The sequence below is a fragment of the Leopardus geoffroyi genome, chromosome A3, assembly GCF_018350155.1.
Source record: "Leopardus geoffroyi isolate Oge1 chromosome A3, O.geoffroyi_Oge1_pat1.0, whole genome shotgun sequence".
NCBI lineage: Eukaryota > Metazoa > Chordata > Mammalia > Carnivora > Felidae > Leopardus > Leopardus geoffroyi.
In genome coordinates, this window is record NC_059336.1 from 92,016,078 (window position 1) to 92,304,435 (window position 288,358).

General features: G+C 36.9%; 1 protein-coding gene across 1 annotated transcript; it reads right to left on the reverse strand.

Moving 5' to 3' along the window:
* Positions 1-21,597: 21,597 nt before the first annotated feature.
* Positions 21,598-22,351, reverse strand: LOC123581022 (high mobility group protein B2-like). Its single transcript, XM_045446639.1, has one exon. It carries the CDS (start codon positions 22,243-22,245, stop codon positions 21,613-21,615), a length of 633 nt encoding a protein of 210 aa, XP_045302595.1. The 5' UTR covers positions 22,246-22,351; the 3' UTR covers positions 21,598-21,612.
* Between the last annotated feature and the right edge of the window lie 266,007 nt (positions 22,352-288,358).

A 288,358-nucleotide genomic window follows, 5' to 3' on the forward strand; every position in this document is an offset into this window, starting at 1 on the left:
TGTGGAGCAGGACATCAAATGAACTTTTCCTATTATCTGAAAATTGCAGCGAATGTATTGCACGGTCAGGGATTAACCTTGCCCAAAGAAAGATTTGGCCTTTCTCCCCAGCTCCTTGGAAGTAACTTCTTAGGCCTTGGTGTATCCTGCTTGATAAGAGTATCTTTATTTACCTGGGAGCCATGAGCCATGCCAGCTAGTCTATGCTAACAATATGACTTATAATGGAAGCTTGACCTCTGGAAGGGTTGGAGACTAAAGTAATCTATGTGTATTTGACCAACCCCTAATAAAATATTTGGACACCAAAGCTCAGGTAAGCTTCCCTGGGTGGCACTACTCTGTGCATGCTTCCACACACTGTTGCTGAGAGAAGTAAGCACTGTCTGCACGGTTCTGTGGGAGAGGACAGCTGGAAGCTCATGTCTGGAATTCTCCTAGACCCTGCCCTGGGCACCTTTTCCCATTGTTGATTTTAATCTATGTGCTTTTGCTGTAATAAACCACAAACATGAATAATAACAGGTTTACTGGGTTCTTTGTTGGGTGAATCCTTCTAGTGAATTATTAAACCTGAAGTTTGGGGACCTCCTCTATCATAGGCACAAAGCCCCTAACAAAAGGCACTAATACTTCCCTGCCAAGCTCCAGACACTTCCTCTGTGGGACTTACTGAGAAGTGAGATGTAAGTTCAGTACCATTAGGCACCAGTTCACCTAAGAAGTCTGAGAAGCAGGTGACGTGGGGCTGTGAGAGTGAGCAGGCATTGGCCTTACATAGCGTGCAGTGTTGTGGGGAGAGACTTCTCCGTCCCCTCAAGCAAGCAAAGGGGGTTCTAAAGAAAATCAATCATCAAGTTTTAAGGTGCTGCCAGATACAGAGATTGGCAACTACTTCCGACCAAATGATTTTGTGTGGATGGTTTATAGCCCACTCGGTGCTGTCTTGGCCTTAGTAGGTGGGAAGGCTCTTGAGAGAGCCTGGCATGAGTCTCTCTAAAGTCTGGGGACACATCTGGTCATAAATATTGGTGCTGATGTCTACTTCTGACCTAAATAGCTTGGCAGGAAAGATCTGCTCTTTGTATCTCATAGAGCAGGGCTTAAAAAGATGGTCGTACACTATGCCCAGCCATGTCGCTCTCTAAGGGTGGTGCAGGGACTCTCAACACCTCTAATGGGTCATGTGAAAGAAACTGGAACTGAGAGAAGGGGCCTGCCACATGGGACAGTCTGGATGGCTGCTCAGGGGAGCATTGGTAGTCTCAATCCCAGCGTAGACTTGTGGGTGAGTACCTCTGGCAGGACTGAGGGAAGATGTGGTTGTTCTTCTCTAAAAACATCGCCGAGGAAGGAGGAAGCTGGGTGATACTGGACATCATCCTAAGAAAAACATCCACATCCATTCAGAGGCCATCCTACCACTTGGACTACCAGCAAATAGCAGATGTAACAACAAAGAGGCCAATACCATCCTGTACTCTCATGTGTGAAAAAGTCAGCCCTGTTCTCTCCCATTTCTGCACACTGCCCCTTTCTACATCTTAGCCAGGGAATGAAGGGGTGCCACAAGCAGTCACATCCTCTTCCTCACCTCAGCCACATGCCTACCCTGCACTATAGGATGGGAAGCATTTTGGAACAAATAGGAGGCTAAAGTTTTAAAATGAATTGAACGTGTTCAATAACTGAATATAACTGGAAATGTATAGAATCCAAGATGTCATAAAAAATAAGAAGGGGATCCAGCATAGAGTCAGAAAAAATTATGACTTAAATATAATTTATATTTATGTTTCCCCAAATGGAGACTTCTAACTAAATCAGGAATATTTTCCCTTCCTTTCTTTTCACCTCCCTCCCTCCCCCTCTCTCTTTCATCTATCTTCAGATATCTATTTATCCATCTATCTTCTATCTATCTATCTATCTATCTATCTATCTATCTATCATCTCTCATCTCTCTGCCTCATGGCATCCCTGTCTCTAAACACTGATGGCCAGAGGTAGCAAACCACATGCCATACAAGAATTTCCATTTCTCTAGTGACTGAATGACAGAAATGTTGCTTTTCATTTATTATTTTTTATGTAGACATTTGTTGAACAAAAGAAAAAAATGACTATACACTATTCTCATATTGCTTTTTAAAAGATATACTTAAAATTCAAGGAAGCAACTGGTTCTTTGGATATGTTAGCCTCAAATAGCCCCATTGTTAAGTTTGCAATATAGATCTGACTTCACGATGGATGTTTTTCAGTGTTGCTTCATCATGGTGTTCAGTATGAAAGCTTTCCAAGTGTGTCTTCTTAATGAGACAGCTCAGACAGGTGGCCAAGGCCATGGGTAAAGAACTCTTCTCCCGGATGAAAATGGTAATCTGTGAGGTGGTGTGTAATGTCATGATCCACATGGAATTAAAACCATGAAAGATTACACATAGTTTAGGTTCTTCCTACTACCTTAAAATATAACACTTTATGTAAGAAAGATCCTGCACTTTTTAACAAGCTGCACTCATTAATGACTCAGGTTGCATTGAGATCCCAGGTATCTTTAACCCCTAAATTACGTTTGTCAAATAGAAACAATTTAGTCTTTTAGGGTCTCAGTTTCCTAAATTAAAAAAAAAATGGTGGGATTAGGTCAGATGATCTATCAGAACTTTCGAATTCTAAAGTCTGTGATTATTTGAAACAGCTAGTTATGGGAACGGCGGGGACGTTTCACTTCGGGACCAGCTGCATGATGAGCCTGTTATATCAACAGGATGCCGGCTTAGCTGCAGCAGAGTCCAAAAGACTCACAGGCTGGGTGGTTTCCTTGTAGATTTTGGTCACCAATTCTCAAACAAGGAATCACAGAAAAATCATCTCATCATCTTCACAGTTGGAGAGAATTATTGTACTACCCAAATTAGGCCAAGGACTGAGCCACAGTGGGGACTGAACTGCCTCCTTAAAAGCTGCAGTCTCTCCAAGTCAGGGTAAAGGGCATCATCAAGGGAAACCTGCATCAAGGCTAATGAGGACCTTGCTGAAAGCAGCCATGGGAATACTTTAGAAAAACTGCCTTCCTGCCAGTGCCCGAATCTAAACTCTACCATTCTCCAGGAAAATAGACTTTACTTGTGCCTCCTACCTGCTGCCAACCCACTAACTTAATTCAGAGAGAAGGAGAGCTGGCGCTCGCTGTGTCTGCCCCGCCCTTCATTCCCCTTTCACCTTCAGGGCAGCCCGGTGGGACTCAGTGCAGACCAACAGAGAGCCCGCTGCCTCTAGATGCTATTCCGGACCGGCTGGAGTGCTCTGAACAGTTTCTGGCTGACCACTGCCTTCACGTGCATGTAGTTGTTGTTTTTGGTTGTTTGCTCAGTGATTCCAGCCTAAACTAGAGGCCCCATGAGGGTAAAGGTCATATTTGCGTTTTTGTTTCTTCCCCACCGTGTACACTCAGTGTCTAGCACTGGCCCCTGAATCATCACTGAAACCCAAGAAGTGTTCGTTGGGTGAATGAATGGTCTTCTCTAGATTATCAAGAAGGATTTTATTAACCTGGAAGATCTTCTCCATATCGTTTTTGTTCATTGAACAACTATTGACTGAGCACTATTACAGGCCAGGCACTAGCCTGCATGTTGTGTATACGATGATAAGGGAGACTGACAAAGCAATCCATGTCCTGCTTGTATTCTAGTGGTGAGAAAATTGTTTGTCAACAAATAAAAATTGCATATATTGAAGGTATACACTGTGATGTTTTTGATAGTGTGAAATGATTGCCACAATCAAGCTAATATCCATCACCTTGCATAGCTGCTATGTGTGTGTGTGGGTGTGTGGGTGTGTGGTGAGAACATTTGAGATTTATTTTCTTAGCAAATCCCAAGTGTATTACATGTAGAAAGGGAGCATAAGGGCATTCTAATCATGAGCTAAGATAAGAACATGGGGAAAAGGGTAAATAAATTCTATTGCGGGGCATTGTATAATCAGTTAGCCACTTGAGAATATGCATGATGGGGAGTCGTGGGCGTGGAGGGGAGCAGACCACTAGGAGTACAACCTTTATACTGTGGGTAGTCAATAGTAGCAAAAGGTCAGTAACAGTGTAAGCGGAAGAGGGGCCTGATCAGTGGTGTATTGACAAAGATTTACTCTGGGATATTACATAGGATGGACTGAGCTGGAGAAATTGAAGGCGGGGTGTCTTTCAAAGAGGACACTGCAGATACTTGATGTGACAGTGACCAAGAACTAACCCAAGGTAACATAACTGGGAAGGAGAAGATAGACATGAAAGCTATTGTGAAGACAGCTGGTTGCATTGGGTGATGGAGAAGGAGATACTCTAGGTGGAATGCGGTTCGGAATCAGTGTGAATGGCTGGCTCAGGGGACTGGCTGATAAGCTAGTGTTAGGAATTCCAGACACAAGACCTCTAAGTTCAGTTTCAGAGGTGTTGAGTTTGATGTGCCATAGACATCCCCAAATACTGATATCTAGGAGGTAGTTAAAAATGTAGATCTGGAGGTTAAAAAAATGATGGAGGCTACATATATGGCTAAAGGACACAGGGAGGTGACAAAAATAAGTGACAAAGGATGCAAACACGTAACATGGTAATGTATGAACTAGAGGCTGTGTTCAATTCGAAAAGTGAAAACTACAAATAGAACATTGTAATTATATCTTTCATAATTTGTTATTTCTTTGATTTGGAATTCAAACCCTTATAGCTTATTTTAATAGGATGAAGATATGAATGTTGCTCTTGTATTTTGCATTTCAATGTGCAATAATATTCAACCGTAATGCTTTAAGTAGGGGGAATGTTCAATTTTATTCATTTTCATAATTTAAAAATAAAAGATATGGATAATTCTGAATATGGATAGTATTTAGCACAGTTGTTCTTGTATTTAGTGTAACGTCATCTGAGACTCTTGTGGAATTCTTATATTTTAGCAACGTTATATTTGGTTTTTAGTCCTTTGTTGCACTCCACTTTAATATCTTCTGTTTGATTCTTCATTCAAAGAGGAAGGCTAACTGCGAAATGTTAGGTCATTTTTATAAAATGTAAAGTCAGATAATATTTTTGGAATTCAGTCCCCAACTCTACAATTTTGAGAGTGTAGTTGAGGCAATACTTTCATTTCTAGAAACCAATTTCAGGATAGGAAGGTGAATTAGTTATTATTCCTTGCCCAAGACCTTCCCAAAGCCACAGTTTTTCTAGGAACAAGCGAATGCAATCCTACATTTTTATGTAGGTACGTATGAACACCATTCAAAGAAATGGGTTTGGATGGGTTGTAATGTCAACCCAAAAGATCAGACCTGATCCAGTTTTGACTGGTAAGTGAGCCTGGGGGTTTCTCTTGGATAATACAAACAAGTAAGTTTTTTTTGGATAATTTAAAAAATATCCTCAGCTCCGTGTCGCCACCAAGCCAGCCAGATACTTTCAAACGGTACGTGTCTAATTCATCAAGCCAACTGCTGGATTGTCTGAGATTCAAGCAGTCTGTGTAGTAATGGTTGCTTTAACAATGAGTTTCATTTTTAACTTTGAGCACAAAGATCTCTCTGGTGAATGTTACAGTGTTCTATAACCTAGGAACATGTTGCTATCCCGAATTAAACTTGTATAGCTCTGACTATTATAGGGCCTCTGTCTATAGTCTTGACTACTCATTTTGAATTTGTCCAACATGAACATTTTCCTAACACACACAAAAAATCATTTCCTGATGTTATTCCTATCATGGGCATTCTGCCCAAAAGTCCTTTGGTCACATCAAAATTCCTTTTGACATCATGAATAAATATAGCTAACTGTGTGGTGTTATTTATATCTGTGCTTTCATCAGCTGCAATAGAAAATGCCACAAAAGATTTAACTTTTTCATGCACAGTGTCCTATAAATGCTTAGCCAAATCTACAATACATTGAACTACAGTAGTTCTGGCTAGACACATTTTCGCAATTGATTATTTCTGCTTAATGCACATAATTTCTGATGCATTCCCTAGAGACTTTTTATTTTTTTTTAATAAGCTCACCACCTGCAAAAGATTTTAAAGCCTGAAGAAATTTTCACTTAACACATAGTGGGTATTGCACTGTAGCAACTCTTATTTTATTTACCTTGAAAAGTTTAGAAACTCCAGTACTTTCTTTAAAATTCATTTATTTCTCATCACTCACGTTTTCTGTATACTGATCATAGTTTGCATTATGGTTTGTCTAATAATAACATACTAAGTCATATTCTCCTAACACTCTCTTTGCACAGTGAGCAAATTATATACCCATTTTTCTTGAGATAGTCCCATTGGCTTCTCTCTCCTTGCCCCGTTTTAGATAGTGACATGAGTATCAAGAAAATCTGTTTACTATTCAAACCAACAACAGAACTAGTGGCATAATGGTGAATAGCCACAGCATTCTTGCCTCAGATTCTGGCTCAACGGGGAGCAGCAGGGACTGTGGTAGACTGGGTGTGGAATTATAGGGAATCCCAAACATATATAATATACCTAGTTGTCTTTCAGTTATCAATTTCTTCATCACTTGCATTTTGGTTAGAGAATGTGGGCTGTGTGATACCAATCCTTTAAAATGTAATGAGACTTGTTATATGTGAGGTGCAAATATTGGGGAAATTTTTGTAAGTATTCCGTATGTGCTTCAAAATAATGTGAATTCTGCAGGTATGGGAGCAGTATTCTATGTAAGCTTACATGTCAAGCTTGCTAATATACACGTTTCCATGTGCTTACTGATTCTTGTCTGGTTGAGCTATCAGTGCCAGAGTGATGTGTTAAAATCTTCATTTCACTGTGAACTTGTCTATTTCTGCTTATGGTTCTGTCAGTTGTTGCTTTGTATCTTATGTTTTAATGCTGTGCAGTTAGTTGCATAGATAAGTTTAGAACTGATGAATTAAATGTCTTATCACACCCTTCCCTTATTTCTTTGAATATTTAGTACCTAATGCTTCCTTTGTTTCTTGTTCATATACCTGTACCACTTTGTTTCGGTTAGTATTTGCCAGACGTATCTTTGACTTTCAACATTTTTGGGACTTTATATGACTGTATATATTAGACATATCACTTGTAAATGGCATGTAGTGGGATAAATATAAAACCTGGTGTTAGTTGCTCGCACTGGGAATTCACATTGCTATTTTATAACGATGAATTTGAGATTGCGTGCTCTTTCAATTTTTACTTTTTAATTTGAAGTAATTTCAAAATCATAGAAAAGTTGCAAGAAGGTACAACACCTGCATACCCTTCACTCAGATTCTACTTTTCTTAGCATTTGACCATATTTACTTTATCATTCTCTCTGTCTTTGTCTGGCTGGCTGGTTTTCTCTATATTTTCTGTATCATTTAAGAATAAGTTAAGAATAAGTTGCTTCTCTTTTTTCTCTTTCCTTTCTGGTCCAGCATTCAATCCGGGATCCTGTATGGGATTTAGTTGTCAAGTTGCCTTAGTTTCCTTCACTTTGGAACAATTTCTCAGTCTTTCCTTGGCTTTCAGGACTTAATACTTTTTAAATGTAGAACGCAGTTAATTTCATAACATATTTGTCAAATATTTCCCCATGATCCAATTCAGGTTATGGGGTTTGGGCAGAAATAGCACAGACTGGATACTCTGTAGTCAGTAGGAGGTTGATTTGTCCCATTACAGTTGATGTTCACTTTTATCACTTGCCTAAAATGGTGCCTGCCAGATGTCATCACTGTAAGGTCAATGTAAATTGTTTTTTACTTAAGTACCATAATTAATACATATTTCTTAGAGAGCTACTTCCCGATTATGAAAATATGCCGTTCCTTATCAAACTTCACCCACTGGCTTTAGTGTCCATTGATAAGTTTGCTTTTTAATTTATTATTTTCTTGAAGGATTGGTAGTGAAAAAAATGGAATAACCAGAATCTAAATGAACTTTTTATCATTCTCTTTGAAAAATGGATGGGCGTAGAGTTTGTTATTCTCTAGAATATGGTTTCGCCCTGTAGACCACCTGCCTTCGGAGTGACTTCAGGTGTTTCTTAATTCTGTCTTACCTGATCTACTGAGTCAGAATCTGAATGGTGGGAAATGAGAATCTTAATTTTTCAGTTTCCTAGGTGATCCCTAACTATAGAAAATCACTCTAATAAGAGACTCAAGTGACCCTTGGTTAAGAATTTGCCTAATGCTTGCAGATTGTGGACAAAAGATACAGAAGTTTCATTTAATGTAATAGGTTATTAAATATTGCATCAGATATGCCACTGAGACAGGATGGATTTGTTCCATTTAGGATGCCTTAATACGTGAATGTGCAGCAGACCATTTAAGCAGAAGGCTGTTCCCCTCTACATAATCTAACAAGTGAAGTGGAAAAAAAGATACCTTTCTCTGTAGTTTTAAGGTCTCCACCCACAGTCTAAACTTTGTATTTTGCTTGGTGAATATCAAAGCACATGGCATTTCAGTCATATCTGGTTTATTCAAGCCTCCCATCTTCAGCTCCTTATTTCCTCCGCTTTCCAGTAGCAAACACAGTATTATCCATCGAGTTGCTAGGTTCTTTGTCTCTTGAAAGCTTCTGCGGCTGTGAATCATGAAAGAAAATTCTATTTTTGTGTGTAACACCTTTTTAGTGCTGTTTTAGTGCTGTTTTACCTTGGAAAATTTATCTGAACCATGGTCCCAGACCTGTTACTTCTGGCCACTTTTATTATAGTCGCTGGTATGAATTGGCATCCCATGAACTTTTCACAATTATAGTCCTATTTCAAATCTCCCCCAAGTGCCATAACTTTGCCCAAGTGGATTTATTAAGTACCCTTTAATCAGCTCAAACCTAAATCTTGTGAGTAAAATGCAGTCTTGTGCTTCCTCAGTTAATATTAATGCCTTTTTCATCCAGGCTTTTCTGTAATTCAACCATAGGGTATTTCTTTGCGAGGAAATTGCGTACCAAAAGTGGTCGCTCAAAGTTTTTCCTGCTTTTAGGTAGATTGGCGGTCTTTTTGAGGTACTGTTTATTTACTATGGCAGACACATAGCTTAGAATTATTTTTCACTTGAAGACTATTCTTCATAATTCTGAATAGAAATATTATCTTAAATCAAAACATAAAAGATGGAAGTATAAGGGAAACCACCTTAGGATAAGAAATTTGAACACAAAACCGCCCTGCCATTTCTTGAGTTTTAATCAAGAACAGAATGATGAAACAGCAAAAGTAGTTTGGTTAAAACATTTGTATACTGACCTGAATGTTCATTAATACATTAACAGGTTATCGTTTATATGTTTCTCTATTGCTTTCCCAAAACTGACTTTACATACACGTCATGTCATTTTGGCACAGTTGATTTTTACAGATGTAAATGGATACTCTGGAAGGCTAAATAACTTCCCTTAATATTAGAAACAGCCGCTCCAGTCTAACTTTAAAATTATGCATCTTCTTTTCAATCATCTTACTCATTATGATTCCCATCACATTAGAAGCAGAAATTATGGTCCTTGGTGAAGCCAAATATTGGCATAAATCTGAACCCATTGGGTTAAAGCAACAGATAATTTAAATTTTCTTAATTTTGAACAAAAAAGAGTTATTGCTAGATTTCCCTTTGCATAGAAAATGGTGATTCTTTGCAAATGAAATATTTTTCCATTTCTTGCATAGGAAATTATGATTAGGAAATTATATTTGTAAACGTAAAAACTCTATGTGCTTAAAGTTGTACTGGGGAACCTAAGTGCTTATTTGATTTCTTCCTACGAATTAGACCAATGCTAGCAAAACCAAATAAATAAAGGAAAAAGGTTATAAATGTCCCATTATTTTGAGTCATTGGCAATTTGTACATCCTGGTGGCATATATGACCGGGCATATGTGTGCCTACTATCTCTGCACCCAGATACCTGTTTCTCTTCTCCCCTCCCTTCCCTTCTCCTCCCCTCCCTGATCCCCCTTGTCTACTTCCCTCCCATTTACTTCTCTTCTGTCGCTCCCTCTGTGTTATATTTCTAGTTTTCTCACTTGATACTTAGAAATCGATATCCCCCTATATTCAGTGTGCATTGTGCCTCCTCCAAATACTTCACCTCCTTTCAAGATGTATATATATTTAGTCACTTTGCCAGGCCTTGGCAAATGAAAAATAATCGTTTTCAATTTCAACAAAAATTCTGATTCACTTGACATTTAATTTACTAATTACCTTGGAACTTTCCAAGATAAACTAAGGAAAAAAAATAAAATCAAATCACCTTTTCACTTTCAGGATTAAAGGCCTTTCAAACGAAATACATTTGTGTTACCGAGAAAGAAGGTATAATATGACAGAAAAACTAGTTTTTAGTTGTTCATTCTTATATTTTTATGATATGTTCTTTGCTTTTGTAAATTATAAAAGCATTTCAATATATTATTTAAAATGATGAAAAAGTACATTGAGTAAAATGAAAATTTACCTGCTGTTCCATTAATGTGAAAATTATACATAAGGGTTATTTCCTTTTAGTTAGTTACCAGTTACCAAGTGATTGGCCAGCTAAAATCCAAGGGATTCTTTCTTGTTGCCCTTCCTCATCTCAACTGGATTATGTATCCTGTTGTATGTTATCATAATTCTCTGTGCTTCTCATTCATAGCACATAAACACTTTGGGTGTAGTGGATTATTTATTATCTATCTCCATCTGAGGCACAGACTCTACCTGAGTTGTTTGCTTTGATGGCCTAAATCTTAGCAAAAGGAACACATAAATACAAACATACAAAATTTTGAATGACACTGTATTAGTTTTATAATCTATTTAAAAATTAGCATGTGCAATTTCTCTTGTTTTTAAATACTTTCTAAAACACATATATGTATATACATATATGTGTTTCATCCGTATGTAGTAACTATTGGTAGATATACATGTAGAATTTTCCATTTTATATATTCAAATATAGTAATTTTCCCTTGATAGATTCTATCTATATTATTATACATTATAAAGACTTACACACATGTTTACCAACATTTTCTCCAATATTTTACAGGGTTTATATTTATATTTATATTTCAGCTTTACTCTCCTAGAATTGTTTTTTTAAACTTCTTGTTATGAAAATGTAGAAAAATAGTGTAAGGAGCTCTCATGTGCATTATAATGAGATTCACACTTATAAATTTATGGTCAATCCTGTTTCATTTATACCCCTACCCACTCCTTTCTTCCTTTTTTTTTTTAAGTTTATTTATCTATTTTGAGAGAGCGAGAATGGGGAGAGGGACTGAGAGAGAGAGGATCCCAAGCAGGCTCCTCACTGTCAGTGCAGAGCCCACGAACTGTGAGATCATGACCTGAGTCGAAATCAAGAGTTGGTCATTTAACTGACTAAGCTACCCAGGTGTCCTCCCTACTCCTTTCTTCTTGATTACTTTGAGATGAATCTCAGATGTCATCTTATTCATCTGTACATATTTCTTTAGGTATCTCTAAAAGATAAGGCCTCTTTAAAAGGGTATAACCACAACACTCCTGTCGTAGCTAAAACAATGAACAATTAATTAATTCTTATAGTATTAATATTTCAGCTACTAAATGAAGTAGGGGTCTCTATTATTTTCCCTCTGGATTCTTACTCTCTGTCTCATCACCAATTTTTGAACAATCCATGCTTTTCAGTGTAGTTCTTTCTCTTTGAGGAGCCTCAGCAGAGAGGACTCCTTTCTTCGTCTTTCTGTCTTTCTGGCCCCTTCGGTTCCTGCATTTGGCTACACTAGTTCTCTGCCTTTTTCCTGCTGATTCCTGCTGTCCTTCAGTTGGAAGCATTAGTTTTAAAAATCTGAGGTCTTTGAGTTTCCTTTAGATATGCTGCTAATAAGCTGTTGCCTACTTGCTTTATGTAGTGTGGAGTTCATTTCCAGGTTGAGCCATGCCCTCCTCTACCATGGTCAACATTCTTCTCAATGCACAGCCTTCCGAACTGGGAAGGTTGAATTTGGATCTTCCAATTTCCTTGGCAGCTTCCTCCACACTGCACAGCTTTCTCAGGGGGAGGAGCTACAGATTATGCCTCACTGATTTTCTTCAATGTTTCCTCTGCACTGTAACATATATTCTTAAGAGGTTCCTGTTTGGGGCTGCATTTTTTCTTTCCTTCTCTATCAGATATAGGCTTTCCCCTGTATTAATGTTCTGCTGTCCATTTTAATAGAAACTTGGCTCGGGAAGCTGGATGTATGAACCTACATGTTGTTATAGGAAGCCCCCTATGACCTTTCTTGGGAGAAAATACCTTATGGATTATTTTTACAGAGGCAAAAGCTGGCAATTGTCTCATAATTCAAGAAGCTCCAAGTCTTTACTTATCATGTTAAGAAACACCTTTGGCAACTTAGTAATAACAGCTAAAATAGCACTCTGAGATCAAATAATGACTTACATTAATAAATGAAATACCAGCTCTGTTCAACCCCAAATATTGACTTCTTTTTTTGCTCTTGTTCTGATCCATAAAACTTTTTTTTTCACCTGGCTTCAGATTCAGATTCTGTGAAAGTCAAGGTACATCTATATACCCTGACCTCTGACTATACTGAGGATACTGTGACTTGTGAGAAAGAGAACACAATTAGAATTGGAAAGACTTGATTTTACTGTCTTATCCCTTCTGTCCTAGCTGTGTGACTGGAGCATGTCACTTCACATCCTTCAAGTTCGGGGTCATTAACTGTAAGATGGCTTAATAATTGTTTTACTCATGGGATGGTTGTGAAGATTAAGAGATAGAATAAATATAAAAGTTTGAAACATATACTAATATTAGTTCCCATTATGAGTGGGTGTTTTGTAAATGAAGATGGTTGAAAATACTTGGTCATCATTGTGAGATTTAAGATCATTGGAAAGGAGAACATGAATGTCTGCTTTTTTTTTTTTTTTTTTTTTTCCTGTGAGAATCACTGGCCTGCTTGGTTTCTGAACCCACTTGCAGGTCACAAATTCTTTGATTCTATAAACCACAGAGGTTTGAAAGCTAGTGTATTCTTGTGTAGTTTTCTCAGGTTAATTGTTAGTTACTACAGACACTGTCTGAGACTTGAAATGGACTCGTTGTATGTTGGGTTCCCTGGGAAATAGACTCTGAGGAGAAATATGCGTGCAGAACGTGCAGAGGCTGCTTTTAGGCGACAGGCTTTAGCAGTGGAAACCAGAGTACGGTGAAAGGGCGGATAGCAACCATCACCACCACCGGATGCTAACAGGCAATGCAAACAGACTCATTAAGCAACCCACCTCGAAATACCCATCGGCTCTAACTGACCAATTACAACAAGACACAGTTTCTAAGATTACCAAAAAGGGAAAATTCCATAGTCCCTCACTCTGCTGTATACCTGTGGCTCCTCACCACTGCCTTGTCACAGATAGTCTCTCCTTTGCTGTCCTGCCCACCCCCACACCTTGAGGGGTATCAGTAAACGTCTCTTTTGTTCTGCCTTGGGTGAATTCTTTCACTTCCAGTGCCACCAGCCGCCGCCCAGTTGGATGCCCCACAGAATGTTTACTGGAGAGTGCTGGTAGTGACAATGTTCTGAGGGGTGAGGAAAGTAGTTTGAATTGGGGGAGAGGTTCAGCTGAGATGTGCTCACAGCAGAGGCTTCAGTCAAGCCCATCAGGAAGGAACCTTGGAACTTGCGTGGCCCTTCTGAATTGTTCTGCTCTGAAGCAAGGGAGCTTGACCTTAGTATCTTCCCCCCTTCCACCACTAAAGGATGCCTTAGGAGAGAGGGTGTGACCTTAGTGGAGGTGGTGCTCTTTGGCCAAGGGCTGAGCTCTTAGGTTGTCGGCCATCAATACTCCCAGCAGCTGGGGGTTTGGCTACCTCCAACCTCAAGGTAGATCTGTATAGTGAACACCATTTACTATAACTGTCTTTATCTTTGAAACACCGGTTGGCTACTGGGGGTGTGTGTGTGTCTCAATTTATCTTCACAAATTGCCTTTTCGTTTGTTTTCTGTAGCTTAATTCCTTAGCATCTAGCATTTACATAAGTTTGGGCAAAGTAAATTCACAGTTCTGAGACTTAGTTTCTACATATAAAGTATATTATTCACACTGTTTTTTTGTGAGGATTAAATGAGATTCCATTCATGTTTTAGATAAGGCAAGTTGCAAATCAAGTGCATCATGGTCTCTGTTGGGAATGGACGTCTTGAGACATGACTTTGGGAGTTATAGGACATGAGAAATTATAATGTCTGATTATAAAACATTCTAATCTGATTGGTAGGTCAGAATGGTAGAAAAGACTCCTTTTTGCTTGGGTTTGAATAATTTCAAAGGAATGCCCAGCTTCCAGAGGACACATTTTAGGGATTAGATTGGATTTAAATTTGAGTAAAAAAAGAAAAAAAAAATCACCACATGGCTTAAACAATGTCTTGGTTTAATTGATATTCCTATTCCTGCTTTTTGATCATCAATGAGAAGTGGAGGGGATGCCAGAAATTTAGGGGACAAGATAGGTATTATTTATAATGCTTCAACTCAGTCTCTGATTAAGGTAAACCCTTTGAATTCTTTAAATAATTTTTTTAGTTAGTTAGTTTGTTTATTTATTTGTTTATTTATTTAGAGCACAAGCAGGGGAGGGGCAGAGAGGGAGAGGGAGAATCCCAAGCAGGTTCTGCACCATCAGCACAGAGCCTGATGTGGGGCTTGAACTCAGAAACCTAGAGATCATGACCTGAGCTGAGATCAAGATTCAGATGCTTAACAGACTGAGCCCCCCAGGCACCCCACCCCTTTGAATTCTTTAAAGGAAGGTTAGTGGGTATTAAAGATTAACACCTAAATAAGGACCTCTTCCTAAGAGTTCAAAGTACCAACTGGCCACAAAGCCTCTAGGTATTGTAGTCATGTAGGCACGTGTCAATTGGAAGACACGAAAGCAATTCTTGATTGTTGCTTTTAGATCTTGACCTTAGTTATAATATAATCTCATGTTCTGTGGGTTGTGTTAATATCCTGTGAGTTAACAAGCATGTTGCTTTGGATAAAAAAAGCAACTAGTTTATACTGAATTAAGTATTTTTCTTGAAGAACTTTTTTTGAATTGCTAAGGTTATCCACTGAGGAGTTCTCTTAACTGGGCTGGAGGATCTTCTAAATCCATTCAAATATATTTATAGGGCTCAATTCTTCTCTGAGGTCACAGAGACCAAGGTCAGCCATATACCAGGGTGCTGCCAATAGATGGCCATGTACCTTCAGCTCTGGCCAGCTATTGGCATCTAAAACACCAAAGTTTTCTATTGCTTTTTGGGGGGCTAAATAGAGTTGTTTGTTGCAGTGCAACTACCCTAGAGATAAGAGTACAAAAAATGCTTTTCCATTAGTAATCTTGGTAAAGTCTGTTAATTTTTTTTCCAATCAGAAACTAGCTTAGAGCAAATTTTATTTATTTATTTATTTTTAAAGTAGTCTTCATGCCCAGTGCGGAGCCCAATGCAGGGCTTGAACTCACAACCCTGAGATTAAGACCTGAGCTATCTGTGATCAAGAGTCATGATGATGCTTAACCAACTGAGCCACCAAGGCACACCAGGCAAGTTTTAAAAATATGGAGAAAACATAGATGACAGCAAAATACAAGCTGCTTGAGACTGTCCTTTATGAAGTATAATTTTGAAATGTTCAAAAATTTGTGTGTCACTGTGAAAGAACATTGCATTAAAATTTAGAGGCCCAAGTTCTAAAAGAATCTCTGTTCTATGAACTTTGGCAGAAGTACTTATTCTTTCTACATCTGCACTTTTTGTGTTAAAATTCAGGACTTTGGACCAGATCAGGAGTCAACAAATTTTTTCTGCAAGGGCCAAATAGTAAATATTTTAGGCTTTGGGGGCCAGCCTGTCTCTGATGCAACCACTCAACCCTGCCCCTATAACAAGAAGGTAGCCATAGACAATAGGTAAATGAATGGGTGTGGCTGTGTTCCAATAAAACTGGATTTACAAAAACCTACCACTGGCTGGATATGGCCCAGGGTTTACAGTATGCTGACCTGTGCACTAGATAATAGTTTCCAAACTTGAGTGATTGTTAGAATTCCTGATTGTATCGGGTATCTGTTGCCTGGCATCACAATACATTGTGAGTAGAGTCACAACCAAAAATCTCAGTTGTACACAGCAAAAAACATTTATTTATCCTGTGTCTGTGACTCCCCTGAGTTGGTCCTGCTGGGCGTGGTCACGTGTTCAGTCAGCTGGGGTTAGCTCTGCCTCCTGCTGCAGATGTATGTATGGGTCAACTGGGACAACAGGGATGGTTCTCTTCCAATATATTCATTCTGCAGGTATTCTGAAGCTACCACAGATGCTCTGCTGTATCAATGGTACAGAAACAAGAATGTGAGTGTGAATATGGGAGGCTTCTTAAAGGCCTAGGTTTGAAACTGGCACAATGACAATATCATTTCTGTCCACATGCCATGGTCCAAAGCAAGTCGTAGGGACTGGTGCAAGTCAAAGGGTGGAAAAGTATATTCTACCCATGATAAGGTCATGGCAAGGGTCATTCAATCAAACTGGGGATTTTGTTATTTTTATTTTTTAAAGCACACTATTGGGCCCCGTGCCAGAAGTTTTGAATCAGCCGGTCCCTGGCTGAGTTTAGAAATATGTAGGTGCTTAACCATCTTGATGATCAGTCACTGCAGAGAACCACTCTATTAGATGCCTTCTCAGGCCACTTGCAACTCCATTTCATTTGATTCTATGAAATGAAGAATTTCTATTTTTTTGAAAGTGCACTTTGTTCTCAAAAGGTTTTTAAATGTGATAGCCAGGCTCTGCAGTCGCTTGGCATTTCAGGGTCACAAAGCAGGCTGACCATGTCCTTGATGGAATCTCTGTTCACCCCCACACAGAGCTCTGACCTGCTTTCTCCTCACCCACTCCTCCACCTCCTCCCCAGAACTCTCCTGGTGGGGACAGCTCATCAGGCACTTCTGGAGGCAAGATGGTGATAGCCATCAGTCGGCACAGCTGGACTAAAACCAACTCATTTCACACTGTAGTGGCTGGTAATCAAACGGTACTACATGCTTTATTAATTTGTAATCACCCCCCCCCCCCTTCCCTTTTCTTTTACTCCTAGGTCACTTAAAAATCCCTTGATTGTGCAACAGTGGGGAATAATCCTTCTTTTAAAAAGGTGGCACTTTCATTATACAATTGCTAAACTCAGCATCTTGGGGGCATTTCTCATGAATATTAAATGCTATGTTTTAAAATTTATATTTGGGGTGATTTTTCTTTTCTCGTTTGAAAGAAGCTTTTAATTGTGGCATAATGGCTGGCCTGCCACCATCAATATCCGTGGGTCAATAGTATATTAGCAGGTAGCAATGTTAGGTCTCTGTTAAGTCACAGCTGTGGTTAGGGGGAACATGGATGCCCAGATAAGCTCTTTCGTGAAAGCTGATGTCAGCATGTCATTGCCAACCACAGAAGACTTATATTCATCATTTGGCTTGCTAAAATAACATGAATTTCTTTTAAAAGTCCATACTCTTAAATTGCCAGCATATGATTTATGCAACACTGGAATTTGTCAGCTGGTTTAAGCCTACAGAGACTTATGTAGGCAGTGGGTGGGAAGAAAATGCGCGATGCAGAACCCAGTACTTTTTTTATGTTAGATATTACTCATTTTTATTAATACATTACATTTATATAGAAACGTTCTTTCACATACCATGAAACTTCTTCAAAAACGAATTTAATGAATTCTACTGATATAACCCAGATAATTGTGCATCACCCCCTAGAGGTGGCTAGAGGTAGCCACCAAACAACCCCAAAACAAGCATTTGTTGTGTTAATGCTATTTTTGAGTGACAAGTAAAACAATATTCATATTGTGTATAATACTTGTGTCAGTTGTTTTGCGAATGTTTCCAATTTGGGGAAAAAGAATCCACAAAGCACCCCAAACCCTCAGAAATCATTTAAAAGATAAGAAACAGGTAATAGAGGGCAGTGATCTTGCAACGGTCAGCAGACTTTTTTTTTTGTAGGGGGCCCACGTGTAATATTTTCACCTTTGTGGGCTATAGGATCTCTGTTGCGCTATTCAGCTCTACTCAACTCAATTCCACTGTAGCATGAAAGCGGCCACAGACAACACATAAACAAATGATTATGGCTATTGTTTTGTTTCGGGAGGCAAATTAATGCTCAGAGACTGAGTTTGCCTTTGCTGGCAATTTATTTTACACAGGTTCACTGCAGGAATTTCACAGGCCATACAGGAAAATCGTTCTTAATAAGCAAAAAGGAATTACAAACTCCAAGCCAACGATAGATTAATTGCACTGTTGTTCCAGGCAAGGGACTATGGAAGGAGTAAAGTCTAAATTTAGTTGAGGGGTACCTTTATATGAGTATGTCCTCGGGAGAGATGGCTTAGTCAATTCAGAGCTGATATCCAGCTGCCAGGGCAAAAGTACAAGTCCCCTGTTGCTAGAGCACGTTGCTAGGGAACGATGCCACTGGCATTGACATGCCAGAGGGTTTTTCTTGGGGGTGCTTTTTGGCTTTCACCACTGCCCATAAAAGAGTTGCCTTTACCTCAGCAGGATCTAATTGCCCCAAGGTTTTCAGAGAGCTATTTAGATCAGCAAAGTGTCTTGCCCAGACCGAACACTCTCAGGTATTCCTCACAAACTCTTGGTATTTATAGTCAAAATGTCTCCTCGCCATAGTTGCTTCTTCATGTTTTTATTGATAAGCCCCAGCAGGTCCCCTCAGCAGCTGAGCTGAATGCTTATCAATGACAACGGATGAGATGACAATATCCTGTCACAGCTTACTTCACTCTTAATCAAAACAACTTTACTCTTAAATACAATTTCATTTTTTGTCATAAACAAGTGGATTTGGAATCAGGTCAAACCAATATACAATAGCTATAGTCCAATAAAATTTTATTTACAAAAACAGGCAATGCGAACACCAATTAAAAGACGAGATTGCTAGAGAACCAATCATATATCATCTATAAGCAACCTACTTTAAATATAAATACACAGCCCTAAAGGACTAGGGAAAGATATATTGATCTAACACTAATCAAAAGAAAATGCGAGTAGCTATATTAATTTCAAACAAATCAGACTTCAGAACAAGAAATATTAGCAGGGATTAGGAGGGCTATTACATAAGTATAAAGAGGCCAGTTCTCCAAGAAGACATAACAATCCTTAATGCATATGTGTCTAACAATAGAGCGTCAAATATATGAGGCAGAAAATGACAGAACTGCAAGGAGAGGTAGACAGATCCACTATTATAGCTGGAGACTTCAACACCCTTCTCTCAGTAATTGACAGATCCAGCAGGCAGAAATTCAGTAAGAACATAGTTGAACTCAACAGCACCATCAGTCAGCTAGATCTAATTGACATTTATAGATTATTTTGTCCAACAAGAGCAGAATGCACATTTTTTTCCCCTCAAGTTCACATGGAATACTCACCAAGATAGACCACATCCTGGGCCATTAAACACACTTTAATATATTTAAAAGAATAGAAACCATACACTGTGGTTCTCAGACCCCAGTGGAATTACACTAGAAATCAAAAACAGATAGATAGTTGGAAAATGCCAAAGTATTTGGAGATTAAACCACACACTTCTAAATAATGGCTCAAAGAAGTCTCAAGAGAAATTTAAAAATATTTGGCATTAAATTAAAATGAAAATACAGTTTGTCAAAATTTGTAAGATGCAGCAAAAGCAATGCTTAGAGGGAAATTTATAGCACTGAATGTACATGTTAGAAAGAAGAAATATCTAAAATCAAAAAGAGGTAGTGGACTAATTAAACCCATGACCATAGATTGTTGACTCTTTAACCAAAAAATGATCAATTTGATTATAAAGTAAGCCAAATTATTTCACTCTACTCTATGTTTACAAAACCATGTAGAACCATCCAGAACCACTAGGGCATCTATCAAAATGGAACTGCAAGATAAATTAGACAAAATAAATGCAGACCTAGAATAACGCTCCTCAGCATCCATCCATGGATGATTGGCATTAGTACCCTTACCAAGCACCCAGCTCTTACCACTTTATCTGATCCCTCTTTGAACCTATATTTCTTCTTCTTTTAATGTTTATTTATTTATTTTGAGAGAGAGAGAGAAAGAGAGGCAGAGAATCTCAAGCAGGCTCTGCGCTGTCAGCACGGAGCCTGACTCAGGGATTGATCTCACAAATGGTGAGATCATGACCTGAGCCCATGTCAAGATCCGGTGCTCAACCAACTGAGCCCCCCAGGAGCCCCTGAACCTACACTTTTAACTGACAGCTCCTTTCCTCCAGTAAACTCAAACTGATCTTCCTTCTCGTCCTGATTACAATTTATATTCTTTATGCAAGAGCCCAAGTGATCTTCAAAAAATCATTCATCTTCCTAAAATTCTTTGTTTTTCCCACTGTCTTTGATAGAAAAATCCTTAATACCTGCAAGACCTGGCATAATCTAGTGCTGTCTTCTCTCCCCAACCCAATCTTATGCTTTTGTTCCCGTTGAGTTATTATTCCTCCAAAATATTGAACACCAAGCATTTTCTTCTGGTGCACTGGGTATCTACAGTTCCCTAGAAGGTACCTTTACATTCCTCTCTGTTCTTCTAGATAATCCCTCCTTGCATTAATTTCCTACAGCTGCTATAACAAATTACCATAGCCTTGGTGGATTAAAATAACAAAATTTAGTGTGGTATAGTTCTGGAGGGCAGAACTCCAAAATCAGTTTTACTAGACTGAGGTCTAGGTGTCAGCAGGGTTAACTGCTTCTGGTGGCTCTGAGAAGAGGATTTGTTTCCTTGCCTTTTTCAGTTTCTTTCTTTTTTTTTTAATATACATAATTTTATTACAATTTTTTTTTAAAAAAACAAAACGCAAAATTCTAAAAAACCCAAATTTACTATTGATACTTATTCCTACAAGTTTGCTGTGCTACAGTACACAAGTCAAGAAATTAAGAAAACCATTAAATATTTAGAAACATTCAACATCAGAAGCTTTAAAATCTGACTGTATGTAGTAGCCCCTCAAAAAGCTACAACCTGCATTCTTAAAAAAGTATTTTCTCGGGGCGCCTGGGTGGCGCAGTCGGTTGGGCGTCCGACTTCAGCCAGGTCACGATCTCGCGGTCTGTGGGTTCGAGCCCCGCGTCGGGCTCTGGGCTGATGGCTCAGAGCCTGGAGCTTGTTTCAGATTCTGTGTCTCCCTCTCTCTCTGCCCCTCCCCCGTTCATGCTCTGTCTCTCTCTGTCCCAAAAATAAATAAACGTTGAAAAAAAAAAAAAAATTAAAAAAAAAAAAAAAAGTATTTTCTCTACAAAGAATCTTATCTATACAAAATACAAAAATCTGCACAGTTTTTATACTGAAGCTAATATTAAGCTGCACTTGAATTCACATTCTTAGCAAAACAATTGCCTGAGCACACACACACACTCCACACATAACATTACAAGATAGCCATTTATTCTTCATCTTCCTCCTCTTCCTCATCATCTTCATCTTCCTCCTCCTCCTCCTCTTCCTCCTCATTCTCTGGTTCATTCTTCTTCTTTGAACCTGTAAGCTTACCAGGACCCTTCTTTCCCGCTTCACTTTTGCCCTTGGCGCGATATGCAGCAATATCCTTTCCATACTTCTCTTTTAGCTTAGCCGCCTTCTGTTCATATGGTTGTTTATCTTTGGCTGACTGTTCAGACCACATTTCACCCAATTTTTTTGCAGTATCCCCAATGGGTAAACCAGGGTGTTCACTTTTGATCTTTGGGCGATGTTCAGAACAAAACAGGAAGAATGCAGACGGAGGCCTTTTAGGAGCATTGGGGTCTTTCTTCTTTCCTTTCTTGTCACCTTTGGGAGGAACATAATGTTTCATCTTCCTGTCATAGCGAGCTTTGTCACTTTTTGCCATATCTTCAAATTTCGACTTTTCCTTCGCAGACATGGTCTTCCATCTCTCGGAACATTTCTTGGAGAATTCAGCGAAATTGACCAAAGAGTCTGGGTGTTTCTTCTTGTGCTCTTCCCGGCAGGTCTGCACGAAGAAGGCGTACGAGGACATCTTGCCCCTTGGCTTGTTGGGGTCTCCTTTACCCATGGTGACAGATGGTGTCTACCTGGTGGTAGCTTTTCCTCAGTCCCGCGGAGGGGCCGGATCCAACAGAGACGCTTCCTTTCCAGGGCTCCAGCGTGAACTGGTTTATCCGCCTTTTTCAGTTTCTAGTGGATACCTGTACTTCTCTGTTTGTGGCCTCTTCTTCCATCTTCTAAGCACATTGCCTTCTCCTCTGACTGACTGCTCCTGCGTCTCTCTTACTTGTGAGGTCATTTAAGGGCCTATCTGTATAATCTAGTGTGTCTCCGCATTTTAAGATCCTTAACTCAATCATGTCTGCAAAGTCCATTCACCACTGAAGGTAACATTCCCAGGTTCCGGACATTAAGATGTGGACACTTCTGGAGACCTTATTCAGCCTACAGCCTACCACACTATTCATCTTCCACATTTTGGTTTCTATGTCTTTCCCCCAGAGAGGATGACTTGACCCTCCAATCTCCAGTCTCCAATGTGCTCCCTCACATTGTCTCATTCAGCAAACCCTCTCTTTTTATTTCACCTCAATTACTTTTCAGTTTAACACCTGCTCTTTCACTAGGCTTTAAGCCAAAAAGGTCAGAGAACACGTCTATTTTATCATTGTTGAGTAAATAACCTAGTGATGTGGGGGTGCATTTTCACTTTTGCCACCAAAGGGCACAACTTGGTTTCCTTAAGCAACTTGAATTTATGATAACGACATGTGAAGTAACATTTTCCTTTTTTACCTTGTTCAATTTTTCCAGCGTACTTTCTTTTACACTAGGCTGAGCGAAAGCATTTTTAGGAAAATTTTCTTTCTGGCAAGAAAAACAAAACAAAACAAAATAAAATACCCCAAATTAAAAGCCCTGTAAGCATGTAAGTTAGTTATCAAGTGTTTTCACATTTAGTGCACTCTGCCCTCTTCTCAAAGAAATAGAAACTATAATATCTGTACAACAACAATCCTTACCAATTATGGGGTTTTTTTGCATTTGCATTTTTATGGAAGTATATTTAACATACAATAAAATGTGTAAGTACTTACCATTCACATTTTAATTAACAACTGAATGCTTCAAAGCTAACTCTTTGGCAGGTCTATAAAAACAAAATAAATGACCTTCAATTTTTAATTACTTTTTTATGGCCTTAAGCACTATACCTGTTTGTGGTAAAAACTATGGAATAGAAAGAACCCAGATAGGAAAATAAAAATCATGAATAATATCACTACCCAGCAATCATTAGTCTTTATCCTGAGTGGCCAGGTGTCATTTTTGGTCCCTTCTATGAGCTCTCTTCACTTTTCTCAGATAGGTCTATCCAGTCCCAGCTATAAATACTGCTTATATGTCAGTGACCCCCAAAATCTATTATCTCCTCTTTTACCTCTCCCTGGCCTATAGAGGACTTGGCATCTCTGCTTGAATGTCCAATGGATATCCCAAATATAACATTTGCTGAAATAGAACCTTTGACTTTTGCTCCTTCTCGTTTTCCTTCCCGGTCACATCGGTATTTCATTCCAAAAATTTAGGATGTGACTTTGAAAAGTGATACCAAAAAAATCACAAAAATAACTTAAATTAGTGCAGAATTCTTACTGAACTAGTTAGAACTTGATTTAAAAAATTTTTTTAGGTTATTTATTTATTGTGAGAGACAGAGAGTGAGTGGGGGAGAGGCAGAAAGAGAGAGGGAGAGAGAATTCCAAGCAGGCTCCACACTGTCAGCACAGAGCCCAATGCAGGGCTCAAACTCTCAAACTGCAAATTCATGACCTGAACCAAAACCAAGAGTTGGATGCTTAACTGACTAGCCACACAGGTGCCCCAAACTATTCAGAATTTAACACCCAGGAAAACAACCAAATATTCTATAAGCAAGAAGTTAGTGTTTGGTAAAGGTCAGATGGTAGAGGGAAAGATGACTTTGAAGTGATTGATGGTGGATAAGTCAAGTAACTAAACATTTGAGAGAGGTGTAGGTTCTCTAGCTCTCTGTCTCTCTCTCTTTCTTTGTCTCCCACTCTCTTCCAAGTTTAAATTCTGCAAAACTGTGAATCTGAATGATTCTACCAGTTGTTACTCAATATAGGACATCTAATCAAATAGAATATTCACATCAACCTTTATAGCGACAGGCCAGCCTAGATCTTTGGTCTTTGGGTCAAGTATCTCTGATCAGTTAGTTGTAGCTGGGGCTGGGCTAACTTTATGGGTATGTGACCTGTGCAGTCACATGTGGTCATGCTTAGAAAGGTTCCATGCTTGGTTTAATGCTCTGTTTTCGCTATCTAGAAATTCTTAATAATTTTTGAACAAGGGACTGTTCCATTTTTATTTTGCACTAAGTGCCACAAATTATGTTGTCAGTCATATTTTACTGAGAATGATCAACAGAGCATTAAGGATCATTTCAGAGAGAGGCTGTGGTGTGCAGGGCTTTGCAGACTTCTAGAAAAGCATAGTGTAACTTGAATATACCTTGCTTGGATTCCCAGAACTCTAGTGCAAAAGTAGAAACAATAAATTAAAAATTACTAAATCGTCCATGAAATTGATAATCACTCTGCTAGCAAAAATAACTAACAATACAGTTAAAAGACCAGTGAAAACCGTAGTAGCATATATGTTCTTTCTATGGTCATCCTGCAATATTTTTAAAATGTGAAACTTACTAATCCATCTAGAAAAAATGGTCAAATGATATAAACGATTAATTTACATAATCATTTCCTTTATTTACATAAAGGAAATTAAAAGGTAGGTAAACACATGAAAACACATTTAGCCTAGTGAGTCATCTAGAGAAGTCTAAATTATATTTTTTTATAAAATTGATAGTGTTTAAAAATAATAGTGTGGTCATCAACAGAAGGAAGAGGACTCTCTTATCTGCTAGGGAAAAGGTTAATTGATGGAATCGACTCAGTAATAACTATTTTCTTAAAGCATACATATTCCAGCAGTGCTACTTCTGGATATTTGTCTTAAGAAAATAATTACTTTTGTATGCATGACATAACTATAAAGCTATTTTGAAACATTTTTTTATATTTGTGAAAAGTTGATCTACATGTATAGAATACTATAAGTAATATATTTTACATAATATATTTGCATATATATATGCATATATATATATACACACACACACACACACACACACCATACACACAGTATGTAGAAGAATATATATTAGAATTTAAATAGTGGTTGGTGAGATTATGAGTGACTTTAACATTTGCATTTAAAAATTAGAAGGAGATATTATATGAGCAATAATAAAAGTTATTTCCAGAAAATGTATGCAGTGAGAGGGTAAGTCAAGGAACAGTTTTATCAAGGAAAAGGAAGCAGTTTCCTTGAAGGCCTAGTTCTAAGTTTTCTCAAGTGATTTACCTCCAGGAATAAGTTCCATCCACTCCAGCGTTCCTGGTCCTCAAAGACCTTCAGATTCCTTCAGTGCATGGAAGAGAACCACAAACTGTACCAAAAGTCTTAAAAATGTTGTGATCAATAATTCAGTAATTTTACATCAGGGCTTTCTCTAAGCCAATGATTTAAAAATGCACAGAATGATTCACATGTAAGAAGGTTTATCATTCCACGAATTATGATGAAAACTGGGAAATTTCCTGGAAGTGTAGCAAGAGCATATTGCTAGATAAATTATGGCACATTCAATGCAATTATTTAACATCCCGTATTGAAAGAGTGTTTTAGAATACCTACATGAACATGTTAGCCTTTATGAAAATGAAGGAAACCTGATTTAACATGGAGTTGGGCAGGCCTGAAGGGGCATTCTCACGTAGAACCACTCCTTGCAGCCTGCATCACCAGCAGGAAGAAGGAAAATAAGAATTATTTCGACAAGGGTGGGCACTTTTCACATAAGAATTTTATCTCCTGCCTTTAATGAAAGAAAGTTCCCCTCCCTGACCCAGCAACAATGCACTAACCACCATTTACAGCCAATGAGAAACCATTACAACTCAAACTCTTCTCCAGCAAACTTTTGTTCAAAATAACCCTCCCCAATTTCCTTAAAGCCTAAAGTAAATAAATAAATAAATAAATAAATAAATAAATAAATAAAATATAAAAAAAAAGATCTTTCCATTTGTCTCTTTGGACCTGCGTATGGTTCATTGTAGCTTGCTTGTCCCAACTTAAAATTCCTCTGCTATTCCTGAATAAACTCATTTTTACTTAAATAAAATTGCTCTTTTCTCTGTTTCAAGTTAACACCTTCATGCATTTATTTTACAAAAAAATAAGCCTGTTAAGAATATCTTGATAGGTTCTTCTGGTAGGTAGAATATTGGCCTTCTAAAGATGTCCACATCCTAATCCCTAGAACCTGTGAATATGTTACTTTACATGGCATAAGTACTTTGCAGATGTGATTAAGGTTAAGGATTGAAATGGGGAGACTATCCTGGGTTATTTGGGTGGCTAATGAAATCATAAGCGTCCTTTATAATGGAACAACTTTCCCCACTATATTTATGGAGAGATGTTGTTGGCCTTGAAGATGTGTGCTTCACACATGGCCTTGTGGTTCACACATGGTTCATGGCCTTGGCCATGAACCAAGGAATGTGGGTGGCTTCTAGAATCTGGAAAAAACAAGGAAATGTATTTTCCCCTAGAGTTTCTACAGGGGTCCACAAACCTACTAAACTTTGGTTTAAGCTTGTGTTGGGACTTCTGACATACAGACCTGTGAGATAAATTAATGTTGTTTCAAACTACTATGTTTAACAGTAATTTGTCACAGCAGTATAGAAAACTAATACATTTCCTCTATCAGAGAGAGAGGGAGAGAGAGAGAGAGAGAGAGAGAGAGAGAGAGAAAGAAAGACATAAAGACATTATGTTTAGATTGGAAAAATAGTTCCTGAGTTTGGAGAAAACATGAGGCTATGAGAACAGAGAGGGCATAGGTCTGAGAGAAAAAGATGGCAAAGTCCTGAGGGATAAGGATAGCACCATGAGTCTAGACATAAGGGATCAGGAATGGGTGTGAAGAAGAATATGGAAACAGTGGAAGGCTACAGACTTGAAGGGACCATGCAGAGACAAACAAGGAATGTCATAAGGTGATGCTAATTTTTTATTGATTGCTTCTTTCCTCCAACACCTTGATACTCCATAAACCCAGGAACTCACCTAATCCTAAAAAAGGAACAAAGTGAGGGGCTCTGAAAAGATTGGGGATAAAGATGAAATTTTCTTGCCAAACCAGTGATATGGGGGCACAAATTATATGTTGAATAAAAAAAGAAATTAAGGAAGTTATATTTTTGCACAGCTGAGGTTATAGCCTGATAAGATAACACAAGGCATCAGTTTATCAGAGCAGACTTGTAAGAACCAGAAATCTAACCCTGTATCAAACTTTGTTAATAACTTCAAGTCCATAGATCAAGAAACAAAGAGAAAGCAAAGAGAGGTCTGAGACATCAAGTGTGGCTCCCCAGGTACTTTCTCACATGGATCTCACTCTCTTTAGCTAGAATAATAGATGGGGTTGCAAGTGAGGTTTTCTGGGTATGTGACACAATAGGCAATTATGTGTGAATTATGAAACATTGCCATTTTATACCCTTGCTATTGTATAGTTAATGCGACCTCCTTAAAGGATCCATGACTCATAGATTTATTTATTGTCTGTAAATGGGTTTATTTATTATAAGCGATCCTTTAACCAAAGACATTTAGTCATTGTTAGATAAGGTCTCTTTCCCTTAAGAAATATAATTAGTCTAATTACCCAAAGGCCTAGTGGATAAGGATATTAGTTATCTGTTTGCTTTTATTTATTTTTTTTCTTTACCTTGGGGGCACCCCTTGGAAAGAGAGTGAATGGATCATAAACTAGTGGCTTTAACTCCTTTCTTTCATCTGATAATTTGTAACAACTATGGTTAACTATTATTGACATATCCTTAAAAAGAAAAGGGCTTTAGAAAATAGTAGTGAAGTCGGAAGACAAAAGATAATGTCGAACATACTTTTAAGTACAATTCTCAATTTGTAAGGTGTTCTCAATTTTCATACCAGGTAATGAAGTTATGATAGTGTATAAAACTTTAATATTTGTGACCAATTTAAAGTCAGGGGACAACCTGGGATTGATTTTGTTGTATAACTGATCCATAGAATTGCATAATGGGTTCCTCGATAGCATAGATTTGAAGTGTTAGATGGAGCAGAAACATTGCTTATGGTCCACTCTTCCACAAAGGGTGTGAGGGTGAAATGGAGAAATAAGTCACCACTATGTCCTCTGTGTCCTAGCCATTCGTGTGGGATTTAGGGGGAGAGAAAGTTATGCGACAAGGCAGAGTAGGGGCAGTGAATGCTGTGACATAGACATAGGTCTTTCTTTATTAAGAGATGTGAGCTCCTTTTGAGAGAACAATTGCTATCTCTTAAACAATTTTCTTGACTTTAGGAGTAAAGAGATGTGTTTGAAACCAGAGTAATGGATTATCTCCTCACCCTCCCCAGTTCAACACACACACACACACACACACACACACACACACACACACACATATAAACACATACACACAGCACAGCACATTCAATTTTTTCCTTACTCTAGATTCTAGGAGAAGAGGGGCTGGGTTGGGCTTCATGCCAGAGATTCTCTCATGGGTCAGTGGGAGAGAAGCAGAACTCCAACAGGCTTCTAGATAAAATATTGAGGACCAAAACTTTAGGGCTCCTTTAATGGCATCAGCCACTCCTGTGTGACAGACATATTCCCTGAACTCCATCTTCCTCGCTACTGAGGACCAGAGTAGTTTATGTACAAACTGATGGTGACTACAAGATCACCTAGAAGTATTTTCCATTCCAGAATATGGATTGAGAAAAAAAATACACATATCCATTCCATTTCTTATTTATTTGTAATATCTTTCTATTTTAAATGCAAATCTACAGTCTTTAAGCTACTATTGGTAAAATAGGTTTTTCAGGAGAGTCAGATTTTAAGCTCCATTTGACTGCATTGTTTCTATGCATTTTGAGTTCTCAACCAGTACCAACCGGCCTATGAAGTTTTGGAACATAGCCCATTTGTAGCCTGGAAATGTAAATAAGCACCAATATAATTATCAGACTCACTTATTCATAGTGTCATTCCCTGAACTAATTTACATGTTCATGTTGTTGGCAGCACACCCTTTAATGACCTGGATGCCCCCATTAGATTGGCCTGTTTTGTCCCAGCAGGCCATGACACCCTGAAACATTCAGCTTGGAATTAATAATCTACCATGGTAATTAGCAACCCAGTAGAAATGAAAAGATCACAGCTAAAGTCATAGCTATTTATTTAAGAGAAAATTATTAAGTAGGTGTTCAAGATTGTTTCTACGTGCTCAACCTCAGGGAGTGTTTTTGTAAATTGCAAGTTTGCTCTTTCCAACATAAAAAGACAAAACAGCAGTAATAAATATATTCTCTGGAGGGAAAATATAGACATTTAATTTGGATGGTTGGCTTTGTCAAAAAAATATTATCTCAGTTGTATGTGAAAAACACACACTCACTTGCACACACTCACACAGACTCACACAGATGCATATACACAAAGTAAAAGCAGTGGCTGGTAGTGTTTTTCAATTGATTCAACTCTATTATATCACTGAAGGTTCAATGGCACACAAATCCACTCTAGAAAAAGGGAAATTTACAGAAAAAAAATGAGCAGTTCGTAGATGAGTACAGTCCTCACTCTTCGATTTATTACTGTATGATTGTGAAAAACATGGCATTTAAATACAAATTATTTTATTATTAGCATGGGTGATGGTCAAAGAATGATATTCCTTAGTACAAAAAAAAAAAAAAAAAAACAAAGGACAAACATACTTCAATGCCATATTTAACTGGGACCAGGATGTTTGAAACTGTTCTGCTCACAGTAAATACAATCCAAATGTTTTCTTTTAGGAGGGGAATGTCCTCTGCAATGTAGAAACTTGTAGCTAGAACAGGAAATCACATAGTTTAAATCAGATTTATTAAACAAGTAATTTAATTTTCTCAATGTACTAAAGTTTAAGAGAAGTCAGACACTTGGGAATTTTGCTGATCCACTTCTAACTGGTATTCCCCCAAGATTTTATTTCCATTCCTTTCGTAAAGCCTGTCTGTTCAGATGTATATAATGCTCCTTAGATTTTCTTGATCTTGTCCTCCTTGCTGTTCTCGCTACAGCCGCCAGACTCTGAGCATTCCTATGCAGTCCTATCATGTGTAAAGTTGAAACAACTAGCCTTATTAACACAAGTTTGAAAGTGTTTCTTACTGTCAACCTTAACAGTATAATAATATAAGAAAATAGGGGGGGGGGAGAGAGAGGGAAAAACAAAACAAAGCTTCAATCCAGAAGTTATATATTACTTTTAGCCAAGAGATCTCTCCAAGATTTATCCTGTGTTCTATGCTGCAAGATGAGAAGGAAACTACATTTTACTTTTTCTAAATTATTTCCCTCAGAAACAGATCTTTTCCATGGTTTGTTCTAATGGTTTTATAAAATACTACTCATTTATCTTGCTCATTTCTCTTTTAGTTCATTTTTTTTTTTGTATTTTTAGGAAGACATCTCCAGGACTGTTAGAACACTTGATAATTGCTGTTTGTTAGAAATAACCTACTCTTTAAGCTAGTGGATGAAGAGGAAAATAATAAGAAACACATACATGATGAGTCTTTAAAACCTTTTGCCTGAAAGGACCAATATCACAACAGGATATTATTACCCAACACAATGACAGTCTTTTCTGATCCGATTGCACAGAATTATTTCCTTCTGCTCTATTCAAAACCACCTATTGGCTAAAGAACTTCTTATCTTTTGACAGAATAAGCTCTAGAGAAAGTACAGTTGATAAAAGAAGTTCTGTCTAATGGTTAAAGCTGAGAATTAAGTTAGAATTTCCTGGTGTAAGTTGGTCATACAGAGATTTTTGTATTTCTTGCTCTTTTGGTTTAGTTATCACATCTGAAATGTATTGCCAAGCCATGAAATAGGATTACTGATCTTCTTAACTATTAGTGAATTCTTTTTAATCTCCAGAGGAGTATTTTTGCATGGGGATAACTTTTCCTCACATTTGATGATCTTTTGCAATCCATTATCTATTTAGTTCTGTCTTTTATACTGTTTCTGTATTTATATCAATCTCTCTCTCTCTTGGTTTTCCAACATAAAAACTGAAAATAAGTTACTATAGGGAGGGAATCATATTTATTACATACTTCATCTGTATTTCCTCATGTATCTCAGGAAAAAAAAATACTGTACAAATTGATAGTTATTTAATAAAAACTTACTGAGTTGGGCTGACCAACTGGGAATATGTTGTATCAGCTGATAAGCCCGTCATTCTCTAAGCTTCCACATGATGTAAAGTGAACAATCCTATAATACTTTTCACTAATTCACTACAATGTATTCTTACCTAATATCTTTTGTCTGAATTTTCTCAGTAGTCACTAAAACTTTCTTAATATAGATCTGGTACTTTTGGCATTGGGAAAACTTTTCATTTCCTTCAAATGCAAGTTCAGAATAAAGAGAGCTATTGGTGAAGTTGTTTCTCTAAAGAGGGGCACTTCTGTGTCTTGAATGAACTCCATTTCTGCAGTGATTTACTGGAAAAGGAGTAAGGATATGATATACCAGAAAAGATGCCTGAGATGAAGTTTTAATGAAAACTTAGAAAAAGGAGATAACATACCCTTTTGTGTTTGCTTTCTGGTGTTTTAGGAACAGAGCTGAATTAGTCATATTCCATATTTAATAACACAGTTACAATAGGTTCCTATACAAAGTCTAATGTGTTTGATACATGTACTAGAATATTTATGCATCCTTGAAAAATACACTGTTATGTAGCAAATATTTTAATTTTCTCAAAATAGTACTCAATTATAATGTCATGCTTTTTTTCACTATTTTAACTCAACATTCCATCTATGTTGCTGTATCATTGCTTAGATCTAAGGCATAGTATTTATAGGCTGCATGCATCACATTTTACTTATTCATTTCCCAGATGATGGACATCTGGGTGCTCTCAAGTCCTTGCTACAACAAACAACACTCTGTAACATCCCTACCTATAGTCTTTTTGGGATGTGTGTGACAGTTTTTCAGTGCAATTGCTGAATCATATAATGTAATTCATATATTACTAACTATTGCTACATTATCCTCCAGAATGACTGCAGCAGGGAGGAGGGAGATTATTGTTTCCTCATATTTCTCTATTACTTGGTATATCTATTTCTGTATAACAAATTACCTCAGAACTTGACTTAAAAAGATTTATTATCCCAGTTTTTGTGGGTGAGAAATCTGAGTGTGGCTTAGCTGGGTGACTCCGGGTCAAGGTCTATTACAGTGAAGCTGTGAGCTAGGGCTGTGGTCTCATCTGAAGGCTCAATTTGGGGAAGATTCACTCCAAGTTATTTCTGTGGTTGTTGTAGGATTTAGTTCTCTATGAAATATTGGGCTGAGAGCTTCAATTCCTTATTAGCTGTTTGCTGAAGGCCTCCTTTAATTCCTTGCCACATAGACCACTTTCTAGGGCAGCTCACAACATGGCAGCTGGTTTCATAAGAGTAACCATGTGAGAAGGGAAGAGAGAGCAAATGAGATAGAAGCCACACTCTTTGCAATCTAATCCTTGAGGTGACATCCTCTCACTTTTGCCATATTACATTTGTTAGAGGCAAGCAGTAGGTCCAGGCTCTCTGTTTCCTTCCCCAGTTGAACTGTTAGAAAGCAATCACACATAGCACTAAGAAAAGTGGGTTTTGGAATTAGACATCTCTGTATCTGGATCCCGATTCTGCCTCTGCCTATATTTATGATCCTAGGCAAATTGCTTACTTGCATAAAACTCAGTTTTCTCATCAGTACAGTGAAGATAATACTAGAGTCTATTTCATGAAATTATTTTGACAATTTAATAAAATAAAACATTAGAAATCCTTAGCATGATATATATGGCACATATAAATTTTTCAACCAGCATTTCCTACTGTTATTTTAATTAAAGTATGTCTTTTATATTGGGATTTATATTGAGAGAATGCCGACAAAAATATGCTTTCTTCGGATGTATATTCTGCAAAAATGGGAAAGAATGGAAATAAGAAGACATTGGATATTAAGGAGAATGTTCAGCAAAATCCAGGAAGTCATGAAAGAATCTGAGCCTGTCTGGAAGATGGCCAAAATAGACATCTTTCTGTAAGATTTGAATTTTTTTTTTTTAATTTTTTTTCAACGTTTATTCATTTTTGGGACAGAGAGAGACAGAGCATGAACGGGGGAGGGGCAGAGAGAGAGGGAGACACAGAATCGGAAACAGGCTCCAGGCTCTGAGCCATCAGCCCAGAGCCCGACGCGGGGCTCGAACTCACAGACCGCGAGATTGTGACCTGTCTGAAGTCGGACGCTTAACCGACTGCACCACCCAGGCGCCCCAAGATTTGAATATTTTTAAATGTATCATTTGGAGGAGAAAATCAATAGAGAGACATGTATTTTTTTAGATGGTTAGAATGGATGGAGGGTTTCAGTTAGAGAAAACAGAATAAAAAAAGAATTAAAAAAGGAAAGAAAAACAGTGAGTAGGAAGTATGAAATAAACTAGATTTCAAGAAATTAAACAATTGGCAGAAATAATCAATTTTTATGGGTAAGATGATACTAACTTTTAGTTACTTAGGATTATTCTACTTATTTAAACCTCTCTAATATTAAAAAAATTCCATATGAATGAGTTCAGTCAACTTTTTGGCTATTCAGGCTATTCTTTGCAAATGAGTGACAGAGGCTGCATTTCAGCATGGGGACATGGGAGGTGAAGTAACGTCAAAAGCATTTCACACTTGTGTTTTAGTAAGAACCCAGTGCTGGGGCCAATGGAACTACTCTGACAAGGGATCTCTCCACATGTACTGTGTTCACAGGGCTCCTATCAGTCAAATGTAATCAGTCATCTGCTTTCAACAGTAGTGCTGGCCAACTGGTGTTTTACTGCCATGCATTATTCATCTCAATATAAAGGATAAACTCAGCTCTGTTAACCACTGCCCAAGGGCCCTCAGAATCAAGAAAGGAATATGTGGTTTTGGAATTGTGTTTCTTTGTGGGAAGGGAAAAAGCAGACTAGCCATAAGCACTTGCCAATACAATTCAGTTAATAAAATATGTGTAGTCAAAGTAGTTTTTAGAGGTTGCTTATTATGGTATCAGAAAAATTTCTAGAAACTAAGACCAAAGCAGGCACAATTAGTTTTTACTTCATTTTTATGTAAACTTTGTTTAGATGGATTATGTTTCTGGACAAAGTATATTCAGTTGAGCTGCCTAGCTAATAGATAAGGAAACCATATAAAAAATGCTGAACTATGTAAAAAATCTCAAAGCATCCTGTTTGAAATCTCAGCTTTTGACAGTCAATGAATTAAATAGTAATAGTAAGGTAATTAAAATCTCTGAGAATCATATGAAATAAGTTTATTGTGAAAATGGCAAAGATTATCAGTAAATACCTATAAACACACAGTCATGTGCATACACACACACACACACACACACAGAAAATAACAGAGAGAGAGAGAGAGAGAGAGAGAGAGAGGGAGGGAGGGAGAGTGGAAGGGGAGATAGAGATAGATGAAATGAGGGAGATTGATTTTTCTTAACTGTAAAAATTTAGCTCCCTTTATGTTAAAGTTATGATATAAACCAGCATTTAGCAAAATGTTCCTTTTTTAAAAACCAGCTATATTGAGTTATAGTTGATATACAAAGAATCACACATATTTAATTCGTGCAATTTGATGAGTTTGGACATATGTGAACATGCATGACACCATCGCCAGAAATCAAGGTAATATAGATATCTAATACCTCTCAGAGTTTTCTCACGTCTCCTCATTTTCTTTTTTTGTGTTTGGTAAGAACACTTAACATGAAATCTACCCTTTTAACAACTTTCAGTGTGCACAATACATATTATTAATGGTAGGCACTATGTTGTACAGCAGATCTTGAGGATTTATTGATCTAGCATAACTACAACTTTATTTATACCCATTGAATAATAAATCCTCATTTCCCCAACCCCCAAATCCCTGGAAATCACTATTGTATTATCTGCCTCTATGAGTTTGACTATTTTAGATAACTCATATAAATGGAATCATGTAATATTCATCTTTCTGTACTGGCTTGTTTCACTTAGCAGAATCTCCTCAAGTTTATCTATGTTGTCACAAATGGCAAGACTTCCTTCTTTTATCAGGCTGAATTATATTCCATTGTATGTCTATACCTCATGGGCTTTATCTGTGCATCTGTCAATGGACACTTAGGTTGTTTCCATGTCTTGGCTATTGTGAATAATATTATAACGAACGTTGGCGTTTAGGTATCTCTTTGAGATCCTGATTTCAAATCTTTTGGATATACGCCCCAAAATGGGATGGTTAGATCATATGGCACTCTATATTTGTTTTTCATAGCTACTGAGCCATTTTACATTCTCACAAATTCTATACAAGAGTTTCAATTTCTCCACAAAATTATCAACACTTATTTCTTTTTATTGTTGTTGTTGATAGGCATCCTAAAAGGTGTGACATGACATCTCATTGTAGTTTTGATTTGCATTTTCCTGATAATTCCTGATAATTTCCCAAATACTGTTGGGCATCTTTTCATATACCTGCTGACCGTTTGTACGTCTTCTTTGTAGAAATAGCTGTTGACATCCTTTACTCAGTTTTTAATTGAGTTATTATTATTATTATTATTATTATTATTATTATTTGCTATTGAGTTGAAGGAGTTCTTCATGTATTTTGCAAATTAATCCCTTACCAGATACATGATTTACAAACACTTTCTTCCATTCTGTGGATTGCCTTTTCATTATTTTGCTTATTTCTTTTGCTGTGCAGAGCTTTTTAGTTTAGTTTGATGTAGGCTGTTTGTCTATTTTGCTTTTGTTGCCTATAATTTTGGTGTCATATCCAAGAAGTCATTGCCAAGGCCAGTATCTAGGGGATTTTCCTGTCTGTTTTCTTCTAGTTTTACAATTTCAGGTCTTATGTTTAAGTCTTTTATCCATTTTGAGTTGATTTTGTTTAAGATAGGGGTTCAATTTCATAGTTTTGTGGTGTGTGGATATTCAGTTTTTCCAATACTATTCGTTGAAGAGACTATCCACTTGCCAAAATATTCAAAGTATTAGTCCAACAATTACCCTCTCTAGTTTGTTAAATATTTGAAGTAATATGTGTTGCTAAATTTTATATTTTTCTTTGTCATAAAAATAATACGTTTCCATTGGAAAAAATTTGGAATTTACAAATGAGCAAAAGGAAAGGAAAGGCATCATCCAAAAATAACTAGTATTAATATTTTTATGTATACTCTTAGTTTTTTATTTGTACCATTATATGAGTTCATACTGTTTTGTGAATATTCCTTTATATTATTATGAAAAAGAAAATAAACAGAAAACAAAATGAGTTAATATTGTTTTATGCATGTTTCTTTGTGATGTTTTAAAAATATAATAAATCAGTATCGGTTACTATGCCATCTTATGTTATTTGGTCGTATGTGGTTTCACGGTCTCAGCATGCTCCAGGAAGACAGACTGCTTGAGGTCTTCTTTGCCAGAAGCTCCTGCCTGCCCTGAAGCCTTAACCCATGCTCTTACCTCTGCCTAGAACTCCCTTGGCTCCCTGCTGCCCTCAGCAAAGACCTACCATCCTTCAGATCCCAGCTTAAAAAAATACCACCACAACAATGAGACCTTCTTGAACCCTCCTGTTGGCTGTCTGTACTAAGTCTCTGATAAGGCCCTGGTTAATCTCATGAATTCTGGGAGTAGAATGGGTTCAAACTCTGGATTTACTATTTATGAACCTTCTGACCCTGGGCAAGTTACTTAGCCTGTCTGTGTCTTAGTTTCTTTATTTATAAAATTGGGATAAAAATAGCACCTTCTCCTTGAGATGATTATAAAGATTAAATGAGTTAATACACATAGGAAGAACTTAAAATAGTGCTTTACGCATGTAAATAGTTTGTTTTAGACATTACTATTACTATCATTCTTTCTTTCATGTTCTATAACCTCGTTTACAGCTACACATTTGTGGGCATGCTGGTTCCATGCCTATTTTACCCCACTAGGTTACAAGCTTCATGAAAGCAGGGTCTGTGTTCATTCATCACTACATACGATTCCCTGGCATAGGGGTGTGGACATATTTGTTGAATGAATGATTATTTAGTACTCCATTTCTTTATGCTCTCATTTCTTTAAATTTTTTTCCTAATGTTTATTTATTGTTGAGACAGAACATGAACAGGGAGGGGCAGAGGGAGAGGGAGACACAGAATCTGAAGTAGGCTCCAGGCTTTGAGCTGTCAGCACAGAGCCCAACGCGGGGCTTGAACTCATCAACCGTGAGATCATAGACCTGAGCTGAAGTCGGATGCTCAACTGACTGAGCCATCCAGGCACCCTATGTTCTCATTTCTTTAGACTTTTAATACTCTTGTAAACTTTGGTAATGCTTTTCAAGAGACATTTCCCTTTCATTTAATAGGCAAAAATTAAGGCTCTGACAATTTTATCTCTATTTTAATGATACAGTTTAATATCTTCAGCCATTGTTTTCCTCAAGCACTTTTACCAGACACCCAGTTTTATGGTGCAGGGACTGGTTTAATACAATGAAGTGATTTTTATCACACAATTTCCTGCTGCAATACTTTTTATCCCTTTCTTGTTGGTCCTCATTTTGAATCCTTTTCTTCAACAGAAGATATTGGCTGGATGGGATGGGGAAGATGTGATATCTCACTGCTGACAACATTCAGCATCAAACACTGTAAAATGCTGCAATTTCCAGTGTTGTGGCTTCCCTCATTTTGCCTTCTGGCATCCCCTCATCACCTGGGTGCTTTGGTCATACTGTTGGACACGTCTGTGTTATTTAACCTTTTTAGCACATATAACATTGGTGACACTTTCAGCCTCCAGGAACTCTTATGATACATGCTTGCCACAGTACACTCTGTGAAACATTCAATTGAGCAAATGAAAAATAGCGCATGGGCCAGTGATCCTGCTAGAGCACTGTTTCATAGCTATTGGGGATGACAGCAAGTAGAAGAATGCCCAGGACTGCTGTAAGGGCATGCTACCCATTGGATAGAAATGGAGTACTGTCCCTGCTAATTTGGGTGCTTCCAGGACAAACATGGAGAAGAAGTTGTCAACAAAAAGGCCATTTTCCGCCTCAGCCCTGTCTGTCTGTAACTCCCTCCTCTGTGCTCATCAGCTATCAGCTTCCTTCTCTGGCCAAGTGAAAGCTTACGAATCAAAACTTGTTCCTTTTTCCTTCTTCTGGGTCTAAACGATGTAATATGAACTCTTACCAACTCTGACAGAGCCTGTCTCAGTTCCCAACATGAGACAAAAATGCTTTATTCTGTAAAGATGAACAAATGAGGGAGAAGAGAAACTGGAGAAGATTTAGCAGTTCAAAAAAGGATGCCCGTCAGAGTCAGTGTCTTCCTATGAAGCAGAGTTTCTATGGGAAATACAATATAACTGGAAAGTGTTGAGTTTGTGTTGCCAATGACTGCTGAGAGAACTTAGCATCTATGAAAGCAGAGAAGGCCATCAGAACAAAGGAAGAAAAATCTGGAAAGATTACTTGGACCCCACAACCTACCTTTGAGTGATGTCATTCCCTTTACTAAGGCCATGATAATAATTCCATTGGGGTGAAGTATTTAAATGGCAAATCACTGCATTTACTGAAGAAGCCACCTTCTTTATCCCTATCCAGATTCACTGTAATTATCCTCTTCCTACTTAGTGCAAAGGAGACTTCTTCTCCAAAGTAAGAATAACAACCTTAGCTCATTTCCAGCAACATTGGTGTCCCAGATACAGATGCTGAGTGGAAAGGTCTGACTTAATTCCCCATGTCACAGAACTAACAATACCACTGGGCCTGCCATAACAAAATACCACAAACTAGGTGGCTTAAAACAACAAAAATTTATTTTCTTAACTTTTAGTCTAGAAGCCCAAAATTAAAGTGTTAGCAGGACCATGCTATCTTTGAAACTGTAGGGAAGATTCTTTTCTTTCCTCTTGGTAGTTTCTGGTGGTTGCTGGCAATCCTTGACATTCCTTGGTTTGTCCAGTCTCTACCTCTCCCATTACATGGCCTTCTGTCTATCTGTGTGCCCTGTATCTTCACATGGTGTTCTTTCTCTGTGTTGTGTGTCCAAATTTCCTTCTTCTAAGGACACCAGTCATTAGATTAGGGCCCACCCTATTCTGGTATGACCTCATCTTAAATTGATTACATCTTCCAAGACCTTATTTCTCAAATAAGGCCACATTCAATGGTACCGGGGATTAAGACTTGAACAGATCTTTTTGGGGGACACAATTCTACCCACTACAGCCATCCAGCAACTACATATCTGGTAGTTATCCTGAAAAGATATTTTCTTGATCCCCAGCTTCTGTTCTGCTGGGTCCAGAAGGATATTTATCATCCCCAAGTATTCCCTAAACACACCCTATCAAAACACATTTCTAAACTACATGATTTAAAATCTCCAAAAATCTCTCTCAGATTTTCAGGGATCTAAGCCACTACCAAACTATCTAATACATTGTTCTGGTAAAGACTTACTCCCAGTATTTGCGGTGGTAAATATACAGTAGTAAAATTTGTCTTCCATTTTTTTACAAGTCTCAGTATTGCCAAAGTTTAGGTTCTTAGTGGCATAGTGAAAAGAGCCCAAGTGGATTTACCATTATATTTTGATATGATATGCATTGTGAATTATTCTTGTATCTCCTCAACTTTGACTCATCACAGACTCTGGTACTTACCTATATTCAGCACTTTATGTAACAAATTACCATCTAAGGTAAAGGCAGTTTGACAATAGACAAACACGCATTGTAATATCCGTCTTTCTAATAGATGCAGTAACATTGTTTTTCTGAATTGATTAGAAAGGATTTATTTTTTTTACCCAAGGGCCACCATGTCAATAGCTATGGGACAGTAAAAGTTACAATTCTCTTCAATCTTAGAAGCTCTTTTTGATATGCCATTGGAAGTAAATTAAGATCAACTTCCTCTGGTCCTAAAAAAATTGTAATTTTGTGGTGTGTTATATTGCTATAGAACAGGTGAAATGCCTTGAGGATATCAGCTGTTCCTAAGATTGAGAAACTGGTGTACCCTTAGGTTGCATTACAAGTTCTATCATGCTGTCACCAAAATGAGGTTCTTGTCGCTAGCTGTTGTTGGGCAATATATTTGTTTTGAGGCCTGCCTCATATGCCTTGCTCACTATAAATTCATTCGCTCCCTGAGGAATGGGCTTATTGAAATAAGCCAAATATTACAATTTTGTATCATGGTCTCCCTAGTCAATGCTAACCCAAAATTTGGTGGGAATTCTTTCCTATGAAATCCTCGCAATCCTTCTGGGACAGAATAATATCCCTTGTCTTACGGATCCCCTTTACAGGACATTTTCAGTTGCCTGAAATTCGCATAGGTGCAGTTCTCCACTGTGCTAATTCCTCTGTTCCGAGATGATAGGGAGAATGGTAAAGGGTCCTGAAATACATTAGAGTGGTGTTAAGGGATAATTTTGAATAAAAGGTAAATTTTATCACTGTCATATAGACATAAAAAGAACACAAGGCAAAGATTTTATTTAACTCATAATTAATGAGGGTATCAGGCAGATGCTAAAACTGGTTCAAAAAAGAATCCAGAGAACAGACAAATGTCTAGATCAGGGGTATTGAAAAAGCAGTACTGAACTAGGCAAAACAGAATTGCCACTGGGGAGCCATGAAAAGATGAACAAATGGAGGATAATAGTGCAGAAGATTTAACATCAAAAAAGGATGCCCAACTGAGTCAGTGTCAGTTGAACCTCTACCAGACAGGATAGAATTTACACATATAGACAGGAAATATATGTTTTAAGTCTCGTTTATTTATTTTGAGAGACAGAGGGGGAGAAATGAGTAGGGTAAGAACAGAGAGAGAGAGGAAGAGAAAGGATCCTAAGCAGACTCTACACCAGTAGTGCAGAGCCCGAAGTGGGACTTGAACTCATAAACCATGAGATCGTGACCAGAGCCAAAACCAAGAATCGGACACTTAACCGACTGAGCTACCTAGGCATCCCAGACAAGAAATATCTTTGCATTGCTTTCAATTATCCTTAACTCTCAAAATTGCAAAATAGCTTCTATATAATCTGAGAGGTTCTTTGGAGTCTAGACAATGCATACTTTTCCACAGAAGCACGAATTTCCTCTTGATGATATCCAGCTAAGCCCAGATTTATAAGTCTTTCCACTGTTTTTGGTATATTGGTTTGTAACATTACAAACAATATCCTTCCTTCTGATGTGGAAAAAATATGGAAAATGAGGGAGATGTAGTTCTATATCTCTGAGGTGTGTAGTGGACAGAAAGGGAAGGGAGCACGACTGGTGAGAGGATGGAGAAAGAGGGAAAGAAAGAAGCTGGAGGGACCAGCCACATTTAAAGGTGCTGGTGCTAGATTACAAAGGACCAGACCAAACCATCCCAGAGTACAGAGAGGTGGAGACCCACAGATGAGCAAAACTGTCTCAAAGCTCCTGTCTGCACAGCAAGGCTCTGTAAACTTCCCCCTGCATCCAGCTGTCTTCTTGGGAAGGAGGAAGAGAAAAGGAATCCTATTGAAGGAACACATACAGCAATGATAAGATTAAATTTTGAATTGAATAGTTTCCTCAAAGTGACTAAACTAGAAAACGTATGTCAAATGGACTACAAGAGGCCAAATTTCTGTAAGTTACCAAATTTATTTCTTTTATCATCATTAGGAGTGGCATTTCAGACTTAGATGAGATCAGTTATAAATAATATGAGGTGCCATTAAAACACCATTATAGACATGGTGTTTGCTTTTAGATCACCCATTGTACACTCTAGAGACAAATAAGTACAGCTCCTTCAGATTTTATAATCTTTTTTTCTTCCATACCAGCAAATATTTGGAAATTGTAAACAATATATTTTTTTTCTCTCTGGTATGTTGGAGTTGGTTTGACAGCATAGTTTTATTGGGGCTACACTGGTTGGGGACTAAAAGATTCTGGAATTTTATATGTATCTCATTATTGTTAATAATTATTGACTATGAATATAATTAATATAATTAACTTTTGTATAATTTATAAGTGGACACCATCTTGAACACACTTATTGGTTTCCATATTTGTCCAGTGATTCTTGGTCATTCAAGGTAGATAGTCATATTTGCAAGCAATGGTGGTTTTTTTCTTATCAGTACGTGTACTTATCATTTCTTATCTTAAATTCCAGAAGGACATTGAATAATACAGTTGCATTTAGGTCAACTTCCTTGTTCCTTTTTGACTTCACTGGAAAAGTCATGGGTTTTGACTCAAGTGTAATGCTTGCTGCTTTTTTGCTATTGATGTTATTCAGTAGATCATAAATGTATTCTTTGGCTTGTAGCTATAAAAACTCAGAAGGGAATGTTCAGTTTTTCTCCTTGATTATTAAAGTAATGAATTATATTGATAGTGTTTATAATATTGAACCATTCACACTTCTGAAACAAAACCCCTTTGGTCAAAGCGTATTGTTCTTTAAAAGCACGTTGTATTCTTTCTGCTATTTTTATTCGATTTCTTTGCCATTATTTATGTTTTATTGCATTGAGGTCAGCAAATCTAAACTCTCCAATTTTTATCCTTTGGAATGTATTGAGGTTTGCTTTATGGCTGAATATATGGAACTGTTTTTGTAAATGTTCCATTAACATTTGAAGAGAATATAATGTGATATGCACAGGACATATAATTTAATGCTAGATAAATCTATTAAATTTCATCACAGTATTAGTATGGGCATCTAATTTTTTATTTTTGGTTTTCTTAATTTGTCAAAGGCTGAGAGCTGTGTGCTACAGTTTCCTTTTATGAGGATGACTTTGTCAGTTTCTTTTTGATTACTCACACGTTTACTAAACTCCTATTGCACCTCTAGGCTTTCCTATCCAGTTTAATATGCTGTTTATATTCATTTATGTCTACCTGTCTGGTATTTTTCTTTCCCTAACCGTACCTAGGACATTGCTGTGCTCACTTAAGTTGCTGTATAGATACTCACTGATTTTTTTATATTCCCTGAGAAATGTTCCAGACAGGAATTAGTTGAACCAATCTCATGTTTAGTATTTCAACCATTACAAGATTGTTCATATGATTTATGCCTTACCCTATTATCACTGAGAATTTATTGCAATATATCACCTCTTATTCCTCCTTGAATAAGCCTTTGTTACTGACTAATTAATATACTCCAAAGAAAAAGTACCCCCCAAAAGCTGGTTCCTATAAATTCTTTTTGTATTTGCAGTTGGATTCTGCAGAAATTCTGCTGTGGCAGGGACTTCTTCAGCTCCTCTGAAAAGAGAAGCAAACCAATAACGCTGAGAGAATTTAACTTGGGCTTTCTTCATTTAACTAACATTTGCCCTTCCCGCGGTGTCTGTATTCTTTCCCAGAAATTGTACTTTGAAAACCTAATGTGAATGGTAAGTGGAGCTATAGTTAAAAATAACTCCCTGGTAACTGTTAATAAGTGTTAGTGTGGCAGAGGCCTGATGCTATAGTGACCTCATTCAGGCGGAATCAAAATGAGCTGTGCTTTAGGGCAGAAGCCTTTAGAATCTTCTTCCACTTCCCCTTTCTTGTGTCTTAATCAGAAATTAGTGTAAAGACTTGCCCTTTTCTCTGAGGCTGACTAGCTTTGCGTGTATTATCACTCCTGTCTTTATTCTAGTCAAAAGCTTTTTATTCAAGAGTGGCTGTTTCCTCAGATTCTATATTTGACTTTATCACCAAGAGAAAGTCTTCATGCATTAAAATTTTGCTTGTGCCTGGTTACAACTACTGTGATAGATAAGGGGGAGGTAAAGGATGCTTGTTTGTCTGTTTTACAAAATCCGTGTAGTTCAGGAGTTTTGTTCATATGTCAACCAACGGGAGGAAAATAAAAGAACTCGAAATTTTATATGATTAAAAAAATTATAAGTTGCCTGAATGGTGGTGGCAGAGATCCTGGGGTATATTTCTAAGGCCCTCACAAGTTTTGAGATAGAAAAGGAAACAATAGGAGGTCTGAGACTATCTTGCAGTATTAGTGTCAAGGTTGTTTTAGGAATTGCCTCAAATCAGGGGTGATACGTTTTCCAGATGAGACTGTATTTTGATTATATAGTTGAAATCTGATAGAAGGTTTAGAACCCCAAGAGAACTGGCAGTGGTCAGAGGTATTCACATGACCTTATATCCTCTAGTAAATGCAACAGCGAACGATGAGTGCTTTTCAACGCTTCTTTCAGACCTGCAGGTGGAGGACGTGACTCTGTTAAAGGGTCTTGTGATCTGATTGCCTTTCTTCCTTGGTAATTTGGAGTGAAAGAGAATAGAGGGACATGATCTACATGGCTCTGAGTTGCAGGGCCTGACAGTGTAGAGACAGTGGAACAATGATAAAATCTAAGTCTTTCCAGGGCTTAACCTCATTATAATTGGGGGTGGTGGGACGTCCTTCCAGGCAATCTTACTAAATCTTTTTTTTTTAATGTTTATTTATTTTTAAGACACACACAGAGAGAGACAGTGTGAGCAGGGGAAAGACAGAGAGAGAGAGGGAGATGCAGAATCCAAAGCAGGCTGCAGGCTCTCAGCTGTCGGCACAGAGTCTGACTTGGGGCTTGAACTCGTGAACCGTGAGATCATGCCCTGAGCCGAAGTCGGACACTTAACCGACTGAGCCACCCAGGCGCCCCAGTCCTACTAAATCTTAAACAAAGCAACACATTTCTCTCTCTGTAATTTCAAGATAGGCACATTTCATAGGTGTGGGGAGTGGAACCTCTAAGTGGGAGAATTTTATGTCTTTAAAGAAAATTTCCTGAAGATTCCCCAAATTGGATCTCATATAGCAATTCCATATGAATATTGGCTTTTTTGAAGGAGGAATTGAGGCAAGGATTACTCTTATTCCCACAGAGCTAGGAGAAATCATGAGGTTAATAAAATCTCTGTTCTGTAAATTAGACAGGCTCCTAACTTTTGTATAGTATCCTGGTAACCTAAAGCATGTTTACAGGGAAAAGATTGGGCTGGTTAAATAAATACTTAAGAATGGATGGTACTTTTGAAATCCTTTGATTCTGTTCATGTGCAGCAACAGAATAAATAATGTCACTACAGAAAGATGAATAAAATATAATATAAAAGGAAAAGTGTCACACAAATCCAGAAACCTTATTGGGTACCAAGAAGACCGGAATTTTGGAGGAGAAAGTAAAAAAGAAAATTTCACGTAGTTGGTAGTTGGTTGACTACCTAAGGCTAGTAGTGCTTTGTGTTCATTTTTGTGATTCTATATTTATTTTAGCATTTAAAAAATTATTTAAAAAATTATTGTTCAAAATTTGGGTAGTATAAAGAAAATCTGAAATGGATGCTTACCCTCACTCATAATTTCCCAGCAGCAAGTAATTATGACTAACATTTGATATGTTTTATTCTAGTATATTTTTCTATGTAATATAGCATTTTAAATTCAGATGATTTTTACCTCTCAAAAATTATAGCATGGACATTTCCCCTTGTAATTACTAACCTTTTGCAAAAATGATGTTGCGTTTCCAATATTAGCATAGTGTCTTTTAAAAAATAAAGTGCTCTCAAAAAGCATCATAACCCAATTTAGAAAAAAGGCCCAGTTACCTAATGCAAAGTAGACATCTGCTGTATGTGAATCCCACCCAGCCTCCCTTCCAATACCTCTCACTGGAGTGCTGTGCATGCAAAAGACAGTCAATAAATGGTTGTTAGATTTAAAGTAGATAGGGCTAGCAGAAGAGGTCTTGCATTTTGGAATAGTATAAGATTGATGACACACCTTTAAAAAATGACAAATGGCCTGGCTGAGCTGTTAAATATGGTGTCATTCTCTTAAAACAGTCATGTCTGGTATTTATGCCTTTGTATCAGGCTCAGTGTATCAGAATAGGATTTTATTATGTGTTAGGTAACATGATTTGACTGGTGGTATTGTTAAGCTGTGTTACAATGAGTTATTTCTCAGGGAACACCAGCTCATCTTTAAAACCCAATTGGTGTTATTGGTAGGTAGTATGGTGCTACTCCATTTTATTCAGTTCATATAATGTTTGTGGTGAAGTCTAATGAGATGATGTTCTCTGAAAAGAGTCACACTCTTTGCGGTTGGGGTGCACATTCCTGGGAGCAAAGTCCCCACTTGGGGGTTAAACCTTATAGATTGTTCATTTCACTTAGGGAGTTCCTTAACAATGCCCCATTCCCAAAGGCTCTGATTTTGTCACTTTTGCGGGGGGGAGGCCCAGCACTCTGTAGCCAGTGCCCCAGAGGAGGATTGTGATGAGCCTTGTTAGGGACATGCTTTCATGTTTGTCTGTGATGAGTTTAGTATTTGAAATTTTTTTTCATGTTTATTTATTTTTGAGAGACAGAGAGACAGAGTGTGAGTGGGGAAGGGGCAGAGAGAGAGGAGACACAGAATCCTAAGCAGGCTCCAGGTTCTGAGCTGTCAGCACAGAGCCTGACCTGGGGCTCAAACCCATGAACCATGAGATCATGACCTGAGCTGAAGTTGGACACCTAACTGAGCCACCCAGGTGCCCCCTAAGTTTGGTATTTGAAAAAGAAGATTGCTAATTGTAGAAAGTTGGCAAGGGATGAACAGCAAGAGATTTTTCTAAGAAATTTTCATTAAGTCTGTTTTGCAGCTTGGTCTATAGTTCACCTTTTAAATTTATATAATCTTTATGTATATAAAGAAAATGACTTCAGTTCTGCCTCATTTTTGGAACCCTTTACAAAATAGCTCTTAGTTATGCATCTACTTATATGCATTGCCCTGTTAACCAAATAATTCTAGGAGCAATGGCTTTCAGAGGGTCTCTGAGGCATCCCATCATGGCATGTCATGGTAATAAAAGGTGAGAACGAGTGGATTAAGGTGTACGCATTATCATGTTCCTCTCCCTTTAGTCAGAACAGTGTCACTTATGAGTCTTTTCAGTAAGCTGTCCTTTGAATTACAGGTCCCCTGATCCTACAGATGTTTGAAAATCAGTATTTCAGATGTTGCAAATGATTCTCAGGAAGTTTTTTTTTTAACTGAAGGAGAGATCCATAAGTATATTTTCACTGTAAAGTATTCAAGAAATATATATATGTAATGGATTAAAGAAAGTTCTCATTTTCTTAGGGTGACTGTATAATGTGTCTTTTAAACAAGGACACTTTTGAGAGTGAAAGAGTGGTTGTTAGCAATCACACTTGCATAAACTGAGACTCTACTGGGCAGACTAGGACCTATGGTGATCTTATAGTTTCTCCCCTACACTCATTCTTTTCTACTTTTCCTCTTTTTTCTCCCGACATCACGACCAATTACAATTTGCCACCTGTTCTTTCATAGTTAGGGTGTGATAAAATTTATTTTACCACTCCTTTTACACTTTGTATTTCCCCCTGTTTTTAATTATTACAAACAATGCTGCAATGGCAATGAACAAATCTTAGTGCACACATGTGTGGCATTGTTGGTTGCACATTTTATTATAGTCATTTATGTTCAAGACTTTCTAAAATAATTACCATCATAAAACAGAGACTTCTTTGAACTTTACTTGATGACTTGATATCATGATTATGGATATTGTTTCTTGCATTGTGGGCAAATAAAGAGTCAGGATCTCGGGGACTATTGACCCTTACCCTAAATGGCCCCTTCGAGTTATTGTACATATTTATATTATTAATAAAGTCATATAAGTAAAAAAAAAAACTGTACAGGACCTAAGAAATCATCAAATGCAATTCTTTTCCTTTACAGATGAAAACACTGAGGTCCATAAAATTAAACTTACCTATGCAAGGAGAACCAGCAGGTTTGTGATTCTAAGAAAGGTTTTGTGGGTGCCAGGCTAATTCAGTGTTCTTCTTCTCTTCGCTAGCTAAGCTTTCAGCTAAGCTTCACGTAACAACACCTCTCCCTGGACTAATAGGGATCATTCTTTTCTTATTTGCTCTTCTCTATGTGTGTGATGATGCCACAGTTAAGAAAATTTTGGTTCCAAATGACAGAAACCCAAACAAATAGACGGAACCAAAAAAGAAAATATATTCAATGATACAATAGAAATGCTCAATAGTAGATGTAGGGATTCACGGGTTGAAGGAGCTCCAGGTGCAGTTCTTTGTGACTCTCTCGACCCTACCCTTCTCTTCCTCTCAGGGTTGCCTTCAGGATGATTCATGGAAACTACATGGCTAAAGCTTTCCCAGAACTCCCATTCTCTGTCCAGACTGTCTGGAGGACCGATTGTCTCATGATGGGTCTGACTGGAGCCAGGAGAATTTTATTTTTCTTAAAGGCCCCATCAAGAGTCTACTACTGCATCATTGATGGAAATTGTGACTCATGCCCTCCTAAAGCAGTCATGTGGTCAAGGAGAAGGGATAATATACTGATTGGTTTAAGTTAATTAGAGTCTACTTTGGGACTGGCATTGGGATGAATCTCCCTGAGGCTACAAGGCTGAGAATTTGGAATAGGGGTTTCTCAAAAGAAAACATGGGTGTTCTTGTTGAAGAATTTGGTTATGAATGGTGAGGAGGCAACCCATAAGTGAGACCTATCTAGGAATTCACAAACCAGGTTTATTAGAACTGAGAAGGAAAGGAGAACAAATAGGCAGTGAGTGAAGGTATGACTGTTTCTTCTATGGTTAAATTTGGTGTTAATATTTTATGTGATTCACTTTGCTTATCAGAGAGCTCTTTTTAAGCTTTTTGGGGAGATCATTATTCTACATAGTTGAGTTTTATGAATAAACAACAATTGATAGTAGAGTCCCCCAAACAACTTGAAAATATAGAATGATGGCTTAACCTGGGGGAAGAGGGAACAGTAACAGTGAACAGGAGTGATGGGAATAATATACAAGCTTTAGAGACTCTTTGGTTGTTGTAGAATTTCAGGCCATTGAGTTAATTTGGACAATAACATTTTGTTGAGAGTTTTTGGCCTCCAACTTCCATTGGGCTTTCTGTTTTTTTTTTTTTTCTTTTATTTAATTCTATTTCATCTCAATTTGAGTTTTATGTGAAATTATTTTCTGAGAGCTAAAGCATGTAGAATGCCAGAATGAACACCAAGAGCAAGCAAAAATCTCAGAGATGTAGTCAATTAATTCTGTTTTTAGTTTTGAGAAAGACTGAGAGACATAGCTTTCAGGTTTTCTTCCAGAGTGAGAGGTTGGGTGTGGCCATGTGACTTGCTTTGGTGAATGAAATGTGGGTAGAAGTGATATGTGCTATTTCCAAAGAAAGCTTTAAGAGTTAGAGTATGATCCAACACATTCTCTTTTACTGCCTTGGTAATTTGGGGGGCATTTGTCAAGATTGAGAATTCAATAGCTTGGTTACCTCTATGACATGAGTGACCTTCTGATCTATGGCTGACATTTAACATGAATGAGAAAAAAAAAAAAAAAAACTACACACACAAGCACAACTTTTGTTATTGAAAACCAGGGGTCTGAAAACCATGGAAAGAGTTTAACCTGTGTTAAACCACTGGGATCTCGGGTCACTTGTTACTAGAGAGTAATCTAGCCCATTCTGATTGACAAAGATTAAAACAAATACGCCGAAAGTGTTATGATGTAAAATAACAATAGCAAAAACACCTCAGAATGATTTCTTTTGTTATTTATCATAGACAAACACTGAACATGTAATATTGTTAAGCCTCTTGAGTTATGTGATTACTATTGCCTTAGGCAAAGGCCAGGAGGTGTGTGAGAGTTGGATTGTCAGAGATAATGTGCAAAGTAACATCTTACACCTCCTTCTTGGGCAATCTAGCACCCTTGAAATAAAATCAAGAAAAATAAAGAGGAAAAAAACATCACTTTTAATGGACTGTTTTGTTCTTTTTTCATTTTTAATACATCCATAATCCTAAAGATTATGACTAAAATGACATGCCTCTTTTCTTCACTACTTTTCTAACTTTTCTGAAGGCCTTTAAGTTGTGATAAATATAAAGAAAACACCAAAAGTGCCAATCACATTGCCTTTTCCAAAAAAGATGTGACCTTTAAATTAAAATCAATGAAGCCCTGGCATCTCTTATTCACACTTTTGGGTGACAAAACAAGATTGATATAAAGAAAAGAGACAGAAATTTAAGAAGATTTTTGGCTTAGGGCTTTAAGCCACCTACTTGAGAATATTCACTCATTTTATCACTCATTTCTTGAGAGATTTGAAATTTCCATGATTTTCCAGGATCTGGTTGATTTAGATGTATTGATCCATTAATCTAAGACCCTTCTCATTTTAGGGACCAAAGGAGCTAAGATACAGATATGTGATTTGGATTCACTCACATGGGTGTCGACAGAACCAGATGCTAAGCCTATCTATTCTTCCTACTACACCACATATGCCAATCTTTCTTTAGTGCTTCAAACAGTACAACCAAATAAAAGGCCATAGGTACCATACAATCTAACCATCTGCCTTGCATTTTGCTTCCCCTGATCCTCATCTCCTATTAGTCTACCTCTCGCTTGCTTTGATACACTCACAGCGGCCCTCCTGTGTTCTGTCAAGAACCCTGCACAGGGTGTTTGCATGGGCTCTTCCCGCTTCCTCAAGCACTCTTTCTCCAGATGGCTGTATATCTGCATGGCTCATTCCCTTAACTCCTTCAAAATGAGGCCTGACTCTACCTCTTGTATTTACTATGAAAAGACTCCTCTTCCATGCAGTCCAAATATCCCTGATCTATAATTTTCTGTACTTTTTTTGGGCATAACATTTGTCAATTTCTACCCTGATTATTATGTTCATTATTATCTCTCTTCTTCCTAGAGTGTAACCTTCATGTAATCAGGGGTTTTGTCTGTTCTGTTCATTGATATATCCCACATGCCTGTACCAGTCTTGGCACATAGTTGGGATTCAAAAATATTTGTTAAAAGAATGAATGTACAAAGAAATGACAGAAAATAAATAAATCCACATGTGATTAAAGGGGCATAATTATGTGTTTAACACTGCTTGTGCCTGGCTTTTGTGAATTTTCCATACAGGAGAAAAGAACTAACATTTGTTAAATACTCATGTTACAGGCATGGGCCTATGAGCTTCACATACAATATCTGTTTTGAATTCACAGGAATGGCAATCATAGTACATTTGAAGTAGGGCTATCACTTCCCTTGAAGTTGAGAAACCTCAAGTGGAGTTTTAAGCAGTTTACTCAAATTACTACAGCTATGATGTGTAGATTTGAATTCATACCACTTTCGCTATAGTGTCCTTGCTCTTTCCACTGCATTATGGGTAAGGAAAGAAGGTAGAGAATGAAGAGTTTTACTGTTTTTTTATACAGAATTACTTATTTTGGACAGACATACCATAGGCTCCTGTGTTATCCTCTTGAACAGAAAGAATTAACTCACCCTTCTTTATCCTCAGAATAGAGCTAATCATTGTATAAGACCCTATATATTATTCTGGCTCATTCTAAGTGAGAACTTTAATTGATTTTACAATATTGGCACTCATATGCAATACTCATCAGTTCATAAATAGCGTTAGCTTATGCCTTTGACCTATGGCCCCAGATGAGGGGCTAATATCTCCCAGATATCACACATTTCAAATGCTAGTCAACATGAAGCTGGAGATAAAAAAGGGAAAAAGAAAAATAAAACTCTTTCTCTGGCATAGTTCCTTGAGCAATTTCTGCTGCATATGAAGAAAGTTCCTTTTTTGGGGGAAGTGGACATGATGAAGGCCTTCATCTGGCATGTATTCAATAAGAGATGTAATACATACATCTGGCATGTATTAAATAAGTAGTAATTGACAGACTGGATGACAGTTGCACAGTGCTTCTAGCTGTCGCTTAGGGCTTAGGGCTTTTGCCGTCTCCATGAAGACAGTTAAGGTTTTCCTTCCTGGGTAGGGAAAGCCCTGACTACTGTAGTAATAAGCAGAATGGTTTCTTGGGAAATAACCTGAATGGGGACTCCGAAATGGGTCTGTGTCGGTTCTTCTGATGTTTACATTTGCAAAAATAATGTTTTCCCATTCCTCAGTTTCCTCATTTGCAAAATTAGTGTATTGGATCAGACAATCTGGAATCCACCGTTTAGGTCTCAAATTTCGAGAATTTTCCATAACTTTATTTACTGGAAAGGAAAAAGGCCTTAGGTTCATCTCTAATATTAATTTTATTAACCATATTAACAGAGGAAATATTTTTGAAACTGGATGGATGGATGCTACTGCTTTTTTTTCCCTCATCTGACACATGACATACTACAGATAGTTTTCAAATAACAAAGGAAAGCCTATTTCTTTCTGCGAAGAAAATTGATAGCCTTTATAGTATTTCAGAACTGTCATTTTGAAAAGTTGATTAAGGTGACCTTTAGAGTACAGAGTTTACCAACAAATTCTGTAGGCTTACTGTGTGTGAAAATGGGCACAACAATGCAAGGCTTTTAGGAAACCTCTAATTTTTCCTTAACTTTTATTCCTGGGAATCTTTAATTTACAGCTTTCAATGGCTACTCAAACACAGAAGCTGCAATCAAACTACAGATGAGGCAATTGGGGGATATTGTGGAGGTGTGAGTTTCAGCGTGGGGGCTTTAGTCTTGGCCCCTCCTACTCCCAGCCCCCAAATAAAAAGTGCTCTATGTAGAGGAGAGGCAGAGGTGGAGATGTGTTCACAGTTTATACCAGGGATTAAGTTTTGTTTTGTTTTGTTTGTTTTTAAATGTATTTCTTTATTTTGAGAGAGAGAGAGAGAGAGCAAGTGAGAGAGAGAGAGAGAGCATGAGCAGGGGAGGGGCAGAGAGAGAGGGAGAGAGAATCCCAAGCAGGCTCGGCACTATTAGTGAAGAGCCTGACGTGGGGTGGAACCCACCAATCAGGAGATCATGACTTGAGACATAACCAAGAGTTAGACGCCTAACTGACTGAGTCACCCAAGAGCCCCAAGTTTTGGTGTTTCTTTTTTTAAGGTTATTTATTTTTGAGAGAGAGAAAGGGCACAAATAGTGGAGGCGCAGAGAGGAGACAGAGAATCCCAAGCAGGCTCCTTGCTGTCAGCACAGGGCCTGATATGGGGCTCAAAGTCATGAATGGTGAGTTGGTGACCTGAGCCAAAGTCAAGAGTCAGACGTTCCCAGTTTTGGTTTTTAAAAACAACTTTCTAGGGGCGCCTGGGTGGCGCAGTCGGTTAAGCGTCCGACTTCAGCCAGGTCACGATCTCGCGGTCGGTGAGTTCGAGCCCCGCGTCGGGCTCTGGGCTGATGGCTCAGAGCCTGGAGCCTGTTTCTGATTCTGTGTCTCCCTCTCTCTCTGCCCCTCCCCCGTTCATGCTCTGTCTCTCTCTGTCCCAAAAATAAATAAACGTTGAAAAAAAAATTTTTTTTAAATAAAAAAAAATAAAAAAACAACTTTCTAAGTCACCAGTATAAAGGATCCAAGCCATGAAAACAACTATAGAGTTTAGCTGGACCAGAGTCTGCTAGAAATTGTGAATTAAGTTTGGAGTGAGCACATCAAGCTTCCAGTCATCTGTGAGCTTAGAAAGATACTGAAATAATCCAAGTGCATATGTGGGGAGGGGAGATAGGCAGTTTACTGGATAGAGCTTTGTTTCATTCGAAGAGAGTGAGTAGAAGCTTCCCCATATGCATGAGGAAGACTACTATAAAACAGAGGAAAGGAAATAATATCCAGGAGCCTCAAAAGATGAACTTTTTTCCTTTTTTTTTTGGAAATAGATCTAGTGAAAGAAAGGTCTAGATGTCATTTTTAGGAAAATCCTTAGCATCTTCGGAGTACACAAAAGCACTGTCTCTATAAAAGAGAAACATACAATCATTAAGAGTGAAGAAAGGGTGCAGCAAAAGCAGTAGAATTAGAAGAAAGAGTGACCATAAAACAAAGACTGGCCTCCAAGAAAATAAAAATCTAACGGCAGAAATAAAATCCATATTTTCAGCTATAAAGAATTGAAACTGCAGAAAAATCAGTCAGGGGTGTGGAGGGTAACTTGAGAAAAGCATCAAGAATTTGCAGGGAAAAAGATAAAGAGGAAAATGATGAGCCAAAACAAGTTGAGATGGGTGACATAAAATATAAATAATAGGCATGCCTGATGGAGAGAACGGAACAAATAATTCAATGAATTCAAATGAAAGAAAAATTTAATGACTTTTCCAAAGACTGGTATATGCAGACTAGGAAAGCTCAATATATTCTAGGCAAAGTCAATGAAAAGAAACTTAGGCATAGATATTTTATGGAAAATACGTTTAGACTTTTAAGGATAAAGAAAAGGTAACTTACAAGGATTTAAGCAGAAAACCTTATTTCTTCCCCCCAAATAAAGTATCTTCAGGCTTCAATTCTGCAACATCCAGCCCATGCAGTAATACTTACACAATTTTGAGGGGGAAAATCCACTTGCAAGCCAATAATTAAATATATTTGATGTGACAGCTTTTTCATATGCATATTTAATATAATTTTAACTTCTGGAAACATACTGGTAAGTGATGGGTCATAGTTGAGGGGCGGAAGCATGGAAATTGGCATACGAAAGCATGAAGGGAGAGAAAGGAGTGATTAGGAGAATATAGAGATTCAATGAGTGAAGTTTTTGATGGAATAAACTCATATACTGGATTTGAGAATACAGGGTTTGACTTGATAATGATGGATTAAAAGGAAGGTTTAGCCAGAGAACAAGATACTGGCATGTGAACCATTCAGTTTTCAGAAGGACCACCCTAGAGGAATAATAAGATCCAATGAGTGGACATAAGAATTAAGCAAAAATGATAAACCAAAAAGAAAGAAGAGTGGAGAGAAGATATTGGGGTTAAATTCTAAGAAGCCAGTATGTCATTTGGACTGTCCAGAGGTCATTCAAACGTCCAAATACAACAATAGGACTCGGTGAGAAGGGCAAGAACGTGAGATAGAAACCAATGTAATGAAGGAAATGACATGGTTGGTGAATTAATTAGAGCAGTAATGAGTTGATGACTCTGAATGGGACAAGCTTCAAGGAACAGAGGAGCTTTATGAGTGCGTAGGAATAAGGGAGCCTGAGAGCACCTTTAGGAACCAAAGAGAAAGTACAAACCAGCTTTGGAAGGTTGGTAAACCCAGGATATGGAGAAAATATTTTAAGAATCTATAAAGTATTTAGAAAATATTATTTACCATGAAAGAGTTATTCTAGAGGGTACAGAGGGTTTGGGGGAGCAGTATAAAGTTAATGAAGAAATGAAAATAAATTCAATCTTACCTAATAGTAAAAAAAAAAATCAAACAGAAGCAACAGATATCATTTTCATTTCCAAATTGGCATGAGTGTTACTCAATATTATTGATGCCATGGCTAAATTGTCTTACATATTCCCTGTAGCAATTTAAATGGTGGGATTTTTCTGGAAGGCATTTTGGCAATACACACTAAATGTGTTAAAATTGCATATAGTTTTGATGCTGTCATGTCTTTCCTCTTTATGCCTAAGGTTACAGTTTAGATATTCTATATTATAGATAGCATTTCCTAATTTTCCAAAGCTATGTTGTGTGCCTTTCCTTCGTGCTCACATGATGCCCTGTACTCCCTCTGGCATAGCACTTATCATAAACGATTAGAATCATCTGTTTACTTTTATGTATATTATCTCCCAACTTTAAGTTCTGCCTTGTTTGTCTACTCTGGCCATCACCATTTACCTCTGAATATACAGTGATTTCTAGAACTTAAGATGTGCTCATGACTATATAAGTGAGTGAATAGGTAAATGTAAGAATGGAGAAAGGAATAGGAAGATGGGATGTACCTATGTTTGCAAAAATATTTTAGAAATGGGAAGAGAATGAGAGTTAAAGAAAGAAAGTGAGGGAGAAAGAGAGAGAGAAAGAGCTTTTAGACCATAAACACCAACATGCTAAGGGTAGTTATTAATAGGGACTGAGTTTTCAACTGTTTTAATTATCATGATTTTACTTGTTTGCATTTAAAGGAAATAGGGGTGCCTCAGTTGCTCAGTTGGTTAAGCGGCCAACTTTGGCTCAGGCCATGATTTTGTGGTTCATGAGTTCAAGCCCTGCATTGGGCTCTGTGCTGACAGCTCAGAGCCTGGAGACTGCTTCAGATTCTGTGTTTCCATCTCTCTCTGCCCCTCCCCTGCTCATGCTCTGTCTCTGTCTCTGTCTCTCTCTCTCAAAAATAAATTAAAAAACATTAAAAAAAGTTACAAGAAAAAATAAAACAACAAAGCCGCCTTGAAAATAAAGTAGATCTCAAGCCAACATCATTCTAAATTGTGAGCACAGTCAAATAATTAAGGAAAAATGGCAGTATTGTCATTGGGGGATGAATAATGGAAACAAGAGAAATGGATTTGGTATAAAGCAATAGACACTGGCCAGCACTGTGGTAAACTGTAGAATAGAAGCCCATATAAAAGATTTAGTTTTAAAATTAAAGTATGTGGGCTGGCTCAGGGCACTTGGGTGGTCCAGTTGGTTAAGTGTGTGACTCTTGATTTCGGCTCAGTTCATGATCTCATGGTTTCATGAGTTCAAGCCCTACATCAAGCTCTGTGTTGACTATGCGGAGGCTGCTTGGGATTCTCTGTCTCTATCTCTGTCTCTCTCTCTGCCCTTCCTCAAGCTCACACTCTCTCTGCCTCTCTCAAAATAATAATAAAAAAACCCCAACAAACGTGGGTAGGCTTTATAAGACATATTTGTGAGCTGAATTTGGCCTTTAGCTCCCCAGAAGGCAGCCTTAAAGCCAGGAGAAAGGCCAGCTTGCCTTCTATCATCATTAGTACTGACTACTGCTTAGCAGGTTCTATCCAGCACACTGACATGGGGGAAAAGGGCTCCACCTATAAGAAACAGGAGAAAAATCATTTTGTTTGTTGTTGGAATGATTATTTCTCAAGAAAATCCAGAGCACTCAGGTGACAAACTGGTAGCATAAGTAAGAGCAAGGTGGCCGCAGCAACTAAACAATGTTAAAAATACTGCAACTTTACTACATGCCCCAAATTAGCAATTAGAAAGTATCATAATTAAGATAGTTGACAAGTACACTCATTGACCTTCCTCCTTACGAAGAAGCTATTAAAAGAGTAACACCATGAAAGTACTTAATAATACATCTTAGTAGAGGAGTTTTGAGAAATTCTTATGAGAAATTTTTTGATGAGAAAAGTAGAACTTGATTGCTAAAGAAAAAATTCAGCAGAAGTCATTGTAGGCAACATATAGAAGAATGCTGTAGAAATAATAGGAAATCGTAACTCCCAGAATCACAGAAAATTTCAAGCTTGAAGTCAATATTCATAAGCAGGAGACCATGGGAAAATTCTTGGTTTAATTGATTAAGGAACACGGTCAACTAACTGCTGTTCTCCTAAGACATTCTCAGTGTCTGATAACAGATGGAGCTTCCTCTAGGTTAAAACTCCTAAGACTCTCTTGTAAGCTAAGTGAATGTTCTTCCTGTGGACCCTAGCTGTGGGAATTCTCATGGATTTCAGTGTAAACAGTGGTTCTCATTTGGAGGTAGAGGATTTGGGGTTGTTGAGATGATTGGGGAATTCTACTGGCATTTGAGAACCAGGTGCTAGGAATGCTAACTATCCTGATGTGTACAGCACAACCCTGCACAAAGCAGTGTGATCTTTCCCTAAATGATCTAGACAGTTACTCCCTGATAGAAATATAATGCAAGCGTTATACATATACAATTTTAATTTTTTGTAGCCATATTAAAGAGAAAAAAGAAACAAGTGAAATTATTCTGATAATATATTTATGTAAGCAAATATCTCCAAAATAATATTACAGTATGTAATCAATATAAATGTTTCATTATATATTTTTTATTGTACTAAATTTTTGAAATTCAATGTGTATTTTGTACTTTTAAAGCACATCTCAAATTGGATAGTAAATTTTCATTGGAAAGACTGATCTATATTCATATTTACATTTCATGAAATTCATAGTTGAAAAAGTAGATTCACATATCATAGTTGTTCCAAGCATACTTACATATATATTTAAACAGCTCCTTTATTTTTCTCTGCTCTAGCAAATTGCGATTGCCACTTACTGTGAAATTTGTGTACCCTTTCAATCCGTTTTTTCACTGTCTTGATTGTAGTACCAGCTTTTACATCTCCACTTGATTCTTCATCAGTGTTATGCTAAAAATATTTCAGAGTAAAACATAATTGTCCTTATTTATTTTTTAAACTAGAAACAAAATTTAATTATGCTATAACTTCAGAAGTATTTCAATTTAATTGCCAGTTACAATTTACATAGGTATCCTTGTGATCATGCAGTCTGCCTAAAATATTGAAACAAATACATTCTATGTTACATCAGTGCATAGAAAAAATCATTCCAACTGGACAATTTGTTGACACTGACTAGATTGGTGGTGTATTTATGTGTATTATTAAAAACAACATGTGCAGTTGATATGCACGTTGTAATATAACAACACTATCTTACACAAAGCAAAGGTAACTGTAAAATGTATTCTAAAAACAATAATTTTGTGTTTAACCAAAAATATTTTACATGGACTCAGTTCTTAAATATAAATCCAAATTCATTAAAACACAAGGTCCCGACCATTCTGGCATCTTGTTACCTGTTTGACCTCAGCTCCTGTCACTACTCAGTGGTCACTTTTCTCCAGCTACACTGGTGTCAGCTGTTTCTTCAACATACTAGGCATGCTTCCATCTCACGGATTTTGCCCTTGTTTTCTCTTCTTGAAGGTTCTCCCCCGGAGCTGCATTGGGCCATCTTTGAGAATGCTATTTAAACTGGCTCCACTTCTCCCTCTCCTTGTACCTCTCACCTGCTTTACTTTATTTCATAGCATATATCACCATCTGACATGCTGTGTGATTTGCATATATCAATTTTATCATGCTTATGAGAATGAAGCATAAAGATAAGAATTTTGTCAGTTTTGTTCACTGGTGGTATATATGCCTCTGGAAGCAAGAACAATGTCTGGCTATAGTTGAAACCCAGTAAGTATTTATTGAATAAATGAACTTATAAAAGGTAATTATCAAAGAATAGATATGAGATAGACAATTTTTAGAGAAGGACAGGGAAAAAAACAGAACAAAAGTAATTGATTTGATAAAAGGCAAAAATTAATGAATGAAAAAGAATTTATAGTTAAACATAAAATAAGATGGAAGAACAAATCCAATCAAATTATGAATCATAATAAGAGTGAATGAATTAAACTCCCCTATTAAAAATGGAGCAAAAATCCAATTAAATGATTTCTTAGCTTCATCAAGGAATAAATAAAATGTAGGGGAATTTGTAGAAACTTGAGCCCATGATTATAGTGGAAGAGCTTAACACCTAGTTAAATTTACATATAAAGTAGACCCAATTAAGGATATAAAAGATTTCAATACTCTAGTAATAAGCTCAATATTGTGGATAGCTAGTACTCTTTATTCAATCAACAAAAAAGTAGAATAATTTCAAATATCCATGGAACCTGAGATACCATAATGCCATGACTAGAAATTAATCCCCGAAGCAATCATCTAGATTTTATTAGAAGGAATTTGAAAAAACTCACACAATGTACAATTTATAGAACTGTTGATGTTGGTATTCCACATTCCCAATTCTATACTATAGGAATACTTATGGATGAAAAGAAAAGTGTATGTACAGACATGTTAATTGTGGCATCATTTTTATTTTTATTTATTGTTACTTTTTAAGTTTATTTATTTATTTTGAGAGAGAGAGAGAGAGACAGTCAGGAAGAGCAGGGGAGGGGTAGAGAGAGAGAGGGAGAGAGAGACTCCCAAGCAGGCTCCATGCTGTTAGCAAAGACCCGGATGTGGGGCTTGAACTCACCAACCGCAAGATCATGACCTAACCCGAAATCAAGTCAGAGGCTAAACTAACTGATCCACCCAGACGAATTGTGGCATCCTTTTTAATAGTGACAAACTAAAAGTAACCTTCAGTTTATCAGAGAAAGAATGATTAAATAAACAAAAGTTAATCTCTATTATGAGACTCTATATACCAATCAAAATATCACCATTTCTAAAATACATTGCTAAACATGAATGTCAAAGATAAACATGCAGATTCATCACACTTATTGAAGCAATACATATAAACATGTGAATGAATAGATCTAAAATTGACAGATTTTTTTTTTAAAAGCCATTAACATTTGTTAATTCTGTGAAGAGAAATCTAAAAGGGTAAGATAAAGTAGGAAGCTTTTCACTTTCACATACTTTTTGTGGACTTAAAAAATATTATAATGTGATTTTGATTTCTTCATTATACTTCTATTTTCAACATTTTCTAAAATTCTATAATTCAGAGAAAAATAAACTGAATAAGCTTTATAAATTTAAAGAAAATTCTTTAGTGATATAAAAGAAATTTTAATCTATTCATCATATTTCAAGAAGAGTAAACCACTGAAAAACTACATTTATTGTCTCATATAAAGAGGCTAATTAACAATCATATGAGCAGTCATCTTGACAGTTCAACAACATTTTACATAATGGAGGTCAAAATCATTACAGAAATTAAGGTACTCTTAAAAAACTTGGTGCAATATTCTTAATGATTGTATAATGCTTGATGGGAGCTCACGGTCCAGAAAATCTTGCCATTTTAGATCAATTGATAATTCTAATGGATTCTACTTCATTTCTTGACATCCCTTTCAACATATTTCAGAACGGTAAAGGAGTTTTATTGTAAAGTAGAAAAAGTGTTGGAAAAACCTAGAATAGTTGACTAACTTTATCCAGTGTGTTATAACCAACAATGATACTTCTTTGGACACATACCTATTAAATAAAAGAGCAAAGACATTCTTTCTTAACTCCCTACTTCTTAAAAAACACAGCTTTCTCTTCAAAATGAACTTACTTTTCTATCAGAGTCTAGTATGGGTTTCTGTAGGTATTTTTCTCTGCACCTCTTTATGAACAATAGATTTTTATAATACTCAATTGACATGGTTGTGAAAATATATCATTACTTGACACATAAGAGCATATTTGCTTCTGGAAGTTGCTGGACGGATACAGTGCTCAATGAAGACAGAAGAAAGAATGGATTAAGGTCTCATGTGCTGTTTTACACATGTTTGCACACAAACGAACACACACACACACAAGCTGAAGCACATAAGAACTATAGAAAAAGAGCTACATGGGTTGGCACAGCAAAGGGAAATGTAAATATTTGGATTGAAAAAGTAATGTGGAACAAAGACAGGTGACTGTATGAGTTCAGCTCTGCCATTTTTTGAGGAAGAATAAATCTCTAATGAAATTCCTCATAGTGGCAGCCTGTGGAGGACTCACTTGGGTGTTTGGACAGCTCATGTTTCTTGTGCAATGGGCTGTTAACTTTAGTGTGTATATTATGCATATCTGCCAGGGCAAGGCAAGGCAGCTTCTGTTTATAAATAATGTAAGTTAATGTAATGTATCAAGTGCTAAATTAGATAAAGTTTTACATGAATAATATCAGGGCACTGGAGCTTTTTGGTGTCACCCAAACAAATGACATCAAAGTATAGAGCACACAGAATTGCCACCCCAGCATTAGGGATTACATTTAAGAATCTCACAGATTTTGAATGGTTACTTAGAGTTTCTGTACTATAAAGATGCAGTTTTTATTAAAAAAAGAAGAATTCTGGAACTAGATTTCTCTTTCTTATATGATACCTCTCAATCAATATGTGACTTAAATATTTACTTAATGGGAAAAGAATGATCTCTTCAATAAACGGTGCTGGGAAAACTCAATAACCACATTCAGAAAAATGAAATTGGACCCCTATCACATACCACTCACAAAAATTAACTCAGAATGTATTAAAGATATAAACCTAAGACCTGAAACCATAAAACTCCTTGAAGAAAATATAGTGAAAAAACTCCATGAAATTGATCTTGGCAATATTTATTTATTTATTTATTTATTTATTTATTTATTAATTAGCTATGACACCAAAAGCACAAGCAACAAAGGCAAAAATAAATAAGTGGGACTATACCAAACTAAAATACTTCTGTATAGCAAAAGAAACAATCAACCAAATAAAAAGGCAACCTATGAAATAAGAGAAAATATTTGCAATTTATATGTCTAATATGGTGTTAACATCCAAAATATGTCATGAACTTGTAAAACTCAATGGCAAACAATCTGATTAAAAATGTGCAGAGGAATTGAATTGACATTTTTCCAAAGAAGACACAAATGATCAAAAGGTACACGAAAAGATGCTCAACATCACTAAGCATCAAGGAAATGCAAATCAAAACAACAATGAGATACTACCTTACACTTGTTAGGATGTATATTATAGATTAAAAAAAAGAGATAATAAGTGTTGGCAAGGATGTGGAGAAAAGGGTATCCTGTGTATTGTTGATGGGAATGTAAATTTGTGCAGCCACTATGGAAAGCAGTATGGAAGTTCTCCCAAAAGTGAAAAAAGAGAACACTATATGATCCAGCAATTCCAAATCTGGGTATACATCCAAAGGAAAGGAAATCACTATCTTGCAGAGATATCTGCATCACCATGTTCACTGCAGCATTATTCGCAATAGCCGAGATATGGGAACAAAGTGTCCTTCAAAGGCTGAATGGATAAAGATGTGGCATATACATACAATTGGATATTATTTAGCCATGATAAAAAGGGAAATCCTGTCTTTTGTGAAAACCTGGATAGACCTAGAGTTCATTAGACCAAGTGAAATGTCATATTGAGAGACAGATATTGCATGATATCCCTTATAGGTGGAATTTAAAAAAGCCAAACTTGTAGAAACAGAGTAGAATTGTGGTTACCAGGGGCTTAGAGGTGGAGGAAATGGGGAGATTGGTCAAAGAGAACAAACTTCTGGCTGGAAGATGAATAATTTCTGGGGAACTAATGCACAACATGGTGATTATAGTTAACAATATTGTGTTATGTACTTAAAAGTTTCTAAAAGAGTAAATCTTAGATGCTCTCACCACAAAAAAGAAATGGTAATTATGTGACATGATGAGGTATTAGCTAATCCTATGGCAGTAATAATTTTTCAATATATAATTATATCAAATCCACATGTTGAACATCTTAAACTTATACAATGTTATATGTCAATTCTATCTCAATAAAGTGATAAGAAAAAGTTTTCAAAATGTTTTTCTCACTTGTCTAAGGCTGAAAAAGAAAGTCTAGCATGATATTTCAAACCAGAAAAAGCCAGTCAACTTGAAGAACAGACACAAAACTAAAAATTCTTTAGTTTGCTACAGTATTAGAAGGTTCAGTTAAACTTTTGATAGATTTTGATAGCAATTGCTAGAGAACTCAGGAAATCTTCAGTCTTATCAAATCACCCCTTCTAAACATGAAGTTCTCAGGGGTGCTAGATGTATAAGGAGAAAAAGGAAAGAGTAATTGAGATAATTTTTGGTCACCTAGCACCATGCCAGGTCTCTAAGAGCGATGCAACGAGAAAAATGATCCTTCTAAAAAAGTTGTCATCTCCAAATTCCTATGAAATCTTATGCTAAGCTGAGTTGAGCCACATGAAGAGAAAAGACAGATTCCCAAAGGGGCAGATAAGTTTAAAATCTAAAGTAGGAACAAACCATATTCCCTCCCTTGCCCCACTCCTCCACCCTGGGTGCATTGCCAATATATTAATTTATTTGTTTCAATCACACTTTTTCAACATAATGAAAATTCAACCTACAGATAAAGCATATCAAGGGAAGGGGGATGTCCTCCAAGATATAGTGTAGAAATTTTCAAAACTGCTCATTCCAATTTTCCTGTCCTGCAGGCCTATAAGACACCTCTTTCTAAAGAGGAGGCAACTCTAGGCTTAGGCTGATGCTAAGACAGATGCTGCATGCGAGAAAAGAGAGTGAGAGAGGAGGACTCCTGAGAAGGAGCCACCTCCCAAGAGCCTCTGTTAGACTGGACTTTGCCAACATCTTAGCAAACAAGGGTTTGCTTTAATGAGGCAGGTGCAGTGAGAGAACAGAATTCTTGAAACTACCGAGGGAATTAATATAATAATAAATAAAATGTGAGTATGTATTTTTAAAATGTAAAGATTAGTAAAGACAAATACTATATGATGTCACTTATATGTGGAATTTTAGAAATGAAGCAAACAAAGAGAAAGAGAGAGAGAGAGAGAGAGAGAGAGAGAGAGAGAAACCAAGAAACAGACTCTTAATTCTAGAGAACAAACTGATGGTTATCAGAAGGGAGGTGGGTGAGGGAATGGGTGAATAAGTGATAGGGCTTAAGGAGCGCACTTGTGATGAGCACAGGGTGATTAAAATAAAAATAAAAAAAAAAAAAGTAAAGATGAACATACTGGGCCTAAAACAAAACCAGAAACAAAACCCTAACCCAATTACTTCATACAATCTAAAGCTAGAAAACTAAAGAAGTTAAAAATTTTGGGAAAAAAATATCAAGAAAACAAACCTAGTAGAACGAAGGAAGTACCAAAACTTCTTAGTAGATAAAATGAAATTAAGGCACAAAAAGCATTAAAAACTATGGAGGGTCTTTTTCTTTTTTGTAAAGATCAATTAAATACAGAAATAAAAATATTCTAAAGTACTTTATATACTTAGATCAAGAAGAAATAGAGAGAAAATAATAATAATAGGGATTTTAAAGCATGTCTTTCAATCTTTAAAACATCGTATAGAAAAAATGAACATATGGAAAATATCAGTAATATAATTTAATGGCTCATTATTTTAATATCTTTCAGACTTTGTATACTAAAGAAATGACACCTTCTTTTCCAGACCACATGGGACATTTGCACAAATCTTTTTTCCCCTAGAAAAAAGAACCATGAATTCCAAATAATAGAAAGATCTTTTTAAATCTAATATCAGTATCATAATAGAGAAATAATCACAATATAACAAGCTAAAATCATAAGGGTCAAAGGAAGTGGGAGGAATATGGGTATTAATTTCCTTATATTTTTTTTCCAGGAGTCTATAGGTAATCTATACAGATAGAAAACCAAGAAATAGTGATTTAGGTAAATTTAGGTAGATTACTAAAAGCTATCAAAGTAGCCATCAGAAGAACATAATCTGGACAATAAAGCTTCCATGTTACTTAAGGTAACACCTGAATGACACATAAAATAAGGAAAATAGAAACCAAATATCAAGATATAGAAGACAAAGGAGCTTTAAAACAAAGCAAAAAGAAATATATATATATATATATATATATATATATATACACACACACATATACATATATATATATATATATATATATCATTACATGTGAAAGTGGCAAAGTCTCTTATTCAGAGAAAAATTTTCTTAGAGAATTTATTCATTCAGCAAATACTCCAGTAATTGAGGCATTTCCAATTGCTTTGGGTAAGGCGTTAGATTAGACAGAGTCCCCTGCTATACTGTGTGTATATTTTAACAGAGAGAGATGAACAGTATGTAATCTTATGAAATTAAACAGGAAAGTAGGTTAGAGGATATCTGGGGATGGGGAGGTGGCTACTTTAGCTATCCTGCTTAGAGAAGGTGTCTTTGGAGAGCTGGAATTTGAACTTGGACCTAACCAATGATAGTATTACAAAAATCTGGGGACAGTGTGTGAGGGAGGGAGAAGAGTGAGTGCAAAAGTATGAGAGCCTGCAATGAGTTCAGTGTGTTAAGAGCAACAGAAGGCTGGTGTACCTGGAATTGGGGGTGATTGCTGATTAGAGTATCTTGGTGGGAGTTCTAACAGAAGTGAAGACTGAAACTACTTATGTGTGAATAGGTTATTTAGGGAAATGATTCCAGGGAGCAGGTGTGAGGGACAGAGGATGAAACGGGAAGAGAGGAAGAGCCAATGCAAGAGAGTTTTATGAAAGTGGTCACTGCTAGGGCTGCTTCATTATGGAATATATCTCAAAGCCATGTGTCCCAGGAAGAAAGGTGATACATTATCCATGGGCTCCAGTCCTAATTGGTGAAGGGTTGCCTCACTGGGTTTTAAATTTCCTGCAGTTCCATGTCACCCAATTGTGAATGCTGATTAGAGCCCCAGGGGTGTCGGTGGCATCGGAGAAGACTTGGGGCAGGAGCTGAGAGATGCTACTTAAGGTACCACCGTGTCTTGCAGTTGTAGGAAAATGATGTAAGTCTGAATGGAACTGGTCACTGCAGCTGGGGCTGGAATGAGAACATTTGAAGTGGTGCATGGAACAGGTCTGATGGATAAAGATAGATAGATAAAGAAATGTCCTTAGAAAATGACACAAAATTAGATGGTATATTCCAGAAATGCATGTAAAACGATGTGTTTCAAACATATTGCAAGTAAAAGGGTGTTCAACACATCTGCTGGCACACACATACACACACATAAAAGAAAAGAAATGAGATCAAAATATTAATGTCAGAAAGAGTTGAATTCAAGGCAGGATGATGATGATGATGATGATGATGATGATGATGATTTTGCCAGAGAGAGAGGCAGAGGGAGAGGGAGAGAGAATCTTAAGTAGGCTCTATGGCCAGTGTGGAGCCCAATGCGGGGCTTGATCCCACAACTGTGAGATCATGACTTGAGTCAATATCAAGAGTCAGACTTAATCCACTGAGCCATTCAGGTGCCCCAAGGCAGAATTATTTTTTAATGATAAAGAAGTTCTTCATATAATAGCAAAACTTAGAGTGCATTCATTACAAGGTTGTACTATGAATTTTTATGAACCAAACTGTATAGCATAACATTTACATGTATGCATATTATACATATATATCCTTAGAGATTATAACTTTTCTTTTCTAATTTTTTAAATTTTTAAATATTTTTTTATTTTTTAAGTTTATTTATTTTTTAAAAGGTATTTTTATTTTTTTTAATATGAAATTCACTGGCAAATTGGTTTCCTTACAACACCCAGTGCTCATCCCAACAGGTGCCTTCCTCAATGCCCATCACCCACCCTCCCCTCCCTCCCACCTCCCATCAACCCTCAGTTTATCCTCAGTTTTTAAGAGTCTCTTATGGTTTGGCTCCTTCCCTCTCTGTAACTTTTTTTTTTCCCCTTCCCCTCCCCCATGGTCTTCTGTTAAGTTTCTCAGGATCCACATAAGAGTGAAAACATATGGTATCTTTCTCTGTATGACTTATTTCACTTAGCATAACACTCTCCAGTTCCATCCATGTTGCTACAAAAGGCCATATTATATTCTTTCTCATTGCCAAGTAGTATTCCATTGTATATATGAACCACATCTTCTTTATCCATTCGTCAGTTGATGGACATTTAGGTTCTTTCCATAATTTGGCTACTGTTGAAAGTGCTGCTATAAACACTGCGGTACAAGTGCCCCTATGCATGAGCACTCCTGTATCCCTTGGGTAAATTCCTAGCAGTGCTATTGCTGGGTCGTAGGGTAGATCTATTTTTAATTTTTTGAGGAACCCCCACACTGTTTTCCAGAGCAGCTGCGCCAGTTTGCATTCCCACCAACAGTGCAAGAGGGTTCCCGTTTCTCCACATCCTCTCCAGCATCTATAGTCTCCTGATTTGTTTATTTTAGCCACTCTGACTGGCGTGAGGTGATATCTCAGTGTGAGATTATAACTTTTCTTAAGCACCTATAAAACATTTGCAAAAGTTACAATTGATTATATATCCTGCTACAAAGAAAGTTTAAACAAATTGCAAAAGTATAAATAAAGCCGGCCATAATTTCTAAACACAATTCAATAAAACTAAAGTAAGGAATCAAAATCAAAATACCAACTGACTGGATGAGCAATAACTCTGTATTAAACAAAGCTGTATTTTCAAAATATGTAGAAAATAATCCAGAAAATAGGAAACATGTATCATACACACATATAGTTAAAGCAAATATCAAATAAAAATTCATGATCTGAAATATATAAATTACTAAGGAATGAAAATTAGCAAGACAATTCAAAAAGTTCAGGAATCAACAAAACAGAAGGAAAGAGTCAATAAAAATAAAATAAAATAATAACACAGAAAACAAGAAAAATACCTGAATTCTTAAGAAATCTCTGTATGTGTGTCTGTTTTTGTGCTTTTGGAAAACAGGAGATAGGAACAACCACCCAAGTAAAAAACTAAATAGAGCCTAGATCCTAAAACTCAGGCATGTGGATTCTAAAACCACAGAATCACCTGCAGGTCTTGTAAATATACAGATGGTTGGGACCCACCACCAGAGTTTCTGGTTTAGCAGGTAAGGGGTGGGGTCCAACCAATCATTTATAAGATTTTTCCAGACAAAGTTGGCTAAGTTGATATAACTGAAGTTGGTATAGAGAAGTTCTGAGACAGAGAAACCAGTTAGCTAGTATAAAGGACAGAAAATGAAAGAGGGGAAAAAAAAAACACAAAGAGGTAAACAAGATCTGATTAGCTAAATAATCACAGAAACAGAGGAAATGGAGACATCAATTCAGTGGTTTCCAACATTGACTTTCGTGTAGGAACTTTCACAAAAACCTAATACTCAGTCCCCTCCCTGGTGGGGTTGAATTAAAATCTTTGAGGTTGGGATCTAAGCACTAGCTGTTTAAAAGTCCCCGAAGTGATTTTGGTGCTCAGTATAGTTTGAGAAGCATTAGGATAAGGGAGTAGTTGCGTTCCAGGATATAATTTATAAACTGGGATTCTGGAAAATTCTCAATTTTCCCTAGAATGGAAACTCCAGGTTGCAAGTGGAGGTACATTCCTCTTCATGACTGGTTCTATTACTCAATCCTTCTGGACTTCTTTTAACTGGGAGTTTAGGGGACAGAACTGAACATGGTGTACTTAGTCTCTTCCATATGTTTGTGTTTTCCTTCTCTCTTCTGGCAGATAAAGTGCTCTCTGGTCAGTCTTCATTCTAGACAGTAAATGTTCTGCCTGTGATTGGAAGTCCAAGATCTTTAGCTATGCCTGAGTTTGAAATAATTTTTAAGAAAATCAGCTTTACTGAGATATAATTCACATACCACAAAATTGACCATTTTGAAATGTGCGATTCAGTAGATTTTAGTATATTCTGTAGAATATTTTTATCACCCCCAAAAGAAACTTGGTACTCTGTAGCTATATTCCTCTGCTCTCAGCTCTAGGCAGTGACTGATCCACATTCAGTCTCCATAGATTTTCTTTTTCTGAAGACTAAAAGATTAATTTTAAGTCATATGAATTATGAGAAAGTTCCTATGTCCTCAAACCACAGACATAACTGATCAAGTTGTTACTCCAGAAAAATCTGATAGTTTGAAACCCATCTGGGGGTCAGTTAGTTCCCAATCAAGAAGGGGTATTCATATTTCCCTAAAACTCAACCACTGGGTAAAATAATGGTTTCTTGGAAGAACATATGTTACCCAAATGACTCCAAAAGTGATAGAAATATTGACAAACTTGTAACAAAGTTGAGAAGAGCTATCCTGATGCTAAAACAAAAACCATAAAGAACAAGATGATCTATTAGACTGGCATAAAAACTAAAACTTCTGTATCTCAAGCATCACTGTAAACCAAGTTATGGTAAATATATAATGGGTATGACCAGTAAAGAACTAATTTATAAGGAATTTTACAAACCATTAGGAAAAAAGCTACCACCACAGGAAAAAAAAAGGTCAAACAACATGTACATCTAGTACAAAATGAAGAAATAACTTTTTTTCAATTATTTTTTAACATTTGTTTTTGAGGGACAGAGAGAGAGCACAAATGGGGGGAGGGACAGAGAGAGAGGGAGACACAGAATCTGAAGCAGACTCTAGGCTCTGTGCTGTCAGCACAAAGCCCTACCTGGGGCTTGAACCCATGAACTGTGAGATCATGACCTGAGCCAAAGTCAGATGCTTAACAGACTGAGCCACCCAGGTGCCCCCCCTCCTTGTTAATTTTTTTTTTAACATGAAGAAATAAATTTTAAAAAATCCAGTTAACTTAGGAACAATACTCAACATTATTGGAGTTGAAAAGATGCAAATTTAAACAATGGGTTATTTTTCACAGGTAAACAAATATTAAAATATTAATATATTCAGTGTTGGTGAAGCTGAAGGGAAATGGAAATGTGCTGTTGAGAGTAAAGGTTATAACTTTTCTAAAAGGCAATTTGTGATATATAACACAATTAAACATAATCATTGGAACTCTATATTTTGAGTTTTAATCTCAGAAAACAAATAAATAAGAGTGTATTTCTAACTTTGTTAATTACAATGATATTTACAATAAGGAGATTTGGAAAAGCATAAATATAAAACACACATGATTATTTTACTATATTTGGAAACATTCGGGTGTTGATTTTTATACTTCTGTCTATTGGCAGAAACTGAATTAATGAAATATTGAAAAAAACCATTTTATGGAATTCCCTATACGACTATCATTCTGTTCACTGAAAAACATTAACAATAGGGGCGCCTGGGTGGCTCAGTCGGTTAAGCGTCAGACTTTGGCTCAGGTCATGATCTCACAGTTTGTGAATTTGAGCCCCACATCAGGCTCTGTGCTGATAGCTGGGAGCCTGGATGGAGCCTGCTTCAGATTCTGTGTCTCCCTCTCTCTCTGCCCTTTCCCCACTCATGCTCTGTCTGTCGTCTGTCCCTCTCTCTCTCTCTCTCTCAAAAATCAATAAACATTAAAAAATTTAAAAAAGCATTAAAAATAAAAACTATATAACAAACAAAAAATTACTCTTTTAATGGATTATTTAATAAGACTGGGAGGAAATACATTTTAAAAATCATGACTGGGGTGATTTTTAGTTCTTTTTATTTTTCCGAGTTTTCAGATTTCTTTAATTAGCTTGCCTCTTGTATAATCAGAATTGAATTTTATATCAAAGAGAAAAATAAGTTGAACTTAAGATCATGTATCTGCCAGAGGCCAGCTTGAAAATTTCACAAAATTCATATAATTTGCTGTACTGAATGATTATCGAGTTCTGTGGAGAAAGCATTGGAGAGGAGGATAAATACAAGATTTGAGAAGTAGGGTCAAGTACTGTTATCTGAATACTTCTTCTGTGTTCTGACTTCTGCCATACCTAGTTGCCAGAAACGCAACCTATCATTAAAATAGGGACTACATATTTAAGGAGGACACATGCCTCTGATCTTGGTGCTGAATTGTCCTTGTATTATTCTAAGGATTTGGGTGTAAATTTGATGAGCATTAAAATCACTGCAGGCAGATGTCCAATCTTGCACTCAGAGATTCTGATTCAATAGGCTTGGGGTAGAGTCTAGAAATGTGTATTTTTAGCAGATGATGCAGAAAATGTTGCTTATCACCTACTGTAGGGGCCCCATTCCCTAAGGGCACAGATGCTTCTTCAGTCTATTTCAAGAATTCTGAATTAAATAAGAAAAGAAGAGAGGAGGAGAGAGAGACAGAAAGAGAGTGCAGCCATAGAAAGAGAGAGAGAGAGAGAGACTGAGCTATTGACTGGAGGAAATTAGGAGACTTTTGATCTATTTGGTTTTTAAGTGATTCTGATTACTGAGAATGAAACAGGATGAGAAATGTGTGTACCGAATATGCAAAACTATTTAAGTGTGCTCATGAGAAGAAAAAACTTTTTTTAAACAGTAGACAAGAAGAAAACCAGCTGGTAAGAAACAACATGAACAAAGTGTTATCCAGTTAGTTCATACAATTCAGCATGCATGATTTTTCATTATTTTTAATATGTATATTGATAGACTTTTCCGATTTTTATAGAACTTTTTCCATCATAATTATATTAATGATTTTATGATACTTCTGTTGAGGTTTTGAAAGTTAAAAAAATAAATTCTTTGGTAGAATTTGTGCAATGTGCTCACCTACTCTATTCTCACTTTTTCAGCCACTGCTAACATTTTTGAACTGACCAAGTGACACTTCAGATAAACAGCCATGCCAATTATATCACTATAAGCATATTCAGGAAACCATTACAAGAGAATGCCTGAAGGCTTATATGAGGGATTGCAAAGCCCAATAGATAATGTGGCCAGAAAGACAGCAAAGGTGGTGGCAGGAGCCTGGTGGAGATTGGCAAAATGCCCTTTGTATAGATGACAGCTGCTAATCAAATCCTTGCTCCGGTCGCCATGCCCATTGTGTCTGGCTCTTCTATATTTTAAGGGCAGCAGACATCTCAATACCTATGTGAATCCCCGAATTTTTATATTTTAGGAACTACCTAAGTATTTACATAAATCACAGTGTGGGCCAAGCAAACACATCAAATGTGTCCCTGGGACAGCCACCTCTGGCTTAGATCAGACTAAATAAAAGACATTCCCTTCACTCTCCAATTTCTTCCCTCCAGAGTTTATGGAGGGAACCACTAATCATTGCAAACAAGCTCTAATTTGGCAGCTTCCGAGAAAGATCAACATTTCCCTGGGCAAGTTATTAAGAGATTTATGGGTTAGAGGACCTTAACATGCTTTAGTTAGAGGAATGGGAGCAAGGAAGATAAATGAAGGAAAACCAAAGACATGGATATGTAATCTGTATTTGGGAAATGTCGCTTGACCTCTAAGGTTCTTTCTTTTCTCTATATCAACACCTCCCCCTCCCCCAACTCCCTGCAATTTTGCCAAGCTGTCTGCAATATGTTTTTCCACATCATTTGATGAACATAGCTTGATAGTGTTAGAAAAACTGCACCCTGCTAAGATGCTATATCATATCATTTGAATTGATGAATAAAATGAGAATTCATTATCTTCAAGGCATTGAAATGCAGCCTGAATTACTCAGCTTTGCATCATTTTAATAGGAAGTTTGCAGCATAATCTCCCTTTCAAATGTAAGATTTCTTCAGAGATTGATAAGCAATGCGCATGATATGGTTTCATGTGTGTAAATCAGTCAAAAGTAAGCAAACTGCAATATCTGAAGAACTCCATAGATGTGTCAAAAGTGAGAAGAAAGGTATCAGGGAAATACGCATTACAGTTAGTTCCTCTTTTATTACATTCTAGTCTTAAACCAGTTCTGAACTTGTAGGCAGATGGCAATGGGTAATTAAAATGCTGGCAAAATTATGGAAGGTGAAAGTAACTTCTATGTCTCTGTAATGACAGACATGAAAAAAATATGCACACAGTTTGCAATGAAATGATGCAAAGATGAAGACTAAAATCAAATATGTTGCTGGGTTAAATAGCATCCATTAAGGTGTTCTCTTTTCCTTTGTGTTCCACTTGAGAAAGACATTGATTTATATCTGAAGACTAACAGGAGCAAGGCAAAATTTTTCAAAGTAAAATGGATACATATATTTTCCGGATATTATACAAGCAGCTTGGAAACCTAACTGTTGATTGCTTGTTGTTTTTATTACTGGGGATAAAAGGTGACATCCATCAGAATTGAAGGGAAATAATCACAATAACTTTTAGTACAAATTCATTAATGCCAACTTGGGAAATTACACCATCAACTCCCACAAACTAAATTAAATGTTAGAAGAGGAGAAATGAGATACAAGCTTTGCTTTCCACTTAAGACACTGTCCTTGCTATATTATTTTATTTTAATTATTGCAAAGGTAACACATTTTAATGATAAAATTTTGAAGAGCAGATAAGCCAAAAGAAAATTAAAATCCTTTGTAATCTCATCATTCAGAATAACCGGTTAATTTTTGAACTATTATTAAATTCCAAGTGGTCTTGCAATATTCTACACTGCTTTATAACTCCATGTTTTTTCTGTTTTCTTTAATTTTTATATAACCATTTACAATTATAACACTTTCTTCCATTGTGTAGGTACACCACAGTTAAGTAAATACTTGTACTTTAGGTGGCTTCCAATATATTTTTTTTTTTGAGAGAGGGCATAAGCAGGGGAGGGGCAGAGAGAGAGAGAGTGAGAGAGAGAATCCCAAGCAGTCAGCACAGAGTCTGATGGGGAGCTCAGTCCCACGAGCTGTGGGATCATGACCTGAGCCCAAAATCAAGAGTTGGATTCTTAACCGACTGAGCCACCCAGGAGGCCAAAAATGGCTTCCAATTTTGTTAAAATCAAATTATTTTGAAATTTAACTTAAACATTTTAACTTTATAAGAAAATGCCAGAAATGATGCTGAAGTACTTCTTTAGGGTAGTATAATAAGTAAAATTGGGTTTTCTGTATTAAAGGGGTTAAGGAACCGTGGATCTCTGGCGGAAAAACCAAGCGGCACTAGGATATCTTGGTGGATTGGAGTTTTATTTTACACCTGCCGGTTCAGAGATCCTTCTCTGGAGATCTGAGTCCCGAGTACAAGCATGGGGGACAATTTATCGTCTGTTACTTCCACATTCCACATTAGTAGTAATTTGGTGCACAGGGCAAGCAGGGCAGGAAGAAGAACCCAGAAGAGGAGGCTCTAAGCTAGGAACTAGAGCTTATGTTAGTCCCCTTGGCCATTTTATGCTGCATAACTTATTTTCCCAACAAAAGATTTGTATGCTATAATGGTTTTTGATACAACACATTGAATTGTCTCCTAGAAATTCTAATTTAAGTCTCATCCCCAGAGCTAGAGATTACCTAGTCCCCTCCCCTCCATTCTCACTAACTTCAACTATTCTTCTTCTTACTTTTTATTATTTGAAACATGAGGTATATTTCTATTTATTATAGGTTTCTCTGATTAATACTGAGGCTTAACATTTTTCTGTGATTTTTTTCCTGTTCACTAGTCATTTCTTATCTATACATACTTTTACTCACTTTCTAATGAGGTTTAATTTTTCTTTTTTTAATTGTGGAAAAATACTGAACATGAAACCTACCCAAATTACAAATTTTAATTGTATAGTCCAGTATTAATTATATGCACAAGGTTGTACAACAGATCTCGGGAACATTTCACTTTGCATGACTCAAAACTGTATACCCATTGAACAGTATCTTTCTATTTCACCCTCTTCCAGGCCCTAGCAACCACCATTCAGCTTTCTGCTTCTATGAATTTGACTAATTTAGATGCTTCATATAAGTGGAATCATGGTGGTACTTGTCTTTCTGTGACTGGCTTCTCTTATCGTAACGTCCCAAGGAGCATCTAGGTTGTCACATATGACTGGATTTCCTTTTTAAAGGCTTAATAATATTCCGATCCATGTATTTTCTTTATCCATTCATCCATCAATGACTATTTAAGTGTTTCCACCTCTTGGCTATTATGAATAAAGCTGCAATGAATATGGGGGTGCAAATATCTCTTTGATATTCTTTCTATAATTCTTTTGAATAAATACCAAGAAATACATTACTGGATCATATAGTAGTTCTATTTTTAATTTTTTGAGGAACCTCCATATTGTTTTTCATAGTGTCTGTACCATTTAACTTTTCCATCGCTAGGGCACAAGAGTTTCAGTTTCTCCACATCCTTGACAATATTTGTTATTTATTTATTTTTATAATAGGTGTGAGGTGTGAGGTGATATCCTATTATATAGGTGTGAGGTGATATCTCATTGCAGTTTTGATTTGCATTTCCATGATGATTCATGATGTTGAATACCTTTCCATGTACTTTTTTGCCATTTATATTTCTTCTTTAGAGAAATATCTGTTAAAGGCTTTTGCCCATTTTTTGATTAGATTGTTGTTGTTATTGTTGTTGTTGTTGTTGTTGTTGTTGTTGAGTTGTGGGAATGCCAAAAGTGATTGTACCAGCTCCAGTGTGGCTGGTTTCAAGCTCACACAGGGTGTACAAACCTCTTAACTGGATTCTGGATTTCTCGGAAATGGAACTGGTCTGTGTATTGTATTTGAATTGGTGTCTCCATAGAGAAAGGAGCGTCTGGCCCTTTCTATTTTGCTTTCTTACTGATGTCACCTCGCAATTTTAGTTTTGTTTATGTACTGAGTTTAAGTGTTTAAAACTTCATATGCAGTCTTTTTCCCCCACTTACTATATTTTAATTTTGTTTCTACACAAATGGATATTGCTTATATAATTTTCATGCAGAAATATGTTAATTTTTCATTTGTGATTTCTGTTGGTGTCATGCATGGAATGACTTTATTCCATTCCAAAGGAAAATATTTACCCTTATTTTTAAATTGTTGAGAGTATCATTTTTATTTAAACTTTTAATTGATCTGAAATTTATTCACAGGTAAGGAAGATGGTAGACATTGAACCTTGCTTTTCCCAAGTACAATTTAATAATAAACCAATACAGTTTTTGGTAGATTTTTTAAGCCATGTGTACCATGCCCTAAATAATGACATTTTCATGGTATAATTTTAATCGTGAATTTGCTAAGACTTATTTTGTGACCTAATATCTGATGTATCCTGGAGAATGTTCCCTGCATGCTTGAAAGAATGTGTACTCTGCTGCTATTGAATGGAATGTTCTGTAGATGGTGTGTTAGGTCAATCTGATCTAACACGTATTTTATGTTCAATGTTTCCTTGCTGATTTTTCTGTCTGGATGACATATCCATTGTTGAGGGTGGGATATTGAAGTACCCTACTTGTATTGTATTGCTATCTATTTCTACTTTCATTTCTGTTCATATTCCTTAATACATCTAGGTGCTCCAGTGTTATGTGCATAAATATTTAAAAATGTTATGTCCACTTGATGGGCTGACTCCTTTATCATTATATAATGTATATAATGACCTTTTTTTTTTTTTTTTTGGTCTCATGTCACAGTCTTTGGCTTAAAGTTCATATAGCTACCACCGCTTGCTTTGGCTTCCCTTTATATGGGATATCTTTTTCCATCCCCTCACTTTTAGTCTGTGTGTATTTTTTTTCTAATGCACTTAACCATTCTATATCTTTTGATTGGTGAATTTATTCCATTTATATTTAAAGCCATTATTGACATGTAAGAACTTACTAATGCTATATTAATTAACTTTTGACTCTTTTCTAATTCTGTTTTGTGTTGGTCTCAGCCTATTGATAGAGATGTCTAGGAATGCCTGGATCACTTATACGGGCCTGTGGAGCTTAGGACAAACCCCCATACACATTTCCCCAAGTGGAGTCAGTGTTGTGGCTGGACCAGCTGTTGTGGTTCTTGCTATGATTGCAAGATGCACCTCAGCAACAACTATTGGGAACTTTGAAAAGACATTTCTTGTTCACAGGTCCTGAAGGGTACATGGCATGCCTGGGGCCACACAATTTGCAGGTAGAGAGAAAGGGAGCACAGACGGGGTTCGGCATTTATTAGGGTTGAGGGTGAGTGTCTAGGATTTTGCACCTTCACTCTTTATTGGTGAACTTAAAAATATATATACACACACACACATATAGACACCTTTTCAATTTCAGTATTTTTTCCAATAAACAAAAATAATAAAATAAAAAAATTATCCGCATCTTTTTAATCACTGTCAATCTTTTCATACAGATTTTATCATATTTTTAATCTACAAATATATATATGTTTATGCTTTAATCTATTAATATCCATGTTTATGCATGTATGCAAATATATACATTATTTTAAAAATAAAATTAAACTATTACTTTGGGGATAGTCTGTTATGTCATCCAAAGTTTTATTTAAGTGATATTAACATATTAATAGTTGCTTAAACAAATCAGAAGATGTTTTCTTTCACATAAAGTATTCCAGAGGTGGATAGTTCATGTCTGGAATGATTGATGTCACCACAGACTCAGAAAATCCAGACTTCCTCTATCTTTTTGCTTTGTCATGTTTACATATGCCTTCCATTCTATAGGTCACAAGAAAGCTTTTAGAACTCAGTAATAAAGTCTGTTTTACAGGCTAGAATTAGAGGAAAAGCAAGGAAACAAAAGAAACTTCAGATGGAAGATATATCAGTCTTTAGGTAGCTCTCCTGGAAGGTCTTGAAACAACATTCACTTACACATCATTGGTCAGTCCTTTTAGTTTTTAGCTGGCCTTCAAGCCTCTCCAGATAAAATCGGGGTTTTATTTACAGAGAGCAAGGGATTATGGATACTGACAATTAGTCTATGCTATTTCCATTTACCATTGAATATTTTTCTACAACCACAGATTTTTTGGCTGTATATTATCCAGTCATATGGACACTATCATGTAACCAAGTCTTTGTGTTGGACATTAGTTGTTTCAGATTCATTTCTATGAAGAAAGCTGTGATGAATATCCCCATAGTTGTATTTCTGTATATCTGGGTTTATATTCTTAGAATATATTTCTAAGAGTGGAATTGCTTGATGAAAGGATATGCATCATTTTAAGCCTTTTGATAGGAATTGCCAAAAATCAGGCTTCCAATCTTTGTACATTTATCATTTCTTGACTTGTAATTTTGGACAAAATCCCATGATATAGGATGGTGTTTCTCAAATTTTGTCTATTGCATCTATTTCCTCCTTCCATTAACAAAATTCTTGTCAAAGTTAATGGGAAGACCAGCACAGTTTGTGATGAAATCCCATTGAGGTAGTCTAGTTTTGATTAAACATTATGAGTAAATTATTAAATCCTACAAAGAAAAGACATCTGTGTTGCCATGTACATTGGCTTGGAACATAAACAAGGCTGCAGATAAGCTAGGGAATTGTTAGTGCTCCGTGGAACACACTCAATCACTACTGTAAGAAAGGAAGAGATTGTTTTTTACAGCCACTAAAATAAATTTCTTGTAAATTTTAGGAATTCATTCTATGATATACTGAGATTCGTTTTAAAAGTGTAAACATAAACATTTAGCCTTTACCATCCCCTCCCCCCTCCACACAGATGCATACACAGACATGCATAAAGAGCCGTTAAATTTGTAAGTTCAGTTCAATGCCCATAAAACATTCCCAGGGGAGCATTTTGAAAATGTAGAGTGTAAGGCTTTACAGAAAATTACATCACACCAAGATGTGACTCTGATATGAAATTCTATTAAGATGAAATCCAAAGAGAAGAATTATTCCTGTTCTGTTCTTTGAAATTAATTTTGCCTAGGCTTCCAGGGCAAGAGGGAGAACTGTTCCTCATGGTGGGTGGAAATTTTTGGTATGCCAATAATAGTGAAGACAGGTGAAAGCAGATGTTAGAATGAGGAATCATCAAGAAAAATACAGGTCACCATGTAATTAAGTTAAAATTAACAAATCCTTAATTTTGAAGCAAGTTGAGGAAGCAAAGCAAAGTAAAACAATAATCAGAGAAATAATGACTGAAATCACATGCACCATATTATACTCCCAACAAGTGATAAACAGATAAATATATCAGCTAGACAGATCCAGATCCAGTGGGAGCATTGTTTAATCTTCTTTTGATCATCTTTATCACTCTTGGCCTATTTCCTTCCCTCTCTCTTTTGCTATTAAAGTTACTTGGCTTGAAAGTTTAAAAATATATTTATTGGATCTGGTAAATTTAATCATATGAAGAACCTTTCTATATATAAGTGGCATTTTATAATCTTATGAATATCATTTAAATTTTAGTATTTTATTACTGCATTTGCTTCTTTCTTTATTTTTAAAGAAATCCTCAATAAATGTCAACTTAACAATATTAAGTATTTTTCTATTGGACAAATGTATATGAAACTAAAGCTTACCTAAATTGAAAAAGAAGGAAAAGTAGAACTAGCTTAAAAAGTATTCAGTTTTATGTATGAGTCAGTGTAGGCCTCTGAAGGTATTTGGTTTATTTTCAGTTTGGATTACTTGGCCTCCTGTGCTCCCTTCCCTGCCTCTATTACCTGAGATCAAGCTTCACCCCATCTCAGCTTCAAAGATGTCAGGACATTATGGCAGAGTTTTAAAGGAATATCTCCCAAGATAAACCAGAGAAATCTGAAGTGACTCTACATGGTTGCATAGTATATGATTTTGTCTGTATAGAACACTGAGTGAAACCAGACATTGGATAGCTTATTTTTTTCTTTTAGCTTAAAATTTTTTCCCCTAATTTTACTGAGATATGATTGAGATACAACACTGTGTAAGTCTAAGGTGTGCAGCATGGAAACACTTACCACTTACAAAGAGGTGTAATGAATAATACAGTTAACACCTGTACACACAACCAGGTGTTGAGATGTAAAACATTAACAATACAGTTGAAATCCTCCTGTGGTATATTCACATAACGGAATAGTTAGTAGCAGTAACGATAAATGAATCATGGCACATATATTAACAAGAATGAATTTTTAAAGTATAATGTTGAATTAAAAAAGCCAAGTTGCAGAGGTAATACTACAGTAGGATATGATGTATGCATAGCATCCTATCGTAATATATATCACATGTGATATACTATATATAATGTTTCATATATCATATATTATATACATTTATATACATTATTTACTGCATATACGTTACATGTCTACATTTCATTCAAATATGTATTATAGTATGTATCCTTATATAGTATATAGTACATATATTTGTAGTTTAAAACATGAGAAGCAAAGTACTGTATATTGCTTAACATGTATATAAGTAGGTAAATATGAAGAAATGTGTCTTGCTTATGGAAATATCCTTATCACTAAAGGAAAAGTAATTTTAACAGTACTAGCTAAATATGTAATGGAATAACAATATTTGACTGCTCTAGGTTTTAAAAGTGAATATCAGGACTGATCATTAAATTCTTATGAATGTATTGAGAGCTATCTAACATTATTGCTTGCTTAACCAAAACATTGAAATAACAATGTTTTCCCATTGATCCTCATAATCACCGTAAGAGGCAGGTATTATTCAGAAATCACAATCTTGTTACTTTCTACTCTTTGCCATTTCACCTCCCCATCCACACTCATTACTTTCACTTTCGCCCATGACTCCTTCCTGCTCTCTCTCTTTGCATTCCAACCTCACCATTTGCCTGAAGGGCCCACACAGCCTTGGAATCTATTTTCCAACTTCTTATTTTCTTAAGCATGTCCAAGTGCCTTGTTATTTTCATCGCCTTCATCACCTCATCATCATGAGCAGAGAACCTTATTCTCTCCTTTGGGTTAACTCATAGGTTCCTCTGTTTTCACCCTTATTATAGTGGTAGATTATTTATGTCATGGTATCTCCTGCTGGACAGTCTTATTCTTGAGTGAATAGACTCTGTCCTTATCTCTGGACTTCTGGCAGTTAGGATTATGTTTAAATTTATAATATAGATTTGTTAAATTGAATTGAACTGTTTTCCCAAGAAGGCTGGTTGGTTGGTAAGAAATATTTTTCTGGGGCAAAATAGTAAAGGAAGGAATTCTTTTGGGGACATAGCTTGCAATTTTTAATAACTCGGAGTACAGGGATTTGGCTCTCAGGCTACACCCACTCTCTGCTTAGATCTGAGGAGAGGGAGGGTTGGAAGGAAGGGCGAACTGGAAGGGAATCAAGAAGTGTATATGCCATAAGCTCACCTAAAATTATCCAGTCAGAAGCTGAGAGAATGCAAGAAATTGGGAAACACTGTTGGGTGAGTTGTGATTAACAAGGCTACAAGAAAAGCAAAGAAATAGGAGGAAAGTTGTTGAGATACAGTTAGATGAACACAAATTCTTTTTACATTGTGACTCACATTTTCATTTGCTTCATCTTGTTTTTTTTTCTTAATTGATGGATGTGGAGGAAACCCACAAATAAGTTAGAAACTCAGAGTAAGTTGCCTTATAAGATAGGAATAATTGCAATTAGAATAAAATTCACTATTGAAAAATACTAAGGATAGAAGTTAGGTGATAAATTATCATTAATTACTTATTTAATGTTTAAACACTAATTTTTGTTTTTTTAAAAACAATTTTTAGTGTTTATTTATTTTTGAGAGAGAGTGTGAGTGGGTTAGGGGCAGAGAGAGAGGGAGACAGAATCCGGAGTGGCCTCCCGGCTCTGAGCAAGCTGTCAGCACAGAGCCTGACACAGGACTTGAACTCACAAACTGTGAGATCATGACCTGAGCCAAAGTCGGACGCTTAACCAACTGAGCCACCCAGGCACCCCTTAATGTTTACTACTGATTTTAAGGTTGCAAATGATTTAAGACATGTAAGCCCAGTCCTTCTTCTTAAGGTGTCACCACTTTGTTAGGAAGAGATTTATTTGCATGAAATAACTAGAAAATAGCATGGAATGTTATGGTGACAACTCTGTGTGCTCTAGCAATCAAGAAAGAAGAAAGCCACTGCCAAGTGTTAGACATTGCCCTTGGAATGTGTGTGAATTATTTGTTTGCTCCTCTCAAGAACTGAAAAGTATAGGCTGTTTCTTGTTAACGGATGAAGAGCCTGAGTCTCCAGGAGGTTAACAAACAGTAAGTAATAAAGCAAGGCCATATAAACAGTCAATCATAAGTGTCTATCACTTGCTTAAAAATATCATTTGGCATCATGTTTCCTACCAGGAGGAGTCTACACTGCTTAGCCGGGTAATCAAGGCTCTGTTGCTGGATGTTACACTTCTATATTTTCAGGTGATCCAAGTTCTATCCATGGATCTGTTGTAACTAGCCCTGTCCTTGCACCTTATTTTTTAATTTTTTATTGTTGTTGTAAATTGTGGTAAAATTCACATAACCTAAAATTAACCATTTATTTTAAAAGTGAACAATTCTGTGGCATTGACTAAATTCTCAATGTTGTATAACCACCTCCTCTATCCAGTTCCAAAACATTTTGATCATTGCAAAATAATATTCCATATCAATTAAATTTCTTCCTCTCCCCTGCCTCTTTTTCTCCCCTGCCCCTAAGCATCACCAATTTGCTTTCTGTTTTCATGGATTTACTTACTTTGAGCATTTCATATAAATGGAATTATATAAGATGTGATCCTTTGTGTCTGGCTTCTTTCGTTTGGCGCAATGTTTTGCAAGTTTCATCCATGTTGTAGTATGTATCACTTTGCTCTTTTTCACGGCTGAATACTATTTAATTGTATGTATCTACCATATTTTGTTCATCCATTCATCAGTTGATGGATAGTTGGGTTGTTTCCACCTCTTGGCCATGGTGAATATTGCTGTGCATCTAAGTTTTAACAGCAACAAAATGAGTGTATCAGACTAAATAGTGTCTGTCATCACTTCCATCTCCAATAATGGTTCTGTGAACATATTTTAGGCTTGAAAACTTCCTTTTACCCCACTTCATACTAAGTAGACTAGACCTTGAAATGCACATTGATCTTCCTTCCTCCCAACCTTTACTCATTTTCTTCCTCAATATGAAGTAATTCTTTCATTAAAAAATATTTATCAAAACTCCTGCTCAATATTTAAGATTAAAGCCAAATTTTACCTCTCACCATCAGGCTTTCTTGATGTCCTAGCTGTAAGTGACCTCTTCCTCTTTATACTCAGAATAAATTTTGATTTTTACTGACTTCCCCTAATATCATTTTATGTCTTATTCACTTTCAAATACCTATATTTGTTGCTAGAATATTGTTATAGAATTGTTTGGAAACCAATATAAATTAAAATTTAAGCATTCCATTTAGTTTCTACATCTCTTTGGATTTTTTTCACCTTTTTAAAAAAAATGATGCTGACTTTTTGATGAGTTCAAGCCAGTGGTTGTTTTGTTTTGTTTTGTTGTAGAATGTTGCACATTCTGGATTTGTTTACTTTTCTCTGTGAAGTCTAAGTTAAATCTTAAAGAGACTTGCTCATATTCAAGTTAAATATTTCAGACGGGAATATTTCATAAGTGATGTGCACTTCGTATTAGCACATAACATCAGGTTGCTCCACTGTTAATGATGCCAAGTGTTATCATTTGGTTAAAGGGGTGGCCACTGGGTCTCCCCATTGCATAAGAACATTACCTAGTTTGTAATTAGTAAGTAATTTGTGGGACAAATGTTGGCACTGTGCCTGTTTTAATAACGGAACATTATTAAAGTAGCACCAAATGATGATACTTGCCTGAATCAACATCCTTTTGTATTTTCCCCATGATGAAAATCACCAGATGTCTATAAAGATACATAAAACACTATAGGAAATGCAAATCAAGGCCAGCACAGTCTCTTTAAATTTTTCCTAGTCTCCTAATAGAACAACTATAAAGATAAAGAAGAGAATAAATACAGTCAATAATCATTGTGAAAGGAAAATTCAAACCAATAGCCCAACTAATGTCAGAATCTGAGAAGAATTTCTGTTGACTATACAATGAATTAAACTGAACTGAGAAACATCTATCCAGGTATATAAGGCAAGACTTAATTATTGTAAGTGACAGGAACCAGACTTAGAATTAACATATGAAAAAAAAAATAAAAAGAATTGTTCTATATGATCAGCCATAACTGGCTTCCCTTATAGTTCCTTGGATACATTTGCATACATTTTCTAAATAAAGGGTATTCACTCTGAACAAGACTCATATTATTCACCTTAGCACAGGTAGAAGAAAATAAACTTCTGTCTCTAATATATCCAAGACCCACAAGACTCAGATTAACCTTATTGGGTCACCTGATTACTCTTGAACCAATCATTTTCTTGGTATGTTGGAGTACTATGATTAGTCCAGTGGAAGCTTCATGTCAATCTCCAAGACAAGGGTGGAGAAGACACTATGATTGACAGTTACACTGGGAACAACATGAAATGGGGTGGATGGAGGCAGGTCTTAAACAGAACGGAATTACTAGATGAACAAAGTCAACAGTTGTACACTACTCTAAACTTCACCTCCTGTTCATCGAGAATCAGATCCTGCTTAGTTCCAGAGATGTTGATTACAGAGATGTGTATCATTTCCCTTCTTTGCTATGTGGCTGCTATTATCAGAGGTAGAATTTGCCAGAAAATAATTCTAAAGTATAGAGGACTAAAGAGATAAAGACAACATTCTTGCTTCAGATGACTTCAGAGTAGTTAACAAAGGAGACATATGACTTAAGGGAATGATGATTAACCCATAAGTAACTTGTGGAGATGTTAAATAAGATAAACTCAGGAAGAAATCTTTTTTCTTATTCCAACCTTAAACTTATGCACTGAAATGAGACTTCCACACAAATACTGCATCTCTGTACCCTGAACTCTGTGGTTGACAGCTGCAAAGCTGCAAGTTTTGGAGTTTTTGGAGTCCTTCCTGCCCCTCTCCCCCAGATGCTCAGGAGATTCCTTCTTTAATAACAAAGTTGAAATGTTTTATGTAGATATATCCAGGTGTTTCTATTGTTATTTCCCTAAGTTATTATTTATGTAAGAAGAACTTATTTCTGGACCTGAATTGTAGCTCATTTTCTTCCAGTGGAACAGAGTTTCATCACCTGAGGTCTGCAAATTAAATTTATTGTTGTCGTTGTCATTTTTTTTTCTAATCCCTGAACTTTGAAACTTTATGCAAAATTGTAAGTACTGTGGTCTTTCCAAGAAAGAGGTTTATACTTTTCATTAGATTCTAAAATGGGTTCTTTGTCCTATTCATTTGCATTATGGGAAAATTTTGACTCTTCTTACCAATAGCAGAAACATTTTCCAGCACTGTTGCTAGGACTTTTTATGATATTGTGGTGGCATTTTAAACTTATTTAAAACATTTTCTATCTCAACCATCCTGCTTTTTTTATTCCTGCCTACATTACTTCAAGCTCCTTTTCATCTCCACTGGCTTTCTTATCTCATCTGTCATCTCTTATTTTATATTTTAAGTTTTATTGAGAACAAAGGCAAAAGTAGATCCTGTTTAAAATGTACTTTTGTTTTGTATAATAAATCTCACTCCTTCCAATTCTTCCTCATCCTTTTGAGCACTATATTAATAAGGTCTTATTTTTTCCAATCTTTTTCCAGAGACTTCATGTTGATTTTTATCTGCTTCTGGATCTGATTTTTGTTCCATATAATGTGGATAATTTTCCTGGAATCCTTTTATTTTTCACCTGGATGCAGCTAGATTTCTTCTCTTCAGTAGTAAGCATGGTTATAACACAGTTAACTTGGCATTGTCCATTCAGAGGAGTGTGTATGGGTCTGTGGCTGAGGGCAGTCACAATACGAGTGTGTAAATTCTCTATTTGGATTTAAGCCCTGGGGTAGGTAGAATAATGGCCCTCGAAGATGTTCACATCCTAATCCCTGGAATCTGTGAATATGTTAGGCTATCTGGGAAAGGAGAATCAAGATTGCCGATGGAATTATGTTGCTAATTAGCCTACTTTAAAAAAGGGAGATTATCTGGGATTATCTCAGGTAGGTCCCTTGCAGGCTTTGAAGATAGAACAAAGAGGCCATGAACTATGAAATGCAGGTCACTACTAGAAGTTAGGAAAGTCAAGGAGACAGATTCTCCTCTTGTGCCTCCACAAGGAATGTAGCTTTGCTAACCCGGTGGTTTTAGCCTGAGAAGTTCTGTGTCAGACTTTTAACCTGTAGAACTATGAGATGATAAATTTGTGCTGTTTTAAGTTACTGAATTTAGGGCAGTTTGTTACACCAAAAGTATTTTGACCTGGCCTTTACTCCAGGTATATTTTGTAGCTGTGTCCAGACTTCATCCTGGTGTTACTCCTACCACATGGCAGAGGATCCCTCTCTAGGAAGGTAGAAACTCATCTTGCCAGTTTATTTGACATGATTACAGAAATGACCTGATCCTCCAGCACAGTTGCTTCAGAACAGTGTTATTACACAGCAAAGAAAATCTACATGTGATAATGTTGTAATCTCATCTGTCCTAGAGGCCAGGCTCATTCTTCAGCTTTTCCTCTAAATAAGGTGGCAATGACTTTTGCCAATTTCTTCTCTCTGAATTATCTTTGACATATATATGGATATATATATATATATAATATGCATATATTATATATATTATATATGTATGTACACATATATACATATATTATACGTATATGTACATGTATATATACATATATATGTATTATATATTATATTATATATGTATTATATTATATATATATTTATTATATATTATATATGTATATTATATATGTATATGTATATTTTATATATATATGGAATTGAGAATTTGCATTGTGGTTTTTCTTTATTTTGTCCCCACGTGCCCTGTACTAAAATTCTTCTATGTTTCAAGGAAGAAAATGGCCCTAGTTATTTCTCCTCTCCTCCCTTTTTGTTTGATTCTGTCAATTTTAATGATCAAATGGGGACTTTAGACATCTCTGCTCAAGTAACCATCTTACTTTGAAGCCCCTTTTATTATAGAAATAAGCTTTTATTTTAATTAGTGATATTAGTTTTATGTGGAAGATTCCTTTATAAGGTCTTACCTGCATGGCAGTTCTGCTTCTTACAGGATCATATTAATAAAAATCAGTGCCTGTATAAGTAAATTCTGGTACTACTTTGGATGGAATTTTGCCTCATACCCCCAAATTTATATGTTGAAACACTAACCCCCAATGTCACTGTGTTTGTAGATAGGGCCATTAGGAGGTAACTAAGGTTAAATGAGGTTATAAGAGTGGGGCTCTAATCTGGTAGGATTGGTGGCCTTATAAAAAGAGGATGAAATCTCTCTGTGTGTACCAAGAAGGTGTCATGCGAGCACATAGTGAGAAGATGACTGCCTATAAGCCAAGGGAAGGAGCCTCGGAATAAAACCTACCTTGCTGGTGCCTTGATCTTGACTTCTCAGGCTCCAGAACTGTGAGAAATAAATTTCCATTGTTTAAGGCAGCTAGTCTGTGGCATATTTTTGTTATGGCAGCCTGAGCTATTTAAGACAGGAAAACGTGAGATTCAGGGGATTATATTCTCCAGGCACAGTCTGCCGGGTAGAGGTATGACTGGCCTCTGTATAAGCAAGAAAAAAGATTATTTCAAGAGATTTCTTTCTGGTGATCCAAGAGGCATCAGCATGGTGGATTCTTTAGGTTTATGTCTTTTGGATGACATATTTATTCCCCAGGGAAGAATTCTTCCCAAAGACTAGACATCGTTTAGGGTTTTCTACCTGTGGCACTTCTGTCAACATAACTCGGTATTCTATAAGATTGCAACTTTAAGGGTGCTGTTGATGATAATATTTGAAATTCTTCCATGTTTCAGGTAATTGACTTCAGCCTTCATAGAAAATGCTAAGAAAGTATTTGTCATGAGACTTCTTCTTGCCAATATTTTTGCAATGTAACAAGATTGATGAGAGCAGGTTTGGAGTGAGGTGGACTTTGGCTTTGAAGCCAGGGCTCCATTGCTTGCCAGTTTTACAAAATTGATAAAGTTATTTAACTTTTTTGGGCTTTAGATTTATCATTGGTAAAATGAGAATAACTTTAAGTTAGCATGAAGGCTAACTGCATGCTAAATGCATGATAATGCATTTTAAATAATTTAGCATAGTTACAGGTACATATTTAGTGCTCAATAAATGACGGCCATATTATCTTATCTAAAAGAAGCAGTTGGTACATATTTCACTACTCCCTGCATCCAAATATGTCCCTCTCAGGTACAACCTCTTTTTTTCCCCTCATCTTGGATTCATAAACAGTCTCTTTTCAGCAAGTGCATAATTTGGCTAGGTTTAGTTCTCTCTCACTCACACTTTCCTTCTTTCTTTGAGACAAATATCATTTTTTTTTGCCAGTTTTAGGGAAATATAGAACTAAAGAAAGTTGTTAGATAATAATAAGTATATATTGGTCTCTGCCCCCAGTTCCTGATGCAGGGCTCTGTTTTAAAACCCTTGTAAATTTCTAAGTGATAAGATCACAGAAGCATATCTGTCTGGGCTCTAAATGGCTCCAGGATGAGACTGGTCAGCAGAAAGACCAAGCCATGGTTTGAAGCATTCTCCAGAGAGAGAAGGGGGGCTGGAAATGGAGTTAATGATTGATCATGCCTACATGAAGAAGCCTCCATAAAAATCCAGTAGTGTGTTTGGAGGGCTTCCAGATGGGTGAGCACATCCACATACCAAGAGAATGACAGACACCAACTCCATCTGAAAGGAAGCTCTTGTGCTTGGGACTCTCCCAGATCTTGCCCTATGCATCTCTTTAGCTGACTGTTCATCTGTATTCTTTATCATGTCCATTAATGGACTGGCAGACTTCAGTCAGTGTTTCTTAGAGTTCTATGAGCTGTTCTAGCAAAAAGTTGAATCCAAGGTGGAGATCATGACAACTTCTGATTCGTATTCAAGCTGAATAGAAGTTGTAGGTAACCTGGGGACCTACTACTTGTGATTGGCAGTCTTATGGGACTGAGCCCTTCACCTGTGGGATCTGATGCTGTATCTGAGTGGATAGTGTCAGAATTGAGTTAAACTGTAGGATACAGAGCTGGTGTCACAGTAAATTATTTGGTGGGGAACCCCCCCATTCATTTGATCTCAGAAGGCTGTGAGTGTGGGACTTGTGTGAGAGTGAAGGAGACACATGGGAGCAAAGATTGTTTTCCCTGTATGAAGTAGAAGCAACAGGAACACATTAATGTTTTCTCTCAGCCTGATGAAGATTGGCTGTGCTACTGTGAAAGTTTCTTGCTTTTCATTTGGTTTTCACTTTTTTCCACAAAAAGACACTTAAATTTTTTTTAATGTTTATTTTATTACTTATTGTTGAGAGAGAGACAGAGCATGAGTGGGGAAGGAGCAGAGAGAGAGGGAGACACAGAATCTGAAGCAGGCTCCAGGCTCTGAGGTGTCAGCACAGAATCTGATGCGAGGCTCGAACTCATGAACCGTGAGATCATGACCTGAGCTGAAGCTGGATGCTCAACCAACTAAGCCACCCAGGCACCCCAAAAAGACACTTTTTGACTCAGACTTTTCTTAGCTCTCTGTCTGCAATTTCTTAATTAAGAAAGCCTCCATCTTGATCTCATGTGTGGATTTTCTTAATTATCCATTTTGTTAATGTGATTAAAACTAACAGTAATTTGAGATTGTCTGTGGCAATTGATTTTGAAGGGTATATATAAATCTTGTATTTATTTAATTTTTTTTACATTATTTATCTGTCATGACCAGGAATTGAAATATTCCATATATCCACAAACACATATTTCCAAATGCTCAAAATGTTTTCTTTATTTTTTACTTATTTTTGGGGAAATATTTTCAAAGTTTAATTCATCCTAACCTGCCCTCTTAAACAGAGTACATTTTATTGAATTTAATACTTTCCTCATGACTGTAATTCTTTGTTTTAATAAAATATTTTGATGATGTAAAGCCCTCATGGTTACTTCAGAAGGCTGTACTCTTTATCCATTCCGTGCCAAAATTCTTTTTCTTCTTCCATCTTTAATTTTATTTCTGATTCGTTAGAGGTAGATGATACGGAAAGTAAGCCTCACTGAGAGCTTTTGTAAAAGAATTTTCCTCCCTCTTAAGAGAAATTCACAGGAGAAGGGAGTCTCTTTTTTTCAAATGTTGTTTGGTAGCTGGTAAACATGGAACCTTGGTGAAGTATGGCTGAGAATGGTAGATCCCGGGGAACTTCAAGGAAATAGAACCTGAGCTAAAACCTGCCCTAGTTGTATAGTTTACTCATTTCCTTGGTTATTAATGAATCTGATTTGAATTAGGCTTTCTCCCACTTTACATCAAAGATTTCTAATATATATTATAGGATATGGAATTTATGTCATATGTTTTAGCTTTTTGAAAATTTCACTTTTTCATGATCATAAGAAAAAACTGAATGTTTTTTAAGGGCTTTGTTGCCATAATACATATGATATTTCTTCCATTGTTTATTTTTTAAAAGAATTTTTTTGATGTTTTTAAATTTATTTTTGAGACAGAGAGAGACAGAGCATGAGCAGGGGAGGGGAAGAGAGAGAGGGAGACAGAATCTGAAGCAGCCTCCAGGCTCTGAGCTGTCAGCACAGAGCCCAACATGGGGCTGGAACTCACAGACCGTGAGATCATGACCTGAGCTGAAGTCAGATGCTTAACTGACTGAGCCAACCAGGTGCCCCTCCATTATTTATTTTTGTACACCCAGACCTTTTCTGGAATTTCAAATGTCAGCCATCCATGTCACTATCCATCAAAGTCAAACATATTGGACCAATTACTGCCTATATATTTTAAAATTTTTTGTTTATTTTGTTTTATTTTATTTTGTTTATCATCAGAGAGAGATGGAGATAGAGCGTAAGCCGGGGAGGGACAACCATCTAAAATCAGGATATGTTTAAAATTATCCCCTAAATTTAGATCACTCTTAGTTTCAGCTCAGGTCATGATCTCATGGTTCATGAGTTCAGGGCCCATATCAGGCTCTGCGCTAACAGTTTGGAGCCTGCTTGAGTCAGACGCTTATGCAAATGAGCCACTCAGGTGCCCCTTAATTACCACGTATATTAATAAGTTCTAAGGAAGTACTAAAATAGGAATATCTATTCATCTAAAATCATGATATGTCTAAAATTAACCCCTAAATTTCAACTTTTGGGAAGTTAGTGTATGTGAAAACAAGGTAAATAAATAAATTTAGATATACTTTGGATATAAGTGGGCACAAGAAAAAGTTCTATAAGGAAACAAATAGGACAATGCTTCTATAGACTGTTTCATCCTGACTTGGTAAAACTTCAATTTTGAATATTTCAAGAAACCCTATAAAATGTTAATTTCACCCAAAATTAACTTTAAATCTCATCTCAGAACAGTAAAAGGCCATTGGAAAAAAGGAATTGATGCATAAGGCTTTCTGAAATATTCATTGGGAAAAAAATGTGTTGCTTTTTCTAATAGGGAGCACTTTTCCCAACTGTAAGTTTACCAGTGTTCAAAATTTTATTTTAAGCACTTAAACTTATGACTTTGCTCTTTTCTTCCTTGGGAGGATTAATGTACTATGGTGTGCAAAAATGTCTCAAGATATTTTACTGATTTCAGTTGATTTGGTGGAAAGAAAAAAAATGAAGCACTGATCCCCATTGAGAAGGAAGGAGTTAAAGAGTAAAGGTGCTGGAAATCAAAGATAAATCCTATCTACTCTCTTATTTTTCAACAACAATGGTTATAAGTTTCTGGCAGCTACTATGTACAAATTTGAAAGGCTGTGAAATTTTGCCCAAGATTGTAGATTGCCAATGGAGTGAGAAATTGGAAAAGCCAGTTGGGGTTTCCTTCACAAAAGTATAAAAAAAATTGAAATAGTACTTGTGACTTTAGGAAGACCTCCCATATCTCACTTTGCCATTTACTTGCTTGTGAATTAAAGGTTTTGGTAGGTTTTGGTGAAATCACTCCTCAGTAGCATATTAAAAGTCATTTAGATTAAAAATGAAGATCTGAATGATAGGCTGATATTCCACAAAGAGCAGATCCAGCTCACTCCTGGTTCAAGGGAGAAAGAGCTCACTTTTCCAGGATCTGAATAGGCTTGAGAAATGGCTTAAAGAATGATTGCTTCCATAACTTTGCTATTATTTATAACCTTCTTAAGAACATGCTTGCTGACATTTTTTAGCATGCATGTCCAGTTCTTTAAATATCTACATGACAGTTTATTGGGTCAAAGAAATGAAAGACTTAATGTTTTGACACATGGTCAAATTGCCCTCGGTATTGTCACTCACCAGCAATGATCCTGGCAACATTTTTTTGTAGGCACTGTGAAGGGTTTCACTTTCTAGAGCATGAATTTTATGAACATCTACTGGTAGATCACTAGTCATTCTGAAAGTGTGACAAGCATTGACAACCAATTGACATAAGTTTAAATTATCCTGGTGTTCACTGTTGTAAGTTCTTGTTAAATCATAAAAAGTCTCACTGGCACTCTCAACAGAAATTTGAGCCAATGTAGGATCTACCCTTGGATATAGTTGTGCCTGGGATAATAGAGTATTGGCCTTGCTTCACTGAGGATATCGCATTGGAAGTGAATGTGCATAGCTCAGCAACACAAAGCATTAAGTATCATTATTAACAATTTTGTCAGTTTTACTGCCTAAACATTTTTTGGATCTCTCTCTCCATCCTCCCTGTAGCATGCATTTAGGTTACCACCTTCTCTTACCTGTACCAAAGTAGGTCTCGTAACTCATTCTGAATGTACTTTTGCCCTTCCAAATCTGTTTTCAATCCTGAGGCTAGGGTGATATTTTAAAAATGTAAATCTGATTGTGTCAACCATCTGCTTAACTAAAACCCTCAATGAAATCTTATCACTCTTTAAAGAAAATAATAATGAATAAACATTAAAAAACCCAAAGTGCTTTGTTAATACTAACTTATACAAGAGTCTAAATTACATAGTTACAACTATTTCATCATGTTTTCTGCCTTGCTTATCTCACCATGATTCAGTAAGTGGCTCAAGTTTACCCCCTCTTTAAGTTATGTTTCCATTGTTTAAGCAGAGATTATATATGTGTGTTTCTGAGAATGACACCCCTCACTCTAAATAGTGAATTCTAAACGAGATCTCAAGATTGAGCTTTCTTAAAGACAGAATATCTTGCAACTCAAGAATGCGATTATGACAAGTAGATAGATGTAGGCAGGTAAAGAAAAGGAATATAAAAAGACAGGACAAAATCATAATAGAGGAGTTCTTTTCATTATAGAAAATAGGAGAATATGATAATATTTTGAATCAACTAGTGCAGGACAGGGAGATCAAAGAAGAATGTAGAGATACTAACAGGAATAGCACTGAACATGAGTCCAGGATAAGGATTGTCTCAAAATGCAGACACAGCAAAAAGGTATTACACATTTAAGAGAAAAGTGTTAGAATGGCCTGAAGGTGGTAAGCTGGGTCATAAAAAGATAAACTACATAAGGGAAGAAAGAGGTGGAAGAGAAGAGGGGCAAGCATGGTTGACTGTTGCCCCTGTTTGTTTGAGATGATTAGCTAGTTGACTCCATGGGTTTGCCTTTGCTGCCTCAGGATCAAATTTAAATAAGGGTTGGGGTCAGTTCATTGAACAGAGATCCCTTCTCTGGGGGCTTAATCCTGATTGTCTCAGGGTGAATTCCCTACTTACAGGGAAACTCTACTGGGCCAAAGGGAACATTTAAAGGTTACACCAAAAAAAATCACATCATCCTTACCTTTTAATTTTTATTTCTTATGATAATACATAAGCCTATTATAAAAACCGTAAGAACAAATCAGAGCAACAAATAGCATTCATCTGCCTAGCCTCCCCATCCCTGAGTTCATCACCTCAGACATAAGCACTTTCAACTTATCAGCTCTTTCTCCTTGTATTTAAGTCCATATTTCTATTTTTGTGTTTATATTCCTATTTCTTAACTTTTCTATTTTAAACATCACCTATACTTCTTACTTTGGAAGATAGTTTTGTCTTTTATATTACCCTCTACTTCCCAATTTCATTACCCCACATTTTTGGTTAAATCCATGTTCAATGTGTAGTTTGTCATTAATAGGTAAATATTATTTATGGCTGAACCAAATATTATTATGTAGTATATTATTATAATAATACTTTGTTTTTTGTATAATTTATTTTTTTTAATTTTGAGTATTGTTGACACACAATGTTATATTAGTTTCAGGTGTACAGCATAGTGATTCAGTTTCTCTATATGTTGTGCTATGCTCACCACCAATGTAGCTACCATCTGTCACCGTACAATGCTGTTACAATACCTTTGATTATATTCTCTACACTGTGCCTTTTATGTGTGTGACTTATTCATTCCATAATTGGAAGCCTGTATCTCCCACTTCCCTTAACTCATCTTTCCCATTCCCTCACATCCCTCTCCTCTAGCAGCCATTATTTTGTTCTCTGTATTTATAGGTCTGATTCTGCTTTTTGTATGTTTGTTAATTTTTTTTAGATTCTACTTATGACTGAACTTATATGGTATTTGTCTTCCTCAGCAGATTTATTTTACTTAGCCTAATACTCTAGATTCATCCATGTTGTCACAGATGGTACAATCTCATCCTTTTTAATAGCTGTGAAATATTCTTGCATGTGTGTATGTGTATGTGTGTATCACATCTTCCTTATCCATTTGTCTATCAATGAACACAGGGATTTTTAAAATCAATTAATAGTAGTGTTATTTTATTACTTATTAAGCTTAATTTGAATCTCCAGTTAAACAAAGGCTGTGTGAAAATATATAATAAATACATGTATGTGTGTGTGTATATATATATATATATATATGTATATGTGTGTAAATGTGTGTGTATATATATACATATATATATATAGGTATATGTGTATAAGTGTGTGTGTGTATATATATGTGTGTGTGTGTGTGTGTGTGTATATATATATATAATGTAATTTTCTACATTGTCAACCTGTCAGATAATATTAATAGATTCCATTTTTCCCTTGGAGACACCTGTTTTATAATACCTAATCCTTTGCTCCGATTTGGGCTCCAATCTTTTCTCCTTAGGTCAGGTTCCTCCTGGGATATCCATTTGCTGTCATTTTTGCATACCATGAACTCTTCCATTGCATTGGCTCCATTCCTGAATAATATTCTGTTTTTACTCCTCTGATTTGTTGGAACACATCCTCTAGGAGATTCCTGAGAATGGAGGTGTAAGAAGTAGGTTTTTGGGAATTTGCTTATCTAAAAATGACTTTATTGTATCATCACAATTGAATGATAATTTGAGTTTACATAGAATTTTAGGTCAAATGAAATTTTTATTCATAATTTGAAGTCAATGTTCCATTTATATCAAGGATCTCAAGTTACTCTTTTTTTTTTTTTTTTTTTTTTTAAATTTTTTTTTTTTTTCAACGTTTATTTATTTTTGGGACAGAGAGAGACAGAGCATGAACGGGGGAGGGGCAGAGAGAGAGGGAGACACAGAACCGGAAACAGGCTCCAGGCTCTGAGCCATCAGCCCAGAGCCCGACGCGGGGCTCGAACTCACGGACCGCGAGATCGTGACCTGGCTGAAGTCGGACGCTTAACCGACTGCGCCACCCAGGCGCCCCTCAAGTTACTCTTGAGATGTCTTGCATCTCTCATTACTCTTGAGAAGTCTTATGATATTAAGAATCATATTCCTTTTAAGACCTGTTGTTTATCCCAGGACCTCTCAACTTACGATGAACACTTAAAAAAATAACTTTGCTAAACATTCGGTGTGTCTTTGACTTGGGAGACACCTAACTATTAACTGTGGAAAACTTTAACTTTAAAAATATTTTTTCTCAATATTTTTTTCTGTTCTTCCTTTCTGTACACATCATTTTGCTGTTGGATCCTGGATAGATGTTTTAGTTTTATTATTTCCATCTCTCAGTTTTTAATTCTACTTTCTTGTGATTTTGTCTTCATTTTCAATGCTTTAATTAATGTTTCTCAATTTTCTACTATGATTTCCTTTTTAAAATAACATCTGTTTTTATTTAATTATTTCCTTTCATTCCATTGAAGTTACTAATTATAGGATCTGTGATAATAACATAACTATTAATGATATGTTTTCTTCTCATTTCAGCTTTATGTCTGTTTTCTATGAGCTCTTTGCTATGTTGTTTGTTTTAATCTCTTCTTTCATGGTAGAAGGTTTCTTGGATGTCTGGTGATTATTGGCTATAGACACACATAGAGGTCTGAGGCAACTCAAAAGCCTACTAGAAGTTGTGTGCATGGGTGGACTTGTCAGCGGTGTATTTACATGTGTGTCTCCTTTGTATGACAAAGTGCTAAGGAAAGTATACCCGCCACCCACCACCTTCTGTGCTGGGGCTGGGATGGTACAGTCACTGGTCTGCAAGGGACAGGGGACCTGAAATTCTCACTACTCCTTATAAAAGCTTTGAAACTTCTTATTTTTAGTCGTTTGCCAAATCTTTCATTCCAAATGGCATGGATCCATTTGGTATTTTTCATGTGGCTTCTAGTTGTCTTACCTGGCCCCTGTCTGCCACAAAGTTAGGTTCCTGCTTTCAGCTACCTACTAAGTTACCCACTTTTACATCTGCTTTCCAATTTTCTTGGTTCCTCTCATCTGCTCTTATTTGGTATCTCATTGTCTTTGTCCTTATACATTTAAATTTTTTGTCTATTTTTTTCTCAGTATGTTACTAGAAGGGTTTTCCCCCCACAGATAAACATCAATGTTCAATCTTAATTTTGTTGATAACAAATAAGATAAATACACAGGTACCTCTATAATATGCTAAAGTGAGGTGAAATTTAACCACATTCAAATTACACATATTCAGTTATATTGGAAACATACAGTTTCCTTGCATCCCACACCTGCATTAAAGAGATTTTGTTGGTGGAAATGTAAATTGGTACAGCCACTATGGAAAAAATATGGAGGTTTCTCAAAAACTTAAAACTATAACTACTTTATGATTCAGCAGTTCCACTCCTGGATATGTATGTGAAAGAAATGAAGTCAGGATCTTTTTCCAGAGTGGCTGCACCAGCTTGCATTCCCACCAACAGTGCAAAAGAGATCCTCTTTCTCCGCATCCTTGCCAACATCTATTGTTGCCTGAGTTGTTAATGTTAGCCATTCTGACGGGGTTAGGTGGTATCTCATTGTGGTTTTGATTTGTATTTCCCTGATGATGAGTGAGGTTGAGCATTTTTTCATGTGTCGGGTGGCCATCTGGATGTTGTCTTTGGAGAAGTGTCTATTCATGCCATTTGCCCATTTCTTCAATGGGTTGTTTTTTGGGTGTTGAATTTGATAAGTTCTTTATAGAGTTTGGATACTAACCCTTTATCTGATATGTCATTTGCAAATATCTTCTCCCATTCTGTCAGTTGCCTTTTAGTTTGGCTGATTGTTTCCTTCGCTGTGCAGAAGGTTTTTATTTTGATGAGGTCCCAATAGTTCATGTTTGCTTTTGTTTCCCTTGCCTCCAGAGAAGTGTTGAGTAAGAAGTTGCTGTGGCCAAGATCAAAGAGGTTGTTGCCTGCTTTCTCCTTGAGGATTTTGATGGCTTCCTGTCTTACATTCAGGTCTTTCATCCCTTTTGAGTTTATTTTTGTGTATGGTGTAAGAAAGTGGTCCAGGTTCATTCTTCTGCATGTCGCTGTCCAGTTTTCCCAGCACCACTTGCTGAAAGACTGTCTTTATTCCATTGGATATTCTTTCCTGCTTTGTCAAAGATTAGTTGGCCATACGTTTGTGAGTCCATTTCTGGGCTCTCTATTCTGTTCCATTGATCTGAGTGTCTGTTCGTGTGCCAGTACCATACTGTCTTGATGATTACAGCTTTGTAGTATAGCTTGAAGTCTGGGATTGTGATGCTTCCTGCTTTGGTTTTCTTTTTCAAGATTCCTTTGGTTATTCGGGTATTTTTCTGGTTCCATACAAATTTTAGGATTATTTGTTCTAGCTCTGTGAAGAATGCTGGTGTTGTTTTGATAGGGATTGCACTGGATATGTAGATTGCTTTGGGTAGTATCGACATTTTAACAATATTTGTTCTTCCTACCCAGGAACATGGAATCTTTTTCCATTTTTTTGTGTCTTCTTCAATTTCTTTCATAATGTTTCTATAGTTTTCAGTGTATATATTTTTTACCTCTTTGATTAGATTTATTCCTAGGTTTTATGGTTTTTGTACAACTGTAAATGGGATCCATTCCTTGATTTCTCTTTCTGTTGCTTCATTATTGGTGTATAGGAATGCAACTGATTTCTGTGCATTGATTTTTATATCCTGCCACTTTTCTGAATTCATGGATCAGTTCTAGCAGTTTTTGGTGGAATCTTTTGGGTTTCCATATAGAGTATCATGTCATCTGCAAAGAGTGAAAATTTGACCTCCTCCCGTCTTATTTGGATGCCTTTTATTTCTTTGTGTTGTCTGATTGCTGAGGCTAAGACTTCCAATACTATGAATAACAGTGGTGAGATTGGACATCCCTGTCTTGTTCCTGACCTTAGGGGGAAAGCTCTCAGTTTTTCCCCATTGAGGATGATATTAGCATTGGGTCTTTCATATTTGGCTTTTATGATCTCAAGGTATTATTCTTCTATCCCTACTTTCTTGAGGGTTATTATCAAGAAAGGATGCTGTATTTTGTCAAATGCTTTCTCTTCATCTGTTGAGAGGATCATGTGGTTCTTGTCCTTTCTCTTATTGATGTGATGAATCATATTGACTGTTTTGCAGATATTGAACCAGCTCTGCATCCCAGATATAAATCTCACTTGGTTGCGGTGAATAATTTAAAAAGATTTTTTTTAATGTTTTATTTATTTTTGAGACAGAGAGACAGAGCATGATCAGAGGAGGGACAGAGAGAGAGGGAACACAAAATCTGAAGCAGGCTTCAGGCTTCCAGTTTTCAGCACAGAGCCTGACAGGGGGCCTGATGCAGGGCTCGAAGTCACAAACTGTGAGATCATGACCTGAGCTGAAGTTGGACGCTTAAGTGACTGAGCCACCCAGGAACCCCAATAATGTTTTTAATGTATTGTTGGATCCAGTTAGCTAATATCTTGTTGAGGATTTTTTCATCCATGTTCATCAGGGAAATTGATCTATAGTTCTTTTCAGTGGGGTTTCTGTCTGGTTTTGGAATCAAGTTAATGCTGGCTTCATAGAAAGAGTTTCAAAATTTTCCTTCCATTTCTATTTTTTGGGAAAGCTTCAAAAGAATAGGTGTTAACTTCTTTAAATGTTTGATAGAATTCCCCTGGAAAGCCATCTGGCCCTGGACTCTTGTTTTTTGGGAGATTTTTGATTAATAATTTGATTTCTTTACTGGTTATGGATATGTTCAAGTTTTCTATTTCTTCCTGATTCAGTTTTAGTAGTTTGTATGTTTCTAGGAATTTGTCCATTTCTTCCAGATTGCCCATTTTATTGCCATATAATTGCTCATAATATTCTCTTATATTGTTTTTATTTCTGCTGTGTTGGTTGTGATCTCTCCTCTTTCATTCTTGATTTTATTTATTTGGGTCCTTTCCTTTTTCTTTTTGATCAAACTGTTGTAGTGGTTTATCAATTTTGTTAACTTTCAAAGAACCACCTTCAGGTTTCGTTGATCTCTTCTACTGTTTTTTTTTTTTTTGGTTTAGATAGTATTGATTTCTGCTCTAATGTTTATTATTTCCTGCTGCTTTGGGTTTTATTTGCTGCTCTTTTTCCCACTCTCTAAGGTGTAAGGTTAGGTTGTGTATCTGAGACCTTTCTTCCTTCTTAAGGAAGGCCTGGATTGCTATATATTTTCCTCTTATGACTGCCTTTGTTACGTGCCAGAAGTTTTGGGCTGTGGTGTTATCATTTTCATTGGCTTCCATGTACTGTTTAACTTCCTCTTTAACTTCTTGGTTAGCCCATTCATTTTTTAGTAGGATCGTCTTCAGTGTCCAAGTATTTGTTATCTTTCCAAATTTTTTCTTGTGGCTGATTTTGAGTTTCATAGTGTTTTGGTCTGAAAATATGCACAGTATGATCTTGATCTTTTTGTACTTATGGCTGATTTGTGTCCCAGTATATAATTGTTCTGGAGAACATTCCATGTCCACTGGAGAAGAATGTGTATTCTGCTGCTTTAGGAGGAAATATTCTGAATATATCTGTTAAGTCCATCCAGTCCAGTGTGTCATTGAAAGTCAGTGTTTCCTTGTTGATTTTTTGATTAGATGATCTGTCCAATGTTGTGCTTGGGGTGTTGAAGTCCCCTACTATTATGGTATTATTATCAATGAGTTTCTTTGTTTGTGATTAGTTGATTTATATATTTGGGTGCTCACACATTTGCAGCATAAATGCTTACAATTGTTAGGTCTTCTTGGTGGATAGACCCCTTAATTATGATATAATTCACTTTTTTCATCTCTTGTTTCAGTCTGTATTTTAAAGTCTAGTTGTCTGATATAAGTATGGCTACTCTGGCTTTCTTTTGGTTATCATTAGCATGATAGATGGTTCTCCATTCCATTACTTTCAATCTGAAGGTGCCTTTAGGTCTAAAGTGGGTCTCTTGTAAACAGCATATAGATGGATGTTGTTTTCTTATCCATTCTGTTACCCTATGTCTTTTGACTGGAGCATTTAGTCCATTGGCATTTAGACTGAGTACTTAAAGATATGAGTTTATTGCCATTATGTTTCTTGTAGAATTGGAGTTTCTAGTGGTGTTCTCTGGTCCTTTCTAGTCTTTGTTGCTTTCGGTCTTTTTTCCCCATGTTTTCTATTCTCTTAGAGTCCCCCTTAATATTTCTTGCAGGGCTGGTTTAGTGGTCACAAATTCCTTTAATTTTTGTTTGTCTGGGAAATTTTTTCTCTCTCCTACTATTTTGAATGACTGCCTTTCTGGATAAAGAATTCTTGGCTGCATATTTTTCCGATTCAGCACATTGAATATATCCTGCCACTCCTTTCTGCCCTTCCATGTTTCTGTGGATAGCTCTGCTGCAAACATGATCTGTCTTCCCTTGTAGGTTAAGCACTTTTTTCCCTTGCTGCTCTCATGTTTCTTTCTTTGCCTGAGTGTTTTGTGAATTTGATGATGATATGCCTTGTTGATGTCTGGTTTTTGTTGAATCTAATGGGAATCCTCTGTGCTTCCTGGATTTTGATGTCTGTGTCTTTTCTCATGTTAGGAGAGTTTTCCACTATGATTAGCTCACATAACCCTTCTACCCCTTTTTCTCTCTCTTCATCTTCTGGAACCCCTATGATTCTGATGTTGTTCCTTTTTATTGGGCCACTGATTTCTCTAATTCTTAAATCGTGCTCTTTTGCCTTAGTATTTGTCTTTTTTTCTGCTTCATTATTCTCCATAAGGTTGTCCTCTATATCGCTGATTTGCTGTCCTGCCTCATGCATCCTTCCTGCCATGGCATCCTTTTGAGATTGCAGCTCAGTTATAAAATTTTTTATTTCATCCTGACTAGCTTTTACTTCTTTTGTCTCCACAGAAAGGGATTATAACCTATTTTCAACTCCAGCTAGTATTCATATTATCATGATTCTAAATTCTGGTTCAGACATATTGCTTATATGTGTGTTGATTAAGTCCCTGGCTGTCATGTCTTCCTGCTCTTTCTTTTGGGGTGAATTCCTTCATTTCATAATTTGAAAGAAGAAAAGGAATTAATAAGGTAAAAAAAGTTAAAATTAAAAATTAAAAACAACACACACACACACACACACACACACACACACACACACACAAATCAAGTAAATGATGCTAGATCCTAAGTGTGTTTTGGTCTGGTTGTTGAAAGGAGTTATACATTAGAAAAATAAAGGTGGGAGTAAGAAAAAAAGAAAAAGAATAAAAATGAGAACATTTGAAAATTTGAAAAAATGATTACAATGAAGTAGCATAAAATTAAATGATGGAAGTAAAATAGAATTTGAAAATTTACAATAAAGTAAAAAATATAGTAAAAATTTAAAGAAAAATACTTCCAATAAAAATTGAAAATAAAAATAATTTTTTCTGTTTCTGTATTCAAGAAAAAGGAAAGAAATGAAAAAGAAAATTGAATAGATTGACCAACGAAAAGACTGAAATACGATTGAAATTACATTGTTTTCTTCCTAGAAGTCAAACCATGAAGCACTGGTTTGTGCTTCATGTCTGTGAACTAAGCAGGCAGAGAGACTGTGGTGTTCCTGAAGAGTGAGGTTGGCCCAGTTGCGCGGGGCTTAATGTAATGGCTCTGTTCTCCACCAGATGGCACTGCTTAGCTTACTGGGGCGATTGTTGTGGCGTTTGTAGGTGTGTATGCGCCTGCGTGGGAGGGGTGAAAATGGTGTCACCAAGCTACCCAGTCTGTAGTATCAGAACTGTGTTCTCCTCAATCAGCAATTGTGCACCCATTCTTTGTCTCTGGCCTCCATCTACTTCCTGCCTTTACACTGTCCTTGATCAAGTCTTCAGGTTGCCAGGCAGCACCTCCCTCTTGAGTTTGGTCTCTGATGTGGCTGTGTTTCCCAACTCCTCACTTATGAGAGATTGTGGCTTTGACCCACTCAGACTTTCTGGGGGAGAGTCTTACTGAGCAATGGCCGGGTGCTGGCTACACCTAGAAATGTTTAGGGGACCATGCTCCGTGCTGCTGCCAATGTCCAGAGACTGCAGCTGGGTGCCAGCCTGCCCCAGAAAAAGTTCATGCGATTGTGTAGCAGCAGTGTTTCAGGGATTATGGAAAATTACAACACATATCTGGTGCCAGGCTTCACCCTTAATGTCCTCGCTCCAACACCAGTGGATATAACCATTCTCTGGGGTCTGCTGGGACTTTTTCCCGTGGGGAGGCCACACTGCCTCTACGAAATGTTTTCCCAGTAGGGGAACCACCTCTCCCTCTGTGGCCCAAGGACGCCCTGGATTTCACCCTGCTCCTGGGGATTTTCCCTTCCCACTAGAGCACCACCAGGTATCGATCTGGGGAGTTTTAGACTCTGTGTTACTGCTGTTTATAGAGTCTTAATGGAATTTAAAATCTCTTCTTTCTTCTTTCTGCCTTTTTAGTTCAGTCCCCATGGCTGTTTCCCCTTTTCCACTTTCTCTCCAGCTGCTTTTGGCAGGGATGCTTTTCCCATAGTCTCCCCCTGTCTCCATCGTCAATCTGCAAACAAAAACAGCTCCAGCCCTCTGTGGATTCTCTCTCCCCCAGTTTACCTCTCCGCATCAGGTACCTGTTGAGTTCTGTGGTTCAGGTGTGCAGATTGTGGTGTTAATCCTCAAATCAGTTTTCTAGGTGGGCAGGATGCTTTAGTGTTGATGTGGCTATATTTCATGGATGCAAGAAGCAAAAAAAACTTCCATGCTGTTCTGCCATCTTGGCTCCTCCTCTATTGGCTATTTTTTAAGGTTAAACTCAATGAAATTGACATTTAAAATTTTTGGTGGTTTTTTTTTAATTGATGTATAGTTGGCACACAATGTTAGAAAGTGGCATTTTGTAGGTCAAAACTGTTAAATAGCAATTTCATATAGCTCTCCTTGTATATGGCACAAAATTTTGATCTGATCTGTATAGTAAGATCTTTGTCTGTCCCCAAGAAGTTCTAAGAAGGTTTCTTTTATTGTATCTTTAAGTATTGCTACCTTCAGTCAGTTATTTGTAGATTGGATTTACTATCTTCTGTAACAAAAATCCTCCTGTCTTCAATTGCTGTCTTGGATTTTGCCCATTTCTCTTACCTTTAAAGAAAAAATATTTGTAAGGTATATTCAAATTTCTGTTTCAGTTAGTTTCCCTGCCCTTTTTTGTTGTTATTAACTTTTACAGGACCATTTTCATTACAGTTTATAACCTTGTGATCACTTGCTTTATAGAGTATATGTTTTACTTAACATCTGGAGTGCAGAATGTAGATGCTGTCTAAAATTTAGTCATATTTCCTATGGTAATTTACTTCCCAAAATATATTCTGATTTTATTTCTTGTATATAGTGCTGTTGCAAAATATTTTAGCTTAAATTATCGAGTTCTTTCCCACTCCCCATTTACTCTTTTACAAATTGAGGCAGGTCTATCCTAGCATATGAGGCCATTTTTCTGTTTGCTGTAGGGTGCGAAAGATTTAGAATCCTTCTTCTTAGGCTGGATGCATGGATAATTCAGGTTTATATCTCTAGGTTTCCAGCAGACTGAATTTTAAGAGCAGGAAGCTAAGCAATGTCAAGTTCTAGCAGGGAAGCTGTCTCTTTGCAACTTTGTTTGTTGCCTGGTAAAAATTATATGCCAGAGATGAAAACATATCCGGTTTCTTGTTTGAGTTGGACTTTGCTCTGGCATTTGATAGCCAACTGCAATTTCTTTCTCCATATCACTGTTGGCTGAGTTGGAAAATATCTTGTCTCATTAGAGGAATGACCCTTCATTTAATTCATCACACCATGTTTCAGCACAATGTTTCAGGCCAATATGTTAGGGAGAAATTGGGTAGAGAAATATTCCTGTCACTTGTAGACTTTTATTTGGGTGTTCCCAGTCTTGGCAGAGCTGTCACAAATACCACTGACCTAACGGAAAGTACCCTGTTTGACTGGTCTTATCTCTCCCACTGCCTATCCTTGGAGTCAGACTCAGTCAGAGGTATTGCTTAGGGTAAAAATGGCTTCCTTTAATTTTTTTTTTCTGAAACACTGCACTGCTATGATATGGTGCAGAGTTATTTCCTTCAGTTCTGCTTCATGTGCACCGTGTATGATAGAATTTCCTAAAATGTGTGGGGTGAGTTGGCCCCAGATTCAAGTTTCAGGACTTTCTACCCCCATACTCTACATTTTTGTCTTTATAGGGCTAATCGGGGGGTTAGCAGGGTAGTAGAAGGTAGCATATACCAATTCCTCTACCATGTTGCTCCTGGAGCTATCTCTTTGATACCTTTGAATTGGGTATTCTATATCTCTGAAGGGTGAATGGCAACATTCCTAAGCATTTGTAGTGGAAACGGTTTGCTGAAAGTGGAAATCACAGTGATGTGACAGATGAGACCACCTCAATCTTGACACATAAAGATAGCTTTTTGGACACTGAGGTTTTATTATGAAATAATGATTAAGTCACCATTGCATGCATATTTTTGCAATCCATGAAATGACCATGAAATATGTCAAAAATTTCCAGGAAGTCACCATGAAATCAGCACAAAATTTCCATCAAAAATTGGACCACTGTTGAGATTAGAGCTAGAATTGCTGGAGGCATTATATCTGTGCTGCTCTAATTAAATGTTCCTTGTAAGAAGAAAAAGCTTTTATTACTTTTTTAGAACTAGTTTCATGACTGTATGGCCTAGGCATATGAGATTTGCTTGAGATGAGATGGAAAATACAGTCTTATGGGGTCTTGTTGCACTTTGAGTTAGGATCTTGTGACTCTAAGTAAAGAGACCTTTAATAAACTTTAATTTAAAGGACAGAATTTGCCTTATGTATTTATAATCCAATATGACTTGTCTCTTTTTACATCCCCCACACAATCTGTTTTATCCAATATGGGCTTCCTTTAGCATTCCCACACTTGAAACCTACTACTCCTGTGGTTAGGTGTTTGAAGTCCCCATAGTGAGCCAAGACAGACACTTAAAGTTAAGAAAGGGGTAGAGTCACTGGTCCAGCCAGTCATGCTAAGCAATCCACATGTCAAAGCGTTCACTCATCCTTAAATTCAGCTAGAATCACAAATCCCAAACTACGTTAGTCTTAAGTATTAGAGAATACCCAGGAGCTATTTACATTTAAGTTTTTAATGCTATTTATATTCACATTTTGTTAGAAAAGTGTTCATTTGAAATGGGTGGTAGTAACCTTTACATGTAAATAAAAAGTATCGAGTACTTTAAAATTTTTTAATAATATAAAAATCATCATCAATACAAATAAAATATACATATTCAATATCTAGGGGAAAATATTTTATGGGAGAAAATATTCGCTTTGTACTGTGAGGTAAAAACAAACTGATTTAAAAAATTCATGTAAAGGATTTTTGTAAATCTATTTTTACACATTCTTGCATATTAATTGATAAAATCTGAGAGAATACTTACCAACAAGTGAACAGTGCTTTCCATTGTGAGGTGAAATTATAGGTGATTTTAATGCCTTTCTTCTTTCTATTTATTTGTATTTCCAATTTTTTTTCTACGTAAACATGTATTACCTGTGTTCCAAGTATAAACAGAAGAGAAAATTATGTATAATATATATATTTTAAAGCATTTCTAATTTAACTCTACTTGCTGCTAGCAATTTCATATCATTTGGCTTGGCTCACTGAGCTTCTCAAATGATACCAGGCTGTTTATATTAGAGAGTACTACAAATTGGGTAACCAACAATCTCCTAGAGAGAGCTCATAAAATGACATGGTTGGATGGAAACCTGAACAGATGGGCTAACTCTACCATGTGCTATATTAACCCTGCTGTTCTCAGACTCGTGGCCAATAGCACATTGAAAAAGTACAATTCTAAAAATAAGTTGGTGAAATAGAAGACGGTTAAGCATTTTAATCTATGAGTTGGGACTCAGTGGACAGGCACTTGTTGAAATGTTTCACTCTTATTAAGGCCATTTTTTTTTATGACTATGAAAATACTTGTGCTTCAGAGGAGTTCTGGAAAGATGAACTCTAATGGGGGCTTAGGGAACAGTAACCCAGCATGTTTCCAAGCAGTTTGACTGGAGTCAGTATATTACACTGAAACCAGTATAAGTGGTGTCTCATTATGTATATGATGATGATAAGCAAAGGGAGAGTGAAGTTGTAATTGGCTAAATAAAAAGAATAGGATGTTTCCTGATCTTCTGCATGTTCCAATCACTGGATGGAAATCAGTGGCAAAAATGCACACAGTACTGTAAAAAAAAAAAATTCTGTTGCCTCTAGAGAGGTGAGAGTCTACTCTCAAATTATCTACCTGAATTATATGTGGAAAAAAAAAGAGTTTAAAGACATGCATTGTCAGAATTTAAACATAAAACTGTAAGTAAGAACATAAATCTAAAACTTTTGTAAATATTCTTATTATATAAGTCGGTGGTGGTCTAATCAATGTCAACAGGGTCCTAAAGGGTCATTTAGTAGCATAGTAACAATAGAAGAAAGGACGGTAATTTCATTTTGAGCAGGGAGTGAGTATAGAGACTGTGTTGTCAGAATGTCTGGTTTCTTGTCACAAATATGTCATGAGGAAGATTTATAACCTTGAAAAAATACTGCTTATGTTCTATGAGATAGTGTCCTTTTATTAAAAAAAAAGCTAAATAGATGAAATTCAAAATCCTTCCCAATGTTATGATTCTACAAAAAAAACATACATGTTAGAAGCAGTGACTTCAAATTGAAATTGTCTAGAAGGAACTTGTCTCCCAGAAGATGATACTGTGATGATATGATATCCACAAGCTGGTTTCTTAAAGGCATTCTGCAAATTTTATGTTTAGTCCAATAAAATAAAGTAAGTTGGTAGGTTGGGCTAGAGAACCTCTTATTTGAAGTGTAGCTAAAGAATGGTCTTCTTTTAGTCACACTTTGTGTTTAGTCATAGCTGAAGACCTGTGTGGGCTTCAAGTCCCAAACTCTGATTAATGATTCAGCTCTATCCAACTCACTTCTGCTTTTCCCTACCAGAAACCAGACTATCTTCAAATGACTAATCTGACATTGCCATTGGTGAGAAACCAGTGAGTGTTATCTGGAATGTATTGAAAGACTAAATTCTTTATTTAACCCCAAATCAAAAGCATAAGCACAGCCACATTAGGATAAAACAATACCAGAAAGTAATTCAAGTTTTCTTAGAAGAGTTGAGCTGAAAACCAGAGGTTTCCAGATTGTTCTTGGGAACTAGTTTTAGATGAGCTTCCAAACATGAAGACTATTATTCTAAAGAATTTCAAAACTGCTATTTTATGACTGTAAGGATTTAGTTGTTAACTGGAAAACTGATTGAGTTGCCTAAAGAAACTCCGTGGGTCGATATACAAAAACAACACCATATATAATAGTTATAATAATGTTTAAATATTAGCTGTTAATAACAAATTAATACCATCCTCATGAATGCTTGATATGAAGGATGTAATAGAATAGAGAAATAACTATGAGAAATACTAGAGAATAAAAAAATAATCTTTGGAAATAAAATTAAAAGTATTTATTGGTATTAAAAATAACAGAGATGGCATCATTGAGTCTAAGGTATACACAAAAGGAGATCTTTGAAGGCTAGAGAAAGCAGACTCAGTGATATGGAAAGGAAGGAAATTCTGTTTTTATTACCTACTCCAATGTGATAGAGAATGCCATTGATTTATAAGGTGGATTGGATGGGGGGTGGTCAAGAAATGAAAACCTCCCCTGGAAGGTGTCGGTGATGTTAGTGAGAGATGAAAAGAGGTTTACAGATCACAGAAGAAGAGGGTTTTCTTGAATATATCTCTAGCAGAGGAGTGACACATCTTTTCAGAAAGGAATGAACCAGCTGCTGATAATAGAGCAATGTTAAGAATTTTCCTTAAATTATATATCTTTAAAAGATCAAAAGAAGGAAAAGCTAGCAAAATCTATCACTGGACATTTCACAATGAAAAGACAGAAGATAATGACTGAGTGGGGAAATCATAAAACACTGAGAGATGAATTAACACTTGAATCTAGAATAGCCAATAGATTCTACAAATTCTTATCAGCAAGATGAACACTGTGAAGGACACAGTTATGAGGCGACATCCTAAATTTAATAGGGGAACATATCTAAATCTCCAATTATACTATTCATTTGATGACACCAAATGACATTTTCCCCATTCTCTGTTAACTGGAAGTTTTAAGTAAAAGTCCTGGATAAAGTAATTATCTAGACATATCTTTATTTCAAGAAATTCATCCAACTATTAGTTGCTTCAGCAGTAACTATGACCGTGAGACTGACACTAATTCCTTTGACTGATAGGAATACTAGGATTACACTTTTACTGTCAAATATTTAAGGGACAGTGACATTTCTAAAATCTTTTCCATTCAACCAAATATTGTCTGGTACTCCTGACAATTACTTATCATTTCCTGAACACTTTGTCTGTGCTAAGCAGTTTGCATATGGCTGTCAAATCCTACAATTATTTACAAATTAAATAATTAAACAGTAGGGAGGTTAAATGACTTCTTTGAGTCATACAGATAGAAAATTCAAAACAGAGATTCAAACTCAGCTTGATACTGAAGCACCTGTTCTGTCCACTTCACCTGGTTCTATTGCCATGCCCAAGCTGTGTAAAGGATTGATAGCAGATATGGGATCCCTTCCCCAATCTTCTACTTAAGTTTTAGTAGGGAGACAAAGCAACCCAAATTTCTACTTCCAAGGGTTTTAACAGTCTTGCTCTTGAAGAGACCTGAGATAAGATAGTGAAAAATGTTTAGGTCCTTACTTTCCTTCTTAGAGTTTTGTTTCCTCCTTCCAATCCTATGTCTCAGTTATCCCCAAGGACTTGCTCTCTCCAGTAACTGCTTAGCTGGAAAGTAACCAGGAATTTGGATTTTATGCTGCTAAACACAGTGTGTTTTACTTTACAGAATTTCTGAAGTCCTAAATCATTCCAAACAACAAAGGGGAGGGGTACCTGGGTGGCATAGTGGGGTAAACGTCTGACTTTGGCTCAGGTCATGATCTTAGTGTTTGTGAGTTCAAGCCTCACATCAGACTCTGTGCTGGCAGTCAGAAGCCTGCTTCAAATTCTCTGTCTCCCTCTCTCTCTGTCCCTACCTTGCTCGCACTCTCTCTCTCTCTCTTTCTCAAAAATAAATAAACATTAAAAATGTTTAATTTGGGGACACCTGGGTGGCTTAGTAGGCTGAGCATCTGGGTTTGGCTCAGGTCATGATCTCATGGTTTGTGAGTTCGAGCACCTCATCAAGTTCACTGCTGTCGGTGCAGAGCCCGCTTCAGATCCTCTGTCCCCCTGTCTCTCTGCCCCTCCTCCACTCTCTCTCTCTCTCTCTCTCTTAAAAATAAAAATAAACACTTAAAGATGAAAAAAGAACTCCAAAGGGGAAACCCAAGGGTAAAAGTCCTGGTTTCGGAGGAAGGGGTACTTTGAGGCAGAGGAATTTTCCCAGAACTCTTTAAATAACACCATGGAAGTCATCAGTTGGGTAAATACAACATTGACTCAGTTCTTAGATTATATACAAGGCATCTTTTTTTCACCCGTGAAAACCCTTCAAACCTTGTGATTGTTTGTTTTTTCCCAGAGCACATCCTCTTTATAACTTAAAAAAATGACTTGCTGTGTTGTGTGTCTATGTCCTCTTTGAAGGTATTTTCAGTTGATGTACTGACCCAGGAGAAGAGGTAGAAGCTTTTATCCTCTACATCAATTAAACTAGGAAAACGGAAGGTTTTTGAAGCAAGACAATTTCTAGAGAGGTCCCTTAGCAATTAAAGGATGACCAAAGAAAGACAATTTTAAAACAGAAGTTACTTGTTCTCCATCTGTATCCCATGAAACTCCATACCTTAAAAATCCTTGCAAACAGTCCAGTTTATATAAAGGTGCACAACAAAAACACAATTTCAAAATTATTTAAACATTCACCCAGAATTTTTGTCCTCATTATGAGTACTTTTGTCTTTCCAAATAACTAGATTGGCTACACATCTTTGTTTGGAATAAATATGGATGGAATGGAGACAGATTCTGGAATTTTTAAAAATTTAGTTTTTATGCTTTGATTCACTTATAAACGTTTATAGTTTTTCCAATATACATGTTCATGTTTCACTATCTTGCCAAGAACTCCATAAGAAAAAATTGGAGGCTTAAATGCTAAACAAAGAATACCAATGGAAAATTACTAAAGAAATTTATTTTCATCTTTCTGTATCTTTTCAGTCTCCCCAAATCCTGCACCTGTGAGAGAGATTTTGGACAAAGTGTTTGGAGCCATTTGGGGATTTCCTCAGATCTAACATTTTGTTGGCTGTGATTTGTACCCCATTATGTGCTACAGTGCACTTTATTTCCCACATTTGGCACTTTTAGTGATAATTCCTCCAAACAGACACAGGGAGCCATGCTTGATATTCTTTAAAGGGAACAAATAGATGAGCTAATTGTTTTAAATGCCTCCAATGAGATAAGTGGCAGGATGTTGGAATTGATCATCTAATTACCTATTTGCTATTGCAGAGAGGAGGAAAATCCAGCCATAATTAATGTTTAGGGAATGCAAAAGTTGTCATCTTAAATCAAGGTAAAATATAATAATCACATTGAGGTCTTATTACAGAAAAAGACAAACAATTTGTTAGATGGTAGGGGATTGGCTGCTTAGTTTTGCAGCTAATTGAGTGCTGGCATCTGTGGTATGGTATTACCAAAGAATTAGTCTGGAATTTAGTTCTGATTTATCTGCATTTGCATTTACAGAACTTTGGGCGCCATTTCACCTGATGTCTAGAGTGGAATGGCTATAGATCCTCAGTCCAGGGCCAGCCACTCATCCATCAAGCATGCCCTTTTATTTGCCAGAAAGGGGCAATGGCAAAGTAAACAATCTATGACTTTAGTAATAAGAAACGTATGAACATATCTTATGGGTTATACATGAGGGAAGTATCTTTGAGATATATACAGGCCTGCAGAACAATATACCTTCATTTCTAGTGTATATGTTATTTGTTCCAGGAATAGCCATACTGTGCTCAATTTAGGGGACAGATAAAGTTGTCACCGACCAGGGAGAAGTTTAGAAAGTAAATGGCTTCTTCAATTTCTTACTTTTTTTTTTTTTGCCAATTATCCTGACAAATACGGTGAATCAGCTGGCTCATGTGCTAGGCACATGTTAAGTAAGAAGGCTATTACTATACACTTGTAATACTCACTGCTCTTTTGTCTTGGAAAAAACTCTTTATTTCCCAACCCAGCACTAAACTACTAAAGTGGAAGTACTTTCCCTCAGGCACACCTTTGCTCACTCCTAGAATGATCTGGATGTGGTATAGAAAGCAAGTAGCCAAAGAGTATCTCTGACATGTAAGTTTCTGTACACAGGCAAAGTTGACGTATTTGAATGTGGATCCACGCAACCTATGAAAACAGGGAGACCATGTAATATAGCATCAAGATCTCAACACTCTGAAAGCTAAAGAAGTACAGATTTATTAATTCCCAAGGATAAGGGCAGTCTCTGGTACACTGGAATGTATGACCACATTAGATAGGACATAACATTAGAATTGAGAGCAATGATGAAGTTTTTATTTGTCCTTCCCTGTCTTCTTTCTTGCACACAACTCCTTAGGATGAACTTGAGAACCTTGAAGAGGATGGATATGGTAGAATGGAGTTTGAATTTTAGAGATCTTTGGTTCTAGCCATCTGTCAATGTCTTAACTTGGATATGTTTGGCATACCAAGGCTTGGAGATATATACTAGGGAATGGAAAGGGATGGGGAGAGCAGGACTTAGGTGATGGGACAAACCTCTTGTAGTTATATGACAACTGTAAATGCATCCCTAGGACAGCTAAATTGGGTCCTATTTTGTCAGCAGGTTATGATATTTGTGGGGATAAGTTTCTACAGACAGAGACAGTTCATTCAGCAACTTCATCTGTGGGAGCATCTGGCTTATGTTCTCCAAAATCTTGCAAAGTGGCAAAACTCTCAAAATGTGGTTTTGGCTATAGCAGATGGAATCTGGTACTAGTGGGGGTTTAGGTTTATTATGAGAGCAGGATGGGTTTATCCAGAACTTCAAATTGCAATAAGGCTGCAAATCAGGTTGAAAACATCTCTTGTGAAGTGACTAGGAATTGGTAGAGGGAAAGATTGAGATTCATTTCTAATGCTAAGATAGGCTATAAAATCTTGTAGCTTTTCCAATTTGATAGTGGGACCTGTTCATGGTTTTTAAAAAATGTTGAAGATGTGGGAAATATATGATATGATTAGGTGTCCCATTGACATTCTAGAAAGACATGTCATGTGTTTACTCTGGGACTTTAATTTCTATCTTTTTAAAGTTAAAATAAGTACCATTGAAATACAATAAATTTAATGATTTTCCTAAAGAAAATAATAAGATGCTTTTAAATAGTTGTAAAATCAATTGCAGATGCCAAGTGATTATCAATAAGTTGGCTAATGGTTTGAATATTTATTTTTGCCCAATTTGCCTTCAGAAAAATCATATAAGTCAGAGAAATAATTTTGTTTATTATGTGGTCACAAACATGTGGTTGAACAAGAAGAGCAGGCCCATTTGGTTAAAAATAATTAGAAAATAAAATTCTGAAAAATACACATTAATGCTGAAAAGTTTTGAAATATGTTATCACTTAAAGTTCATAAAAGTTACTTCCCCAAAGGTGAATATTTGAAAAATCTATAAATTAAAACTTAATAATTTCTAAAATTCTACAAAGTCACCATTGAGAGATGTGGAAGATTGTTCTTGGCCCCAGCTCTAATTCCAACAAGTAAAAAGCCAATAAAAGGACATGAAAAGCCATATAGCTGTCATTCTGTGCAATTTTAAAATATTATTTAATTAAGGCAAGAACACAACATGAGATCTACTCTGTGTACAAATTTTTAAGTGTATTATACATTATGGACTTTAGGTACAAGTTGTATGGCAGATCCCTAGAACTTATTTATCTTAACTAAAATTTTATGCCCATTGTTTAATAATTCTTCATTTCCTCCTCCTCCCAGCCTCTGGCAACCACCATTCCACTCTTTAATTTTATGAATTTGCCTATTTTAGATAGCTCATATAAGTGGAATAATGTAGTATCTGTCTTTCCTTGAATGGCTTATTTCACTTGGTATGATGACCTCTAGGTTCATACATGTTGCTGCTTATAACAGAATTTCCTTCTTTTTATAGGGCTTAATAGTATTCCATTGCATATATTTACCACATTTTCTTCACTCATTCAGCTGTTGATGAATTTTTTAGGTTATTTCCACATCTTGACTAATTTGCAATGAACATGGGAGTGCTAATATCTCTTCCAGATCCTGATTTTAATTCTTTTGTGTATATACCCAGAAGTAGGATTGCTAACTATATGAGAATTGTATTTATTTATTTTTTTTAATGTTTATTTTTTTTTTTAAGAGACAGAGAGAGAGAGAGAGACAGAGCACAAGCAGGGGAGGGATAGAGAGAGAGGGAGACACAGAATCTGAAGCAGGCTCCAGGCTCTGAGCTGTCAGGACAGAGCCTGATGTGGGGTTTGAATTCACGGACTGAGAGATCATGATCTGAGCTGAAGTTGGACGTTCAACTGACTGAGCCACCCAGGCGCCCTGAGAATTGTATTTTTTAATTTTTTGAGTACACTTTCCATAGTGAATGTACCATTTTGCATTTCCACAAACAGTGTCAAAGGGTTCCAATTTCTCTTTATCTCACCAACACTTGTTACCTCTTGTCTTTAAAAATAACTATCCTAACAGATAGGAAGTGATACCTCACAGTGATTGTGATTAGCATTTCCCTGATGATTGGCAATGTCTTCTGACAGAGGAGTTTAATCCATTTACAGTTAAAGTAATTACTGATAGAGAAGGATTTGCTCTTGTTATTTTGGCAGTTGTGTTCTGTTAGTTTTGTAATTCTTTTGTCTGTCTTTTCTTCTCTTTCTACCATCTTTTGTATTTTGTTGATCTTTTGTACTGATATGCTTGGATTCTTCTATTTGTTCTGTGTAATTTCTATAGGTACTAAAACGTCTATGGATACTAAAATGAGCTAGCTGTAATCATAGTGGGGATTTGAAACATCTGTGAATAAATGGAAGATTTGGTAAATCCATGGGGCTACATGGGGTCTTTGTGGTCAAAACAACTGCATAAAGTGCCAACCTCCTCTCTAGGGCTCAGGAAAAATTGCTCTTGAGGTCTGCAGGTTTTGAGCATTGAGAAGGTCACCTCAGATTGCCAGATATGATGAATTACTGAGGAAATGCTTTTTACCTTGAGATCATTATAATTAAGGACATAAAAAATGAAGATAATAAAAAAATCCTTGTATTAATATTTTCTCTTAACCTTAGGTATATATTCAGTACTTAAAATGTAACAATTAAGAACATTTTGGTATATTAGACTACCTACAAGATTAACTTTTTGATACCAATCTAAAATAGATACTTGAGTAGTTGATTTAGACCAGAGATTTTAAATCAAAAGGTATATGGCACTTTTACTAATGCAAACAATGTTGAACTGTTAAGAGAAATGAAGTCATTATATTTATAAGCTTAACTGGCGAGATTTATAAAAATTACTCGAGTATGTGGGGAAGCTTTTCTTTGGTAGATGGGCAATTTGAAATGTTTAAAGGAACTTAATTAAGTTTAAAGCATTCTAAAAGGTGACTTTCAAAATTTAGTAGGTTTATGAAAAGAATAAGAGTTTTTTTCTTTAATTTTATTTTTTATTTTTTTAAAATTTACATCCAAATTATTTATCATATTGTGCAATAATGATTTCAGGACTAGATTCCTTAATGCCCCTTACCCATTTAGCCCATCCCCCCTCCCACAACCCCTCCAGTAACCTTCAGTTTGTTCTTCATATTTATGAATCTCTTCTGTTTTGTCCCCTTCCCTGTTTTTATATTATTTTTGTTTCCCTTCCCTTATGTTCATCTGTTTTGTGTCTAAAAGTCCTCATATGAGTGAAGTCATATGATTTTTGTCTTCTCTGACTAATTTCACTTAGCATAATACCCTCCAGTTCTATCCATGTAGTTGCAAATGGAAAGATTTCATTCTTTTTGATTGCCGACTAATATATATATATATATATATATATATATATATATATATATATATACCACTTCTTCTTTATCCATTCATCCGTCAGTGGACATTTGGGCTCTTTCCATACTTTGGCTATTGTTGATAGTGCTGCTATAAACATGTGGGTGCATGTGCCCCTTTGGAACAGCACACCTGTATCCCTTGGATAAATGCCTCATAATGCAATTGCTGGGTCATAGGTAGTTCTATTTTCAGTTTTTTGAGGAACCTCAATACTTTTTTCCAGAGTGGCTGCACCAGCTTGCATTCCCACCAACATTGCAAAAGAGATCCTCTTTCTCTGCATCCTTGCCAACATCTGTTGTTGCCTGAGTTATAAATGTTAGCCATTCTGACAGGGGTGAGGTGGTATCTCATTGTGGTTTTGATTTGTATTTCCCTGATGATGAGTGAGGTTGAGCATTTTTTCATGTGTCGGGTGGCCATCTGGATGTTGTCTTTGGAGAAGTGTCTATTCATGCCATTTGCCCATTTCTTCAATGGGTTGTTTTTTGGGTGTTGAATTTGATAAGTTCTTTATAGAGTTTGGATACTAACCCTTTATCTGATATGTCATTTGCAAATATCTTCTCCCATTCTGTCAGTTGCCTTTTAGTTTGGCTGATTGTTTCCTTCGCTGTGCAGAAGGTTTTTATTTTGATGAGGTCCCAATAGTTCATGTTTGCTTTTGTTTCCCTTGCCTCCAGAGAAGTGTTGAGTAAGAAGTTGCTGTGGCCAAGATCAAAGAGGTTGTTGCCTGCTTTCTCCTTGAGGATTTTGATGGCTTCCTGTCTTACATTCAGGTCTTTCATCCCTTTTGAGTTTATTTTTGTGTATGGTGTAAGAAAGTGGTCCAGGTTCATTCTTCTGCATGTCGCTGTCCAGTTTTCCCAGCACCACTTGCTGAAAGACTGTCTTTATTCCATTGGATATTCTTTCCTGCTTTGTCAAAGATTAGTTGGCCATACGTTTGTGAGTCCATTTCTGGGCTCTCTATTCTGTTCCATTGATCTGAGTGTCTGTTCGTGTGCCAGTACCATACTGTCTTGATGATTACAACTTTTTAGTATAGCTTCAAGTCCGGTTTTGTGATGCTTCCTTCTTTGGTTTTCTTTTTCAAGATTGTTTTGGCTATTCGGGTATTTTTCTGGTTCCATACAAATTTTAGGATTATTTGTTCTAGCTCTGTGAAGAATACTGGTGTTATTTTGACAGGGATTGCACTGGATATGTAGATTGCTTTGGGTAGTATCGACATTTTAACAATATTTGTTCTTCCTATCCAGAAGCATGGAATCTTTTTCCATTTTTTTTGTGTCTTCTTCAACTTCTTTCATAAGCTTTCTATAGTTCTGTTTTTTGTTTTGGTTTTTTTTTGTGGTAGATGTTTTATTATTAATTAGAAATCTTTAATTATTTTTAATTTTTTTTCAATATATGAAATTTATTGTCAAATTGGTTTCCATACAACACTGAGTGCTCATCCCAAAAGGTGCCCTCCTCAATACCCATCACCTACCCTCCCCTCCCTCCCACTCTCCATCAACCCTCAGCTTTCTATAGTTTCAGTGTATAGATTTTTCACCTCTTTAGTTGGATTTATTCCTAGGTATTTTATGGTTTTTTTGTGCAACTGTAAATTGGATCGATTCCTTGATCTCTCTTTCTGTCGCTTCATTGTTGGTGTAGAGGAATGCAACTGATTTCTGTGCATTGATTTTATATCCTGCAACTTTGCTGAATTCATGAATCAGTTCTAGCAGTTTTTTGGTGGAATCTTTTGAGTTTTCCATATAGAGTATCATGTCATCTGCGAAGAGTAAAGTTTGATCTCCTGGCCAATTTGGATACCTTTAATTTCTTTGTGATGTCTGCAGAGGCTAAAACTTCCAATACTATGTTGAATAACAGTTGCAAGAGTGGACACCTCTGTCTTGTTCCTGACCTTAGGGGGAAAGCTCTCAGTTTTTCTTCATTGGGAATGGTATTAGCGTTGGGCAGTTCATAATGGCTTTTATGATCTTGAGGTATGCTCCTTCTATCCCTACTTTCTTGAGGGTTTTTATCAAGAAAGGATGCTTTATTTTGTCAAATGCTTTCTCTTCATCTATTGAGAGGATCATATGGTTCTTGTCCTTTCTTTTATTGATGTGATGAATCACGTGAATTGTTTTGCAGATATTGAACCAGCCCTGCATCCCAGGTAGAAATCCCACTTGGTCGTGGTGAATAATTTTTTTAATGTATTCTTGGATCTGGTTGGCTCATATCTTGTTGAGGATTTTGCATCCATGTTCATCAGGGAAATGGGTCTATAATTCTCCTTTTTAGTGGGTCTCTGTCTGGTTTTGGAATCAAGGTAATGCTGGCTTCATAGAAAGAGTTTGGAAGTTTTCCTTCCATTTCTATTTTTTGGAATACCTTCAAGGGAATAGGTGTTAACTCTTCCTTAAATGTTTGGTAGAATTCCCCTGGAAAGCCATCTGGCCCTGGGCTCTTGTTTTTTGGCAGATGTTTGGTTACTAATTCGATTTCCTTACTGGTTATGGGTCTGTTCAAATTTTCGATTTCTTCCTGTTTCAGTTTTGGTAGTTTATATGTTTCTAGGAATTTGTCCATTTCTTCCACATTGCCCATTTTTTTGGCATGCAATTGCTCATAATCTCTTATTATTGTTTTTATTTCTGCTGTGTTGGTTGTGATCTCTCCTCTTTCATTCTTGATTTTATTTATTTGGGTCCTCTCCTTTTTCTTTTTGATCAAACTGGCTAGTGGTTTATCAATTTTGTTAATTCTTTCAAAGAACCACCTTCTGGTTTCATTGATCTGTTCTACTGGTTTTTTGTTTTTTTTTTTTTTTTTTTGGTTTCAATAGCATTAATTTCTGCTCTAATCATTATTATTTCCTGTCTTCTGCTGGTCTGGGGTTTTATTTGCTGTTCTTTTCCAACTCCTTAAGGTGTAAGGTTAGGTTGTGTATTTGAGATCTTTCTTCCTTCTTTAGGAAGGCCTCGATTGCTATATACTTTCCTTTTATGACCACCTTTGTTGTGTCCCAGAGGTTTTGGGTTGTGGTGTTATCATTTTCATTGTCTTCCATGTACTTTTTAATTTCTTCTTTAACTTCTTGGTTAGCCCATTCATTCGTTAGTAGGATGTTCTTCAGTCTCCAAGTATTTGTTACCTTTCCAAATTTTTTCTTGTGGTTGATTTCGAGTTTCATAGCATTTTGGTCTGAAAATATGCACAGTATGATCTCGATCTTTTTGCACTTACTTAGGGCTGATTTGTGTCCCAGTATATGGTCTATTTTGGAGAACATTCCATGTGCACTTGGAGAAGAATGTGTACTCTGCTGCTTCAGGATGAAATGTTCTGAATATATCTGTTAAGTCCATCTGGTCCAGTGTGTCATTCAAAGACATTGTTTCCGTGTTGATTTTTTGATTAGATGATCTGTCATTGCTGTGAGTGGGGTGTTGAAGTCTCCTACTATTATGGTATTACTATCGACGAGTTTCTTTATGTTTGTGATTAATTGATTTATATATTTGGGTACTTCCACATTTGGTGAATAAGTGTTTACAATTGTTAGGTCTTCTTGGTGGATAGACCCTTGATTATGATATAATGCCCTTCTGCATCTCTTGATACAGTCTTTATTTTAAATTCTAGATTGTCTGATATAAGTATGGGCTTTCTTTTGTTGACCATTAGCATGATAGATGGTTCTCCATCCCCTTATTTTCAATCTGAAGGTGTCTTTAGGTCTAAAGTAGGTCTCTTGTAAACAGAATATAGATGGATCTTGTTTTCTTATCCATTCTGTTACTTTATCTTTTGATTGGAGCATTGAGTCCATTGACGTTTAGAGTGAGTACTAAAAAATATTAATTTATTGCCATTACGATGCTTGTAGGTTGGAGTTTCTGGTGGTGTTCTCTGGTCCTTTCTAATCTTTGTTGCTTTTGGTATTTATTATATACCAAAATTTTAATAGTGTCCCCTTAAAATTTCTTGCAGGGCTAGTTTAGTGGTCACAAACTCCTTTAATATTTGTGTGTCTGGGAAATTTTTATCTCTCCTTCTATTTTGAATGACAGCCTTGCTGGATAAAGAATTCTTGGCTGCATATTTTTCTGATGCAGCACATTGAATATACCCTGCCACTCCCTCTGGCCTGCCAAGTTTCTGTGGATACATCTGCTGCAAACCTGATCTGTCTTCCCTTGTAGGTTAGGGACTTTTTTTTCCCTTGCTGCTTTCATGATTCTCTCTTTGCCTGAGCATTTTGTGAATTTGACTATGATATGCCTTGTTGATGGTCGGGTTTGTTGAATCTAATGGGAGTCCTCTGTACTTCCTGGATTTTGATATCTGTGTCTTTCCCCAGGTTAGGAAAGTTTTCCACTATGATTTGCTCACATAACCCTTCCACCCCTATTTCTCTCTCTTCCTCTTCCAGGACCCTATGATTCTGATGTTGTTCCTTTTTAATGAGTCACTGATTTCTCTAATTCTTAAATCGTGCTCTTTTGCCTTAGTATTTGTCTTTTTTTCTTCTTCATTATTCTCTATAAGTTTGTCTTCTATATCACTGATTCTATGTTCCACCTCATCCATCCTTGCCACTGTGGCATCCATCCGTGATTGCAGCTCAGTTATAGCATTTTTAATTTAATTCTATTTTTTGCTTCTTTTATCTCTGCAGAAAGGGATTCTAATCTATTTTTGACTCCAGCTAGTATTCTGATTATCGTGATTCTATATTCTGGTTCAGATATCTTGTTTGTATCTGTGTTGGTTAAATCCCTGGCTGTCGTTTCTTTGTGCTCTTTCTTTTGGGGTGAATTCCTTCGTTTTGCCATTTTGAAAGGAGAAAAGGAATTAATGAGGTAGAAAAAATTAAAATTAAAAAATTAAAATTAAAAAATATTAAAATTAAAAATACACACGCGAAAAAATTGAATAAATGATGCTAGATTCTAGGTGTGTTTTGATCTGGGTGTTGAAAGTCGTTTGACAGATTAGAGAAAAAAGGGGGGGAAAAGGAAATCATTTGAGAATTTGAAAAAATGAATACAGTGATGTATACTAAAATGAGATGATGGGAGTAAATAGAATTTGAAAAAATTTACACAAAAGTAAAGAATATGGTAGAAAAAATTAAAGAAAAATATATTTAATAAAAATTAAATATACAAATGAAGTTTTTCTCTTTATTCAAGAAAAAACAAAGACACAAAAAAGAGAAAAAAACAAAAGGAAATTGTTTGAAAATTTGAAAAAGTGAATACACTGTAGTAGACTAAAAGAAAATGATAGATGTAAAATAGAATTTGAAAAAATTTACATAAAAGCAAAAAATATAGTAAAAAAATTAAAGAATATTTTAATAGAAATTGAAAGTAAAAATGAAGTTTTTCTCTTTCTGCATTCAAGAAAAAGAAAAGAAATGAGAAAGAGAAAAAAAAGACTAAAACACAAAAACGTTTGAAAATTTGAAAAAGTGAATATGCTGAAGTAGACTAAAATAAAATGATGGAAGTAAAATAGAATTTGAAAAGAAATTACACAAGTAAAAAATATAGTAAAAAATTAAGGAAAAATATTTTTAAGAATAATTGAAAATAAAAATGAATTTTTTCTTTCTGTTCGAGAAAAAGATAAGATGTGAAAACAGAAAAAAAAAAAGAAAGAAAATTGAATAATGGACCTGCTAACAAATTGACATAGGACTGAAATTACTTCGTTTTCCCCTAGAAGTCAGACTGTGAAGCGCTTTATAGTCCATAAACTAGATAGGCAGTGAGACTTGTGTTCTTGAAGAGAGAGGTTGGCCCAGCTGGGTGGGGCTCAGTGCAATGTCTCCGTTCTCCACTAGATGGCGCTGCTAGCCTCCTGGGGTGGAGTATTGTGGAGCTCGTAGCTGCGTATGCACACGTGCGGGAGTGGTGAAAATGGAGTCACATAGCTACCCAGCCTCTAGTATCAGAACTCTGTTCTCCCCAATCAGCAACTGTGCACCCATCCTCTGTCTTCAGCTTTCGTCCACTGGCCACTTTTTCACTCTCCATGACCAAACCCCAGGCAATACCTCTCTCCTGAGTTTTGTCTCAGATGCGGCTGTTTTCCCCAGCCCCTTACTTCTGAAGGACTGTGGCTTTGACCCGTTCTGCCCCTCTGCGGGAGAGTCTCACGGAGCAATGGTCAAATGTCGGCTGCACCCAGCAGCGCTTGCTGGACCCTGCTGCTGTTGGTACCCCGAGACTACAGCCAGGTGCCAGCCCACCCCAGAAAAAGTTCTCGAGATAGTGTAGCAGCAGCTTTTCAGGGATTATAGAATATCACAATACACATCTGGCAGCAAGCTTCACCCTTAATGACCTTGCCCCAGCATCAGCAAATGTGGCCACCTTCTGGGGTCTGCTGGGACCAGGTGGCTTCAACAGTCTCTACCAAATGTCCTTCCAGCAGTGGAACCGTTTTTCCCCATGTGGCCCAAGAAGCTCCCGGATCCCACTCTGTTCCTGGAGATTCTCCCTTCCCACCAGAGTACCGTCAGGTATCAAGCTGCAGAGTTGCAGCCTTTGCGCTCCCCTTGTTTACAGTCTTAATGGAATTTAAACCCTGTCCTTTCTCCTTTCTCCCTTTTTAGTTTATTCCGTGCGACTGTTTCCAATTTTCCACTTTCTCTCCAGCTGCTTTTGGGGAGGGGTGCTTTTCCCGTATTCCACCCCCTCATCTCTCCACCCGCGAAAGCATGTCCCTTCCCGTGGCTTCTCACTCCCCAAGTTCACCTCTCTGTGCCACATACCTGCTGAATTCTGTGGTTCAGGTTGTGCAGATTGTTGTGTTAATCCTCCAATCAGTTTTCTAGGTATGCAGGATGGTTTAGTGTTGGTCTGGCTGTATATCACGGACATGAGATACACAAAAAACCTCCATGCTGTTCCGTCATCTTGGTTCCTTGAAAAGAATAAGATTTTAAGGTTTATTTTATTTTATTTTTATAAAATGTTTATTGATTTATAGAGATAGAGAGCAGGGGAGGAGCAGAGAGAGAGAGAATCCCAAGCAGGCTCCATGTTGTGAGTGCAGATCCTGATATAGTGTTCAATCTCACAAACTGTGAGATCATGACCTGAGCCAAAACAAGAGTCAGATGCTTAACCAACTGAGCCATCCAGTAGCCTCTAAGGTGTGTTTTATTTTAATTAATTAATTAAATAAGTAATTTATTTATTTTTGAGTTTACTTCTGAGAGGTATAGTGTGAGTGTGGTAGGGGCAGAGAGAAAAGGAGAGAGAGAGAGAGAGAGAGAGAGGGAGAGAGAGAGAATCCCAAGCAGACTGTCAACACAGAGCCCACTACAGGGCTTGAACTCATGAAATGGTGAGATTACAACCTGAGTTGAAACCAAGAGTCTGATCCTTAACCCACTGAACCACCCAGGCACCCCTGTAAGGTGTATTTTAAAGTGTAAGGGGAAACTATGTTTTTTAAATTTGTAACTTTATATAATTGAATTTCAATATTAAAAAAAAATCAGGCAGCCCAAATCTTTCCCCGCCCCCCCCCTGTGCATTAAATTTACTCTGAAAGATACCAAAGAATTCATGTTGGTGGATGAGAGAATAAACACCTTGAAAATGTATTAAAATAAAAAGGCAAGATAATGATGCACTAGGTGTCCCAATGATAGTTGATAGCCAAATAAATCATCCAGACAGTAAAACTGTGGGTTTAGCTAAAAGACAGTTCACTGTGTCTGAATTGTTCTGGTGAAACTGAATTAAAATGTATTAAATGATCCCCAGCCTCATCCTCATGAATTGGGTTAAAAAGATCTTTAAAATTTGCAAAATGTGCTGGTGATAGAGACAGAGGTGACTTATCAATAATGCTTCATTTAAAAATGAGATGTTCTCTTATGTGAAAGTTTCTGAAAATGTTATCCTTCCTTTAATGTGAAGACGTCAGTGTGTTGTATTGATTTATGGTTTTGTATTTATTGTTCGTTAAGTGTGGAAATGTGCCCCTTGACTGAACAATGTTTCTTGCTCAGTACTGAAAAATGACCTCATTCGTTTGTAAAGATTAGTCACATTTTAATGGGGACACATTCAACGTTTGTACAAGAACTCCCGAATCTTCTCAAAGCATTATCATCACACATGGGTGAATTTCAATTACCAATGATGCCGCTAATTCAGTGTTCTTCTTACATTATGATCACAGATGAAGGTGAGTTTTAGATGGCTAGTGACTAAAGGCATTGAAGCAACTGATGTCGTTTGCTTTCCTTTTGTGTCTTTTTCGCTCCTAATTGTTGCTGCCCCTAATAAGCAAGATGTGTTATTTCAAAATATGCTAAGCTTTGAAAATGTAAGGCCATTTCTCTAAGTGACTAGGTTAATGCATCATCATTGTTTCCTATTTGGTGCATGAGGAACAAACAGTACCAGAGTCTGAAGTTAAACCTTAGGGAAAGAAAACAGACTTAGCTCTCTGATGGAAAAGAGAAGATGTGAGATTTGCACACAGAACAAAAAGAACTCTTGAGTTATACTTGGCAAATGGCTGCTGGAGAAGCAGAGTTTCCTGAGCACTTGGACTGAAGATTCTTTCCTTTTCAATTCTGGTAGCAAGAGCTTGGAAGAAGATGCTTTTAAATGTTATTGCATATATGGCAGGGGGAGCAGATCAAGGAAAGTCTTTAGAATCCATTAAGTTGCTCTTAAAGCCTCTCACATTACTTACCTGGAAAGTTATTTCTTCCAATGTAAACAAGAGATAAAAATTTCCATCTTGCACTGTTGTGTGGAGTGCTGATCACAGTGCTGATACAGAGTAAGAACTCAATAAAAAGAAAGGATTTTGAATGTTAATGAGATAAGTTAAAATCTACACAGACAAATAAGAAGCCACAAACTCTTCCCTGAGATTCATTTTCCTCATTTGTAAGTCAGGTATAATGACCCTATTCTGTGCCTTATAGTGAGGATTAAATCAAGAGAACATATGAAAATGCCTCACACAGAGCCTGGTTCATCATAGGCACTAAATGAAGCTCTTTTCCCCCCTCATTGTCTTTACTTACAGATTTGGGGAATAAATGCTTTCTTAGTGCTTTGGTACTTGTGTTTTAAATTTAGAAATTTAGGAAACATTTTTAACGGTACTTTAATTTATTACAACAATATTTTCTAAAGTACTGGGTTGTAGTGAAAGGTCTACATTCTGTAGTATATTAAATTAGGAATCAAGTGGCTCAGAAATTCAGGATATGATTTTCTTTGGGGGAAACAATTGCATCTTTAGAATAGAAGAATAAAAAACATGAGGCAAATACAGTCCATCATCGGTCAATTAGTAGAGTTCCCAGTCTTGGGCAACATGATCTGGAGGACAGGGGTGTTGGCTGACCACCTCCTGAAAAAGCCATTGGAATCACCTGTTGATCAGCCAAACCATGTTTATTAAGCCCATTGTAATAAGGGAGTGCTTTCTTGACAGAGTTTTAGTAGTATCCAATTGGGGGTGTTTTATGAGATTTAAAGATTCTTTTGATGGCAGAACAGAACATAGGGAAAAGCAGAACTTTGGTTACAACTGCAAATGAGAGAAGGCTGTCAGGTAGGGCCACACATTTACCTGAGAACAGGGTTACAGCAAGCTTGAGCTGTAGGGTGCAGCTTAGATATTCCAAGTGGGAAGGGGATAGCTAGGTTTTGTGGGCTCCCTGACTGGCTAATTTGGATCCAGGGCACAGGGTTGTCTGATATATGACTTTGGGGTGATTAAGGCAGATGCATAGGGGCCAGGAGTATGAGAACCTGATAAGGCAAGGGGTTGGGGTATGAACTTAGTCGAATGTCCAAAAAGGGAAACTGGACTGTCACCATGGATTCAAAACTGGGTCAAGATGGTGTTTAAACAAACCAAATCAGGAGCTCCTGGGTGGCTCATTCAATTAAGCATCCGACTTCAGCTCAGGTCATGATCTTGGGTTCATGAGTTTGAGTCCCACATTGGGCTCTGTGCTGACAGCTCAGAGCCTGGAGCCTGCTTCAGATTCTGTGTCTCCTTCTCTCTCTGCCCCTCCCCTCCCTCTCAAGAATAAATAAACATTAAAAAATTAAAAAATAAACAAAACAAACCAAAACTACATTGCAAAAGAATGTCAGGGAAGGAAATTTATCCTTTATTGGGGCCTGGGCTCCTGTGATTTAAGGCAGGTTTTCATGACAGGGACTAAAGGTCATCACATAATAATTTAATATTGGAGGAACACGAACAGATGAGGGTTTGAAACAGATTTTGATAAGTGAACTGTTGTTTGGTAAGCCAGCTGTTTTGACCAGGAGAATAATCTATAGTTTTAAGAAGGTGGATGCTTGCCTTGAGGAGGAAACTGTTTACCTGGATACATATGTTTTCTGAAATAAACGGTGAAGTTATTCATTAGTTTAAAGTCTTGTTTTCTCGGGCTAGAATTTCTTGGAACAAATAGAAAAGTTATCTTAAAACAGGTGGTCTTAGTTCTAAGTCCAAATATTTAAGCTGTGTGGATTCAGATGGTCTTATTTCCCATAGGAAAGGGCATGACTTGGTTCCTTATAGTCTGGGAATAATATAGTATACTTAATGAGACTACTAATATGCATGAAATAGCAACAAACCCACAGAGCAATAATATGTGTACTTACTGAGATTTAGGGAAATAGATTTGAATTTTCTATATTTGCACCTAATAATATGTACATTAATATGTGCTATTCTACAATATATAGCATATACCTTCAAGATTTAAAGGAAAAGTGGGTGAGGCAATGTGTTGTAGCTGGAAAAGAATTGAGAGAAAGGAAGCAGCCTTAAGTTGACCTTAACTTGCCACTGAGGTGATGTTTCTACTTGGGCGAGTCACTGAACTTAAGGGCAAGAGCTGTTCTGTTTTTGTTTTTGTTTTTTCTTTGAAACTATGTCTAGAGCTTAGCACAAAATTAATGATCAATTAATTACCGAATCAAAGAATGAATGAGTTTGATAGAGAAATGTTCATGGAAAAAATGGGTATTGAGGGGCACGTGGGTGGCTTAGTTAAGTGACCGACTTTTGGTTTTAGCTCCGGTCCTGATCTTACAATCTGTGGGATCAAGGCCCACATCGGCCTCCATGCTGATAGCATGGAGTCTGCTTGGGATTCTGTCTCTCCATCTCTCTCTGCCCCTCCCTGCTCACACTCTCTCTCTCAAAATAAGTAACTAAATAATTAAACTTAAAAGAATGGATATTGAGCTGGGCAATAAATGGAGGGGAATTGGAGACAACGAGAAGGTGTAGAATGTGAGGGGGTGAAAAAGAGGTGGTACTTTCACAGGAAAATGAAATATTAGTGCTTCCTAGATCTAAGAAGAATTAATAGTAGGGCTGGGGAGATGACAATTGTAAGAAATGGAAGGCCTGCGAAACCAAGATTTTACATCTGACATATTGGCAGTGGTTCTTCACCTTTTTCCACGCAGCATTCCTAATGACCAAGGGAAACAGTCACAGGGCAAAACTCTTAGGAATCATGGTAAGCTCCAAATTTCCATGGTCTTCTGTTTATCTTAAAATCCTATGTGTTGTTTACATTCTACATCAGAATTTATCTGTGCTAGTTTGGTTGTAAGAGTATTGATTTCGCCCAAACCCTTGAATAAATATATCATTCCAGGGGTATACACTATGTTTTCTTGGGCACACTGTTGTGTCTACCCCACTCTCTGCACCCTAGGGTTATGCCAAACATTGTCTGAGAACCACCTGAAAAAAAATTAATTTAATACATAAATGGATCAGCAGACATTGAGAATTGTTTGTTTCCATTATATGGTTCCTTTACCAATATTTTTAGGTGGTCCTCAGACCAGGGTTGGCATAACCCTAGGGCATAGAGAATGGGGTAGACACAATTATGTGTTGTCAAGTATACTGTAGGAGTTGGCACACTGCATCTTGTGGGCCAAATCCTGTCGGCCACCTGTTTTTGTAAATAAAGTTTTATTGAGTACAGATATGTTCATTTGTTTACATGTTTTCTATGACTGTTTTGTTTTGTTTGTTCTATGACTGTTTTGTTGTTTTCTATGACTGTTTTGTGATGCAAAGTTGAGTGTTGTAACAGAGACCAAATAGGCTGCAAAGATGAAGATATTTACCCTGTGACCCTTTACAGGGTTTGACTTCTGCTTTAGTATAAAGTGGAGCCAGTGGGGTTGAATGGGAAAAAGCAATTAATACAAATGGAATCATGAGGAAATAGGTGCCCCCAAAAAACCTCCAAACAAACATCTGCTTTGTGATTTATAGGGTAAAGCGTTTGAAGGAAATAAGATAGTTACACTTTACTTACTTCAAAGGCAACTTGAGGTTTACAAGCCTGGGTGACTCTGAAAATTGTGGTGTCATTGGAAGACACAGGGTGATAGAAAGAAGAATCAGTTTAGAGAGCCAAGCTTTTTAACATATTGATTTTTTTTTTATAATTTTTTTTTCAACGTTTATTTATTTTTGGGACAGAGAGAGAGCATGAACAGGGGAGGGGCAGAGAGAGAGGGAGACACAGAATCGGAAACAGGCTCCAGCCTCTGAGCCATCAGCCCAGAGCCTGACGCGGGGCTCGAACTCCCGGACCGCGAGATCGTGACCTGGCTGAAGTCGGACGCTTAACCGACTGCGCCACCCAGGCGCCCCTTTACATATTGATTTTTGAGGTGACAGTTAACTCCAAAAATTGCCTAATGAGATGCCGGAAATATCAGATTTTAACTTAAATGCAAGATGGTGACGGGAGAATTAGAATCAGAAATCATCAATAGAAGATAGAATTATAGGGGCGCCTGGGTGGCTCAGTGGGTTGAGTGGCCGACTTCGGCTCAGGTCATGATCTCGCGGTCCGTAAGTTCGAGCCCCGCGTCAGGCTCTGTGCTGACAGCTCGGAGCCTGGAGCCTGTTTCCGATTCTGTGTCTCCCTCTCTCTGCCCCTCCCCCGTTCATGCTCTGTCTCTCTCTGTCTCAAAAATAAATAAACGTTAAAAAAAATTAAAAAAAAAAAAGAAGATAGAATTATAGTGGTACAACTGACAAGGACAGTCAGTGTACTTAATGACGAAAGAAAAAAAGAAGGTACAAGGGCAGCCGCTGAAATCCCATACACTGAATAGGGAAACAAAAAAAACCAAATGCCTGTTTATATCCTGGACAACTTCCAGCCTGCCATCTAGTTTGTCTAGTTTTCCTTTAAATCTCTGTCAGTTGAGTGTAAAAATAAGGTACTCAACGCTTATGAACTATTTAGAAAAATGGAATAAAAGATTTGAAACACTTTCACAGCTTTGAAAAAATAGATACTAGAGGCAAATTCTAGGGATTATGAGTATTATCCTGGAAAACTTGCTATGCCTCACATGTGTAAAGCTGTGGGTCAAATTATGCCATTTTGTGAATACGGTGAGCTTTATATTATATGACTGTAACTCTGTATTCATCCTGGAATTAAGAATGAGATTCTAGAACATTTCCATGGGAGAAAAGCAGTGCGTATCAGAAGGGCTTACAATTTGTTTAATTTCATCAGACTTTATTTTAGTTATATAGCTAATATAGCTCATTTTTAATATATGATAAATAACTGCTGATTATCTTTCTAATATTTTAAGGAGCATATAAATGAACTGTTTACACTGTCTTTAACTCAGACTGAATTAACATTCATACCTTCTAGCAACCCTCATTCTTCTTTGTTGGGCCATAATGTAAGCAATAACTACTCCTATACTCCCCCACTCTGGCCAATAATTTGTTTCCTCTCAAATAATAATAATTTGATAAATTGCTTAATACTGGAGAGTGGAAAAGTCAAAGCCAAAGTAGAAGACCTACATTCAGTGCTTTAATTTACTTCTTCATTGGTTATGATACTTAAAGATCCTTTAAAATAATAAAAACAACCCACAAAAATGAACTGTTAGCTATTTTGGGGAGAGGGACAAGCAGACACAAACCCTTTCTCTCTACGTGGTTGTCATTAATCGACTTACATAGTCTTGAAGCCAATACATGTGTCTTTATGATGCTCTTACATTAAAGCCTTTGGTCACTGGCATTTTCCTTTTTAATGTTACAAAAATAGAGGTGAAGTTATAGAGAGGAGAGAAAAAAACTCGAAAAAACTGATGCAGCTTAGAAAGCTCATTAAGAGAAGAGGCTTTATTATTTATCTGCCAAGGTTGATTCCAAGGAGAAACAATGCCATTAACGCTGTCTTAGGTAATCAATATTTATCCTGATTCTTCCAGCCATTCAGAAAGAAAATGGATTAACAGAAAATAAGACACCCAACTCCAAAATATAACTAAATGCTGTGACTGTGCCCGATGTGGTGGTGCCGAAAATCAGTAGGAAAAGTGTTTTAATCACGGGCAGAGAAAAGAGAGCACAGGGGGTATCTGTCCTCTTTAAACATCATGAGGTTCAAAACCCCTCCATCAGCCCTGGGAAAAACAAAAACAAAGTCAAGAAAGAAAGATATTGTTTGGTCTATGAGGAACTGTGTTCAGCTACAAATAAATGTGACCGAAAATAGTGCTTTAAACAAATTCGAATTTGGGGCGCCTGGGTGGCTCAGTCGGTTAAGTGTCTGACTTTGGCTTAGGTTCCTGAGTTAGAACCCCATGTCAGGCTCTGAACTGTCAGCTGTTCCGATTCCGTGTCTCCTTCTTTCTGCCTTTCTCTCTCTCTCCCTGTCTCTCTCTCACTCAAAAATAAATATTAAAAAAATTTAAACAAATTAGAATTTGGTTTTCAATGTAGTAAGAAGGCGTAGTGATCAGTTCTGGCCTGGTGTGCGGCTCCACAGTATCATTAGGGACGCAGATCTCTGCTTCTCTTCAGCCAACTTAGCATGAGGCTCTTGCCACATGGTCACAAGAGCAACCCTCTTCTCCGCTTCTGCTCTTTCCTCCGGCTCCCACCTGGATGTCTCCTTCAGCCTATTCCAGGCAAGAGAAAGGGAGAAAGTCATGTGGGAGAAATGGCCCATGCCAGCTCAGTTTGATCCCCTTTTAAAACACTTTCCCATTATTTACATCTCGTTGGAAAGAACTGTGACTGTACCATAAGATGACCATTAGCTGCCAAGGAATGCTGAGAAATTGTTTTAGATTGGGCACAAGGCCACCTGAATAAAATAAGGATTCTATGGAAAGGAAGTGGAAGGACTAGATATTGGGTAGCAGCTGACACTCTGTCAAAGGTGCACATGTCATGTCTCCAAATAGCCTTTTAAGATGACACTGCATTGTTCAAATGCTGTTCGTATCTGGGTTTTATATTTATAGGCAGAGTCTGGAGGTAAAGAACCTGACATGTAATAAGTTCATAGACAGGTTTTTGTTTTGTTTTGTTTTTTTTTCTGTTGTAGGATCCATACAAAAAAAGCAATATAAAGAGTTCTGACATGGAGGGGAAAAGAAAGGATGAAAAGAGAGAAATGATGTTTCAATCTCTCTTGCTTCACTAATGCTATAGTCATTCTTTCCCCTGACTCATTCCCTTCACCTTGCCTCATTAGAAGGATCTGAGATCAAAATTGCAGTGAGGAGGCGGGTGATAACATATCTGTTTCCATCTCAGACGTAACACATCCCAGAGAGTCCCAAGCCCTTCCTTCATTTTAAGGCACACCTATACTATAATATACTTCCACTTTCAGGGACCGACAAAAATTCTGGAGTTAAAATTTGAAGTTGCTGCTTCTGTTAGAATAAGGAAATTATGATTAAATTTTTTAAGTAAGTTGTATTTCTTAGAGCACTTTTAGACTTATGTAAAAATCACAGAGATACGCAGGGAATTCCCATGTACCCTTGTTTCCCCTATTATTAAATCTTACATTGGTGTGGTACATTGGTTACAATTGGTGAACCATTAATTGGTTCTTCTTCGCTGTGGTAGTTATTAGGCTTGCCTTGTTTTTGTTGATCTCAACCACTTTGTGAAGTACTGATGAGGAGCGTTGTAGAATGCTCCTCTTTTGGGGTTTATTTGATGTTTCGTTCATGATAAAGGTAATGGGAGTGGAGAGGATGACCACCAAGATAAGGTGCCATTTTTATCACATCATATTAAGTGTATACTATCAACATGATTTATTTTGATAAGATAATGTCAACTATTGATGTTGATCTTGATCAACAAGCCAGAGTCGTGCTTGTCATGTTTCTTCATTGTAAAGTTATTCTTTTTCCCCTTCTTTCCATTCTGTGTTCTTTGGAAAAAAGGCATTGTGAGCAACCCACACTTAGGGGTAGGCAGTTACGCTCTGTCTTCTTGAGGACAAAGTATTTACATAAATAATTTGGAACTCTTCTGTAGGGGAGATTTGTCTGTCCTCCCCAATTTATTTACAGGAGTGTGGCCTCGTGAATATCCTATAATTTCAGTTATGATCCAATGCTACTTTATTTTGTTGTCCCATCGTTCCAGCTGTGGCCATTGTGAGCTCCTTCCATCGACTCCTATGTCCCTCTGACATACTCCATCGCTGTTGGGATTTTTAAAAAATATATTTTTATTTACTTAATTTGAGAGAAAGAGAGAGAGAGTGGGGGAGGGGCAGAGAGAGAGGAAGAGACAGAGGATCCTAAGCAGGCTTCACACTTAGCGCAGAGCCTGACATGGAGCTCCAGCCCATAAGCCATGAGATCATGACCTGAGCCGAGATCAAGAGATGGAGGCTTAACTGACTGAGCCACCCAAGTGCCCCATCTGCCAGGATTTTTTTAAGCACTTTCTTACTTTCCTTTCTCCGGGTTTATCTTATGTATATCCTCTCTCTGTCTTAGAATCAGCCATTTCTTCAAGCAGATCTGGTTCCCTTTTAATTGGAGAATGATATTAGAAACAAGATCTGGACCCCAGGTGTGCTCACTGCTACTGATGTGTGATTCTTTTATGTTCTCTCAGCTGACAGAGCAAGGAATATATGCATTTATACCAACCCTTGTGTATACATGTATCTATAAATATTCCTAATATTTAACTATCTGTATCTATATTAAGCTAAACATAAATTCATACTGATGTGTCTAACTCTAACCCATCACCACGTGTGTTATTGTAACCTCCTTGCCTTAGGTATCCGTAAACCCCCCTCTAAGAGTGAGAAACTTGGTTCCCATTTGTCATTTATTTACTTAATTGTTCAGTTCTAGTATACATGCACAGCAGCATAATAATTAGCTCATATCCCCATGGAAAACAGCTTTATCAGTTAGAGCACAGTGCTTATGATCAGTTTATTTTGCCTTTAGTCTTAAAGACTCTACTCATATACAAATTTATTCAATTCAGCATATTTCTCCTGACCCCCTTCCAGTGAGATTGTTTCATATATTTGTAATATGGTTACATTGCTTTGTCACATTTCCCATTCCATCCTGGGATTTCTCTGACCACTTACATGGGTTAGCATTAAATTTGCCTATTAGTTTTTGCGCTGTATCTGTGGGTTTTGACAAATGCACATATGGCATCATAGAAAATAGCTTTGCAACCCTAAAAATTGTCTTTGTGTCACCTGTTCAACTCTGCTCTTTCTGAGCTTGAACTCTTGGCAACGACTAATATATTGACTTTTCAAAAATATCTGCAGCTAACCCTAGTCCTAACCCTAACATGTTTCAAGAATATCATGTAACCTGATGTATGATAATATATTATATATAATTATATTAATACAACAGTATACTAAATATAATAAAGTTTAATAAATATAATTGTTATATGATACAAGTGTATAAATTATAATTGTATATATATATAATTATATATCTATATATATATCACATAGCCTTTTCAGACTGACTTCTTTTACTTAGCAGTATGTATTGAAGTTTTGTTTGTATACTTTTTTGTGGCTTGATAGGTCATGTCTTTTTATCATTGAACTGCATGGATGAAGCACAGTGTATTGATCCCATTCGTTGATTGAATGACATGTTGGTTTCTTGTAGCTTGGGGCACTTATGAATAAAGCTGCTAAATATTTGCATGCATGTTTTGTGTGGAAAGTAGTTTTCAAATCAATTGGGTAAATGCCTGTAAGTGCCACTGATGGATCACATGGTAAGATTTTACCTTTATTTATTTATTTATTTATTTATTTATTTATTTATTTCAATTTAAAATTCTATATTTATTTATTTTTTCAATATATGAAATTTATTGTTTATCTTTATTTAAAAAATGACCAAACTGTCATCCAAAGTGACAGTACTGTTTTGTGTTTACGCTGGCAATGAGTGAGAGTTCCCATTGCTCCACATTGTCAGTAATTCATGTTGTCAGTGTTTTAGAATTTATCAATCTTATATTTAACAGTTTCTTTCAATTTCCCAATGACAGATGATGTTGAACATAATTTTGTATGTTCATTTTCCATGTGTATGTCTTTTTAAATGAGATACACATTTGGATCCTTTGCCCATTTTTAAATTGGGTTATATGTTTCCTTGTTGTTGAGATTTAAGAGTTCTTTGCATTTATTGGATGTAAGTTCTTTAACATATATGTTTTGTAAATATTTTCTCCCAGTCTATCATTTGTCCTTTGATTCTCCTAGAAGTATCATTTCTAGGGCAGATGTTTTTCATTTTAATAAAGTCTAACATCAATTTTTCTTTCAAAGACTGTGTTTTGGTATTGTATCTAAAAACTCATCACCAAACTCAGTATCACTGAGATTTTCTTCTATGTTTTCTTCGAGAAATTTTATAGTCTTGTGGTTCACTTTGATGAAGGAAATTGATGAAGACACAAACATACAGAAAGATATCCCATGTTAATGAATTAGAAGAAAATTAATATTGTCAAAATGTCTGTACTATCTAGAGCCATCTGTAGATTCAGTGTTAATCTCTATCAAAATTCCATTGACATTTTTCACAGAAATAGAAAAAAAAATCCTAAATTTTGCATGGAACCACAAAGGATAACCTGGATAAACCTGGATACTCAAAGCAATCCTGAGATAGAACAAAGCTGAAGATAACAGACTTCCTGATTTCAAACTATGTTATAAACCTATAGTAATCAAAACAGTGTGGTACTGGTATAAAAATAGACACACAGACCAATGGAACACAATAAGGAGACCACAAATAAACCCTCTTCTCAACTAATATATGACAAAGGAGCCAAGAATACTTAATGGGGAAAGGATAGTGTCTTTAATAAATGGTGTTGGGAAAACTGAAAAACCACATGGGGAAGAATACAATATTGCACCTATTTTACACCACCCACAAAAACTAACTCCCAATTTTTTTAGACATGACATCAAAAGCATAAATAACAAAAACAAACATAAATAAATAGGACTAAATCAAATGAAAAACCTTCTGCACAGTAAAAGAAACAAACAACAAAATGTAAAGGCAACTTACAGAGTGGGAGAAAACATTTGTAAATCATCTATCTGATAAAGGGTTAATATCCAAAATTTGTAAGGAACAACTCAATCGCAAAGAAATAAACTTATTAAAAAATGGGCAGAGGAACTGAGCAGACATTTTTCCAAAGAATTCATACATATAACCAACAGGTACATGAAAAGAAGCTTGCCATTAATCATCAGGGAAATGCAAATCCAAACCATAATGAGATATTACCTTACACCTAGTAGGATGTTTATTATCAAAAAGACAAGTAAGTAGTGTTTGTGGGGATGTGGAGAAAAGGGAACCCTTATGCACTGTTGGTGTAAATGTAAATTGGGACAGTTACTATGGAAAACAGTATGGATACTTCTCAGGAAATTAAAAATAGAACTATCATATGATCCAGCAATATTCCTTCTGGTTATATATCTAAAGGAAATGAAGCCATTATTTTGAAGAGTTATATGTTCATCACAGCATTATTCACAATAGCCAAGTGATAGTAGCAAAGTAAGTGTCCATGAGTCAGATTTTTTTCTTTTTTTATCACAAAAACTTTTAATTCTTACTATGGCAAAATATGCCTATTTTGTTGTTGTTTATGAGATAGGAAGGTCTTCTCTACTCCCATCGTGTACATGTAATCTCCTATCTAGTAAGTTTTTTAAATTAATACCTTAAGTCATTTTGGTATTTATTTAAAATTGAATTGTGAAATAGAACTTTGCATTTATTTTCCTCTTTATTGGCACTCAGCAATACCATTGCATTTCTCAACCAAAACATCTTTTTATATCTCTTACATAAAATTCCACCTTTGTCACACATTTATATATACTGATGTATTTATTCTTAGATTATTAATAATATTTTTATATCTGTACTAAAACAATATAAATTTTTTAATGTTTATTTAATTATTTTTAATTTTTAAAAATGTTTGTTTATTTTTGGGAGAGATAGAGCACATGCAGGGAAGGGGCAAAGAGAGGAGACACAGAATCCAAAGCAGGCTCCAGGCTCTGAGCTGTCAGCACAGAGCCCAATGTGGGCCTTGAACTCATGAGCCATAAGATCATGACCTGAGCCGAAGCCAGAAGCTTAACCGACTGAGCCACCCAAGCACCTCTGTACTAAAACAATATAATATCATTTCATTACAGTGGTTTATACAGATGATGCAAACCTCTTTTCAATCATTTATTGGCTATTGGGTATTAAATTGTCCTTATTGCTAAATGCAAAGTTTGGGATTATGAGTTCAAATGCATTAAATTATCTTTATCAAAAAAGAATGTGACATTTAATATGTTATATATCTGATTATTAACTTGTTGCTATTTATGTGTGTGTATACATATACATATGTGTATATACATATATACGTGTATATGTGTGTGTGTATATATATATATATACATGTGTGTGTGTGTGTATATATATATATGTGTGTGTGTGTGTGTGTGTATATATATATACATGTGTGTGTATATATATGTGTGTGTGTGTATACATATATGTAATATTTCCCAACTATGAGGAAGAAGGATACCCTTCATTTGCACAACATGGATGAATTTGGAGGCATTATGTTAAATGAAATAACAGACAAAGACAAAATGCTAAATGATCTCACTTGTGTGTGGAATCTGCAAAAGGCGAACTCTTAGGAGAAAGTAGAAAAGTGGTTGCAAGGGATTAGGGGATGGGGGAAATGGGAGATGTTAGTCAAAGGGCTTAATATTCCAGTTAAAGGATGGATAAATTCTGGGCATCTACTGTATGGCATCATGACAATATTGTGTGGTATATTTGAAAGTATACTTTGCTAAGAGAGTAGATTTTAGATGTTCTTACCATAAAAAGAAATGGTAATTATATGACATGATGGCAGGTGGTAACTAACCCTACTGTGGTAATCACTTTGTAGTATGTAAGTGTATCAAATCATCACACGGTACACTCTAAACTTACTTAATGTTGTATGTCAATTAAATCTCAATAAGGCTAGAAAAAATAAGAGACTTTTTTGCAGGGCAGGAAGTAAATTTCTTACCTTTTGTTTTGTCTGCAAAATCTTTATTTCCTCTTTACTTTTGAGTATTTTTCTTCGCTGAATATAGAATTCTAGATTGGTGATTCTATTCTTTCAATGCTTCAGATACTTCGTGTTCTTTTCTCGTTTGCACGTTTCTGACAAGAAGTATGATGTCATTCTCTTCTTTCTTCCTTTGCAGACAAGGTCTTTTTTCCTCTGTAGCTTCTTTCAGGATCTTCCCCTTTTAATCTCTTTTCCTCTGGTCTTCTGCAGTTTTAATATAATATGCCCAGGTATAGATCTTTTGTTTTTGTTTTTGTTTTCTGGCATTTTACTTGCCTAGGTGTTCTCTGAGCATTCTGGATCTGTTGTTTGCTGCTGTCACTAATTCAGTTAAATTCTCTGCTGTTATTATTTCACATATTTCATCGTTTCCATTCTCTCTTCCTTCTCCTTCACATATTCTCCTGTTCACTCTGTTACCCTTTCTGGTTTTTTCATTCTTTTTTCTCTTTGCGTTTCAATTTTGGGACTTTCCGTTGACATAACTTTAACCTCAGGAGTTTGTTCCTTGGCCATGTCCAAGGCAAAGGACTTATCAAAGGCATTCTTCATTTCTGCAACAGCATTTTTGAGATTTGGTGTGCCTTTCAATTTTTTCTTAGAATTTCCATCCCTCTGTTTACATCACTCCTCTGTTCTCGCATAGTATCTACATTTTCTCCCTAAGAACCCATAACATATTAATCATACTTATTTTGAATTCCCTGCCTGATAATTCCCAAGTATGTGCTCTGTGATTCTGGTTGCAGTGTTTGCTTGGTCTTTTAAGACTATGGTTTGTTTATTTGTTTTCCTTGCCTTTTAACTTTTTTTTTGAAAGCTGCACATTATGTATTAAGTAAGAGGAACTGAGGTAAAAGACTGTGAATGTGAGGTTTTATGTTAATCTGGCTAGGAGTTAGGCTGTGTTTGTTTGCCTAATAGCTATAGGTGTCAGAGACTTCAAATTACTCCAGTGCCCTTATTTTTGTCTTCTCTGTTGTGTCTGTTCTTGCCTAAGAACACCTCTATAGATAGAGTTTTTATTTGTGCCTTTTTCAGCTATTATCCACTGTCATATATTGGAGCCTATTGGTGTGGTGTTAAAGTAGGGGGTATGGGGAGCATTCTATAATCTTATGATTAATTCTTTCTTTTAATGGGCCTGTTTCCCTGGACTATGAGTCGGCCTGTGCTCTTGAGCTGTGAATTTCACAAGTGTTTCTTAGCTTTTTTCCCTTTCCTTTTGGGGAGACAGAAAAGCTAGACGAAGTTGGAATAAGGTAAATACTCTTTCCCTGGGTGGACTAAAACTCTGGTGAAGTCTTTTTCCTCTGGATATAGGTGTTGTTATGAAGAACCCTCTTGGCCTAGTATTTCTCACTGGTAACCTTTTCCCTTTTACAGTCTAAGCCCGGAAAGAATCTTTCCTAGCTCTTCAGTGTGATAACCCGGAAGCAATCCCTGAGGTAAAATGCATACAGTGTTGGCCCTCAGGAATTTTTTGCACTCTGCTAGTTCACAGCTGGCCTCCAGCAATTTGTCAAGGTTACCATGTAAGTGTTGCTACCAGTTTATGGCTCCAGTAGCATCTGCTTCAGGTAAGCAGATCTTTGCTGTGACTCTGTATTCATGTGTCTCCACAGATTTCAGGGTGGTGGTTTACCCTGCAACCTCAGTTCTCTGATGGGCCCAAGAAAACGTCTTTGAGTTTTCATTTCTTCATCTTTTTCTTGTCTTAGGGATAGGAGTGATGACCTTCAAGCTCTTTACATGTCAGAGCTGAAACTGGAAGTCGGGGATTTATGTTTTGTTTGTTAGTGGCAAAATATACCCACGTGAGGGCTTAATCATATGACTATTTCTTCGGTAAATGTTGTACATACCATATGGGTTAGTACACTTTCTTTGCTACACATTCTTACTCTTGTGGTTCATCAAGACTTCCTTCATTTGTGCATCCCCAAAGGAGATTCCAAGCTAAGAATATGATTGGGTCATGTGTCACAGGAACCACAGGAAAGATTCATCTTCTGGAGTAGCCCGTTCTGCCTCTGCAGAGGTCCTCACTGAAACAGCACTGATCATGTTATGTAGCTCCAGTTCTACAAGGAGGTAGGGCTCATTAGGGCTTATTACAATCTCTGTCTTGCCTTTTGAGTCAGGATCTGTTTGACAGTGTCCCAGAGTGTATTGGAAAAGTAATTCCAGCTGCTCAAGATGCTTTTATCAAATAGATGCCTTTGAGTCAACATCAAGGAGAATTTGAGTGGAATGGGATGAAGACCCAGATTGCGAGCTCTAGCAGGTTTTACCAGGAATTTATCTTTACTGATACCTATAGCTCTGAACTAAAGCATGTACTCTGCTTTTCTCTGATTTGGTTGGGTTGGTTGATGAGAAGGTTGCTGCTTACTCAACAGTGATTGCTTTCTTTTGTTGGCTGAGCTTTACCTAGTACATTAGTTTTCTATGGCTGTATAACAACATAACAACACAAACTTATTGGCTTCAAGCAACATACGTTTATTATCTCGCTGGTTTTGAGGGTCTGAAGTCTGGGCACAACTTAAATTGGTTCTCTGCTTAGGGTCTTACAAGGCTGCTAGTGAGGGGTTGGCCAGTACGGGGGTCTCATCTCACAGCTCACTTGGGGAAGGACCTACTTTCAAGCTCTAGTGTTCTGGCAGAATTTAGATCCTTGTGGTGGGAGGGCTGAGGGCTTCAGTCAATGCCTTCTGAGACTGGATTCTCATTTGTGTTTTCATACTGCTATCAGTTGGAGGCTACGCCTAGTTTTTTACTGTATGGGCCTCCTGACATGGCCACCTGCTTCTTCAAAGACAGTAAGGGACATAATCTTCTTAAAGAACAGATGTCACAAACCCATGTAATGTAATCATGTAAGTGACATCCTGTCACTTTTGCCATAATCCATTGGTTAAAAATGGGTCACAGGTCTTGTTCACACTCAAGAAATGGAATGAATTCCAAGGAAGAGATCATGGGGATCATTTTAGAATCTGTCTACGAAGAATTATCCTTTTATGTAATGCTTATAGCAACTGGCTCTATCTAGTTGAGCCACATGATGAAAAAAATCTGCTAAAGATGAGCCTCATCAAGAAGTGAGATGTTTCCTTCATTCATTTTGACAATTGAAATATTAAAAAAATGTGTAGGCTATATATAAAGAGTAATTACACAATTATTACATAAGATAGTAATTACATAGGACTTATCTATTGATTTAGAAAATACAGAAGGAAAAAAGTCACTGTAAAGTCCATAGTTTTTTTAAAAGAGAGTTTATTGAATTATTTATAATAGATAAATATATATAATTTATATAATTGTATGATAAATATATAACATCAATTCTATAATTTATAACAGAACATACATATATTTGGAAAATAGTGGCATATTCATGTAAAAGGTAACACTGCTAATTTTACAAGCCATGCTTGGAATATTTATGGATTTCTAGAGAACCTTTTTCATAATGCTGTTCTGTTCTCAGGGGATAGTTGTCTTCAACATGAAAACCATTTCCCTAGTGAGAAATGGAGAAATTTCTTCCCAGACAGATAAATGCTAAAGAAAAAAAGGAATACTTCTGAGTTTCCACGATAATATTCATAATATCACACAAACAGTAGGGAAGATAGACATAATTTTCTTGAAAGATTGCAAATACTGAAATAGAATATTGATGCAATAAGTTGAGAAAAATGCATAATTGTTTTCCAATTGTAGTTTTTTTAAGTGTCACATGCATTATGGGATATATGCAGGGGTTGAATGGCACAGAAGTATTCATCGAAATAATATTGTGTGGATCTTCTTAGCCGAAATTATCTTTGTGATTAGCTGGCACTTACACCTGATCATTACGTGCTGCTATTTAAGTACCTAAGGATGCAAAGGAATAAACAAAACAGCAGCAAATCAGAAACATTAAAGAAACCCACTTCAAATGGATTAACATAATTGCTTAAGCCAGGGACTGACAACAAAGTGACAAAACACACTTGAAACATAGATGTTTTTGTAGCCCACCTTCTGCTTGTATACACCTGTGCATTTTGTAAATGGCTCCATATGCTTAATCAAAAGAAATCTAATTGCCTTAATTTACTTCATCCAAAAGTAGAAGAGTAAATTATATGTTTAATTATAAACTTTCCACTTTGGGCAGCTATAATTAATGACTCAAGGAATTGTGCAATAAGCCAAGAGCAACCTTTTATTACTCCTGAGGTACCTGAACAACACCAGCATTTCAGAGCCAGTCAGCTTCTATTAGTACAAGAATCAAAAATGCCTACCTGAGGCATTAATCATGAAGCACCTCTGAGCAGAGAGACTTTTAATTATATGTGCTGCATACCATCCACATGGATTGCCTGCACCAGGGGATGGTAATAAATGTTCTCTCCTAAGTAATGATGACAACAGAGTTTTTTATTTTTTAAATTTTTTAGTGAATGCCATCCTAAATTTCTACAACCTTACTAAGATGTGGCCTCAGGTCTGGAACATGGGGAATTCCTTTCTCTAAATCATTTCTCAGGAAGTCAATGCCTTCAGAGACTGGAGTCTCATTTGTGTTTTGAATAGCATTGACTTGTGCAATGAGGAGTGCCTCTACACCTAGAGATCCAACTGGTTTTCCTTACACATTCGGGATTCCATTTTGTTTTAAGTGTATTTATTTATTTTGGGAGAGAGAGAAAGTGTGTGAGTAGGGGAGGGGCAGAGAGAGAGGGAGAGGCAGAATCCCAACCAGGTTTTGTGCCATCAGTGCAGAGCTCGATGTGGGGCTTGACTTCATGAACCCAGAGATTATGACCTGAGCTGAGATCAAGAGTCAGATACTTAACTGACTGAGTCACCCAGGCACCCCTTATTTTTAAGAGAACCATATCTACTTACCATATGGAGAGAGTGACTTTATAGCTTATTATCAAAATCTGGACCCTTTGTCTATCCAACACAACATACATAAACTGGGACTCTACTGGGAAAATCAGGAGTCACTCACCCTCCATATGGAAAAAAAGCCAGTTTATTCCTTGCACACAATCCATCTATGGATTAGGCATCGTATAGCTTGGCTATTTTTGCATAAATAGCACTGTTTGGGGGGCGCCTGGGTGGCGCAGTCGGTTAAGCATCCGACTTCAGCCAGGTCACGATCTCGCGGTCCGGGAGTTCGAGCCCCGCGTCGGGCTCTGGGCTGATGGCTCAGAGCCTGGAGCCTGTTTCCGATTCTGTGTCTCCCTCTCTCTCTGCCCCTCCCCCGTTCATGCTCTGTCTCTCTCTGTCCCAAAAATAAATAAAAACGTTGAAAAAAAATTAAAAAAAAAAAATAGCACTGTTTGTCATAGAAAGAGAACGGGCTTTGGCATAAAAGAAGATCTAGACTTGAATCTCCACTAAGTCACTTGCTAGCTAAGAGACTTGAGACTAGTTATTTAATTTCTCTAAATCTTAGTTTCTTTAACTTTAAAATGAGAGCCCTTAAAGTACTTATGTAATTATATACTCAGTTGTAGTAATGATAAGTAAAGCTTTTGGTGTGGATAATATACTTGGTACTCAGCAATTGAGATTTGTTGTAATGTTGTATATATGTGTAAAAGCATGCTAAATATACTTTTGATAATTTTATTCACCTACTCAGAATCTAACTAGCTTAGGCTGCTGATGAAAACTTTAGCCTTGGCATGTAAAAAACAATATAATTTTAAAAGCAAGCTTATATTGAATGATGGGTCTATGGATTATTTTCTAGTTGCATCTCCCCACACCCTTCTGTTCTCTGCTTTTCTCTGCCCTATTCTGTGCCTTGGGAAGCTGACATCTAGAAAGTACATACCTGGGCCCTCTTGCCTATGGCTTTCAGTTAGTTTGGCCAAGAAGAGACACTAGCAAATGACTGGATGCCCAGAAGAGAAGGATTTCAGGGTATTATTATTCTCTTTCCTTCTTGCTTTACCATGGTTCGCCTGTGGCCTTGTTAATTCTTCTTAAACAGCGGTTTTCAAAGTGAGGCCTGCATTAGAATCACTTAGAGGATTTGTTAAAATGTGCATTTCTGGGTTCTACCCCAAGACTTTCTGATTTAGTAGATGCATAATGGAATACAAGCATTTGCATTTGTAATAGTCTCAGGTAATGGTGGTGCTGATCCAGAAACATCTATTTGACAACCAGTGCTCTTAGATAGCAGGTCCCCGGGGCCAGTGTTCCTTTATAGCTACACCCCGTCTCCCATCTCTGATAACACCATTCACTCCTCTTCAGGCCTGATATGATAACAGCACCCCTTCTGTTGCTATACCCTGGGTGGTGCCTCACCATCCTCTATGAGTCCGTTAATGGGGACTTGCCCACACTTCCAGATATTCCCCCTCATTATATTATCTTTCATTAGTGCTACAAAGTATACCATTTTTTTTTCTTCCTGGACCTTAACCAATATAGTGGGTAAAGAAATGACTCAAGATAAACATTAAGGATTTCAAAAAATAACTGGAATTGTTGAATTTTAACTGTTTTTTCTCAATTATTTTAGAATGTTATATCACCTAAGTCTGTCATTTCCATCATAATTCAGATGACTTTCCAAATTCAAATCAGAGAGAATATTGGATTTCTACCCATTGCATCTATACAGCCTCATTGAAAATGTAACTGAAACAAAACAACAAATAATTATCACCCTAGAAGCCTTCCATTTCAAATCTGTTGCCATTTCCATGATAGTTAAAATTTGAACTGGAGTTATTGTGACTTCATGTAATGACTTTCTAAAATAGAAATGTCTTAGTCATTTAGTTTCTATAAATGTATCATTTTCTGAAGAATGTTTTAAACAGCTTTAGCTTTAGTAGTTTAGAAGTTACTCAGCATAGATAATTGTATTATTGTTAAAAACTACTGTAAATTTAGTATGTTTTCCGCCCATATTCCCTACACCTACTAATTATGATTAGAAATGTTTTGAAACTTCAAGATCAAGATTTAAAAGTCTCTAAAAGATAAGTTTTCAATCCCCTGCTCTTATCTTTTTGTTTCTGAGTAAAGGGTTATTACCTGTGAGAATTATTTTTCCCATTCTATGAAGAATGTCTATTTGCTGTTAAAAAGGTCACTCTTAACTGGTCTCTTGTGGACCGTTCCAGACAAAAAATGAGTCAAGTGAAAAGAGGGAAAAATTCTTTCAATATAGTGAAGATATAAACAATTTCTCTCCACGATTTTTTTTTAAATGAGGCAAAAGGTACAATGAGGATAACAGAGGTCAGTTGTGGTGCCTAGGGGGCATCAGAGGTCAGAAAGCTCAGTAACATAGAGCCAACTGTCCCCATGACAGGATCCTAACATCTCCACACCTAAGATTCCTGTGTCTTCAATCTTACTTTGTGGAACTTTGAAGAATGAAATCTCAACCATCAAAACAAATTCTAAAAAAAACAATCTCACATTTTTTCCAAGTAAGGTCAAAAAGGTCTCCCCTTTTCCAAGTCCAAGTCCTGGATATAAACAATCTACTCTGTCTAGAATTTATCAGAACAAGAAATGGTTCCATTTTATGTTGTATTAGGAACTACACAAAGATTTTTTGAGGCAAAAGGGATGTGTGGTGATGTATAAACTTGGAATTTATTAGAGATAACATTAAACATCAGCAAAAAGGAGGGCTGAGTATACATATCTGAAATTCTAAAATAGATTGCGAGTTTGTTTCACTTAGTTTTTTTTTAATTGAATTAATTGGTTTTTGATGGAATTGGCACTAACACCAATCTTTTATTTGCAGTCTCTTAGGAGTATAACAATAAAAGTGACATACAAAATTTGTTGCCTAAAATCCACAGTGAAGCATCAGATATCAACAGCTAAATAAGCATTTTGTAATTCTAGGGATTAGGAAAACGAAGCAAATATATAAGCAAATTCCATTTTTTTAAGTTTATTTATATGAGAGAGAGAGAGCACATGCATACATGTGAGAGAGCAGGGAGGGGGCAGAGAGAGGGAGAGAGAGAATCACAAGCAGGCTCCACACTGTCATCGCAGAGCTGGATGTGGGACTTCATGAAAGGTAAGATTATGGCCTGAGTCAAGATCAAGAGTCAGATGCGTGACCAACTGAGCCACCCAGGTGCCCCATCACACTTCATTTCTTTATGACTGATTTCAAAATTAAATGCACTGTGGTCAGAAAATTTGGTATATTGAGACTTGCCTTAAGGTATAAGTCGATTTTGTTCATGTTCCATGATTGCTTGAAAAGTAATGCTTTGTATATTTATTGGATGTGGAATTTGACATATGCCTATTAAGTCAGGCTTATTTATTATAATTTCATATCTTACTGGGTTTAATAACTTGGTCGTGCTAATTCTGTGAGTTTCTAAGAGATGTGTTAAAGTTACTATTTGTAGGTTTGTTCATCACTCCCAGTAGTTCTCTCAATGTTTGTTTTATATAGTTGAGTGTTTTATTTTGGGCCCAGTCAGTTTTAAGATAGTTGTTTCTTCTAGAATCAATTTGTCTTTTATATCACAGACTCCTCTCTTTCTCTCATATATCACATGTTATCTATCAGCAAATCCTGTCTGATCAAACTTTATAATATCTACCGAATTCCACCATTTCTGACCACTGCCACCATAGACACCCTGGTTGCAGCCATTGCTATACCATATCTGTTCTAGATTATTGCTGTAGGCCCCTGCGTCTACTGCTTCCACTCTTGCTCTCTGAGGGTCTGTTCGCAGCAAAGTTCCTCCACTTCTTGCAAGAGCACAGTACAGAATCCTCCACAGTCAAGGTACTGTCTGTTGTGAAAGTAATCCTACAGAGCAGCTCTACATTTGCATTCTTTGGGGTTCTATGAATGTCAGCAATCCTGGAATTGTTTTTATATCAGGTTCTCAGCTTGCAGTTTTTATACCATGTTGATATTATAAATTTGGACCCATATCTAGAGATGGTGAGGGCTTGGGGTTTTCATTTATTGGAGAGGACTTTTTTTTTTCCCCATCCCAGGACCCCTAGTGAGATGGCAACCATTTTTGCTGCTTCCCAGGGATAAAGAATGAAGTCGTCCTGTTTAAGATGAGGGAGTGGGAACTTGAGGGCAACACTTTATTAAGGGTGTTTTCTCTCCTGCTTCATGCAGGTCTTTGTCAAGTCGCCAGCCTAGGAAGATGGCAGAGCTCTAGTCCTTCACTCTCAAAGTCTACATCCATAACTGAATCCTTGTGGATTGACACACCTTCAGTTTATCCTTGACTTTTAATTTCCTATCAGGAGCCTAGAGATCTACCTTTATTTGATTCCAGCGAGGCTATATATTTTGGTGTGTGTGTGTGAGTGAGTGTGTATGTACTTTTAGGTGTTTTTAATCTGGAGTTTCTAGCCATAGGGTGTAGCCGGAGAATAGTCCTTTGATGACAACTGAAGGTACTCTACTGTAAGTTCCATATAATTTCTCAATCATGTTCTTAGATGTCTCTGATTAGATTAGGACGAATTTACAATTAATTCTCAATGTTTTTTAATCAATTAAAATCCTCAGCAAGCATTTATTGAATATTTTATAACTGGAGGTGTGTTAGACCATGAGGATTCTATAGTAAACCAGACATACACCTTCCCTGCCCCTATGGACTTAAAGTATAGTGGAAGAAACAGACATTAAACAATGCATAAATAAAGAAGTAAAATTATAAATCATGATAGATGAATCAATGTCATGAAGAAAGTCATCTGGGGAAGAAATAAAGCAAAACTGGGATAGGGTTGGAAAAGACCTCTATGACCTCCAAGAAAAACCAGAAAGCAGTTTCATAGAAATGCCTGTTACCGTTCTGAATCATTTATTAATGACCTTTAGGACTGGAGGGTGTCATGTTTGGAATCAATTAAGAAAGGCTTGGATTTTAATCTATATCTTTCTTTACTTAATAGACCTCAGTTATTACATGGATTGAAATATACCTTAGGTTAAATGTCACTTGGTGGATGTTAGAAGCTACACACAAGAAAAAACAAATCATAATAAATCTACAAATATGACACGGCTAGCATATGTCTCCTATAGATAGTAGTTGACATATGATTAAAATGGTTTTTCACCTTTCTTGGTAACTGGTATTTTTTCAGTTTCACTGAGGTGTAATTGGAAAAACTATAAGATATTTAAAGTGTGATGATTTGATATATGCATGTATTATGAAAGTAGTCCCCCTATGGAGTCAATTATCACATCCATTACCTCACATACGTACTTTTTTTGGTGAGAACATTTACATTCTCCTTTCTTAGCCAATTTCAATTATATAATACGGTGTTATCAACTATAGTCACCATGTTATACATTAGATTCTCAGACCTTATAACTGAAAGTTTGTACCCTGTCAACAACTTCTCTTTATATCTCCCACCCACCAGCCCCTGGCAACCACTTTTCTACTCTTTGTCTTGGAAACTGTTATGATTTTAGTCTCAGCTCATGTTTATGGACATGTAAGTTTGAGAAATGCTATATACTGTATCTCCTTTTATAAATATTCCAATGCAAATTAGCATAACAAAGATTCTAAAAAGTCTTGAAGACTTTAACTTTAAGGTAGCATTTTTCAAACTTCTCTGGCTATAGAATGTTGTAGTGGAAGGCCTGAAGTCCCTGTTTTTTTGCTGGCTGGCAACGATGGCTTATTCTCAGCTCTAGAAAATGTCCTCAGGCTCTAGTCACATGGCCCTTTAAAAGCAGGGCAGCTCATTTATTCAAAACTAGTGAGGGTATCTCTCTTTAGTCAGATAAGATGGAGTCTTACATCATGTATCTTATTTGTGGGACTGAGTTTACCATAATGCTTGTCATATAATATGACCTAATCATGGGAATATTATCCCATCATATCCACATGTCATGCTTACGTTCAAAGGAAGGGCATACATAGTGGAAGTCTAACTTGCAGGTTATCCCAGAACTCTGTTTAGCACAGAGCCAACTCCCCTCCCTGATCTGGAGGCTGCGGGCCTGAGAAGAGGGTGGGCCTCAAGCAATATAAAATCTAGTAGTTTCAGGGTGCCTGGGTGGCTCAGTCAGTTAAGCATCCGACTTTGGCATAGGTCATGATCTCACAGTTTGTGGGTTCGAGCCCCATGCCGGACTGTGTGCTGACAGCTCAGAGCCTGGAGCCTACTTTGGATTCTGTGTCTCCCTCTCTATCTGCCTCCGCTGGTGCTCTGTCTCTCTCTGTCTTTCAAAAATAAATAAAAACATTTAAAAATTAAAAAAAAAATCTAGTACTCTCCTTATAATGCCTACAAGAGGAATGAATTTGATAACTTATCACTAGAAAATGAAAATCTTTAAAGAACCATATCCCTGAACTGGTGTGCCTCTTTTTCTCCTGATAAACATGAAATGATAATTTCCCCCACTTTTTTGCAACAGAGATGAATTTGAAGCTAAAGTACATATTGTTCTTGGCTTCGACTTTTTTCCCCCTGTCTCTAGATGACACTTTTGAGGAAGAAATTTATAATAATTTTGAAGAAAAGTTTATGGGATTATGAGTAAAAGAAATATGTTATGTTCTTCAGAACCTGCCTCTTCCTACCCACATTACAGAGCATTCTTCTTTTCTTCCCCAGCAGTAGGACTATGACAGAGAAGATGGAAAAAGATGAGAATAAAGGAAAGAAAAAAGAAAAGTCAAAGCAAATACATAGAAAATAAATAAAATGAGAAAATTGAAAATGAATTTAATACTGGATTGGGATAAGGAAATTTGTCTCCTTCATCATAACCCACCAGTAGGGAACAGAATGAAGTATCTTTAAGGGACAATGTGGATGCCATTTCCTCACCTTGTAGTTAGTTCATCAGGGGTATTGCCCAATGGGGTGAACTAATTCTTAGTGCTTTAGTTAAGAATGCCTCCTAGACTATGATTACTATTTAAATTTGATTTTAGATACTCTACTTTAAAAAATAAAGAGAACTGAGGGACACCAAGGTGGCTCAGTTGGTTAAGCATTTGACTTGGGCTCAGGTCATGGTCTCACAGCCTGTGAGTTTGAACCCTGTGTCTGGCTCTCCACTGTTGGCACAGAACCTACTTTGGATTCTCTGGCTCCCTCTTTCTCTCTCTGTCCCTCCCCTGTTTGCATGCACTCATGCACTCTCTCTCTAAAAAAGAAATAAATAAACATTGAAGAAATTTTAAAAAAAAGTAAAAAGCAAAGAGAATTGAGATACGGGGTTAGAATTTTCAGGTTTAGCTCCTGGAGTTCCATGTTTTTTCCCCATCTCTTCGTTTCACGAATACCATCTATTGAGCTCTTTGTAGGCAACAGAGACTCAAATAAGAATGGCATGGCTTTGCTTGCGGGAGATAGAACCATAAATCAATAAATCATATCATATCATATCATATCATATCATATCATATCATAATATAATATAATATATACTAAAATAAAATATAATGTATACATACTAAAAACTAACCTACGAATACAATATAATGTAATACACACTAAACTATTGGTGGCCATTGGCAGAAGTAATGTTTTGAAGGAACGAATACAACAACACAAAGGGGGTGATATTTTCCTGCATCTTAAAGAACGAAGTGTTTTAGGTAGAGAGTGGGGTGGCATGCGCGTGGGTGGGAAAGATAAACGTTGGTGAGTTTAGTACGCCATTACAATGTGATAAATCTCAAAGCTCAGGTGTAAGAGTCACCTTAATGAAGAGAAGTTTCATCAAGTAAATTAACAAAGACAAGGTTAATTTGTGCTATTAAGAGTTCTTGGTAGCAGCTATTTTTCATGTCTTAATCATAAAAGAGATTAAGTTAGTACTAGTGAAAAAAATCACTTGGAAGGAAAGCAAAGTCCATCTGAGAGATTAGGTTCCATTCAGTTAGTCCCCTGACCGGCCCACAAAAGAGATGGGAATAGCTTCATAATGGCGATGTCTTTCTCTTTCTCTTATTCACTTAGGCATGTGCGTAGTATTTATAAATTTCATTGAGGAGACAGCTTGTTTGTGGCTTGCCTGGAGCAGAGCCAGAGGGGATGGGGATGCTTGCACCTGATGTCCCTTTTATGCTTATAGAAATGAGCCCTGGGAGGCTTCACTATCTTAACAATGCTCTCCTTTCCTAACAAAGACCCTTTTAAAATCTAGATTATATAATTTATCTCCTCAGTAAATGTATGTTTACTACACATTACTTATTTTAGAGCTAAGGGAGAACGATAATAGTCTGAAGGCATTATTTCATTTGATGCAATACCTTTTTGTCAAGTTTTTTATTGGTCTGATTTTTGGAGTTAGTTTATGATGCCAATATATGGCAAGCTCTTGACCTCAAGGCTCCATAGTCAGTAACTTGCAAGGACATAATATTATTCTTATTATCACATTTTTTTATTTCTTTTTTGGCACAGAACTGATATTTAAGTTTACTCTAAGTAGTTATTGGTAAAAAGAATTTATTAAAAAAATGCCTCTATTCCCAGTGGTATATAAAAATAAATACTAAATATATATACACAAAATAGTTCATATTCTGTATACTTGCTTGTTATTGCTCATGTTGCTTAATAAATAATTTTCCATGTATATAACTATATATCCAAAATGGTGGTTCTTTCAGAGGGGCATAGGCCACTTTTAAAATCGATGTTAGTCCAACATAGAAAAGTTTGCATGTAGTTTTAGAAAGCTTATGAATCCTTTCTGAAGCATAAGGGGCTACATGGATTTCAGAATAAGGACCCTTGACTCAATTCATTAGTTTTAGTTTATTTGTATATGTTAGTTATTTTCTGTGGTTTCAGAGCCCCCTTAGCCTCTATTTTTGGGAAGTTTTTCCATGCATGGCCTTTTCAGAAGGGGCAAGTCTAGTAAGTATGCTTCGTCCTCTCTCTCCTTTTCCAACTGACTAGACTGGGGTGGGCACATGATACAAGGAAGTCAGTTCACTAGGTGGCTAGGAACCTCTTCAATTCTTTCCCTCTAGGAAGTTTCTAACTGAAGAAAGACATGAGATCTATTATTGGAAGTGCCTTGTGAGTGACACACAGAATAAAAGTAAATCTACAACCAAACACCTAAAAGTGAAAACTGTTAATATAAGAGATAAAAAGAAAATATTAATTCTACCACCACTCAAAACAGATCACCCACAGAAGAATAATAGACATGAATGTGGGGAGGCATTCACAGTAGCAGTAGATGCCAGAAGATATTGGAGGAATAGCCTTAAACTGGAAGCTTAGAATGTATTGCAGGAAAACTGATGATATCCAGACTTCATGTTATTACAGTTTTTTCATTCAAAAGCCAGCTCACCGTGTCTCACACTGGAGTTGTCTCCCACCAGTCAATACATCCTGTCCATGCATTCAGAGCTCTCATTGGCTTTGTGAAGCTAGATATTTGGTCCTACGTGAAGGACCAAAGGGACAAAAAAAATATGCAGAAAGAAAAAAGGTCATAGAAAACAAAGGCAAACTGGAAGAAAAGAAATCATCAAAGAAAAAAAAAATATTCAGGGATAAAGGATGGTTCTGGGATCTTAAGAACAGAATGCTATGAAAGGAACTTCCCACAGGAAATAAACACTCTTAGCTATTGAAAATATGATGCTAGAAATGAAAAATGTAATAGAGGGTTTTAATATAAAATTGACAAATCCCCCAGTAAAGAGAATTAAAGAAAAGATTAAAAATATAACAAATGAGATAAAAGAATTAGAAGATCATTTCAGAATTTTTCACAGAGAAACAAAAAAGAATTTGAGAAAGGGAAATGGGGAAAGGAATTCTCCAGGATGGAAGGACTTGAGTTTAGATGGTAAACAAGGAGCAACAGGATTTGCCCCATATTCACTGACTAATTATAGAGTTATAATTAGTAGGACAGCATAATTATTATGACAAAAAAGGAATCTCAGAAAAGGATACAGAAATACATGGAAAGTTGATAATGGAAAAAAAGTAATTCTAGAAATCAGTGGGGAAAGTTTAAACACTTGGATAGATATTTCAGAGATAATTTGTTACTTACAGAGAGAAAATAAAATCAGATTTCTACTTCATGTCATAAATAAGGATAAATTTCAAGTGGTTTAAAATCTAAATACAAAGAAGGAAAACTTTCACACATGAGAATAAAAAAATTATAACCTTGCATTAGGAATTATTTTCTCAAAAAAGCAAACTAAAAAGTACCTCTTATATAGGAAAAGATCAAGAAGTTTAAGCAATTAAAATATTTTGTTTAAAAAAAGACATCACAAGTAATATCTAAAGACAAACCAGAGGGAAGATGATTACTACATATATCTCTGTCAAATGATAGTATCCAGAATTTGTGTTCTACTGTCCAATAGGGAAAAAAATGGAAATATGAACAAATGAATTATAGGGGCAAAACACAGACAAGGAAACGTGAACCTAGTAACTATTAAGAAGTTCTCAAATTTAGTGAAAGCCAGAGACATGCACCTTGAAATATGAGTAAAATATTATTGGTGGCTCAGTCAGTTTTGTGTCCAGCTCTTGGATTTGGCTCAGGTCATGATCTCATGAGTCATGGGATTGAGCCCCATGTTGGGGCTCGGAACTGACAGCACAGGGCCTGCTTGGGATTCTCTCTCTTCTCCTCTCTCTGCTCCTCTCCCACTCACTGGCTATCTCTCTCTCCCCCTCTCTCAATAATAAATAAATAAACTTAAAAAAAGTGAAATATTATTTCACACTAAGCAATTAGAAACATTCTGAAAGGTCTAAGAATACAAAGTATTGGCAAGAGTATGGTTAAATGTTGGTATCTGCTACTCTTGAGCGTGAATATAAATAGAATGTTTTTTAAAACATTTCTATACTTGCCTGTTTTTGAAAGATAATTCATAATTGAAATTTTTGAAGTGATATTTTTCTCTATGTCTTGAAACAAGCTGAAAATTATAGGAATTATCTATCTTTGTAAAATTGGAAAGAACTCTTGCTTCCTGAGAGCATCTTTGTTTGGCTTTTTATTTAGGGCTAGGTTATTACTATTAACAGATTTCTAATTTTTTCTAGCACTTCAGTGTTAGTATTTTTTTTCCTAGAAAATCATCTATTCTGTTGATATTTTAGTATTTTTAAACTAGAGTTGATATTGTAAATTCTAATAATTTGAAAAATCTTGTGAATATCTGGGGTTACATTTTCTTCCTCATTCTTATCATGGATTCGTAGTATAGATTCTTTAGTTTTTACTAACCTTGATAGAAGTTTGTTTATTTGTTGGATTTCTCAAACATCCAGTCTTTTGATTAGTGAATTAATTCTATTCCTTTCTTTTTCTTTTAATAGTTTTTACAGCTGTATGGAACAGTATTTCTTTTTTTTTTTATTTTTAAAAAAAAAATTTTTTTTTCGAAGTTTATTTATTTTTGGGACAGAGAGAGACAGAGCATGAACGGGGGAGGGGCAGAGAGAGAGGGAGACACAGAATTGGAAACAGGCTCCAGGCTCTGAGCCATCAGCCCAGAGCCCGACGCGGGGCCCGAACCCACAGACCGCGAGATCGTGACCTGGCTGAAGTCGGACGCTTAACCGACTGCGCCACCCAGGCGCCCCTGGAACAGTATTTCTAAAATGATGCTTGTTTTAATGTAACTGTAGAGGTCCACCCTCCACACAGGAGTCTCTGGAGAGTTTATTTTTCTTTATAACCACCAACTTCCTTCAGGTCAAGGGTTTTTTTCCCTATTTGGGGGGTCTCGAGTCTGAAAAGTGGGAGGGATTCCCTTGCAGGGAGGTTCTAATGGGGTTCAATTAATTTCAGGATGTGAGTGAACTTCTATTTTGCTAGAATATTCATGCATATTCTGTAGGAAAACTGTAGATAGATGCCCCTCTCCAGCAAGAAAAAGGATTGCCCACATGGTGGCGATTCAGCCAAAAGGAACCAATACTTAAAGGCAAGCAATGACGTGATAATCTTGGCACTGGACTGAAGAAGCTCCTTGGCTAGTAACATTCATTATAATGCTTGGCTAACTCTACACCATGACTCTATTTATTTTTCTGATCCCTCCTGGAAATGCCCTGCCCCCCCTCCCCACCCCCTTCTGCTGTGTTCACCCAAAGTACAGGCTCACTTCTTGTTCCTTCAACCTCTCTCCACTTGGTTTCCTTATTTTCCCTTAGGCTAGGTGACTGCATAGACTTCTAGTCTCCAGTCATATATTGTCACAGTAATAAACACCATACCTTGCCTCCTTCAATGCCTCTCACTTTTAATTTTAAAAAAACCTTTTCCTTTCTTAAAAAAAAACAAACACAAAAATGTCTTTTTGAAATAAAAAAATTCAGGATTTCAAAACAGTGTTCTTCTCTGTGGGCATTGTGAGCCTATTTTGGATGTCAAAAAAATCATCTAAATGAAAATAACCATATCAAATATTGAAGATTCCATTTTTCTCTTAACTTTCCTGCTATTTACAAAATCAATTCTTGAGGGTTTCTTTCACTGACCAGGGGAAGGATTTTGTACTAGGAAGCAAAGGAAAACTAAGGAAAAAAATTAATATTTTGAAACATTAGTTTGTTACACAGATATTTGTAGTGCTCTGTTTTCTCTTGAAAATGGTTCCTTTTACTTTCCCATTTATTAACTCGTGTAGCCTCAGGCATGAATGTTAATACAGAGGTGCTGAGCTCTGATTTTGGGGTCAGTTACACACAGCTTCCTCTCCAAGACTTTGAGAGTAAATTGGGCTTTGTCTCCAATACTCAGTTTATTCATTTGCAAATTCAGGCTAATAATGCTATCTATTTCATAGGGTTTTATGAAAGTTAAATGATAAGCATGTGTAAAATATACACTGTATTGTATGTAAGAACTCTTTCATCTTTATCAATGTCACCTCTCGAGGCAATATAAAGTGATATAGAAATATCTCCTAATAGCCCAACTTAAAACTTCACCATTTCAATGTTCCTTTGCCACTCTGTATCACCTACACTTAATTTTTAAAAATCAAAATTGTTTACACCAATATCTACTCTCCAGGTTTTGAGGGTGTGAATTATATTTTATTCATCTGTGTAAATCTCCCACCCCACTTGTGAGAACAAGTATCTCACATTGGAGTTTATTTTAAAGCTTTTTACTTTTTACTAGTTTGTCAAGACAATAAATGATCATCACAAACGATTTTGAGGAAGTAGGAAAGTATAAAATAGAGACAATCAACCAGAGTTCTCATTTTAGTGTAATCATTTTAAGAAAAATATAAAAAAAATTCCTTCTACTGAAGAGAAGTGAGCCAATCCAAAGGGCACACCTTATACATATATTTTAAATATCACTTAAAAAAGTACTGGTTGGGGGCACCTGGGTGGCTCAGTTGGTTGAGTGTGGAACTTCAGCTCAGGTCATGATCTCAGGGTTCATGAGTTTGAGCCCCACATTGGGTTCACTGCTGTTAGTGCAGAGGCCTCTTCGGATCCTCTGTCTCCCTGTCTCTCTACCCTTCCCCTGCTTGTTCGTTCTCTCTCTCTCTCTCTCAAAAAATAAAAAAGTAAAAAACATTAAGGAAAAAAAAAGCACAGGTTGATGAATTTCCCTGGAGAACATCCTTGTGTCATAATCTCTCAGATGGAGAGATTGAACAATTAGGAAATCACTCTATTCCTACTCTCAGCCTCTACCACCTTCTTTTCCTCAAAGGTCCTAAAATGAAATGATGTAATTTTTTTTTTACAGTTCTAGAATTCAGAAGTCTAAAACCAAACATTTGTAGGACTATATTCCTTCTAGAAGCATCAGGAGGAAAAACCGATTTCCTTACTTTTTCTAGTTTCTGGAGTTCATCTGGATTCCTTGGATTTTGACCTCTTTTTCTGTCTTCATAATTTTTTTTGTTTACATTTATTTATTTTTTGAGAGACATAGAGAGACAGAGCACAAGTTGGGGAGGGGCAGAGAGAGAAGGAGACAGAGAATTCAAAGCAGGCTCCAGGCTCTGAGCTGTCAGCACAGAGCACGATGCGGGGTTTGAACCCACAGACCGTGAGATCATGACCTAAGCTGAAGTCGGACGCTAAACCGACTGAGCCACCCAGGCACTCCATTTTTTTATGTCTTCAAAACTCATCATCCCAACCTCTGGTTCCATTGTCATATCTCCTTCTAACTTTTGGCTCCTACTGTTTCCCTCTTATAAGGACATTTGTGTTTATATTGGGCCCACCCAGATAATCCAGGATAATCTCCCCAGCTCAAAGCCTTCATTTAATCATGTCTGCAAAGTTTCTTTTGCATGTAAGGTAACATACTCATAGTTCTAAGGATTAGAACATGAATATCTTTAAAGGGGCGTTATTCTGTCTACCACAGTAACCATTAACCTGACTTTTATTGTTTTATTTTGTTTTTACTTTCATAGATACTATTTTAACCATCTTCTTTTCTCTTCTCTTCTCTTCTCTTCTCTTCTCTTCTCTTCTCTTCTCTTCTCTTCTCCTCTTCCTTTTCTCATTTCATTTTCATCATGATAAATGTACTCTTTAATCCCCATCCCCTATTTCCCCTGTCCTCCCACCCACCTCCCCTCTGGTAACCATCAGTTTGTTCTCTTTAGTTAAGAGTCTGTTTTTTTATTTGTCTCCCTCTCTCTTTTCTTTCCCTTTGCTCATTGTTTTGTTTCTTAAATTCCACATGTGACTGACTTATTTCACTCAGCATTATACTCTCAAGCTCCATCCAGGAACCTGACTTTTAATGATATAGATTAGTTGGACTAGTTTTGAATGTTATGTAAATGCAGTCTTTATATAAGTGTACCCTTTGGTGTCCAACATCTTTCACTAAACATTCTATTTGTGAGGTTCATCCACATTGCTGCACATAGCAGTAATTTGATAATTTTCGTTGCTGCATGCTATTGTATTGTTATGAGTAACAAAACACAATTTATTTATCCCTTCTATTGTTGATGAGCTTTTAAAATGCTATTGTTTTCAGTTATTCTGAATAACATTGTTATCAGTCATCTTATACATCTTTTCTAATACCTGTATGCATGTGTGCTTTATGGAGTGTATACCCAAGAGTAGAATTTTTGGGCCAGAGAGTATGCCTACTTCAACTTTAGTAGAGGCTTCCGACCAGGTTTTTAAAGTGTTGTTCTAATTTATACTTCCACAGGAAGATAGAGTTTCAGTTGCCCCCTCTCCTTAGCAATGTGTCAGTGTTTTACATTTTAGCTGTTCTGGAGGATATATAGTGGTATTCTATTGTGCCTTCAGTTTGCACGTCTACTACTGTCAGCACTTTTTGATTTATCTCTTGTCCATTGGATATCCTGTTTTTGTAAAGTGCATTCTCAAGGTTTTACTCACCTTTCTATTGTGCTGGCTGTCATTGTGTCATTGATTTCTCTGAATTCTTTATGTATTCTGGATTAAAATTCTTTGTGGGTTTGTATGTATGGCAAATATCTTCTCCCATTCTATGGCTTGTTCTTTTCATCTCCTAGTGGTACCTGTTGATAAATAGAAGTTCTTAACTTCAACAGAGTTCAATTCATCATTTTCTTTCCTTTATGGAAAGTGTCTTTTGTGTTCTTTGTAAGATATTTTTGTCTACATTAGGATAAAAAAGGCATTTTCTATGTTGTCTGCTGGAAACTTTATTGTTTTCCTTTTAAGTTTAGATCTTAAATCTATATGGAAATGAATTTTGTGTATAGTATGATGTAAAGGTCACGTTTCCATTTCTTTCCATAAGAAAGATTCTCTATTCTATTATATTGAATTTATCTTTAATTATCTTCCATATTCTATTAATTATTGTGGCTTTATGTCTTTTTATCTGGTTTTTAAATTTTTCTTCTTTAGGATGATAGCAGCTAATTTTTTCTATTTCCGTGTGTGAAATATGACCTTCTTTGGGGCACCTGGGTGGCTCAGTTGGTTAAGCATCCAACTTTGGCTCAGGTCATGATCTCACAGTCTGTGAGACTGAGCCCCACGTCAGGCTCTGTGCTAACGGCTCAGAGCCTGGAGCCTGCTTCGGATTCTGTGTCTCCCTTTCTCTCTGCCCCTCCCCCACTCATGCTCTGTCTCTCTGTCTCTCTCACTCTCCCCAAAATAAATAAGTATTAAAAAATTTTAAATATGACCTTCTTTGATGCTGCTTTATCTAGCCACCATTCCAAGTTCCTACTCTCTTTCATAGCCAAAATCTTTGGCAGAGTTTCTGAACATTCTATCTCCGTTTCCTTATATCCAGTTCATTCTAGTATGACTTCTTCTCTCTTCATTACAATGACTGTACTCTAGATGGTAGTGGTCACCCTGTTGAGAAACCCAATGGACACAGATACTCCAGTATAGACTAGGTCTTCTTCAGAACTTCATGAATGGTACATGTCAAAATAACGCACCTTATTTGAGCTCTCAAAGCATGAGAAAACTGTTGGCCGTTTTCTACTTTTTGAAATGCTCTTTTAGATTCTAGAAGAACCTCTCACACAGGTGTTAACTTCTACCTCATATACTATTCCTCAGAAGTCTTTTTTGCTTTCATTTCCTCTCTGTTGTACTTGTAAATGTTGACATTTTTCAGGAGCTGACTTTCATGTGTTCTTTAGTTAGTTTTTAACTATTAATGATAATATAGGCTGTTGCTTTGAGGTCAGTTCTTTTGTTGTGTTAGGAGGTCCTATACTGGAGTGGTATTGAATTATATCAATTTATGGTAAATAGTACTGGACATGAACATTAGAGCCAAAGTAAGATGCTACTCTATATCCACCAGAATAGCTAAAATGAAAAGCACTAACAAATACCAAGTGTTGGCCAGGATGTGGAACAGCTAGAACTCTATTACTCTTCTGGTGGAAGTGTAAATTTGTATATCACGTTCAAATTTTTGAAAGTAATACTTTTAGTCTCTCTTTTCTTGTGAAACTCTAATGACACATATGTTAGACATTTTCTATACTTTGTATATCTCTCATTTGAAAAAATACTGCTCATAAATTTTTTAGCTTACATTCTTCAGCCTATACAATTTTGTTTGACCCCAATTCCAGTTTCTTAATCCTCTTTTCTTCTTTCTTACCTGAGGTTAAATATAATTATTGAGTTCTTAACTTGAGGGTTTTTTTTGTGTGTGTTTAATTTTTCTTCTAACTTTTTTTATAGATTCCCATTTCTGTGAGAGAAATATCCTATTTCTCTTTCTGTGGTTTTAAACATAGATAATAAAATATAGTTATTACATTTTAAACATGATAATCATAAATCTTAAAGTATATATTTGATATGATAATTCTGACGTCTGCATATCTTATTCAAGTGTTTCTATTATCTTTTCCCCCTTTTATCTTGGTTTTCTAGTGTTTGAGTGTGTGTGTATGTGTGTGTGTGTGTGTGTGTGTGTGTGCGCATGTGTGTGTTTAATTGAATGCTGGACTTAATTATGAAAAAAAAAATATTGAGCCTTTAGAAGCTATCTCCTCTACAGATGGCTTATTTTTGCTTTTGTCAGGCAAACAGTTTAGTCAGGACAGATCACTTACATCCACTCTTGGACTGAACTGCTTTTGAACTGGGTTTATACAGTCATAATTTCAACTGAGATTTTGGGGTCTTGATAAGGTTTCATCCTCACTGGCAGAATCTGATCTTCAATTTTTGTCTCAACAAGACTGAGTCTTCCCAAAGCTCTTTGATTTGTATCCTGTTAACTGCCACTTTTTGTTGACTTCTTTTTTGTGACTTACATAGTGTGTAAGTGAGCAAATACTTCAATCTGTAGAGTTGTGCAACATATTATATTACAGCTTTTTACTTTGTTCTTTCTGGAATCTTGGTTCTTTAAGTGCTGGCCGGCTATTATGGTGGCTCCAAACTTTTTTTTTCTTTTTTCTTTTTTCCTTTTCCAACTCTGTACAACTGCTAAGAGTTCTGGCTGGCTGCTCTGTCTCTTAACCTTCTTCCTCAATTTTTTGGACCCTTGGTTTTTTTATTCTTAAGAATAATAAATATTTTGAGGAAAAAGGAAGCACACAAGGTTAGGTTCACATTAATGTGGTACTGTTCTTTCCCCAAATTTTAGATCCTCAAATTATGGCTTCCTTGCTAGCTTTCCAAAGCCTGAATTCACATAGCTTAATTTTTTTTCAATCAGATTTTTTTTTTCTGGTGGTAAGATCTGTTATGAGCTAGTTTGACATAACCAGATTTGGAAGTCCTCAGTGTATTTGTATGTATTCTTTCTGAAAGTTATTGAGATGTATATTGAATATAAATTTTGATATTCTATTTTTAATATTTCACAAATATTTATCACCTTGCTATAAATTTCATAAACATAATTTTTAATATCTGAATCATATTCTAGTATATGGATAACCCATGAATTAACTATTTCCTCAATATTGAACTTTTTTGCTTGGATTCCAAAGTTTAACTATTACAGATAATTATAGGAATAACATTCTCCAATTGTAAGAAATATTAGTGAAATGTTAATTTTGAATTGTAGTCATGATGATCAATAAAACTTGAATATCTACTATAAGCATAGGACGCCGTGTTAGTTGTTGCACAAGATACAAAATACGTAGAGATCCCTGTCCTCAGACAACATATTTCGAGACATAAAGCATAGATTAGAAAGACAGTGTAGGCTAGCTTTTCATCAGAACTTCACAAATGGTACATATTAAAAGGATGGGAATAGTCAAAAGGGAAAGAGATCATGTAGTCATTGGAAAGGAAGGAAAAACTTTATGAAGACAACGTGGTCTAAGATGGATTGGATTTTACTGAATGGAGTGAGGAAGGAAGACGTATTTAATTATTTTCTACTTCCTTTTCTTAGATTTACTTAAGGTTGTTTTGGAGGTATTATTCCTAAGACATGTATGGTTGCATTTATTTTTGTCTGGAAAAAAAATTACCATTGATGGATATTTCATGGTCTATAAATCTGTTTCAGCTGAATAAATACATTTAACCTAAGATACTGGGTCACAGGAAGTTTGCTGACAAACTGCATAGCTGACAACCCTCTGTATGCAAATATTAGGACAGTGTTTTGCGTTGCCAATTTGAAGTAAGAAAATGTTTATGATCCTTATTACCTCCCTTGCCCAGAGATAAAGGCAGGATACACACATGAGCAAATGACTAGCAGTGGTTCAGAGAAGAGATAGGGCACCAATGCAGAAAATCCTGAAATCATCGGCAAATAAGAATGTATCAAACACTTATATATGCATTACTTTATTTAATTATCACATTACACTGAAGGAATAAGCATTATTATTCTACTTTAAAAAAAAACCTTAAGTTTATTTATTTATTTTGAGAGAGAGACAGAGAGAGTGAGCAGGGGAGGAGAAGAAAAAGAGGGAGAGAGAGAATTCCAAGCAGGCTCCACACTGTCAGCACAGAGCCCCATGCAGGGCTTGAACTCATGAACTGTGAGATCATGACCTGAGCCGAAACCAAGAGTTGGACGCTTAACCAACTGAGCCACCCAGGTGCCTCTGTTATTTTACTTTTAAGGTTAGAAGCTTGTTCGAAGTCAAAATTTTAGAAAATGATGAATCTTCATTTGGAGTCTGTCTGAAATCAAGACATCTTTCTACTCATGTATTAGTGAGTTAGTTCTATTGACAAAACCTTATCTAAAATAAAACCTCATATTATTTCAGGATAAATCTGTAAATCCAGAAACATGGCACCACATATAATACTTATACTACTAAAAGATAATTCATATAGTAATTTAATCATGCATATTTATCCACTCTGTTAAAACTCAGGGCCTTTGAGTTAAACTGATTTTCTAAATCCTTCCTATGAAAGGCTTTGTGAGCCTTAGAAAGGGTCCTGGCAGGACCTCATCCAGAGTCCTTCCCTTTACTCAGTCACCGCAATAGTGACCACAGTTTACGGCCTCCCAGTAAGGCACAATAAACATACAATAAATATTTTATCTTTGCTAATATCCATTGTGAGTAAGATTGCAGATGCACACGCTTTGCTGGAAGCAATGTGAATTGGTTTAGTACTTATAGAAAACAGACATAAATATTCTGTCAAGAAACATAAAAGTGTTTATTCTTATTGACCCAGTAATTATTATACTCCTGAGAATGTATCCTAACTAAATAATGTAACAGATGGCAACACTATAGACAATGTTAGGCCTTTTCAGATTGCAAAGAAGAAACATATTCAGGTTTTATAAGGAGGTGAGGGCTGTTATAAAGACATGGACACACAGAGGCCCAGAAGACGTTCTCAGCAGCTGGGAAGCATAGTTTTACCACCATTCTCAACAGAACCTGTAGTGGTCCAGCAGCCTTGCTGGCCTGACTTTCAGATGGTCACACCACTGCTCCCCCGTTGACAGCCTCAGTTTCTGTCTCTAGCATTACCTCTGCATTCTGTCTCACATTTCTGCTGTTAAAGTGTGCCCAGCGTTCTGTTTTAACTCATTACCCTCTTACAACAGCAACCCTCTTTTGACAGCTTACTATGTGCCAGTCATGGTTCCAATAATGTAGCACATTATAACTCATTTAATTTTCATTATACTCTTCTAAGGAAGGCATTTTTATCATTATCATTTTATAATTGGGGAAGGTGAGGCATTGAGAAGTTAATTGATGTGAACGAATCCCCCAGATAGAAAATAAGGACACTGGGTTTCAAAACTAGATCATTATTCAATAGAGGATGTGGTTGAGAGCAGTACAGATATATCTGAGAACATCAGCACTAGCTTGGAATATAAATCCATTGGGATAAATGGGATCACTCCAGAAGAGAACGTAGAGAGAAAAGAGAGGCAAGAAGTGAGTCTTGAAAAACGCCAACATTTGCAGATACAAAAGAGGAGACGCGAGAGCAAAAGAGACTAAAAAGGAGCACCAAGTGAAGTAGAAGAAACACTTGGGTGAGTGCTCTTCCAGAAGGTAAGAGAAAAGAGCATTTCAAGAAGGAGAAAATGGTCATTGCTTTGAATGCTTATTATAGATCACATTAGATAAAGAGAGAAATGTATCCATTGGAGTTTTCAACACAGTGATCACAGGTGCCTAGAATTATGGGTAGAATGAAGGACAAGTCATGCTCGAGTGGAGATAAGGAGATGGAAGTGGTGTGTTTTGACTATGAAAGAGATTGGACGCTTGGGATGGTAATTGGAGGAGGAAGCGATACCAAGGGAGAATATGTTTTTAAATACGAAGGAAGATGCTGAAGTACGTTTACATGTTCTTGGGAACGATACGGTAGAAAGAGAGGAGTGAGGTGGACGCATGGGAGAGAAGGGATGACTGAGACTTTACATCTTTGGAAGGCAAGAGGAAAATGGAAGCAGAGCCCAGGTAGAAATTCTTTCTGTGTTAGGAGGAGATGTTTTCTCCACTGCCCTAGAGATAAAGGAGAAGATGGATGTAGAGGCGGGCATGGGAAGGTGAGGACTGTGGTCTTTTTATGTAATCAGTGACACATGAAGTGAAGTCATCCATTAAGGATGGCAACAGACACTTTAAGAGGCTGAGGCCAAAGAATTATAGCAATGAGGGTAATTACCGAGGAAGGGCTAGTAATAGGAATTTGTGTTCAGTCGGTGTGATGTTTGAAACTGGTGTTTCAGCTGTGATGCATTTTCTCCTTCTGACAAGATCAGGGCTATGTTCTGATGATTGGTCTTTGACAATTTTGTTAGTTAATGATGTAGCATAAAGAGGGGGGTAGTGTAGGCTTCAGGAACAGGATGCTCTTATCTGGAAGTTGGTCTGAAGTGTGTATGCATTTCCCACTGTTGTAGAAATGATTGACAACTAGTATGAGGCTGAGCTCACTGGCAGGTGGGGTTGTGGGAATCCAAGGAGGGGGAAATGTAGCCAGACTCTGGCTACAGTTTGAGAGCCTCTCAACACTCACTTGAAACCTGAAAGTCATATGGAAGTATGATACACCCTTTGTCCTCCAAAATTTTCCTTTTTTTTTTCTTTGAAATACATCTATGTGTGTAACCAAGTTTTAAATTCTGGAGCTACAATTCTAGTCTAGACATCAATTTACTCCTGGAGAACTCTGAGTGCCGAATCAGCCTCTTCACTCCTTCTTCCACTGCATCCTGTACAACATTTTCAGAATAATATCTTCAAGACCTCATATTTATCACGTTCCCCAACATTTATAACAATTTCCAATTCATGTCAGAATAAAACTGAATTTCTCTGGCCTGAATTCAAGGCTATCCATAATCTGGATCCAGGCTGCCAATCCAGTTTCATTTCCTAGTTTGGTATATGACTTTCTCATAGTGAAGAAAGGCTTGAGAGGCAGCCAGCTCCAAGTATGGATCCTGCATCGTACTTCCTGTGGCCGTGAGAAAGTTACCTAACTTTTAGAGATTGCAGTTCCTCACTTCTAAGGTGGTTTTACTGATCATCTGAGAAAGTTTTAAATATTAAATGAGATGATGTATTTAGTGCACTCCACAGAGTTCCAGGTACACGTTTAGCCCTAAAATAAAAGGGTCTATTTATGGTTCAAATTACTACTTTTAATAACTGGGATAAGACATTTAATTCATTTACTGTTCATTAATGAGTTTATTTATCTTTATTATCTTTCTATAATTATAGGTAAACGGTGAATATTTAGTTTAGGGTTAACATTTAAAATTTTCAGAGTCAGCTTTTATTTCAACATATTTTTCAGAAAGATCTGAGAAATTGATTAGAATGATATTCTTGCAGTTTCAATTCCATTATTAGCACTCCAATTGAAATTCATTTTCTTAAAACCTTTTAAAATGAATTTAGATATTGAAATTTGTCTGTATCACCTCCCTCCATTCACTCATTTTCCTGTTTATTAATTCGTTCAACAAGAATTTACTGGAAGTCTTATTTGTGAAGCACTGGGACGGGTACAGGGAACATGAAGAGTAAGATGAGAATCTGTGGCTGAGATTACATTTCCTAGTCTTCTTTTCAGCTAAGAGATTATTTGACTATGTTCTGTTCAATGTGAAGTATATTAAAGTGATGAGTGACACATTCCAGAAAGTTCTTCATAAGAAAGCTTGAGGATACTCTTTGCCCTTTTCTTCTTCTCTTATTTCTTTCTCCGAACAGCAGTTTGGAGTTTAGACTGTAGACTGATGTCTACCATCTTGGGCCATGAGGATAAAGGCCATACTCCAGGGAGGTAGAGACTAAATGCTGGAAGCAGATTGGGTTTAGAGACATGCTAAAGGCACCATATCTGCCCTGGACTGCCTATACCTGGACTTTGTCATGACAGAAGAATGACCCAATTTTGTTGAAGCCAACATTTTGGGATCTCTGATAGTTGAAGCTGAGCCTAATCCTAATTGATACCCACTCCCAGCCTTTCTTCCAAAAGCTTACAACCTCATGAGACAGACATGTTTATATGGAAACTAATTACCTACATGAAGAAGGCTTAGGAAGCTGAATTAATATTACTTTGTGTACAAACGGATTGTAACATTTTGTATTTTCAGTCAGTAATTTGAACACCATTTTCAGTTTAGCTCTTTTCATAGAATGCCAATAGAAATAATTGACAAAAAGATTTTTAAATTGAGTTGTTTACTTAAAAGAATAATATTGGATTGGGGTGCCTGGGTAGCTCAATGAGTTAAGCGTTTGACTGCAACTCAGGTAATGATCTCAGCAGTTCTTGGGTTCAAGTCCCACGTCAGGCTCTGTGCTGACAGCTCAGAACCTGGAGCCTGTTTTGGATTCTCTGTCCCTCCCACTCACACTCTCTCTCTCTCTCAAAATAAATAAACAATACAAAAAATTTAAAAAATCATATTGAAAATTGAAAAATAAATGTATCCATAATCACATATAAATGCAGGTACTGACACATGAACTGCATTTCGTAGCCACAGACTTCATAAAAATCTTTCACCAATTCAGATCCTTAAGTGGTCAGTCTACATAAAGGTTGTAAGTGTGGCTTTCATGGTGCTTTTCCATCTATGTCTGAAAAATATTTTTTTACGCCATTTAATTTAAATGCCAAATACTTAATTAGCATTTGTATAAATATTTTCATTCTTATAACTCTTAGCTCTTTCATGTTCATTTAATTCTGTTCAAAGGTTAATTCTTTTTTTGCTATTTGCTCAATGGTGACAGGTAATAAATGGTGAATTATATCCATAATTATTGTTATCAGGAGGAATGATTACATTTATCGAAAGCACACATAGCAATAATTTTTACCTTATTCTAAGGATTCACTCGAAAAATTCATAATAAATCTCGTGATAACTTTTCAGGTAACATTTGCTGTATGTCGCTATCATGCAGTAAATATGATAATTTACAAAACCATCTTAAAGCGGCTTCAAAATGAGGACAAAAAAGAAAGTCGCATCGTTCAAAGTAATCCTCTTCATCAGCTTCGTTTTAAAAATTTCAGGAACTTCAAAAAACTATCAACTACAGATTTATCATAAACTCTCACTATTAAGTTCTATCAATAAAAGCAGAAATCCAATTTAAAAAAGACTGTAAAAATAAGGTTATCCATTATATAACACATATTTGAAAGTAAATTGTAACTGGGAAATGGAGCCAAATTCCAGCACTATGCACTGCACCCATTTCCCTATCCTATTCTGGTGGCCTGTGCTTAGGCACTTCAAAGTATCTATCACCTGATATTCATGCTAATAAAATTTGGCACGGGGATGCCTTTTGTTTCTGGGTGATGCCTTTGCTCAAAAAGTTCGACGTGGTAGAGTGTGGTATCCTATTCTCACACTTGCAATGGGTTTAGCCTTGTGACTGCTTAAGCCAATGGAATGTCAGCACACACTGATACAAACAGAGTCTTGACTAGTGCTTGTACTTCATACTCTGCTCTCTTGAAATGATTCCATAATCATGTGAAGCAGGTTAGGATGACAGAGAGATCTAGCCATCACAACCATTTCGTCCATCCCTGCTGGACATTGGCAAGGTGTCAAATTGGACCATCTAGTCAGAACTGAGTATGAAGCCAAATGAGTTAGCCCAAGCAAAAGTAGTAGAAGAATTGCCCATTCGATTTACAGAATTGTGGGAAATAATAAATTATTGTTGTTTTAATCAAAATTTGGGGGTGATCTGTTATGCAGCAATTGATTACTAATATAGAAGCTGGCCTTTAGTAAGCTGATCCACTCATCTGTTAGGCCAATTACTCCTAGGTAATGCAGTGGTTAGTATGACCAGTGAATTCTATGGGGGTAAGCCCCTTGCAGCACATCTTTCACATAAAATGACTTCCTTGGTTGAAGGCAGTGTTGATAGAAATGTCTGGGGTGAGGCTGAGTTTCTTTTTGGCCATGGGTGGTGGTTTGGGCAGAAATATTGCCAGCAGGAAAGGCAAATCCATTCCCTGCAAGGATAGATCACTATTCTCTCCATGATGGAAGGCATCTAATATAAATGACATCAGACTCAATCCTCCAGGATAAATGATCTTTTGTGTCCATAAAATTGAATCACCATTCTTATTAAATAAGCTAAGTAAAAAAATAAGTTAATTAAATGAGATTTTAAATTAACATTGAAAAGGGACGTGTATACGTTCTGTTGTAATTAAGATGGACTGAGGAAAGAGTTGACTTTGTGCCATATCTTGCACATAACAGAAACACTTTTCTCTGTGTCCAGAGTTGCAACAGTTTCTCCACCATTCCAAAAACAGTACCAAGGTTTGCTGGAATATTAACACACAGGTCATGTAATTGTAGTTCTAAATGTCAGCTTATGTTTGGTGGGGAGACTGTCCTTATCATGAAGGATATTTCATAGTGGGCTCATAAAAAAGATGCTGTTGGTTAGGCAGAGGTAACCTGGGTTGCTGGGTTGCCACAAAACTGAAAAAAAATTCTGCCCCACCAAAGAAATTCCGGGATATATCCCTGTATCTGGGTTAAGTTGCCAGCCAGTCATGAATAACTGCATTCTAATCTGGCAAAATAAACCACAGAAAACGTGAAAACCCCCCTTTCCCATTGTGGTGGCCAGAATCCATTTCTGTCATGTCATTCATCAGAATGTTCTCTGTCATGTCAGCCAATAGAGGAAAAGCACCAGATACGTGAAATGTTTTAATAGTTGAAATAGGTGGCTGATTCATGAATTGACATAGTCTAGTTATAAGAAACAGTACAGTGTTCTAGAGAATTTCTTTTTCAAATTCTCACAGGTTCAAGAAGTTAATGTATCTGATGTAAAAATATGAGTGAAACAAAGACCTAAAGTCTCTCTTTTTCTCTCTTCTCATTACCTATGTATCTATCAAAAACTAAGAGGTCAAAGAAAATGTTGGGATTTTGAGTTGAATTTCCATCAACTCAAAGTCATGTGCCCTTTGGGGTTGAGTAGCCCAAGAATTTCCAGTTTTTTACTGATGGCTAGTCTACCTATCTTTTATCAATAACTTTGATACAACTTCCAAAAGTCATTTTTGAATAGACTGCCTGCTAGTTAGAATCATTGTGGGAAATTTTATAGTCTTGAGGCAAATCATAAGAAGGAAACTCAGAAATGTCTCTGTAATCTTTTTACATATTACCAGAGACAGTGGAGCAATGTGGCAGAATCCAATTTATGCTTATCCTTAGCCAACCTATGATCTTTGTGTGAAGGTCACAGAAATATATTCTAAAGTAGACAAAAACTTAAGAAATAATAACATTCACAAGCCCTTCCGGAATATTTTACTGAAAGAATAAGAACTTAATAAAGTTAAAAAACTCAGATATGGGTAAACATATAATATAGCAGGAACTGACAAATTATAGCCAGTAGGTAAAATTCAGCTATTGTTGGCTTTTGTAAATAAAGTTTTATTGGAATGCAGCCACACCCATTGTTTATGTGCTATGTGTGACTCTTTCACACTAAAAATGTCAGAGTTGAGTATTTGTGATAAAGGATGTATGGTGCATAAAGCCTAAACTACTTACTATCTGGTCCTTTACAGAAATGTTTGCCAATCCCTGATCTAGTCCAATAACTGTCATGTGGACTCTGAATCAACTCTGGTTGATCCAGGCCTCTTTCAGATGGGCCATCCACAGATTGTCTTTCCTCACCCTTGGTCCGCTTTCCTTGTCCCTCTTCCTCTTGTCTCTGGTTGCCGCAACCCTCTTTATTAGAGAATTGCTATTCACCAAACTCTTTTATCTAAAGACTCTTGCTTTTATTTAACAATTTTTCATGTCATTTATTTGATTTTTAAAAATCTCTTCTTTAGAAAACCTAATTGTCTTTAAGATGAATGAGAAGACAACCATCTAACAAGATCCTCTGTTTCTGTTCTTTTTGGGTAGGTAAATTATTTTTGTAACTTTTTACTGTCTGGAAGATTTTCTTTTAATTAAATATTACTTGACCAATTTAATTCACAGATCCACAAAGAGAAGAGGATTGCACATTTCCTTCCTCCCTTCTTTCCTTCCTTCCTTCCTTCCTCTCTGACTACCTATTTACCTATTTATTCTTTTAGAAACTGTTATGCTGGGCTCTAGTTTTATGTATCCAGCTTTTAGTTTTTCAGGGTTTAAAGACTGTGTTGGATTTAAGGCTTTAAAGGGGGGCTACTTTCAACTTGTTTATTAGAACTTCTTTACCAAATATCAAAAGCAATTAATATTTACTATATACCAGACATATAAAACTAAGGGTTTCATGCACATTAGCTTATTGTTACCTATCATATCTCTACAGAATAGGTATTATCAAGTTTACTTTATACTTTAAGGTTAAGTGACTTGTTGATGGCCACCAAGCTCGTGGAGCAAGGCTTAAACTTGGACCTTCTTTTCTTCTGTTGTATTTGCTGGGAAGGTAACATTTGCCATGTTATCTCATTCAAATACCTTAACTTGCATAGAGGAAAAAATAAGACTCAGAGAGTGAAGTGACTTTTTCAGAGGGAATCCATAAAGGGCTAGTGAGGACTGGTACCCAGATCTCATGATGACTAACTTTATAACTGTCTTTCAAAGATTGAAGGTCTACTGTCCTCCAATTTTGTCCTTAGAAAAGCCATTAATTTTTATAGCTATGGCTTCCATGTATCTGTGTGACCTTGCCCATGACATGCCTCTGGGAAGCATTCAGAATGCTTCCTTGTGAGTGGGTATGTCTTGTATCTAGTCATTAAATGGGAAGTATTTCATTTGGTAGAGTACCAGTGACTATCTCCCATTCAGAAAGTAAATACATGTATTTTTCATGGTTCAGATGCTTTTGTAAACCCATATTCTTTTCATGACTTCTTGTGGAAGAAATATTAATTTAACTAAGAGTGTGTGTGTTTCCATGCTGTTACTGCTTAATTAGGTTGATTAGAGTCCTGGTTGGACTATTTACTATGTCAAGGTTTTTCATACTCAAGACAAAATATGTGTGGGCAGGTAATTCATTTAAATGGCCATAATATGAATTTGGAATGCCTAGGATAATAGGTCCTTTTTAATATACTGCTAATAAATCATTGTAATTACAACTCAGCAGAAGATCTTGATAACACTACATGGAGTGATTTTTTGTTGTTATCGTTATTCATAACCTCTCATTTATTTTTGGATTTTGTAAGTTTGTATTGTTATTTTTCATATCCTAACTTGATAAATTAATGAAACCTAAGTTGCATGTAGGAGAGATATTTAACAGGATTTCTGTTATAATCTAGGGGCTAACGAATGACAAGCCATACAAGCCATAGGTCAACAGGTCCACAAGTATAATCTGTCCCATTGCTTGTTTCTGTGAATAAAGTTTTATTGGAAGTCTGCCACACTTACTCATCTATGTGTTGTCTGTGGTTGCTTTTCTTTTATAAGAGTTGAGTAGTTGTGGCAAAGACCAAGGGCTCACAATCTCTAAAATATTTACTATCTGGCACTTCACAGAAAAAGTAAAGTGATCTATTTTATTTAATAGACTATCATAGGAAGGTGTTAAATGAAACATATTTCCAATTGGTCAGGCAAAATTAAAGTTTATTTGGGACTCCACATCATCATCCATGAAGTGCTCCCTGGCCTAATTTTGTTGGAAGTATAATTAAATCTTTCTCTTCATGAAGAGCAATCATCAGACTATGACCCAGAATGTCCTTGTACAAAATTGCATTTTATGTTATGCTGCTGATTCTTTCTTCTTTTAAACATTGAGCCTATTAGGTTTAAGTGAACTATTGAAGAGGAAATTCATTAATATACTAGTGCTATATATGTCTCCTATGTGGGGTGACTATATAATTTATAATTCCAACTAGGTCTCTTTTGAAGGGGACCACTGGGATGACTGGTGTAAGCTGAGATAATTTGCTCACCCCTGGAATAGGCAGTTGGCATAAATCCAGTTAAATATCTCTCCCCTACATAATTGTTGTTTCAGAAATTGATATAAGGGGTATTTTGTCACCAGAGTAAGATACCATATTACATCTCTCTTAGAATTATCCAGTTCTTTAGCCACGTTTGATTAATACACTAGAATAGCAGTCTTCAGGATTATTATAACAAAGCTTTGTCTTGAAGCCGTGTGTAGAAGCCCATTACTTGAAGCTCAGGAGATGGAAATGATCTGTTTGTAGAAGGAACAAGGGGCAGGAGCCCCAAATGCTCAGCATCTTCTTCTCTTCTAGTGGTCTCTAATATACTTCTGTGAAGTCTCCAGGATTCCAAAGAGTACAATTCAAAAACTTCTGAATGATAAGAAAATAGTTCAAAACAAGTTTGTGTCTCTCAAACACCATGCATAGCATTTAGAACATCCAAGGCTCTCGCTAAAAGGAGATGCCAAGACATGGGTGTCATGAGCTGCATTACAGTAAAGCTCTAGAGAAATAAGTAAAAATTGTTTTAATAAGAACATACTGCAGTCTTCTCAGTGGCACTGAAACTATAGTTGTGAAAATACAGTACCTGTTGGATACAGCTATCAATGCTGTAGGATTTGGTAGGCAGGGCACCTAGTCCTGGCCAGTCCCACATCTGCCTTAACCTTGGATAGGTCATTTCATTTTCCAAGTCTTATTTTTTTTCTATGTACTGAACCTTTTAAATTCTTTCTGAGAGGCCTCTCCTAAGGGTAGGGTGGGGGGAACTAAGCTTATTGCTCCTAAGTTTACATTTCATGGATGTTAGAAGTTAGGTATCAGGTTTCCAGAACACTTTGGGAATTCTAAACCATGGTGTATTTCTTTTAGATAGTGGGATAACTTGAGTGCATGGTGTAGACACTCACCATCAAGTCATATATACAAATAGATGAAGATCTCAATAAAAAAAAAAATTAAACATTGTACACTCCCAAATATGTCTTAGGAATCACATATGTGTTTGGTACATAAATTATCCTGCATCTATATAAGCAGCCTATGAACATATGGGTTACTTGGATATTGCTCTAGATTTCTTTAAAGCTACATTTGCTATACTTTATATATTACTCCAGTTTTACAATGGACAGTGCTGACCCTCTGCCATCAATGTGTTGCTGAAGCCTCAAGAAGGATGGAACAAATCTATATCAATTCCCAAGGCCTTGAATAGCCTTCTAGTTTCTGGTTTCTCCACACATGAAGTTTTCTGAAGTGTATCTCCAAGACTCTGCATTTTGATATCAGTTATTTATGGGAATTAACATGGAGAGATGGAACAGCAGGTCTGTGTGGGATGGTGGCAAATTGGAGTCTAAAAATGAGTGACGTTTGTTGTAATGAGGTACATACATTTGAGACAGAGGGTGGTAGAGGCAGAGGGAGAGAGGAGAACATAATATGATCTGGTTTATTTAAAGACTTTGGATGAAAAATAAATCACTCAAATATGCTCAGGTAGAAGGTCTCCTCTTTATTTTTATACAAATGTCTTGTCATTCCAGAAAGGCACAAATAAGGCAACAAGAGAACATAATATATTTAAAGGAAAAACCACTATTTCTCTTCTATTGTAAGTTCTGTACTCTTGTTTATATTACATGCAATTCATCTGTGTCTTTCTTGCTCAGATGGATCCAGATATGAAGGCAATGTAAGCCCGGGTGCGGTGTTTTACTTCAGAAGCAAGGAAGCCCAAACAGATAAATTTTACTTTGCCATAAACCTGGACACCCCGCTATGGTATATTTGTTACTTATAGGCAATTTACAAGAGAAATTAAGCTCTAATCTGTTGAAAAATTACAACCAAATGGCAGGTCTTTATAAATAGTATACCATGGTAACTGTGCTGGGATTATCTAATTCATTAAGAGCAATATATAATAGAAGACAGATCCTCTCTTTAATTAGCTAATAACACTAAACTCTCAAGTGGGTGGGCAATAAACTTCTCAGGTTGATTACCTAGTGTTGTATGCGTAATCACTGCACTAATGTGAACACTCTTGCTGGGTTGAATTGGGGTTCTCTTTTCCTTTGAGAAGACTAGAAGATTGATGGATGTCTTTGCCAGGAACTTTTCCTTGAATGTAGTTCTATAGTAGAAGTAATAAAAGTAATGTGAAATTGATACTAGTGTAAGTACTTGGCTGGACAGAGAAGTCAATGCCCTAGACAAAGAACTTCTGAACTGAGAGGTCTGCAGAAAATGGCTTGCCGTGTTGAATGGTGTTGTGGTACCACAAGAATGATAAAAAGAGATCTGTCGCATAATGGTTGCTTAAAGACCAAGCATTTTGGGGCGCCTGGGTGGCGCAGTCGGTTAAGCGTCTGACTTCAGCCAGGTCACGATCTCGCGGTCCGTGAGTTGGAGCCCCGCATCAGGCTCTGGGCTGATGGCTCAGAGCCTGGAGCCTGTTTCCGATTCTGTGTCTCCCTCTCTCTCTGCCCCTCCCCCGTTCATGCTCTGTCTCTCTCTGTCCCAAAAATAAATAAACGTTGAAAAAAAAAAAAAAAGACCAAGCATTTTACATACAAGCCTGTGAGATAAATACTATTCTCATGACTGTTTTACAGGTGAGAAAATTGAAGTCTGGATAGATTAAGTGCGTTGTCCCTGGTCATATGACTGGAAAAGACATAGCAGGGATGCAAACATAGCCCGTCTGGGTCCTGAGTCGACTCTGCATATTGAACCACCACACCAGTGGTTCTCAGACTTTAATGCATGTTCAGCTTACCTGGGGATCTCACTAATATACTGATTCTTACTTAGTTGGTTTGAGATAGGGCCTGAGATTCTGCATTTCTAGCATGTTCCTAGGTGATGACGATACTTCTGGTATCTGGGCATACTTTGAAGAGTGAGGAACAAGACTATAGAGCTTATTGCCACTTATGAAAGAAAGACAATAAGGAGATAGTTGTTGGTCATCTGGCCAGAATCACTAAGATGAGCCATTTTCTTAAAATGTGCTCACTTGATTCAGTGTCTGTAACTCTCCAGGTTCAGTTTCCTCTTCTTTAAGTGAGGATCCTTCCCACACCTCACAGATGGGGTAGGAGTGTGGAGTCAGCGCAGACAACACTGAGAAAGCCCCATGAATGGATTGGCAACAATATGGCTGAATGCCTCCTACCCAGTGGCTCCATCTCAAATGGGAGGGAAACTGGTTGGTCCATGCCTCGTGAAAGGGCAGGGGGGTGGGGCAGGGAGGGTTGCAGTGGGGGTAGCAAACAAGAATTAAGCCTTTTCTCTGCCGGACATTTTTGCAGAACAGGTTTCAGAACAGATTTTTCAGAGTTGTCTCATGATTTTCAGCAGATCTTTCTCTAGCAGTTTCTAAGCTTCCTAGTTATACCCTTTTTGCACTTTCGGGGAACCTGGAGAGGTTTGCAGAAAGAAGGGAAGTTTCAGAGTCTGGGCTGGCCAAAGTCACAGGGCTGGTGAGGAGCAGGTGCCTAGTGGCTCCCATTCTCCATTTTAAGAAAGCAGCAACTTGACTGGCACTGAGAAAGAGTCCAAGACAGAGAGTCAGGACGGTGGTCCTGAAAGCAGATTCTACGTGGTCAGGGCTTCAGCAACACGCCCAGTTCCCGAAACAGGAAAACTTACGTTAATGTTTATGACAGCAGCTACCATTTTGAATGGTTTTCTGTGTAGGATGCTAGAGTGAAGGTATTATATGCTTGTAACTAGTAAAATGACTTGCAACTTGCTTTTTAAATATGAGGTATATAAGGATCATGGAGGTGAAGCAATTTGCTCAGATGGCAGGTCCTACAGTGACAGAGTTGTGGTTTGCAAGGACATCTGTGTCCTGAACCCACACTCAACTGCCTGGTTTTCCTGCCTCACTGCAAATGGTAAAGTTACTGGTACCTAAACTCGTGCTTTTCAACTCTTGTTTTTAAAAAGACAGATATACTGAACCCACTCTGAGAAATTATGATTCAAAATATTTGGGGCAGGACTTGGGTATTTATAAATACTTGGGTATTAAAAAAAAACCTCCTAGGTGATTCTAATGCACACCAAAGAGTGAAGGTCACTGCCTTCCACTGTGCACAGTGTGTTACAGCTGGCACCATGCTGACCTTGTTCACTATCTTATTCATCTCTGTGGCAACACAGGCCCAGATACAGGCACTGGTACCCTCATTTCACAGGCAAGAAGGCAAGACTATGGGGGGGGGTGGTGAATGGACTGAACAGGACTGAAACTGGAATGCAGATATTCACACCTAACCTCAATCAAATGCTGTGATCAAATGCACCTTTCTCCTAACAAAATTAGAACTCAGGCCAAAGTAGACAAAGAATTGTAGGAAGTGGCAAATTTTAGGAGGTTATTTCTGCCCATCCAGGGTATTTTATTTTCATTTAAAAATTTTAAAAATATTTTTAAAGTTTATTCATTTATTTTGAGAGAGAAAGAGAGAGAGAGAGAGAGAGAAAGGGAGAGAATCAGAGAAGCAGGCTCTGCACCTCCAAGGAAGAGCCTGATGAATGGCTCAAATTCATGAACTGTGAGATCATGACTTGAGCCGAAATCAAGAGTGGGATGCTCAACAGACTGACATACCTAGGCACCCCATTTGAATTCTACTTTATAAGACCAGGGTCAGAAAACGGGATGAGGGACACCAGGAAATCATGAGTCATAAGCAACCACTTCTCTCTTTTTTTATCCATGAAATGGGGATAATGACGGACTTTATGGGGTTGTAAGACAAAAGTCAAACTCATATGAAAGCGTTTTGAAAACTGTAAAACACACTGTAAATACAAGATGCTGTTAAATAGACAAAATGTTTAATAGCAAAATCTGTGAGAAAGCAATCTTGGTTGACATCACAAATTCAATCCCCTCTGCCTAATGCCAGAAGAAGGCTGAATTCAAATGGGAATTCATTCCTTGGCTTACTTAGATTAAGGTAGAAAATGCAGGTGATTCTTAAGCTTTAGTGGCAGCATTCATTATAATAGTGGGATCTAGGTGTCAGCAAAATGGGTCTTGCTTTTTTCCCTGAAGTGGGTCATCTGTATTTCTTTACTCACTTTAAATTGCTTGGTGGCTGCTCTGGCACAGATGTCAACATGTGAGAGAAGGGGAAAAAAAAAAAAAACCCAAAAGATAAAGATAGAAGAAGGAGTATCTTATTCTCCAAAAACCTGATTACAAATGGTGCTGACTTGTCTATTAGCACTCACCGTCCTCTCTGTGACCTTGTCTCACACTGACTTTGATAATCATCTATGTCTTGATAACCCCCATATTCCAGTTCCCAGCCAGTTCTCTCTTCTGAGCTGTAGACCTATGCATTCAATTTCCTACTGGAAATCTGCCAGTCTGCCCCACTGGCGTCTTAAATTCAACATATACAATACACAACCTAACATCTTCCTTCTAAATTTGCCTCTCCTCCTTTCATCCCTATGTCACTGGAGAGTGCTATCATGTATCCAGCTTCCCAAGTCAGAGAGCTGAGTGTCCTGCTTGACTCCTCTCCTTCTGTCAAACTTAAGCCAAATTCTGTCTGTTGTCCTTCTCAATATCTCCCTATCCTTTATATTTCTCTATCATGTTGACTCTTCCCCAGTTTAGGCCATCTTCATCTTTTGCCTGGTTACCTAGAAAAGCTTTATCGCACATCTCTCTGACTCCACTTCTCTTAGCTCCCGCGCATACTCCGTAGGGTACCAACCAGATCATTGTACCAGCCAAGCCAGTTGTTCCAAAGCCCAAACCTAATCTTCTCAGAGTTCTTTAATGGCTTTACATTGCTGTCATGTGGAGTCCAAATTTCTTAAAATGACTCCCAAAGGCATTTTTAATATGCCCTGTTGACCTATACTGACTACTTATTGACACATACACCCCTCCTTATATTAAGTACTCAAATTCCACTAAACTAGGTTTAGTTTTGTGAACACATTCTACGTTTTCATCCCTGTGCTTCTTCCTCTGCCAGGAATTGCTTTCTGGGATTGCTCCTGAACTGCCTTTGCCTGGCTCGGCTCACACACCCTTTCTGGTACATTCATATTTCTTTTCTAAGCTTCTCTGACTCCTTTCTCTCCTGCACTGGATACTATACCTTCATGCCATATTATATTTTCCTAGATACTCTTACTCTGGGTTGCAATTGCCTGGTGACTTATTTCATCTCTTCTCTATCAGAATGCTTTCTGAAGGCAGAGTTGTTCTGTTGTCTATGTGTGTTGTTGACCATAGTGCCTGGCATATAGTGGGCACTCAAACTATTTGAGTGAAATAATAAATACGTATCAGCTGCAGCAAAGTGTAGCTGCCTAGAAAGAAGTATAGTGTTTCTGCTGAATTATTTTACTTAAACGTTAGGTACAGATATCAGGCATTTAATATGGAAATAAAATTCAGGGCCAGTGAGGTGATTTTTATTATTGGAAAGTTACAAACTTAGAAAACCCTTAGGAGCCAGATTTAATAAATACATTTGGAGATGTTTGCCTATTCTCTGTCAGTTTGGGGAACAGTTTAAACAATTCTTCCATCTTTCCAATGGTTCTGTTGGTCTCAATTTATACAGTATAAGAATGTTCTGTTTTTAGCAATATTACAAAGATAATGCATACAAATGATCCAGATCTTGGATCTGAGGCCTGAGATTTTATGTCTGTAAATCCATCGCTCATGAAATGATAGTCTTATGCTAATTGCATTTTTTTTTAAGGACAGCCTCTTGGGTATTTTGTTCAAGGCAAAAGAAATGGGATTTGGACTTGGAAGGGCTGATTTTAATCTTCTGCTCTAGCATATACTAGATATGAGATCTTCAGCAGAGTATTTAATTTTTCAGTAACTCAGTTTTCTCATCAGCAAAATGTAATATGAGCTACCTACCTACCTCACAGAGCTGGGTGAGGATTACATGGAGTATGTAATAGTAGACAATGAACAAAGTGTATTTCTTTTCTCTATAGAAATACACATTCATTTTCAATGCAGTGGAAAAAATAGTTGAGCTTTCAAAAGTACAACATGCCCTTGGGCCAGCAATTACTCAGCCAGGAACTGTACCAAAATACCCATAAAAATATTCAATATATATGTAAAAATATTACTTTTTAAGCATTATTTTTAATTCCTTTCCTAGGCTTAATAAACATTTTAATAAAGTATACTGTGCATACATAACAGTGTTACAATTAATAAATGTTTAGATAGTTGGATTATTACAAAATGAATACATGTATTTAACCACCACAAAGATTAAAAAAATTAAATACCAGCACCCTAGAAAACCTCCCCTTGCCACTAATCTTAGTCACCAACCTTACACTCCTTTCCAGATATAACCGTTAACCTGATACTAATATCATCAATGATTTTTGACTACTTTTGAACTTTATATGGGAATTCTATGATCTGTATCCGGCTTCTTTCATTCAGCATTGTGTTTAATTTTTTTAATGTTTATATATTTTTGAGAGAGAGAGAGAGAGAGATTGAGCGCATGAGTGGGGAGGGGCAGAGAGAGAGAGCAAGACAACAGAATCCAAAGAAGGCTCCAGGCTCTATACTGACAGCTCAGAGCCCAACGTGGGGCTTGAACTCACAGACGGTGAGATCATAACCTGAGCAGAAGTCAGAGGCTTAACAGACTAAGCCACCCAAGGGCCCCTCATTTAACATTGTGTTTAAGACTGGTGTGATAACTTTTTTTTGTTATGTGTTGTAAGATGCTGTGTTGTATATAGCAACAGTTTGTTAAATTTCTAGTTGTAGACAATCCCATTGCATGAATGGAGAAAAATTCATTTATCCATTATACTACTGACTGGCAATTGGGCTTTTTCGGGCTTTTGGCTATTATAGATGATGTTGTCATGGCCATTATTATGCATGTCTTTTGATACGTGTCAATACAGCAAGGCATAGTTGACTAGAAAGATACAGGCTATTTTTCTAGATTGACTCAAATAAGCATTAGGAGAACAGATATCAAGTGTTTGGAGTGATCCAGATGCAAGGAGGTAAGTTTTTATTAGAATAGGTAACTTTATGATACATGTTGATATCTGGTGATTTAAGTCTTCTAACTCTGTTCTTCAAGGATTGTCTTGGCTGTACTTAGTCCTTGGCATTTCCATATAAGTTTTTAAATGTAATTATTTAAATATTTATTTATTTTTGGGAGAGAGAGAGAGACAGAGACAGAGACAGAGAGCAAGTAAGGGAGGGGCAGAGAGCGAGGAAGACACAGAATCTGAAGCACACTCTAGGCTCTGAGCTGTCAACACAAAGCCCAATGCGGGGCTTGAACTCACACACCACGAGATCATGACCTGAGCCAAAGTTGGATGCTTAACCCACTGAGCCACCCAGGCGCCTCTCCATATAATATTTTAAAATTAACTTGTCATTTTCTGCAAAAGTGCTGGAATTTTTTAGTTAGGATCACATGGTATCTACAGATTAGTTTGGGGAAATAGAAGATTGAGTCTTCTAATCTGTAATGTTTATATATCTTTACATTTCTTTCAATACTGAGGGTTTTATGTGTGGAAGTCATATATTCAATACCATCATCACCATCATCATCATTATCAATTTCTAGCTTAATTTCACTGCAGTTATAAATAATTTTTTGTTATTTTAGTCCTTTGAAATTTATTGAGACTTGCTTTAAGACCTAGCATATGGTTGATTTTGGTTAATGTTACGCACTTGAGAAGAAGGCATGTTATATATTTGTTGGTATCAATATTCAATACATCATGTGATCAATTTTGTTAATGATGTTGCTCAAATTTTCTATACATTTACTGGATTCCCCCCCCCCCACCTTATGCTATTAGTCATTAAGAAATGGGTGTTAAAATGTCCCACCATCATTGTGGATTTATTGATTTCTCCTCTTATTTCTGTTTATTTTGTTTTATAGCTAAATTTTTAGTGTGCACACATTTAGCATTTTTATATCTTCTTGATGGATTGATCTTTTTGCTCTTATAAATTGTGTCTTTTTATTTATATAGATACTTTTTTCATATATGAAACTAAATTTAATTACATTTATTTATTTTTTTATATAGTTGACATGCAATGTTATATTGGTTTCAGATGTACAACATAGTGATTCCACAGTTCTATACATTACAGAATGCTCACCATGATATGTATACTTACCATCTGCCACCATACAAAGTAATGAAAATATTATTGACTAGTCACTCATCATCTGGGAAATACAAATCAAAACCACACTGAGATACCACCTCACACCAGTCAGAGTGGCTAAAGTTAACAACTCAGAAACAGCAGATGCTGGCGAGGATGTGTAGAAATGGGAACCCTCTTGCCCTGTTGGTGGGAATGCAAACTTGTGCAGCCGGTCTGGAAAACAGTGTGGAGGTTTCTCAAAAAATTAAAAATAGAACTACTCTATGACCCAGCAATAGTACTACTAGGAATTTATCCAAAGAATATAGGAGTAGTAATTCATAGGGGCACATGTGCCCCAATGTTTATAGCAGAGCTTTCAACAATAGCCAAATTATGGAAAGAGCCTAAGTGTCCATCAACTGATGAATGGATAAAGAAGATGTGGTTTATATGTACAATGGAATACTATTTGGCAATGAGAAAGAGTGAAATCCTGCCATTTGCAGCAACATGGATGAAACTAGAGGGTATTATGCTAAGTGAAATAAGTCATTCAGAGAAAGACAGATATCATATGTTTTCACTCATATGTGGAACTTGAGAAACTTAACAGAAGACCATGGGGGAAGGGAAGGGGAAAAAATAGTTACAGAGAGGGAGGGAGGCAAACTGTAAGAGACTCTTAAATACAGAGAACAAACTGAGGATTGATGGGGGTTGGGGAAGAGGGAAAATGGGTGTTGGGCATTGAGGAAGGTACTTGTTGGGATGAGCAGTGGGTGTTGTATGTGAGTGATGAATATGGGAATCTACTACCAAAACCAAGAACACACTGTATACACTGTATGTTAGCCAGTTTGACAATAAATTATATTAGAAAACAAACAACCAAACAAAAAAAAAGAAGCTTAAAAAACCCATTATTGACTATATTCCTTATGCTGCATTTTTCATCCCATGACTTACTCATTTTAAAAGTGGAAGTTTCGGGGCGCCTGGGTGGCACAGTCGGTTAAGCATCCGACTTCAGCCAGGTCACGATCTCATGGTCCGTGAGTTCGAGCCCCGCGTCAGGGGCTGATGGCTCAGAGCCTGGAGCCTGTTTCCGATTCTGTGTCTCCCTCTCTCTCTGCCCCTCCCCCGTTCATGCTCTGTCTCTCTCTGTCCCAAAAATAAATAAACGTTGAAAAAAAAAAGTGGAAGTTTCTACCTCTTAATCCCCTAATGAATACTTTTTAATTAAGCATTTTTTGTTTGATATTTGTTTTACATGAGTGTTACCTTTGTTGGTGTTTGCATGATATATTTTTCCTTCCCTTTACTTTAAACTTTTATATATTTATGTATTTAAAGTTTTTGTCTTACAAACAGTGTGGTAGGCAGAATTCTAAGATGACCCTAGATGATTTGACCTTCACTTTCATACAATCTCCTCTCATTGAGTGAGAGTTGAAGCTGGAATATAATGAGATATCACTCTCCTACTTATGCTATATGACAAAAGAGATTTTGCAGATGTAATTAGAGTTACTTATCATTTGACTTTGGGTGGTATAGGTGAGCCTAATCTCTGATATAACCTCTTTAAAAGCAAAATGTTTACAAATGAGCAGCAGAGAAGTCAGAGAGAATCAAAGTATGAGAAGGATAAGAGCAGAAGAGATATTCCATTAGTGGTTCCGAAGACAGGGGGGACCACCTGGAAGGGATTTGAGAGCATCCTCTAGGATCTGAGAGCAATGCCTAGGTGACATTAGTAAGAAATGGGGACTTCAGTTATGTAGTGGCAGGACACTGGTTCCTACCAAAAAGATCAAGGAGCTTGGAAGTACAGTCTTTCCCAGAAGCCCCAGATGAGAATGCTGGCTGGTTGACACCTTAAAGTATTCTGCCACATTCTTTCTTTCTTTCTCATCTATTTTTTTCTGGAACTGTGTGTGTGTGTGTGTGTGTGTGTGTGTATTTGTGAAAGACCATCTTGTTTACCATTACTCTTTAAAGTGTAGCTCTTCAGAAATCCCTAATAAAAAGTCCTTTGCTGACTGTCGAATTCTCTTCTTTTGGCAGCATGGAACTCAATATTTTGGTTTCACCTGTTCTATGAACTCTCAAAATCTCTGTTTGGCTTCACAGCCTCTCAACTACTGTTTTCTGCTCAGCTTCACAGCCTCTTAATTACTCTTCCTTTTGAGTCATCATTATTCTGAAGGGAAAAGAAAGCACAAAATGTTAGCCTGATCCTTCTGCTCCTTCATTACCTTGGGTGCTTGGCCACTGGAATTTCTCCATGCCTCGGAATCTTTCTAATGCACTCAAACATCTTCCTATCTATAGATCTAGATCTAGATTTTGATACTTACCATCTATCAATCTGTCGTCATCTATCTATAGTGACAAATAGATAGAACTCCAGTTAGTTTTTCTCCATAAAAGTTTAGCCTAAAACAAGCTTGTCTGCTTTTACTGGAAAGATAAACTTATTTCAAACATTATTTGTCATATCAAAATATTCAGTATAATCTAAATGTTCTTTTGTGGAGAGGGGGATGGCTAAATAGATTATGATACCATGAATCAATCCTCTGTAGTTGTTTAAAGAAAAAAGACTAACTTAACCCTGTACATATTGACATGTATATATTGACATGAAAAGATGTCTGTAATATAGTGTTAAGTGAAACAATTCAAATTCCATAACAATAGGCATATTATAAACCTGGGGTTTTTTTGATACAAACAAAATACTCTTTAAAAAAATGTGTATATTTGTGAATGTGTGTAATGGACACAGGTACTTGGGAGGGATTCATGTAGAGCAACTAAATACTAGTGTTTGGATACTCCTAAAAAGCAGGATGAGAGAGTTGAGAAGGAAAGTTTTTGCTTTTTCTCTGTACTCTAGGGAAGTATTTGAATTTGGGAGCTCTTAAATTACTTTTGGTTTATATTTTTTAAAATAAAATAAAATATTTTAAAGAGTTTATATGAAAACATATGCCCTTCATCCTAGCCAATTTTGGTCACTTCTATGTTTTAAAAAGAAATAACTAGGGGTGTCTGGGTGGCTCAGTCAGCTGAGCTGCCCACTTCGGCTTAGGTCATGATTTCACGGTTTGTGGGTTCGAGCCCTACAACAGGCTCTGTACTGACAGCTCAGAGCCTGGAGCCTGCTTCGGATTCTGTGTCTCCCTCTTTCCCTGACCCTCCCCCGCTCATGCTCTGTCTCTTTCTGGCTCAAAAATAAAAATAAAGCATTAAAAAACAAAAAAAAAAAAGAGAGAGAGAAATAACTATATGCTAAATCAGCTTCACCTTGGAGACTTCATCAGGGGTGCCTAGACACCTTTCTTCTTTTCGTTACACAAAGTATCTAGTGTCAAATTAGTTCTTCCTGTGTGACTAGATAGTATGAATATTTGTAATCCATTATATTGATATAGTTTGGATAAACAATGTTGGTATTTTCAACCAAGCCCAAACACTGTCTATGTTCCACCAAATCAAGTGAACCTTTTTGCATCAGTACCAGTTAATAGTTGAGAGTAGTGCTGGAAATGGTCATCTGAGTAGCTTAGCTTCAGTTATGCACTGCTGGGCTATTCTTCTAATTCAACTCCACATTTTTCTTGATAGCCTTGTAACAAAGTTACACAGATTCATCCACCCCAGACTGACATTCCACAAGGCAACAGGGGAACCATAGGAGGAATTCTGAGTGTGTAAATATGGACTCACCTTATTCTCAGAACTCCATCTTTTCATAGTTCCAGTTACTTCTTGTACCAAAGTTGTATCAAAATTGAAAAGTTAGACCAGTATTGTTCCAAAAAGATAGAGAGCATCATTGAATTTTTTTTCTTTTTTTTTAACGTTTATTTATTTTTGAGACAGAGAGAGACAGAGCATGAACGGGGGAGGGGCAGAGAGAGAGGGAGACACAGAATCAGAAGCAGGCTCCAGGCTCCAGGCTCTGAGCCATCAGCTCAGAGCCCGACACGGGGCTCGAACTCATGGACCGCGAGATCGTGACCTAAGCTGAAGTCAGACGCTTAACCGACTGAGCCACCCAGGCGCCCCAGTTTTTTTCTTTTTTTAATGTTTATTTATTTTGGAGAGAGAGACAGAGAGACAGAGAGACAGAGTGTGAGCAGGGGAGGGGCAGAGAGAGGGGGAGACACAGAATCTGAAGCAGGCTCTAGGCTCTGAGCTGTCAGCACAGAGCCCGATGTGGGGCTAGAACTCACAAACCGTGAGATCACGACCTGAGCTGAAGTCGGACGCTTAACCGACTGAGTCATCCAGGTGCCTCTGAATTTTATATTAGATTGGAAAGAAGAACTTTCTGTTTGTACTTCCTGCAAAATTCCAAGTGTAGCTCAATATGTACTACCTGAAACAAACCATAAAGAGTATCTTTCCTGTACAACAAAACATATTGCATAATGTCTTTAATAGTAGGCTCTCTTAGAGAGTTTTATGTAAAAATCGATATATATGAAAATGGAGCAAAATCTAGCAATGTGTATATCATTTTAAAAATATAGGATGTCTAGGGGTACCTGGGTGGCTCAGCCGGTTAAGCATCCCACTCTTGCTTTTGGCTCAGGTCATTATCTCATGGTTCATGAGTTTGAGCCCTACATGGGGCTCTGTGCTGACAGTGTGGAGCCTGCTTGGGATTCTGTCTCTCCCTCTCTCTATGCCCCTCCCCTGCTCTCTCTTTCAAAATAAATAAACTTAAATTTAAAAAAAATATATATATATAGGATGTCTTGTATAAGCACAAAATTATTGTGTGATTTGGGGATTAAATCTGGCTGGCATTACTTTTCTCTAATTTATTTATTTATTTATTTTTTTCAACGTTTTTATTTTTTTTATTTTTGGGACAGAGAGAGACAGAGCATGAACGGGGGAGGGGCAGAGAGAGAGGGAGACACAGAATCGGAAACAGGCTCCAGGCTCTGAGCCATCAGCCCAGAGACTGACGCGGGGCTCGAACTCACGGACCGCGAGATCGTGACCTGGCTGAAGTCGGACGCTTAACCGACTGCGCCACCCAGGCGCCCCACTTTTCTCTAATTTAAATGAAGTCCAGAGTTAGTCAGGATGGAGCTAGTGCAGCACCTCTGCAGTTATTAAGGACCCAGGCACTTCCCAGAGTTCTGCTCAGCCGTCCTAGTCTGCTGTCTTGATCCTTTTGTCACAAGATCGAATATGACCATGATTCAGGAAGATGAAGGGAACAATGAAGGGCAAAGACATAAGGGGAAGGCCAACCAAGTTTGTCTCTTTACCGGTGGCTTTTCTATAAACTAGACAACATCTTGTAATTCTATCTCAATGGCAAGGAATGTGACACAAGACACACGAGTGGGAGAAGCTGGAACACAAGGTTTTTAGCTTGGTACATTTTCATCACCACCGTGTTTAGGATTGGGGTTTTCCTTAGTAGAGAATAAATGGATATTATCTGGGAAGTCTCTGTCATGTTCTTCATCTTCATGGGACACATGTTTTAAGTTATTTCATTCAGTTCAATCCTTAGTGCCAGGAATGAATTCAATCTGGGTAAGAGAAGGTGTTTGAGCATTTGATCAGGATTTATAATAATAACTACATCTGACATTTCGTGTTTCCTCCCTTGGAAATGTTTTAATATTATGCCATTTGAATTCTATAAAAACACAATGAGTCTTGTAGGAAAGATATCATAATCTAGTTAGGCTTAAAAGGAAACTGAAGACCAGAAAGATTAAATCACTTGACCAAGACCTTACAGAATATCTCTGAATTTAAGCTTAGATTTCTGACTCCCAAAATAGGATGATGAAATTTAATTATTGTTATTCTGATACACCCTTATTAGGAATATCTTAATTTTTTGTGTCATTCTTAAGCCTTTGCTCAGAGGACATTTCATTCTGCATATTTCCACTGATGGATCAATTCCTATAGGGAGAAAAATGGCACATCCTTATGCTCCAGAAGTGTGAAGTTTGGATCAATTTCACTTTTCTTGTAAACCCTTCTGGATGGCACCTGTTCCCTAAAGAATGCCTTTTTACCCATGTTCCTAGGCAGCTAAACACCATGTGAGCCTATAAGTGATGTGAAAGCACATGCTTCCTAAATAAACAGTTTTCCAGCTGGGAGCAGATGGTTTGTATTTCACACCATCATCGGCCAATCCTTGACAGCTGTTAGGATATGGCAAGATAACCATAGCTGCCATTTGGTTAATCTTACAAATGTATAGTAAATAGGCTGCTTAATGTTGAAAAACAGCTATTGGTCTCATCTTTGTATGTATAACCAGGGTTGTTTTCCCAAACAGAAGGTGGTCACATTCCTAATGTTAGACCTGCTCATTTTCAAATCTTCCTTTGCCAAACTCTCCTCTTTGTGTGTGTGTGCGTGTGTGTGTGTGTGTGTGTGTGTGTGTGTAGTATATATAGTATAGCATAAAGGTGTAAACAGACCCCAACACTTCTCTTCAAAACCTTACCCCAGAATTTCAGACAGAGTTGAGGCACAATGATCCCATCCCATTCAGATGAGAGTAATCATATTTTTATAGCCCTTCAGAGAAAAGGTGTCTGCGGCCTCCCAGGTGAATCATCTGAACATGCGTCAAATCTTATGAGGACAGCGTTATGTCACAAAGTCAAAAATACCCTCATTTACATTCCAGATGTATGTGTGTGCATGTGTGTTTTCATGCATGTGCCTGTGTGCCGTGGTACCTAATCGAGTTGGTTTTACACTGGACATGACTGAATTTTTAGAGTCATCAGCCCCCGGTCAAGCAAGGTAGTCCAGTTATGCAGTGGTAATAAGCAACTTTAAAGTCAGTAGCTTTTAACATCTGTGGTTTTTCTTGTTAACACCATGTGTTCGTTGGGAAGCAGCTGAAGTCTAGTCTGAATCACTGTTGTCTGCATTCTGGACCTGGCTGTTGGAGCAGATCCTATCTGGAACTACAGAGAATGAAGAGGCACTATGGGGAAGAACATACTAATGCTTTGATCAAAAGTACCACACATAACTTGTGCTTTTATTCAGTTAATCAAAGCAAGTTAAATGCCCAATGTCTGAGTTCCCCAGGGCAGAGAAGCATAAAGCTGTCAGAAGGAAACAAGTTTGGGGACACTTAAATGACTACCTCAGCCCATCTCCCTTGTCACCAAAAATGTCCACACTCCTTTGTATATAGAAAACACATTATCCCTTCCACAAAGAATAAAATCCCTTCTGCAAGGCTTCAGCCACAGATGCAAGCTCCAGGTCCAGGTTCTCTGAGTGACGCCTGGCCTTCGCATCTGGTCTGGAAGTAGCTCCTTTTGACGCCTGGCATTCGCATCTGGTCTCCTTTTGTTTAGGAGACCAGTGCCTTTAAAAGACAAGTTATCTTCCCTGTCACAGACTCAATTTTCAGTGGAGGAATGGAGACAGGACAATTTATACAAGAGTATAAATACTCTTGTTACAAGTGGGAGACACAGACTAGTCACTGGTTTGGAACAACTTCTGAAATGTCCCTGTGCAGACATTATGATGAGACTCTACCCAGCATGGACTACATAATTTGCAGGAAGCCCTGCAAAATGAAAATGCAGAGCCCCTGTTCGAGAAATTGTAACAGGAGCATTAATCCAAGCATTTGAGCTTGGGGCCTTGTGCTGCTACCGCACAGGTCATACAGTCATGCAGCCATTGCCATCCTTGGCTGATGATCTTTGATGAGGTGCTGATTCCTCCTCTGGTGGTGGCGGCTGCTGCCTGGAACTTTGCTCTCAGAAGCTTTTGGCTTTACTCTCTAGGCGCCCTCCCCCTTTCCAGTATCCTTTTTGGCTACACTTGAAGAAGGCATTGAGGAAAATGACCTCTTGTGTGCTGAAGAGATTTCTCAATCTGCTCTTTGTTCATAAAGGTTAGAGGCCCAAGGGCCACTTTAATGTTTGAAAAGTCAGTATCTTTTAGACCAGGCTAGAGGATTTTGGGTAGTCTGATTATTGTATTTGTTTCTTGGGCTACCATAACAAATTACCACAAACTAAGTGGCTTAAAACAAGAGAAATTCATTCTCTCACAGTTCAGGAGGGCAGAAGTATGAAATCAGGTGCTGGCAGGGGTGGGGGTGCCTTCTGGAGTCTCAGAGGGAAAATGTGTCCCATGCCCGTCACGTAGCTTCTCGTTGTGGGTGGCAATCTTGGGCATCCCTTGGCTTGCAGATAGATTATTCCAGTCTCTGCCTCCATCTTCATATGGTATCCACCCCTGTGTGTCTGGATCTATGTCTAAATTTCCCTCTTCTTATAAGGACAATAGTCACTGGATTGGGTGTTCTTATAAGAATTGAGTTAGGTGTCCTAAATCAGTATGACTTCATCTTAACTTGATGACATCTGCAAAGACCCCATTTTCAAATAAGATCAGTTTTGCACATTTTAGGGGGATATGAATTTGGGGATGGGGGCACTATTCAAACAAGTACAAGTGTCACGGATTAAGCTAGATTCCGGGGGACTTCAAGTGCCTAAAACCATACTTTCTGTTCTTTTCAACATAATTTTGTTCATGTTGACTTTATTACTGGTATTTTGAATCATAAAGGGATTTGTGGTATTACTATGCCCTTAGCTAATTCATTCGGAATTTTTTTTAATGTTTATTTATTTATGAGAGAGAGATACAGAGTGCGAGCAGGGGAGGGGCAGAGAGAGAGGGAGACACAGAATCCCAAGCAGGCTTCAGGCTCTGAGCTATCAGCACAAAGCCTGACGTGGGCTTGAACTCACAGACCAGGAGATCATGACCTGAGCCAAAGTAGGATGCCTACTGGCTGAGCCACCCAGGTGCCCCCACTCAGAAATTTTAATAATGAATGTGAGGATTATATCTTTCATTTGATACCTTTCATGAAGTGAAGTGTGTTTTTGTTTTGTTTTGTTTTGTTTTGTTTTTGAGAAAGAGAGAGTGTGAGCAGGGGAGGGGCAGAAGGAGAGGGAGAGAGAGAGAATCTTAAGCAGACTCCATGCCCAGTGTGGAGCCTGATGCTCAATTCCACGATGGAGAGATCATGACCTGAGATGAAATCAAGAGTTGGACACTTAACCGACTGAGCCACCAGGTTCCTCAAGTTTTAATCACTCCTTATCCCTACAGATTGTTCTGATTTTGCTGTTGAGAGGCATGTACTACCTTCCTAACCCTGGAAGCCCTTGTCTTAGTCTACTCAGACCGCATCACAAAATATTACAGACTGGGTAGCTTAAACAACAGAAATTTATTTCTGACAGTTTTAAAGGCTGGGAAGTCTAAGATCAAGGTGCCAGCAGATTCAGTTCTTGGTGAGGGCTCTCTTCTGGACTTAGAGATGGCTGCCTTCTCACTGTGCCTTCATGTGGCAGAGAGACAGCAAGAAAGATCTTTGGGTATTTTTTTTATTAAGACACTAACTCCATCATGAGGGTCCCACCGTCATAACCTTTTCTAACCCTAATTATCTCCCAAAGGCCCCATCACACTGAGGATTAAGGCTTCAACCTATGAATTTTTGAGGAACATGATCCAGTCCATAGGAGTTTTCAGATTGTTGTACTCTGTGTTTCTTTTTATTCCTACATACATATAAACCAATTCTCTTCTTGGATTTCTTTCTTTCAGTACCCCATCAAATGCAGATGTAGCCCAACAGATTATATGAGGGCTCTGATTTTCAGTTTCTTCACTGAAAATCACAATGCTAAAAACTTCACAGAGCTAAAAAGTTTATTCAGTACATTAATGCTTTGTAAGTTAGAAAGGTGGCCATTTTAGCAAGTCTGACTTACTACATAAGGCTTCACATCCACCCAACCTCCGATATCATTTTCTTAGCTACCCACTGCCTAGCTCCTCATTAAATGTCACACATTTTAGTAAAAATGTTATGGCAGGGTGTCAAGACATTTCAATGATAAAGAATGGTCTTTTAACAAATTGTGCTGAAACAGCTACGTATCTACATGCAAAAGAATGAAGTTGGACCTCTACCTTACACTATATCCAAAAATTATTTCAAAATGGAACATAGTAACATCATTGTAAGAATGAAAATTATAAAACCCTTAGATGAAAACATAGGAGGGCATCTTCATAACCTTGAATTAGGCAGTAGTTTCTCAGACATGACACCAAAAGCATAAGTGACAAATGAAAAATAAATAAATTACATTTCGTCAAAAATTTTTAAAAATTTGTGATTCAAATGACACCATCAAGAAAGTGAAAGACAACCTACAGAATGGGAGAAAACATTTATATATATAAAACATATATAAACATTATATATCTAGGGAGTTGTATCTATCATGTATAAAGAACTCTTAAAACTCAATAATAAAAAGACAAATAATACAACTTAGAATGGGTATAGAATTTGAATAGTTTTGCCAAAGAATATACACAAAAGGCCAAGAAGCACATGAAAAGATGTTATCATCATTAGTCATTAGAAACATGTGAATCAAAAGCCCAAATGAGATACCCCTTCACTTCTGCTAGGGTGGTTACAATCAAAAAAGCATGTAATTACAAAGTGTTAGTGAAGAAGTGGAGAAATTAAAATTTTCGTACACTGACGGTCAGCATAAAAAATTTTGCAGCCATTTTGGAAACAGTCTGACATTTTCTCAAAAATGTAAACCTAAAGTTACCATAAAGCCCAGCAATTCCATTCCTAGGTATATATGCAAGAGAATTTAAAGCATATGTGCATGAAAAAGCATGTACATGGATATTATCATGGAATAATAACCAAAAAGCATAAACAACCCAAATGTTCACCAACTGGTGAATGGATTAACAAAATTAGTTTATTAATATACTGAAATAATATTTGGTTAAAGAAAGGAATGGAATACTGATATGTGCTACGACATTGATATATTTTGAAAACGTTATATTTTATGATTTCCTTCATATGAAATGTCCACAATGAGCAAATCTATAGAGACGGAGAGTAGATTAGTGGTTGCTAGGGGTTGAGGGAGAAATGGAGAGTGACTGCTCATGGACTTAGGGTTTCTTTTGGGGATGATGAAAATGTGCTAAGATTAGTGGTGATGGTTACACAACTCTGATATACTAAAAACCATTGAAATGTACACTTTAAAAGGATGCATTTTATGTTTTGAGAATTGTGTCTCAATAAAGCTACTATTTTAAAAAATGTTATGGCAGAATTCCATAGCTGTACCATTTTTTTTAGCAGTCATGGTAGGTGTTATACTGTGATAACAAACAACTCCAGAATCTCTGTGGCCTGTAACAACAATTTATCTCTGACTCATGCTGTATGTTGATCATACATTGTCTGAGGATTCTGATCTGTTTCCTCTCTTTTTTTCTTCTCCTGTGGTGATACACAGTACATATTGGCTCTTGAAGCTTCTGTCTGGAAGTGACACACATTGATTTTGCTCATGTTAACCAAAGGCAGGTTATTGGGTTATGCAGGAGTTCTATTAGGCAGGAAAGTATAAGCCTACTATGTTCTCTGAAGCAGAGAGAACAAAATATTTGTGTACACCACTAATCAGTATCTTACTTGTCATGAAAAGATCATGGGTGGCTCTACTTGTTTTTCAGTTACATTTAATTTTCATAGTTGTTTGTTTGGTGTGCAGGATACTTATTACTGTGTAACAGACTACTTCAAAACGGTGTCATACCATAATACGCATTTAACTAGAGAAGTTAAGGATACAAGACAGTGATCTGACTTTTCTTTTTAAGTCATTATTTGTTTTTCTTCAAAAGTAGTCAGAGTTCCCTAGGTCAAATTTTATTATTAGTCCACAGATCTCTTCTCTCTTAAATAACAAAACAGAACGTTGAAATATTTGATACTTTTGTTTAAAAAAAAGATAGCAAGCATGCCAAATGTATTGTATTTAGAAAAGTATTTCAGAGAGGGGAAAGGTGAAAAGAAGGCTATTTTGCAAAGCTTGATGGAGAGAAGGTGGTTAGGTGGAATGAAATTATGAGGCAAAAAGCAGGCAAGATCCAGAACTCAGCCTTCTGACATCATTCAGTTAAAATTCAGAAGTCCACACTGATCAAAATTTTAAAAATCAGTCTAAAATTTTTCCAGAACTGTTTCAGTACATAGGTTGCTCCCTTTGTTCCCAGCCCCTGAGTATTTTAATTTCAACTGGTATTTAAATCTATAGTTAGTTGTAACATGTCTATGAAGCAGAGAGTGTGTGTAAACAATCACATGTGCACTTGCTTATTGGGGTAGATGGGATATGGACATGATGGACCTAATTAAGAGATTGGGCTTCCAAATGTGTTTAGAAGGTGCACAAAAGTTGGGGGCGCCTGGGTGGCTCAGTCGGTTGAGCGTCCGACTTCAGCTCAGGTCACGATCTCGCGGTCCGTGAGTTCGAGCCCTGCATCAGGCTCTGGGCTGATGGCTCAGAGCCTGGAGCCTCCTTCCGATTCTGTGTCTCCCTCTCTCTCTGCCCCTCCCCCGTTCATGCTCTGTCTCTCTCTGTCTCAAAAATAAATAAATGTTAAAAAAAATTTTAAAAAAGTTGGACCATGACTTTAAAAATATGATGTATTCAAATTGTTACACAAATAATACATGTTCAGTAAAATAACTTTTGAAACTTTAATCATAAATCAGTAAGAAACAAAAATGCAGATATATACCACCTTGATCCTACAACCCAGACATGGCACTATTAACATTTGTGTGTATAACCTTCTAGGTTCTTCCCTTGAAAATATCATTTATAACTTTTTAACATACAATATATTTGCAAAATTGTTTCTATTTTGTTTTAGTATTCATTGTTTGGGTAAATCCTCCATATGCATTTGTCCAGTTATTTCCTTAAGCCAATTTTCTATAAATAGTTGGGTGGAAGAGATGCTTGAATCAGAACTAGACCACTGGTTCTCAGTATGTGGTCCCTGGACCCTCATCATCAATACCACATAGGAACATTTTAGAAATGCAGATTCTTCACCCACTCAAGACCTACTGAATCAAAAACTGGACTGACACCAAGAAATTTGTTTTTTTTTTTTTTTTGCTTTTTTTTTATTTTTGAGACAGAGAGAGACAGAGCATGAACAGGGGAGGGGCAGAGAGAGAGGGAGACACAGAATCGGAAGCAGGCTCCAGGCTCTGAGCCATCAGCCCAGAGCCTGACGTGGGGCTCGAACTCACGGACCGCGAGATCGTGACCTGGCTGAAGTCGGACGCTTAACCGACTGTGCCACCCAGGCGCCCCAAGAAATTTGTTTTTAAAAGCCTTCTGGGAGTATTGGTACAGACTCAAATTTTTGAACCACTGAGGTTGACTTAAGGTACAAATCTTCATCTTCTTTGGGTCTGTCTCTATGTCCATATGACTTTGTATTTAGCACCTGAAACTACCTTGCTCCTAGCAAAGACTCACATGAACTTTGTTCAGAGTATACTCTGTATGTAGGGGTTGGGTGTGTTACAGAGCAGTTTCTTCCATGTCCACTATTTTTTCTCTGAGATCACTTTTTCTAGTTTGTTTGGGTATTTAATTTCATTACAGTTACTTTCTTCAGTATCTGATGATCCCTAGCTTTCCTATCTTGTTTACAGCTGAGACATTAAAAAGCTGATTGGAATCTCTCTGTGCATCACTGACTGGTGGGCTTTACTGTGTGTCCATAAGGCAGGTTTTGCAAAATAGCAACCCCAAGACCAGTATGTATAGGTGTTTTCTCAACCATGACCCTGGTTGACAGCATTTTGTGAGTTGAATAGAGAGAAGACCATGGATTCTCAGTCTTTGATTTGTATACATTGTCTTAATTCCTTTTCCTCAGGACAATGCCTTTAGCTGGCTCTCTTTCCAGTTCGCCTCCCCAGAGAGCAAACATGTTTTCTGCCAGATTGCAGAAAGAGTGGTCTCATGGCTGCATAGGCTGTGGGAGGATATCTTGGGTCTCAGATGTTCATTTTGTATTCATATAAATTTCTGTCAGAGAAATTTGGCACGTGAAATACCTCATTCTTTTGAAAAAAAAATCAGAAAATTATGAGTTTCATTTCCAGCCCTCAGATAGAGAACTTAAAACTCCATTTATCCTTTTGTATTAATCTTTCATCTATCTATCTACCTGTCTATCTATCTATCTATTATCTATATATCTATCTACCTACCTACATACATACACCTTGATATATCTTTTTTAACCATGATTTGCTTAGTTCAATTAATGACAAATCAGTTGAGGCACTGTCTAGAAAAAATATCTCTCTCATTTTAAAAGAAGTATACCCTAAATTTACAACAGGAAATGTTACTGTCTAGTATCTCTCATAGTCTCATTCCTCTATTCTGTGTATTCATACTTCTTAAAATCTGAAGAAATCTTGAAGCTTTTTCATTCAATGTCACCATAATTTGTCTTATTTTAGGAGTACTGCAAAATTCTAGATGCCCCTTGCCATTTCCATTGCTTCCAAATAATCCCTTTCCTCAGTTTCTTAATTTCTAATGTTTGATACACCATAGTCTTTCTGTCACCTCTGTGTCCTATAATATAGGAACCTGGCTTTAGATCCCCTGGGGTTATGAGCTAGCCTGTCTTCTACAGGTTTATTCATTTTTCTGCCAGGTAAAGTACCCACCTTGAAAGCTCTAGGGTTGGAATGATGACTTGAAAATCTTCGAAGGAAGCATAATCCTGGAATTGTATTATTGTTATTACTTAGTGATTTACCAGTTAAGAGAATCTTTTAATCAGACAGTGAGGATAGAAGAGGCTAAAGAAGTACATCAGGGATAAGTATGTTAAATCTTGATAACACTCAGAAACGGAAAAGGAATCAGTGTGTCTAGTATTAAACCTGAAAAGACTGACCTTAACACAAGGAAATAATCCTCAAGGTTAAAGACAGTACAAATTTTTCTCTGTTGATAGATACTTAGCTGGTCTTATTGGCGATAAGTAGTGATTGAAACAACATAAAAAAGAAAAAACAAGGGCCTTGTAAGGAATGAAAACCGAACATGGAAAGAGAATAAATGTTGCAAGACTCAGGGGAAGAACACACTTCTGAGAAATACCAGTGACAGATTCAGAAAAAAATTTCCAGAACTTTGTTTGAAATTTTATTGACCTATTTGAAAAGGTCAATAAAATGCAAGAAAAAAGCATATTCTAAAATAAGGACTAGGAGCCAGATGAAGAGATAAAAAGGCAAAGGTTTGAGAGAAGACACAGGTGCTGAAATGGAAGATAGAAAAAGAACTATTACAGGAAAAATTAAAAGCCTATATATAGTATGATTCAAATCCAAATATGGGGAATTAAAAAGAAAAATTAATTCTGTGACTCATGGAATCGTGATATCTAGAGAAAATTAGATAAAGTCTCTCAGAATTCGGTCAAGACAATGAGATAATCATTTTTAGAAACTAAGGAACTGTTTAATAAAGAGAATACAAATATTATGTGTACATAAATATTTGATAATTTTAATGAAGGCATCAGAACAAACATAATGGGATCAGTTATTAATAATATAATAGAAAAGTTTTCAGAGCTGAAGGCATAATCAAATATCATAAAACACACACATATATACACATATACATATAAAAAAATGAATCAGAAATTATACCAGAAATATGAGTACACTGTACTATTTAGAATTCCTTAATTCATTAATATCAATTAAAGTAAATATTTTACTTATTGTTAAAAAGTGCATTTGATATTATTAAATTAAGAATAATTGTCTCTTTTGTAACATAAAGAATAATGCTTTTCAGGGCACCTGGGTGGCTCAGTCAGTTAAGCATCCAACTCTTGGTTTCTGCTCAGGTCACAATCTCATGGTGCATCTGGCTCTGAGCTGACAGTGTGGAGCCTGCTTGGGATTCTCTCTCTCTTTCTCTCTCTCTACCCCTCCACATCTCTCTCTATCTCAAAATAAATAAACTTAAAAAAAAAGAGTAATGTTTTTTCAAAGGAAGAGCATTTTTCTGAAAAATACCACATATAGGGTCCAACATCACATTCCGTACCATCTTGGAGACATTCTCATTAAAATGGTAAAAAGACAAAGATATTTCTTAATTAAAATTTTTTTAATGTTTTATTTATTTTTGAGACAGAGAGAGACAGAGCATGAGCAGGGGAGGGACAAAGAGAGAGGGAGACACAGAATTTGAGGCAAACTCCAGGCTCTGAGCTGTCAGCACAGAGCCCAAAGCAGGGCTCAAACCCACCAACCGTGAGATCATGACCTGAGTTGAAGTTAGACACGTAACTGAGCCACCCAGGCTCGCCAAAAGACAGTGATCTTTATAAATATTCTTATTAGTCAAATTATGTTCTGGAATTTCCAGATGATGCACTAAGATAAAACAAAATAAGTGAGGCAAATACAATGGAAAGAAAATTAAACATTTAACATCATCTGTAGACAACAGGTGAAAAGGATTAGAATACTGAGAGGTGTGTGAACAAAATTAATCTGCAAATATGCATGCACATGTGTGTGTAATCCTCTTATTCTTTATTCTTTTATTTCCTTAATTTCTTTGAGCATTTTAAATGGTTTTACATTACAATTCATTTCAGATTTTAAGTGTAGATTTAATTCGTTTGATGTGAATCCTCCCATTTTTGAGTTCTGTAAACTGACTTTCTTGGCATTGAATTTTCCTCAGATGTTCCGTCATCTCATCCATGTGCTATTTTACACTGGATTTAGCTTTCATGGGATTTTTGGACACATTTCCTGGGTTGTGTAAGTTTCAGTACAGAGGCTGATCTAGGTTTGGCTCAATCCATTTTCTACATAGATCCCAGCTCTGAGCCTGTTTGTATGTGAGTGCCTTGGTTTGGGGTTTCCTCACAGGCTGGCCAGGATGAGTTCATCAACAGCATTGGCTACAAATTCTAATTGTTCAGTGGTGAGTCAGCTTCCATCAGCAGCCTGGAGCAAGACTTCTGTCAAGAAACAAGGACTGGTGGGGGAGATTCACGGGTAGCATTTTGCAGGCAAGCACAATTTCTCAAACCTGAGCTTCAGGCAGAATCCTAGTGAGGGTAACTGGCCAAAACCATATGCTGTGGACTCCGCTTCAGCCCTGGGTGAGGATTCCAGGTCTTCCTCTCACTCCATGGGCCTGCCAGTTCAGATTCTTCTCGGCATTGTGGGTTTCTTCTTTTGTTTCTATTTATTGTTTTAAAAATACAGATTTTCACCAGAATTTGTATTTATTCAGTGAAGGAGTGTGATATCAATGAGTGGCCCACATTTCCCCCAGAGGTCAAATTTTTCTTTTCTCTTTGACTTCTCATACGTATTGAGGCTAACTAAAATACACTGAAAACACATTCTACTGTTTGTCTGGTAGGTTTTACTCTATGTCCTAGTTTTCATATCTAAGATCTCCGAAAGGTCTAGAATTCTTCATAGGTTTTTATTTTTGTGTGTGAATTCAGTTATCAAAGTTTTGGAGACTATTTGGAAGGGAAAGTAGAAGGAAAAGACAAAATTAGAGTGTCTGTACACAAAATAGGAAGTCACTAGTGAAAAGCACATAATGCATGCTGATTTAATCAGCACCAAGAACAAGAAAACATTCAATGAAAATGCAGGGTGATGAATTTACAGCAGCTAAATGAAATAATGTGCTTTCACAGCACGCAGCAAGTCTGTTGAATTCTTCTTTGGGAAATCACGATGCAAATAATACAATATCCGTTGCTCTGATTGTCTCGGCCACCTGCATCATCCCTTTGGTTTGGGTCAGTACATTAGTCAGGAGATGAGAGTCCATGAGTCTCCGAGATGCCAGCACTACACTGGAAGGAAGATGAGAGACATTTGTCAAATCCACTTGTCAGCACCTGTTTTCTTCCTGTGGGTTTCATGAGGAGGTTAATCACACAATTGTTTGTTTTCTTGTATTTATGCCAACGTTTTCTCCCAAAATGTTAATTTATTCTTGATCTCTGTGGTTAGTCTGCACTTCTTTCATTCTTCTTTCTTTCTTTTTCTTTTTCTTTTCTTTTTTCTTGGGGGGAGGGGTGCTTCATAGACCATGAAGATCTTCAAAACCTCAACTATGCTTCCATGCATTGGGGAAGTGAAAATCATAGATTTTTCTCCACCATTTTTTACCATAAAGACCTGACCTGACATGGGAACTGTATGGGGTGGGACACTGGGAAGTTTGCTCTGGAATTTATGCCCTTTATTTTTCTTTTGCCAGAAAAAATTCCAGTATATTATACAATTTAAAATTCCTAAATAGGTAAAAGTGGCTGTGTGGATTAGTGCCACTTTCTCACCTCTGCTTAAGGCTCAATTAATTTTTTGCATTAGAGATCCATTTCTTTTTCTTTAAGAATAGAACTATAATTGGCCAAGAAAAATCCAGCCTCTAACATTTCACATTAAAACTTTTGCATTGGAACACAAGGTAAATAGGTGCTCTTAATTTGTTCTGAATTTTAAAACCATTTTAAAGATTCAAAATACTTAATAAAATATGTCAGAATGAGAAATACTATTCCATGTTGTTTTCTTTTGCTATACATTGATCAGAAAGTTATAAAAGCAACTCATTTGCTTGGAAATAATTAAACATCCATCAATAGGGGATCAGTGCAAGAGTCAGCAATTTGCAGCCTGTGTTTGTAAATAAATTTTATCTGGAAACCAGGCAAACCCATTTGTTTACATATCCTATTTGGTTGCTTTTGTACTTTAGTGGCAGAATTGAGTAGTTGAGACAACATAGCAAATGGAACCAAAAATAGTAGTATCTGGGCTGTTAAGAAAAATTTTGTCAGTTCTCAGATTGGTTGCAATTCTCGGATTGATTCTTCCAAAAAATGATGGGCATCTTTGTATATGAGTGTTTTAGTTTCTTATTGCTGCTATAAAAAATTACCACAAATGTGATGCCTTGACACAAAACAAATTTATTGTCTTATAGTTTTTGAGGTCAGAAGTCCAATAAAGAACTCACTAAGCTAAAATCAAGGTGCTGGCATGGTTGTATTCTTTCTGGAGGCTCTTGGGAAGAATCTGTTTCCTTGCCAGCTTTTAGAGACCACCTGCATTCCTTGGCTCGCAGACCTTCCTCCCCAGCTCCCCGACCATCTTCAAAGGCAGCAAGAGTGAGTCTAGTCCTTCTCATGCCACCCTCATCTGGTTTCATTCTTCTGCCTCCTTTCACTTAAAAGGACCCTGTGAAGGCACCTGGGTGGCTCTGTCAGTTAAGCATCTGACTTTGGCTCAGGTCACGATCTCATGGAGTTTGAGTTGGAGCCCCCCATATTGGTCTCTCTGCTCTCAGCACAGAGTCAGCTTCAGATCCTCTTTCCCCTACTTTCTGGGTCCCTCCCCTGCTCATTCTTTTTCTCTCAAAAAAAAAAAAAAACACAAAAAAAAACCTGAAAAGGACCTTTGTGATTACATTGGTAATCCAAGATAATCTCCCTATCTCAAAGTCAACTGATTAGCAACCTTAATTCTGTCCATAACTTCAATTCCTCTTTGCCATGTAACCTAACATAGTCACAAATTTCAAGGAAGTAGAATGTGAACATTTTGGGGAGGAGAAGCACAATTCTGTCTACAAAGAATCTTTAAAGATATTCATAATGTTCTATCATTTTGGAAAATACAAAATAATAAACCTTAATATACAATATGGCTTAGCTTAAAATTTGTGTTTGTGCTGTGACTAGAAAAATAATTCTCAAAGAATTTATGAAAAACATTACAATTATTTCTCTTCTGAGCCATGGGATTATGCATTCTTTTTAATTCATATATTTAAAAATTATGTTGTTAAACAATGAGCACTTGTCACTTTTATAATGGGAAAGATCTAAATGTATATAATAGTAAATTGGAGACCAATTACGATGGAAATTTCAGAATAAGCAATTTTGCGAAACAAAACCATTGTTCCTAAGTATATTTTTTTCAATGTTTCCTGTATGATGTTTGTCTTTTACCAGAAGCAGATACTTCTTACTTTTAAATTTGGGGCAGGCTCTGCTGCTGCCTTAATGCAAGTGCTTTGCAGAGGGGCTTTGCTTCCCTGATTCATAGAAAACCTAACCCTATCCCTTTAGGCTAGGATGTCCCAACCTACAGAGAATGGAATCACTTGAGTTGGCATAGAGATATGGCTTCTCTGGCTTTGTCATCTTTCTTGAATATTCCATACTTTCCAAGTCCCAAGTTACTGATGTATAGCTTTTGAAATCCATTTGCATACCTCACACAATCTCCAAGTCATTCCAGTGCATGTTAGAGTTGAAAAAATATTGATCTTCAAATTCTCACTTCCTTTTTACTTGTAGCTCCCGGAGACAAATTGCGGAGGCCATTTTGTTGCGTGATGATTTTATTTTCCTCCTCCTCCTCCACCCCCTCCTCCTTCTTGAGATAATTCAGTTGCCTTTCTTTTTCTCAGCTGTTTATCATATAATGTCCACTTTTAGTTTTTATAGAATAATGCCTGTTGTTTGATATTAATCTGTTATCCCAGATGATCTTAGAATTTTACAATTTCTTTCACTTACATTATCTCCTGTATGAATTCAGCTTTATTTAGTAATAAACTTTTCTGCTTTCCCTACTATGTGTATATTTTGAATAGTGCTGCTTTTTTGATGTGCTACTTTGTATGCTTTTGTAGCAGGTGATTAATATCTCAATATTACCAACCAGAGCAATTGCACTATTTGAAATAAAAAACAATGGTTTTTTAAAAGTGTCAGATTAGAGACTAGAAGAATCTTTAAAGGATTCACAGTAAAAAATAGGAAAAGTCAAAAAGGGGAAAAGAATAAAGAAGCAGAATGGCTTTAATTGCTTTGAGTTTAGCTTTCTCTTGCTCATTAGCTTTGATATGGCTTAGGGGACAACTGTTATTCACACCTTTATCAGAGAAATTAACTGAAGAGTATGTGAACCTAACCTTCATATTCTGTACACTAGCCAGCACATTATGGGTCTTTAGAAGAGACTAATAAGGAGATTATTAATAAATATGAGGACAATATTTTTCTCTAATAGTCAGAAACAGAAGCAGCAGCTCTAACCTAAAATAAAAATAAATACAGTAAAGAAATAACCAGGAGCTTGGGTCAAACATCTTATAAAGAGAATCTAAAAACACTAGATGTAATGTGACTGGATTAGTTTTGTGTGGTTAGCTAAGCAATAATGTGTTATAAATAACATTCAAACTGGGGAAAGCTATATTTTTTAAAGACTAAAACTTGTCCATTACAAAAATTTCTCAAACCTTTATGTATACGTGAGAACTTGGACATTGATCTCATAAACCTTATCATCTCTTTAAAGAGACAGAGCTTAACTCTGACTTCAGGGGGAAAAAAATCAAAGAACCTAGTAGCATCTATGCTAAGAGCCTTACTGGTTGGAAAATCAGGAGGGTCTGGAACAGTCAGTAAAGGCTCAATGGTTGAGAGGAGATAAGTGCTGAGCTTCAAAGGATCTTGGAAGAATAAATGCAGGATGAGATTTGTGGGTATGCATGATGAAGGGATTTCCAGGAGCAAAACTGGAAGGCAAGCAGATGTACAGCAGGCTATCCCAATGGTTTACTGAAACTTGGGTGAAGTTGGAAAGACAAGAAGCATCATATGAAACAAAAGTATTTCAGCTGATACTTGAGGTAATCTTACCTATTTATCCCCAAAGGGATCCCCAATTGCCCAGACATGATGAGAGACAAACACCTATTAGCACAACTAAAAGACAAAATTCAAAGCTAAAAGATAAAAAGAGGTGGAATTTCTATCCAAGAGTTCTGTTTGCTGAAAAGAATTGGTTTCCGAGCTCTCTAGAATCTAAGAAAAACAAGGAACGCACAAATAATAAGGTATTATTTTTTCTTGGTAAAAGGAGAAGTCCAGTTTTCCTTCCCTCAGCCCTAGAGGAATTTGTGTTAAGAGCATTGAGTAACCACAAGTAATGGCCTTGAGAACAATTAAAAATATGGAGGCATTTTGTAGGTGGTGACTCTCCTTTACTCACACTTGGTGAGAGCAAAGTGTAATGGGGACTAGAATAAGAAGGAAGCTTTGAATGCCAGCCTTGCTTGACCAAAGTCCCAGGCAATTTTCCTATTATATTTATTTTGACTTTAGGTCAAGGCTGCTACATCAGTGTCTGGCTAATAGAGAACAATAAACTTCCCTTAGTTATTAATAATTTTCTCATTAGTCTCTTCCAAGGAACCATAATGTGCTAGTTGGTGGCCAGCACACGCAGACAAGGGTCATACACCCTTCTGTTAATTTTCCTAATGCAGGTGTGAAAGTCAGTACTGGATCATAATCCATGCCGAAGCTAATGAGAAGGAGAAGTCTAGACTCACAGCAATTAAGGGCATTCTGCTTCCTTATTCTTCTTTCCTTTCCTTTTTTTTTTTTAATTCTTCTTTCCTTTAAATAGGCTTTACTGTGAATTCTGTGATTCGACTGGTCTCTGTTCTGATATTTAAAAATGCATTGCTTTTTTTTAAGCAGTACAATTGATTTAATTGACAATATTGTGATGTTAATCATCAGTTACAAAAGAAGTCCAGGAGCATATTGTAGTTTTTAAATGTAGACATTTCTTGTGTGTGAGGACGCTGCATTAACTTTCCTGACAGCTCAGTGTTCTTGGGTAAGGGTAGGATCTGGAGAATACCTTGAAGGCCAGAGGGAGAACTTTTGGCTTTTTGTTTTAAAAAGTAGATAGTCGTGGAATATTTAAGTGACTATATTTCAAACACTTTTCTGAAAAGAGGCACATTCTTCTTTTTATTTTTCCTTCCAATTTGGAAGAAGACTGAGAGTGAATAATATATAGTTAGAACCGTGATTTCCTGATATGCCAAATAAGTACCAAGAAATAGCTACATTTATGGAGTTTATGTTAAGGCCTATAACTGGTATGCAAATTCCCAGCCGATAATTGTTTTCACAATCAGGCCCAGAGGCATTACCATGAAGGAAGTAATTATAAAATGGTTAATTAAAAGTAATTATAAAATGGTAAATTACTTTTTATACATCCTCATGCATTGTCCAGTTATAACTTAATCTTTGAAATACTGGAATGGCTGCCTCCCAAAAACACAGCACCCTTCGGGGAAATGTGGCTCGTCAGCCAGTAACAACTGCCCTTTTTAAAACTTTGCAAACTCAGATTCTGGGATGTTCAGCTCGACAGCTGGTCCCTTGTCCTGTGCCATGGTCAATGTTTAATGTACTACAGCAGAGTTCCCCAAAGTGTGGCCTGAGCTCCCCTGAGGGCCCTCTCAGACCATATGGGAGAGCCGATGTGCTGCTGATGTCAGTACCTGGCAAGCTTTGTAGACGACTGGGCGCACAGCAGCCGATGCTATGTGAGCAAGCAGGTGGGTATTTGTTTGAAGAGGGGAGGATACTGATAAACTTTAAAACAGGCCTGGAAAATTCAACCAGATGCCAAAAAGGCCTCGCTGGGCCCAAAATATGAGAATTCACACAGAATTAAAACTTAATTACTAAAAGTTATATTCCACAATTTAGCTGCAATTTGAAAAACAACTATAAAGGTTGAAGATACAGACTGTGGTGAAAATCACTGTTGAATAGTAGAGCCAGTGATTATCCCTACACAGGAAAACTGAAGGTGGCCCCATGACTTGCACCTTGCTTTTCTCAGGCGACATACCTCTGGTCTAGAGAAGTGAAATACAATTCAGAATGCTGAATTAAATTTAAATTTCAGATAAACATTTTTTTAGTGGAAGTATGAATTTTTGGTATAAGTATGTTCCACAAATTGTATAGGGCATACTGATACGAAAAAAATCATTGTTTATCTGAAATTCAAATTTAACTGGGCCTCCTAGATTTTTACTTGCTAAATAGAGCAGCTTTATACACTTCCAAAGTGGTTACTGCTGGTGGAAGAAAACATTGATATTTTGCATATTAATCAAGCTACCTTACTAAATTCTCTCATTGGTTCTTTTCAGTTTTCCAGGTATGAAACCTTGCTTTGGCAAATTTGATATTTTTGCCTTCTCCCTTCATATGATGTCTTCCTTTTCCTTGTACGATTGCATTGAATAAAAACATAAAATCAGAGTTAAATAATACTGGTGATACTGGGTATCTTTGTGAACCCCTATGCCTCCAGGTTACTATTTTATTTAATTTGCAAATTAAGCAAGTAAGCCTCCCATCCCAAGTTCTGTGAGAATTCTAGCTTATTATTCACGATTTCTGAAAATTCTGGGGCTTGTATTCTTATGATGATTTCATCTTACTCTAAATTTTAATATCTGATGTAGGCTCAGTACCTCTGCTTCTGTGGTCTCTGCCTCTATGACTACCTTCCTTTCTCTATGTATTGAAGTCATACCAATACAATGCTGGTATGCAGTAGACCAAGAGAGCAGAAGGGAATTTACAGTACCCATGCATCTGGAAACAACTTAAAATTCACTATTAGCTGTCATTTTCTTTCTTCCCTTTTTTAAGGTTATTTATTTATTTTGAGAGAGAGAGAGCACAAGTGGGGGAGGAGAAAAGAGAGGGAGAGAGAGAACCTCAAGCAGTCTTCACACTGTCAGCGCAGAGCCTGATGCGGGGCTTGATCTCACCACCGTGAGACCGTGACCTGAACTGAAATCAAGAGTAAGATGCTTAACCGCAGCTGTCGTTTTCTTTAAACACATGGAATACCTCCCAGGTCATCTCACTCTCCCTAGATTGCTATCCGTAACCAAGAAGTTGTACCTGTTATTCCACTCCATAGGCAGCTCCTCCTACAGACCCTTATTCTATTCATTTAAGTATATGCAGGAACTCTTACATGTGTCAGCTCTCCCCAGGCATATGAAGACTTCAAATGCATGTTGCTTTTTTTGTCAAAAAAATTGGGTTACTTGAATAATTTTGTGTGTACAAAAACTTGGTGTGTTCATTAAGAAGTTAATTTTGTTGAAGGGCCATCTTCCCATTTCTCCACTATTAGCAATGCAAAGTACTGCCAAAAGAGTGAAATGACAGATTTCCTTTAATTTGGGCTAGCTCAGATTCTAAAGCAGGTCTCTTCTGGGAATGGGAGCGGTAATTGGAAGATGAGTTCTTCTTCCGTTTACAATTGTCTTGCTTCTGACTTTCATGTGCCTTCTAATTATTTCTTAACTATTAATTATAAAATAATAGGCTATTGCTTTGAGATGAATACTTTTGTTATGCTAAGGAAGTTCTTGACAGTAGTGATGTTGAGTTATATCAAATTGCTTTCTGACATCTATCAAGAAGACAACCAGCATTCTTCCACTACCATCTTTGATCAATTGGTAGGTTAAAAGATATTTCCTGATACTAAGCCATTTTTGCTTTCCTGGAAAATAGTTGTTTTAGCTGTGTTCTTTTAATGGAATGCTTGAATATTCTTATATACTGTTAGCTCTCATCTGATACAGCAATGTTTCTCACTGTTCTAGGAAATAATCAATGCTCCATTAGCAAAATTGTTGTAATGAAATGAACTTCAGAAATTCTTCCTAGGTCAGGTACACAAAGCTTGGCCCCATGTTAAAGCTGTAGAGAAATACAAAGTTTAAATACCTGTTTTCATTTTTTAAAGAATTGAACTAACCTATTTTTTACAAGGGAAATACATTCCATAAAACAATTGAAAAGGTATTTTTTCCTTTTTTTGTAAGCTCTGTAAGAGTTTGTGTATCAGATGAATTTTATGATTTCATAAATGTTTTAAGGAATTCTTTAGTCAAACTGTTTCTATGCGGTGCTATGTGTGTGTGTGCGCGCGCACGTGCGTGTGCACGCACATGCATGCATATGTGATTTTTTTCCTGGAAAATTTTAAAATTAGGGTTTCTAATTTCTCTGATGATGGCTATGGTAAGATTTGTTTTCATAGAAACATATTCATTCAAGGTATTCCTACAGAACTGTGTGAAATTATCTATATAATATAGAATTCTTTTATAGCTTTTAACATATTTTTACCTGTATCTCTACAACTTTTACCTAATTGCCATTTCAGTTCTTTCGATTTAACTTACTTCTCTACATGTACTGCCTATCGAACATCTTAAGCAAATGATCTTACTACTTAACACATAGAGAAAACAGACGCTAATACACAGAAATGTCCTCCACTTTTGTCTATGCTGAATACTTCCTTTCAGTATTTAAATATTTCAGATGTCGGGGCGCCTGGGTGGCGCAGTCGGTTAAGCGTCCGACTTCAGCCAGGTCACGATCTCGCGGTCCGTGAGTTCGAGCCCCGCGTCGGGCTCTGGGCTGATGGCTCAGAGCCTGGAGCCTGTTTCCGATTCTGTGTCTCCCTCTCACTCTGCCCCTCCCCCGTTCATGCTCTGTCTCTCTCTGTCCCAAAAATAAATAAACGTTGAAAAAAAAAATTAAAATAAATAAATAAATAAATATTTCAGATGTCTTTATCTTCAAAATTAAGCCCAGATGGTTCTAAAATGTGTCCACAATTTTTTTTTTGATACTCCTCTCTTCAGAGTAGCGGTTAATTCCCTTCTCCTTGAGTGCGTGCTAAACTTCACAACTTGCTTCTAGTAAATACAATTCAGCAGAAGTGATGGTATATCACTTCCAGGAAAAGGTTATAAAATGACTGCATCTTCCATCCTGAGTGCACACTCCCTCTGACACGTTGTCTTGTATGCACTCTTTCTCTTTTCCTTGGGTCACTGGTTCAGGGGAGCCATGTTGTGAACAGTTCCAGGGTAATGTCCATGTGATGATGAACTAAAGCATCCTGCCTAAAGTTACATGAATGGGTGTGGAAGCCGAATACCCAGCCCCAGTCAAGTCTTTTAGAGACTGCAGCCCTGACAGACAGCTTGATTGCAATCTTATGAGGTAGCCACTCAGCTCAATAGCTCCAAAAGTCTTGAAGCTCATAACTGTGTGTGAAAGTAAATGTTTGTGGATTTAAATTGTGTTTGGTATAATTTGTTATGCAGCAATGGATAAATAACATACCTTCTTTTAGTCCCCCACCCCCGTCTCTCTATCACTACTACCCTATATCTCAGTCTCCTTTCACAGGAAAAAAGTTGAAAGATAAGCTTAATTGGCTTAAGGACATTTATGATCTCACATAACAGACAGTATTCTGGGTTCACATACCAAGGGCAGGTCTGAGTCTGGCTAACTTAATGGCTCAGTGATGTCATCATGATTCCTTGAGCATTTCTCTTTTCTTTTCTGTCATCTTCAGTATATTTGGTCTTAGGCTGACTCCCTTTGAAGGGAGTCCAACATTGTTGCTGAAGTTCCAGACGTCACAGGTATCACAGTTCCTGTGATGATCTCACTGGCAAAATGATCCTATTTGATTTCACTTTTCTTAAAAAAAATTTTTAATGTTTATTTTTGAGAGAGAGACACAGACAGTGTGAGTTGGGGAAGGGGCAGAGAGAGAGGGAGACACAGAATCCAAAGCAGGCTCCAGGCTCTGAGCTGTCAGCACAGAGCTTGTAGTGGGGCCGGAACCCACGAACCATGAGATCATGACCTTAGCTGGAGTCAACACTCAACCGACTGAGCCACCCAGGCACCCCTGATTTCTCTTTTTTAAAATGAGGAAAACCATCTCAGAATCCCTCTGGCATTGGTCAAAGTCTTATCATGTGACCATGCCTAAACCAATCCTTAGCTGAAGAGAACAGGTCTACAGGACTATCATTCTTAGCTGTACTGCCCCTCTCCAAGGTACGTAACTGAGTGTTCAGTGATTTAAAATATTAACTGATACTCATATCTACATTATACTGGTATCTATGTAAGTATAAGCTGCAAGTATATATTATCTTTCTTCCTTAAAGCTCTGTTTTCCCTTTATTTTTTTTAAATCCCATTTAGCAGACCTTCCAATTTTTTTTTAATAATTCTCTAGAATTCGTCCTTATTTCTTTCACATTGCCTTGATAATTTGATTTTTACTAGAGCTGGGCAATATTATCTCCTATCACTGGGAGGATGACTACAAAATGACCTGGAAATAGTATTAATTAGAGCAAGTTTGCAAATTCTATTATAGGAATTACTGTCCTGACTTTGGTCAGTTTGAAATTTCATAAAATTAAGGCATTTAAAATGAGAAATACTCCCCAAATGGTAAGTCTTTCTATTCTGAGAGCATCAAGCTAGAGTCAGCTAGAAGGTGATTTTGATAATGTAATTATAAACCCTTGTCATGGAAATAGCATTTGATCAGCCAAACAGAGTCCTTCTTAGCTTCTGTGTCATGGATAAAATGGCTACAATATATTGTGACAGAGAAATGGATTTGCTTGAAGATGCACACATTGATAGGTAAGGTTGAACAGAAAGTACCTGACAAAATTGACTACTATACCATCTAAAGAAAAATATCATTTTAGTTTTAGATCTGACGTTCTTGACAATATAATTAATCTGAGAGATTGTGGAAGAAAAAATATATATATAATCCATCATAAGAGTCATGTAGTATTACAAAACTTAAGCCTTAAATTTAGCATTATTAGAATGTAATTAGAATTGGCCTATGTAGTCAGTTTGTTAGACATTTTTGAAATCTAAAAATTCCAGGCCTCTCTTTATTCTCTGCACTAATTGTCCAGATACACTAAGTGATGTACTTTGACTATACCTATTAAAGTCTTTAGTGCTAGTTATTGAGTATAAGCATGGCTGCTGTGAAGGAGAAGGTAAAATTAAATGTCTAAATAGTGAAGTCATAGTAGGTGAGCCCTAATAGAACCATATGCTTTGATTTGTAATAGGGTTTGTATCAACTTTTTGGCACGCCAGCTGACATTGTTTGTTCTTTACAAAGTGTTCTCTGATACTATTTTTGTGTTAGTTTTTATTTTCATTCAGTAATGCAATTAATACATTGTCACCATTTTCCTATTAGTGACAGAACAAAATACTTGCAATCATATGCTGTTTGAGTTTTTAATGATAATGGGTCTGATGAATTAACCTTATAAAAAATGAAATTGTTCATCATTTACCATTCCTTATATTATTTTAATTAGACGGTAATCCCCACTCCATGTCTAGTTTCATATATGTTTTTATTTATTTATTTTTTTTTTTTTAATTTTTTTTTTCAACGTTTATTTATTTTTGGGACAGAGAGAGACAGAGCATGAACGGGGGAGGGGCAGAGAGAGAGGGAGACACAGAAGTGGAAACAGGCTCCAGGCTCTGAGCCATCAGCCCAGAGCCCGACGCGGGGCTCGAACTCACGAACCGCGAGATCGTGACCTGGCTGAAGTCGGACGCTTAACCGACTGCGCCACCCAGGCGCCCCTCATATATGTTTTTAAATTTCCACATTCATCTCTAAATTCCTGAAAAATGTGGTAACACTGGAAATTTATAATGAAATAATAAATAGAAAAGTGACTTGGACTATTGATAAGTCTTCTAAATATTCAAATTATTGAAGAAATTAAATTTGTGATTACAAATTACCTAGAAAATAATGATGATGAAAACATTTAAACAAAGTGAACCAAGTTGTTCTTCATAGCAAATTCAAAGTTTCAAATGCTCAAGCATAAGTAAATGACATATATGTAGACAATCTAAAGATTCACTTCAAGAAGCTAGAAAAGAAAAAAAATAAATTAAATTAAGGTGGGAAGTAGGTAAAAGGATATAAGCAGAAATTAGGAAACAGAAAAATCACCATCATGATAAATCCACAATCCAGTTTTTGAAAGGATTTATAACACAGATAATTCTAGGCCAGATTACAAAGGGCAAAGGAGAGAGGGAAAAGAAAGGAAAAAACCACACTTTGGGAACTGAAAAGGAAGAAATACTCAGATATATTGGTGTTTGTAACTTTTTATTCTTTTACCTGAAAATCTAGAGGAAACAGATATAAATTTACTGAAGAAAAGTTAGAAATCCCAGCTGACTGATATGTAGAGTAGAAATTGGGAAGTTGTTAATGAATAGTATCCAAAAAGCATTTGGGCCATAATTATAAGAGAGTTCAATGAAAGCTTCAAGGTGTCAATAATTCCTTTGCTATGTAGAGTTTTTTGGAACCCAGCAAATGAAAGAAGCCTTCCCAATTAACTTTATAAAGTTAGCAAAATCCCAATAGTCAAATCTGAGAAATAGAGCATGCATAATCAATGATCTAAAAAACAAGTTTGAAAATCTCTGTACCTTATTTTCAACTTTGCTGTGAACCTAAAACTGCTCTGAAAAAATAAAGTCTTAATGATAACAACAATAATAGATTTGAAGAAATCTATTCCAAGACTATAAGAAAAGTTAAATGCATTATCACTAACTAGGATTTATTCTAGGAATTCAAGAATGAGTCAGTCATTGGAAATGTATGGCATAAATTAACATTTTAATACTTTAAAGGATAAAAAACTATCTTAATAGATGGCAAAATACACACACACACACACACACACACATATTTCCTGAGAAAACTTGTAACATTAGACTACAGATATTTTACTAAATAATGAAAGAGAAGTAGGTCAGTGGTCATTGTTACTCAGCCTCTTCATTCTTTTCTGGCCAAGTGCTGACCATTTATCAACTCTCTCCTGTCTGAGGAAGACTATGATGGATGATAGATATGTTTTAATGGACTGACTCATTAGGTTGGTCAGCACCCTATCTGGAATTTTATATAATGGAACATGCAAGCACACACACATACACACACAAACACACACCCACACCCTCAAGACACAGACTTGTAAACTTTGGGAGGTATGAAGTTTTTCAAATTTTTGTACTGAGAAAACCAATAAAAAGAAGATTACATAAGAAATCAACTTCATTGAAAAGATCCATATTCTCCTGGCTCACAGATCATTTTCACTGAGGGCTGTTTTCTTTTGAGGCTGCAGATGTGTAAAATGAGAGTCAGCTTGATTCTGAGAGGTGGACAATCTAGAATTAAACACAGGATGTTGGCAGAAGAGAGAACTACCTCCTTTTCACAGTGACCCAAATATATATACAAAAATACATAATTGGTTAAGCCATGTAACCAAACACAAAAGCTCTGAAGGGGTACAGGCACCATGCAAGACAGAACAGCCTAGCAAACCAGGGGCCCCATGGGAACATGTTCTCTGTTGTATTTCATGGGAATTAAACTGACATCCTTAAAGCTTTTAAATGTTTTGTAAATCACTTCTGAAATGTTCACTTTTTTGTTTTTTTCCTTTGGCTTCAAATCAGAAGCAAAATGGCATTTGTGTTACTGAAAACTAAAGGAAAAGATTAGATGTATATTTCAATATATGTTACAAATGGCCTGAACAATTTAGATAGATATTGACTATCTATATTTGCTGATGCTAGAAATAATGAAAACCAAACAATGCATCCATCTGTGAAAGTGGTTTTCTAGCTGTCTTCTGAAGAGCCCTAAGATGTTAAAATATTTCAGAAGCCATCCAGAGAAGCTCTCCCCCTTGCCCCATATAAGGATGACAAGTGGAGACAGACATTCTTATCCCTGACTTCATAGGTTTTATGTGTGTGTGTGTGTGTGTGTGTGTGTGTGTGTGTGTATTTAATGCTCTGCAAAAATTTTCATTTGCTGGGGAAAAGGGAAATTATATTGACAAAGAAAAATAAATTAGTAAATCAGTTATTAAAGGACTATAAATGTATTTTATGAGTATAATGGAAAAATTTTAAATAGTATTTGTTTGGGATTACTTGTTGGTATTTTAGGATTAACACCTAATATGGTACTTAAAATTTTTTTTTTTCAACGTTTATTTATTTTTGGGACAGAGAGAGACAGAGCATGAACGGGGGAGGGGCAGAGAGAGAGGGAGACACAGAATCGGAAACAGGCTCCAGGCTCTGAGCCATCAGTCCAGAGCCCGACGCGGGGCTCGAACTGACGGACCGCGAGATCGTGACCTGGCTGAAGTCGGACGCTTAACCGACTGTGCCACCCAGGCGCCCCTAATATGGTACTTAAAGATGATTCAAGGTCTGAAGTGCAAACAGACCTTACGTGCTAAACCAATACCTTCTGAATTTTAAGAACATGTATATATTTTTAAAGTACATTTGATTCTTTTTCTAATGAGATAAAATTTCAAGAAAAAACTAATCTTTTATAAATTGGGAATACCACTGAACAAAAGCACTAAAGAGATTAAGCCATTAAAAATATTAAGCATTAAAGATATTATAGGATCCTTATACATTTTTTTAAGAAACTCTTTTATCCACATCTTCTTTATGTATTAAAAACTGAAGTAAATCTATAATATTTTCTTTGCAAAAATATTTCTACTTGGGGCTCCCGGGTGGCTCAGCTGGTTAAGTGTCCAACATGATCTTGTGGTTTGTGAGTTCTAGCCTTGATTCTGTGTCTCCCTCCCTCTCTGCTCCTCCTCCATTTGTGCTCTGTGTCTCTCTTTCAAAAAATGAATAAATATTAAAAATTTAAAAAAATATTTCTACTTATAGAGATTCAAAAAAATACCAATATTGTTTAAGTACATTATATATTTAAAGTAATAGCCATATTGTTAAACATGCCAACAGCTTGCAAGCTGTACCATCTTTTTACTGATAAACATCTCTAAAAAATGTAAAAAAAATGAATTCTTGTGATATGTAGTTGCTTTTCATTTTATTTTTCTACAATAAAGTCTCTGAGGTTTGTCAACTTCTGATGGATGATGATGTAATTGGACATGTTTTATTATAATAGAAGACTGACATGAAAAACATGTTAAATCAATTGGACAATAACATCTTATGTTTTCCATATTTACCTCGACTATTCCATTCCTTCATGATAGTGTATTGGATAATACAAAATCAGCGGTCAGAGTCCAAAAAGGCTTTCAGGTAAATGGAAGCCATCTCTTCCTGCTTTTATAAAAATTTCAGAACTGACCCATGTGCTTTAGGTGTGGCTGCAGCCTCGATGGTATGCTGGTGGGAGTGAAAAAATATCAGGTGAACAGAGCAGGCAGGTCATTTGAGTTCACATGACAAGGTGACTACTTTCAGTTTTCTAGGACTCACTATCTGTATCCCAGTTGGTAATTCTGGGAGCTAGGGGAAGATTTTGGAGTTCTATTATAATCTCCTGTGTCATTTATATTTCTAGCTCAGATCTCACCTGGAGATGTAGTCTTGTTTTTCTAATTGCCTGTGTAACTTGGTTGTCTCAGTTGAACTTGTAATCTCATCCTTTAAATTCCTGCTGGTTTACCTTTTCTCATCTCATTTAATTACATCACCATCTTTCCAATCACTCAAGACATAGAACTGTCATCCTGAACATTTTTGTTTCTCCCCTGGATTAAATTCATCATCATGTCTTATTGACAATAAAGCCCCCATGTGACGAGTATCTCTCCGCTTCATCTGACTTCTGTCTTCAGCTTAAATGTTGCAGCTATACTCCTTCTAGTTCTTCAAGAACATCATGCTGTTTCCTACTTGGGGCCTTTGCTCATGCTATTGTTTCTTCCTGGAATGCTCTCCTCACCACCTCACTTGAGTCACCCTTAAATATCCCAAATTACTTTCATCCTGTTAGCGCACGCCATTCTTTCCCTTCATAACAGATATCACAATTTGTAATTACAAAATGCTTTTTCTTTTAATTTGGTGTATGTTGTCTCTCTCCTGTACGTGTAAACTCTGTGGGGGCTGGAATCATGTCCGTTTTATTCCATTGCATTTCTGGTGTCTGTCACATTTCCCTGAGCCCAGTAGATATATACTAAATATTTGTTAAATATAAGATTGGCTTTTAACATTGATGTATTACTAAAACTGAGAGAAATGTGGAAGCATACTTTCCACTGGATCCTATGGAAACTGATTGGTACACTTGAAATTATTACTTAATTATGAGAAAGGAAAAAGTTGTCACCACAGGTTGTCCTGCTTCATGTTTGTAACATTCACATTGTCTTTCAAACAGATACTCAACAGATATTTGAATGAATGAATACATACATAATAACAGTTAAGACCAAAAGTTTGTAAAAAGCTTAGTCAAATAAATCCTATACGGTATCCTAAAATATAGTTGGAAACAAAATGCTTGTTTTCCAAGACATATCTGATTTTCTTCATCTGTCTATTCAAAATTAACATTATCTATTTATAGCTTTCAAATTTAATTTTTTTCCAGAAAGAACATCTAAAGCCACATTATTAGTGAAAGAAATGATTGTGCAAAGACTTCTTTAATTTTACCTTTTATGTTTCCTAAATAAATATTCATGGTGAAAACAGTTTAAAATAGTAATAAAAATAAAGAGGAAGTTAAGGATCACTATTAAACATTCCACCCAAAAACCAATATTTCCTTTCTTTCATATGCTATTTCTCATAAAATAAATTTTTTTTTATAAAATAAATTTCTAAAATATTAACAAGTAATGCTTACTTAGAATTTAGTCTTTGATAATTTCTTTACACATATTAACTAATTCAACCCTTGCAATGACTCTATCAATGTCCCCATTTCACATGTGAAAACACTGATGCTTAGATTTGTTCAAGGTCACATTACCAGTAGGACATAAATTGGGATTGTTTTCCACATGTGTGCTTCCACAATATTTTTTATTATACTATTTATATTATTATTATAATGTAATATATTATTTATAATATTATTTATTAAGGAAAGTATCACATTATGTGGATGTTTAGGTTTTTCAAATTTTTAATTGCTATAAACAATGATAAATATTTTCATACATCTTTACTGGCACAATGTCTTTCCTCCTAGCTCTGAAGGTCTTTTGAGCCCAAGATAACCAATGAGAAGTGGAAACAGGAACAATGCTGACTCTCGGTAACAAAGGAGAGGGCAAACAAAACTTGACTAAGGGAGTGTATAGAGATTACAGTTTATGGAAATCACTGACATGTCTTTCTCTCTCCTGTTTGGTCAAAGAACTTTTGCTATTTTTTCTTTTCAGACTTGCTTCTTTGTTGATATAAACTCTAAGTAGTCTGACTATTCAAATTCCAAACATTTCCAAGTATCTCACTCTGGAATTTCGAAGGGCATTTTTACCTTTCTTTTAATTAAAACAAAAATTTTAATAGACTTTATTTTTCAGAACAATTTTCAGTTCACAGTAAAATGGAACCAGGATATGGATATTTCCCAGTTACCCTCTGCTACCACACATGCAGGGCTTCCCCCCATTATCAGCCGTCAGAGCAGTGGTATGTTTGTTATAATTGGTGACCCTCAACTGACACATCATTATCATCTGAGGTCCATAGTTTTCATTAGTTTTCACTCGTGGTGTTGTACATTCTGTTGGCTTGGGCAAATGTACAATGACACACATTCATCATTATAGTGTCATACAGAGTATTTTCACTGCTGGAACAATCCTCAGTGCTCTGCCTATTTACTTATCCCCCCACTCCAGCCACTGGCAACCGCTGATCTTTTATTGTCTAAGAGTTTTGCCTATTTCTGAATGTCATATAATTGAAATGATACAGTATGTAGACTTTCCAGATTTGTTTCTTTCACCTAGTATGTGGAAATGTGCAATTAAATATACACTTAAGTGTGCAATTCAAAACATTTAAGGTTCCTCTATGTCTTTTCATGGCTTGACAGCTCATTTCCTTTTAGTGTATTAATATTCTATTACCTGGATATACCACAGTTTATTTATCCCTCCATCTACTGAAGTATATCTTGGTGGTTGCTTCCAAGTTTTGGCAATTATGAATAAAGCTGCTATAGAGATCCTTGAGCAGGTTTCTGTGTAGACATAAGTGTTGGACTTGTTTGGGTAAATACCAAGGAGCACACTTCCTGGATCATATGGTAGAGTATGTTTAGTTTCATAAGACACTTCCAAACTGCATTTCAAAGTGGCTGTATCATTTACATTCCCACTAGCAAGAATGAGAGTTCTTTTTGCTCTACATCCTTGCCAGCATTTGGTGTTGTCCATGTTCTGTCCATGTCTATGCTTATTTGATTTGCGATTCCCTGATGACATAGGAGACGGAGCATCTTTTCATATGCTTTTTTGCCAACTATATCTTGTCTGGTGAAGTGTCTGTTTCAGATCTAGTATACATGTCTTTTAACACTTAAGATACTCTCCCAGTATTAAAATTGTTGGGGAATGCCATATGAATCTTTTTAAGATCCTTGCCCTCCTCTTTTAAAATTGAGATAAATTTACCTGTAATAAAATGTTGAGTGTGCAATTCAAAGAGATTTTATCAGTGTAGATACCCATGCAACCAACTACCACCAGTTGTCTCATCTCTAAAATGGGGACATTAATAGTACCTATGTCAAAATATAGACTATCCCATTATCCCAGGATATCCTCTTGTCTTCCTTGCAGCCAGTTCCCCCTCTCCCACCTCCCTTTCCCCAGCCCTTCCTAACCTGCTAGAGGAAATCACTATTTTCATTTTTGTCACCATAGTGTTTATTCGCCGGCTCCAAATTTCATATAAATTGAATTGTACAAGATGTATGACTCTGGCTTCCTCACCCAACATGTTTTTGAGCTTCATCTGGGTTATATATATATATATATATATATATATATATATATATATATATATATATGAATTTATATATATATATATATATATAAATTCAGTAGTAAAGTCCTTTTTATTGTTGAATGCTATTCTTTTGTATGACATACCAAAATTTATCCATCCACTCATATGTTGATAGACTTGTGGGATCTTATGATCTAAGGCATTGATATATATTACAAACTTTCCCTACAGTGAGGTTGTCTCAATTACACTCCCCCTAACCCAAACTCCCTGTCTCCTGCAACAATAGAAGAGATGTTTCTACCACAACTTATCTGGAGCACTAGGCTCCATGCTGAACATGGGGCTTGAACTTGTGACCCTGAGATCAGGAGTTGCATACTCTACCTACTGAGCCAGCTACGCACCCCAAGAGAATCACTTTTAAAGCCTATTCCAATTGGATAATCGCCAAATGGCATCTCATTTTAAATTACATTTTTAAACACTGAGCTTCAATTTTGTCAAAGGTTTACTGGCCAAATGATTTTCTTGTTTTGTCAATCAGTCATACATTTACCTATTTTTCTATTGGCATGTTTATTTAGAGATACGTACATATGTGTGGGCTTTGGAACCTCTTGGGTCTTCTTTAAGGACTTTTCCATGACCACCACCAAACTTCCCCCTAGCTATCTTTCAATACCTAAACACCTACTTTCTCTAAAAAGAGATGTTATTGTTATATCCATTTTAATGATGAAAAAGCTTTAAGCATAGAGAGTTTAAGTGTTTTGCAAAAGGTCACAATCAAGGAAGTGAAATCTTAATGCTAAAACCCTTGCTTTTATTTGTTATGCATTATGCTGTTTTTCTGTTCATACAGGTTTATAGAATGAGAATACTAACAACCACCTCCATGGATTGTTTCAAGGATTAAACAAATTTATACCTATAATAATAATAATAATAATAATGATAATAATAAACATTAGGTGCCAGTGTTCTACGTACCTTGTGTATATTAACCCCTGTAATCTTCACAACAATCCCATAGGAACTGTAATCTCTCACCCAAATTACAGGTGAGAAAGCTGATGCACAGAGAAGTTATCTACCTAGTTAAGATTATACAATTAATCAGGCAAAACTGAAATTTGATCTCAGAGCGCATCGTTTTCAAATCGATTCTCTTTAATAATAGGCCAACAGCTGAGAGTTACTCCTGAAAAATAGAATGCCCTAAATGAATATTAACCAATATCATTACTAACGGAAATTTATTGGGTCATGGTTATGGAAATAAAGTCTTTTTCCCCTCCCCCCAGGAGTTCCAGTCTCTAGAGGTTGCCTCCTCCTCTTCACCCATATTGTTGCAACAGTGAAAATTAGGAACTGACACTTGAGAGAGTGCTTCCGAAGAGACAGGTCTATGCTTCTTGAATTTTACACTTTGAGGCCCTTAGCATGTGTTACTCAGTCTTGATGCAGTAAAGCCATATAGCAAACAAACTTCAAAATTTCAGATGCTCAAAATAGCAAATATTTATTTTCCTCATTTACGGATCACGGACCAGCTGTCACTCTGCTGGACTCAGCTGGGCTATTTTGGTCTGAGGAAAGCTGGTCAGATTCAAATCTGCTCCATGTGTCTTCCTTCAGTCTTTCTGGGACCCCTAGGACTCAAGCCTCAGGGCCTGGGTGTGACCTTTGTATGGCAATCACAGGAAAGCAGGGGAGTAAGGCAACCTGCGCAAACACATTTAAATTGTTGCATCATGCCTGTTAATATCCCATTTACGTTGTTGGAAGATGATAAAGAGAAAGAAATGGCAGAATAAGATTTGAGTGGAATCTTGGGAGCTTATCCAAATACTTTCACACAATTAGCTCTTCATTTTACTAAAGTAGTATGAATCCTTTGTCACATTTATACAAATATTTTCTTTCAGAGTTTTTTTTATTAGCTTTTAAACATCATTTAGGACATTTTGGCTTTGACTTTTTAAAAAATCCTTTTTCTGAGATCATGTATCCTGATGTCAAATTTGGAACATTTGATGTTCCTTGTAAAGAGCTGAATCTAAAATGTTAAACTGATACACGTTTTTTTGGGGGGGGGGTAAATGTTTATTTGTTTCGAGAGAGAGTGAGGCTTGAGTCTGGGGTGGGGCAGAGAGAGAGAGGAGCGAGAGAATCCCAACAAGGCTCCGTGTGATCAGCATTGGGCCTGAGGCAGGGCTTCATCTCAGGAAACGTGAGATCATGACCTGAGCCGAAATGAAGAATCGTATGCTTACCCAACCGAGCCACCCAGGACCCCTAAATTGATAAGCATTTTAAATTAGCATTAGACACATAGCAGGTTTACAACAGACCCTTGTTGAATTAGGTTTACAGTGGAATGCTAATTAAAAGTGGGGAGATTGAGAAAAAGCCAAATAAGGCAAAGGATGATTGCTTAGGAATAGTACTGCTTTTACTGAGTTTTGGACTCCAGTGAAAGGGGAAGAGCGAGAATATTTGTGCACTTATTAAGTTATTGCATGCCTTATTATCTTAATTCATCCTAGGAATAATCCTGTAAGGTAGATAAAATTGCCTCTATTTTATATCAGGTAACTCATCTTTGGCTTAGACAGGCAAACAACCTTTACAGGACTGTGCTCTGTGGTGACAACGACTCTCACCTGGACCTAGCTTTTGCTAGTCTTTTGCTGAGCTCTCTTCTTGACTAGGCCTTGACTTTGGCCACTGTCTTTGCCAGACCTGCATAACTCAGTTGTAGCGAGAATCTTGCTAAGAGTCAGTTTAGTGAGAATTCCCCCATCCTTGATATCAGATCATCCTGGCCTGCTTTTCAGCAAGAATTCTGTTAAATTAGTTTGGCTAGAATCCCCTTGCCCCTGATGACTCTTTTGAGTAATCTTCTATCCACTGACTCCCTCATTCTGCTTGTTGGCTAGAAATCCCTGGCTGCCTTTGCGTTATTTACACTTGTGCCTTATCTTCCTTCCTTTATTTCAACAGTCCTGCATAAAGTCTCCCTTACTATTTTAAAAAGCGTCAGAATAACACTGACCGTGGCTTAACAGTGGTTGTCATCAATAGGAGCACCAAAGTTGCCCAGTGTGATACCAAATTCACAGAAGAGATAAGAGGAAACCTGAATAAAAGGCCATAATATTCATGTATAATTTACTGTCTTTAGAGTTCACCAGTTTAGGCAAAAGTATGGATTAAAGAGCCTTTAACACAGAGTGCTTCAGGCTTCTTTATACCCCTTATCTTCGGGAGGTTTTGTTTCAAAGATGTTCAGGTGTCAGCCTGTGTAATTGCTGTGACCTCTGTTACCGTGTGGTGTCCATCTGCTCATCTCCACATGCTGGCGAGCACTGGTTCTTCTGCTGCTGGTCACCTTCCTGTGTTTGAATGTATCGACCTCTCTTAAGCCCCCACCAAGAGCAATATTCTGTCCTGAGAGGATGGTTGCATTAGCCCTTATCTCTACTCCAGGCAGCTTCAATTCCCACAAGACAGCTGTGATCAGGCTGTGATCTTTCCCGAGACTTCAATGAAGAATTCAAAGACAGACATAGCTACAATAACATAAAAAATAATAGATGTCTGCTATTCAATTTCTTTAATTTCCAAAATGCATGATGGTACTTTTGTGGCACCTATAATATTCTTCGCTTCCTCGTCATAGAGCTTTGACCCCAAATGCCAACTTGCTTCCATGTCATCTAAGATAGTTTACCTCAAGCAGAGACGGTAACTTTGAGCATGTTTTGTTTCTGTGAATACAGGGCAACAAGATGGACAGATCAGAACAAAATAGTGCAGCCTCAATACCGTTCTCGAAATCTGCATTCGTTATCCATTCCACAGTAGGACATCGCTGGTTTGCTTCCATTCTGCCAGGTCCAGCTCTTCTGCTTTAATCCTTTTGCCAGGAAAGAGCAGACGAACTTGTACATCTTTTCAGTCTTCTCAACTCTCTTACATTTTTCTGCGAGGAGCCAGTTAAACCAGGCCACGTAAGCGCATACATGCATGAATGTGGAAGACATTCACACACATGCACGAGCATGGCAGGTGCACACGTAGCCCCCTAGTTCACCGAACCTCAATTCCCTGTACAGTGCAGCTTTACCTGTAGTTGAAAAAGAAGCACTTCTCTAAAGGGAAAATAGTCTGTAGAGTTGCAACTCTGCATAAAACATCCACAACCATTTACATTATTGCCCTGAGCAATTGTGCTTCTTCCAGACAGCATTCAGACATCTTTTCTGATGCTAATCCCTGTCTTACATTTGCATAACTGAAAGGCCTAGCAGGAATATGTTTTTCTGAAAACCCAGTGCCCCACAGTTGTTGAAAAGCTATGAAATAGCTACAAACATTTTTTTCCTACTGACTCTTTCTTGGTTTCAAACATGTTTTTTAAACTTTTGATTATGAATTAATTTTAGTGCAGATGGTTTCCTTTATCCCTCACACCCCATCTTCTCTTGTCATCATCCTATATAACCATAGTTCTGCTCAGAACCAGAAAATTAGCCATAGTACAGTATTGTTAACTAAACCTAATAGACTTTATGTGAATCTCACCAGTCTTTCCACTAAAGTCCTTTGGCTGTTTTAGGATTCTCCACTGACAATTTTCATCCGGAGTTGGGGCTCACTAACCACCTAGCTTAACTTCCTTTAACAATCTCAAGAAGAAAGAAGCTCTTTTTGAGGATAAAGCTGAAATGGGAACTAAGCCCTAGGGTGGTGACTCTACATCTGCTTTCCCACTGGAAAGGTAATCCATCATCTGTGAGGGGTGGGTGAGAGCACCAGGAGGTGTGAGAGGAAGTCTGTCCTGGTGCAGAAACTGGAAGTGAAAGTGGAGAGCATTTCTTAGATTAATTTCTCCGGACACTAAAGTAAGGAATTGTGTAAATTATTAAGAATATTCCCAGAAGATACTGACAGAGAAGCAGGGAAGGGAATGTCAAGTAGAGGAGCCCAACTGAGGCTGCCACTTTGAGCAACATCCCCTCAACTTGATTAAGTGAGGGAACACCAGAAATAGAGTGCATCACATCTCAAAATTTTTCTGATTGGAGGCCAGGAAGCTGGAGTATTTGTGTCTTTTACCCTGACCAGCCATTCATCCATAGCTCCTTCTGGGGGATTGTCCATTCCCAGGTTTAGCTCTCCTGGGTTGTAGGTCAAGCAGTTCTGGTAACCTGAATCTACTTACAAAGAGTCTCAGGTGCTGGCTACTAAGAGTAAAGCACACAGGATCCAGTGTGAACAAAAATGGTGCAAGAGACTGTGGAGGGAGTGTGTCTTTTATGATCTAAAGTGAAGGGACTTCACTTAAGTGGGGTGTAAAGTGCATAAGGGTTGAGGCTGTTTGGAGGGCAAAAAGGAGATCCTATTTGAAAAAAATTATGGCAGAAATGGTTTTATTATGGTGAAGGTGTCAGGGAAATAGAATAAAAAATACAAAATCTTCCCCCACTGGAGGAAACCTCTCCATAAGGGGAATAGAGACAGAAAACAGTTTTATTATTGAATAAGCATTAAACCAGAATGTGGTGCACACGACAGGCAATCCACTAAGAAAGAGATTTCAAAGACAAAAAGAAATCTTACTTCCTTAAATAGCCAAGCAGATAGAACCCATTACAGAAATGCTCTCAAGGTAAACAATAACTCAAGTAAGAGAGCTTGAGAGTACCGCTGAGCACGCATAATTTACCCTAACTACTTGGTAATTGGAGTGACCATATGTGTTAATTAACTGACTTTATCCAAGGGAAAAAATGAATAGACAAACTCAAACTCTTAATGACAGGAGGTAGTTTTACAACTTGGAACAGAGGAGCCTACTGAAGTTAGGTTAATACTTCCCACAGAAGCTGGGAGACAGGAGACAGGGGCACTATCCCTCTAGATAAAGAGATGGCTCTCAGGTCCATGAGAGAGACATTCCTGGGTCCTACAGCTGACAAAAGGTCTCACTAGTATACAGATGATTTATATACATGTCAAAGAGAAAAAATACTGACAAGTTTTCTAAAGTAAATGCTCTAAGACAAAGAACAAAGAAGACTCTTCCCTTATTTTCAACAGGGAGAATTAAGTCTCTTATTTTTAATTTTTGTCTTTACCAAAGTTATGAAGCTTAATGGCTCCAGACTCCTAGTTTATGTGTTTTTTCAGTCCATTAAGAAATGTATATGTTATATTAACTCTTCCCAGACATCATTAGGAGCAGTGACACTTTAAATTATGAAATATATTTTCTTTTTAAAAATCAGTAATTTGTGATGCCTTTAGTGATTACTATGTTTTTAAATATACATTTTCAACCTTTAATTCATGAAGTCAATTAAGTAGTTCTACCTGACAGACTCAGTTACTTGGAAATTATTACCAACAACAATAGCAACAACAACAACAACAACAAATCTAAAGGTAAGAGTCCAAAGTTCAGGGAGGTGCACTGAACTCTCATGGGATAGGAAGAACATAGGGCTCTATATCTTTTGAAGGTACTATCAATTTTGCAAGGAAAATATATTAGAAAGACGTAAAGAATGTTTGCAAGAGAAGTGGAAAAGTTCATTTTCCCTGGCATACTGAAAACCAGATATATTATAGAGATAAAAAATGGAATTTAGCAAGCAATCAGCTATGGGCACATTTGAGAACGAAGACCAAATTCTAGTGGCTTTTAAACATTTAAGGTTTATCACACCTCTTTCATTGAGATTACATCTGTAATGAAAACTTGGGAAGGACATAAACCTAAAGCATAGAATAAGATCAGCCACACCAACAGCATTCTCAGTTACCTGGAACAGTGGTGAAAGGAGAGGTTTGATCCTCTTTTCCCTTCCCATAGCTAGCAGTTGCTCTAATTTACTTTAATTTATAGATCCCGAGCCAGTCACACATAGGCATGTGTTCCTGGCAAGCAAAAGGATGTCAAATGCAATCAGGCTGCAGAAAAGTTGGCCAAGCCTCAGCCTCCTTTTGATGATTGGAAGCATGGAGTTGTGGAATGCGAGACTAGACCATCTTGGAGATCAGATTGCTCCTCTCCTCCCTTAACAAATGAGGTTTAGCGAGAAGGCAAAGTGCCTTCAGAAGGTGACATGGACACTCTAATTTGAATTAGGGCTAACACAGATCACCATATGCACTCTTGCTTAATAGCTTTGCCTGAATTATTTCCCTCATTCTGAAACTAACACATTATAATGCAAGCTTATTACTTTTCTTGCCGTTCTATATTTGCTGATGCTAAGTTAAGGATCTGTCTGTGAGATTTTAAATTTTTTAACCCTCTCTTGTCCACTGACCCCATGTCCAGCCTTCACACCTGAGTCCGGTGCCCTTACTCCATGTGACCCACTGCCCCCGAAGGTCTGTCTGTTCTAGGCCTTTCCTAGTCCATCACTTTCTGATCATCATTGTGTCTGCATTCATAGCTCACTTTTACCACACTCAGAAATAGAAAGTGATGTGGGATAACCGATTTGGGAGCATTAAACATTATATTCTTATTAAGTCATTCATGCTAAAAAGCTTTCAAATTAATGGGTTATGTTCTTACTTTAATAAGTCAAATTTACTAAATATACTTTTAATTGTTAGCAATGTAGCATACGTAAAAGTAGTTACATTATTAACTTAAAGCAATAACTCAAAAATACCTGGTCTGTTATTAATCTATATATAAGTCGCCAGATGAAAATGTGCAGCATATCCATGACTTTAGGATTTTGAAAAAAACTGTGCCATTATCTTGTTTCCTGTCTTTTCACTTCAGATCATAAATTATAAGAAAGTTTATGATTTCCAGTCTAATAACTGCTGTGAATTTTTAAAGCAAAGGATGAACATCTTATTTTTGCTTTTTCCTCTCATCATTTAATGCTCTTATTTTCCATCTCTTGTCCATGCTGACATTTCAGCATGCATAACTGTAGAAAATAATGTTATTCAGTAAAATATATAACATATCAACTTATTGATGGCTTTGGTCTACTTCTTCTATTTCACTTTCCTTACAAATTTTTATTAGTTATAAAAGAACAGCCTTCTCAATTTCAAGGAAATTTTGGTAATATATTTTGTAAAATCTCTTCATAAATTTACATGCTGCAGGTGCACAAGGCTTGAGGCTTTATGCCCTCAGAATTCCAGGTGTGCATTGCAACAATCTTAAAATTACAAGCTTATATTGTAAAGACACGGAAATTTTTATAGAAAATCAAACGCTTTTTCTTCCAGTGATTTCACTGTTCAGTATCTCAGAAATATATGCACAAGAACGTATGTGCACAAGAGGGTATGCACAATATGACGGCTACTGCAAAATCGGTTGTAATAGCAAAATATAAAAGCCATGAAGTGTCCAGCAGTAGGAACTATTCACAAAATGGAATACTATGCATAGTTAAGAATAACAAGGAAGATAAGATCAATATGTACTAACTCAGAAAGATTTTCAAAACATTGCTAAACAGAAAATGCATTTCAGAAAAATTCCATACAGTAGGATATTATTTATATAATTTATATTAATATACACATATTTCGGAGAACAAAGCTACTGTGTAGGTGTATGTGCTATGTGTGTGTGTGTAGCATGTGTATAAATGTATGTATGTACATACATATTATATATTGTACTGTATATATAGTCCATCATACTGCATATCTAGTCCATTGAATAAATATTTATTGAGTATCAACCCTGTATAAGGCTCTTTTCTAGTATAGTCTTACGTTTGCATATAAAAGCATAGGATTTTAGAAGTTAGGAATGCAGATAAAATTTGAAAATCCACAGCGCATAAATGGAATGTGAAACCATTAGGAAAAGAATATACAGAAACAAATGTAGAATAACCCAAAATAAAGTGATGGCAGTGGCCTTCTCTGAAGAAGGAACGAATGGCTTAGTATAGGGAGATAGTATGGGTAATTAAGTTTACATATATATATATATATATATATATATATATATATATGTACATGGATGTTCGTATTTTATATGTACAGGGAAATATAGTATAGTGGCATTAAAATTGGATTTCAAAATAGCATGATGGGTAGCAAGAGCAGGATGTAGGAAATCAGAGGGAAACAAATGTTAACACTATCCATTCTCTTGGGACACACAGATTCCTGAGATCACTCCAACATGACCCTCATTTAGGGTTTCCTCTCAGTCTCCTTTTGGCACACAAAACAGGGCAAAGATAGAACTATTTTTCTCTCTTCCTTTCATCTGAACCTGCATGCTTTAAACAGGGGCATGTAAAACCTTCTGAGAGAATAGTTTAACTCCAAATTGTGGAAAAAAGACATTACCTTTTGTAAGAATGAAGAAACTGAGGAAAATCACTACCATCAGAGAATAAACACAATAAGAAGACAATTAATATAAAAAATGAAAACAAATGCGTCTGTAAACAACTGGTAACATTTTGGGGGGAATCCATATTAAATACCATATTGAAATTACATATGGAAGGCATACATGCCAAAGGGCAGAAAAGAATATACAACAAAACAAAACCCAATCTTGAGGTTTAGAAAGATTTCCTTAGATGAAATGTGTGATCATAAAACTTAAAAAGTAGGTTAATAAGCAGAAGACATTGAAGAACAAGATGGCAAACTAGAAAATGAATTTAAAAAACTATCTCAGGGTACCTGGGTGGCTCAGTTGGTTAAGCGTCCGACTTCAGGTCAAGTCATGATCTTACCGTTTGTGAGTTTGAGCCCCGCGTCAGGCTCTGTGCTGACAGCTCGAGCGTGAAGCCTACTTCAGATTCTGTCTGTCTCTCTGTCTCTCTCTCTGCTCCTCTCCTGCTTGTGCACGTGCATGCACTCTCTTAAAACTAAATAAACATTAAAAAAATAAAATAAATAAAAAACTATCTCAAACTCATGGAAACAGATAAGACAAGTAAACTTAATTCAAGCAGCAGAGTTATAGTAATAATACAAAAAAGAAACATTTATGGGATGCAATATCACAAAATCAATATCCCAGATAAAGAAAATACATCACACAAAAGAGAAATAATAAGAAGTACTAGAGATGTGGGGTGCCTGGGTGTCTCAGTAGTTTAAGCTTCCGACTTCAGCTCATGTCATGATCTCACAGTTGGTGAGTTCAAGCCCCCAGTTGGGCTCTTCACTGACAGCTCAGAGCCTGGAGGCTGCTTTGGATTCTCTGTCTCCCTCTTTCTTTCTGCTCCTCCCCTGCTGTGCTCTGTCTCTCTCTCTCTCTCTCTCTCTCAAAAATAAATAAATAAATAAATAAATAAATAAATAAATAAACAAACAAACAAACATTAAAAAAAATTACTAGAGATGAAACTTCTCCTGTGCCAAATAAAGAGATTTTCATCATAAGATTGAAAGTGTTTTGGTGAGACCTAAAAAAAATGAGATACAAGATAAGACTAATCATGTTCAAGTGTATAAATCTAATAAGAGTAAAGAAGAATTTCCAAACTCATGTAGGAACACAAAGAAAAATGTCAATACACATAGCTGTTCCTTTAAAAAAATAACGCCATTATACTTTATAATTTGAATTTACTGTAATCTTTTAACCATTTTCCACTTGGGGATCTTCAAGGTGAGCATGATATTAGGTCAATGGGTAAGACAGTCTGGGTTGGTGCTGAGAGAATGGCTGCAAGAGTAGACTGACCCCTGGAACTCGATAGGAAGCCATAAGATAGGCAAGAGCTGACATTTGTGAAGTAATTTGAAGGATCGAGAAACTGGGTGAGTTGTTGGAGGCAAAGTGAGAGTATAATTTTGTACCATTTGATAAAGTACTTGTTAAACATTTGCATCAATCAACTCGTGTAAATAAACTGCTAATAAACTAAAGATTAAATGACCTTCATTTTTAAGAAGATAAAAATAAGAAATAAAAAGGAATCTCTTCAGTAAGATCAGAAGACACTTTTCCTAAAGGCATTTAGAAAAAAAATATTACTTAACTCAAGCAGCAAGATTTAATTCTCTTTATGTTCCCCTCTACCCCCATCCCACATTTTTAGGGAAAAATCTCCACATGTACTAAGGATTATGTTAACTTAAATTACATCATTAATTTGAATGATAATTCCATTATTTTCAATCTGTTTTAGTCTTTTCATGTATTTAGCACTGAGATGGCAAAAATCTCTTAATAGGAACAAAATCAAGACTTCAACTGCAGCTTATATACAGATTCTTTCTGATGTGAAGCGAACACAATTTTAGCTTGGCATTTTTGAATTTTTTTTTTTTTTTGGTGGTTGTTTATCTTCACCATAATAAGAGAATGATTTAGCTCATTATCAGTGTATATGTTCACAAAATATTGCTTCTGTAAGAATATTTACTTTTAACTAGATTTTGTTATCCTTCATTTTGAAGTTCACATTCCAAATAATATAGTAATATTATGCAAAGTGGCTTTTGTTGCTTCAAAATTTGGAATTTGCATCTCCACATAAAAAATTTCCTGAATATAACATTTGTATTCAGGAAAAGTCTTTAACTGATGCCTTTTTTTTTTCTTTGGCAAGTAGAGGTTAATAAAACTATTTATACTTTTAATAAACTCAGGAGGATAAAATCAGTACTATTATGCTCACTATAGCAGCAGGGTATAAAATATTAAACATTTCAAACATGTAGAATTAATATAACTTTGGAACTAAAATAATTCAGAGGCTATTTTAAGATTTAGTGCCTAAGAGGAAACAACCCAAGTGTCTATGAGCTGTTAAATGGGATAAATTAAACATGGCATCTTCATACAAAGGAGTATTGCCCAGCTTTAATAAAGAATGAAATTCTCATATATGCCACAACATGAATGAAACTTGAAGACATTGTGCTATGTGAAATAAGCCACACACAAAAGGACAAATATTGCATGATTCCACTTAGTTGAAGCACCTAGAATATGAAAACTTATTGAGGTAGAAAGATTAGACATTCCCAGGGGCTGGGAGAAGAGAAAGTGAGGAATTATTGTTTAATGGTTTCTATTTGGAATGGTGAAAGAGTTTTGGGTGTGCATGCCGGTAACAGTTGTACAACACTGTGGGTGTAATTAGTGCCACTGAATTGTACACTCATCAATGGGTGAGATGGTTTATTTTATGTCATGTATATTTTACCACATACACAAACAAAAGGAGATTTTAGATAGTTGCGAGCAAACTGCTTTCATATTCAAAATAACCACTAGAGGTAGGAGACATACTGTCTCGATGCAAATTTAGTGACTGTATAAATGTAATAGATACAGCCATTGCTGAACTAATCTAAGATGGAGTTGTAACTGATCTGAACAAAATCCTGAATTTATATACTGTAGATCCTTAGGCCATTATGATAGGAGTGAAATAACTTTTATCAAACAAATACTGGGGAAATTGTTATGATCTAAGTACTATCACCTTTCACATTACATATATTTTAAATAAAGTACTCACTAGTATTTTTGGAGCATTGTAAAATTTCAGCAGTTTACAGAAGAAAATGTATTATTGTACTCGACATTTTTAGGTATATAATCTTTTATTTTTTTATTTAGTTAAAACTATTCGTCTTTCCTGGTTTCTTTCCTCTATCCTATACCCACAAAATCTTTTCCATCTGATGAATAGATATTGAATTATATTTTATTTTTAATATTTTATGATTTTGTTTTTGCAATTAGTTTTGTTGGTATGTTATGTAAGTTATATATTGCATTTATTTTTCCCCTTTCAAGTAACTATCCTAGAAACATTTATTGTATGATTGTACATTTCACCACTAATACAAAATATCTTCTTTCCATATTATAGGCTGTTATGGTGTGAGATCTACTTTTGAACTTTTTTTTTAATGTTTATTTTTTTTTTTTTGAGAGAGAAAAAAAGAGAGAGAGAGAGAACACACACACGCAAGCGGGGAAGGAACAGAGAAAGGGAGACAGAGGATCCCAAGTAGGCTTTGCTTTGACAGTGGAAAGCCCAATGTGGGGCTCAAACCCAGGAACTATAAGATCATGACCAGAGGTGAAGTCTGACACTCAACCAACTGAGCCGCATAGGCACCCCTACTTCTGATCTTTTTATTCAGTGTCACTGTTCGAAAAAATTTCAGGACAACGTTATAAATGTATAAATTACTGAAAATTGAGAACATATGCTTTACTATCTGGTGTGCAAGTACATTTAATTACCTTTATTTCAAAATATTTTTTATGATTCTAAGCATTATTTTCCAGCTTTGTGTCATTTTGTCAACCTTGTCTCCCACCATCTTCCAAGAATTATTAAGATTTTAATTACAATTGTGTTTACATATGTATTACATGGGAAAATCCACTTTTTTTTTCAGCTTCAATTTTTGTTATTTGCTTGCATGGCTCTAAAGATCATGCTAAACCACACTGCTACTTGTTGATTGTTTGGTTTTACCTATCATCTGTTCATTTCCCATTGGACAGGAAAAGACTGATTCCACCTCACCACCTCCACCCCTCCTTCCCATTCCATTCTCCTAATGGAGTTATAATTTGATAATACTAAAAATTGTTATTTGTATTCTTAGAAGTATGTAAATACTACTCATAGTTGAGCTTTGGTGGGTGATTTATTCCCACACCATATTTTTAAAAATTAAAATTTGCTTGATTTTCTGTGTTCTTACCAATTAATTCAAATTCAAACCCTTCGAAAGTAGGGTTTAGGTGTGCTATGTGTTTTATGTTCCTGAAGCAATCTCTCCTGAGCCCTCTGACCTGCTCCCATCTGGCTCCCCCTCTGCTGGAGCATATCTGTAACACTGGGGGCAATCTTCTTAATCCTAGAGAATCTGGTTGCATTTCCCCTGTGCTAGATTTTTTTTTTTCTAGTACGGTTTTCTTTTTGCTAGTTGTTCCCTTATGTTGATGCAGTAAATTACACATTAGCTTCCTGAGGAAAAGAAATACATACATACATACATACATATATATATGGGCAGGAACTTTTTTAAAACCTTGAACACATGACAATGGCACTTGATTGATAGGTTGGCTTCATAGACTTGGTTGGGTAGAGACTTTGGGGTTTTATATAATATTCCTTCAGATTTTTAAAGCTGCTTTTCTATTGTCTTACAACTTCAAGTGTTTCTTTTAGGTCGGTAGCTAGTGTGATAACTGATTCTTTTAAATAATACATTTTAGTTTTCATCCTGAAAACTGGCATTTCTATTTCCTCTATTGTTTTAAAATTTAATAAATACCTTCAATGGTGTAGGTAAATTGCCATATATTGTGCTGGGAACATTTATGATTCTTTATATTTAAAATATACTGTATTTCATTTCCAGGAAAATTTTATAAATTTATTTCATATTTTCTCTTTTCTCTAATAACTTTTTCTAGAACTTATCTTATTTGAATGTTGAACTTCCTGGACTAATCTTCTAACTTTTAAGGCTTTTTTCACTTAAACACTTTTTAGAGGTATAATTGACATGTAAAGACTATATATTTAATGCATTTAACTTGCTGAGTTTGGAGATCCATGAACTGTTACCACCATGAAGGCCATAAAAATATCCATCACCTTTTATCTTTCTTGGCCATCTTGTTCTATTTTATTCTTTCTAGTAAATTCCCTCCAGCTTTTGTTTGAATTTCTGTCAGATGAATTTCCAGGAGCTTATTTTTCTTGTCTGAATATTCCTTTCTTGTAATATCTTTTTCTTTTTTTATAGTGAGATGTAATTGATATATATTAGTTTCAGGTCACCACAAAAAGTCTAGTTAACATCCATCACTACACAATTTTTTTCTTTTGATGGGAACTCTTAAGATCAATTCTCTCAACAACTTTCAAATATATAATCTGTATTATTAACTATAATCACCATGCTGTATATTATACAATGTCTTATTCTTCTTTCATAGTTGTTATGTCTTCTCTTATTTTGAGACTACTAATAATAGTGTAGGGAGCTTTTTGAATATTTTCTTAATCCTATGGAGTTATTTTCTCCCTCTTTCTTTCCTCTTCTTTGATTGTTCTTTCATGTGAGATACTCTTCTCAGGCTCTGCTCATTCCTGTTGTCTGCTTATATTTAAGAGAACTAAGCTCTAGCCTGTGAAAGACACCTTTCAGCTGTAAGCTTCACATGGAATGATCTAGATAGGCTGTTTAGTAGGAGAGCCTCTGATTCAGTATTTTTAGGTCTTTCTCCTAAGACTAGTCATATTTTGCAAAGAAGAATTCTCTAACCCAGTCTAAGCAGTGAAAGTCTAGTTGTCTGTACTATGTGAGCCAAATGGGCAAAAATTTCTAGGGGATTTTGCATCTAGTAATGATTGTTCATTGAATTCATTGATGTGCTGGAGTTGGCTGATACTGGCACATGATAACCAAATATTACAAGTTTAGGAATTTTGCAAGCCAGTGTTCAACACCACCATTTTTAAGAATTAAGTTACATAAGCATACAATTAAATTATATAAAAAACAACAGTAATAAAAGGTAAAACCCCCCACTGCCTGAACAGTGTGGAGGTTCATCAAAAAATTAAAAATAGAATTACCCTACAACCCAGCAATAGCACTACTAGGAATTTATCCAAAGGATACAGAAGTGCTGATTCATTGGGGCACATATACCCCAATGTTTGTAGCAGCGCTATAAACAATAGCCTAATTATGGAAAGAGTCCAAATTACTATCAACTGATAAATGGATAAAGAAGATGTGGTTTATATATACAATGGAATACTACTTGGCAATGAGAAAGAATGAAATCTTGCCATTTGCAACAACGTGGATGGAATTGGAGGGTATTACATTAAGTGAAATAAGTCAGTCAGAAAAAGACAGATATCATATGTTTTCACTCATATGTGGAATTTGAGAAACTTAACAGAAGACCATGGGGGAAGGGAAGGGGAAAAAATAGTTTCAAACAGAGAGGGAGGCAAACCATAAGAGACTCTTAAATACAGAGAACAAACTGAAGATGATGGGGGATTGGGGAGAAGGGAAAATGGGTGATGGGCATTGATGAGGGCACTTGTTGGGATGAGGACTGGGTGTTGTATGTAAGCGATGAATCATGGGAATCTACTCCCAAAGCCAAGAGCACACTGTATACATTGTATGTTAGCTAACTTGACAATAAATTATATTTAAAAAATAATTAAAAAATAAAAAACAAAATGCCTCCCTACTTCTTAATTATTTTACCTATTTTATTATTATTTTTTAAAAATTTTTTTTTCAACGTTTATTTATTTTTGGGACAGAGAGAGACAGAGCATGAACGGGGGAGGGGCAGAGAGAGAGGGAGACACAGAATCGGAAACAGGCTCCAGGCTCTGAGCCATCAGCCCAGAGCCCGACGCGGGGCTCGAACTCACGGACCGCGAGATCGTGACCTGGCTGAAGTCGGACGCTTAACCGACTGCACCACCCAGGTGCCCCAAATTTATTTATAGATTTTTCTATTCTCTATGCTCTTGACATTGTTACTGTTGTGTCTACAACTACATAATGTGTTCCTGTGTATCTTTTCCCATCCCATGTTCAGTATTGTCATGTGGGTAGCTTTAAATCAGCCATGGAAAGAGTATTTACAACACAGAAATCAGCAAACTCTATAAATTACGGCTTGCTTTATTGTTTTTTTTTTGTACAGACTTAATAAAGTGAAGCAGAAAATGTTAATAAGCCACACCAAACTGGAAATTTAGGGGCACCTAAATTTAGGGGCCATTAGGGGGGCTCAGTTAAGTGTCTGACTTTGGCACAGGTCATGATCTCACAGTTTGTGAGTTCAAGCCCTGTGTCAGGCTCTGTGCTGACAGCTCAGAGCCTGGAACCTGCTTCGGATTCTGTGTCTCCCTCTCTCTCTGCCTCTCCCCTACTTGTGCTCTGTCTCTTTCTGTCTTTCAAAAATAAATAAAATGTAAAAAAAAATAAAAATTAAAAAAAATAAACTGGAAATTTAGATTTGGAGCTGTTACACTGTAAATAGCACAGAAAGTGAATAAAAATTCTTGGAATACTTGAAAACTATTACCTAATTCAGCAAAAAGTCACTTATGGCATTGATGAATGAAGTACTTTTGGTTATCTTCATAATATTACTTTGTCTTATTCCTTAAGTAAACGAAAATAACCAATATTCATGTTGGAACTATTCTTATCCATCAATTGCTACCATAAATTGACTGTGGATAAATGAGTTTGGCAAAAAAAGAAAGACTTCCGTCAGAATCAATTAGCTTTATGGAATTTATAGTATATATAGCAAATGTATTGTTATTTATATATTTGATTGTGACTTAAAAAAATCATGTTTAAATACCAATTTTAGGTTCACGAAAAATTGAGAGGAAGGTACAGAGATTCCCCTTATACCACCTACTCTCACAAATGCAGAGCCTCCCCCATTACCACATTACTCACCCAAATGGTACATTTCTTCCCAAGGATGAACCTAAACTGACACATCATAATCACCCAAAGTCCATCACTTACCTTAGGTTTCACTCTCAAGGTTTTGCATTTTATGGGTTTGCACAAATTCATAATGACATATTGATCATTATAATATCCCACAGAGTATTTTCATTGCCCTAAAAATCCTCTGTGATCTGCCTATTTATTTCCCCACTCCTTCCTCCCAGACAACCACTGATAGTTTTACTGTGTCAACAGTTTTCCCTTGTCCAGGATGTCATATATTCATAATAATACAGTATGTAGCCTTTTCAGATGGGCTTCTTTCACTTAGTAATGTGCATTGAAGTTTCCTCCATGTCTGTTCATGGCTTGATAGCTCATTTCTTTTTACTGGTAAGTAATATTTCATTGTCTGGATATACTGCTGTTTATTTATGCATTCAGCTGCTGAAGGACATCTTGGTTGCTTCCAAATTTTGGCAATTATGAATCAAACTTTTACAAACATCCTTATGAAGGTTGTTTTTGGTAAATATAAGTTTTCGACTCTTTTGGGTAAACACCAGAGGGCACAATTGCCAGGTGGTATGTTTTGTTTTGTAAAAAGTTGCCAAACTGTCTTCCAAAGTGGTTATTCCATTCTTCATCCTCACTGGCAATGAATGAGAGTTCCTGTTGCTCCACATCCTCACTTATTATGATATTTAAGCTATGTACTATACATCCATCATATCAGTAACAAATTTATGTTTTTTACAGAGCCAGTTGTGAACATGTGCAAATCACCACTGACTTAATCCTCTGTTTTTTATACTATTCTCCTTCCAAATTGTTTCTGTTGTCCATCGGTTCAAAAACCATCTCTTTAGCCATGTGCAGTAAATAAGTCTTTTTTCTCTTTCCAGAGAATGGATGTAGCAGCCTTCATGCAGTTCAGAGTGGGAGATATTAAATGGCAGTATGAAATTTAACCCCTTCTCTTTATTTTTAGCTAATTTTAATTTTTGGATTTCTCTACTCCCATTTTAGAATTTACTCATCTAGAGTTAGATTATGTATCACTTTTTTCATCTGCTTTCCAACTTACAAAATTTTGTCACTGTTACCTTCTGTTTTGCTCTCCCCTCCTTTGAATATGGTTAGTTTAAAGCAATTTTCTGTCCTAATATTTCAGCTGGATTTTAGGAGGTAGTGAAATTAGATGCTTGTGTTCAATGCAGCATCCTAGCCAGAAGTTCATCATACATTGTTTATGTGTTATTGACTTGTGAGTCCATCTTTATTATATATTAAGCCAATTTATACGGACTAGTTTCTAAACTTTCTGCACCATTACAACAGTTTACTTATTTTGGCTTTGTAATATGTCTTAATATGTGAAAAAAAGGAAGGTCTTCTATTTTTCAAATTGACTCAGCTCCTCATAAAAACTAGAAATAGTTTTTTAAAAATTTCCCTTAAAATTTGCTGTGATTTTAATTGGAGCTCATTTATTTATAAACAAAGACAATTAATGTGTTTACATTGTTTAAGGGTACCTTCATGAACTTGGTATACATGTCCATTTTCTTCAGGTCTTTAAAAATGTTATTAGAGCTTTGCAGACATATAATACTCACGTGGATGATTCAAGATACTATGTATTTTTGGTTACTGATATAAACAGAATCTTACTTTCTATAATATTTTATAATTTGGCTATTATCAGGTTAGAACACAAATGAGTTTTTTTATGACCTCATACCTTGCCTTCTGCTGCCTATTGTTTTTCTTGGATTCTCTTATGTGAATGACATATATACATTGCATCAATTTAAAACTTCAAAGATATTTTCTACTTTTAGCATATTTAAGAATTTGTCATCAATTTTCAATCAGATATATTTACATTTTTAGATATTTCTATTTTAATTGATTCTGCTTTCCCCTCTTGTGCTTCTAATTTTGTACCACCACATACTTAACTGAAGTTTATTTTTATGCAACTTTTATGTGTGCTTTTAAAAATCATTTCAAGAATGGTTCATGGATTGTAATTATCACATTTTTTAGCTTTCTTATTATTGTTATTTGGCTCAGTATACTATTGGTGGTTCATAAATTTTTCACTCAGAATTCCATAAGCTTGCTCTTTTGTCTTTTGACTTTTATTTTACATAAGAACAATTTATGACCAAGTTGCTTTTTAGTTCTTCGTAAGTAATTGAGTTTTAAAAAAAGTATCACAAACTATTTCATAACACAAGTAATATGAGAGCACACACACAGAGAATTGCCTAGTGAACAATCTAATATACAACTTAGCTTAAAAAAAGAGATATTCTTGGGGCGCCTGGGTGGCGCAGTCGGTTGGGCGTCCGACTTCAGCCAGGTCACGATCTCGTGGCCCGTGAGTTCGAGCCCCGCGTCGGGCTCTGGGCTGATGGCTCAGAGCCTGGAGCCTGTTTCCGATTCTGTGTCTCCCTCTCTCTCTGCCCCTCCCCCGTTCATGCTCTGTCTCTCTCTGTCCCAAAAATAAATAAAACGTTGAAAAAAAAAAAAAAAGATATTCTTAAAATGTTGACTCCTTGTGTATTTTCCCTCTTTTATGATTCTCTGCCTTCATACTCCCAGATTAAGAGGTAACCACTAACCTTTATTTTACATTTGATTGTTTCTGTTTTGGATTTTAGTTTTATTAATTACGTATGTATTGTGGAATGGTTGCAAGCCCTTGCCCCCCTCAGTTGGCACATGACTTCCTGAATCCGCATCCTTAGATAATCCCCTTCTATACTGACTCTGGTCTTAGCCTTGTGAATTGTTTCTGCCAATGGCCACACAAGTCTGCTGGATGATAAAGGGCACATGGTCTAACTGCTCCCATCACTCAAATTCATAAAGATATTTCCTTTAGTTCCCTCCCATGTTTTAGAACTACGATTTTTACATTTAAGGATTTAACTAATCTAGAGCTACTTTTTTTTTTAAGTGTTGTAAGGTGGAGCTAGAATGTCATATTTTTTTCTATAAGGATAACCTTTCACATTGGAACATCACATGTTATATACTCTACCTTTACCCTAATGAGCTATCGTGACATTTCTTTTGTGTACGGTCTGCCTGTATTTTCTTTATTCTTTTCACTATTCTATTTAGGTAACTCTATGCCTATTATTATTATTGGTCTCTGGTAAGGCAAATCCCCTCATCTTGATCTCCTTGGTTGTTACTTTCCAAAATCAGAAAGCAAAATTCTAATAAAAATCTTAATAGGGGTTTCATTATGAATGTGTTGACTACATAGATTAATTGTGACTAATCCTTAAACTTCTGAGTCACTAAACATGAATATGACACCTCTTTCTGTTTGCTTAGGTCTCCATTAATATTCATCAGTAAAGTTTCTTCATGAAAGTCGTATATTTATTGTTATCTATTACAGGTACTTATATATTTGCAAGTACTTTTATTAATATTTTAAGTGCTATATTTAAAAACTACATCAGATAGCAATCTGTTGCTTATGTATAGAAATGCTACTAAGTTTTATATTTGATTTCATATCCACAATCTTGTTAAACTTGCTTGTTACCTCTAAGAATTTGTACCTTTTTGGTTGCTCTTTATATATGATAATGTTCCCTGTAAATAAGGACAGTTCGATTTCTTTTTCATATTTCTTAGGACTTTTATTTCTTTTTATTTTGACCCTGTGCTGGACAACACTTCTAATACAATGTTGAAAACAAGCGATGAGAGCAGACATTCTATTTTTTCCTGATTTTAAAGGGAATGTTTTTATTATTTCGTCATTAGGTATGCTGTTTGCTATAGTTTTTCTTTAAGATACACATTATCAGGTTATCAAATATTCTATTCTACTTAATAAGGATTTTTTAAAAAAATAACATATGTCTTACTTTTTATTAAAAAAACGTTGCACCTGTGGAGATGATAATGTACGCTTCTTTTAATTTAATATGCTTATGTGATAAATTGCAATATTAGATTTTATAACATTAAACCACTCTTGAATTTCTGGTATAAACATAAATTGGTCATGAACTATTTTTTTTATACATTGCTAGGTTTGGTTTTGTAATACTTTATTTGGGATTTTACATCTATGTTAATGATTGAGATTATCCTAAGCATTTCTTTTCTTATTCTTGTCTTATCTGGTGTTAATATCAAGGTTATTCTGGCCTCATAAAATAAATTGGAGAGGGAGAGGCATGTTTTATGTTTTCCACTCTCTTAACAGAAATTCTGTTTGTTTGTTTGTTTGTAAGATTGGAATGATTTATTCTTTGAATATTTGGTTATAATTCATGTCCTAAAGTTACTGGGTTTATTATTTGTAGAATGGGTATTGAATTTCATTTACTGGTTAGATTTTTTAATGATTGTAGGGCTATTTAAAACTTCTATTTCTCTTTGAGAAAGTATGGTAATTATTTTTTTAGGGAAATGTACATTTTCTCTAATTTTCCGAAATTTAGCATAATGTTTTTCTTTATATTCTCTTTAACCTTTTTTTTTTAAATTAATGTTTTTTTATTTCTCAGAGAGAGAGAAAGAGAGAGACAGAGTGTGAGCAGGGGAGGGGCAGAGAGAGAGGGAGACACAGAATCCAAGCAGGCTCCAGGCTCCAAGCTGTCAGCACAGAGCCCGATGCGGGGCTTGAACCCATGAGCCATGAGACCATGACCTGAGCAAAATTTGGACACCCAACTGATTGAGCCACCTAGGCGCCCCTATTCTCTTTAACCTTCTTAACTGTGATTTACCAATGTTTATTCCCTTTACATTTCTAATACTGTTTATTTGTGCCTTCTCCCTTTCTTTTACTGGCTTGTTTTGCCAATTACGCTAATCTTTTCAAAAATGCATTTTGCCACTGTTAATTCTCTCTACTTTTCTTCTTATTTTATTCTTTTCTGCTGTTTTACTTTATTGGATTTATTTGTTCCTTTCTAACTTCTAATATCAGTGATTAGCTCATTAATTTTTAGACTTTTATTTTTGATATAAACATTGAAGCATATAAATTCTCCTCTAAGTACTGCTTTAGCTGAAATAAACAAATTATTGTTCAACTCTAAGCATTTCTACTTTCTTTCACCATTTATTTCTTAACCAATGAATTATTAAGAAGTTTGTTAATAAATTTGAGTGTGCTTGTTTTTGTATGTGTATTTATTTCCATATGTATGTTTTCTTTTGAACTTATTTTCTGTTTTTAATTTTTTAAAACTGTTGATTTACTTTGAGAAAGAGAGAGCACAGAGGAGGTGCAGAGAGAGAGAGAAAGAGAAAGAATCCCAGGAAGGCTTTGCACCATCAGTGTAGAGACATCGGGCTTGATCTCCTGAACCATGAGATCATGACCTGAGCCGAAATCAAGAGTCTGACGCTTAACACCCAGGAGCCCCTTGTTTATAAATTTTAAATTAAGATTACAGAATAGATATCTATGATGACACTAATTACTTTTAAATTGTTCATTCTTTTATGGCATCATACATAGTTTTCCCTGCATTCTACATATAGTTGAAAAGAATCTGTATTTTCTAAATTCTGGTTCTTCTTTCTAAATATGGTCATTAGGTCAACTAGTAATTATGAATTCCAAGCCTAGTATAGTTTTATGGATGTTTTGCCCAGTGTACTATTTTTTATGAGAGGATTGTTGAAATTTCTTAGCATATAATGATGGCTAATCAAATTTTCCTTGCAGTTGTGTTAATATTGTTTCATATATTTTGAAGCTGCACTATTAGGTACATACTTTCTTAGGAGGCTACCTACCATACAGCCAGTATAGCCTTGTGAGTCGTGAGATCCAATAGAATGTCATTTACCTTTGATCGTTACTGATGAGGAAGAATGTAGGAAGATTTCAAAATAGACTGAAACAGCACATAGCAAACTTGAATCCGAACAAGTAGCACAGCTGACTGAAAGAGAGTCAGAGGTGCTGCTCTGATATGAAAATTAACGTGTAACTCAAATCCCAAAATGTGGGCTGGGCGCTTACTGCCGGGTGTTTGTTCTGCAGTCACTGCTACAGAGAGAACTAGGGCTCAGTGTATTTTATCAGTATCATACATGAGAGTCTGGTTGGCTACTCAGCAGGTATTTCAGGTAATTAAAACACTTCTTCAAGCTGAAAAGGCAAAAACAAAAATGTCTGAAAAGTGATTCCAGTCTGAGGTGAGATAATTGTTTCCTTGGAGAATTAGCATCTTTTTTCCCAGAGAAGTTTTGGAATTATTTATAATTGTTTTCTAATATTTTTGCCTATGGTCAGAAAACCATTTTTTAAAACGTAGTTTAAGAGAATTAGATTGGGGGCATCTGGGTGGTTCAGTCAGTTGAGCAACAGACTTCAGCTTAGGTCATGATCTTGTGGTTTGTGAGTTCGAGCCCTGCATTAGGCTCTGTGCTGGCAGCTCAGAGACTGGAGCTTGCTGCCGATTCTGTGTCTTCCTCTGTCTCTGCCCGTCCCCCTGCTTGCAGTCTGCCTCTCTCTCTCTCTCTCTCAAAAATAAACATTAAAAAATTAAAAAAAAATAATTAGATCCATTAGACTAATAGATTAAGCTTCTAATTACAGTTGCCAACTAACTGTTTGATTAGGTAATTGATTTATATGTCTGATTTTAAAATATTTTAAGCTCTTTTCCATACATTGTTAGAATCCTTGAGATGTTAAGAGTCGTCATAATAAAAATGTAATTCATTATCTTTGTAAAATGTATGTATGTATTCAGTAAAGTTTGTCACATAGATAGTTGAATTAATCAAAGAAGAAACTAAAATTAAATTTATGAACACAGATTAAGATTTAAAGTGTTTAAGGGCGCCTGGGTGGCTCAGCCAGTTGAGTGTCCCACTTTGGCTTGGGTCATGATCTCACGGTTCATGAGTTCGAGTCCCACATCAGAGCTGGAGCCTGCTTTGGATTCTGTGTCTCCCTCTCTCTCTGTTCCTCCCTCACTTGCACTCTGTCTCTCTCTCTCTCTCTCTCAAAAATAAATAAAGATTAAAACAAATTTAAAAGAAAGATTTAAAGTGTTTAAACTAACTTTGTGAGGGGCGCCTGGGTGGCGCAGTCGGTTAGGCGTCTGACTTCAGCTCAGGTCACGATCTCGCGGTCAGTGAGTTCGAGCCCAGCGTCGGGCTCTGGGCTGATGGCTCAGAGCCTGGAGCCTGTTTCCGATTCTGTGTCTCCTTCTCTCTCTGCCCCTCCCCCGTTCATGCTCTGTCTCTCTCTGTCCCAAAAAAAATAAATAAACGTTGGAAAAAAAAAATAAACTAACTTTGTGAATTGGAACAAATATTAGATAACGTTCTCTAGTCTTCCCTACAGGCCAGTTTTCCTCTCATTCCAGACCAGAGGCAAACCTGTACTTCTAAACTTTCTAGTGGCGGGTGGGGTCATGTGATTATTCCTGGCCAATGGATGTCATTTCCAGACCAAGGCTTCTAATGTCACGTGAGGCACTCTAGTGCTCCCCACTTTGCTGCTTCATACCCAAAAGCTTCTTGCTGAGGTGGTGGCATCAAAAATGGAGACTCGGGGTACCAGGGTGGCTCACTCACTTAGGCCTCTGACTCTTGATTTCAGCTCAGGTTATGGTCTCACGGTCCACTAACAGCACAGAGTCTGCTTAGGATTCTGTCTCTCCTTTTGTGCCCCTTCCCTGCTCACACTCTCTCTTTCAAAATAAATAAATAAACTTAGAAAAAGTATAGATTCTATAGCCGGGTTCTAAGAATGACTACGTGGTATAGAAGCCCTTTGATGATTTGATTTATGATGTGAGGAAGAAATGATCCTTTATTTAAGCCAGTGAGATACTCTTTTTCTTTGTTATTGCAGTGTAATTTATCCCATCTTGACTGATAAAGCTATTGGTCTTGGGGGAGGGCAGGGCCTGAGAGATGTGGCTTTTCCTCAGTTAGCAGACAGGTGGCAAGAAAACTTATATTACGTTTGGAAAAGTTAGTAAGATTATTCTGTGGCAAAACATTTTCTAAAACTTTCAACTGTAGCAGTTTGAGAGGCAAATTGTGTGCTTATTACCTTTGTATCTGTAGAGGAAGAGATGTAAAACAGTAGCAGGTGCTGGTCAGTATCGGCAATATTTGGTAAGAAAGATATTTACAAGAAGGATATGACACAGTAGGGAACGGATGCTTTCACAAGAAAAGATGAGATGGAACAAAGATATTCTAGAAAGTTGCAAACTTTCAATATTGTAGAATGCCAACTGACTGTATATTCTACTAAACAGTAAGAACTAGAATAGATGAGGTCTTGGTGTTAGAAAGACTGATTAAAATTCAGACTTGGGATAAAGAAAAAATTAAGATTATCTCTATGTGAAGAGTTTTGAGTGGCTGGTGGATCTCTCAGACCCTTTTGGGGATCTGCAAAGTAAAAAACTATTCTCATAATAAAATGAAGACATTATTTTCCTTTTTCACTCTCATTGCCTCACAGGTGTACCAGGTACAGAAAGTACATTGACATGATTTCAGATTCCACAGTGCAACCACCCTTTAAGACATTATCAGTTGTTAAGTATCAAAGGATAGCCACAGTTATCTAAAAAGACTACTAAAATACTTTATTTCCCAACTACCCATATGTGTGAAGCTGAGTTTTCTTTGCATTCCTTAAGACCAAAACAACACAAGGAAACAGATACTGAAACAGATATGAGAATCTAAGTGGACTATGGCAGATTTTTACTCTTCTCCAATATCCAAGCTCCTCTTCTAGATAGCAGAATAAATTACATTTTTCAGACTGCTTTTCAACATTTATGGACAGTGAGATATAAGAAAAAATAGTGTGCAACTTTTGTGAGTTGTCTTTAAATGGGAAGGTTACTCCTATCCCTTTTATTTTCCCTATTACCTAGAATATTGATGTGATAGTTGGAACTCCTGCAACTACTGTGTGCCATACCTTAGAGACTGTTGGCCTTGAAGTATTTACTTGAGAGAATAAAATCTTGTGCATTTTACCAATGTTCATTTGATTTTTCTCTAGCATGCAGCTACAACCAATCTTGTCTAAAATAATAACTTCCACAGAAACGTTACTTACATATTCTTGTTTATAAAACATTTTTATAATAAACAAATTTAAATACACATTTACACATTACTAGGCTTTCTAGGAAATACTCCAAATTATTATAAAACATTTAAAATTAGTCCTTGCTACTACTTAATCTGGGACAGGATTCAGAGGGTAGTCCTTGTGAAGAATAGTCCAATTTCAAATCAATTGCTTAGCTTCTTTCTATTTTTCTTCTTGGGGCTTAAATGTGAAACAATGCTGTTTTCTCTGTCCACAGTCTCTTAATATGCATGGAATGATTTGTCTATGCTGTAGTCTCATGAGCCGCTTGATGTGATTCTGTTTTATAGGCTTTGAAAATAACTTACCATATATTTCAGATAGTTCTTAAGATACTTCAAAATAAAGTTCATGCCTGTAGTATAAATCATTTACATATTAAGTCTGCTCATTTCTAACATATCTTTCAAATCAGATGACAATCCATTTACCAATTTTTACTTGATGTGACAATAGGCAAACAGGCAAAAACAAACTTTAGATTGTGTAGATACAAAGTTGGAAAGAACATCAACATGTTAATATTAGTTACGTTTGAGAAGTTGATTTATGAGTGTGTATGTGTATTTTAATTCATTCTGCAGTGAGTAATTATTACTTATGTAATAAAAGTATATTAAAAGCAAAAAAATTAAATTAGCAAATTCAATGACACTCAATTGTGAAGAAGGAATGCTTTCTTTTATCTATGTGCAGAAAATCCAATTAAAATAAAACTGTCATCTTCTACTTTACCAGCTAAAAAGCTCTAGAATCTGACAGTTTTTAAGATGCCTCTAGGAAAAAGTTCTCAATCAACCCCAACCTAAACTAAATCTAATTGGAACAGAGCCAAGCTGGGATTTGGGAATGAATTTGCTGGAAGTGTGCTACTCAATTCTCTGGATGATATTTTTGATGAAATATTATGTTCTTCCTCTTTCTGACAGGGCTGACAGGCAGAAACAGCAGTGGTTTACACGTGTAAGTTATTGTAATTTTAGAATATAATAGAATGTTGATGGTGGCAGGAAATTTAAACATTATCCACTTCATGAAAACTAAAACAAACACAAAGTCATGAGGGTCCAACACATATAAATCTTACAACAAATTGAGTAAACTACTATATTTTAAAAGTAGAAGCTAGGGGCGCCTGGGTGGCGCAGTCGGTTAAGCGTCCGACTTCAGCTCAGGTCACGATCTCGCGGTCCGTGAGTTCGAGCCCTGCGTCGGGCTCTGGGCTGATGGCTCAGAGCCTGGAGCCTGTTTCCGATTCTGTGTCTCCCTCTCTCTCTGCCCCTCCCCCGTTCATGCTCTGTCTCTCTCTGTCTCAAAAATAAATAAACGTTAAAAAAAATTAAAAAAAAAAGTAGAAGCTAGAAAAAGAAATATAAACAAATAGTGAAGTTTAGTTAATGGTATGCATGAAGAAGTGTTCAAGGGTCAACTGTACTGATGTCTGAGACCCACTTTGAAATGCATTTCGTAAATAATATGCACTGATACATGAGTAGCCATGTAGACATGTGATAAATCATATATAATGATAAATATAAAATCTAGGGGAGGGTATATGGGTGTTCACTGTACAGTTATATTAATATTTTTGTAAGTTTGAAAATTTTCATAATAAAATGCTGAAAAAAATAGAAAGTAGAATATAGACACCCTTAAATGTTTAATATATATTTGTTGACTAACAAGAGTCTGGAATGGAAATATACACCACAATATTTCTCACTTTGAAATACTTTGGATATGTACTCAATTTGTCCTTGATCTTGAGATGTAAATTTATATATTTAAACTTATTTTTAATATTTACTGAATTCTTGCTCTATACTTTATTTTGATTATTTAATTCGCAAAAGAATAAATAAGTACTCTGATTAGTATGTTTTTATAGGCAGACAATATGAGGCTTATGGAGACTAAGTAACTTACCTGAGGTCATATCACCAGTGAGCACAATTGAGAATTTAACTCAGGCAGCCTGGATTCAACTCTTCACGGTTAACCACAGCACTATAGTTCTTTTGCTACAGTACACATTAAATGTGTATTTGACTTTTGCCTTCATATCGACAAGGTCAAATATGGCATTTTCTCCTTTTGGCTGAACCTGCTGACAAGGCCAAAGACTTCAGTTTTACCCTTACCCAATGTCCCATTCTTTGTCTCATGAGTGAGTAGCTGAGATTAAAACTGATTTCCCCTGAAATCAGCTGGACAGAAAGATAAACATTTCCTATTCAGCTAACTGACTGAAACTTTCCCTGATTACAAAGCAATGCTAACTGTGAATCAGTCTACCTCTAATGTGTCTACTCCCCCTTATAAAAATCTAAGTCAAAACCAGATACTGTGATCTTTGGATCTAGGGTTCTCTATTGCCATAGGCTGAATAAAATCAATCTCCTACTTGTTTAGTATTTGTCTTTGATGGTGTCCAAATGGTTTTTCTCGATGAATATATGATATAGTGGAAAGAAGAGTAGTTGAGTTTGGTGATATAGTTAATAATCTCAATTCTGCCACTAACTGTGTATATGGCCTTGAGATCATGGCAAAACCAATAAGTGACATTCTTTAGAAAAAATCTAGACAATTATAGGTTGCTTGTTCAAAGTCTCAGATAATTCCATGAAACCTTTTAATATAAGGATTTCACTATACCTCCACATTCAGTGTTTATTTTGTTGTTTTTTTGCATGTGTGTCTGCTTTGCTAGGTTCATAAATAGCATCAGTAAATCCTGTTCAGAGAACTGTTAAAGAGAAAACACCTGATTTTGTTATTCAGGGGAGAAAACAGCTATTGTTTATTTTGTCTTTAAAATAAAGATATCTTTAGTAACTGTTACAGAATGGTTAATAGAATGTATAACATATAAATATACAATATAGGGGCACCTGAGTGGCTCAGTTGGTTAAGCATCTGACTTCAGCTCAGGTCATGATCTCATAGTTCATGAATTTGAACCCCACATCAGGCTCTCTGCCATCAGCGTAGAGCATGCTTTGGATCCTCTCTCTCCTTTTCTCTGCCCCTCCCCTGCACACTCTCTCTCTCTCCCTCTTTCTCTCTCAAAAGTAAATACAAATTTTAAAAAATTAAAAATAAAAATAAATATGCATAAATATAAATGCATTATCTTCAATGGTGGGCTCATAGAATGTTATAGCTAATGTTTTTGAAATTAACAACATTTCAGACATATCTTACCTTTGTTTTTATTTTTATTATTAAATATTAAATAAATAAAATGGAAAAGAGAATGGTAACTCATTTACTCATCACCCATTTACTTATAACCTTTTGTTATATTTACTTCATAATTTTAGGACAAAGGATGCTTCAGGAAGACTTTATTTAAACTCTTGTGTCTACTTCACACCCCACTCTTTTTCCTTAATCAGCAGAGGTAGAATCTCTCCTACCTTGGAGTAGAATATTCTGATCAGTGGTTTTATAATTTTACAATATTACAATCCTTCCCATCCATGGATTTATATATTTTCTACTTAAGTCAAGTTCTTTTTTTGTACTCTCTTTTACCTCCTTCTAACTTAAAAACTATATACTATGGTTCTACTATTTTAGAAGTTAATATGCACATTTTTACTTAAATAAATCCAAAGTTAATCAATACTTTCCTTTTACACACACAAAGAACAGATGAGGTTTTGTTCTCATTGCCTACCCCAAGTCCATGCTATTGGTGTCTAAGACTTTAGTTTCAACTTGTGTATTTACCTTCTTCAATTTAGTAAATATTATTTTTATGTTAATACTTGTTTAGGTTGTACAAAAATCACTTTGCTCACCTTTCCTGCCTCTGTCTCGTACTTGGTTGCCAAGTCCTGACTCCTTCTTATTAAAATACTCTTGTATTTCTTTCATCCTGAGGCTTTATTTAAAAATTACTTTGTAATTTTTCCTTCAAGTTCTTTCAAACTGCCTAGGTTGGTAGTGAATATTTTCTCAGCGCTTTAAAGGTATTATGCCATATTACTTTGTCCTCTGTTAATATTTAAGAGGAGTGTGGCTTCAGTCTAGTTATTCCTCATTTGTGGAAATCTGACTTTTTTTAATAATTGTTTTGCAGATGTTCTCTTTGATTTTTATATTCAGAAGTTTTGGTATGATACATCAGAGTGCTTTATGAGATGAGGTCTTGTGTCTTTCATCAATTACAGAAACTTCTGGCATTATTTTTTTAAATACTGCTTTTTTTTAAAAAACTCTAGGTTTTCTTCTGGAAATACTGTTGAGTATATGTTAAAGATTTGTTTTCAGTCTCTATATCACACTTCCCTTCATACTTCCAATGTCATTATTTCTTTGCACTGGATTCTGGTAATTTCTTCATATTTATTTTCCAGAACACTAGATTATACTAATTGTGTCTAATATATGGTTTAAACTATTCACTAAGCATTTATGATTAATGATGATGTTTTTCATTTCTGGAAGGTTATTTGTCTGTTTTTAAGTTTGTCTCTTCTTGTTTCATAGTGACCTATTTATGTGATATGTTTATGATGTTGAAGGAGAGCAGAATTTACCATTCCAAAATGTGTCTTTTTGGCATAAGGATTATTTAAAGCCTATTATTTAAAAACAAACAACCAAACAAAAAACAGCAGGCACTGGAGAACCTCTGAAAACCAAGCAAAAGTTTTCCTTTTGTAAGAGATATTTAGAAATCTCCATTTATAAGGGTGTCTCCTTCTCAGTACCAGGAAGAGGATGACCAAATCTCTAGAAAAGCATCAATGGAGAAGGCAAGGATTTAAATCTGTGTAACAACTGTACCCTTGTTTAGTGTGCTTTGCCTGATAACCTCCCACAACTGGTCCAGCACTACCCCCTCAACATCTTCTTTTGTCTTTAGCTGCATATGACATTTAAGGTGGTGGCTTGGGCCATGCTGGGGAGTTACTCAGTTTTTCTGGGTCTTTCCCACGTACACAGGAGGTAAACATGTTATTAAACTTCTGTTTGTTTTTCTCCTGTTGATCTGTCTTTCATTAAAGGTGGGTCTCTGTCAAGAACCTAGAAGGGTAGAGGAAAAATTATTGTTCCTCCCCCATGGTTTTTAATTAATTAAAATTTTTAGGGGGAACCTGGGTGGCTCAGTTGGGTAAGCATCCAACTTCTACTCAGGTCATGATCTCACGGTTTGTGGGTTCAAGCCCCGTGTCGGGCTCTGTGCTGACAGCTCAGAGCCTGGAGCCTGCTTCGGATTCTGTGTCTCCTTCTCTCTCTGCCCCTCCCCCACTTTCTTCTCTCTCTCAAAAATAAATAACCATTAAAAAAATGTTATATAAGCCTTTATAGAAAAAGTGTCTGAATCACTTTTCTGTCATGTTTTACAAAAATTCCCTTAGTTTTCTCTTCATCAGTTCATGGTATTTTATGCTGCACAATAATGTTGTTTTATATAATTATCTCATTACATTTGTTTGGTTTTGTATATATATTTAGAAAGACTGTTCTTATCTGAAATTGCATAACTGTTTAACTATGTTTGTAAAGCACTAACCTTCAATTAATTTAAAAATTTTCTTACTGTATTGCTTAATGGAAGAATAGAGTGTTAATTTTACAGTAGCTAGTTGTCCTATGCAATTTTTTAAATAATCTGACATTTTTCCTATTGGTTTGAATTTTATATTTTATCTTTAGCAAATGATAGATTATTTAACTCTAAAATGTTCTGTAATATTTTCTGCCAGTTTTCATAGCTTTATTATTCGTTAAGAAAATTTTAACTGTGTAACTCTTACTATTCTTAGTGTAAATTTCATGTAGGTATTTATTTTTCAAAATTGTCTTTTCAATTTTATGCCCAAATGACTTTTGACTCATTGTGTCAAGTTCCAAAAGATAATCCTTTTTTTTAAAAAAGGTTTTTAATGTTTAATTATTTTTTAGAAAGAGAGCAACAGAGCTAGCAGGGGAGGGGCAGAGAGAGAGGGAGACACAGAATCCGAAACAGGCTTCAGGCTCTGAGCTGTCAACACAGAGTCTGATGTGGGGCTAGAACTCACAAATTGCAAGATCGTGACCTGAGCCGAAGTTGGATTTTTAACGAACTGAGCCACCTGGGTGCCCTCAAAAGATAATTCTTCTGAAAATTTTGTTAGAAACAAATTTTCAATTGTTTGGAGAAAAATAGGCTTATAACAGTATATTGTAAAGTTTTCTTATCAAAGAGTGTAGTTTATCTCTCCATTTACTTAAATTCCTTTAGTAACATTTTGTTTTAATATTTTTTCTTCTTTCTTATTTTCTTACTTATAATTATATTTTTACCTGGGTTTAAAAGGGATCAATGTTCTCTTTACTGGGTTGGTTTTCCATTAAATTGCTAATCCAAAATAGAATTTGATAGGAGCCACCAATATGACTTGTTCTGAGAAATTCTCATTAAAATATGCCTGAAGTAACAGAAAAAGGCAAAATCTCATAGCAACATGGGGAACAAAGACCGACAGCCTGATGCCAGAACCTGGGAGGAATTGTCACTAATTATAAGGTAGATGGAAAGGTAATAAGGAAATACCTTTAAAGGTTCAGTATATGATATTCTCTGACTTTGAGTCAAGAAATAGACATATTCTGAAAAGAAGTAGGAGGCTTGATGGAATTGATGATATGAATATTAAAATCTTGCCCCGTGATCCTGAAACCACTCAAGTTTTAGGTGGTTACAGGGCTGTGGTTTCCCTTCCAACCCTCATCTTCTTTATGGTCTGTTCCTCTGCTCCACCTTCATTTAGAGGTTTACAGTATTAGAAAATAATGTGTCTGTGTGTGCATGCACACGTGCATGTGTGGGTGTACATGCACGTGTTTGTACACATTTTGGGGTTGTGATAAGGCCTGGCAATGGTACCACTTGGGGAGGTACTGTCCACATGAGTAAAGTGTAATTTATGTAGGTAGTGAGAAAGAACCATCCTGCTCTAGGGCATGATAGGAAAGTAATTTTTCCTATGCAAGTATTTTTTGCAATTGCTCTGTAATGGAGTTTGGGGAATAATAAAGTTAAGAGCTCTAATCCATCATTTAAAAAATGGAATAATTCAATGCACTGGAGTCTAAAAACTAAGCCTTTTATAAACATACCATGTTGATAAACTAGAAAAATCAGTAATTGGACATTTTCACACTGGATTATCTATGATATTATTGCATTTAGCAGCATAACATATTTTTCATTCCTAAATGTAATGCAAAAGAAGGCAGCAAGAAAGAGCAAATAGTCTAACGTATCCAAATAAATACAACCACTATTAACAGTCACCATAGTCAATCTTTTTATTTTTAATATTGTCTACTTAAAATGCATGTGAGCAAGTGCGTATTTAGAAAGGGAGGGAAATATTGCTATACCTGGGCTTTTGCCAGAAGAGAACAGGGCTGAAAAACCAAGAACTGTCCAGATGGAAGGGTGCTTTTAAAATATAGAGCTTCTCTCTCCCACTCTAGGTAAAAATACATAATCATAGACAATAATTTGGGGAGCCTGGGGCTTAATGCAATTAAGTCATAGGTGCCAGGACTTAATGAAGGTGTCATGGGCATATGGGTGGTTCCTGCATCAGCTGGTAAAATAGCATCTATCTCTCACTGGATACCACTTGGTTTTCCCTGACAAAGGAGACATAAGAACTGTAGGTGTGTCCACCCTCCCAGAAACAGCACAGGCACAGAACTCTGGAAGGCCATAGAGAAAACTGCCCTAGTGGTTGTAGACAGCATACGATGGACTCACTAGAGTTTAGCCTCGTTATTAGCAAAGCTTCTAGGACTGTTTATTGTAGGGGAAGTCTATATCTTCTTGTTTCCTTAGGCAAGCAATGGTAGAAAGAAAACTGACTCACTGGAGCATAAGAATTTTGAGCAATCTTTGTCATGTCAACTTTTGGTGCCTCATGTCTTTTGTCAACATCAGTCATTAGGTCTCTGCCTCTAGGTCTCTTTCCTTGGTGAAGAGGATGAAAAAAGTCCCACAGAGACACCTTCCCAAAGCAAATCATTTCTTGGAGATAGGCAGGGACAGGCTGCAAAAAAATCTTCAAAGGTCTTGGAGGGGGACCAATAGGTTTGGCAGCAGAGTTGACTTTGCAGAGGATGGGCAAATAGGTTCACATGACATCCTCTTGCTCCTAGGTTAATGTTGGCTCAAATCATCGGGACTTAGTCCCTCCTTGGTGTCTGGAGATTGGCTGACCTCTTGGCCAGGATTTGGGGAACCCTGTAGTTTCATCTCATTGGTTGATTTGCAGATGTAGCTGTACAAGTAGAGCTTTCAAAATTTAGACATTCCCTTGGCTCTTTCCTGAACAGATAGGATGCATTCCTGGAAGACAGCTTGGAGACAGGCAGATGCATAGCTTTGTGAGTCAGGGCGCTACAAAGACTCTGATCAAAAAGGCTATTGAGCCCTTTAGGTTCTGACTTTCCAGGCACCTCCTCCTGCCAAGAAGTTCAGGAGAGGTCAAAGACTGCTCAGACTCTGTGCCAGTTATTAAGATATTTTATATCAGCTTCCAAACCACTCCTTTATACTCATATTTGTGATGGTGGGACAGGTTTTCTGCAGCCCAATTTCTGCTTTTCCAGCTAACCTGTTAGACTCTGCCAAGAGGGGGCAGTATGGGGAGACTGGGAAGCCAAAAGAAGAGTCAGCTTCCTGGCCCTTCGAGATCATCTAGCAACACTGCTCCAGCCCTGCAGCAGTTCATCCCTGCAATACCAGATTCTGGTTTGTAATTCCTTTATCAACTTGCAGAACCAACTTCAGAGGTACCATCAGCCACCAAGAAGCATTCCTTTCTCAGAGATCTGGGTCCCAGATTCATAGGAGCTCATCTTCAAGCTGGTAAATTTTAATAATTCTAACCTCTTTCCTTTGTTCCGCCATTTCTAGGGATTCAAGCTGCATCTTATAGTTATGCTGAATTCTCATTGTTAAATAATTAAATGGCTTCTGCTTCCTGATTGGCCACTGACTGATACAGACCCTATGGCATGGTCAGGAAGCTCACATTCTTACCACTTAGGACAACATAGAGCAGAGTGTGGTATGCCATCTTTTCGTGGACTAAATAGTATCAGAGGGCTTGGCAAGCACCATAAGGAAGGATCATTTGGGATATAGCATGCTGAATGGGGTCAGGAGTCCTAGGAAGATCCCCAAGGCTGGAGGAAGGTGCTGCAGTGTCAATCAGTGAGACTCAATGAGGCCTCCAGCTCCTTGGCACGGTGGTGGCCCTTAGGCCATTACCATTGTGTTCAAGTGCCCACTGCTTTCAGAATATGACTGGGCAGACTTGTTCATGTGGGCAGAGGCAGGGCCACAGGTGGGTTGGGATATGGGCAGGAGGTTCCTGGGATTTAGGCCTGGTATTCCTCCTCCATCTGGCTCTAGTTCTTGAACTGTCAATGAGAGGACCAGCTGGGAAGCCAGAGATTAGAAAGTGAGGTTTAGCCCAGGGCTGGCAAGTGGTACTCCTGCCTAGCAGACCTAGGGTCAAGAGTATTCTAACTTCCACTCAAGTCTAGCCCTGGTGGAGCCAGAGGTTTTGGGCATGGTGCCTCCAGGCTGGACCTATCTCCACTGAGGCAGTGGGGGGAGTTAGGCTTCAACTGGTATCTGGACTGTTCCCCTGTTTTCATCTGTGCTGTCCCATCTAAACCCCTCAAACATTTTAAACCATTATTAATTCAATGGAGGTTGATTTTAGTGATCAAAAGTTTTAATTAATTAATTAGTTAATGAATTATTTTTTAAATCTTTTAGAAGGGAGCATGCGAGCTTGGGAGAAGGGCAGAGGGAGAGAGAAAGAATCCAAGCTCAGCCTGGAGCCCAGTGCGGGCTTAATCCCAAGATCCTGGGATCATGACCCAAGCCAAAATCAAGAGTTGGATGCTCAACTGACTGAGCCACCCAGGCACCCCAGAAGTTTTAATTTTAAATAGAATGTAGACTATATAAGATTTTAAATGGAATGAGTTTACACTAGCATTTAGGCTTTTGAGATACAGACTATGTTTTATTCACTGTTCTGTTTCCAATGCCTAAAATAGTGCCTGAATATTCCATGAAATAGCTGTTGGATTAGTTATCCTTGAATGTGTTCAATTTTAAAAGTCTTTTTCCTATTGCTTTTTCAACTGCTGAAAAATATTTATCTTTAATATTTATACAGAAGAAAACAAAACTTTGATATCACAATCCAAAGATAATAATTTTAATGCTCTTTCATATATATATTTATACATATATAAATAATTTATACATAAATGTGTCTAAAATGTATATTTAGTAACATATTTAATATAAATTGACTAGTGTTTACCTATGATTTTATAACATGATTTCCACTTAATGCATAATAATTTCCATTCAATGACGTTAACATTCTTTTGTAGTATTATTTTTAAAGGTTATATAGGATTTTAGAGTACTTAGATGCAATAACTTGTTAACTACGTAGGTATGTAGGACGTTCATGTATATTTTTAATATCATAACCAATTATTCCAAGAATACTTTTGAATCTAAATTTCTTAAACCTTCATGCATATTTCTTTTGGATAAGCTCCCAGAAAGGAAATTGCTGGGTAAATAGGTGTGGAATTTTTTAAAGCTATTGATATGCCTTATAAATTGTTCCCTGTGATTTCTGCACCATCTCACTCTCCTGTGAATAGCATATAAGAGTGCCTGGTTCCATGACTCTTGAATACTGGAGCTTAGAATTTGAAAGCACCATTGCCACTTTGTGAGGTGAAAGACGCTTTGCTTATTTTGTTTACATTTCTTTAAATCAGAAGTCTTTATACTTTCCATCCTGATGTCACTTCTTTATTTCTTCCTGCGGCTTTACCAAGATAAATCCTATTGATTACTTTCTTTATTCTTTGTTGCCTCTTGAGGCTTCATTCTTAATTTGCACCTTCTCTTTTATTCCTGGTTTATCTTCAACAAACAAAACCTACATTCTTGATCTTCCACAATCACATGTTTCGGTCATGCTTTGGATTTTGCCCCGAAAGAAGATTTTGCATGGTACCTCTATGTATAATATAAGTAAGTTTAGGATAATCAAAGGAAGTGAGCCAAAAATTACAGTAGGAAGAAGGATGAAACTATAAACGAGGTCAGTGTCAAGATGCAGCATAAAAATTCATGCATGTCTAATGAATAGGTGAATAATTTGATTTTAACTTTCTGGTGTACATGATGAAGAAGAAACTAGATAAATGACTATATTTGTAGGCATGTAAACAAATCAGTTATTCAGGACCTACACAAATATTCCTAAAATGAGACTTCTCTCTCCCCTCTTCACCAATACACACTGGGCCCTCATGAAGAAAACAACGTACAGTGTCATCAGTTCTTTATTCAAATATATCCTACAGGAGATATAATACGATTTTGGAAGCTATCACTTTTTTAAATTTATTTTTTAATCTTTATTTATTTTTGAGAGAGAGACAGAGTGTGAGCAGGGGAGGGGTAGGGAGAGAGGGAGACACAGAATCCGAAGCAGGCTCTAGGTCCTGAGCTGTCAGCACAGTACCCGATGCGGGGCTCAAACTCACAAACCGTGAGATCATGACCCGAGCTGAAGTCAGAAGCTCAACCGACTGAGCCACCCAGCCACCCCAGAGGCTATCACTTTTTAACCTCAAAGGTCAAGACTACAAGGGGAGCCTAGGTAGCTCAGTTGGTTAAGCTTCTGACTTCAGCTCAGGTCATGATCTCAAGGCTTGTGAGTTCGAGCCCCATGTCCGGCCCTGATCTGTGCTGACAGATCAGAGCCTGGAGCCTGCTTCAGATTCTGTGTCTCCCTCTCTCTCTGCTCCTCCCCCACTCACACTGTCTTTCTCTCTCTCTCTATCAAAAATAAACATTAAAAAAAAAAAGGTCAAGACTACAAGCAGTGCCTGACTCCAAACGCTGGGCTCTCTGTTGCTGGGCTTTTTTGAGCCAATTCTCTCTAGGCTGCTAACATTGCTCCAAAAATGTTCTATGGTCAAACCATTTACATTCAGCAAGGGACAACTGAACTAACTTATCTACATTGTTTCAGGGGTGTTCTAGCTTAGGTCAGAATTATGGAATAGTACATAGAGGGAATCAGTTATGAAATCACTTGTTGACTTGAATATTGATCAACCTCAATTAGGATTCCAATCCTTTTTATTCATTATTTATACCCTTTAAGTGTAGATCTTTGATAAAGTCTTAAATTTGCTCCTATCATTTTGATTTATTCAATAAATATTTTTAGAGTTCTTGTTTTGCTCTTTGCAATATGCCAGTTGCTGGAATAATGACATTTTAGCTGGGGAAACCTGAAGGATGGGTAGGGAATAGGTTGGTGAACAGGTGAAGAATGTATTATAGGCATGGAGAACACTAAGAGAAGGAGTCATGGGTGAAAAAGACAGGAAAGAGTCTCTATGTGGCTATAGTGAGTGGAGTGAGAGGAAATATGCAACAAGGCTGCAGAAGCAAGCAGGGGCCAGATCACACAGGATCTCATGTCTCAAGCTAAAAAATGTAGACTCTTACAGATAAAGGAAGCCATGGTATATTAAGCAGAACCATTTTGTTGTGATACTTGCTTTTCAAACAATAAAAGTGAAATCTGTGAGAAGAATGAATTGGATGAAGAAGAGATAGCATTGGTTGGTAGGAGTTGAGGTGATGGACCAGAATATGATAGCTTGGACAAGAGTGGTGGGAATAGATATGGAGGGACATTGATGGATTTTATATATATTTCGGAGGTAGAATCAAAGCACTTGATGATAGATCATTGGATTTGAAAGGTGAAGTAGCATATCAGCAATCTCTCCATGTTAGCAAAAGAGCATCTCCTCTGGCATGAGCATATGGAATAATGGCACCATACTTTTAATGTAGGAAATGCTAATAGTGGGAAGAAGATTCGAGGAGGGGAAGAATTTAGTTTCTGAGGTGATTAGTTTGAATTTTAGAGACATTTGAGTGGAAGTAGTAAGATATAAAGTGTATTTGATTATAAAGGTCAGGCATCAGAGAAGAGATGCGTAATTGGTTTTCAGTGAGCAGAAAGACTACGTTTAACTGTGAGAAAGTCTCAAGAGTGGCACGGCCAGAAGGCAGAGTAAATCAGGAGAGCGTGTGATAACAGGTACCATAAGGAATGGCTCAAGCATGCTGTGGTCAACCAAGTACACTTTTGAGGAGAAAGAGAACAGAAGATGGAGACCAACAAGGGTCCATTCTCTTTAGAAGCCTGGAAATTATTGACAATTCTAGTAAAGTAGATGGAGGAATATATATGGTTGGTGAGGACATGGAGACAACAAAATAGATATTGTTTGAGAGATGTTTTGCCTTGAAATAGAGTCAGGTTATTGAGCAGGTAGCTTGAGGGGATTGTAAGCTTCAAGGAAAACATTTTTAACATGGGGGATATAGAGAATATGTGATGTCTAATGGAAGGGATCCAAGAGAGTGGGGCAAAAGATTGAAGGAATAACAGTGGACTGAGGTCCCTGGGAAGGTGGTGGAGTGCTGCTCAAAGCATTGGCCTTTGGTGGGAGGATGGAAACTCTTCCCTGAGCATGAGGAAGGACAGAAGAGAGCATGGGTGCAGATTTGTAGATTTGGTGGAGGGAATTTGAAGGAGCTCCCAACTAGCACTTCAGTCTTCACCGTGAAGAATGAGGCAAGATAATCTGCTGACACTATAGGAGAAAGAAAGGAATGGGACTGGAAATTTTAGGAAAGTAAAGATCTCTAGATATAATTGTTTCCAAACATTCTGGGGTTCATGTCTTTCCACATAGTCATTTTATGTGTTTGTTTTGCTCCCTTCACTTGTTTTTAAATTTGATTTAATTCATATTATTGTAACAACAAATTTTCTTTTAAACTTGAGGGGGAAAATAATATAATACATTAAATAATGTAAAATAGTCGAATAGTGACTACTTGGGAGACATTTTTAGTTTTATACTGTGGCCAGGGATCAAAGTGATAGGATTCATTTTGACTTTTATAAATAAATATTTTTTCCACGATTTTATCTAAGTTTTTCTATTTATCTATCTATCCACTCTACCTATTTATATTTAAAAGAACTAAAAACAATTTTGGAAGTTAAAAAAAATGTAGCAGAAAGTAAAAGGTGCTTATAATCAATCAGTGAACTTACTGAAGATATTTCTCACTTAATGTTGAAGATGGGTGAAACACTACAAGATTTTCTCTTTTCTTTTAAAAATTGCCATCAAAGTCCTAAAGCTGCTCTTGATTGTTTTTCTGAATTTGTGGGGGCTGTGCTCAAATTGCTTATAATGGTAATTCAAGCCTAAAACTTTAGCCTATTGATCTCCTCAAGAAGTTAAAATGGTCCTTTCCCTGGGGACAAAGACACATCACTCACTACCCAGTGTGGGGCTTAAGTGTTTCCTTACTTGCTTACAAGAGAATCACTTTGTGTTCCAGAAAAATGTACTTCTTTTTTTAATGACAGTAATATCTTCATTTATTCCTGACTGAAAACATTAACAACAAAATGAAAAAGTATTGCCACTAAGATTGGCTGAGCATCCTTTTTAATTAGCCAGATTTAAAAGATGATCATAAATTGCCTGTAATTACAAAGCATAATAAAAATGTTGAAAATCCTGATATGAGGATTATTCCCATCGTTTGAAGACTTTCATTAGTCAAATTCATTCTTAACAACAAGCACTCACTAACATGACCTCTTTGCCAGTCCCCAAGAATTCAAGATTCTATTGAATCTTAGAGCCAGACTGCTTTTGATGACATCTAGTTCAATCTCCCATTTTTTCTTTTCTTTCTTTTTATTTATTATTGAAGTATAATTGACATACAATATTATATTAGTTTTATGTGTACAAGATAGTGATTCCCCATTTGTATACATTACAAAATGATCACCACAATAAGTCTGGTTATCATCCACCACTATATAAAGTTAGAAGTTTTTTTCTTGTGATAAGAACTTTTAAGATTTACTGTCTCAGTACCTTTCAAATTTGCAATAAGTTATTGACTATAGTCACCATGCTGTACATTACATCTTCATGACTTATTTATTTTGTAACTGGAAGCTTATACTGCTTGACCACCTTCACCCATTTTGCTAACCCCTACCCTCTGGCAACCACCAATCTATTCTGTGTATCTGAGTTTTGTTTGTTTTGATTTTTAGATTCCACATATAAATGGAATCATACGGTATTTGTCTTTTTTTCTTTGATTTGTTTCACTTAGCATAATATCCTCAATGTCTATCCATGTCATAAATGGCAAAAATTCATTCTTTTTATGCCTGAGTACTATTCCACTGTGTGTGTATTATGTGTGTGTATATATGTATGTATATATATGTATATTTGTATATATATGTATGTATATATGTACATATAAGATATATGTATATATGTACATATATGTATATACGTATGTATATATGTACATATATGTACATATATGTATATATGTATGTATATATGTGTACATATAAGAAACAGCTTTTTTTTCTGTTCATCCATCTGGACACTGAGGTTGTTTCCTTATCCTGGTTATTATAAATAATGCCATAATGAACATGGGGGAGCATGTATCTTTTCAAGTTAGTGTTTTGTTTTCTTTGGATAAATGCCCAAAAGTAGAATTGCTAGAACATGGTAGTTACAATTTTAGTTTTATGAGGAACCTCCATACTGTTTTGTATGATGGCTGCACCAATTTACATTCCCTCCAGTAATACACAGGTTTTCCCTTTTCTCCACATCCTCACCAACACTTGATAATACACATCCTAACAGGTGTGAGGTGATATCTCATTGTGGTTTGGATTTCGATCTCCCTGATGATGAGTGACGTTGAGCATCTTTTTGTGTGCCTGCTGACCATCTATGTGTCTTCTTTGGAAATAGGTTGATTTAGATCCACTCCCCATCTTCAAACAGATTAGATTTGTTGTTGTTATTGAGCTTTGTGAGTTTGTTATATATTTTGGATATTAACCCCTTGTCAAATATATGATCTGCAGATATCTTCTCCTATTCAGTAAGTTTTCTTTTCATTTTGCTGATGGTTTTCTTTGCTATGCAGAAACATTTTAGTTTGATGTAGTTCCGCTTGTTTATTTTTGCTTTTGTTGGCATTACCTTTGGTGTCAGATCCAAAAAATACCGTCTAGAGAGATGTCAAAGTGCTTACAGCCTTAGTTTTCTTTTAGAAGTTTTATGGTTTATGGTCTTACATTCAGGTCTTTAATCCATTTTGAGTTAATTTTTGTGTATGGTGTAAGATAGTGATCCAGTTTCTTTTGCATGTGGCTCTCAGTTTTCCCACAATGATTTATTGAAGAGACTGTCCTTTCCCCATTATATATTCTTACCTCTTTTGTCATGAATTAATTGACCATATATACTTGGGTTTATTTCCAGGCTCTCTATTTTGTTCCATTAATCTATAAGTTTTTATGTCAATACCATTGACATAATACTATTAAACAGTAGTATGTTGAGTAAAAGTGGAAACAGTTAGCATCCTTGTCTTGTTCCTGACCTTAGGGGAAAATCTCTGTTTTCCATCACTGAGTATGATGTTAACTACAGGCTTGTCATATATGGTCTTTATTATGTCATGGTATGTTCTGTCTATAACCACTCTGTTGAAAGTTTTTATTATAAATGGATGTGGAATTTTGTCAAAGGATTTTTCTGTATCTATTGAGATGATCATATGATTTTTTTTCCTTCATTGTTTTAATGTGGTGTATTAGGTTGATTGGTTTGCATCTGTTGAACCATCCTTGCATCCCTGGCATAAGTCACCACTTGATTATGGTGTATGAGTCTTTTAATGTATTGCTGAATTCGGTTTGCTAATATTTTGTTGAGAATTTTTGTATCTGTGTTCATCAGGGATATTGGCCTGTGATTTACTTTTTTTGTGGTGTCTTTTTATGGTTTCTGTATTAGGGTAATGCTGACCTGCTGAAATGAGTTAGGGACCATTTCCTCTTCAAATTTTTGGAAGAGTTTGATAAGGTTAAGTATTAAATCTTTGAATATTTGGTAGAATTCACTAGTGAAGCCATCTGGTCTTGGACTTTTGTTCGCTGGGTGATTGTTGATTGCTGATTTAATGTCCTTACTAGTAATTGGTCTACTTAGATTTTCTATTGCTTTGTGATTCAGTCTTGGAAGATTGTACACTTCCAGGAATTTATCCATTTCTTCTAGGTTGTCCAACTCATTGGTACATAATTGTTCATAGAGTCACTTATGATCCTATATTATTATTATTATTATTGATATCAGTTACAATTTTATTTATTTCTGACTTTATTTGTTTGAGACCTCTTTTTTTTTTTTTTACTCTAGTAAAAGTTTGACGATTTTATCTTTTCAAAGAAGTGGTTTTAATTTTATTGATTTTTTTTTTCTGTTTTCTTTTTATTTCTATTTCATTCATGTCCACTCTGATCTTTATTGTTTCCTTCCTTCTCCTAACTTTGGGCTTTATTTGTTCTTCTTATTCTGATTCCTTTATGTGTAAACTTAGATTGCTTATTTGAGTCTTTTCTTGTTTTTTGAGGTAGGCATGGATTGCTATAAACTTCCCTTTCAGAACTGCTTTTGCAGCATCCCATAGATTTTGATATATTGATTTCCATTTTTATTTGTTTCAAGGTATTTTTTGTTTTCTTCTTTGACTTCTTCATTTCCACCCATTGATTGTTTACTAGCATCTTTTTAAATCTCTGCATATTTGTGATTTTTCTTGTTTTCTTCTTGAAATTAATTTCTAGTTTTATAACATTGTAGTCAGAAAATATGCCTGATATGATTTCAGTCTTCTTAAATTTATTAAGACTTGTTTTGTGGCCTAGCATATGATCTGTCCTAGAGAATGTTCCATGTGAACTTTAGAAGAATCTGTATTCTGTTGCTTTTGGATGGAAGGTTCTGTATATATCTATTAAGTCTATCAGGTGTAATGTGTCATTTAAAGCCAATGTTCTCTTATTGATTTTGTGTCTGGATGATTGATCCATTGATATAAGTGGAGTGTTAAAGTGCTCTACTATATTGTATTGTTGTCAATTTCTCACTTTAGGTTTCTTAATATTTGCATTATACATTTAGGTGCTTGTATATTGACTGCATAAATATTTACAAATGTTATGTCCTTTTGTTAGATTATCCCCTGTAAGAAAGCAGAATTTGCTACCCCAAAATGTGTCTCTTTGGCATACAGATTATTTTAAGCTGGATATTTCTAAGAAACTGGAGACAATCCCAGCAAAATTTACCTTTTTGTAGGAGATGTTTAAACTTGTAAAAGAAATTTCCATATGCAAGGGTGTCTTCCTCTCTTTACCAGGAAGGAGGGGGTGACTCAATCTCTAGACACTCTTATCAATGGAGACGACAATGGCTTATATCTGCATAACTACCTTATGTTTACTGTGATTTCCCTGGTAACCTCCTATAACTGACTCCTCAGCCCCAAAATCTTTTGTCTTTAGCTGAAGATGATATTTAAGATGATGGCTTCCACCATTTGGGGTACTTTACTCAGTTTTCCTGAGTCTTTCCCATGCAGTAGAGGTATATGTCTTATTAACTTCTGTTTGATTTTCTCCTGTTCATCTGTCTCATGCCAATTTAATTCTAAGACCAGCCAGAACCTTGAAGGATGGAGTAATATTTTTCTCCCAACATCCCTTTGTCTTTATGTTATATGTATCTGTCTTTTATTAGTCATTGTTTTAGAGTCTGTTTTGTCTCCTGTAAGTATAGCTATTTCACCTTTTTTTTGATTTCCATTTGTGTGAAACATCTTTTTCCATTATTTCTCTTTAAGTCTGTGTAAGTCTGTATATGTGAGATAAGTTTCTTGTAGGCACATATAGATGGGTCTTGTTTTTATCCATTTAGCCACTCTATGTCTCTTGATTAGACAATTTAGTCCACTTACATTTAAAATAATTATTGATAGATGTGTTCTTATTGCCATTGTGTTAACTGTTTTCTGGCTGTTTTGTAGTTTCTGTCTGTTCCTTTCTTCTTTTCTTTCTTCCCTTGTGGATTGACAACTTTCTACAGTGTTATGCTAAGATTCCTTTCTCATTGTTTCTTTGTGTATTTATGATACAGTTTTGCTTTGTGGTTACCATGAAGCTCATATATAACAGCCTACACAAAAGTCTATTTTAAACTGATAGCAAGTTAAGCTTGTACACATTCTAAAATTATGCATTTTTATTCCCCTCTCCACATTTTATGTTTTTGATGTCACATTTTATATTTTTTCATTTTGGTATCTCCTAACTAATTATTGTAGTTATAATTATCTTATTGCTTTTATCTTTTACCTTTCATACTAGCTTTGTAAATGATTAACCTACTTTCTTTACCACATATTTACTTTACTGGTAAGATTTTAATTTTCATGTATTATTTTATTACTAATTAGTACCCTTTCTTTTCAACTTAAAGAAGTCTCTTTAACATTTCTTGTAGGGCCAATTTAGTGGTAATGAGCTTCTTTAGTTTTTGCTTGTCTGTTAAACTGTGTATCTCTCCTTCAATTCTGAATGATAATCTTGCTGGGTAGAGTCTGGGTTGTAGATGTTTTCCTTTCAGCACTTTGAATATATCACATCATCTCTTCCGGCCTGCAAAGTTTCTGCTGAGAAATCTGCTGATAATCTTATGGAAGTTCTCTTATATGTAACAAGTTTTTCTTTTGCTGCTTATGATTCGCTATATTTTTGATGCTTTAATTGTATTGTGTCTTGGTGTGGGTCACTTTGAGTTCATCTTGCTTGGAACTCTCTGTACATCATGGGCCTTAATGTCTTTTCTTTCCCCAGGTTAGGGAAGTTTTCCGTCATTATTATTTCAAATAAGTTTTTTGCCCTTTTCCCTCTCTCTTCTTTTGGGAGTCATAATGCTCATGTCATTTCACTTGACGTTGTCTCATGGGTCCCTTAAGCTATCTCTACTTCTTAAAATTCTTTTTTTTTTTCTGCCGTTTTGTTAGGTGAGTTCCACTACCCTGTGTTACAGCTCACTGATTCTTCTGCTTCATCAAGTCTGCTGTTGATCCAATCTAGTGTATTTTTCAGTTTAGTTATTGTATTTTCTTCAGCTCTGTGACTTCTGTTTAGTACTTTCTTATATTTTATATCTGTTTGTGAAGTTCTCACTATTTTCATCCACTTTTCTCCCAAGTTTACCGAGCATCTTTATGATCGTAACTTTGAGCTCTTTATTAGGTAAATTACTTATTTCTGTTTCATTAATTTTTTCTTGAGTTTTATCTTGTTTGGAACATATTTCTCTGTTTTTCTTTTGTCTCTTATTTTTTTTGACTCTGTGTTTGTTTTTATGTGTTAGGTGAAACAACCATCTCTCCCAGTCTTGAAGGAGTGGCTTTGTGTAGGAGATTAACCTTATCTTTTATCTTTGTCCCCCTAGCTTTTGATTATCTCTCTTGAATTGTCTCTATGATTATTTCTGACCTATGATCCCGGAAATGCAATACTCCCAGTCACCGGAGTCAGATGGTCAAGGGGCATTCCATGTGCACAGGCCACTCTCACTCTCTGGGTCTGGTGGTGGCTGCAGGAGCAGTGCAGGGCAGTGTGTGGACCTGGCCCACCAGTGTTAGCAGATTAGAGTGAGAATGCAAATATGATGCCTGTCTGCACTGGCACCGGCAAGACAGAGGGAGACTACAAAGATGGTGTGCATTCGTGGCAGTGCTAGCAAGGTAGAATGCCAGAAATGGTGTCTGCCATCTCCTCCATCCCCGAGAGAATCCCAACAGGCTTCTACCCCTCTGGCAGACAATTTAGGGTTAGCAAAGAAATCTCCTTCACGTATGGTCTAGGTGCTTTTTAATTTGCTTCTTTTGTGCTGAGTTCTGGAGAAAATGAGTCTGTATGTGGACCTTTAAGAGCGGAATCTCAATTCCCTTCATCCCTGTTTTGCCTGGAGGTAAGCCTCATTGGATCTTGAGGTCAGAGGTTTTAGGTGTTTGCCTCTCTTAAGCAAGTGCCAAGGGTTGAGGTGCTTGATGTGGGGCACAGACTCCTTGCCCCTCAAGAAGAAGTTTAATTTTGCGAGCTCCCTCTTGACTCTTTTTAATTGTGGGTTGCCGGGTCAGGGGTGGGGTTTTTGGTGAGAATGTGTCTCTCGTCTCCTACCCATCTCAATGTGGGTTTTTTATCTTTTGTTGTGGAAGATCTGTTCCACTAGTTTTCAGAATTTTTTTTCCAGAGGGAATTGTTGCATATATAGCTGTGGATTTGTTATGTTTATGGGAGGAGGTGAAGATCCTCTTATGGATCCTCCTATGCTGCCATCTTGAACCAGAACCTCTCAGGTTTCCTTAACAGGAAAACTGAGAATTAGAAGGAGGATATGAATACTAAAGGTCACAGGTTGGATATTGGTTTTACTGATATATCTCAAGGCCAACTCACAGTAATTGCTATATAAATAATTTTAAAACTCCAAACTTATTTCCCTAAAGACTGGACTAATTTACACTATGAGGCTCCTCAAAAATTAAAATAGAACTATCATATGATCCAGCAATTCTTTCTGGGTATATATTGAAAGGGATAGAAATCAGCAAAGAGATAGCCCATGGTCATTGCAGCATTATTCATAATAGCCAAGATCTGGAAAAAAGGCAAGGGTCCATTGATGGATGAATGGATAAAGAAAATGCAGTATATATAAATATGCAATGGAATACTATTCAACCTTAACAAAGAAGGTAATCCTGACATTTGTGACAACATGGATGAGACTGAAGGACATTATGCTGACTAAAATAAGCCAGGCACAGCAAGAGAAATACTGCATGATCTCTCTTATATGTGGAATCTAACATAGTCAAACTCATAAAAGCTAAGTGTAGGATGGTGGTTACCAGAAACTGGGGAGCTGAGGAAATAGCATGATGTTGGTCAGAAGGTACACAGTTTCAATGCTGAATGCTGAATAAGTTCTGGAGATCTAATGGATAGCATGGTGATAATAGCTAACAGCACTGTAGTGTATACTTGAAAATTGCTAAAAGGATAGATCTTAAATTATATCTCAGTGGGTACACACCCACCCACACACAATGGTAACTGTGTAGAGGTGATGAGTATGTTAATTAGCTTGATTGTGATGATCATTTCACAATGTATACATATATCAGTACATTAAGCTGTATACTTTATATGCAGTTTTTATATTCCATGATAATTCATTAAAGCTATTAAAAATAATTTTGAACTATCTACCACAAAAATTTTTATCTCCTTTCCTCTAGATACTGTGATGATGGTTGGGAATCCTTTGATCTTCAAATCCATACCTTATGATGACTCCTTGGTTATGTATGATAAGATGCATAGGAATGTCCACATGATAATCTGAGGTCAGGGAGAAGTTTCCCATAAACTGGTTTTATCATGAACATTAAAAAGCAATGTTGAACAAAAATCTGGAGGCAGTGTATAATCCTTAATATTTTAATTCTTGCCCCCTTTTAAAGCTTGCAAAAAAAATGGTTCGACTCATCTAAAAGTGAATATTCAAAGAGAGGATGGCTATAGACACAGGCTAACACACTCTCCTGATCTCTTTTGACCCCTCAAAGTACAGACATTCAAGCTGTAATATCAGTGCCTTTCAAAATAATATGTAATATCTAAAGTCTATTTTGAAAGGATTATGTAGTACTAAGGATTAACCAAACTTTAACTCATTCTTATTTAAAAACAGTGCATACAGGAGCAGAGAATTACCTAGAGGCAAAATATCATCATTTTTGTTGTTTCTATGTTGGACTTAAATAAAAACTAGTTAAACTAGATTTGGACACTAAGCAGGAATTGAAGTGGGACTTTTTAAAGCTATCCAATGAGGTGGGTCACTTGTTGTTGCAAGAAATTAAATTCTGTGGTTTGAGTGAAAGCTTTCAGATTTGCTTCCATGATGCGGAAATGAAAACATTTTACACAGACTGCATCTAAATGTGGGTGAGTCACCAATCCATATCTGGCCTTCACCCATGTCTGTGTCAAGCTGACACATCGAAATAAATCCCAGCTGGTCCCTGTCTCCTTTTTGAGTGTTTGTTCTCCAGTTTTTACTTGAAAGCGTTCCTCGGTGCTGGGCACAGGGCAGAGGACTATATTGGAGTTTCTGCCAATCTCTTACTTCATAGCAGAGGTGACTGAGAATGTCATGCATTGAATAAATAATAAACACAGGCCTCCACTTAACACCCAATTTTCAAATCCACTCGCAATAGAAATTTTCACTGGAAGTTCTTCCTAGCCTTTCTGACTCCCCTTGGAGAATCTGGCTTTGGCTGGATGAACTTTACTTGGCAACTCAATCTCATTTTACATTACCCACCCACCCCCCCCTTCTACTTCCATATCTCGTTGTTCAGAACAGTGTGACTTCAAAGGACTTTTTTTCTTAAACAGACGTATGCTTGGGACCTGCACTAAAGAATACAAAGCCAAAAGCCATGTTCTTCTCACTACCTGTGCCGGAACCAGCTGGATTCCTGGGCTTCAACTAATACGTACCTACTGAATCACCTACTATAAGGCCCAGACATTTGAACTCTTAAAAACAAGTTCTATAGCTCTCTGTATGCTTTGATATTGGTATAAAATGCTAGCTTTCTTCAGTGAATTTGGCCTGGGAATAAAGATTTAACCCGAAGAAATATAATGTCTGCCAGAGGGCACAGGAGTAATTTGTCAGAGGGCATCAAGGTATTCTAAATCACACCATATTATCATAATTGAAATACCCATGCTCAGAGTATATGTGTTCAAGATATTAAATGCTGTTAGAGAGCAGGAAAGAGGCTTCTAGTTTGTCCTCAGAGCTCCAGGAGCACTCTTACTGTCCTCATTCTTCTTGCCCTGTACCTTATCTTGCTCTGGGATTCCACAGTATAAAGAGCATGCCTCACTTATCTTTGCTTTTTCTCATTCATTACCTGAGCTGAATGGCACGGGCGCTGCCTTTCCAGGTGGTCTTTGGCTAACCTAACCAGCTCCCTTCATGGTGGCTCTTATTGGTTGGTGACTCCCCTTCCTGTCTTCACTTTCTGACCCTCACTGCTGACCTGTTGCCTCCTTCCAGTTACATTGTTACACAGGAGGCCTGACCAAACAGTGGCTCTTCCCCGCAAAAACTGAAAGAGGTCAAGAAATCTGAGCAATCTGTGTTTCTATGAGTGGCTGGACTGGCAGAATATTTACATTTGACACCATGTAGACTGGATGATAAAGAATACCGGTTTTTATTTTGCTCTGTGTAGGTTCACCAACATTTAAGAGCATAATGGGGTGCATCTACTTAACATTGTAGACACTGTAACCTAGGTCTTGATTTCTCATATTCATGTGGTTATCACCAAATATGTGGATGGGGATAGGGTGTAAACTGGCCATGACATAGTATGGCAGTACTGAGGTTCCTGAAGTCAGAGAAGGTTACTTTTCTCTATATATACAGCTTCTCAATCTGTGAATCCATCCAAAGATTCCTTGCTACCATCACAAAAGCCTGTCAACATCTGTTTCTGTACTCTATATGTTTTAGTTTGTGTGTTCAGCTGTAAGCAAGAGAGTACTTCAACAAAAGTAAGAGTGGATTAACTTTACATGACAGCAAATATAAAGGTAGAAGATTAGAGGGTTGGTGCACCAGTAACTTTGCATCTCCATTCTCACAACGTGGATGGAGTCTTCCCTCCAGGCTGTGAGATGCCAACCACAGCCCCAGCCATCTTATCCTCAGACCCCAAGGAATAAGAAAGAGGCTGGGAGCGAAATGGGTTTCCTTTCTTGCTGTTTTCATCATTTATTCTTTTTTTAGTTAGTAGGAAAAATATTCTTCCTGTGTCCCTCTAGATCCCTCTTGGATAGAACCAGGGTAAATGTTCATCCCATCATTGATGGCAGCATCCCTGACATTCCTACAATTTTTATTGCCTGGAGGCCAGCAGTAAGTAGCCTCCTGTTACTTTTTCCCTCAGCCCTTCCAAAAGTTGCCTTAGACTCTTAATTCTCTATCTTAAACACTGTCCTAGAGGGGTTTCTGCTCTCCTGCCTGAACTTGGACTGATTGGGTAGCCTTCTACATCTCTATTGTTTAACGTGTATTTGTTCCTCTTAATGGGAAAAGAAGAACCTAATAGATTACCTTACTCTCCATGTTTTGGGCTTCATCTTATTCACAGGGAGTGTAAACTGTAATAGGCATTATTGTGTCTAGAAGCAGACATCGCATGTAGTAATGCTCATTACACGTGTGTGTGTGTGTGTGTGTGTGTGTGTGTGTGTGTGTGTGTGTAGGTGCCTGGTCAACAGCCCCAGTTGAATCAAGTCTTTGAGTCAACCAGGTACATGAGATGTGAGTATAGAAAACTCCAGATCAGTGCATTCTCCAACAATTTTAGTCCCCAGCATTCATTGCTAAGGCTCCGGGCAATAAACAAGCCACCCACACAGTGCCCTATCTAAATTCCTAATGGAACGTGTAAGAATTATAAAATGCTTATTGATTTTCAGAAGGTTTGTTATACAGCAGTAGATAATTGCAACCTAAGGACAGGATTTGAGTGTTTCTGGGTCTTCTCATGAAATGCCATTTTAATATTTCCCCTTTCTATCAAGGTTAATCCTTCCACTACTCATCTGTAAGCCCTTAAATCCGCATTTTAGATTTATACTGCATTTCTCTTGGAATTGAACATACTACTGGGCACTCGGTAGGAGCTTTCCAGAATCTGTATTGGCTAACTGGCCTGATGGTGCCTCGACTTGGCCACAGGAGCTAACACTGACCATAGGCTCTGAGAGTTTTAGTTATGGATCATGTGGGATGCTAAATGCACAAAGAAGCCAGACAGAACTTTCCTGAGCCAGCATTGCATGCTTTCACCACATCTTATGATGTGTATGTGGTTTACTGGGTTCACATTCCTCTTTTTAATTGGAACACTATTTGTCATTTCATTTGGTCACATAGTAAATGGAAAAGAGAATCTTGTTTCAGAGTTTGGCATCACACATTAGGTAACTCTGTGACTTTTGAAGTTAAGAAGAGGATGGACTGAGACCAAGAACTACTACTACCGTATGATTAGCAGGATCTAAACTCACTTAACAGGCTGGAGGAGTGGCCTTGTCACATCTCTTGTACTGACTGACTTCCTGATCCTTATGAATCAAGATCACTGCACATCTTGCCTGTGAAGGAATGGTTATTAGTTTGAGAAAATTAATAAATGCAAAATGACTCCGGAATCCAAAACGTTATGCAGGCATTAAGTATTATTGTTAGAATGAATCTTTGTAATTGTATCTAACTGCTGTCCCTTAAGACACCTTATTAATTAAATGAATAAAATACTGTTCTGAAACCCTTAGCACCTATTTGGCATATTAAAAGGAAAGGAATTATGGAAAAAACAGACTTAACTTACGATACTACAATAATTTTCCTCGCATGTCTCCTCTCCTCTCATACTTGTCTTACTGCTCCTCTGACTGTGGCTGTTCAGAGTGCAGTTGTATCGTGAAGGAGACAAATGCCAAGCACAGAGGGCGATTATCTCGCAAACAACATCTGGCACCCTTGCTGGGCTTCAAAGGCAGATGCTGACGTGCTAGTGCCAACATTTCTCAAGTGGTCTGCCCAGTGTGCAACTGCTCCCTGGCCCAAATGACACCCCAGTCCCAGATGTCACAGTGCTTCTCATGTCACCTTCCTGTGAACGAGAAAAGAAAGGATTTCTGAAGCAATCGCTGTTCTATGCTCTCATTTTATCGGAAAGGTTAATCATCTTGAGTGTGTTAACAACTCAGACTTATCGCTGAGCCTGAACTCTAACTTCACCCTATGCCTGTATCACACGGGTATTCACTTACGCTCTCTTTGATCTAGCTGTGTAAGCGTCAACAGCCCCCCACGCTGCCCCCATGCCACCGAGATTGGGACCACAGTGGCTGTTTCTCAAGCTATGGAGCATCCTTCACAGTAGGGAATGAATAAATGCTTTTTGATTAATTGTTTAGCCTAATTACAATTCACTTCACTTGGAGAGAATAAATGTATGCTGGAAAAAGAAACTGATACACTTGTTTTCTGAATACAAAAGAGTCAGTTGAGAATTGTGTTTTATATAATACTTGAAATCAAATCAAATTCCACCAGCTAAGTGATTTCTTCTAATTACTAAGCCATCTTGAGTGTCTTTGAAAACAGTGGATGGGAGGATTCCAGGCAGGGATTAGCTTTTTTCCTTGGAGCTAGTGGAAGCACTAAACTATTGGATTATTAAAGAGTAGAACTGGAAGACTCTTTTGACCTTGACTTTAGTGAGGGGGGTGAGATGCGTTCAAAATATAATTTTTCCTCAAATGCATTTCACACTATCGCTTTTCTAAGAGCTCCCATTGAGAATTGGCCGGTAAGAGTTTGTAACTTGCCACATTTGGCATTATAAAGCTATCCTCTTGGCTATGTAGTGGTAAGATGAGAATGCTTTATTTGTCTAAGAGCAGTTCAGTGCTGCCTGGCTACCCTTCCATGGCTCACCCTCCTGTGTTCTCTACAGTGGCTGTTCCAGTCCTCCATTCTTCTTAGACTTCCTTTATCACTCACCTTTCTCATTTCTCAAAACTTGGTGCTGTGCAACTGGGACTCCCTTATCCTTTGCATCTACACCCAAGCATTTCCTGAATTTGTGCCTTTGTTTCTTCTTTGTCCCTGCAGTAGTGGATGAGGCAGCCGGCATCCTGTATGGCAGCAACAGCAACGTAATAGTCACTGGACAAGGGCATCCTTTAGCTCCAGACCCTGCCTTTGTGACAGGCAAAATGAAGCTTACAAACACATTCTAACCATGGTGACAATACGCGATCACCAGATAGCTAATGAAGACAAAACTGAAGAGCTGGACAGACATCTGGGGATAACAATGACTGAGCACAGGTATGTTGCTGCCCACCCTATGATGGTAACCAAAAGCGCCAGTGGGGAATGGGTTGTGCTGGTGGTCTGGAAATAACGCAGGGGGCATTATTACATTTAGTACCTCTTTTGCCACTACAAATCAGCAACATTTAGAATTGGCTGCACTAGGAGGCCAAAAGCCACATGAAACCCTTTTGAATAAGGGGGCAGTTCATCACTTTATAAAAGTGAACATCTTTTTCTAGAGGAAGCCAAATTAAATTAAAAAACTAAATTATAGGGATGCCTGGGTGGCTCAGTTGGTTAAGCTTCCGACTTCAGTTCAGGTCGTGATCTCACAGTTTGTGAGTTCGAGCCCCACGTCTGATTTACTGCTTTCAGCTCAGAGCACGCTTCGAATCTTCTGGTCCCCTCTCTTTCTCTTCACCTCCCCTGCTCACTCTCTCTCTCTCTCAAAAACATTAAACATTAATAACATTAATAACATTAATAAACATTAAAAAAAAAACTAAATTATACGAAGAAGGATGAAAAGAAGGGGGAAAAGATGAAGAGGAAGGAGGAGGAAGAGGAGGAGGAGGAGGAGGAGGAGGAGAAGAAGAACATTGTTCTTCAAAACAGAAGCTTCCCAAAATTGAGAGAAAAATGTAACTTCTCATGGCACCGATCACTTCCCATCCCGCGCAGGCTGCTGAGGAAATGGGCTGGTAAATGAAACTTCTATCAACCATCCCAGGAGACTTCTAAGACTGTTTGAATGAAAACACAATGTTTGCAGAAAATACTAAGATTAAGGACCTAAGAATAAATAACATATAGTGGGAAATGAATGAGACAAAGGTAATGGCAGATGCCATTTAGAATATAAGTCAGACTGGGAAGGCAGGCCTGTGCTCCGGCATGGACATTTGCTTACTGCTTGCCTAATTCTCACACGTGCCCTCTTTTGTAAGCCTCCCTAAGACTTGAGAGTAAAGCTTGTTTAGGTGCTGGATATGCTGGCCAGAAAGGTAGTGACTCTTTCCCTTGAAAATCTTCAAGACAAGCTCATCAACATTGGGGCAATGCTGTCCTGTGAAGTGATAAGGTGGTGAGCAAGAGAGTCTGCTATAACGTCTATCATAAATATGATCGTTACCCTGAAAGTCATGTTCATCTTCATAGCCCTGGGCTCATCTGGAGTCCACTACGATGTACGATTTTAAGTTTTGTGAAATTCTTCTCCTGGCCAGTTCTCAAGCACAGCGTGTTTGTCAAGGCCCCCTGCCTACAACCACTTTTCACATTCTCTTCCCTTAGCAGGGATGACCCTTTTCCTCCCGTCACCTGGCAAAATGTCCATATTTTCTTTAAGACCGGAATCTGACATGCTCCAACTTCCCTAGGGAAAATGAGTTACTTTCATTGTGAAGCTTGTTTTCTACCTCCCCTCTATCTTTTTTTCACATCTCAGTTCCCTGCTGCATTCACATGGATGTCTCTGTTGTTAGGCTGTGAATACCAAGAAGGCAAACTCCACGTTATTCTGTTTCCAATAACATATAGAATAGTCTCAAGCACATTGAAGGCATTTAGCTGTTGAAATAATGAACTTCACACAAAATATATCCTTTTCTTAGATCCTTCTTCTCTCTATTAAAGCTTTGGTATCTGTCAAAATGCTGATTCTCAATGAATAGCTAACAAGTGTAGTATTTTTTTGTTGTATTCTTTTTTTTTTTTTTTAATTTTTTTTTTCAATGTTTATTTATTTTTGGGAGAGAGAGAGAGACAGAGCATGAGCGGGGGAGGGGCAGAGAGAGAGGGAGACACAGAATCGGAAACAGGCTCCAGGCTCTGAGCCATCAGCTCAGAGCCCGACACGGGACTCGAACTCACGGACCGCGAGATCGTGACCTGGCTGAAGTCGGACGCTTAACCGACTGCGCCACCCAGGCGCCCCTGTTGTAGTTATTCTTAATGTGGATGGATATCAGGTTGTTTTGTTTTGTTTTATAATTTTTTTTAACGTTTATTTATTTTTGAGACAGAGAGAGACAGAGCATGACTGGGGGAGGGTTAGAGAGAGGGAGACACAGAACCTGAAACAGGCTCCAGGCTCTGAGCTGTCAGCACAGAGCCTGACGCGGGGCTCGAACTCACGGGCTGCGAGATCATGACCTGAGCTGAAGTCAGCCGCTTAACCGACTGAGCCACCCAGGCGCCCCATATCAGGTTGTTTTTTGAGAGTCACCTTTGATAAGGAGAAATTGATGAGAGGACAAGGGTATGGTGAAGTGGGAAGTAAAGAACTGCAGAGAGCAATGAGATAGTGTGAAAAGATACATATCATCAGTGGACAACCTACTTTTCCCCAGGCCTGGCCTCACTCAGTCAGCCTTCCCTGTCCCACTGCATGCACATGAGTGCCATTATATACCCAGCTTAAAGGATTTCTCATTTAAAAAAACAAGGCACAGAGGGGAAGAAAGGATGTATCTATATAATAATTCTTTTATCAAATAATTGCATTCATTACAGTGCTTAGCTGTGAAGTCCTCAGTGTTAGCAGCATCAGACTGTCAGCTCTGCTTCAATTGAGTATGTGTGTCAAGTTAGACATTGTTCCTTAAGCCTCATGCACCAAGATCCATGATTATTAAAAAGAAAGGACATGGACATTAGTAAGACTGAACAGGCAACATATAAATTATAATAATATAGAATACATATTTTATGTTATATATATTATATATAATCCATAATAATATAAATATGTATAACATATTTTTATGTACTACATATATATTTTAAATAGCTTGTCACATGCTATTACCTATTTTTGAACTAGAAGAGAACTTTCTAGGTATTTCAAAGAACAAGGTATTAGGTGTTTTGGAATTGATTAACATGCTTGCTGGGAAATGTCCAATAAGATTTGACTTTAGGACCCCAAGTACAAAGAATATTTCAAGAGAAATATAGTTCAAGAGAACCCTGTCTGAGGTGATGTTAAGCCCCTCTGGCCCTCCGTGCCAGTGCTGTTGACAGGCACCTGTAGTCCTGGGAGCTGCAGAATGCTGGCTGGCTTAGCTCCCCATGGCTCACCTTTCATTCCATCTCCAGTGGTGTGATTTAGTACAAAGAAAAATATCTCTAGGGTGAGCATTTTTTCTCTGCCTGCCCTTCACGTGTTCACCTTCGGCTGCTTAGCCATCCAGGCACAGACCTGCCCCATCCTTCTCCTTTGTAATTTCCTTTCCTTCTAGCAGTATTCTGTGGCTGGCTAACTTAGCTTTAAATAGGACCTTCTGATGCACAGCCTTATTTGGGTCTAGTAGATCCCTGGAAAACTCATGAATCCATTTTCATTGTGCCCGAGGCAAGAAGTCATTCAGAGAATCCCTTGATAGGCGGTAGCACTTGGGGGCCAAGCTAACATTTATTTAGCCTGCAGCCAGAAAACTCCTCTGAAACTTTGAAAGAATAAAAATAGCAAACAACAACAACAAAAAATCTGACCCGTTACGGTCATTTTTACTTAATTTGTTAATCCACAAAGCCACAGCTCAATGAAAATTTGATATTGAAGACATTATTACCTTCATGCTTCGACTTTAATATTTTCAGAAAGAGCCACGGTCAGCATATACATCATGTTGGGTTTGAATTTAGCAAACTCATTTTCACATCAGTCACTCCAGGGAGCATCAGGGTCTTGTGGGAACAGTCAACGAGGTCATTTGTATCACATCACTAGGTGGTAGCGGTATGGGTCTGTTTATTTAGAGGTGGGGAAACTCAAGCTCAGTCGTTATTCATATGACAATGTTGGTGAGGGAGGGAGCAAGTCTGGGATGAATATAGACATGGTGTCACTCCTGGGTATATGTATAGTAGCCCACTGACGTGCCTCCCTATGAAAGATTAATGGTAACAGCTATAGACGGAATAGCCAGATGCCAGGCACTGTTCTGAGTAGTCGTTGAATTCTTACAACTGTCTTATAATGTAGATACACTTTTATCCCCACTTTACAATAAGAGAACCAAGGCACAGCAAAGTTGAACAACACAGCTAATGAACAATGGGTTTTCGCTTATGTTGGGGACATAGGAGATATTTTGTTTGTTGGTCCTATTTTGTTTTAAATTGGGAAAATCTCTTCCAGTGGGATCTGGAGACAAAACTATGTCTCCTCTGTGAGTGATTGTGTCTGGCTTCCACATCGTTAGGGTTCTTGGACTGTTTTCTTCCCCGCTATGGAAAATCAAAATCTTTGTCATCACAATTATTTTGTGAAGCCATGACACTGGGTAATTGAGGGGCTGGCACTGATCGCTATTTGACTCTGACTTTTAAGTCAGAGCCCAAGCAGATGGAGACTGATGATGGGTTTAATTGTTTGGGTGCAAGATCTGGAAAGAAGGCCAGGGGCTTTTAGAGCACATGTTCATTTCAATCTTTCTGGGCCGTCCTGTGTGTAATGGGATGCTGCTGGAGCCCTCAAATGCTCTTCCTTCTGCAAGGGCTGGGAAAAGGAAGTTGCAGAGTGCCAGGCACATTCTCTGCATGGCATCTGGCCTTTCCCAACGCAGCAGCCCCTATGACAGAGCCCATCAGGCATATGTTGGGAAGGCCTCACAGAAGGATCTGGCTCCTGCTCCCCAAGGTTCTTTGACATTTTCCTTAATCGCTCAAGGCAACTGGAGAAAGCCCTGAAACACCACAAGCCTTTTCAAACCAAGAGTGATAAGAAACACTTTCTCCCACGAATCCCCAGAATTTATTGCTCTGGTCCTCATTCAATTGACAACATGCTCTGAGCTGCAGCTCAACAAAATGGGCTTCTTTGCTGCAGGACGCAGGTTTGATTCCACCCTCCCCCACCGTGGCTTTTGACCAACCCCAATCTATTTTCATAGATTACAGATAATATTCTTATTTTAATAAGGAGATTTCCTGGGAAATGTACAGCAGAGGCATGCAAGGGGCAACCACGTAATTATGCACTTCCTTTGCTTTCTGAATGGAACTTGAGTGGAAAAGAAAAATCACACTCCTTCAGTTGAAAGAGGAATGAGAGCAAAGCTAAGACAGGCAAAGAAAGATTTCCTCTGCACATACATCACTGCTGAGTCAGACAGGCGCAGGGAACAAATGCCCTTCAACCTAAGGACGTTTAGCATTTCGGGGCCTTGTACAAAATCATTTCCCATCTGGGGGAAGGCTAATGAGTGCTCAGGGAAGCAGCAGCAACTAGGGAGAGATAGTGCCTCTAAAAGGTAGTAATTTCACTCAAAGAGATGTTACCATTTCTTCACAGGAGTTAAATTAAGAGCCATATTTATAGAATCTCCAAGGTGTGGATCTTCTGAAAAGAAAATGAACTTACTTTACTTGTGAACAGCGCAGAAGGCATTAATCAGAAGTGCATTAATGGCAAAATCCATTTTTAACTGCTTGTTACTCTGAATCTTCTCCTGCATTCAGCATGGCAAGTGGCCTGGAATATTCTGATTGCTCACTGACTAACGATGAGGGCTGGTGGCTTCCTGCCCAGTGAACCTCTCCACCCCCTTTTCTGCATTTCCATAGCTCTCTGGGCCTGCCTGTGTTCAGGTGCCTGCTGCCCAAGGTCTGGCTGAAATTGTTAACAAGCAGATTGTTGATAAAGCAATTTGCTCTAAGTTCCATTAGGAAATGAGGGCATGTTGGTAGTATACTGCCCACAAAGCAGTCTGGGAGTGGGAACCAGCCAGGGCTGGCTGTGGGAAAGCCTTACCTTCACCAATTGATAACCCTTAACCTTGGGACCGATGCTTCACCTCTCTTGAGCTTCCATTTCCTCCCTTGTAATATGAGGATAATAACACCAACACTGAATGTCGTTGTGCAGGGTAGACAAGATGATACACATGAAGTTTGTAGCCCAGCACTGACCGTGGGGCATGTGCTCAGCCTAGACCAACTCCCTCATCTTCCCCTTAACTGTGATACCCTTTGCAAGAGAAATTGCTTTGTAAAAGAGGACTGGGGTGAAACACAATCCTTTCCTTGGAAGCGTTAACCTGTAATTGTGGCTTTCTGGGGATCATGATCTTTTCAGGGCCCCTTGGGGCCTCCACATTGGGTAACACCGTCTACGCACAGTACTGGCATGGGTTATTGCTGAGAGAATAGGAGGAGAAGGCTCTGCAAAGGGGCAGTCCCGCATTCACATCCCAGCTTTTCCATTTTTTAACTCGTTGTGTGGTCCTGGTTACTAGAATTTTTAACATTTCAGATACCTAGTTTCTTCAATTGTAAAATGAGAATAATAAGACTTCGTTCTTCAGATTTATTGAGAGCCTCCAATGCTTCAGGTCCTCTTCTAAGTTTCTTAAATGTTCTCCTATTTACCTGTCCAAATATCCTATTATCCCTTCTTTAATACCTTCCTTAAGGGTACAGAGGCTCAGAGGGGTTACCAGGATAGGTAGAACTGGGATTTAAACCCAGGCGGTCCCACTTCAGAGACCACGGTTTTAACAAACACACTGCCTTCCCTCAAGCATTTAGTGCATAATTGGCCTTCAAGAATGTGATGTTATTTTCTCCCCATAGTTGCCCCTACCCTGTCATGGAGATAGAGGAGACAAACATCTCTGGGAACTGAGAACCTCTACCTCTCCTAAGCACTACCTGGCTGGTCCTGTTCACACCACTGGGAAAGGGAAGAACAGAACCACCTGCAGGGTCCCTTCCATTCTTAAACCTAAGAAAGAAAGAACTCAGAAGGGGCTGAAAATGGCCTTAGGGTCTTAAACCTAACATACAATTAACAAAACCTGTTGTCACACTCAGTTACTGAGCACCCCCATCCTGTTGCAGGGCATCCTCATAAATCCTGGGGAAATATTGCTGGCTGAGGTGTTCAAGAGGAGAAATACTTTTACTGCTAAACAAGTCAGGGCTCGTGTCACAGAACAGAACTTATCCAGAGCTTATCTAAATCCTCCCAGGGTCAGAAAACTCGTTGTAAGGTCTGGTCTCCAGAGAGTCCAGTAATTGGTGACTTTGGCTAGATCTGAAACACAGTCAGGGAAGGCTCTGCTCCTTGAAGCAGTTGCTTGTTATTAAATCCTATACTCGATGGGCTCTCTCTATCGAAATATTCTCTCCATATAAAAAACATTTGATTTAGAAATGAAGTTGGAAGTAATGTAATGACATGGGGTGGAAGAACTTGGCTTTGAAATGAGGCTCCTCTTGCTTAGATAACTGTCAAAGACTAACAAATCTTTTGTCTTCATAACCTGTCATCAGCAACTATTTTATCCATCCCCTTATTATTTATCATAATAATCAGGCAGTAATAATAAGGCAATACAAATAATAAGGCAAGACTGACTATATGCCTAGAATGATAGCATTAGAGAGAGTACCTTTATTTAATAGAGGGATATTGAAGAATGTTTTAAATGTATCTCAAATAGCTTTCTTATTAAACTCAGATGCCTTTGGGAAAAGTTCACCCTTGTATATTAACCAGCTAACGGTAACTAATCCTATAACCCTTCTCTGAATTCAAGGTCCCATTGGAATGGATCAAAAAATAAATGGCTGGTATAGGAGCTTGGTGCTCTAGCAAGGGCATGAGGTGGTGCTGAAATGAGTATTTCCTTTATTTCATTTCTTTTCTCTTTGGGAGTGACGGGTTGGAAGTCTCCTTTGACGGTAACCCGCAACAATGTATCATTTTATTCTTAGAGGTTGAAGCCCTGGTTTGTATGACAGTTTTTCCAAGTGGCTTAGTCAGGTGTTCATAACAATGTCTCATCTTTCTAAGGAGATTATTACCACAAGAACTCAAAGCGCTCTGCAAACATTAATTAACCAAACCTGTATAGGTAAGGATTACTACATCCCAATTCTCTTGCAGGAAAAAAAAGCAACTATTCCCAGATTTTATTGGCACTTTCTTCTAATGGTAGACATCAGTATTCATTTGAAATATGCACATATATGTAATTTCTTACCTTACTGGAATGTTATCTCTTTAACATAAAATTAAATTGTTCTTTTCAACTAGTTCAACTTTAAGGTGGCAATTTAAAATTGGTTATCTCTCCTCAAGTAGAATAAGTGTAACTTCTCTGCATAAATTTGTTTAGTTAAATCACATAGTCCTCCTCTTAGGCACAGTTTATATGTCATTTTAATTATATCACTTTTATAATATTTGGGGTGAGAGAAAGACTGACATACAGACTAACATGGAAAAATCCTGTGGAAATGTCCATGTTTGTGTCAGGTCATGGAAAATTTAACTTTAAGAATGGTCATAGATTGGACAACAATAACTTGATGAAAAAATGAGTATAACTCACCTTCAGAATAAAGCATGCTGTGTAAGACCCTGAGATGGCCTTGTAATACATTTGTGCTTAGCTGTCTTCAACAGTGAAATAAAATCCCTGAATTTGGCTAAGGTAATGAAATCTCTAATCTAATCCTATCTAAATCAGGTATAGACATTTGAGTAAGTATGCTAGAAAGTTCATTTTCTTCACTGTATTTTAGTCACTTTTCTGAAGGTAGATGATTTACTCACATACCTGGAATAGACAATCAGAGCAAGTGATTCATTTCCAAATGGGCCTGCTTGCTACTTTGGGAGAGAATATTGCATGAAATATGTTTTTAAATGGTATTTCTAAGAAATAGTACTTCTTCTCAGGCTTGTTCTATTCAGATTTGGTCTAATGATGTCTCATGGCTCAAGATAATTGATAGGTGCCCTAATAAAGGTGCCGTATGTTCAAATATACTTTTCCTTTCCCGAGTTAAGGAATATGAGGGTAAAATGCACTGGGCCTGTTGTGATTTGATCAAATGGTGTTTTTTTCCGAATCATTTTAGTATTATCTTACAAAATATTTTACTGCTTACCCTTGAGATCACTGGAGGTCAACTTTTTAACTTTTAACAGTCTCTAATTGACAGTAAAATTTTTCATGAGGAGAAAAAAGTATTTGTGTATAAGAAAAATTAAGAAGACTATCTTAAGGTGCGGTGATAGAAACGTAATTCTGGTGCATCTACACAAATAGAATTCACAGTCATTTCGATCCTAACTTGCTCCCTAGGAAAAAGTCACTAGTAAGTTCTAGAATGAGCCTTCCTATTCTTGCCCAGTGGGATCATCCATAGCAATACAGAGTATTTACCAAAGAATTTGCTATAAGACTTTCATCAGAAGGGAGTGTCTTCAGAGGCTGCAAGAAGAGCCTCGTTTATGAAGCAACACCTGAATTCATGTTGTAACTGTGCCGTTTATTGGCTCAGTAGCCTTGGTAAGTGTTTAGACTCTGTAAGCCTTGGTTGTTACTTTTGTAAAATGGGATCATTCACTTTCTGGAGTAGATGCTGTTGGTGCCCTGCCCAGGTTCTTCTTACCTGGCTCTGCACCTACCATCTGCTGCTGTAAGGATTGGCTGCTAGTGGTTCACAGCTGCCCTTTCTCCAGACACTTGCCCTTGGCAGATGGCACCAGTTCACCCAAATATCCTGGAATGTTCCATCTCCTGTTTCCAGTGACTGACACACGGCCAATAAACTATTAACGTAGGAGTACAAAAGTCTGGCCCTTTTGCCTAAATGTAGAAGAGCTCTGTGTTGCTATTCATATTCCAGAGATACCTGTGGGATTAATCCGAGACAAACTTCCATGGAAACCCCATCTTTGCTCTTTTTTTCCCCCTGCAATGTCTCATGTCCCTCACTGTCTGTTTCTCCTCAGAAACCTCCTTCAATAAGTCATTTGCATGAGATTTTCATCTTATACTCTACCTTTAGGAAATCTTCTCTCAAACACTTGCCCTACCTTGTGGGATATTTACAAGGGCCAAACAGATGATATATTTGAAACCACAGTGAAAAGTATAAAGTGACAGCCACATGTGAAAGAATGAAACTAGGCTACTGTCTGGCACCATACACAAAAATAAATTCAAAATAGGTCAATGACTTGAATGTAAGACCCGAAGCCATAAAACTCCTAGAAGAAAACAGGGGGAAAGCTCTTAGACCTTGTTCTAGGCAATGATTTTTTGGATTTGACACCAAAAACAAAGACAGCCAAAGCCAAAATAAATAAGCTGGTCTACATCAAACTCAAAACCTTTTGTCTGGCAAAGGAAACCATCACCAAAGTAAACGACAACCTAGGCAATGGGAGAAAATATTTGCAAATCCTATGTCTGATAAGGTGCCAATACCCGCAATATTTAAGTAACTCGTACAATTCTATAGTAAAAAGAAATCTGTTTAAAAATGGGCAGAGGAACTGAATAGAAATTTTTCCAAAGAAGACATACAGATGACAAACAGGCTTATGGAAAGGTGCTCAATGTCACTAATCATCAGGGAAATGCAAATCAAAACCACAATGAGATATCACCTCACAATTGTTAGAATGGTTATCAAAACCACAAAAGATGACAAGTGTTGACATGGAGGTAGAGAAAAGAGAAAGAACACTTGTGCACTGTTGGTGGGAATGCAGACTGGTGCAGCCATTATGGAAAACAGTATGGGGTGTCCTCGAAAAGTTAAAAACAGAGCTACTATATGATCTAGAAGCTCCACTTCTGGGTATACATCTGAAGGAAACAAAATCACCATCTTGGAAAGATATATGCATTGCTGGTTCATTGCAGCATTATTTACAACAGCCAAGATATGGAAACAACTTAAGTGTCCACTGATGGATGAATGCATAAAGAAAATGGATAAAGAACACACACACACACACACACACACACACACACACTCACACATATACACAGAGGAATATTATTCAGTTATAAAAAAGAAGGAAATCCTGCCATTTGCAACAACATGGATAGACCTTTAGGACATTATGTCAGAGAGAGAAATAAGTCAGAGAAAGAAAGACAAATACTGTATGATCTCATGTGTATGTGCAATGTAAAACAAAACCAAAACCATAGATACGGAACCCATAGATACAGAGTACAGATTGGTGCTTGCCTGAGGTGGTGGTGGGGGGGGCATGGAGGGAGGAAGTGGGAGGCAGTGAGGGATAGGTGATATGCATAGAAGTTGTAAGATAAATAAGACAAATAAGTTCTGTGGATATAACATGCAATGTGGTGATTATACTTAAAAGTAATTACAAGAAGAAAAAAGAAAAAATATGTTTCACAGAAAAACATTGTTATTAGAAGGCGGTGAATTTGTTTTACAATTTTTTTGTGTTTGTTAATACTTGCATTAGTTTCTCATGTTTCTAGAATGAAAGCAATCGAGGACTTTCTAATCTTGTAGAAATCTTATCAAAGTTTTCATAGAAACTATTACTGTACATATAAAATCATTTTTTCAAGGGGTTTTTCACAACCATGTTAGGAATACAGCATGGAGCTGAAATGTGTATAAGCTGTCATTGCACCTTCTTTGTTGCGCAAGCATTATCATAGTCACTCTTATTGTAAAAATAAAAGTAGCAATGAGTTGTAGTAGGAAGAACATAGCCCATGGCCACATTTTAAAGCCACCTTCTCTTACACTTGGCTTCGGAGTATTGCTGTATTTCAGACCAAGGAATACTATGATTTAGAGCTCTTGACCAAAATTAAAAAAAAAAAAAAAATCATGTTTTGTGTAGTGAGCCCACCACATAATTATAGTTGAGAAAGCCATGTCTCAATAATTCTTTTTTTTTTTAATTTTAATGTTTACTTTTGAGAGAGACAGAGAGAGAGCATGAGAGGCAGAGGAGCAGAGAGAGAAGGAGACCCAGAATCTGAAGCAGGCTTCAGGCTCTGAGTGTCAGCGCAGAACCCGACGTGGGGCTTGAACTCGTGGAGTACAAGATCATGACCTGATCCAAAGTCAGCAGCTTAACTGACTGAGCTACCCAGGCACTCCGGTCATTCTTATTTTTTGAGGGACACTTATTGGTTTTCTAGGTTCTGGGCTAGAGATGGTCTCATTCTCTGTGTCAAGAAACTAACCGTCTTACGAGGGATGACAGACTCTCAAATCCTTAATTATAACACAGTATGAAAAGTTGAATTGTAAAAGAGACTTTACTTTGAGAGCAAAGTGACAAAAACTTGCTAACAATCACAAATTTAGTGACTATAGTGGGTTGAATAGTAGCCTCCAAAAATTCATGTCCCCCTGGAATTTCAGAATGTGACCTTATTTGGAAATAGAGTCTTCACAGATATTATTAGGTTAAAATGAGATCATCCTGGATTCAAATGAGCCCTAAATCAATGACTCGTGCCCTTATAAGAAGAGGAAAGAATACACAGAGACAAACAAAGATACATAGGAAAGTGGGTATGTGAAAACAGAAGCAGAGATTGGAGAGATGGAGTTATAAGTCAAGAATCACCAGCAACTACCAGAAGCTAGGAGAACAGCATGTAACAAATTATCCTTCAGAGGCTCCAGAATGACCCAACTTTGCCAGCACCTTGATTTCAGACTTCTGGCCTCCTGAACTGTGAGAGAATAAATTTCTCTTGTTTTAGGCCGTTTGGTTTGTGGTGATTTGTTACGGCAGCCATAGGAAATTAATACAGTGGTTCTGTGTTCTTCCTCCTAGAATTGCTTCTTTTTTTCACTGTTGCTAACCTTACTCAAACTTTGGGTCTTGGCTCATGTGTGCATCCTCCAGGAAGTTTCCTCTGATTCTCTCAAATGTTGGCTCAACATCTCTCCTATGTATTCCTGTAGAATCCCGTGTTTACTCCATCTTAATTTGGGACAAACTCTCGTATAATACCTGAGTTACTTGTCTTTTATCTCCCAATTGGGAGAAGGACAACCTTTTTTTCTATCTGGTTCTGAGAAGAGCAGGACTGCCTCGTATACATCTTCAGTTTGTGTATGCCCCAATCTATTCAACTTTATCTATTGGTCCTGATGATTTTTAATTAAATCCTTGGTGCCTAGAAAGATCATGGCATGTAGGAGGTGCTCAATTGCTATTTTAAAATAAATGAATGGAGGGGCATCTGGTGACTCAGTTGGTTAAGCATCTGGACTTCAGCTCAGGTTATGATCTCATGGCTCGTGGGTTCAAACACCGCGCTGGGCTCTGTGCTGACAGCTCAGAGCCTGGAGCCTGCTTCGGATTCTGTGTCTCCCTCTCTCTCTGCCACTCCCCCACTTGCACACACACACACACACACACACACACTCTCTCTCTCTCTCTCTCTCTCTCAAATATAAATAAACATTAAAATTTTTAAAAATAAAATAAAACAAAACAAATGAAAGGCAAAGTCATACCTGGGCCATGGAATTGTCTCTAAACTCTCCTCTTCATATGTTGTCTACATTTTTGTTTTTTGGTAAGAGATTATTGATGGTACTTACCAATTGCCTCGACATTTATTACCAGGACCCAGCCAAAATCAGGAGACTTCAAGCAAGCCCCTGCGATAGCACCTGAGGCAGATACTTCCCTAAGAGTTTCCCAGAGACAGCAGACTTGCCCTTCCCCCACAACTCCCTATGCCAAACCCTGTTCACCTTTCCCAGTCAATATTGAAGGGGACTAAGTCAGAGAAGCTACATTGTTGGATTTTTGGGAGGAAAGCCGAGTTCATGGCAAAATGAAATTTGTCTCCCTTCTCCAAGAGGTAGAGAACACTTTACCCCAAAGCTAAGGTAAGATCTCCAAGAACTTCAGTTAAAGAAACTCATAGTGCTTTCAAACAGGAGAAGTAGGCATTTATTTTCATTCCTAAGCATTATCCATCATTAATTTTCCATTCTTTGACATCCTTGCTTTTAAGTTGAGGTCTAATTTACATAGAATGGAATGCTTTGATTTTAAGTGTGAGCTTCGATTCACTTTGACAAATGCATGCTCTGGGTAACCCACACCTCTATTAAGACACAGTTCCTAGGCATTCTTAAACAGCCAACTTGCTGACTTGGACTGAAAGAGATGACTGACTGGAGATGTGAGCTCCATTATCTGATATGCAAAGATGCTGATGCCTAAGTAATGATGGGTAGTTTCGATTTAACAGTTTTGTGGAGGCTCACTCAAGTGGCTTCCTTCTGGTCAAGAGAACCCTAGCTGCCAGAGGCTATGGGGAGATCACCAATTGTGGAAGTTGAGAAGAGGGAATGAATGAAGGGGTGGCTTGCACTTGGACATCCTAGGTTGGAGAAGTCACAGCAGGGACGTCCTGCGAGGCCTTCTGAAAGACCCCTCCCCCACAAGCAAGACCGCTTTGGGATTACTGCACACAGCCAGTGTGGATGTGTAGCCACTGCTGACTGGATACAGGGACAGACAGTCAAGGCCAGCCAAGGATCAAGAAATTTGTCCCTTTTTGTCTCCCTCAACCCTGTGTCAAAGCATCAGAGGAGCTAGCTATTACAGACAAGGCTTTATCAGCCTTGCTGGGGAAAGGAGAAAAGACGATATTCAAATTAGCTTGTGGGGCACTGGGTGGCTCAGTCGGTTGAGCATCTGACTTCAGCTCAGGTCATGATCTCATGGTTAGTGAGTTCCAGCCCCACATAGCCCTGGCTGCTATCAGCACAGAGCCTGCTTCGGATCCTCTGTCCACCCCCCTGCCATCCCTCCTACACTCATGCTCTCTCAAAAATAAACATTTAAAACAGAAAAAAAAAATCAGTTTGTGATTAAAGTCGGCAATTGATCTGAGCTTGTTATAACTGAAAGAGACTATGAAACCAAACGATTTTCCCAAACTGTTAAAGGATAGAAAAGAGTGATTCAACAAAACCTGGTTGGAAGCAAGGACTGAAAAAAAAAAAAAAAAGAAAAGAAAAGAAAACCAGTTTATGTTTATACCCTCGAAGAACTGAGACTTTCCAATAAATCAGTTAC

Excerpts from the sequence above, each read along its gene's own strand:
- LOC123581022 (XM_045446639.1), bottom strand. The coding sequence starts at position 22,245 with ATGGGTAAAGGAGACCCCAACAAGCCAAGGGGCAAGATGTCCTCGTAC.